Raw genomic sequence first — 288,358 nt, 5'->3', positions numbered from 1 at the left:
GAGGTCTGCTGTCCTCTGCTGGCCTGCAGGCACACATACAGTCAGAATATTTCATAATAATAAATTTTTTTTTTAAAGAACTTATTTTTATTCTGATTTTACCAGTTTTTACTTGCTTGGTCGTAATTTGGTGTTTTGATGACTAATTCTATTAAAAATGTTTTTAAGAGCCTTCTTATGTAGCCCAGGCTAACCAAGAACTCCAATCCCCTCAACTTGAAGCCCCTGAGTACTGGGATTACAGACATGTGCCACCACACATTGTCAACCTGTTCAATTCTATCCCGAGTGTAGGCACAAGTGACCATGGCAACGGTGATCTTGGAGATCAGCTGTTTGAGAGAAATCTCCCATGCTTGATCATGACACCATCCCTCTGACCACCATTTATCTATTTTCCATTAATACAACCTGGTCATTTCACAAAACTCACAGGAACAGATCACACACTGTGCAACCCTTCTCCAAGCAAACCCTTGAGGAACTGACTTTTCTCAAGCCCTTGAGAGGTAACCCCAACTGTTTCCTGTACTGGTAACTCATTGCTCTATATTGCCGAATATAATCTATCGTATGACCATGCCGCGATGTGTCTATTCACTCACCGAAGAACGTTTGGTATTTTATGTTCAAAGGTCCCAAAGATTACGTTTATGTTCTATAATTCACTATAGAGACTCACATGTCAGCATATGCTCATATTTTTTGGCTATGCCTTAAGGGGAAAAGGGCATGGGATAAAGTCAGGCGGCAGAAGGCACAAACTTCCAAGTGTCCTCGCTCAGGGGAGTCACACAGGATTCTCTCCCTGGACTGAAGATATGAGATGTGGTTTACAGAGAGCTTATATGCCAGTCACAAGGCTTTACAAATGATTCCTACACACACAAACACACACACACACACACAGGCACACAGAGAGAGACAGAGACAGAGAGAGTCCTCCAGGAGCTAGGTGTAATAATGCAACAATGCCACCATTGTTTTAAAGTGATGGCTCTATTCTTTCTTGGTCAGGATGATAAACTTGTAGAAGTTAAAAGAATTCTTTGCAAGTATAGGAAGGGTCATGGTCATTTCATTCAGAAAGCAAAGGTTATTTACTTTCACACACACAGACACAAATAATAAATAAGATATGATAAAGACAAACAACAGTATTAGATAGGAAAAAAAATCAGCTCGTGAAGACATTTGTTTATCTGTGTTTTAGACGAGCCGTGAGCTCAAGATCCTCTTGCTTCATCTTCTTGAATGCTAGGGTTGCACCGCCCACTCTCAGCTTCTCAGAAAAAACTTTAAACTCCCAAACAAGCGGTTGTTACACACTACTGTGGATCACATGACGAGGTTAGTGGATACTGCCCGGCTTGACAAAAAGTAATCTGGAAACAAGTCAAAGGATGCATTGCAGAGTAAGAGACATGAGTGCTTGCATGGATAAAATAAAAATTCAGGAGAGGGTCTCTCTTCAGAGGTAGGAGACAGGGAAGTTTGATGGTGGGTGAAGCACACGGCCGAAGCTTCAGCACACGGAGTCTGGCGAGCTCTGCCCTAGAATTGCTTAACTGCTCATGCCGGTTACCTTCATAATGAGGTCGGGAAGGCACCGTTAGAGAGAATCACTTTATCCTTCAAGTGGGAATAAAACGCTTCTACTACAAAGGCAGACGGTGACACAGAGGGTAAGGCCGACGGTCGTGTCAGAAGCGACAAGTCCAGGGCTCTTTTGTGTGCTGGAGCATTTTAGCATGAATTAATACACTTTCTCCTCTGGGAACAGCTCCTTCGAGCACAGCCTAATGAAGAGAGGATAGATAAGACACTCAAGGTCAGAGCCGGCCTTGCTTTGTAATCTCATAAAAATTCATGAGCGCAGCAATAGCTAAGATCTGATACGTTTGGAATGAGCTATGAGCTGATGTGGAGATGAGTAATTCTAATGAAAGTAGAGACAACAAATCCAACCAGGTCACCAACTCAAATTTCTCTGTGTCTTAGTGCCCATCAAATTAATACCGTGGCTCTCGTTCCTCCAATTGGTAAAGGGAAGTGATTCCCTGTGTAAATTATTCATTAATACAGAAACTAAATCACTTTATCAATGTGTCCTGAGGGACAGCCAGCTGCTCTTACCTCGTGCTCTGTCACTTTCACAAGGCCAGCCTGGCCTGGTTCCTTCACATTCCGCCCATGTTGTCCTTCTTTCTGGACACTGCATATGCTTCGGTGTTCCCATCTCAGCCCTGAGACCTTCATACAGCTGCCTTCTTCAGACCTTCACCTAGGTGCCTCCTTCCTATTGTTCAGGGTTTTGTTGTTGTTGTCTTTTTGTTTGTTTGTTTTTAGTTTTTTGAGACAGGGTTTTTCTCTGTGTAGCCTTGGCTGTCCTGGACTCACTTTGTAGACCAGGCTGGCCTCGAACTCACAGAGATCCACCGCCTCCGCCTCTCCGAGTGCTGGGATTAAAGGCCGGTGCCACCACCACGCCCGGCTATCATTCAGATTCTGTATTGAGTCTCTCGTCTTCTTTGCGGAGGAGAGTGAAGGCCGTTGGCTGCTCTGCCCAGGTCTCCCTCACCAGACTCCACAAACCCTCCAGTGGTATGTGGTGTCCAGTGCTGACTACTGGACGACCCTGTCCGAGTGGGAGGGGTGGTCACTGCGTGACCGGAGCCTCCTCCCCTGGAAGCGCTTTTGAAGACAGTGTCTCAAAGGCTATGCCTGCATGCTGGAGGAGAACAGCGACAAAAGTAACAGACGAAGGACGGCCGCATCCTCTTGGGCGGGACACCCGCAGTCCTGTTCACATTCAGGCCATGCCTGGGGTTTAGCCGGAGTCCGGATTTCTTCACCTTTCACCTCGGTGAAAAGTTTCTCCATTGGAATCCCAGAAATAAAAATTCATACCCCAAGTTCTTTTTTCTTTTTTCTGTAAGTTAAAATATATATGTATTATTGGATGTGTAAGGGGTTTTACATGCGTGTATTCTAGTATATCTGGGCACCGCCTGCATGTCTGGTGCTGTGAGAGCCGGAAGAGAGCATTCTCTGGAATTTGAGTGGCAGGTGAGTTTTCATGGGCTTCCTGGGAATCGTCCGGACTGCTGAGCCGGTTTCCTCACTCTAGGTTCCGCCCACGGGGAACACCTCCGCGGTTGGTGGGTGTTAGCAAGCGCTTCTTAAGTTTTTGCATCACTCATCCACTAGATGGCAGTAAGAACCCCATCGTCTGCGGGGGGCGAGCTATTATTAGTCTGTAATTGCTAGGACGCTTGCTCATCATCTGTGGCTAATACTGTCAAACGTGGGAACCCATAATCACCCAGGGGACAAGCCTCCGAGCATGCCTAGGAGCGACCATCTAGATTAGGTCGACTGTGGTGAGAAGACCCTCTTTAGTTTCGGGAAGCACCTTTCCATGGATGGGGGTGGGAGTGTGGGGGTGCTGGGCTGTAATAAAAAGGAGAAAGTGAATGAGTATTCGTGCCTCACTGCTTCCCAACAGCAGATTCAACAAGAGCAGCTGCTTTCTGCTGTCCTACGGTTCAGTCATGGTGGACTGCATCCCCTGGAACTGAAAGCCAACATAAACCTGTCCTTCACGAAGTGTTTTATTTTGTCAGGTAAGCAGCAAGGCGAGTAACTACTCCCTCTGTGGTTCACTGGGATGAAATATGATTGACAGAAGCTGCAGTGACCCGTGAGTTGGCTCTGGCGTTGGAAACACAGGGGGAAATATAGACACTGGGTTCACAGAGCTGCTCGTAGCGTACTTGGCAGCTCCTTGTGAATCTCTGATTATCTCCAAACACAAACTTGAAACTAAAAGCAACTAAATAGCAGTAGCTGAAAACAGTATGGAGGGGCTGGAGAGATGGCTCAGCAGTTAAGGGCACTGGCTGCTCTTCCTGGGTTCAAATCCCAGCACCCATACGGCAGCCTCAACTATCAGTAACTCCAAGATCTGACACTCCCATATAGACATACATGCAGACCAAACAGCAATGCACATATAATAAAGGTAAATAAATTTAAAAAGAAAAAAAAAAAAAACAAACAGAATGAAACCCTGGGTAGAACAGTAGATAATAAGATAATACCCAAAGCCTAAGAAATATAGAGGCAGTGATATCCACATATAGCTAATTAATTAGCCTGATTTCTACAAAGTGAAAGGGAAGTGTGGCAGAACCCAGAGCACCCGAAGCAATCAGCCAGCAGTCCTAACTGGGACTCCTGTGATGGTCACATCTTTACTAGAAAAGACAAGCGTCGACTTTAGCCTGATAATTCTGTTCTTTTTATATTCCCATTAGACAGCTAGAAAAGTAATAGTTTGTTTTCACAAGGAATGGGTACTTGTCTGTGTTAAGTCTCAGAGCCTGGGACAAAGGGCTGAAGCACCTAGTTAACGTATCAAAGCAATCCCAGCCTCCCTCAGTTCCTACTTGTTACAGGGTATGGCTAGCATGCCCTGACCCCTATGCTGAACTCTCTAGCCTAGGAGCTGGGCTGTTCCCCCCACCCCCAAGAGACTCTTCCCTATATAATCCAGACATTTTGGTTACCCAACCCTTTTGCACCTTTGCCCTCTTGGCTGCTGCATCTGGTTCTCTTCTCATCTCTTTCCCTCTTCCTCCACCTTTCCCCACATGGCTCAGAGTCATGTCCACTCTGAACTCTTCCTCTGGCTATGCTCTCCCTTTTGTCTACAATAAACTTTCTCCTCCACCATACCTAGGAGCAGTCATGTCCTTTCCTTAAATTTTTTTTTTTCATTCAGTCTGGTTATGACTCTGGCTTGGAATTGTGTTAACTCCCCTACTGCTTAGTCACAATGTAACTGACTGCAGTGCCTCACATCTTGGCTTGATGAGTGCAAAGCTGAACCCTGTAGCCAGTCGGGAAAAGAGTAGAACAAGATTGATTTTCTGCATCACGTAAGTTGTGTTGAGGTTCTTTGCCCAGCGATGCTCTCCCTGAAATAAAGAAGCACAGGAGCTTATTTGAAGACTCTGTGGATGTTAGTGTTAGGGATGGGCATGTTTCTGGGCATGCTCAACTTTAGATACACATTTGGAGCATGCTCAGTTTGAGAGATCATAGTTTAAAAAGTAAAGTTTGAGGGCTGGAGAGATGGCTCAGTAGGTAAGAGCACTGTCTGCTCTTCCAAATAGACCCGGCTTCAATTCCCAGCACCCACATGGCAGCTCACAACTGTCTGTAATTCCAGTTCCAAGGGATCTGACACCTTCACATTGATGCACACAAAATAAAATAAAAATAAAATTTAAAAAAATCCTGTTTAAAAAAAAAAAAAGTAAAGATTGAGGGGCATAGGAGAAGAGGGAGGGAGGACGGGATTTTGATGGGACGAGGGAGGGGGCTACAGCTGGGATACAAAGTGAATAAGTTGTAATAAATAAATAAATTAATGAATTAAAAAATGTAAAGTAAAGATTGGGAGAGATGGCTCAGCAGATGAGAGCACGTGTTACTCTTGCAAAGACCTGGCTTTCGTTCCTAGCACTCACGTGGTGGACCGCAGCCATCTGTAATTCCAGGGGATCCTCTCTTTTAGTCTCCAGGGACACCGGGCACACATTCGCTACACTGCTACACCTCCGAACATGCAGGCAAAACACTCACGCACATAACATAAAACTTAAAAAAAACCTGCCGGGCATGGTGGTGCATGCCTTTAATCCCAGCATTCTGGGGACAGAGGCAGGCTGATCTCTGTGAGTTCAAGGCCAGCCTGGTCTACATAGTGAGTTTCAGGATAGCCAGAGCTCCGTAGTAAGACCTTGTCTCAAGAAGGAAGAAGAAGAAGGAAAAAAAAAAGCATTTCAGAATTCCATCCTTGTGGAACACATATAGTGGAAGGAGAAGACTGACTCAGACAAGCTGTCCTCCAACCTCCCAGCTCAGGCTATGGGATGGCCGTCTCCCCAATACACGAATAACTGCAATATATATATTTTAGAGTACCACTAATGCACACCAAAACCAACCATGGTAGATGGGGCATTAAACAAGAGTCAGAAAACAGGGGGCTGGAGAGATGTCTCAGCAGTTACAGAGGATCTGGGTTTGAGTCCCAAAACATACATGTTGACTCACGACCACCTGTATGCAAATCCAGTCCCAAGGCCTCCAATGCCCTCTTCTAGCCCCTGTGGGTACCAGACAAGTATGTGATGTACAGACAGAGAGACAAGCGAGAGGAAGGGAGGGAGGGATAGATAACCCACGATATAATCCAGGCATTTTGGTTTCCCTTTCTCTCTCATCTCGCTCTCCTCTCTCTGTCTCTCCTCCTCTTCTTCAACTCTCTCTCCCTACGTCCTCCCTCTCTCCTCCTCCATCTCTCTAAGCACATACAATTAAAATAAAATTTAAAATTAAAAGGAAACCTCACCTAGCCGTTTTCAGCTGGCTTTTGGTCTCAGCCACACCCGTTGTTGTCTCATGGAACAGAACAGCAAATGGAGCTGTGACCCCCAGCGAAGCTGCCGTAGCTACCGCCCTGCCTCTACTGAGGTTGCAAGCATCCGTGAGGAAAAGCAGCCCTGAGCCCTCCACAGAGAACAGTGCTTTGAGAAAATCAGTCAGCCACTTGTGAGGGCAAAATGGCTACATCAGAGGCTTTCATGGAGCAACAAGCAACCATTCATCCTGAGGATGATCGCATTTATCCTCGGCTGAGGACCAGCTGCAACAAGCCATCCAGGCTATTTACGTTTATTACACTAACTCTCATGAGTACTCAGAAATGGTACCAGTCAGAATCCTGGCAGACTAGAAACCAGATGGAGTGACTTGACCGCGATAAATGATGGGAGCTGAGTGGTGCAAATGTTGGACTGGACCAGAGGCTATTGCGCCTCCTAAATCACCTTCCCAGGCTGGCTGTGCTGGCTGTGGCTCCAGGGGGCTTACTTCGGGCTGCGGGGAGCTGTCTGTGCCAGACACATCTGAAAAACTACCGCACCCCTCACCTTGTAGATTGCCTGGCAGCGGTAACTGACTGATGCAGGGGTGTGGGTCCAGGCTTCCTTGCTTCAGAGAGGGCTCCGCAAACTTTTGTGCTCCCCATTCCCAAGTATACAAAGTCAGTCAGTGACTGACCGACCTAGCCTCTCACAGTGAGATAAGGCCACATGAAGAGTGTTTGCCAAAGGGAGAGGTGTTTCAGACCTCTGACAGGCAGCTCCAGGTTCTCCGAGCATCCTTAGGTTCCTACCTGCTGCAGGGCGTGGCTGGAAGACCCTGCCCTCTACCCCTCCCACTTCACTAAATAATCCAGACGTTTTCCTTTCCTCTCTCTCTTCTCTCACTCTCCTCTCTCTCTCTCTTCCTCCTCCTCCTCTTTTTCGGGACCTCTCTCTCCCTCCCTCCCTTCCCCCATTCTCTGCCTCTCTCTCTCTGTCTGTGTGTGTACGTGTGTATGTGCCGGCGCAGGTGCTTTTTCTCCCCCCTCCCCCTTTGTCCTCTTCCCCCGGCAACTTCCCTGGCTCCTCGCCTTGGGACCAGTGAACCTGCCCACGACCTGCGTCCGATAAACCTGCCTTTCTATACCCTAACCTGGCTTGGATTGGATCGTTTCGCTGGCGGAGAATGAGAAGAATGATTTAACAGAAATGTGTGGAATGAACTGTACTTCTGTCACGAGGACGGAGGAGTCTTCTGTGCCTGTTCTCTCCCTGTCGTCTTCCTGTCTGCAGGGGGGTGGAAGCCAGGAATAGGGAGATCCTGGTTCCTAAATCACAGAAGGCTGTTGTAAGCTGGAAGCCTCCCTGATGGCAACTAAGGAACGAATAAATGTCTGTTGTGTTCAGCCACTAGGTCAGGAGTTGTCACGGTAGCGGGTCCTACTTGAACCTGTGAATTTCAGTGGGACCACTGATGTTTTAGGGGGTCAGTCTGATGCCCGCCCCCCCAGAACCCTTGTGTTACAGAGTCTCTGCTACACTTCCTCTGAGCAGTCACTGATTGCCTTAGGAATTATTCCACGTGTTACATGGCTAGTCTCTTTATTCCCCTACAGTAAACACAATGGAGGTCAAAGGCCACTGGGTCAGAGGAGCTGGATTCCAATCTTAGTTTCTCTATCAGCCTGCCATGGGGTCTGGTTTTAATAATTAAAATATTTATTTTATGTACACTGGTATAAGGGTGTCAGGCCTGGAGTCACAGACAGTTGTGCTTTGTCATGTGGGTGCTGGGAATTGAACTCCAGTCCTCTGGAAGAACAGCCTGTGCCTCAACCCCTGAGCCATCTCTCCGAGCCCTGGTTTCAATAATTTTATCTTTGGGCTGGAGGGATGGCTCAGTGGTTGAGAGCGCTGGCTGCTCTCCCAGAGCTCCTGAATTCAACTCCCAACACCCAGTTGGCGGCTCGAGATCATCCACAACTGCAGTCCCACAGGGTCCCATGATCTCTTCTGACGTGTAGACATACATGCAGACAAAATACCCATATAAATAAAATAAGTGAATATATAAATAAATAAATCTTTTAAAATGTCATCTTGCTTAGCCTCAGTCTCATCAGTTGACATGAAAAATGACATTTAAAGGGGAATAATATTAATTCAAAGGACATCTTTCTAGCATATGTGTGTGCGTGCCTTTTCTAGTATGTGTGTGAGTGTGTGTGTATTTAAATTCTATTTTGTGTGGGGGGTTCAAGGACAGCTTTGGGGAGTCCGTTTTTCTTTTTCTTTTTTAAAGATTTATTTATTATTTATACAATACTCTGCCGCATGTGTGCCTACACACCAGAAGAGGGCACCAGATCTCGTTCTAGAGGATTATGAGCCACTGTGTGGTTTTGGGAATTGAACTCAGGACCTTTGGGAGAGCAAAGCCATCTCTCCAGCCTCTCTGTTTTTCTTTTAACCTGGTTGAGGTGGAGCCTCTTGTTTCCGTGCTTGTGCTCCGTGCCCCTGGCTAGCTGGCCCGCTAGCTTCCAATCAGTCCTCCTCTTTCTTCTGCTCACTACAGGAGTGCAACTTGAAATTACAGATGTGTACTTCTGCATCTGGCATTTTACATGGGTTCAGGACTCAAACTTGGGCCATGAGGCTTGCACAGCTGGTACTTTGACCCACAACACCACTTCCTCATCTATTGCCTGTATTTCATGATTATGTGTTTATTAAAATAAAGTTGCCCCAAGAAATGTGTGGCCACAGTTTCTACCCACCAGGAGGATGAGGAATAAAGAGCTTCAGCATGCTAAAGAAAGCACAGACATACCCTGTAATACATAAACCTTTTGATCACTAAGTAGCGTTTATTATTGGACTTTATAATTAGGAGCCGAGCCAAAGATTCTATGATCTTGGCATTTGGTGCCAGAGGAAAGCTAAGCTGACTGAGAGTTTCAATGTTCTGTTCAATTAAGGAAGTAATTGGGAATGATTTATGCTTCAAAGAAGTCTTAAAGAGAGCCAAGAAAAGCCAATGGGAAACGGCTATTTGGCAATGGCACCTGGCCAGGACCATGCCACTGATGGACAGTGCAGGCTGAGGATGGAACCCACATTAAGCTACAAGCTGAATGAAGTTTTGTCTCTTTTGTAAACAAGCAGGCATGGTTGTGTTTCAATAAAAATGTGTTTACATGTATCAGTGATCACTTGTTAAAAAAAGTGAACAAGCTTTAAAAATTACTTTAGAAAGCATACAATTAATTTGTAAAGAAAAATTTCCGAATGCCATCACAGATAATCTGCTTCTCAGAATCACAGGTATGTTCTTGGGTAGTCAGCAAGGCTGTCGGTTGCTTGAGGTTTGTATAAGAAACTTAAGCCACATACCTATGAGAAAGGAGTGGGTCTGGGGTTTTTCTAGCCTTTTCCTGGCCGCTTGTGCTTTACCAATTCTATATAGCATGGGTATTTTCACTGGGCTGACTTTCCCACAGCGAAGATTGCTGACAATCTCCAGGAGTCTGAAGAGCTACTGAGTTCAGGCTGGGCTTTTAGATCAAGCCTTGCTTAATAGCTATGCTAGTTCTTCTCAAATTATAGGGGTCATCTGCAGCATGAACAATGGCAACTCATGAAGTACTTACAGAGGCAGGAGACGCGGACGATCCTTTAATCTTTTGCACATGCTCAGGAGCAGATCATATCACTGAGCTACGTCTCCGGCCTTTTTCAGCCTCTTGGCCACACATTTTACTCTTTTTTTACTTGTTGAAGGCCTGACTCCCCAGTGCTGTGATGTCTCCTCCTTATACTCTTATCACTAGTGAAAAGGGATGAGCGTAGGGCTAAAGCATCCCTGGCTTTCTCTGCTGAGGAGCCATCTCAGACTCTCTTCAGGCGAAGTCATCCACAGGAGACCTTCAGGGGTGGCAGCAGCACTTTGCTCCATAAGGACCCAACAGCAATCCGTGTCACAGTGTGAAGGAATGGCATTCCATACGTGGGACTTATGTGTCTGTCTGGTCCACATTTTGAATTTCAGAAGCCATCATCACTCAGTTCTGGCCCTCTAAAGTGATGCATCAGGCTTTGAGGCAGAACCCATGTGTCTTGACATAATACTAGACAGAACAGCCATTTCAGATCTATTGCCAGTAAATTAATTTCTACTTATTTTTTCTGTTTCTCTATTGCACGTATATTTAAGTATGGCAATCCTCTTAACTCTCCCTAAGTTAAGCTAAATTTGCATTCCCCAGCATTTCTTCCCTCAAATTAGTTTCACAGCACTGCTCTAATGTAGCTCCCAGGAAGAGCTTGAGCCTTTTCAAACATGCACACCGTGATTTTTTTAATTATCAACTTGACACCGTCTGGAGTCACCTGGTGAGAGAGTTTCTATGAGGAACTGTCTGGATGGGTGGGTCAGTGGGCATGTCCGTGAGGTGAGTAGGTCCATCCGGAATGTGGGTGGTGCCACGGCAAGGGCTGGGCCTGTGTAAGAGTGAAGCCAATGAGCTGAGCACAGTCTACATCTCTACTCTCTTGGCTCTTGACCCTGGAGATGACTCGATGCTTCAGTTTCCCGCTGCCTTGACTTTCTCGCTGTGATGGACCGTAGCCTGACACTGTAAAATCAAATATAACTCAAATATATCCTTTCTCCCTGAGGTTTTGTTTTTGATGTTTTTGTTTCTCAGAGTAATTTCTCACAGCAACAGAAACAAAAGGAAGGCATGTAACTGTTGGAATTCAGACTCTGGGACAAGCGGCTGAGGTGCTTATTTAACCAAAGCACACCTGGCCTCCAGGTTTTCCCAGCATCCTTCCATCCTTACCTGTTATAGGAATGGCTAGCATACCCAGACCTCTACCCTGGACTTTCCTCTCTCCCAGAAGCCCTTCCCTATATAATCTAGACATTCGGGTTCTCTTTCTCCTCTTTCTCCTCTCTCTCTCTCTCTCTCTCTCTCTCTCTCTCTGTATGTGCACCTTCTCCCTCTGAGCACAGCCCCCTTCCATCACATCCCCAATTTTCTGTCTCCCTGTTCACAGAGTGCCTTCCCTGTGAGATTATCGAACCCTCCTAAAAGCTGGCCCCAATTAATTTGGCTTGAATTGGCTCATTTGGTTGGCGGAGAAAACACCTCTCTGTATCTTTCTTCATATTATGACTTCTGCCCACTCTAATTTTACTCATGCTTGTAGGATACTCTTAAATACCTTTTTTTCCTTGGAGCTTTTCCCCATATGTTTAGAGTCTGGGTTTGTGTATTTGCTTTCTTTTAAACAACCTCCACAGCCAAGCACAGAGGCATTCACAAAACTAGCTTTGGATACACTTTTGAGGAAGTGAATTAGATAAATCAATTCCCTGGGTCTGATTCAGAGTCCACTTGACCACAGTTATGTGACAGGCACTGTTTGAGGCCTAGGGATATCAGATAAAATGCAATAGGAATTGGACACAACATTGTGTCATGAGCCTAAACAGAAGGCGTAAGAAAAGGAGTAAGATAGCAAAGACTGTCACACTTGATATAAGCTACACAGAAAAACAGAATGGATAATCTAGGCGTGATAGCCCAAGCCTGATATTCCAACACTTGGGAAGTAGAGGACAGGGTTCAAGGTCACACTGGTGATTTGAAGGCTAGCCTGGGCTACACAAGATTTTGACTCAAACAACAAAAACAACAACAACAGTACAATGGGAAGCGCAACAGGAGTGCCAAGTCCAGCTGGGGTTGGAAGTGATCTGGCAAGCTGAGTGAGTTACCTGAAAGGGTGACCTTTGGGCAAAAGCCAGCAAGGAGGGGGCAAAGGATCTTGTCATTCAGGAATGAGCATTCCAGAAAGAAGCTCACAAAGGCCCAGAAGCATGAGCTTGCTCTACTCAAGCATCAGATAACATAACAGAGGGGACCAGAGTGAGGCAGGCAGGGGATGGCGGAAAACACAGCTGGCGAGGCATGGCGAACCATTTGGCACTATGAGGACTTGAACTTCTGCTGTAAGCCAGAACACATAGCAGAGGAATAGGGTGCCTGAGCGTGAATACTGCCCATCTGGGGAGAAGCTGGAGAACTATGTGAGAGACTGCTATACTCAATGATCTCTTGTTGGGGTCCTATCTGGAGTGACTAGGCGTTTGCTCACGCACATCTCCCTGAGAAAAGTCATATAATAGGAAACCATGTAAAAATCCAGTTATGCATTTATATGAAAAGTATAGCTGTGCTGCAGGTCTAGCTAAGGGGTACAGCGCACAAACACACAAAAATCTATTATGCATTGACTGTCAGATGTGAGAGAGAGAGAAAAAAAAAGATGCACCAAGCATAAGGTTATTCCTTAGCAAATGGAAGAGATGTAGCAAACTAAGAGAGAAAGGGGTTTTAAAAGATGGGCTAAAGGGTTGCTCTGCCAGTGATGAGACAGTTCTGATCTCATCCTTCCTAGTACACCTCAAATTCTAATACATCTCAAATAGCTCACATCCCAGAAACCACAGAGAACTGAGAAGCTGCACTTGGGTGGCAGCTGTGGTTTCTGATGTGTAAACATGTTTTTGTTTTAATCCCAGGTGTGGGCTCTGGGACTGACTGAGATTGTCCGAGGCAGCAAGTTACTTACCTTCCTGATTTTCGTTTTAAAGAAGGTTGGGGAGAAGGGTCGAACAACTTAAAAAGTCGCTAACGCGTCTGCAGGGGTTTGAGATAGAAGATGGCTGAAACAGGTTCACTCAATTCTCTTATCTTAGAAAGGACTGCAGAGTTGGCGGAACCACTCGAGAGTTTGTGGGAAGAGGCTGAAGTGCCTGGAAAGGAAAAGTGCCACTGCTGAAGGGTGAACGCCTAGTAGTGAGAGCAGGAATTTCCCACAGGATGCCAGAGGAAAGCAAACTAGGCTAGGAGGCAGACTGCTACCCTGCTCCATGAACTTTTGAGGTCCAGTGTCCACAGACCCTTTGTGAGACAAGGGGCTTGGAGGAGCAGAAAACAGTAAAGGGTGAAAGGGCTAAAAAGAAACAGCCTATTTCAAGAAAAAAAGGTTAATCTTGAGCACACTGAGCTGGCAGAGAAGCGGCCTCCAGTTAAGAGATTACCACCGTTAACTTTCCCGGCAGCCACCAAAAGCCTTAGATATCAAAACGCTCAGTGCTTCAATTGTGGTAAATTCGGTCCTCTGAAGAGAAACTGTGACCTAGTCGTTAAAAGCCTCAGAGCTCAAAATGGCCGCTGTGTTAAATCTCAGAAATATGGTACATTCTGCCAGAGAAGTGACGGAGTCATTTCTGGTAGCACTAGGTTCTTGGCAAAAATCCGAGTTTGTAGAGGCTATGATAAAAGGGGCCCATTTGACTATTGAATGCATGTCTAAGAGAGACATACAAGGCAACTTCTTGCCTTTAGGAAACAGCTTTGGAGTCCCAGCTCCAGGCTCAACAGCAAGAATGAGCTGTTCCAGACAAGAGCAGCCAAGAGGTTACCAGGGTATAGCAGAAACTGTTGATTCAAAAAGTGTGTGGTTCCTTGATCATCTCTTTTTAAGAAAGCAACAGCAAGTCTCATTCATATTAAAAATTAAAAAACAAAACAAAACATTTTTTTAAACAGAAAGGGGAAATGTAGAAGTTTTGGATTATATTATATAAACATGTTTTTGTTTTAATCCCAGGTGTGGGATATGGGACCGAATCAGATTGTCTGCTGATGCAGTGTGAAGAGAAATTAGAGATATCCTGAAATGAGGATTGGACCTGCCTTGAGGAACCAGACAACCTTAACCAGCAGGAAGTAGCTAAGGAAAACTATGCCCCTTCTCCCCACTGATCTTTCTCTCTTACCCCATGTTGGTGTGTTAGAAGGAATTGGGGTGGAGAAGGGGGGGGGGAGTATAAGAAATGTGAATAAAACAGTTCAAGAAAGGGCAAAACACCTACTTTAAATATTAGCGTGACAAGCTCGGTATGGGTTCGCACACCTGTAGTTCCAACTATGTGGGAGGCTCAATTAGAAGAATGGTGAGTTCAAGGACAGTATGAGCTACACAAGAGTCCTCATCTCAAAAAGAGAAACAAAATAAACAAAGCAACAATAAATAAATAAATAAATAAAATTGCCGGGTGTAACCTCAGTGTCTCAGGAAGTGGGGCAAGGATCATAAGTTTAAGATCGGTCTGAGCAACACTGGTGAGCCTCTCAGTAAAATATAAATCAGAGCGAACCTCTCCACAAACAAAAATACAGATCTCAAACCGTGAAAACCATTGTCGTTTGTAACATATAATTCTAATTTAAAAAGTTACTATAAACAATGGCAACAACTCAATGGTAAAAAAAAAAAAAAACAAAACAGGCAATGGATTTGAAGAGACAGTTCCTACATGTATACACAAACATGAAATAATTACAATGCTTTTTAAACATAAGGCACTCATGTTTAAGGCACCCCAAATGGCAGGTCAAGGCTACGAGGAGGCAGCTTCTTCCTTATCAGGTTGACAAATATCAGAAACCTTAGTCACTCAGGGCGTTGGCTGAGGTATTCTCATTTTTCATCTTCTGTGGAGAGCTGTTGGGCAGCATCTGTCATCGTCATTATTATTGTTTTGGGCTCTGGAAGTTGACTGGTGAGGCTAGTCGGCATTCTAAGCACATTCCGCCTCCAGCCCCTCTGTCGTTATAATAGCGCACGCACTCTTTGATCAGCATTTCAACTTCTAGGTTTGTACTCTGGAGACATGATCACGGACGTCTCAAAACACGAACACACACAGAACGCTGTTTATTGAAGCCCCGTATGTAATAGCAAAGACGGAAACAGCTTATATGCATGAACAATAATAATAGAGTGATGGTTAGATAAAGCATGACCTAACCACTACAAACATCCATTAAAAATAATACGGCGGCTTTGCGAGATGTATTATTAAAAGATAACTATATGATTCAGAGGGGGGAAAGCAAAAGGCCGAATGGTTTGTAAACTAAACTATCATTTGTGTAAAAATTAAGAGAGATGGACTCTTTTTATGGCCTCTGTTTATATCTGTGTGGTAAAGGCATATCCGCTGAGAAATACGACTGACGCTGAAACTGGGGGATTGGGGCACCAGAGAAGAAAAATGGGGAGGAACCACTTATTTACTTATTCATTATTTATTTATTTATTCATTCATTCATTTACTTATTTTTACCAAACACTGCAGACGAAAGTTGTCGAAAACAGACTCTGAGACAAAATTAGGTGCAGGTTTATTGGCAAGTGACATCAGGATACACGCCTACAGAAGCAAGAAAGGAAACCTTGGCAGGGAGAGAAGCTTCTCAGGTTAGGATAGTCTTTCAGCAAGGTCCCAAACTGAGAGCAGGAAATAGAAGCTTGTATCCCGATGCTCTCAGGCAGCCAGCCTCTTTGGCCTGGGGTTACCGCTCGGCAGGCTCCAGAAAGCGGGCTCCCAGGTGATGGCAGTTTTCTCTGACACTCCCTACAGCATCAGGATTGGTTCCTGGTAAATCAGGAACAAGATCTGAGCAGGTAGCTGTGAATTGTTTGAAAATAACAATTTAGTATAGCTTTGGTGGAGTGTGGAAAGGGTCGGGACTTGCTCTTGGAATCACAGAAAGCCGGAATGGAAAGCCCCTCTCTACATTTGAAACTGTCCTTTGGGGAGGGTAGTGCTCTTCTTTAATTACCTGCTCTGACTGTTCGGATCTCTCTGCCCTCCTGTCTCATCGGAAAGATCCTTCCATTCTCTCAGCACCCCTATACTCCCACCCCCACCACACCCCTGCCCCGTGTGGTGTGACAGTGTGGAAAGAGACTAAGTGTAGCCACTGTCCCTGAGCAAGTAAGTCAGCATCATATTTTAAAAGCTCTACTTTATCTAATTTTAGCTGTACATTCTTAGCTACATTTAACTTGAATCCACTTTAAAAGTAGGTTTGGAGATGCAGATGTAGCTCATTTGGTAGAGTGATGTCATAGCATGTGTTCCACCCTAAGTGGGGCATGGTGGGGGCTGCCTGTGATCTGTAGATAGAGGCCGGAAGTTCAGAGGTTCAAGGTCATCCTCAGCCCAAGGCCTGGGCTACAGAAAGCCTAAGGAAGGAAGGAAGGAAGGAAGGAAGGAAGGAAGGAAGGAAGGAAGGAAGGAAGGAAGGAAGTCTGTGTATTATATATGTCTGTGTATCACAATAATGACAAATTAAATTAAATTAAAATTTGGTTTAGGCTGAGCATGGTGCCATCACCCAAGACAGAGGCAGGCTGGTCTCTGTGGGTGAAGCCAGACTAGTCTACAAAGTTCCAGGACAACCAGGGCTACACACAGAAATCCTGTCTCAAAAAAACAAAAATAGGCAGGATGGCATACGCCTGTAATCCCAGCACTGGGGAAGGCAGAGGCAGGCAGGTCTCTGTTTGAGGCTAGCCTGGTCTACAAAGTGAGTCCAGGTAACAAGCAAACAAACAAAAGCAAACAAACAAACAAATATTTTAAATTTTTTCTAAATTTTATTTTAAATGTTTGGGTGTTTTCCCTCCATGTCTAGCCCCAAACAAAATAGTCTTTAAAAAATGATTCTGTTCTTGGGGGCTGGAGAGATGTCTTAGCAGCCAAGAGCACTGGCTTCCCTTCAGAGGACCCAGGATTGATTCCCAGCACCCACCTGGCGCCTCACAGCCATTCGTAAGCCCAGCCCTAGGGGATCTGAGGCATTCTTCTGCCTTTCTCAGATACCAGGCATATATGTGATGCATAGACATTCATGTAGGCAAAACACTCTTCTATTCTACATAAAAAGAAGATAAAATACAGAAATAAAAATAAGTCTGTTCTTCTGAGATGACTTGTCTATAATTATTGTAAGAATAACACACACCAAAAAATTACTGTCCACTTATTATATATAAATTTTAAATCTGTCGCTATCAGCAACTTATACCAAAATATTTACCAGTGAAATAACTGAATGAAAAAAGCAAAGGAAAGGAAAGGACATGACCGCTCCTAGGTATGGTGGAGGAGAAGGTTTATTGTAGATAAAAGGGAGAGCATAGCCAGAGGCAGAGACATCTAGGAGAGTCCAGAATGGCCATGACCCTGAACCATGTGAGAAGAGGGGAGAGAGAAGAGACACTGACCAAGATAGGCAGTCTGGGCCCAGAGACTGACAAGAGATTAGCATAGCGACATGGCTGGGCTGTATAGGGAAGGGCAGCTGGACAAAGGGCAGCTCAGTGCCTGGACTGGAGGAGTTTGGGGTGGGAGGCAGGGCATGCCAGCTCTGCTCTGTAACAGGTAGGGACTGAGGGATGCTGGGAGAACCTGGTAGCCAGGTCAGCTTTGATATGTTAAATAAGCACCTCAGCCATTTGTTCTGGATTTGAGAATTATCAATAATAATTTGGGAATTTGCTTAAAACTCCAGCTAAGCTGGGTGCAATGATATATATTCACCCCATAGTCCCAGACACTGAGGTGTGAGAACAGCTTGATTCACTCATCCGGAAGAGCTGCTGAGCTATTCCACAGCATCCTAAACCATATAATTTTGTTTAAAAAGCAAGAGGCTGGCGAGATGGTGGCTCAGCAGTTAAGATCACTTACTGCTCTGTCAGAGGACCTGAGTTCAGATCCCAGCAACCATAACACACAGCTCACAAATGCCTGTAACTGCAGCAAAAAGCGATCCTACACCTGCTGCTGACCCCTAGGGTTTCTCTCTGTCTCACACACCAATACAACATATATCGGGAAAAAGATTAAATAATAAACACAACCAACATCTGCCAAGTTAAAATTCTCTACCTTTACATATTGGAGGGAAGCCCAGGCCTCAACTTTCTTATTTTTTAATGGCTAGAGTTGATACTTCTACCTTGTAATTTCTCACACAGAGCATTTTGTAGATGACTGACTAGATCATCAACTGCAGCCATGAAAAAAAAAAAAAAAAAAAAAAAAGCCCAGTGCTACTTTGTGGGTGTCAGAGTAAGGACATGGCACATTCTTTCTGTTTTTGGTGGCAGTCTCACTTATTATCATATAAACTTACCCCTAATGAGTAAACCTGTAATTAACTGGGCATCTGGTCAGTTGCAGATGGAGATATGGGCTCTCATTGTTCCTTGACTTGTTCCTCCTATGATCAAAACGAAACAGTGTCTGACACTCGCTTCTAACGATAATCATGTTCACACATGAGCCCTTTAGGCTGAGTTCAGTTAAATTGCACTAGGAGATAATGCCTCGAAAATTATGTGTGTGTGTCTTTGAGTGATGGGATTACAGGCATGTGACTACCCCTCCTGGCATGCTTCTCACGCTTTTTTTTTATTTTATTTTGAGAGAGAGAGAGAGAGAGAGAGAGAGAGACTATCTCTAGTATCTCACTTAGTTGCACAGACAGGTGCTTGTCATCTTTCTAAGTGGCTGGGGTCTCAGGAGTCTCAGGTCTGTGTTATCATGCCCATCTTGGAGCCATTTAGAGTCTTAAAAATCACTGATGCAGGGATTCAATATGGCTCATCAGATTAAGGCTCTTGCTGCCAACACTGCCAACGTGAGTTCAATCCTGGAAACCACAGGTGGAAGACAATTGACTTCCAAAAGTTACCCTAACCTCCACATTTGCACAATGCAGGCACAGGCGAATGCGCAAGCGCGCGCGCGCGCGCGCACACACACACACACACACACAAATAGATATAATTATTTTTAAGAAGCATTCCATGTGTTGACACACTTAAGTTCCTGGATTTAATCACTGGCACCAAAATAAATAAAAGGAGGAGGAGGTAGAGAAGGATGAGAAGAAGAATGAGAAAGAGAAGGAGGTAAAAGAAGAGGAGGAGGAAAGAAAAAGGAGGGGCTGGAGAGACCTCAATGGTCAAGAGCACTTGTTACTCTTGCACAGTCCCTGGGTTCAATAATTAACACCTACATCAGACATCTTCCTCTCCTCAACGTCCCCACCCACCTGGACTCGCTTTGTACACCAGGCTGGCCTCGAGCACACATTGATCCACATAGATCTGTCTGCCTCTGCTTCCTGAGTGCTGGGATTAAAGGTGTGTGCCACCATGCCCAGCTCGCATCAGACATTTTTTGTTTGTTTGTTTTGTTTTGTGAGACGGGTTTTCCTGTGTAATCTTGGTTGTTCTGGACTCGTTTTGTAGACCTGGCTGGTCTCGAACTCACAGAAATCCACCTGCTTCTGCCTCCTTGAGTGCTGGGATTACAGGCGTGTGCCACAGCACCCAGCTAACCACATGTAACTCCCGTTCCATGAGTTCTGATTCCCTCCTCTGGTCTCCCCAGGCTCCTGCATACACATAGCACACATCCAGAAAGGCAGGTACACATAAATTAAAATTAAAAAAATATTTTGAGGCAGGGTTTCTCTGTATATCTCTGGCTGTCCTAGAACTCACTTTATAGACCAGGCTGGCCTTAAACTCACAGAGATCTGCCTGCTTCTGCCTCCGGAATTAAAGTCATGTGCCACTACCACCTTCTAAAATTAAAAAAAAAAAAGAAAGAAAGAAAAGAAAAAAAGGAGGTGGGAGAGATAAGCCTAGGAAGTTAGTGCTAGAATTTTTTTTCATAATTTATGATGTTACTAATTCATCTAGCTTTTTTAAAAATTAATTTTATGCATATGAGTGCATGAAGAGGGCATCAGATCACATTATAGATGATTGTAAGCCACTATGTGATTGCTGGGAATTGAACTCAGTACTTAAAGAGCAAACAGTGTTCTTAACCAATGAGCCATCTCTGCAGCCCCTCATCTAGCTTTCAGTCTTAAAATCCAGTTCTCTCCCTTGGGCAAACAAGCCAGAGTTGAACGGATTGAATGGAGCTTTGCAAATTATGAGGCCTGACATGTATCATATAACTTCATACAATGATGTAGGAAAGAAAGAACACGAAGTCATGCTCCAAACTAACCAGTGTTCCCTTCTGCTGCTCTCTTAACACGTTAATGACCTTCCTGTCTCTTTCCTCTGAGGTGTTCACCTAGTTGCTTTCTGAGCAGATGGTTCCCTGCAGCTATGCCAATCAGAATAGAGTATCTATTTAAAACAGTCCCATCTTCCTTATGAAACTCTCCAAAATTCTTCAGATAAGGTGAGTGCTAACAAAGTTTCCTCGGATAGATTGTTTTTTGTTTGATTGTTTGGTTTTGTTGTTATTGTTGTTGCTTTCAGAAAAAGGGTTTCTCTGTGTAGCCTTGCCTGTCTGGAACTACCTCTGTAGACCAGGATGGTCTGGAACTCACAGCGATCAGCCTGCCTCTACCTCCCCCACCCCAGAGTGCTGGGATCAAAGGTGTGTGCAACACGGATATGAACAGAAGTTGTTTCCAATGTGTAATGGAAGGCCTTTTCAGGCTCACTCAGTACACAGCCGACCGAGGCTTTTGCTGATAAATCCCAAGTGAATACATAGAAGACTTTTAAATGAAAAGGCATTTGGATATTGCATTAAATTTTACGATTGATCTGAGATTAAACTAGCGCAGTCGATGACTGTACAGAGCGGGCCAAACGGCACCTGTCTTATCCTAACACGTGTGTTCAGACATGGGCGGGGCTCCTATATCTCTCAGGGGGATGGGGGGATGGGACAGGAGCCTTGAACGGATGGAGGCAGGGCTGGCAGGCCACCTGCAGGGTGGCTAGGTCTGACTCAGCAAAGAACCGGCCTCCTGTTGGAAAGCCTTCCGGGGCTTCTCCAGAATAAATGCACTTCAATGCGAGTCAGTAGTCCCTTAGTTGATTTCACTTATTATATTTTATTTATTTGTCGTGGGTGCGTGTATGTGTGTATGTGTCACCCAGAAGCAACCATTGTGACATGCAGGTCACCGATGGTATGGGGAGAGCAGAGGACAGCTTGCACAAGTTGGTCTTTCTGTCTGTTAATGTGCCACCAAGGATAGAGCCCCAGCCTGAGATTCTAAATCACCATTTTCTCCTTTTGCATTTTAAAATATCCAATGGGTATTTGTAATGACTTTTGGCCAGTTGACAGGTTTTATTACTTGTCCTGTATATGCTGAGTTTAACTGCCTTTTCAAATGTGCTTAAAAAGATGACAGTATGCTTTGGCACTGAAGTTAGAAGTTATGATCCACACTGAAAGCTTTGGAAACAGAGCAGAGAGATATAAAGCGGATATTTGCAAAGCAAAGATTATTGCTGTAGGAATTATAGCAATTCTACACTGTCTTGTGAAGAATAACCAAAGACTTTATAGCACCTATATAATCAAGTTTCTGAGCTAGCACATACCTGTGAGTGTTTGAATGTGTTTGAATGCTTGGCCCATAGGGAGGGGCAGTTTTAGAAGGTGTGGCTTGTTGGAGTAGGTGTGGTCTTGTTGGAGGAAAGGTGTCACTGTGGGGACTGGCTTTGAGTTCTCCTATGCTCAAGCTCTGCTGAGTATGATGTAGAACTCTCAGCTCCTTCTCCAGCACGATGTCTGCCTGCATGCTGCCATGCTTTCCGCCGTGATGATAATGGACTAAACCTCTGGAACTGTGAGCCAGCCCCAATGAAATACTTACCTTTGTAAGAGTTGCCTCTGTGGTCATGGTGTCTCTTCACAACAAAAAATACAAACCAAGACAACACCTGTAATTCTAGCACTGTGGAGGCTGAGGCTGGATATTCAGGAGTCCAAACCAGGGTGGGTTATAGCAAGAGGGTTTTCCTGTGAACCCCTTTGTCCTACTCCACCCTGTGTTTGTCATCATTTTATTTTCATCATTATGACTCTGTCTTTGTTAGGAAGCAGGTGCTCCCCCAGCCCACCTTCAGTAACTCAGCCCCAGCAGCCATGTCATCACCAGAGACCAAATGTGACACATTTCCACTGTCTCCACAAGTTGAGTCCCCTTTGTAAACTCCCCACCATCATGCCCTGCTCTCTGATTATGTCTCTCTCTCCCTCTGTCTCTTTCTTGTTCCGATTCAGAGGCAGCCTTTCACCCACCCTGAGTCCCCAATAAATCTCTTGTGTGAAATCTATTGTGTGATGTGATCTCTGTGGCATTGTTGGCCCAGATCCGAAAAGGTACTCTTCTACTTTGAAACCCTAACAGTTTTTCTTTCATACACATTATGGTTTCAATAGTTTCTTTGGGATCCAATCTTGAGATCTTCTTTCTTTCCAGATGGGATCCAAGCTCATCTCTATTTTTCTCATCTGGTCTTGATTCTGTTACTTCCTCTTCATTTCCTCTCTTTATATTTTCATTTTTTTTTGTTGTTGTTGTTCATAATGTAATTTTTCTTTGCTCTTTTGCTAAGTAATATTTGCAGGAACTTTACATTTTTTTTTCATACATTTTATGAGTAGGAATGGTTTCCTGCGACTTGGGGTATATTTCAGAGGTATGGCATGTACTTAGGATATACAAAGCCCTGCATTCAGCTCCGACATTTGCCATCAAAATGCCTTCTTTCTTTCTGTACAGATTTTGTTTTATTTTTCTAAGTTTCCTCTATCCCAGGCTTCCCTTGAACATTTTTTTGTAACTAAGGATGACCTTGAACTTCTGATCCTCCTGCCTCTACTTCCAAATGCTGGGATGTGATTATAGATGTGTGACACCACATATGTTTTAGGTAGTGCTGGGGTCAAACACAAAGCTTCATGCATCTCAGACACAAATCCTACATACTAAGCTATACCCTAGATCCCCAAATTGTTTCTTTACCAAAAATATATATATATATATATTTTCCAATTACATATCTGATAAGGGAACTATAATTTTAATATATAAATGCCCAATAAGAAAAAAACAATTGTGGTACATTTTAATTCCAAGACTTGGGAGACAGAGGCAGAGGAATCTCTGAGTTTGATACCACCCTGGTCTACAGTGAGTTCCAGGGTGGCCAGGGCTACACAGAGAAACCTTGTCTCAAAAGACAAACAAAACAAAACAAAAACAAAAACAAAAAAACCCCAAAAAGACAAGAGCTGGGCGTGGTGCCGCACACCTGGTCCCAGCACTCTGGGAGGCAGAGGTAGATGGATCTCTGTGAGTTTGAGGCCAGCCTGGTCTACGAAGTAAGTCCAGGACAGAAAAGTCTACGCAGAGACACCATGTCTTGAAAAACTAAAAAAGAAAGAAAGAAAGAAAGAAAGAAAGAAAGAAAGAAAGAAAGAAAGAAAGAAAGAAAGAAAGAGAAAGAAAGAGAGGGAAAGAAAAGAAAAAAAAAGCACTAATGTAGAAACAGTCAATTTTTTTTTTTTTAAGACAGGGTTTCTCTGTGTAGCCTTGGCTGTCCTGGACTCACTTTGTATTTTAGCCTTGCCTCAACTCACAGAGATCTGCCTGCTTCTACCTCCCTGAGTGCTGGGATCACAAGTGTATGCCACCTTGCCTGGCCAGCCAACAGTTTTGAATAAGTACTTCTCCATAAATGATTGATAAATGTGAAAAGATGATCAACATCATCAGCATTTGGCAAAAAAAAAAAAAAAAAAAAAAAAAAATCAAATCCATAAGATACCATTTTATAATCTGTTTGTTTTATGCTAAATGCTTATGTCTCCATAATTAACATTTTGAAGCTCTGACTCCCATGAAACCATGCTTGGAGACAAATTTTTTGAAAGTGAGTAAATAAGTGATTTTTACAAAAGTTTTGGGCTGAGGAGGTGGCGCGATGAGCCAAGATGGGTCTTGCAATAGCCTGAAGACCTGGGTTTGACGCCTAGAATGCACAGAAAGGTGCAAAGAGAACCAACTCCACAAAGTTGTCCTCTGCCCTCAGCACATGCACCGTGACACCATGCCCCACCACACGCTCATGAACGATGATAATAAATAAATACATATTTAATTTCGGTCTTGACAGGTGTGTTGGAACATGCCTTTAATCCCAGCAGTTAGGAGACAGAAGCAGGTGGATCTGTGTGGGTCAAGTCCAGCCTGGTCTTTAGAGCATATTCCTGATTAGCCAGGGTAGATAGTGAGACTCTATCTCAAACACACACATACAAAAGTAAGTCCTGATCCAGTAGATTGATAAGTTAAACATTTTCCAGTAAAGTTGTTATAACCCCAAGAGAAAAGATAATATTTTTTCTAGAAACAAAAATAATTTAAAGTTATATAACTTTCAAACATAGACACAAGGCGGAAGATACCAGTTTAGCAAGACTATATTGAAACTGGCATTCTCATCTATTCCTGAATGGACTATAATTTACACCAAATTAGGAATGCATACTTTTTTTAGCAATATTTTTCAAATGTGATTGTCTATCTATCAGTCTGACTATATGTTATAAACCGAAAATTTTACTTGAAAGTATACAATCAACAAAACCCTTTAATAGCTAGATATGGTGGTACATGCTTATAGTCCTAGCTATTTGGGAAGCTGAGGCATGGTGATTTGAGCCAGGGGTCTCAGTTAGTCTGAGTTACGCAGGGAGGCTCTGTCTCAAGAAGAAAGGAAGTTTATACACAACTTATCTAAGGACACGCAGTAGGATTTTTACCAAGGACAAAGAGAGCCCATTTCACTCCTCACTTCTTGTGATGTGGAACCAGTAAGTGATACCTACACGGGGAATTTGAAAATGTGGAAATAGTCTTGTAGTGGAAATTTTGGTTATGTGATGCAAATGTTTTTGTGGTAATCCCAAATGTGGGATGCAGGAATGCTTCTAGTTTATCCACTGCTGATAATAGCATTGCGAGAGGACACATGATCTTTCCCCTTGGAAACTGCCTCATGATCTTCGTCAGCTGGAAAACGTCTCATTCAGAGGATGGGGTTTTTGCCAGCTGAAAAACATCTGGTGCTGACACTGAGAAGGTATAAATAGGAGCAGAGAGAGAGAGAGAGAGAGAGAGAGAGAGAGAGAGGTACTCCTAGAGAGAAACACTTCAGAGAATGCTCTATGAAGGTTATTGCTCCCCAACTGCTGCTGGTCCTTGTTGCTGCTTTTGTTATTGCTGGATTGCTGGAGTGTTGATGGGTGGACTGTTGGAATCCTGATGATGAAGGGTAGAATCGCCCCAAGGAACTATGTCTAAGGAGGTCTACATCCCTTGTCCCTACTAACCTACTTACCAAGGATTGGGGGAATTGGAAGGGAGGTAGAAGCTTAAGGAACCTCAAATAAAGTAGATTTTAAAAAATCAAAGTCTACACAGTCTCCAGTTAGAACAATACTAAAACCTTTTATTGATAAATTGAACAAAAACCCAACATAAAGCCCAATCATATAATAGGCTAGAGAGATGGCTCAGTGGTTAAGAGCACTTGCTGCTCTTTCAGGGAACTAGAATTCAGTTCCTAAAACCCACATGAGGAAGCTCACAACCACATATAACTCCAGCCTAGGTGATCCAAACTCACTCGTCTGGTTCCTGTAGGCATCCACACACATTTATATTCACACATGCAAATAAATAAAAGTCAAATTAAGTTAAAATAACAGAGTGAGCCAGGCGTGTTGATTCACTTGGGAGTTCTGTGAGAACTACAGAGTTGATTCCAGGCTAGCCAGGGCTACACTGTGAAACTCTGTCTCAAAAAAAGGAAAAAAAAAAAAAATCACAGAATATGTTGATTCCATAGATGAGAATATGACTACTATTGTAATTTTTGAGCCAAATTCGAAGCAAACTTTATTAAGCACTGGCCAGGAAGACAGACACTGGCCATGCCCACACCTCAGGTTCCCAGAAATGGGCAAAACCTAAATGGTCTGTGTGCTTTCTGCCTTTAGGGCAAGTATACATCCTCATATATTTCCTGTCTGCATACCTCCTCACCTTGGACCTCTCCGCAGGATAAAGCACATCCTGTGCAGTTGGGACAACCAACCTTGTCTATAGAAATGAAAGCAGGTGGCATGTTATCTTATGTGAACGAGAGCCCCCAGAATTCTAGGAAGTGGGGCTTAAAAGTTAGAGCATTTTTGTTTTATAGATCTCTTAAGCACAGTAACTAAAACTTAAAGGATAACATTATCCCTTACAAATGAAGTAACATATAGGAGAAAAGTTAATAACTTACTATAGCCCTTCTCAGGGAACTACAGAAGAACGTGGCTTTACCAAAGAAGGAATCTTTTGTGAGGTCAGAAGCCATGGGACTGGGGGAACCTTTCCCAGAGCAAGAGTGGGACTGAGGCATGCCCAGACCCCAGAAATCTTGTCCTGAGATTGGCAGGAGTAGGATCACTGAGCCCTGCCCCAGGTCTACATGTCCTGGTGACTTGAACCCCCACCTTTGCCCCTGCCCAGGAGGAAAAAAAAGGTTCAGGCTTGGTAACTGAGAGCTGGAGTCTCTGCTTTTAAGGTCATGTCTGGCAGCTCTTCTAATTCCTCCTTATGCAAATGAGGCATCCCCAGCATCCTGGCCCCAGCCAATGATGTACGCTGACCCGGAAAGTCCCCACTCACCCCATAAAGGTTTAAATAGCTTTTGTTCCCTCTGTTAAACAAGCTGTCCCAATGAAGCTGTCTCCCCGAAGTCACCTTAGGTCTCTTCAGCTCTCAGTTGTTTCTGCCTCACTTTCCCTCTCAGGATCAGCCAGTTGTGACTTCAGAGAACAGAGTCTGAACGGCAATCCTAGATTGTGGAAGATACAGGATATGAGAAAACAAAGTCCATGTGCTGCTTTGAATAAGCTTGTACCTGAATGGGGATGGAAAGATGGCTCAGAGGTTAAAAACACTGGTTGCTCTTTCAGAGGTCCTGAGTTCAATTCTCAGCAACCACATGGTGGCTCACAACCATCTTTAATGAGATCTGGTGTCTTCTGGCCTACAGGAATACATGCAGGCAGAACACTATATACATAATAAATAAAACTTTCCTAAAAAGAAAAAACAAAAAGAATGTACCCATGGTCTCAGGTATTCAAACACTTGGTTCCCTGTTGCTGGCTGCTCAGGAATCTTTGGGAGGTGTAAGCTTGCTGGAGGAATATGTGTCACTAGGAGCCAGGCTGTGAGAGTGGACACTCCTGCTCCGTTTCTAGTTTGCTCTCTCTGCTTGCGCTTGCCATTAAGGACTTTCAGTTCCCTTCCCCTACCAGCACTACTGTTGCTGTGTTGTGGACATTTTGGTTTATGATATGGAAACATGTTTTTGTTTTAATCCCAGGTGTGGGATGTGAGACTGACTCAGACTGTCCACAGCAGCAAACTCTTTGCCTTATGTGGGCTCTGAGAGGGGCTCTTTGCCAGCTGCAGATAGTTTAAATCTGAGAACTCTGGAGAGGGAAAAAATGCCAGAGCCCAGAGAGAGAAAAGGGGGCTCTGAGAAAGAAGGCTTGTTGATGCTTCCCTCCTGCTGCTGCTGGTTGCTTTTGATGCTGCATGACTGAGAAGAAGTTAAGGATATACTGAAATGAGAACTGGACTTGTCCCAAGGAACCCAACAACCCTAAACAGCAGGAAGTAGCTAAGGAAAACTACACCCCTTCTCTCCACTAACCTTCTTACCCAGTGTTGGAAGGGATTGGGGTGGAGTGGGAAAAAGATGCATAAGAAACATAAATAAAATAGTTTTTTTTTTTTTTTTAAGTATGCCTATCAAGTTGTGCCCAGATTTAGGCCTTGGAATATGGAAAACTGAGTTTCTAATGCGATAGATGAGACAGCGGGGTATGGAGAAATGGATAGATGAATATCCTGTTTCAGGGTATCAGCAAAAGGTTTACTGCAGCTGTTTCTCTTCAGCTTTATTCCCAGAGGGTTTTGCTTCATCGTCTTCCGGCATTCTGTGTTAAAGAAGGTTGGGGGGGGAGAGGGATGGTTGAACAATTGGAAAAGTTGTAAGTGGATATGGAGGGATATAAAAAAAACAACCAAATGGGGTGAAATAAGAAAATCAGAAGTGTCACTCAGTTCTCTCACTTTTGAAAGATGGCAGAATTGGCTGTGCAACTAGAGAGTTTGCTGGTGGTAGAGATGGAAGCTCTTGGGGAAGCGAATAGAGCTGCCGGAAAAGGAAAAAAAAAAGGTTCAGGCTTGGTAACTGAGAGCTGGAGTTTCATGAAATTGCCATCCTACCCCGTATGGCTTTCTGCTTTTCCCAGCTCCTTGCCTCACATGCATGTGGAGCAGGGCAGGATGGCATCTCCTTTTAAGAAAGCAACAGCAAGTCTCATTCATATTAAAAGAAAAGCCTTTATTTGTTTATTTAAAACAGAAAGGGGAAAATGTTGTGGAAGTTTTGGTTTATGATATGTTAACATGTTTTTGTTTTAATTGTAGGTGTGGGATATGGGACTGATTCAGATTGTCCACAGCAGCAAACTCTTTGCCTTATGTGGGCTCTGAGAGGGGCTCTTTGCCAGCTGCAGATAGTTTAAATCTGAGGACTCTGGAGAGGGAAAAAAATGCCAGAGCCCAGAGAGTGTTAAGAGGGCTCCAAGAAGGCTGCTGGTGCTTCCCTCCTGCTGCTCCTGATTGCTGCTGATGCAGTTTGACAAGGAGAAGAAGTTGGATATATCCTGAACCAAGAATTGGACTTGCCCCAAGGGACCCGACAACCCTAACCAGCAGGAAGTAGCCAAGGAAAACTATACCGTTCTCTTCACTGATTTCCTTTTCTCTCTTACCTGGTGTTAGAGTGTTGGAAGGGATTGGGGTGGAGAAGGGAGCTATAAGAGAGGCATTAAGAAAGGTAAAAAAAAATAGCTTAAAAAAATAACACCAACACTGCCACTTTACTAAAGCTCACTGAGAAGCCCAATGACAGTTCATCACATAAGAGGAACTGGAGGAAGTTACAGTGCTAGACTTTATTCAGAACAAAAATTCAAAACCAAGAGGGAAATCAGGGTTAACTAATAAGAGCTGGTTAGAGAAAATAGAACAAATAAAAAGGATTAACTCTGGGATATGGCAGAGAAGTGTGCTATCTGGGAGAGATGGTTCAATGGTTAGGTGTCCACACTGCTCAGTCCACAGCAGTCAGACCGGGCAGCTCACCAGGAACAAAGACTATTCCATAGTGTACTGGCTCAGCACAGAATAAGCTGTGCACATAGCAAACATAGTGATATGACTAAATATTTGTCTGAGCACTTTTTTCAGACAATAACATTTATTCTTGTAATGGCACATATCATCTTGCTCATGTTGGAAAAAAAGCACATATTACATATTTTGTGCAATAGTGCATTTGCATTTTACTGTAATGAAAGGATGAAAAATTGGCTTGTAAAACTAATAATAGGAAAAGAACAATGGGCTTGTCTTTGCTTTGTATTTCCACTGCCATTTTAGGTAAATCAATTTAATGACTTTGTTTCTCATTCTCCTACTTGCAAAGGAAGTTTTACTATATGTTGTAGTTCTAGATGTTACTACGGAGTCTACCAAGAGCATTTTTACAGTGTGACTTCATTTAGGGAAAAAGGAAATAGGGAATGTGCTTGTGAGCCAAGGAGTGTGCGTGTGTACATGCCTGCATGAGCATCATAGGAGAGAATCCGTGTCAATTTCTCACACCTGTAATGTGAAATCAATAGGTGACACCTAAGAGGAAAAGCTGAAAAGGTGCTACCATACACGCACTGTCTGAAGGCATGGATATATCATAAGGATAAGCAAGAGCAGATGAAGCAGTGACCTAGAAGATGAAAGCTGGAGGTATGGTGTGGGTTGGTTTTTCAAGAGAGGTGGGTTTCTTTTTTATATTACAGCTTATAAGATTGTCTTTTGTTTTGTATTGTTTTGAGACAGGGTTTCTCTGTGTAGCCCTCTGTAGACCAGGCTGACCTCAAACTCAAAGGTCTGCCTGCCTCTGCCTCCCATGCCCTGGGATTAAAGGAGTGTGCCACCACCACCCCGCAAGATTATCTAATTTTAAAATTGTGTCCAAACTGGGCATGGTGGTTCTCATCTTTAATCTGAGTACTTGGAAGGCAAAGGCAGGGGGATCTCTGTGAGTTCGAGGATAGCCTGGTCTATCTACATAGTGATTTCCAGGACAGCCAGGACTATATAGTTAGGCCTTGACTCAAGAAGGAAAAAAAACAAAAGAGGAAAAACCTGTGTGGGTAAAATTTCTGGTTAAAAAATGTAAATCTAATGCGTGGGGGGTGCGGTGAGGAGAGTGACTTTCCTCAGCAGAATAACTACTGGTAAATTCCTCCGTGCTCTGCTAAGTAACTCCCACCCACACTCAAGCGGACTACCCTGATTAAACTCAGCGAGACACACACATACACATACATACACACAGGAGGTGGCCTTGTTGAGAAGGGCGTCAGCAGAAATGGGAGGGAAATAAGAGAGGCTAATTAGTGTATATAAGATCAAAACACATGGGCTGGAGAGATGGCTCAGTGGTTAAGAGCACTGTCTGCTCCTCCAGAGGTCCTGACTTCAATTCCCAGCAACCACATGGTGGCTCACAGCATGCAGGTAGAGCATTAAATTTAAAAGATCAAAACACGTTACATAGCGAGATGGCCAAGCCTAACAAACTGAGTTTGATCCCAGGTTCTGAATAATAGGGAGAGAAAACTGACTATCTCCTCACCCTATCATCACACCACCACACACCCCAAAGAAATTAGTAATAGAGTGATAAATATACTAAAAAACAACATTATAGTCCTGGCGGTGGTGGCAAGAACCTTTGATCCCAGCACTTTGGAGGTAGAGGCAGGTGGATCTCTGTGAGTCTGAGGACACCTCGGTCTATAGAGCAAGTTCCAGGACAACCTGGGCTATATGGAGAAACCCTGTCTCAAAGAGACTGAAAACAAACAAACAAATAAATAAATAATGCATTATAGACATGCGTGGACTTGTTCAAGAATAAGGATATCTGTGGCCAACATAAAGATCCATTCAATGAATGCTGCTAAGAGGCATTCAAGGATAGGGTTCAAATGGAATAAGAGAAACTCTTATTCCTCTTACTCTTTGTTCCTCCCCAGGACTCACTGTATGTATTAAGTACATACAGTACCTTTGTTTTTTGTTTTTTGTTTTTTTAATTTCTTTCATTTTCCCTATAGAATGTAGAAGCACTGCTCCTAAAAATGTTGCTAGTTTTTTTTATTATTATTATTATTAGTTATAATCTATCAGTTCCATTCTCTGTAAGGCCATTTAGTCATAGAAAACTTCAAAGGCTAAGTGTGTGATCATCGTGCCTCTCAAACGCACCACAGAGTTTCTTCCTTGTGCCTCAAAAGCTTCACCCAGTGAGCTACGTCTGAGTCACTCTTGGCTTTAGGCCACGCATTCCATTATCGGCGCGCTGGAGTTACAAAGCCACGGGTCTAGGTGAAGACAAAAATTCAGATAAACATTTATAGTACCGTACTCCCAACCCCCCGGACCAAATTAAGAAACCACGAGAGGGTCTGGAGAGATGGCTCGGCAGTTAGAAGCCCTCAGTGCTCTGGCAGAGAGGACTTCAGTGAAAGCTTGTAACAGCAGTGACTCCAGTTGCAGGGATCCGGCGTATTCTCACTTCCTCGAGCGCTGTTTGCACGTCAAGCCACGCAAACACACACACACAGAAAAACAAACAAACATAATATTAAAAAAAAAAATCAGAGCAGAGAAAGAAAAGAGCATACTGAATTCGCTGAGGAAGAGCCTCAGCATTGGACTGGAAACCAGAAGTCATCCAGTGTGTGAGGTGCCTCGTGGTCTGCTGGGTTGCCTTGCTGACTGGTCTGGTCTGGTGATGTTGGGTCCTGCTTCTGTCAGGCACCCAGAGGGATCCACATACCAGATACTGCTTGTCTGTGGGGAATACAAGCCCTTTTCTCAACAAAGCCTGTCCTCCACCACCACCCTCAACCCGCTGCTCAGCTGGCCAGATAGCTCGCACCTGAGAAAGACCGTGCCAGACAGCAATGGGGTGTGGTCCCCACTGAGTGGACCAGTGGTGGTCTCGGTGGGCACCCCACGTGATCACATAGGCTCCTAACCGATCCTAGTCCCAAGCAGTAGGCAGGAGAAGGGCTGGAACAGGTGGAGGGGAACTGCCTTTTTACCTCTGAGCTCACATTTCACACAGCGCCGCTCATCTCTGCCAACTCTGCCTGCAGGAATTCCACCCAGGAATGGGCCTCTGGGTTAAGAGAGGAAGGGTCAGTCCTCCTAAACCGAGTCCATGTGCAAGCGGATGAGTGCAGGGGGGTTAAAAACCAGTGGGATTTGGCTGTTCTTCGGTATTTGTTTAAAAAGAATAATAATAATAATTTTATTTCTTTACTGTTAGAGAGTGAAATATCAGCCTGTCTTGGTGGTCACCCCACATAATCCCACGCGGAAAGTAAAGTAGTTTAAGCACCGAGTCTGTCGGGGAGCGTTGCTCCCCCTCTTCCTTCGGCAGGACGTGCCTGGGTCAGGTTGCAACAACGTAAGTCCAGATGTGATGTGATTTAAAATGCTGTCACTTGCATCATGAAGTATGAAGTCATTTGTTTGGGGCTAATGAGATATCCGCAGCTGAATTTTTATGAGGCCTTTTTAATGACTCAAATATGAAACCTTTTTTTTTTTTAAGAAACTTGGAGTGTATAGATCCTCCGAATGAAGGGGGGAAAAAATAAAAAAAATCTCATGAGCCTGGAATCTCATGTTCCTAAGAATTTGACAGATTTCTTGCTCTGTGCCAAGTATCTAAGAAATGGCATTTCTAGGCTCTGTAATTTTGGCCTTGATACTTTCCTTGTGTAATGCTAGCTGCAGAGGTTATGAGCATTTCACTAAGTTAAGCCTCGACAAAAAGGCAACAATTAGGTGCTTTTAAAGTCCTATGCTATTTCCTTTTAAAAATTTATTTTAATTCATTCTTTTCTTTTTCAGACCCTTGGAGACTAAAAGGTAAATCACACCCGAGCACACACACACACACACACTTACATACATACACACTCAGACATACACACACTTACACATACATACATAAACACACAAGCACTTAGACACACACAGTCATACTAACTAGCCTAGAACTCCTGATCTCTCTGTGACCACCTCCCAGTGTTGGGATAACCAGCATGCACCACCAATACTGGCTCCCAGGCCTGGAGCTAGGCTTTGTGGTGACAGACACAGTGTCATTTCAGTGACAAGTCTTCACAAATGAAGCTTTAAAAAGCTTCTCAAAGTATTCTCCAGGGCCTGGGGTTTGGCACATTGAGTTTAATATGCAAGAGTGTAAGCGTTACAGCTCTGAGGGAAAAGGCTTCCCCAGTGGAAATGTTCCAGCTTGGAAGGGAAGGGCGTCCTGGCAGCCAGGAGCCAAGGGATACCACAAAGTCACACCACACAACAAACCTCACCCGAGAGATTTATGGAGTGGGAAGAGCCCAGGAGCTCGGCTGCCTCTGTTCAGTGAGAATCGGCAGAGAACTGGGCAGAAGACAGGGTTCATGTAATATTTCTTGGGGTGGGGGTGGGGCGGGGGTGGGGCAGGGAAGGAGATTTCCAGGGTGGGGATTAGTGGGATTTCAAATCCTGAGCTTGGGCTTTTATCCTATAGGGCGGAGCTTGGTCACCTCAATCAGTCTGTCAGAGAGTTCGGTAGGTGGAGCCTGGTGGTTGGAGGTCATCAGGGGTAGGGTCTAGCCTGTGGGTGTCAAGAGACTCACAATGAGACCCAGGGTTCAACCCTCAGCACACTCTCATGAAACACTCTACTACTTTTTTTGTGCTGTTGTTGTTGTTTTCCTAAGAATCTGCAATGTTAATTTTTCAGAACTGGAGTAGTAGCAAAGATTTTGTGGAATTGAATGAAAATTTATGTGAAAATCCAAATGCGCTCATAATCCTTGTGCTGCTGTTTTGTCTAGACATTTGCTGAATACAGCACCCTCACTGATGTTTAAACTATACATAGTTGCTCCTTTATGGCCAGCTACAACCTGTAAACCGAAAGCATGGGGTTGCCTGGAATCTGGGAACCTGGGTCAGCCAGCTGTTTCTGCGTTGTTAGACTATCACCCCTAGGGACACATGAGTTTCTCCAGCAGCCCAGCAACTGCCTGGAGAGGAAAAAAAGCAACACCTCACACAAAAATGACCTGGTGTAGGCAGCCAGCAGTTGGACCAGCCAGACCCACTTTGAGGTTTCTCTTCTCCCCCACAGAAATCCCTCTAATATGACAGGATGATCCCGGACTGTGTTAATAAACGGTATAAGGAAGCATGACATCAGTTCTTATAAGGAAAAACAGAGCACCGTTGAGAGTTCCCAGAGATAAGGCAGGAGACTTAGGGCCCCTGAAATCTGAGCAGATTTGGCTTTAAAAACAGAAGGTCTCAGCCAGCGGTGGTGGCTCAGCAAGCCTTCAATCCCAGCACTTGGGAGGCAGAGGTAGGTGGATTGCAAGACAGCCATAGATTATATAGAACCTGCCTCTGCCTCCCTGAGTGCTGGGATTACAGGCGTGTGCCACTGCACCCAGCATAACGGTATATATACTTTTAGATTTACCTTTATCTTATCTGCATTGGTGTTTTGCCTGCATGTATGTCTATGTGAGAAATCACATCACGGAATTACAGGCAATTGAGAGTTTCCATGTAGGTGCTGGGGTTTGAACCTAGGTCCTCTGGAGTAGCAGTTAATGCCCTTAACTGCTGAGCCATCTCTCAAGCTCAGCTTAATTTCTTTTGTCTGTTTGTTTGCTTTTTGAGATAGGGTCTCATTCTGTAACCCAGGCTGAATTTACTTTGTAGTCTACACTGACCTTTATCTATCAGCAATCTTCCTGTCTCAGCTTTTCTAGTTCCTGAGCTACCGTGCTCAATTATCTGCCTTTTAAAAATAACATCTTGCTTGACTGTATTTTTTTCATATTTATCTGTAGCATACATATCCTCAGATATAATTGCTTGTGTTATGCCAGGTTCACGGGACCCTCAGAGACCACCAGGAGATGACTCGATGCAATTGCAAGAGAGCTTTATTACGAGAGCGATCGAACTCGGGACCCAAGTCTCACTGGCGCAGCAGTAGAGAAGTGGGACCCCGAGCTCTGAGTGAACAGGATTTTTAAAGGGAAAGTCTGTGAGCAGGGGGTTTTCATGGCAGCAAGCAGGGGGGCACAAGCCTTGGCGTTACAGAATTGGGTGAAGTTTAGCAGGGCGGGGTGACCTTTTCTGAGGCACATAATCACAATGGCTAAGGCATATAATCACAATGGCTATTTTTCTAAACCATATCTGAAACATTGGGGAGAATTTTCCTACCCGATTCTCAACCGATTCCCATTGATTATTGCCAGGGAGTTTGTCTCTATTTTCTATGAAGCATTTATTCTGTTATATTTCCTAGAGGCTGTTGCTAGTAGAGTTAACTTTGTTTTCTGCCAGGTGTACATTCTGTGATATTTCCTGGTACCTGAATTCAGTTCCCAGTCAAGATCTTTATTTTAAAATGGAGTTATATTCAGGCTATCTTAAGCTCTTCACTTGAACCTTAAAAAGACTTATGAAATCACACACACACACACACACACACACACACGCACACACACCTTGCTCATATTCTTTTTATTCTGAATTCAAGGCTCACCATATGGAGCTTCAAAGCCCAGTGAAAACTCTCATTACTTAGAAGCAGTCACCTTACTTTCTCCCAATGGATCAGTGTAGACCAGCCCCAAGTACTTCCTCTTTATGGCTTCTCTATCTGACTGTGTATGTATCTCTCTCTTCCTCTCCTCTTCCTTTCCTCTCTCAGAACAGGGTTCATACTGTAGCGCGTGCTGACTTGGACTGTGTAGCCTAGGTTAGCCTCACACTTGTGTCTCCTGTCTCAGCTTCACAAGCGCTGGGATTACAGGCCTGAGACATTCACCCAGCTCTTATATGTATAAGGGAAACCAAGGAATGATTAAAAGAAGAGAACAAGGGAGAGGAAAAAGAAAAAGAAAGCAGTTTACTTCTTTAGCAGAGAGGGTTCTGGGTTGATGAGTGGGCTCAGGTAAAAGGCACCACTAAGCCTAACGAATGGAGTTCAATTCCTAGCAACCATGTGGGAGAAGAAGAAAGTGGACTCTGGAAGTTGTCCTTTATATTCCACATGTATGTAGTAATATGTACAAACACACACATGCACACACAAAAGAAATATAATAACAATACAATTTAAAGGTTAATTAAAGAGAAAGGGAGAAGAGGAGGGGGAGAAAGAAAAGAAAAAGCAAGCCATTTCTTCTTTCACAACGGGGCTGCTTGTCATTGGTGGAGGCCAGGTGCAGATTTTCACTGCACACACACACACACAATCTTTGTGCTCAGCCCTGATTATTTTCTTAGGCTGGATCTCAGAAGCAACCCACTGAGAGAAGAGCATGAGCATCTGTTAAGCCTCCTTAGACTTATCGTTAGGTTCTCCTCTGGTTTGGTCTATGGAAATTTCCTGAGAATTACCAGGGCATTTTATTCATCTTGCCCGTACTGTGCTCACAAAGTTTTGATGAATAAAAGTTGTTCCTTTCTACATTGTCCCTATGAATCAAAAATGACAACAAGATCCCTAGAGATGGGTATGGAGCATCCATTTCTTTTGCTGGCATTAATGGAAAACTTCACCAGTAAATATACTGTCCAGGGCTGAGGAGATAACTCAGTGGGTAAAAGCACTTGCTGTGTACACATGATGGCTTGAGTTTTGGTCCTCAGTATCCCCACCTCCCCACTCCCTGGGGGAAAAGCCAGGCATTGTACTGAGAATTTTGGTTTCTTTAAAAAACCAGTTATGTGAATGCTTTTGTTTCAATCTCAGGTGTGAGGATGTGGAATAAATTCTGCAGCAGCTATGAGCTGTCTCATGCTCTAGCAGGGGTGTGGTTTTGCTAGCTGCAGATAATTTCTGTGTGTATGCAACCTTTGGGTTTCTGGGAGCTTTTCAGAAAATATAAGTGCTAGAGTCCGAGAAGCATGGTTGTTGCTGGTTGCTGTTGGTTTCGATTCATCTAGTAGAAGTGCACAAAGAGAGGAGAAGAAACTAGATATCCTATAGGCAAAGATCAGTCCTTTCACAAGGAACTCCCCTAATCAGCAGGAAGTAGTCTAAAGAGGTGGATGCCCCCTTCTTCCCTCTAACCTTCTTTTTGTGTTGAGGTGTTGGAAGGGATTGGGGTGGAGAAGGTAGTAGATATAGGAACCCAAATAAAGTAGTCAAAAGGCCTGGCTACAAGGCATGGTGGTGTACTCCTTTAATCCCAGTGCTCCGGAGGCAGAGGCAAGCTGAGAGTTCAAGTCCAGCCTGGTCAACACAGTGAAAGCTAGTCTTTACACATATCTATAACCCCAGTGCTAAAGGTGAGTTAGTGAGGAGGGAAGGCACAAACAAGAGGATTGCTGAAGCTGGCTAGGCCTTAGCTGACAAATAAAAAAACTCTGTTCTGGGCTGGAGAGATGGTGTAGTTGGTAAGAGCAATGTCTTTTCCTCCAGAGGTTTTGAGTTCAATTCCCAGCAACCACATGGTAGCTTACAACCATCTGTACTGGAATCTGTTTCCCTGTTCTGGCATCCAGGTATACATGCAGATAGAGCACTCACACAGAAAAGAAATAAATGAAATCTTCAAACAAACCAACAAACAAATCTCTGTCTCAAGAGATTAAGGGGAAGAGAAAGTGGTCTAGGTATATTGATGCACACCTTTAATCCCAGCACTTGGGAGGTAGAGGCAGACATCTCTGTGAATTCAAGGCCAGTCTGGTCTACATAGTAAGAATACCAATATAGCCAGGGTATGTAGATAAACTCTGTCTCAAATAAACAGAGAGAGAGAGAGAGACAGATAGAAAGACAGAGGGTGGGAGGAAGAGGGAGGAGGGAGAGGGAGAGAAAGTGGGCTGGGATACATGGTTCATTGTGGGTGAATTCCTTGATATACAAGCATGAGGACTTTGTCTTGGGGGGAAAAGGTAGATAGTGATAAAGACACTTTAAGCTGAACCCTGGCCTGCACATATATCAGCACACACATGCATATAAAACCTATGAAAAGAGAGAGCTCTGAGCGCCAGCATTTATCTTTTTCTATGGTGATGCACCCCCCCACACACACACGCATACCCCACACGTGTAGATGAAAAAGGGAGCTGAGCACCCAGCTGTGCTTCTTGACTGAGGTCACCTTACCTTCTTACTGCCAGGACTCCCCTGCCATGGTGGAATGTCCCTGAAACTGTGAGCCAAAGCAAACCCTTTCTCCCTAATTGCTTTTGTCAGGTGTTGTGTTACAGCAGTGACAAAAGTAACTAACACAGCTGGGCAGCTGTATTTTAATGCTCAGCTGTACTCCATTTGCTAATATTTAGGATTTTTTCATGGCTAGCTCATCAGTGAGGTGCATAATCTTCGGAATCTAGCACGTAATTTGATTCCACTCTAAAGTGGATGATTTTCTTCCTTGACTGTTTCTGGAGCAGCTTGCATGCCTTCAGACATTAGCATGTTCTAGGTGTGTTATACGTAGCTCATTTAATCTCTGCCATGAACGTGTGAAGTAAGTACCATGATTCCTGTTTTACACCAGAAAGAAACTTTGCCAGTGGCTGGTTAACTTGTCCAGAGCATCAATCAGTGTGAGAACACTGCGTGCTCCCCAAAGATGCAAACACCTGTGCCCGCAGACACCTGGGATGCCGTTCATTTGAACAAGAGGGTTTCAAGCAGTAGTTCACCAAGACGCTGGGCCAGCAGCCACTGTGACCCTGAGTGGGAGCTCAGGGCTGGTCCCAACTCTGCGTTGATAATACACACTGTTCTGTTCTGTGTTAAAGTCCCAAGGAAATGGAAGCACAGCCATGTCACTCAGTGATTCGAAGGGCCCTGGCTGAAACAAAAGGGAGGAGCTGGTTTAAAATTTGAATGGAATCTTTTGCAGTCTTTTGCTTTCATTTGCTAACCTCCTCTTCCTTTGGGGAAATCTGTCCTCCACAAGCAAAGGGGCAAGTAAACAGGGGTCCTGATGTTCCAGAAAGATCTAACATCCTACCTGCTTTCCTAATTGCTCCAGGCCGGGGTATGTAACACAAGCTGTACAGTTAGAGTCCCTGTTTTGTACGTTGGAGGTGGGGTCGACATGACCGAGGGCACAGAGCTGTTAGGAAAATTACACCTACTGAGGAGAGGCCGACTGCAGAACAATGGAAACTCAGCAGCAGCAGCTACCGCCTCCTCAGTTATCTGCTGTGTGCTGCGAACTCTACACCCCAGCACTCCTGGGGCGGAGGCAGTAAGGGTCAGGATCCGGGTTCAAAGCCAACTCCAGCTGCACAGGGAAACTGTATCTTAAAAGTAACAAAGCACACAGACACACAAACAACCACCACAGACGATACAGAGAAAAAAAAAATTAAAAAACTCATCTGAGACGTTAACCCTGTCATACTGAGTTTGCACACACCAATGACACAAACCAATAAAACGGCCTCACACCCTGGCTGTCTTGAGCTGGGTTTCTGCCACTTGCAAAGGAAAATGTGCCGGCTACGGCAGGAGAACCTGGGAGTGCACAGAGGGCGTTAGTCTACTTCAGAAGCGCAACGTTTGAATTCTCAGATCTATTAGTATTGTGACAACATGTAAACGCTTCACCTCAATTAGATTCTCATCCTACTTTGAAGCTTAGATGTGTGAAACTAAAGAAATTTCACTTTTCTATCTTGTTGGTGCAGACACTTGGCTTTTTTTTTTTTTTTTTCATTTTTAACCCAAGCTGTTACTTCCATCTGTCATCAGTAAGCTATGATGCTCTCCTACAGCTGGGAGCGGCCAAAGTATACAACTCTAACCCAGGACTCCTCGGGGAATTTGTTGGCTTAGGGGAAATTGAACAGGGCCAGTGTGGGCATCTGTCTTCTGCTTGGCTCAACAGTAGGAAAAATCCTTCCACCGGGGGCACTCAATAAATATATATTGAGTGAGTGAAATGAAAACCCAGGAGAGATGTAAAATTACAGTATTGAAACAAACAAAAACAAAAAACCTGAGGACTTAATTTTAGCACCCAGGCATGAATTTAGGAACTGTATTCTCTTTGGCAAATGTTCTGTGCCAGGGGAGCATGTAGCTACATTATTAGAGGCTGGGACCATCGTGTCCTTGAGCCTTGGGCTGGCAGTGGGGGCACACCTGCTGTGCCTCCCAGCCCGTGCCCGGGCTTGTCAGGTGGTAGATGAGCTTGGAGCGTTCAGCCACTGCTTATCTCTGACCCAACTTTACCTCCTCAGCTGTCCAGGTGGATTATTGTATTATCCCGGCCAAGCCTGACTTAGTGTGTATTTCTGAAGTGCTTGCGGCTGGAGAGAACCCCGTCTGCATGTGTTAAGCACATCAGTCTGCGGTATAGTTTCCCGTGGGCTACAAATCCCAGCGTAAAGTAAGCTCCCAGCCTCCTCTCTCCGACTGGCAGAGGAGCAAATTCCCAGAACACGTTGTGGCTTTCTCTGCTTTTAACATTTTTTTTAAGGCTGACCTTGCTGAAGACAAAAACAAGTAGGTTTCCTCTGAGTCTTCATTTTTGTCCCCTAAGGCCAATTCATGTATCATGCAAATATATGTATTTTTGGATGAGTCAAAGAAGTATGAAATTGCTGGGTGGTGGTGACACATGCCTTTAATCCCAGCACTTGGGAGGCAAAGGCAGGTGGATCTCTGAATTTGAGGCCAGTGTGGTCTACAGAGCTAGTTCCAGGACAGCCAAAGCTACATAGAGAAACCCTGTCTCAAAAAAAAAAAAAAGATTATATGTATATATAAACTTTAAGACGCAAGCTCGTTACAGAAGATATGAAAATGCTGCTTGCATGCCATCCAGCTACCAGCTCAGTCTTTCTGGACAGTCTTGACATTCCTAGAACAAAGAGAAGACTTCTTAAGTATTTTTGTTCTTTGTGGTGATGGCATTCAAAGCCAAAGACTTTTCTGTTGCTATGATAAGCACCATGACCCAAAGCAACTTAGAGAAGAAAGGTTTTATTTTAGCTTATTGTTTACAATCCATCATGAAGCAAAGGTGGGGCAGGAGCTGAAGGCAGGAGCTGAAGCAGAGGCCATAGAAGAAGGCTGATCCTCAAGGCTTGCACAGTTTGCTTTCTTATACAGCCTAGGAACATCTGCCCAGGGGTGCTACCACCCAGAATGGACTTCACCCTCCTCCATCCATCATTAATCAAGAGAATGTCCTGGGGGCTTCTACACAAACCAATCTATCGGGAGAATTTTCTCAATTGACGCTTCTTTTTTTCCAGATGACCCTAGCATGTGTCACATTGACAAGAAGCAGACAAACAACAAACTTAGCCAGCACAGTAGGCAAGCTCCACGTCTCAGCTGCACCTCAGATCTTTATTATATTTTTACTAGTCAATGATTTGTGAGGCATTTTGATGAGTGGTATTTCTGCTAAATAGCTTGTTTGTATTCTTGTTTTCCTGTATCCTTTGGTTAAAACCTTTGATTTAATATATTATTATTATAATTTTTGCACACACACACACCACACACGAATGTTGTCATGGTGTTCACATGGAGTCAGAGAGCAACCTTCAGGAGCCCATTCTTATCTTCCATGTGTTCCATGGACTAAACTCAGGTCATCAGGTTTAAAAAGCAAGCGCTTTCACCTGCTGAGCCTAGATATCACAAGGATCTAACATTATGTCGATTTGATCTAGTAACTAAAAGAAATACTTAGATGTGTGAAACACATACAGCTAGCGTCATAGGTACAAAGGTCGGCCTGGCAGATCCTTAATGCTTACAGAACTGGTCCTACCTCTTCATAAAAAGCTGGGTGTGGGCAAGTTGGACCAGGAGGATCCTTTGAGGCCAGGAGTTCAGGGCTAGCCTGGGCAAGGATGATTATATAAGCAGATAATACAAGTCAGTATATTTAAGAGATATTTTTTTCTGTGAATGCCATTCCAGCGTAAGCATACTGACACAGTACTCTGATGACTGTGTGTGTGTATATGTTTATGTATATGTATATTTCTGAACAAAAGATAAACCTCTAACAGATTGGGTTTTTGTTGCATTTTAGAGATCATTTCAATTCCTTTCATGTGGTTGAGAAATAATAAGTTATATTGTTCATTATGGAAGTGTTACAAGTTTCAATTTGCCAAAGTAAAGTGTCAGGGCATTCAGAAGTGAGACACACCTGGGAGGTTTTGGCAAGAGCAGAAGACAAGCTTCGTTTTTTTCACTCCCTTCTCTTTTTACATCTGCCAAATGAAGTGGAGTACCTTTTGAATGGTGTAACGGGCACTCCCACCAGGATGGAATGTAAACTAAGACAACAAGGATTTTGCAGAGATAGGTATGCCTTTACAAAGGGAGAATTTGCTCATTTTTAAATACTTAAACATATCACATTATAAGATGGTGTCTTAGTTTGGGTTTCTAGTGCTGTGAGGAGTCACCATGACCATGGCAGCTCTTATAAAGAAAACATTTAAGTGGGCCTGGCTTACAGTTCAGAGGTTTAGCCAATTATTGTCATGGCAGGAAGCATGTTGGTGCTCAGGTAGACATGGTGAGGGAGAGGAAGCTAGGCTTTCTACACCCGGATAGGCAGGCAGCAGGAAAAGAGAGTAGCTGCTGGGCCTAGCTTGAGCTTCTGAAACCTCAAAGCCTACCCCCAGTGACACATTTCCTTCAACAAGAACATACCTCTTCATAGTGCCATTCACTATGAGCCTGTGGGAGCCATGTTCATTCTAACCACCACTACAGACAGTGATTAAAAAAAAAAAAGGATTAGATGGCTAAGCAGATTAAAGCATAAGTGTTAAATCACTATGCAAACCTGATCTCAGGGTAGAAGAGAACTGATTCCTGAAAGCTGTCTCCTGACCAAATATCTCACTCTCACGTCAAAGAAAAGTAAAAGGAAATTTCTTATACAAAGTGATTGGGGCATGAGAGAGGAGTCAGCCCTTTCTACTCTTCCAGAGGACCTTGTTAAACCTAAGATTCTCTAGGAGAAAAAACCAAGTCCACAATTGTTCAATTAAGGCAAGTTTAATTTAATCCCTTTTATCCTAGTGCTCAGGGAGGCAGAGGCAGGTGAATCTCTGTGAGTTTGAGGCCAGACTGGTGTACAAGGCGAGTTCAGGACAGCCAAGGCAACAAAGAGAACAAAAGAAAAAAAAAACAACAACAAAATAACACAAAACAAACAAACAAACAAAAACAAGGCACATGTTTTCACTTCCCTAAACAAGTTTGTTTGACCCACCTGCACTGTATGTGCTAGACCACATTGGGGCAGGAAATATGTCAGGACATATGTTCACCCCTGGTTGGACCTAACAGGGAATATGGTGACCTTAGAATGTTGCCTTTTAAGCTTCTGCAAAAACATGACTTGTCACAATTTTCTGGGAACCCGGGAATGGACCCGGCCAGAGTCCATCACCCTGGCTAATATTTAAATAAAGTTTGCTTTAAATTTGGCTCAAAATTGATGCAGTGGTCTTCTTCTCGACTGTGGGATTAACAAAACCTTATTTTGCAAGAATTTAACCCAGGACAAACACTAGGATTTAACAGGGGACAAACAGGACTGTCTTAACTGGAAAGCTTAGCTTACAAGGGCTTGACATGGAACAAACAGAAGATTCTGCAATCAGAACTCTTAACGTGCAAGGAATATTGTTCCTGTTTTGGTCTCACAACCTGAGCTCCGTTCCTAGGACCCATATCAGAAAGCTCACAAATTCCTGTAACAATTTTTTTTTTTTGGCTCCCATGAACAGTAGCTCATGTGGCATTTACTCATTTAGACATACACACATGAATAAGACATTTTAAAAAAGGATTTTGAGAGAGGTGGCCTGGGAGACAGAGGGGAGACATCCGCTGAGCCGTCCCACCAGACCACTAATTATTACTTTTAAAACAGTCAGCTACTAGACAGACAGACAGACAAAAAAAAAACCAACAACTAGCTATTTGATTGTATCTGAGCATCACTCAGAATTGATCATCTTGCCTCTAGGTGAATAGGCTAACAAAGAAGTGTTTCAAGTGACCTATATATTCTAAGGTCAAAATATAGCCCTAAATAAATTGGTAAGGTCCTCAGAGTGGACTAGGTAGTGAATTCCAGGACATCCAGGGCTACATAGAAAGACTCTTGTCTCAAAACAAATATTTTTTAAAAGAGCATAAATATTATATTGTCTTTTCTTACTTAGTTTAGTTTCTCAAACAAGGCCCTCACACATCCCAGTTTGGCCTCGATTAGCTCTGTAGGGGAGCATGGCTTTAACTCCTTCCTGTGTAGTCTCCAGAAGGCTGGGATTACAGGCCTCTGCACCTGGCTTTTTGTTTTCCTGAGACAGTCTCAGCAGGCAGCCCAGGCTGGCCGGCACCTGGAATCCTCATTCCTGGGCCTACTAAGTACTGCCGTTACAGGTGTGTGCTGCACACACACATCACACTGAAGGACCAGGACTTACATTCCCTAGTAGGCAGACAGAGTCGGGCCGGGCTATGGCTATCTGATAAGGGTGGCAAACTTCTGAGGCCGCTGGCTTTTTCCTCACCCTCCCCATCTGAGGCAAAAGCCAGACGGCATAAAACAAAGGCCTGTGGGCTTTTTCTACCAGGAAGGCCCCTGCGGATGGACTGGCTCAACAAGTTCCAGTCGGATCAGGACTTGATTGTGGCCGGTAGTGCTGGGCCAAGCGGCCAGAAATCCTGCCTCGCTTCAGACTGAGCAACCTATGGGAGGAAGACCCTTCAGCAACTTAAAAAACAACAACAAACTCAGCCTTCAGGAAGTGATGGGTTTTTGGCTTCCTCTGTGTGTGTGTGTATGTGTGTGTGTGTGTGTGTGTGTGTGTGTGTGTGTGTGTGTAATCCCTCAACCCCACCAATAAAGCAGTGCGGATTCTGTCTGCTGTGTTCAGGATTTCTCTTCTGCTACCTGTTGAGCCAGACATTTTCCTGCCTTTTCATTCTTTAACCGGCGGGAAAACGAACTCCCATCAAGGTCCCTGGATAGGATCAACACTGCAGCGCTTTGATGCCGCGTTCCAGCCGACGGGTGGAATTGAACAATTTTAAATTGTATAAACACTGATTTCTAAAACTCACCGATTCGGTCAACCCTCCCAGACGCTCGATTTAAATCTATCTTGTCCCCAACCCTAAACTTTCTTCTGCCCGCCCGTGGGTTCTACCGCGAAATGTTCTGAAATCAGTAGGGTGTACAGCTTAGCTTTGAAAGGTGGTTACTGTGCCTCTAAAACTGACCGAGCCGTCTTTTCTCTCCGCCACAGAGGACATTCTTTCCCCTGCACCCCTCGTGCTGGGGTCTGAACCCACACCCCCTCTCTGCCTGAGCCTTTGAGCCCACGCTCCCGGCATTCCTCACTCTTATCTTCCAGCCAGCCTGGCTCCTTTGGCTCTGTACTATCTCCCAACACCCTCTTTGGGGCACACCTCTCTGGCTCGGGCTGTGCTTGCAGGCTTTTAATTTACTCGCAGTTAGGTACCGGAGAAACTCCAGTTCTCAATGGCCCTCCTCCACCCTGGGGGTTACCCAGAGGCCTTCTCAGATACTCTGGGAGGGAGGAGCCATTGCTGCTCCAGCTGTTCTTAATTAGCCCCTTTGGGCTCTCAGGGGAAATGACTCAGATTTTATTCTCTGTGTGTGTGTGTGTGTGTGTGTGTGTGTGTGTGTGTGCATGCTTGTGTGTCGGTCTGCACATGTGCATGTATGTGTGTCCATCTGCACGTGTGGTGTATTTGTATGTGTGTCTGCCTGCATGTGTGCATACATGGTGTGTGTGTGTTTGTGTGTGTGTATTTAAGACAGACTTTTTTTGGAATTTACCCAAACTGGCTGGCCTTAAACTCCTGGCAGATCTGGTCAGCCTCCCAAGCGGCTGGATTACAGACCTGGGCCACCATACCCTGCTGCCAAGACTTTATTTTTCTTTGAAGGGGGAAAACATAGGCCCCAGCGATGGTTAATTCTTGAATGCGAATACATCAGGAATCAACTGTAACCCAAGCATCTGGGCATAGTGGTGAAGGGCTTTTTTTGACTGGGTTGTTTTGAGTTGAGAAGACCCACCAGGCAACGCCTTCTGGGGCAGCCCACATGGGGAAAGAAGCTTTTGCTTTCTGCCTTCTTGCCCCCATTCATGCTGGCAACTTTGTCTATCTCGCTGAAGTAGAAGCCTACTTCTTCTGAATTTCAATGCAGACTGAAGATGAACAGCTCTCTAGGAGTCCTCAGGGACTGCACAAAGCTGGGAGTGACCAGACAGCCAGTCTTGAGAGCTGACGCACGGTGCGGTTCTTGGCCTTTCTGTTATGAGACAGCCATTGCTGAACTACCCAGACATCCTGTAAGCCACTCTGCTAAATATGAGACATTCATCCTAACCATTCTGCTCTTCTTTTAGAGAATCCTTAATAACATTCTACATTTACGCAACAATATAGTCTTCTTTAATATGACTTTTATTTTGTATTAAAAGAGATATTACTATAAAAACACCTTTAAGGCGTTAGCTGGACATGGTGACATACATCTGTAATCCTGGAAATTGAGATGGGGAGGCAGGAGGGTCAAGAGTTCAAGGCCAACCTTGGCTACATAGAGAATTTAAGGCTTGCCTGATCTGCAAGAGAGCTTGTTTAGAAAAAAAATTAATTAAAAGCTTTTAATATACTTAGGTGAAACTTCTACATTTTAAAGCATCAATGGCATAAAGACCACGAAAAGAACTTTTCAAGTGACTGCCCCCCTCCCAACGAAAAAGAAGCATTATAGGGTATTGCTGTTGCCCTGGGTTGTCTTCTAGAGGCTGAAGACACCATGTGCTTTGGACACAGGACTTGGAGAATCAGAGCAGGATCCGCCCTGAAAAGCCTCCTCTCTGAGGAGTGATCTAAGCACTGGAAGATGGTAGGCAGACTGTCGGGGGTGGGGTGGGGTGGGGTGGGCGACTGACAGTCCTGCGCAGCTAAGACACCTGTAGTCACGGCAACCTGCATGGTAAAACATTCCCAAAGCTGCGACACGCTCATGCTTACCTTGGTAGTAACTGGCAGCCATCAAAGGGCACAATGAGCAAGAAGGAAATCATGCCTGGTACTGGAAGCCTAGCCAACTACTTTCAACTAGGGAGCTCATGGATCTTGGAGGAGAATCTACCACTGCCACTTTCCTAAGCTGCTCTAATTCCCAGCTGCCTCCAAATACTTTTCCTTGTACACGTAGAGAAGTGTAGCTTGTGCTCCTTATCAACGACACTAAAAACTTACAACTAGTCAAAACGTAGAGAACATGGGATCATTTCCTGTCCTACCCAATGTATCCATCTACAACACATTACCTGTACCCAAGGCTCAGGGAACATTTTGGAAGAGGGGAGCAGAAAGGTTGTAAGAGCCAGGGGGCCAGAAAAACTGCTGTGAGATGTGTCTCCTACAAAGGTCAGAAAAAGGGGGCTGGAGAGATGGCTCAGCAGTTAAGAGCACTGGCCATTCTTCCAGAGGACCTGGGTTCAGTTCCTACCACCAAAATGGCAGCTCACAACTGTCTGTGATTCCAATTCCAGAGAATCTGACATCCTCACACAGACATACATGTAGGCAAAACACCGTTGCAAATAAAATAAAAATAAATATTAAAAAAAAAAAAAGAAATGACAGAAAAGCTTCACTCAGAGATACCTCAACAATATGGCTGCCCAAACAAGACTTGAACAAGAACAACACCCACAGACATGTGAACATGGAAGGGGAATATCATGGGGCCTTCCACATGATAGGGAATGAATACATACATGCAAGAAAGAATTAAAGTTATAATAATCTTAAAATGTAGCAGGGTTGAGAGGGAAACTCAGACTTTGTGTTTACAGTTTCCTTGCAGCGCTGAATCCTCTAGTCCTTGTCCGGGTCCTCACAAACACAGAGCAATGTGGACACACTTCATGACTGTGGTCCAATTTCCAGAGATAGCAACTTTATTGTTTGTCAAGTTTCCTTTTCTAGTTGTAAGAGTATCATAACATAAAATCAATAATTAGTCATTTTAAGTTATTTATTTCAGCTGGGTGGTGGTGCACATCTTTAATCCCAGCACTCCAGAGGCAGGTGGATCTCTGAGTTCAAGACCACCCTGGTCCACAGAGTGAGTTCCAGGATAGGCAGGGCTACACAGAAAAACCTTGTCTTAAAAAACAAATATATACACATGTATACATTATATATATGTGTATTTGGTATATGTATATATAGTTTTTTCAGCTGGTCCTGATGGGGCACACCTTTCTTTGATACCAGCAGTCAAGAGATAGAGGCAGAGAGATCTCTATCAGTTCAAGGTCAGCCTGTTTTATGTAGCGGTTGTAGGCCAGTCTCAAAAGCAGAAACTAAATTAAAGGGGTGCTGTAAGTGTGTATGTGTGTGTGTGTGTGTGTGTGTGTGTGTGTGTGTGTGTAAAAATGGCTCAGTGGCACCGGGTGGTGGTGGCCCACACTCTCAGTCCCAGCACTTGGGAGGCAGAGGTCTGTGGATCTCTGTGAGTTAGAAGCCAACCTGTTCTACAAAGTGAGTTCTAAGACAGCCACGCCAACTCGAAGAAACCCTGTCTTGAAAAACAAAAGGATCAGTGGTTAAGGGTACTTGCTCTTGCAGAGGAAAGGCATTTTGTTCAAGCATGTGCATTGGGGCAGTTTACAACAGCCTATAGCTCCACTTCCAGAGGCTCTGACATCCTCTTCTGCTCTCCTTGGGTGTCTGCATACATGTGTACATGCACACACACACACACACACACACATTTGCACAAATAATATGCCAGGCGTAACAGTGCACAACTTTAATCCCAGGACTTAGGAGGCTGAGGCGGACAGATCTCTGTGAGTTCAAGGCCAGCCTAGTCTACAGAGTTCCAGGACAGCTAGAAACCTTGAGAAACACAGAGAAAGCCTGTCTCGAAAAACAAACAACAAAACCAAATAATACAAATGAATCTTCGAGTGTAGAAACTTCTTCGAAGCGGGAATGTGTGCAGCTCTCTCTGTCTTCCCAGACAGTACCGGGGTGAAGAAGCACTGAGTTGACTCTCAGTGAACACACTCAGAGGTATGAAGTAAGTCACTCCTCCAAGCACACTATTTCATGACTGGATTTCTGTCTCCCCCCCCCCCCCCCCCCGTTGGCTACCAGACAGGTCTTCTGGGATCTACAGATTCAGCATAAGGTTTACAAGCTCAACTCCCAACATATGGCAAAAGGAGAGAAGAGGAGGGAGAGATGGAGGGAGTCAGGACAAAAGCCTGCTCTTTAATTGATGTTTGCTGTGGTTTAAGTCAGCGGTTCTCAACCTTCCTAAATGCTGTGACCCTTTAATACAGTTCTTCATGTTGTGGTGACACCCCAACCATAAAATTGTTTTCATTGCTGCTTCATAATGTAAATACCTGTATTTTCTGATGGCCTTAGGTGACCCCTGTGAAAGGGTCAGTGGACCACAGAGAGTCACGATCCACAGACTGAGAGCCACTGGCTTAAGTGCCTCCCCCCCCCACACCTCACCCCAACTTTAACTGTCAGGTCTTCTGTGAAGTTACTGTGATACCTGTATCAGTAGGCTTGGCGGTCTATGCCTTTAACCCCAGCACTCTGGAATGTCAAGTTCCATAGAATCCCTGGACAAGTCTCAGTGCCTGTGGCTCCTCTGGTACTTCTCACCCCTGCCCCCGTCTTAACTGTCTCAAGCTCTGGGGCTGGGCTGGGCTTCACCTCCCCCAGTTTCTATTGCCATTTTGGCTGTGTACCCTCTTGGCCTCTTGGCCCCCTCTCTCCTCTTTCACTCTTCCAGTCTCTCCTTCCTCTCATGCGTCCGTCTGGGTGTTCTCTCCAGTTTTATCTACAATAAAAATCATCTTCATGCAGAGTGGTGGTGGCATATACCATAAATCCAAGGACTGGGTGGGGGGAGGAGAGAGTCAAGGCCAGTGAGTTCCAGGAGAGTCAAGGCTACAGAGTAAAACTCTGTCTTGAAAAACAAAAGACAAACAAACAAACAAACAAAACAAAATATCTTCTTGTTAAGCATACCTAGGAGTGGTCATGTCCTCATTTTTATTTACACACACACACACACACACACACACACCCACACACACACACAGCTTATATGTGGAATTCTAAATCCTTAGTGCAGTCGTATCAGGAGGTGAGTTCCAGTAGGCGGTGTTTTTGTGATGGCAGCAGCAAGCCTTCAAGAATGGAGCCACGCCTTTCCAGCAAGAATGGTTCACCATATCATGACTTCTCCCTCCTTTGCTGTCCCACTTTCTGTGATGGGTTAGAGCAGCACAAAGCCCTCTCCACATGGCTGGTGCCACACTTTCCAGATTCTAGATCCACGTGCCAAAAATTAACATTTTCCTTTATAAATACCACTCTCAGGTATTCTGTTATAGAAATAGAAAATAGACTAAGACAACACTCGTATTTTATGTGTGTATGGGTCTCAAGCAAAAGAAGTAGAAACTGAAAGAGGCAATCTAGACGCAGGAGTTTATGGACCATTTTAACAAAGGGGAAAAGGGTTTGGGCTTTTAGAGGCTGTTAGGTATAGGGAGGTGACTAAGAACGCACGGTAGATGCTTAGTAAGTGCTGTGCACATAAGAGTCAATCATTTCCTCAAGGTGACGGGAATGTGTTTAATGGGGTTATCTGTGCCCTGCTTGTGGCAAAAGGGACATGGGTGAGCTTTCCTTGCCTTTTTCTTTAATGGCTTTTAGTTTAAAATATTCTTTATGATAGAGTGGTGCTGTTTATTGTGGTATATTCTGATCTCCCTTTAATAGTCAAAGGCAAAGGCTGTTTATTGTGGTATATTCTGATCTCCCTTTAATAGTCAAAGGATTTTTGTCTAAGTTGCAAAAATAAAGAAGAAAAATCCTGGTAGATTACGTGACAGTTTTGGTTTGCCCAATCAGTTTTCTGTCACATTTAATGTTTAAGTCTACATGGCTATATATATAAAACATATATATAACAAATATGTTTGTTATATATATATATTTGTTTGTTTGTTTTTTCTGTGTAGTCTTAGCCTTAGCTGTCCTGGACTCACTTTTGTAGACCAGGCTGGCCTCAAACTCACAGAGATCCACCTGCCTCTGCCTCTCTGATTGCTGGGATTACAGACATGTGACACTCTGCCCAGCTGTCTGCATGGCTTTTATTGTTTCTGAGAACAAAAACTGTGTAGAAAAAATAGAGTTGGTGTTGCTTTGACAAATATTTATTGACTCTCTTACTAGCAGATATGACAGCGGGGGTGAGGGATGAAAACATGAATTGTAGAGTTCTGGTTCTCAAGGACTCATGTTGTTCAGTGGACATTGAAACCCAGTTATTGGAATTAACTAAAAAACAGTAAGTGAGGTGTGAGATTCTCATTTAGAACAGGGGGAGTGTGGGCTTAACAATACATCTTTTACAGGGTGTGGGGAGGTATCTCAGTGGACAGAGTACTTGCCTAACATGCCCAAAGCCCTGAGTTTGTTCCGAGGCACTGAAAGAACCAGATGAGGTGATCCAGGCTCACATACTCAGTGCTCAGAGATGGAGTCGGAAGAACCAAATCCAGTTAAAACGGTGGCACACGCCTTTAATCCCAGCACTCGGGAGGCAGAGCCAGGCAGAGCTCTTTGATGTTGGTCTACAGAGTGTGTTCTTGGCTAGCAAGGCTAGACAAGGCTCTCTCCAGAGCTCTTATAAAAAATTATTTGAGTGGGGAAAAAAGCAATTAATTAGTTAGAGGGTGAAATTCAATAACAAAAAACATTGTAATTAGCTACACCCAGACTGAAACTTTCATCCAAATCTCCACTTACCATTGTACCCAACGTGGCCTTCATTTTTAGATCATTTCTTTGGGGACCACAGGAGATCATTTCCATGATGCTCATCTGTGTTCTGAATGGAGACTTTCAGGTGCCAGGGACTAGTATTGCTGCTTCTTGGAGCAGGCTGGGGAGGGTAGAAACTTTCATGACAGAGACTCTGAAAGAGCAGCTAGCCACTTTCTGTGAGTCCAATTTACCTGGAGACAAACTCTGAACATCAGACAAAAGGTTGGTTTCATCTGAGCTTCAGAATTAGGGAATTAAATGGTGCTGCCTGCCCCCAGGCTCTAGGCAGTAAGCATCTAGTCTCTCCTTCCATGGCCTATGAGCTCTGGAAGCCTGTGGGGCCAGAGCTATCCTAGCACAGGCAAGACAGGACATTGCCTATTCTGGTAATGGTTTTGCTCCATTTCCTCCTATTTAAGTTTTGTTTTTTAACTTTACTGGTCTATAGTGACTTAGGACTTTCACTTCCTGAGTAGGTAGGCAAGAACATTCATGTCTGATGACTAAACCATTTGGTTATGAAAAGGGCTGGAGAGTTAGCTCAGCAGTTAAGAATAGAGGACCCAGGTTTGAGTCCTGGAACCCACATCGTGGCTTACAATTGGCAGCAGATCTGATCTTCGAGGGCCCCAGGCACACATGTGCAAACACTCATACACATAAAACAACAGAATAAATGCTAAAAAAATAATTCACAGACGCCTGTGTGACAGTGGAATTTGGAAAAGATGTATATAGATTTCTCTCAACCATAGCCCATCAGAAGAAACCTTTAAGTTAACAGGCCTGACGTTTCGCTGTCAATTCCGTAGCTTCCTTTCCTTTCTCCTTTATTTCTTGTTTGTTTGTTTGAAGATAGGATCTAACTCTGTAGAGCAGGATGGCCTGCAACTTTCGGCATAGCCCAGGCTGGTCCTTTTTTCTTCTTTTTCTCAGTGTGTATGTGGGGGGAAGGCAGACAAACATATGCCATTGTCCATATATGGGGGTCAGAGGACAACTCTCAGAAGTCACTGGACAGACTGGAAAGGCTTTCTCTCCTAGGAATCCAGAGGGCTCAGCACACTTGTGGTAACAGTAGTCTCATAAGGCATTAAGCAAGAAGAGGGCTGCCCCAGCCCAGCTGTCTCAGTTTCTAGTGTTCACTAAAGCCCTGAGATGCAGGCCAGAAGGGTGGAGACGAGCTTCCTGTTTAGCTGGTAAAGTTTCTTCATTCCTACAGAACATAGAAAGCAGTTTCTCCTTTTTCAGTGCCTTAAAGTTTGTGAGACTCAAGAACTCTTTACTCCAGACTGAAAAAAATTAAACATTTTTATCAATATAAATAAATTTTACAAAATAATGGGTTTCGTTGTACATTATTTTACACTTATTTATTTGGTTAGGGTTTTTTTGAGACAGGATTGCTTTGTGTATGTAGCCTTAGTTGTCCTGGACTCCCTTTGTAGACCAGGCTGGCCTTGAACTCACAGCGGGCTTTCTGCCTGCCTCTGTCTCCCTGAATGCTGGGATTACACTGTGCCACTGTGCCACTGTGCCCAGCTCATTGTGCATTTATTTTAATGTACATTGTACTGTGTATATACATATGAGATGGGTGGGTTCTATCTATTCACCCTCTTAACTTCTCTTACTTCCTCTTTTTTTTTTTTTTTTTTTTTTTTTTTTTAGATAGGGTTTCTCTGTGTGGCCCTCACTGTCCTAGAACTCACTTTGTAGCCTGATGTAGTGTTTGTTTGGTTGGTTTGGTTTTATTATTATGTTTTTTTTTCTTTTTTAATAACCTCCCTCACTCTAGTTTTTCTGTTCATTTGCTTGTTTGAGCATGTAACCCAGGCTGGCCTTGAACTTGCTAGGTAGCTAAGGCTTCTGCTTCTCCGGCCTAAACGTTCCAAGTACTAGGCTCACAGGCATGTATCACCCCTTCTGCTTTCATGTCTCCCTACCCCTGCATCCTAGAGTCACATATGAGAGGAAACTCAGGATACTGTCATTCTGAGTCTGGCTTATTTTGTTTAATGTGCCTGATCTCCATCCCCAGCCTTTCTCCTGCAGACCCAGTGATTTCACTGTGCTTTATAACTGAGCAATACTTTGTTGTGTGTATTTTCTTTAGCCATTCATTAGTTGGTGGGCACGAAGCTGATTCCTTTTGGCTGTGGTGAACAGCACCCTGACAAATATGGTGTGAAGGGACCAGTATTGCTTACTGACTTAGATTCCTTCAGGTGTGGAGCCTGGAATGGCATAGCTGGGTCATGTGACAGTTTTGCATTTAGTGTATGGAGGCACCATAGTGGCTACAGTAGTCTGCATTCCCATCAAGGATGCTGAGCTCCTCTCTCATGCTCTCCAGTGTTTGTTGTTTTCCTGATGGCAGCCTTTCTGACCAGGGTAGGATCAACTTAGTTTACTTTCCTCTGATGGCTAAAGAACATTTTTTTCCACATTTTTTTTTTGGCTTTTTACTTAAAGAATTCCTATTTCTTTCTAGTGTTTAATTTTTGAGTTCTTTATATATTATGACTATTAATCCTGTCTGCCCAATAGCTGAAAAGATTTTCACCCATTCTATAGGTTGTCTCTTCACTTAAATCTTCCCCTTGCTGCACAGTAGCCTTTTAATTTACTAATTTTTTTTTTCACTGTGAAGCAGGGATAAAGTCTTACCATGTAGCTCAGGCTGACCTTGAACTTGCTAGAATACCCAGGCTGGTCTTGCTTGAACTCCTTATGTTCTTCCTGTCTCAGCCTCCCGGGTGCTGTGATTACATACATATTAGCATGCTCAGCCCACTTTTCAATTTAAAAATTATTTTATGACTAGGCACACACTTTTAATTCCAGCATTCTGGAGGCAGAGGCAGGCAGATCTCTCTGAGTTCAAGGCCAGCCTAGTCTACAGAGCTCCAGGACAGTCAAGGATACATTTAGAAACCCTGTCTCAAACAAACAAACAAACAAACAAACAACAGTGTGTATGAGTGTTTTCCTCACATGCACATAAGTGCGTTGCAGCATGCCTGGGACTAGAAGAGGAAGTCAGATTCCTGGAACTAGAGTTACAGACTGTTGTGAGCTGCTAGGTAAGTGCGGTGAACTTCTCTGGAAGAACAGCTAGTGCTCTTAACCTACATCTTTCCAGTGCTCTCCTCCTTTGTTTTTCTTCTCTCTCACTCTCTCTTTCTTTTTTCTTTCTTTCCCTAAGACAGAGTTTCTCTGTTGCCCTGGCTGTCTAGGAACTTCTCTGCAGGCTGGCCTCCAACACAGAGATCTACCAGCTCTGCTTTCCTCAATCTAAGACTAGAGGTGTGCACCACCACAGCAGACCTTCTGTGCTGGTTTGAATGAAAATGGCGCCCATAGGCCCATAGGGAATGGCACTATTAGGAGGTGTGACCTTATTAGAGAAAGTGTGTCACTGGGGGTAGGCTTTGAGATTTCAGAAGCCCAAGCCAGGCTTAATGTTGCTCTCTCTTCCTGCTTCCTGCAGATCTAGATACAGAACTCTCAGTTCCTTCTCCAGTCTCATGTCGGCCATGTACTGCCATGCCTTCCACCATGATGAGAGCAGACTAAACCTCTAAACTGTAAGCCAGCCCCAGTTCAATACTTTCTTTCATAAGAGTTGTCATGGTCATGGTATCTCTTCACATCAAGAGTCACCCTAACTGAGACACCTTGTTTTTATTTTTGAGATGTCTCACTGCACAGCTCTGCCTGACTTGGAATTTGCTGTAGAGACCACGCTGGTCTCTAACTCATGGAGCTCCTCCAGTCTCAGCCTCCTCACTAAATGCTATAGTTACAGACATGCGCCACCACGCTCATACCCACTTACCAATTCTTGCTATTATTTCCCAAGGTAGCAGAGTCCTCATTAGACAAGCGTGTATCTTGAAAGGCTTATGCTTTGCTTTTGTTACATTTATTTGTGTGTATGTGTATATATATATGTGCGTGTGCTGATGCATGTGTCATGGCATGTATGTGGAGGTCAGAGGACATCTTAAGGGAGTCAGTTCTCTTCTTTTACTCCATGAATGCTGGGAATCGAACCCAGATCGCCAGGCTGCGCAGCAAGCGCCTTTATCTGTTGAGTTATCTCAGTGGTGACTTTAAAGAGCCTTTACCTGTTGAGTCATCTCTTGTGATTTTAAAGATTCAGGTGTTCTATTCGGGTCTTTGATCCATTCTTGAGTGGACTTTTGCACAAGGTGGGAGATAGGGATTTCATTCTTCCACATGAGGGTATCTGGTTTTTCCAGTGCAAAATAGTATTTAAGAATTCATATGAAAAAAGAGACTGTCTCATGAACTATTCTCTCCTTATCATTTGATCAACTGTGATTTTTAAAAGTAGCTTTAAAAATGAACTCTTGCACAGTTTTATTATTGAGAACTGTAATAAGTACTTAAACACCTCTAAGGGAAAACAAAATATAAAACAGAAAAAGAAAAAGAGAGAGAAAGAGAAAGAAAGAGTGAGCTCTTCTTGCCCAGGCATGGTAGATTATGCCTGTAATCCAGCAGGAGGATAGGAGTTCAAGGACACCCTTAGCTAAATGACAAACTCAAAGCCAGCCTTGGTGACATGCGACCTTATCTTACAAAACATTAAAAAAAAAAATAACAAAGCAAACTCGCTCACCAGAGTTTTCCAAATAAAGCTTATGAGTTTGCCCTTCCACTGTGATAATGAAGTCCTAGACACCTGGGCCAGGTGCTCTGGTCACAGTCTCGGCGCTCCCCCGGTTCCCAGGATGGAACACGGGGAATGTAAGGCCTAAGCTCCTAGACCTCCTAGACCTCTCACTTTCCTCTTCCTGACTTACCCTCGCTGGGCCCCTGTACCCAGCGGCAGGAGGGCCTCAGGAACACTGCGAGGTTGGCAAGCAACGGCCAGCTCTCGGCACTGGGCACAGCGGCTTAGCAGTGGTCTGGACGAGAACGTGTTTGACAACCCGGTGTTCCGCTTCTGAGGAACACCTCCATTCCCCGCGGGATCCCGGGAATGGAAATGACACAAAGGGCCATCCAAGAAACTTAACTGCAGCTCCCCCCACCCCCCTGGCCCAGAATCTCAGACGTATTTATTTTTATTTATCTATGGTTATTATTTTTGAGACAGAGTTTCAGGGTTTCACTTTGTAGCCCAGGCCGGTCTCGAATTTAACACCGCTTTCTCCCTCTTTACCCTCGTATGTGTTGAGATTATAGGCACAAGGTGCCACATATGGTTTTTATTTGTTCACTTTTTTTTAATTTTTCTTTTTGTGGTGCTGAGGATGAAGCCCAGGGCTTTGCATTTGCCGTTCAAGCACATTATAACCATGATACATAGCCAGCTTAAAAACAAAACAAAACCCAAAAAACCCCACATTGTGTGTGTGTGTGTGTGTGTGTGTGTGTGTGTGTGTGTGTGTTAGGGTTATGGCATGCATGTGGAGTTCTCTTTTTCCACTATGTATGTTCTGGGGCTTGAATTCAGATTCAGGCTTGGTGGCAAGTATCTTTACTGGGACATCTCCCTGGTTGCCCAGATCTTGTTTGTAAAGAAGGGAGGACTTTTTTAAAGGTGGGCGGGACTTCTGATTCTGGCTCTTCCGTTTGCACTGCAATACAGTGAGATGCCTTGAAATGAAATGGGAAACCCTGACCCAGCTTGTATGCTGGCATAGGTCATCGAGACAACAGACAGCACTTGCGAATGAGTGTCTGTGTACCTGTGACAATACTTCTCCCTGGTACACAGGGGAGGTGGTCAGGGGGCGTCATTACAGTAGGGTGTGTGGAAGCCAAGGGTTGCTATAGTCCGGTGCTCGTTACGTCACATAGGTAAGCTAGACGTGGGAGACGTGAACCACGAAGTCCCGTGCAACAGACTGGATGCATACACAGTGATGAGTGAGTCCAAGGTCATGTGGAGGGAATGTGGCAAGGGACAGAATCAGATGCTAGCACAATATCCCCCTCTAAATGACAAAGCTCGAGTATTCATTTTTCAATAAGTATAGGACACACACATACACATCAAAATAGAGCCCGGTGGTGGTGGCACACACCTGTACTTCTAGCACCTGGGATGTGGAGGTCAAAGCATGATCAGGAATTTGACGCTGGAGGTCACTGACCAGCCAGTCCGGCCAGCCGGTTCACTTCAGGTTCTGTGAGACCCTGACCCGGAAGAGAAAGTGGGACTGGCAGGACGGCTCAGCTGGAAGATACTTGCTTCCACGCCTGCTGACCTGAATTCCTGGACCCCACGTGGTAGAAGCGACTCCTGCAAGTTGTTCTCTGGTCGCCAGACACTAGCAGTGGCATACGCAGGCCCCTTGAAAATACGTGTCTCAGGGTTTCTGTCACTGTGACAGAACAACGTGACTGAGAAGCAAGTTGGGGAGAAAGAGTTTATTTGGTTTACACTTTCATATTGTAGTCTATCACTGAAGGAAGCCAGGGCAGGAACTCCAACAGGGCAGGAACCCAAATGCAGAAGCTGATGCAGGAGCTGTGGAGGGGTGCTGCTTATTGGCTTGCTCCTCATGGCTTGCTCCATCTCTTTTCTTATAGAACCCAGGACCATCCGCTCAGGATTGGCACCGCCCACAGTAGGTTGGGCTCTCCCAAATCAGTCACTAAGGAAGAAAATGCTCTACAGGCTTCCCCCTACAGTCTGTATGTGGAGGCATTTTCTCAATCAAGGTTTCCTCCTCTCAGATGACTATAGTTTCTGTTAAGTTGACATACATCTAGCCAGCACAGTAAGTAAATACATATTTTTAAAGTAAAACGAATAAATAAAGTGGAAGAGCAAAATGGAAGAGGACATGAGATGTCACCCGTTGGTCTCCATGGCGATGGGCAAACATGAACATGCTCCTATACTCTCTCCTCCCACACAAGGGTTGCTTATGGGGTTTAGTAGTGAGAGTAGAGGTAGAAACGAATCGATGGTTCATTAACACCAGGAGCTGGGGCCCTGTGCAGTTGACTCGGTCCTTTGCTCTTGCAGTTGTAAAGAACTGTCACTATCTATATATGCAACTACTGGAGAATTAAGATACACAGCGCTAAGCCAAGCAAACAGATCTTTGGAAGACACCAGAAATATACAATAGCATTTCAGCCAAAGATAAATGTCAGACTGGGAGAGAAAAATATATATGTATGCCGGGTATTATTTCCATAATAATTACAGAAGAACGATTTGTACAGAGGCCACTGTTCCGTGTTGGGTTATTAAGGAGAACACCATGCTTCTACTCGTAACACTTCTGATTCCAAATGTGTGGGTTTCCCCTACACTGGCAGCTCATTTGCCAGCCCTTTAGTGAGTACCAGGCTGTCCACTCATTTAAGTTTGCCTCTCACCACTGCAGTTCACACAAAGCCCACGAGTGAGAGGCACAGTCTCCTAGACCTGTTCCCTTCAGATGGCAACTGCAAGCCATGGCTTGGGGAGTGTCCTTTCGCTACCTACTCTGTAGCAATACTGGGACATTGGTTATTGCACCCAGGCTTTTCATGACAGTTCTGCTGATTCAAGCTCAGGTCCTCAGGCTTTCCTGATGAGTGTTTTACCCTCTGAGCCAACTTCCCACCTCTTCCTTTCTTTTTGATTTTCTTTTTGAGACAGGAACTCATGTGCATTGGCCTTGAACTTGCTGTGTATGTCCCTGAACCTATGATTCTCCTACTTAAGATCAAACCTAAGGCTTCAGGCTTGCTGGGCAAACACTATCAATTATATAGGCCTACATCCAGTCTATATAATTCTTTCTAAGTCACTATTAGAGGCTTCTTCTCTTAGAGTTCTTTGTTATAGACAGGAGAAAGTGATCTTGGCATAAGCAGAAGAGGGAAGTCCTGAAAACATATTGGGTAGCTCACAGACTCCTGAGAAGGCTAGAGGTTCAAGGTCAAAGGAAGCGAATGCAGGAGTCCCAGGCCTTTTCTGGTCAGATTGTTCATGCTGCTCAGCAAGCATAGTTGTACAGCTGCCATCTCACAAGAGCTGCGCTTACAGAGTGCTGGTGTCCCCACTGCCACCAAGAACAGCATGTAGCTACCGAAATGGACTCTACTCTTCCCTTGCTTTGGGCCACTGGGCTTTTGGGTCAAAGAATGGAGCTGGTTCATCTGAGTGGCCATTCCCTAAAGTTGCCAAAGACATGGGTAGCTGGAAGTTTAGTGTCAAGGGTGGTAGGTGGTTTTGATCAAAGATTAGAACTGCCTGCTATTATTCCCTCCTTTAAGAATTAATCCAGCCGAGCCTGTCAGTCACCTGGAGGCCACCCTGTAGGAAAGCTGATTAAGAAAACATGATGAGAAGTTGGGAGGAGTAGTTACCACCTTAGGGAGATGATGTGCTTAGACATCCCTATGCCTGCTCCCCCAGCACAGAGCTTCCAACAGCAGTGCTGCTAGGCCTAAGCCCGGATGCTTTTCACAGCTGGGCAGTGGTGGTGTATCCCAGCACTCCACAGGCAGAGGCAGGTGGATTTCTGTGAGTCTGAGGCCAACCTGATCCACAGAGCAAGAACGAGGACAGCCAGGGCTACAGAGAGAAAGCCTGTCTCCAAGGAAAAACAAACAAACAAACAAACAAACAAACAAACACCTTTTCCATTCCTTTGGATTCAGTCTAAAGGCCTAAGCATTCTTTCCTTGACACTGGAATTCTCACTGTTTCTCTGGAAACCCTTCATGTTCTTCTCTGTTTTCCTTTCTTTCTTTCTTTCTTTCTTTCTTTCTTTCTTTCTTTCTTTCTTTCTTTCTTTCTTTCTTTCTTTCTTTCTTTCTTTCTTCCTTCCTTCCTTCCTTCCTTCCTTCCTTCCTTTCTTTCTTTCTTTCTTTCTTTCTTTCTTTCTTTCTTTCTTTCTTTTTTTCCCTTCCTTCCTTCCTTCCTTCCTTCCTTCCTTCCTTCCTTCCTTCCTTCCTTCCTTCCTTCCTTCCTTCCTTCTTTTTTTTTTCCCCACTCCGAGACAAGGAGACAGGGTTTCTTTATGTATTCCTGGCTGTCCTAGAACTTGATCTATAGATCAGACTGGCCTTGAACTCATAGATTCACCTACTTCTGCCTCCCTGTGCTGTGACTGAAGGCTTGCAGCACGGTTAGGCTGACTCTTCATTTTCTAAGCTGCATTCTTAGACTTTAAAAGCATAGTCATCTCTCTTCCTCTTCATCCTCCCACTTCCAAGGTTTACAGCTTGCCTTTCCAGTTGTTCCTTTCAAATTCTAATAAAATGGTCCTTGTACCTGAAGAAGAAGAAAACAAAGAAGAGGAGGAGGAGATTACTAAGAGGATTAAGTAGTGGGAGTCCCTGATGCTTGCTAAATTCAGATGGTGAAGACTTCCCCAGACACTTAACAGTAGAGTGGCTAAGCAGCTGAAAAGGATAGAAAAAAGTTCTATAGGTAGGAATATCTTGGGTTCTGTACAGATCTGGTTCACAGCTTAATGTCATCTAATTTAGGGAAAAAAAATCTACACTACGAGTTTTGGTCTCTGTTATTAAAGTAACAAGTACATTTGTGCACTTTCCTTGAGTCACTTACTTCAGCTTGGAAATCACTGGGTTATCTGGACTCTGTGGTCCATCTCTCTTTCAAGTTTACACTGCTGTGTCTGCAACGTAATGACGGAGCAAGTCTTTTCATTCCGGGCTAACTACAGTCCATCACCAACATGCTAACCAGATTCATACTCTGAGTCGATGATAGCTTTGTGATTTCTAAAGTCTGTGTTCTATTGCTTTTCCTCTTAAACATACTTGTTAGTTTTATATATCTATATAATTATATTATATATTTTAACATTACATATATTTAACATTATATTATATACAATATATATGTAAAGTCTATAATGATGGAGTAAAATAAGAGAAAAAAAAAAAAGGCATGGCCAGGCATAGTGGCACAGAGGCAGGTGGATCTCTGTGAGTTTGAGGCCAGCCTAGTCTACACAACAAGTTCTAGGTCAGCCAGAGCTACAAAGTGAGACCCTGTCTTGAAAAAACAAACAAATAAGCCAGTCAAGGTGGCACCCACCTGTGATCCTAGCACTCAGAGAGGCAGAGGCAGACCTCTGTGAGTTCTAGGCCAGCCTGGTCTACAAAGTGAGTCCAGGACAGCCAAGGCTACACAGAGAAACCCTGTCTTGAAAAACAGAAAACAAAACAACCTGACTTAGAAAATAAAGAATATAGAAACATGGGCAGGAGGGTATGTGAGTATGTATGTGTGTGTGTGTATGTGTGTGGTATGTGTGTATGTATGTATGTAACAGACTAATAGGATTTTGTTAAATCAAAACCAAACCAGTGGTACAAACTTCAGCTTATAGAGATCATGTTAATTGTCAGACAGAATCCTATTTCTTCTTTGTTATTAGCTACTTGTGTTTACTCGTTGGAAGGCTCAAACCCCAAGATCTCAATCTGCTTCTCTAGTGTTCTGCTTCTGATGAGTCTGTTTAAGGACCAATGCCATTTTAGCGTTTACCGCCTCAGAAACGTGCCTCTTACCATTTCCTGTGGCTTCACGACCGGAGACCTTATATTTACTGCACGTTTGTGTTCCATTTTTGCCCCTAACTATCTGAGTGAAACTGTTGGGAGAGAATCACTGCAGAAATTAGGTTCTTGGCTATCATTAGACAACTGCCAATTACAAACCCACTGGATCCCACATCTATCAGTTTTCCCGGATGGAGAAGAAAAGATGCCTGAGACGAGGTGACGGGCTAGCAAGGGATAGGGTATGGCTGTGGGGACTGAGAAGATAGTCTGGGTAATTTCTTTTCAAATGTTACAAACTCATGGTTGAAAGTTCCAGGGAAGTCTATTTTTGTCTTTCTAGGAGGGTGAACATGTATGGTTTGCTCTAGCCGAGCAAGCTGGAAGGAGCTGGTGTGGGCAGACAGGATCATCTAGCCAGATGGTGGAGGCACGATGGTCAGGGTGGGTATGGAGTTGGGGCAAGGGTGCCAATTAGCTTGTCTATCCTCCCCAGGGGCCAGGGCAAGCAGATGGCTGCACCTTTAATGCTACTCCTTCTCTGTCCAGCAGGCAATAATGGTTGGTCTTGTGGTTATGCAGAAAGCACACATTTACTTTATTTTATTGACTTTATTTATAAATAAATAAATAAGTTCCACATATTGAAAAGAAATAAAATTCACAATGGAAACATAAAAGATGATTAAGTCAAGCTATAACAATTCAATTACTGAATGCACCATTCAGTATTTTCTAAATGCCAATCCTATACTAAGCAGTGTATGTGACAAAATAAAAGACAACCTTGGAAATGCTTTCGTTTTCATTTCAAACTGAACAGGAACTTTCAAGATTGTGAAGGAGCCAATCATGGTAGGGTTCATCTCAGTACTGGGGAAGCAGAGACTGGAGAATCAAGAGTTCAAGGTCATCTTTGGTTACATAGCAAGTTTAGGCCACCCTGTGCTGCATAAGATCCTATCTCTGGGGGGATACAAAGTGAATAAAGTGTAATTAATAAAGAATTTTTAAAAAATCCTATTTCTGTACTCCTTATACATGTGTGAGTTTTAATTAAGTGGGTGATTTAGAGGTTTGAACAAAAATGGCCCCCATAAGCTCATAGGGAGTGGCACTATTAGGGTGGAGTATGTGTGGTCTGGTTGGAGGAAGTGTGTCATTGGGAGGTGGGCTTTGAGGTTTCAGAAGCTCAAGCCATGCCCAGTGTTACTTTCTCTTTCTGCTGCCTGATGATCCAGATGTTGAACTCTCAGTTCCTTCTCCAGCACCATGCCTGCTATGCACTGCCAGGGTTCCTGCCATGATGATAATGGACTAAACCTCTAAAACTGTAAGCCAGTCCCAAATAAATGTCTTCCTTTATAAGAGTTGCCATGGTGCTGGAGAAGGAACTGAGAGTTCCATATCTGGATCATCTCTTCATAGTACGGTATGGTACCTCTTCACAGCAATAAAAACCCTAACTAAGACAATTGACTTCCTCCATTTTTCATCAATAATTGTGACCAGTTCTGCAGGCAGCAAAATATGTAAATGTGAAATAGGGCAATGCCACTTTGGGAGAATCTTTATATATATATATATATATATATATATATATATATATATATATATATTTAATATTTTGGTGCTATTTATTTATTTGTTTGTTTGTTTGTTTTCAAGACAGGGATTTTAGGTGTAACAAGCCTTGGCTGTCCTGGACTCACTTTGTAGACCAGGCTGGCCTCGAACTCACACAGACCCACCTGCCTCTGCCTCCCGAGTGCTGGAATAACAGGTGTGCACTCCCCTGCCTGATGATGTGGTGCTGTTTTAATAATAAAAGATAATGTAGTCACTAAAAACCATTAGAGACTAGATTATTCCTTTCAGACGAGAATACAGAATAGGAAGTCAGTCCTGTCTTATGTAATTCTTATACGGAATGCTTTGAAACATTTCAAAAGTAAGCTTCAAGTCTGTTAGTAGTTTGCTCAAAGGCAGGTGAGACGGCCCAGAGAATAAAGGTGTTTGCATGCAAGCCTAGTGGCCAGAGTTCAATCCCTGGAGCCACATAAAGGTGTAAAGGGACTTCCACACAAGTGCTTTTGCATGTGCCCTTGCACGGGCACATGCATGCACACACGTGCACACTCACACAGACACACAGACACAGACACACACACTATAGAGTCTTTTGCTCAAAGCAAATACACACATATATGTCTGTTACTTTGCCACCTGGAGAGAAAGGAGAGGCTGGTGAAGGCCAGTGTGGGGAGACCATCCTTTTTTTTACGCTGCCACTTGCACATGGGCGCCCAGGGACACAGAGGTGTATCACCGCCGCAGGCTCCCCCAGGGGATGAAAAGGTACATCAGGAAGTCTTGCTGAATTCTGAATAATGGGTGCACTTTTGTGGGAAATTATTTCGGGGGCAGATGCCTTTATTCATGTCACTTTTCTTACTTTATTTTTATTTTTTTTCAAGATTTGTTTTCATATGTGTCAGTGTTTTGCCTGCATGTATATATGTGCATCATGTCAGAAGAAGGCACTAGATTCCCTGGAACTGTAGTTATGGATGGCTGTGAACCGCCACGTGGGTGCTGGGACTCAAACCTGGGTCCTCTGTGAGAGAAACACGCACTCTTAATCGCTGTGCCATCTCTCCAGCCTCGTACTTTTATTCTTAATTAAAAAATTTACACCTCTTTATTTTTGTGAATGTATGCATGCATACCATGGCACTCATGTGGAACTTGGAGGACAACCACTTGTGGGAGTCAGTGCTCTCCTTCTACTAAGTGGGTTCCAGGGAGTGAACTCACCTCACCAGTCTTGGCAGCAATCACCTTTACCTGCTGAAGAGTCTTGCTGGCCCTTACTTTGCTTTTAGAAAGAAAAATGTTGCCCAGCTGATACAGCTACAGCACAGCTCCTGAGCCCAAGGCTGAGGGTCCATTTGCTGTGAAGTTGTTTCTCCTAGAAGTGTCAGGCGTAACCCCCACGAAGCTTTACCAACATGGCTGCCTAAGGAAGACCTGAACAAGCGTGGCACCAATATGCATGGTAACATGGAAGGGCCCTCATCCTAAACAATGCTTAAAGGACGTTAGCCTAGAAAAAGAACCATGGGCAACTGGGGGATGCTGAGACTGGGAGAAATGGTCTTCCCCAGGGAAGAGACCCTCCCTGTTGTTATCCAACAGTAAGTTGTCAACCCTGAGATCCTATATGTATAGGTGACACTATATGGACTGAGCACTGTACACACATTTAGTCATATATGTGTATGTGTGTAAGTATATGTGTGCATATTAAATAAATTTTTTAAAGATTTATTTATTATTTATACAGTATTCTGTCTGCATGTATATATGCATGCCAGAAGAGGGCAACAGATTTCATTACAGATGGTTGTGAGCCACCATGTGGTTGCTGGGAATTGAACTCGGGACCTCTGGAAGGGCAGCTGGTACTTTTAACTTCTGAGCTATCTCTCCAGCTCCCCATATTTAACAGTTAAATAAAAAAGAATTTTAGAGTAAAGGGGCAGTCTGCAGGAGAGGGTGGAGGGAGGAAAGGGAAGGGGTAAGTGCTTTAATTGTAATCAAAGAACAAAAGCATTGTGCCTGCGCCTTGCAGTGGTCCTTGAATGCGTGTTTCTGCTCTTGGGTTCGGGTTCCACTGGATCTGGAGGTCACTGCTGTGTCACATGCAAGAATGGCAGGGTTTGGGTGTCTTCTTCCCTCAAATAACATGATTTAACTTAAAAAAAAATATAATTGAAAAAGAAGTAAAAACGTTGGACTCCTGGAATTTGGTGACTTACTCCTTTCCTCTGACAACTGAGATTTCATTTCTCTATCCTTCATCTCAAGATCATCCCTCCAAAATCCTTCACAGGAAGTATAGTAAATGAAAAGAATGAAGAAGTTAGAGAAACGAAACCTCTTTTTTTAAAAGCGACCACACACTTCTGGAAAGTCTTGAGGGGTTACACCGGGAGGGTGCTTTTCCCCAGTTGTTACAGATGGTTTATAAAAATGATGTGGAGGCGATGGGACATTTTGTGTAGTCTAGCTGTCATGGCTCCTTGTCTGATCTAGTTACACTTCATTCCTGATCTGATACTTCCCTCGATAGTTCTGGATGCAGCTCAGGAGTCCCACATCTCTGTTTTGCACAGCTGCATCACTCCACAATTCTTTGATGAACAGAAAAGTCCCAGGTGCCCCTCAGATCTGAGGAACCTTTAAGGGTGTGTACTGTCTACAGCCTGTCCTTCCTCATGTGCCCAGCTGAAGATTTGTAAAAACAGAAAAAATTTTTTTTTTCTTTGAGACAGGGTTTCTCTGTGTAGTCTTGGCTGCCCCAGATTTGCTTTGTAAACCAGGCTGGCCTCAAACTCACAGAGATCAGCCTGACTGTGCCTCCTCAAGTGCTGGGATTACAGGTGTGCGCCACTATGCCTGGCTAAGATGTATAATTTTTGTAGAACACCTATAAAAACATTCAAATTCCACTTTCATTTTTATTTTATTTTTGTGTGTGGTGTATTATGTGTGCCGAGGGCAGGAGTTGAAGTTGGATATCTTGCTTAATTTCTCTTCACTTTTCTTTTGATGAAGAGTCTGTCCCTGAAAGTGATGCTAACCAGTTAGTAAGGCTGGGTGGCCAAAGGGGAACCCCTGGAAACCCCTACCACATGTGTTAGGACTGCAGGGCCTGGAGTCATAAATCCTCCTTCCCCGCCCCTTTCACCTTAAAACCCAAGACAGGGTTTCTCTGTGTAGCCCTGGCTGTCCTGGTACTGGCTCTGTAGACCAGGCTGGCCTCTGAGTGCTGGGATTAAAGGCAGGTGCCAGCATGCCTGGCTTCTCTCTCTTCCTATTTTTTAAGATTTCTTTCTTTTTAGATGAGTATTTTGCTTGCATGTATGGAAGTGCACCATGTGCATGAAGTGTCCATGAAGGCCAGAAGAGGATGTCGGATCTTTTGGAGCTACAGTCACAGAGAGGGAGGTGGTTGCTGGAAACAGGACCTGGCTCCTCTGGAAGAGCATCAGCACTCTCAACGGCTGGGCTGTCTCCCCAGTCCTTATACATCTTTTTTCAAGCATACAGAGCGGTGCCTTACACACACTAAGTACACAAAAAACATTTCCTGCTTGGTTTTCTATTTTTATTTTAGGCAAGACATTATTATTTTTGATCCACCTTAACCAATTTACTTGGTTTTAATCGTAGAGTAATGTCTTCATTTTCTGTTCTTCTTGACGAGTGACTGAAATCTACATTCCACACCACTTCCTGAAGTACTCCCCATGTGGTATGGTTTAAAACCAAAAGCGCAACATAAGGAGATTAGGGATGCCACCTGAGAGCTGCCCCAATTTCCCCTGAGGGCTGTGGGTTGCCATTTTCAGGTCTCTACAAGTTATCCATTTGCTAGTCTCTGGAGGCTGATATTCTTAGAAGCCAGCTCACAGATCGTCTTTTCTCCTCCCTCCTCCCACACAGAGACCTGCTCAGCCCTTGGTTGTTCCATAGTTACTTTGTGCACGCCTTTTTAGCACTTGGCGGCCTAGATCATTTATATGAGAGCTTCAAATTGGGTATCGCCTACCCCAGTGTTTTCTACTTTGGATGTGTAGTATGCATATAGTGTCTATAAGTTATCGCAACACGCATGTGTTCAACAGATGGTCAAACCTTTCCTGTCTCAATTACTCACTCCAAGCTTCAGGCTTCCATTAGCTCTTTCAGATCCTTTAGATGGGCTGAAGAAAGGTGGTTTAGTCTAGTTTCCCTAAAATTCTCCCAGGCAGACAGGAGGTATATTTACATGGGGCAGATATATTTTAAGGAATCAGTTCAAGGCTAGTGAGCATAACATTTACAGGGTAGGTTGTAGGCTGGAGAGCTACAAAGGACTCATGATCTAGCTGGAGGTCAGCTGCTAGCAATGCCTTTTCCTTCCTCAGAGGAGAGGAGAGAGGGGAGGAGAGAGAGGAGAGATCCTGTTGTTTTTTTTTTTTAACAGACTTAATTTACTTTCTCTTGTATAAAAAACAAACAAACAAACAAACAAACAAAAACCCAAATCCCTCATGTGGCAGCCACAGCTGGAGCCTGTGTCTCTGTCTGAACAGAGACTCTGGTGTGAGTTTTCACAAGTTGATCAGCAAATTCCTGATAAGAAGACTTGAACAGTCTCTTTTCAGAGGTTGGGGGTCAGGTAGCTGTAGGTCTTGCAGATGGCATCAAAGGTGGCCTTGGTAAAGATGCCCAGAGTGGCAGTGCAGCCTCTGGCTGATGTGTAGCAGTCATCAATACCAGCCACCATCAGTAGCTTCTTGGGCACAGGAGCAGAGATGATGCCAGTGCCTCTGGGAGCAGGGATGAGATGCACCAAAACAGAGCCACAGTGGCCTGTCACCTTGCACAGAACAGTGTGGGTCTTGCCAATCTTGTTCCCCCAGTAGCCTTTCTGCACAGGGACAGTGGTAAGCTTGGCCAAGATGATAGCCTCTCGATGGCAGTGGCTACCTCCTTGGAGCACCAAGACCAATATGATCATGGTAGTCCCCAGTAGTGACAACAGCCTTGAACCTGGTCCGCTGGCCAGCACGTGTCTGCTTCTGCACTGGCGTGATCTTTAGAGCCTCATCCTTTAGGGATGCACCCAGGAAAAAGCCAATAGTCTCGGATTCCTTAATGGGCAGGGAGAACAGGTAGATCTCCTCCGAGGACTTCATTTTCATGTCCTTAACCAGGACGCCCAGCTTGGTGACAGGGATCCACTCCTGTCCACATGGGCCCTCTGTGAAGACAATGAAGAAGGTGAAGAAGGGAAGAAGGAGAAAAAGGAGAAGGAGGAGGAGGATGAGAAGGAGAAGGAAAAGAGGAAGAGGAGGAGGAGGAGGAGAAGCAGCGAAAGTCCTGTTCTATTCCAGCTTCCCACTTACTGGATGAGACTCATTCACTCAAAGACTACCTACTGAAATTAAGTGTCATGCAGAAACCTCTCAGAAACATCTAGAATGAAGCTGGACTATCTGCCTGGGCATCCAGCCCAGCCAAACTAACCATCCCAGGGTAGGCTGTTCTGTGTGTTTCCTCTGACCCTTTATTACTGCCTTATGTGTTTGTGACTGAGCTCTAGGCAAGTGTGCGCCACCTATCTTCTCATACGGATCAGAAACACTAAGTCTTCAGGAAACCTGAGCAGGCCAAGTGGGGAAGGTACATTAGGGTATGTTTATGGCTGATGGTTGTGTGCGTGTGTAGGTGCTTGTGTAGGAAGTGCCTGTGTAGGAGGCGCTCGTGCAAGCACCATCACATGTGTATGTGCTTGTAGGTGCTTGTGTAATGGAGGATGCATCCAATGCTGATTTCTGTGCTCCTAGATCTGGTTACAGTTGGGACCTTGGCACTCCTATGAAGACCCTTCTGTACCAACGTTGTATAAACGATGTTCCCCAGTTACTCTGACTGGGTAATAAAGAAGCTGAGAACCAGTGACTGGGCAGAGAGGACAAGGAGGCTGGACTTCCATTCCCAGTCTAGGGGTGGAGTTGGGGGTGTCTCAGGTGAGAAGGAGGAAGAAGAGAGAAGACACCATGAAGAGTTCGCCATGAGGAGAGAGAATTACAGCAGAAGGCCAAGGCAAGACTGAGAAGGCAAGTAAAAGGGCACACGGCTGAGAGGAAGGTGGCCAGACTAGCATAACTGGGTTAGAATAGATGAATGTGGACCCAGTTATAGAATGTAAGGCTTGTTGAATCAATCTAATAGGTCTCTGTGTCGGTATTTGTAAGCTAGAACAGGCATGGAAAAGGCCCCTACAACTATAACACATTTCTACATTTGTGTGGAGATCAGAGGACAACTTGTGGGAGCCCAATTTTCTCCTTCCACCATCTGAGTCCCAGGGATTGATCACAGGCCATCCATCACCCACAGCAGCAAACACTTTTCCTACGGAATCTTTCACTGGCCCATCCTTGACAGTGTCATGCATGCATATATTTTGGCTATTTTAATCAGAATTACTCTAATCACTTCCTACTCCTGAACAGTTTCTCTTTCCTCACAAGTCTCCTCCTTTTTCATTTTGAGGCAGAGGTCCCCATTTAGTCCTGGCTGTCCTAGAACTCACTATATAGACCTGGGTGGCCTCACAGAGACCTGCCTGCTTCTGCCCCTGAGTGCTTCATACCTGACCTCCTTCTTGTTTTCATCTTTCTTCTTTTTGTTTCTGTGACCCATTGAGTTTAATCAGGGTTGCTTGCATGAGTATGTGTGTGTGTGGGTGGGGAGGTGGGGGCGGTGCTACCTACGGGAGCATGGTCACCTTTCAGTGCCTACATCATTGAAGAAAAATGACTCTTCTTTCTCCAGTAACCGTTATCGGCCCAAAATGCTCCAGGAAGAAGAGTCTCATTTCTGTAGTAGAAAAATTAAATTAGTAATTTAGCTACTACTGGGTAAGCATACCTCAAGATAAAAGAAGTGACCTAAGGTTGATCATAAACTCTTTGAACTGGGCCAGTTCCAATCAGATTAGAAGCAGCCAAAATTATCTGCAAACCTTTGACACCAATAAAAATTACCACTATCTTAAAATCATGCTTAAGGGTAAAGATGCATGGTGAAGGGACGGCCCTTTTAGGATTAAACACAAATTTAGAAATCAGATACAAAAAACTGATTTAAAAATGCTTTAAAATGTTTTCGATGATTTAACTCTTGTCTAATGATCACATTTTGTTATGTAACTCATATGACAAAGAGTGCAAATCACGTTTCAAAAAAAACCCCAAGCAATATGCCAGTAGTAAAATGAAACTATAAGGCTGTGGTGGTTCACACCTTTAAGCCCTGCACTTGGGAGGCAGAGGCAGCAGATTTCTGAGTTCAAGGCCAGCTACACAGGGAAACTCTGTCTTGACAAAACCAAACCAAAATAACAAAAAGAGATGAAACTACAGAGATAAAGGAAAAATAACTCTATTAATAGACTTCCATTCACTTAGTAAATATATATTGGAGTAGCCTTTTAGCGTTTTTCAGCTTTGCACCTCCCTCCTAGCTATCCCATTTGCACATAGCGTATGGTCAGCTATCTGCCGGCTGTCTCTCTTCTCTCCTGGGATAAAAGCAGCTTCTTGTTAGTATCCCTCTTCCCCTACCTTGCAATTCCCACCCCACTCTAGTTGCCTTCTTCCCAGACCTGGTGGTATCCTACTTTTCCCACCCAGATCCAGATGATAGACAGGAAGTAGGGCAAACGCCTTGTAAGTGCTCTATATCTAATTAGCATATCGATAGTTGTCATTATAGTTGCACTATAAAAGAGGAAAACAAAGGCATGGCATGTTGGAGCTTGGTGGGTATATACAAACTAACCGATAATTAGAAATGTGCCCTGACAAGTTGAGTTTTATAGGAAAAACAATATATTTGAAATCATGGTTATAGTAGTCAATATAGAAGTATTCCTATCACACTTAAAACCAATTATGTGGTGGTGGCGCATGCCTTTGGGAGGCAGAGGCAGGTGGATCTCTGTGAGTTCCAGGCCAGCCTGTTCTACAGAGTGAGCTCCAGGACAGCTGCACTGAGAAACCCTGTCTCAAAAAACCAAAACCAAACCAACCAACCGACCAAACAAACAAAACTGAAAAAACAAAACAAAACAAAACAAAACAAAACAAAAAAACAACCAAAAACCAATTTTTACTTATGGAAAACTCTGGAGGTGACGGGATTTCGTTAACTTTGAGGACAGGGAAGACCGGAAGACATAGACTGTACACCTGATAGTTAGGGTACAGCAAGGGGGTAACTAGCTAAATCTAACTAAAAATCGTTTATTGCTTTTGATTGGGGTAATTGATTACAATTAGCAAGAGTTACTATCTATCCACAATACAGTGTCTGAACATGTTTCATATAATTTCCTTCATCCTTTACACATCTTCCCTGGAAACTAAGAATAATTCCCTTTCCCCAAGAGGAAATGGTGGTATAATGTCCTCAAAAAGACACAGCTTTCTGGGGTAGGCAGGACGGATCAGCCAGTAAAGGGATTTGCCATGTCTGAGCTACATTCCATGCCAGAAATCCACTGTGGGAAGAGACCGATTTGTCCTCTGGACTCCTCTGACCCCTGCGAGCTCACACACAAAATACAATGTATCAACTGCAAACAAGCAATCTGAGTTTGAGAAACTCTTCCCCTGGAAAAGCACACGCTATTGAGAGAGAACAGCGCATGGCTGGAGTCGCTCCACGTAAAGTCTGACAACTTCGAAAAATACCCGAGAGTGATAGCTCACACTTGTAATCCCAGCACTGGGAAGGCTGAGGCCAGATCGCCTCCAAATTCAAGATTAGCCAGGGCGACATAGCCAAAACTTCATCTCAGGAACGTCAAAATCAGTCTAGGGGCCAGTTCTGTCGGGGGCGGGGGGTGACTTTTAAAAACAATTTCACAAGCCTAGATCTTTATTAATCTTATTTTAACAAACCACAACGACTTTATCCTATTATTAGAGTCATGTTAATAAGACCATTTGTGGGCTGTTTCTGATTTTACAAAACCGTACCCCAAGACACGGGTCGGGGACCGCCCTCAGTACTGGTAGGCAATGATTTCAAAATCAACGCTGCTTTCTTCTCTCTCTCTCTCTCTCCCTGATACCATCTCCTGGCTCTAACCCAACTAGGTGTACCCGCGAACGGTTTTGCATCCTAGAGGAATGCATACAGGCGCGCACTCGGGACTAGCAAGCAGGGCTGGGCAGTCGGGCTGCAGAGCGCTCGCGTAGGTCAGTCGCGGGACGACGCCCGCGGCCGGTCTCGTTTACATTTGAATTTCCCCGAACGGCCGGCAGCGGAGGCGGCGCGGGTCCGCCCCGGAAGCTTCCGGCTCTTTCCCGCCACTCGCAGGCCCGGCCCTCCCAGGGGTCCCCCCGGGGGCCGCGCGAGAACCGGCGGGCACTGGGTTCCGGGCCGAGGGCCGAGCCGTTCGGGGCGCCCCTCCCCGCCACGCCCAGCCCGTGCAGCGCGTGGCCGACGGTTGCCGGAGGGTCAGATTTTGAATTTCCAGGCCGGGCCCCTAAGCCGCAGGGGCGCGCCGCCCGCTCGCCATTGGCCGGCGGCGGTCACGTGGGCGCTCCGCCATGTTGCGGAGCGCGGCCCTCGCCACCTCCGCCCCCCGCGCCTCGCCTCCCGCCCGCCTCTCGCCGCCTTCCTCCTCCTCCTTCTCCTCCTCCCCGGCCCGCCCGCCGCTCTGAGCAGCCCGAGAGGAAACAAAAAAGTGCTGCGGGCGGGAGACTCGCGTCCCCGGCTGTCCCCGGCGCACACGCTTCGGGCCTGCGGGCTGCCCCGGCCGCTTCCCGCGCGCGTCTGCGAGGGTGCGTGGCCGCCCACAAAGGGCTTCCTCGCGGGCGATCGCGCTCTCCGCGGCCCTCCCGCTCCGCTCTTTGTGCCGCCGCCGCCTCTCCAGGTGCGCTCGCTCCCCCGCCGGCCCGTGGGTTTTCGCCCCCTCGCTCCCGCCGCCCGCCATGGCGACCGCGACCCCCCGTGCCGCAGCGGGCGGGCAGCCGCGTCAGCGCCCCCTCCACGCCGCTCAGCCCCACGCGCCTGTCGCGGCTGCAGGAGAAAGAGGAGCTGCGCGAGCTCAACGACCGCCTGGCGGTGTACATCGACAAGGTGCGCAGCCTGGAGACGGAGAACAGCGCGCTGCAGCTGCAGGTGACCGAGCGCGAGGAGGTGCGCGGCCGCGAGCTCACCGGCCTCAAGGCTCTCTACGAGACCGAGCTGGCCGACGCTCGGCGCGCCCTCGACGACACGGCCCGCGAGCGCGCCAAGCTACAGATCGAGCTGGGCAAGTTCAAGGCCGAGCACGACCAGCTGCTGCTCAAGTGAGTAAGGGCTCGGTGGTCGCCCCGAGAGGCTCCGGGACGCCATCGGGCGCCGCGCTCCCGGGGGAGGGATATCACGGGCCCGGTACCTTGGCCCTCCGAAGGGGACTGGGCCCCCGGGTCTTGAAAGCCCTAGTGATTTAGAGCCGAACAGGGGTCCTCGGAGGGTGTTGAGAAGGTGGGACCTCGGTGATCATTTTTAGGTGGCTGGGCCCGTACTTGACTTGAGCCCCCATCTGCAGGCCCCGGGTACGGGGAGCTGATGCTCTTGCGCGCGCCCGAGTGCGCGCCCGTGTTTCCGGCTGGTGGGAGACAAAGCATGTGGTGGGTTTGTGGGCCTGGGCGGCTGGCCTGGGAGGACTTTCCAACTGCCCGAAGAATGAATGAGTTCTAGGCGGGCAGAGGAAGGGGAGGGACCCGCCCGGAGCGTCCGCGGCTCCCGGGGGTGGGTCTTGCTTTGGCGCGCACTGTCTCCGGCCCTGTGACATCTTGCCAGCGGTCGGTGCCTGTCTTCACCGCGCGGGAAGGGCGGGGACTGAGCTGCACGCCTTTGGCCTGGGGCTAGTTGGGTTCCCTAACTGGAGAGTTTGGTTTGCGGTGGGATGTCCTCTGTAGGCGGCCGGGTCCTTGGGGTGCCCTGCGCACCACATTCCTTAAATCGGGCTTTCGTACGCCGAAGCTGTCGTCCTTTGAGTCACAGATCGCCCACCCCGCAGGCAGTTTGAGACGAAGTCTTCCTCGATTAAGTCCTCCTATAAGATAGTCCTTTTCCTAGAGACCTTAATGGGGACCCCGCACACCCGCGGTCCGCGCAGTCAGCAGGCCATGGAAGGTCAGACGGTTCAGTGTATGAGATGTGTTGAGTGGGGGTGAGCTTGATATCGAACGGGAGCCGGGTTTTCAGACCAGGTTACACCTTTGCTATCCTTGGTTTTCTGCTGGTAAAATGTATAACTGTCAGTTGCTTGCAACAAGTGCTGGTGTCTTGCTTTAGAGACTTGCTAAATTTCAGTTTGGAATTCATGGTCATTTCAACACTACCAGCGGATTTTCTGGGAGATAATTGATTCAGCCTTTTGACTGTTTGCCCCGGGATAGCTTTCTGTACTGTCCAAACCTCCTTATTTTCCTATCTCTTTATCTGGGGTTGTGTATACTACCTTATCAGATATTTAAAGATAGTCGGTAAGAATGTATGTGGTAACAACAAAACAATACATTGTCTGGTTTAGAACGAACATTTGTTTTTCTTTTGCTTTTGAAACAAGTTATTTTGTTCCCCTGGCTGGTCTGCGGTTAAAGTTACACTCCTGCGGCAACCAGGATTCAGTTAGGCTTGCCCACCAATAGCGTGGCTTCATTGCTTCGCGCATTATTTTAAGTGTATGGGTGTTTTACTCTCATATTATGTCTGCACCACGTGTATTCCTGGTGCCCGCAGAGGCCAAAAGAGGGCGCCAGAGACCCTGGAACTAGAGTTACCACGTGAGCTACTCCATGGGTGCTGAGAATGGAACCCCGGTACACCGCTGGGCATCCAGTGTCCTAACGGCTGAGCGGTCTCTCCAGCCCTGTTTTGACACTGTCTCAACTGTGTAGCACTGACTGGTTTGAAGCTCTCTAGACCACCATGGAGTCCAAATCGGAGACCCACCTGCCTCTCCCTCCTCACTGGAATTAAGGCATGTGTGCTATGCCCAGAGTTCTTTTGTACCGGCTCCCCTCCCTTTTCACCCTCTTCTTTGAGATGGATTTTCAGTTGCTGAAGCTGGTCTTCAACCTTCCCCTTCCCCAGTGTTGAAGCTTAGGCCCGAGGTCTGTCCTTGTCGGCATCCTATTTCTGTTAGTGGATTTAGCAACACTTGGGATTATCTTTTGGAAAGCTACCGTTTACTGATACCATTATCTCTTTATCGTCCTTTTTTTCTTTCTTTCTTTCTTTCTTTCTTTCTTTCTTTCTTTCTTTCTTTCTTTCTTTCTTTCTTTCTTTCTTTCTTTTTTCTTTTCTTTTTTTTTTTTAAGACAGGACCTCAACTGTAGTCCTGGCTGGTCTGGAATTCCCAGATTTCTGAGTTCGAGGTCAGCCTGGTCTACAGAGTGCATTCCAGGACAGCCAAGTCTATGTAGAGAAACTGTCTTGGGGGAGGAGGAAGGTGTGTCTTATCATTTGTTTTAAAAAGATCTTCCTGCATTTTCTTAACTCTTAGATGACTTTGCTTGTAAAACTTAGCCATTCAGTAATTAAAATCAAGGAAATCATGAAATTTGCAGGCAAATGGATAGAACTAGTAAGGATCATCCTGAGTGAGGTATCTCAGAAGCAGAAAGACACACATGGTAATACTCAATTAAAGTGGATATTAAACATACAATAAAGGATAAACATAATGAAATCTGTATGTTCTAAAGAAGCTAAGCAAGGAGGAGGACCCTGGCTAAGATGCTCAGTCCTCATTCAGAAAGACAAATGGAATGGACATTGGAAGAGGGAGAAAACAGGGATTAGGAAAGGAGCCTACCACAGAGGGCCTCTGAAAGACTCTGCTGATTAAGGTATCAAAGCAGATGCTGAGATTCATAGCCAGACTTTGGGCAGAGTGCAGGGAATCATGTGAAAGAAGGGGGAGTAGAAAGACCTGGAGGGGACAGGAACTCCACAAGGAGACCAACAGAACCAAAAAAATCTGGGCCCAGGGGTCTTTGTTGAGACTGATACTCCAACCAAGGACCATGCATGGAGATAACCTAGAATCCCTGCACAAATGTAGCCCATGGCAGCTCAGTGACCTAGAGGGTTCCCTAGTAATGGCAACAGGGACTGTCTCTGACATGAACTCAGTGGCTGGCTCTTTGATCACCTCCTGCCCCTTGGTGGGTGGACAACCTTACCAGGTTACAGAGGAAGCCAGTCCTGATGAGACCTGATAGGCTAGGGTCATATGGAAGGGGAGGAGGACCTCCCCTATCAGTGGACTGGGGGAGTGGCATGGGAGAAGAGGGAGGGAGGCTTTCCACTGGAGGCATTCCACTGGGAGGGGCTGAGGGAGGGGCCACAGCTGGGATATAAAGTGAAGAAATTATAATAAATAAAAAAATTAATTTAAAAACTTAGCCATTATTATGTGTATCAGTAAAAAGAAAAATAAAATCAGGGCCCGCCCTTGTCTTGAACCCATTCACAATTTCAGAGATATTAAAATGTTACACAGATCAGACATCTGGTGTGTGCTAGTTACTGTTGTGTGTTGAGGTCACAGATTAAAAAAAAAAAAAACTAATGTCCTAGTTTTAGGCTGTAGCAGGGCAGGGGGAGAATCCTATAACAAGCAAACAAATACTGTTTTCTGTGTGGTCTGAGACATTTTGATGCTGGGGGCTCTGATGATCTTTTTACAGAGGCTAACCTAACAGTTGAAGGCTTTCTGCACAGTAATAATACTGCCACCTGGTTGACAGTAGTGGTAAATGTTGTGGATCTATCACATGTTGGCTTCAGTAGGATTAAAAACTGAAAAGGAACATACAGGATTATGTGCATACTAGAAAGATGGTATAGTTTAGGTGATAATAAAAGGAGAATAAAGTTAATCAGCAAAGGAATAGTGCAGTCAAGACATGCCTATCTGAAAGATGACAATTCAAAATGTTTTTGAGGTTACCAAGTAGCGGCTTAGGTTTGTGTTTTTCTCCATTTGTACTACAGTGTGTACTTGAAATGTCAGGATCAGCCTCATTTCTTTTTTGGTTTTGTTTTTTGAGACACGATTTCTCTGTTGTAGCAGTCCTGGCTGCCCTAGAACTTGATTTCTAGGTCAGGCACCTAGAAATCCACCTGCCTCTGCCTCCCAAGTGTGCTACCACGCCGGGCACTGGGCGTATTTCCACCACCACAATTTCTCAAAACATGCCAGTGGTTTTTTGTTTTGTTTTGTTTTGTTTTTAATTTAAATTTGGACCCTGTCATGTCTTGCACAGTTTTGTTCCTAAATAGCTCATTTTTCTTGCTGACTAAAGAAACAAGTTATCTTTATATCTACAAACCTTTTGAAGATATTTAGTCATAGCATCTGTTACCAATTCTACATTCTTACTTTGAACTCTCTTTTTTTTTTAAAGACAAGATTTCAGTGTTTATCTCTGCCTGGGACTCACAGAGCCTGCTTCTGCCTCCTAAGCGCTGGGATTAAAGGTGTGTGTCACCACGTCCTGGGAGCTCTGTTTTTAAGATATCTCATATGCTAATATATTGGAATTTGTGATCCAGTTTTGTCTGGATCATATATTTTCCTGTGGTTTTGTTGCTCTGTTGGAGAACATCTTTTAAGTAACTTATTCAGAAAGGAAAGCAGGAAACTGTCTGGATATCCAAGAGTAACTGTGTCACATTTGATAGTTGGACAAGATTATTTTAACATTTTGTCTCAGTACATAGGCATAGTACAGTCATTTTGTTCCTCTGTCTTCCAGCAGTTATTGTTGTTGGTTGTTTGATGCTGTTATTTTCTTGCTAGCTGTTTGTTCTCGTTTGTTTTCTATTGCTGTGATAATACACTGACCAAAAACGACTTGGGAGGAAAGGCTCTCTTTCACCTTACAGGTTAGAATCCTCATGGAGGGAAGGCAGGGCAGGAGCTCAAGCAGGAGCGTGGAGGAACACTGCCAAGGGTGAGCAGGGTCCTCCCCCATCTATCAGGAAAAAAATCCCCCACAAACTCGATTGTAGGCAATTAATTCCTCAACTGAGATTACTTCTTCCCATTATGTCTTAAGTTTGTCTCAGGTTGACAAAAGCTAGCTGCCAGGACAGTCTCCTCCACTTCATTCCTAGAAAACTTTTGAAAACTTTTTTTTTCTTTCAACACAGGGTTTCTCTGTGTCTCCTTGGCTGTTCTGGAACTCACAGAGATTGCCTGTCTCTGCCTCCCAAGTGCTGGGATTGAAGTAGTACGCCATCACTGTCCAGCCTAACTTTTGGAAATTTTGTTGTATGTTTCCAAAATTACTGACTGATGGTGTTAGATAATCTCTTGCATCTTTGCTGTTCAATCACAAGTCCTTTCAGTTCCAAATCTTGTTTTTCTAATGATTTAGTTCTTAGTTGTACTCAGCTCTGGGAAGCATGTGTTACCATAGCCTTTTCTGTACTCCTTTTTTTTTTTTTTTCCTGTTCTGTCTTGCTGGGCTATTCTCTCCCCCCCATCCTTTTTGGGGATTGGCTGCATTCCCCAGGTACTGACATTACAGACAGGCCCCACCCTTTTTTTTTTTTTTTATTGGGAAATTACCTTAAATCCTCTCCAGCTCAATAATGACATTAATTTATATTTTTGAGATAGAACCTCATTATGTAGCCTTTGCTGGCCTGGAATTCAGTGTGTGGAAGAGGCTGGCTGTCCTTGAATTTAAAGAGATCAGCCAGCCTCTGCCTCCTGAATGCTGGTATTATAGGTCTGCGCCATCATACCCATGCTGTTTGTTATTAGTTTTTAATTGGTGGGTGAAAGTTGTGGATGCGAATTCTCTGGCTAGTGTGAAGGTCAGAGGGTAGTTCTGTGTGTTCATTTTTCCTGTCTGCCTTTTCATGGCAACTCTTGTAAAGGACAGCACTTAACGGGGGCTGGCCTAGTCCACTGAGGTTTAGTCCGTTGTCATCGTGGCACAAAGCATGGCAGTGCACAGGCAGACATGCTGCTGGAGAAGGAGCTGAGAGTTCTACATCTGGACCAACAGGAGACACGCTGGGCCTGGTTGAGCTTCTGAAACCTCTCCCCCCAAAGCCCACCTGCAGTGACACGCTTCCTCCAACAAGGCCTTCACCTCCCAATAGTGTCATTCCCTGTGAGCCTATGGGGGCATAGTCATTCAGATGACCCCAGAGACCTTATCTCAGAAAAATCTTTAATCAAAAAACCAAACAATACCCTCTCACAAAACCAAATAAATTTCAGAACCATTCTTGGAAATTTCTTACTCTGTCGGCTCCGAGGTAACAAACTTGAATAGAGCACACTTCAGGTCTTCAACACAGGAGCCTTTGATGTGGAGGGTTAGGAAACAGGCGCTGAATCACTAGGCTGTCAAGACCCATCCTTCCTATAGTTGGAATGGAGGATTAGGAGTAAGATACCGGTTGGAATTGTTTGTATAATTCAAGGGATAAGAATAGGCAGTCTTCTGGGGTACTCAGTTTCGGGGAAGTAAACATAAAATGAAAGATACAGTAAATAAAAGAATACAGTCTTTTTCCTCCTTGAAGCCACTGGTTTGGTGTGTCCTTTCACTTGTCAGATATTACCTCTGATATGCCTCAGTTGAAGGTCTGTGCCATGCATACATGGTAAGAATGAGCCTCAGCCGTTAGCTAGTGACAGGAGCATAAGAGGATGACCTCATTTCTAGGCTCCAACTAGTGTTACCCTTGCTTTTCTTTTAGTATACATGTATGATAGATTATGCTACCATATTTGGGGATGTAAATATTTTTAGGGTTAACGAGAGGGCTCAGCAAGTAAAAGGGCTCACTGCTCAAGTCTGACCATAGCTCAATTCTAGAACCCATGGTAGGAGAGAATCAACTCCAGAGAGCTGACTTCTGTCCTCCACACAAAGACTGGCAAGTGGACATCTGCCAACACACAAACTAATGAAATGGAAAATTATACAGAAAGGAAAAGAGAACAGATAAACACCAAGTAGAAAATAAAACTATCTGTCCTCTAGAATTAAGGGATCTGAGAACTTGGTTGGTGGCTCATACTAGTTAGTAATCCTTGTCCTTAGGCTGAGGGGCAGGAGGATCATTTGAGCTCAGCTTTGGGTTGGAGAATAAGAACTTGTCCCCGTGAGGTGGCTCAGCAGGTAAAGGCACGTATTTCCTGAGTTTGATCCCCAGAGCCCAAGGTGGGAGAAACCAGACTCCAAGCAGTCCTGACTTTTACTTCCTCCCACCCCATAAAACATATTTAAAAAATGGAGAAAATGCTAGAGTTCTGAAGAATTGTGTTTATGTCATTAATAAAAAATAGGAGTTTGTGATATAGCTGGTAATATTTTCTTATACAGATCTTTTTTTTTGGCATTTTTACATGGCAGTAAATGTTCAGTGCCATGAGTTAGCACACACATTTTAAAGATATGATAGTATAACCTGAACTGGCCCTGTCGATTGCTATGACCAAAGAAAGAAACTTTGCACTGACTGAAGCTAGCCAGTTTTTCAGAGGCCAGAGGGTGCCATGAACACCCAGGAGCATTCTGGCAAACAGTATCAAGTTACTGGTTAAATGTTGCTTAATTTGCTGGTTAAGTATTAGCCGCTGGGTAAAGGGCACGGCAGTTTTTTTGAATATTTGCTCTTAGCAGCAGTGGCTAAGTTTTTGGAGGTTGATTCTAATTCTTGGCATACTGCTGTTTATGGTGCTGAGAGCAAAAACTTCCTGTCTGCACTGGAATCAAAGTCTAATCACGTTATTTGCTGGGCCTCTGTCATAGGCTTTCTTGAGCTAACCTGCTTGCTTGGTCTTTTAAAGCATGTTGTGTTTATGTTGCTTTTGCTTCATTTGGATCTACTGATAACGAGAAAGTCAGGGAGCTTTTGGTGCTAGATGGGCATCCGCTCATTCTGTAGATAGAGGACCTGGAGAGCCTGAGTCTCATGTAATGCTGGACAAAAAGCTGACAGTCACTTCCACTCTATTCTGTTCGGCTTGTCATCTCTGAACCAGGAGCTTTATAGATACCATCATATAAGCAGGCGCTGTGACAACCCTGCTGACGACTGAGGAAATGGGGCTCTGGAGTTGTGTAGATGAATGAACGGTGGAGATGCAGTGTGATTGCTCTTTTTTACTCCTGCTGGGTTTTAACATACTGTCTCATTGAATCACAGCAGTGCTGAGCTGTTTGACTTTCTGGGTTTCCTGACAGGAAGTAATCTCACAGCACTGACACTTGACATTTGGACTAAAAATCTCACACAGGACAGGGTGCTGCTTTTGGCAGTGGTGCCAGCTCTGTGGTTTCTGGTATTGATTGTGTTCAAGGAGGTAACTTTGAATTTGTCAGGAGAGTGCAGTGGTTTAAATACTGTTTGAAATACTGAGAGTGAGCCAGGTGTGGTGATGCAGGCCTGTAATCCCAGCACTTGGGGAGACAGAGGCAGGCGGATCTACAAGGCAAGTCGAGGACAGCCAAGGCTACACAGAGAAACCTTGTCTCAAAAAACCAAAAAAAAAAAAAAACCAAAAAAAAAAACCCCAAACCAAAACAACAGCACAAAAACAACTGAGGGTGTCATTTGCTAATAAGAGGTAGGTGAAGATGGGGCTGGAGAGATGTCTCAGTAGTAAAAAGGACGTTTTGCTACTCTAGAGGTCTTGGCTCTATGCCTGGAACCCACTTTGGGTGCCTTACAGGTGCCTACAACTCCTGCTCTAGAGAACCTGACATCTGGCCTTCACAGGCGTCCTCACTTCTTGATCATGCTCACAGACATATGTACATAATTAAAAGAAAATAAGTACTGTACAGAATTGATTGAGGCAGGGTTTCTCTGTGTAGCCTTGGCTGTCCTGGACTTCCTTTATAAACCAGGGTGGCCTCAAATTCAGAGATCTGCCTGCCTCTGCCTCCCAAAGTGCTAGGATTACAGGCGCGAACCACTGTGCCTGGCTGAAAATAAACCTTTTAAAGTTTTAAAAGTTAAAAATACTTTTATGTATGTGGGTGTTTTGCCTGCATGTATGTCTGTGCACAGCATGCCAGTCTCTTGTCTGTGGAGGCCAGAAGATAGTGTCGGATCTCCAGGACCTAGAGGTATAGACTATTGTGAGCTGCCATGTGGGTACTGGGAATTGAACCTCGGTCCTCCAGAAGAGCAGCCAGTGCTTTCTGCCTGTACACCTGTATACCGGAAGAGAGTATCAGATCCCAAGTAAAGATGGTTGTGAGCCAGCATGTGGCTGCGAGCTAATTGAACTCAGGACCTCTGGAAGACTAGACAGTGCTCTTAACCAGAGCCATCTTTCCAGCCTGTAGCCAGTGCTCCATTCCCAAATAAAATAATTTCTTTTCCCTTGAGCAATGAGTGAGAGTAAATTACTCAGGTTTCGTTTTTTTTTTTTTTTACAAAGCTGCCTTCCTACTTTACTCCATACCTTAATAATTTAGAAGAAATTAATACCTCTCTAAATCTTTTAATACCCGTGACAGAAGTGTGCTTCCATTTTGTATTCGGCACATGCTGGAACAGAGATCTATGTGTTAAGTCTTTGTAGCAGGTGGTGGGGACTAGAGTAGGACACTGTCCCCATTCATGTTGCCTACAGCCTGGAATGGGAGCCAGAAAGCCAGCATTGCCGTATTATGATGTACAAGTAGTAAGTGTTGTGACAGCAGCAGCTACCTGATGCTATAAGGAAACAGGGCTGCCACCTAAGGGTCTTTAGGAGTCGTGAGAAAACTGGAAAGACCCCTGGGGAGGTGGTGATGAAGTTAAGTATTGGGTAGTAAGGAAGAGTTCATTTCTCAAAGGAAAAAATTGAGGATGCAATCGCCCTGGGTACCAGAAATTCATGTAACTAGCTAGGGCTGTATAAATGGAAGGTTGAGGACTGTGTCTTAGTCCTGAGGGACCTCAGGAATCTTAGAAGAGTGACATGGGTTTGGCTATATCACAAAAATAAAAAGACAAGAACACCAGTAGGAAGTAATGAAAGTAGCCCTTGGACCCAAGATTGTCAGGAAGGAGAGGAGGTGGCTTGAAGAGATCCTGAGTGGGCGTAGGGTTTAGGAAGGAGTCTAGGCTGCCACTCTCATGCAAGGTCGTGTCAACCAGGGTTGGCAGATTGCTAGGGAAGGACCCTGCTCTGGGTGGTGAGAAGTTAGTGGTGTTTGGACTTTGGGGTGGAGATGTCAGCTGGCAATGTAGAGTTCTAAGATGGGGAGACAAGGTAGAAGGTGGGGACTCAGTGGAGATGGTCTGTAATAATCAGAGAGAGGAGAGGTGAGCCATTGAACAAGATTTTGGGGTTAGATAGGTCCTAAATAGCATCTGTTGTTTTCTCACCGGAGAGATGGCTTTATTGTGTGGAGGGCCTGGTGTTAGTGAAATGCAGTGGAATAAAGCCACTAGCTGCACTTGAGGTCGAGGAGAGAAGTCACAATACAGTTCCAGCTACACAGTGTTGGCAGCGAGGGGAAGAAGTCTTTAAGTTGCTGTGATGGTGCTTGAAGAGCTTGTAGTAAGGCAGCTGGGCAAGTGTTATGTGGTGTGTGTGCGAGTGCACTGGCTGAGACCAAAGGAAAAGACTTGAGGTGTCCTGCTCCATCATTCTGTCCCTTAGGAGTGTCTTGTGACACATTCTGACTGAACCAGGAGCTAGGCTAGTGGCTAGCAAGACCCAGTGACCCCTCACCCTGGCTGCCCCACCCCTACAGTACTGAGATTCCAGGTGTGTGCGGCTGTTTGTGTGCTGAAGTCTGAACTCTGCACACCACTCTTCCCTACTGAGCTGTTTCTCCATCTCCCAGAAGACATTTTTTAAAAAAAATTTGTTGTTTAGCAGATGAGTGTTTTCTCTGTATAGTATCTTTGCCTGGTACCTTTGGAGGCCAGAAGAAGGTGTTGGATCCTTCTGGTTGGGGATGGTTGTGAGCTGCCATGTGTGTGGGTGCTGGCACTGAACCTGAGTCTTATAGCAGAGGACAGGGAGCATACTTGAAATGAATGGTCTTGAGCCATTCATTTGCTCAAGCCTATGGAAGACTCTTCTTCCCTCTGTGGACTGGCGCCTGCAGTATGTCTCACCCCACAGTTTATGTCTGTCTGATGAGGTACATATCTGACTTGATCTCTTCAAACATGAAGCCTTTCTCAAACCTCTTTACCAGGTTCCTTACAGCAGGGATTGCTCTCCTTTGGGCTTCTCTCACTTTTAGTAATTTCCATCCAGCTCAGGCCAATGTTGATTTAGTAGTTAAGGACGGCTTCCCTGACTTCCCTGACTCAGACTTTTGTGATCAGTGCTTTCAAAACAAGCTACCTGTGACTGTCCATCCAGGAGAGAGAGATTTAAGGGCTTGTGGTGAAAATGATTGCCTTGTTTTCACTTCTGCTCTTTATATCCTGGTGTGAGGTGAATTGCATTATTGACGGGTGCTATGCAGTGGAGTTGAGCTCTTTTAGTCTGGTTTTCCCAGTATACCTTCTGCTGTTTAGATGTTGGGAGGGCCACTTACATCATCAGAGTTGGCTATTTAAAATATTCCTTGTGCTCTGTTGCAAATGCTTATGTGACACACTAGCTCATGTGAATAGTAGGTAGAGAAATTAATTTCTTTGTTTTTTTGTTTTTTTTGAGACAGGGTTTCTTTGTGTAGCTCTGGCTGTCCTGGAACTCACTCTGTAAACCAGGCTGGCCTCAAACCCAGAGATGCACCTGCCTCTGCCTCTGCCTCTCGAGTGCTGGGAATAATGTGCTACCACACCTGGCTAAGAGCAATGATTTTATTATATATTAGTACATAGTTGGCTCTCTACAGCCACGGGATTCAACTGAAAATGGACAAAAAATGTTTATACTAACCATGTAAAGACTCTCGTTCTAATTCACCAAATACAGAACAACTGTTTGATGTCATTTGTATTGTCTTAAGTGTTATAGATAATATAGAGATGATTTAAAGTATAGAAGAGGATATCTATAGGCTATATATGATAGGTTACCCTATACTATATATATATAAAACATAATATCTATCTTAACATACTACTTTTTAGAAGGGAATTATTGGTTTTGCTTATCTTGAAGAGGGGTCCTGGAACCAGTCTATTATTTAATCCCGAGGAAAGAAACTGTGGTCCAGTTTCAGCCTTACTTGGTATTGTACTAACTTTAATTTGATTTGTTGGGATTGGCTTGCTTCTTACTGGATTCTAGGCATTTGTCAGTGGATGCTTTATTCTGCCTTCAGTGACCTTGGCAGCTCTGAGTGTGCCTAGCATGTTGTACTCTTCGAATGTGCCAGAGGAAACCCTCCCTGGTGGGAATTGTGTCCACAAGATGTTGGGGGGTATTTTGTGTATTAAATGTATTTTAATTGCTGGAAAGTTGAAAGCATTGTGGCTGACGTCCCTTTTCTCTTTACACAGTATTGAAAATGATCAGTACAAACCTGTTCTCTTGAAACTTGAGCCTATCTTGAAATCCTGTTATTTGGTTTTAGAAAAGCAGATTTGTTTATTTTGGGAATCTGTCTAGTTAGCCTTGAACTTGGAGCAATCCCACTGCTTCAGCTTCCTGAGTGCAGGATTATCACCCAGGCTGGGAATACAGATTATTATATAGGCATATAAAAGTCTTAACGTTTACTCTTTCTGTAAGTGTGGGCTATGTAGAGAATAAAGGCAGGCAGATTCTGCGCTCTAATTGTGAGTAAATCCCTAAACCTTGTTGTGTGAGTGTTAAGTGCTGTGCAGCTGCCTCTGTCAGCTGTTCAGAACCATCTCATGGTGAATTAGAACTGGGACAGAGCTGAGGCAGCTAGGACAGATTGGCTTGGATCTCTGGGTAGAGCGGGCCTATTTCCAGCAGTTTAAAAATTCTTATTTTGTGCTGCTGTCCTGGTAGTGCACACCTTTAATCCCAGCACAAAGGAGGCAGAGGCCTGTGATTTGAGTTCAAGGCCAGCCAGCTCTACAAAGTGAGTTTCAGGATAGCCAGACTACACAACAATGAAAAATTCTTTCTTGTCTTGTGATGATTAACAGTAATAGTTTTTGTTGGGGTGCACTGTGTGGTGTAGAATGATGTGGACTGTGGCTACAAAGTGAAAAGTTAAATGTTTACTTTTATCTCTTTTTCTTGACAGCGTCACACTGTCACACTGTCACACTGGGCGTAAGTGATGCAATGTGTGTTTCAGGAAACCAGCCTGCAGCTCCTGTACTTTGACTATGTGCTAATAACACTAGGACTTTCTATGCCATGTTTCGTGAAAGAAAAATAAGAAAACAATTAGAAAACTGACAAGATTATGTTTAGATTGTTAACTCACTGACTGTTAACGCCACTTATTTGACATAAAACTTATTGGTTGATGGCTCTTATCTGAAGATGGGTGTAATCTTAAGAATGTTTTCATGATTCATTGGCTGCATGAGAAGGAGGACATTTATGAAAGTGAATTTCAGAGATGAGAAAAGTATTGCAGCTTTTTTTCCCCCTCCATAAAAATGCAGGGTGGAAAGGCCGGGAAGAGACTTCGGGAAGGTGTTACTTAGGTACTGTAACTGCACTCTGGGCTTGGTGTGACAGACACTGTATTGAATACCGTCTCAGGTTCATTTGGCATTCAGCAAGACCACTGTTATCTTCAGGTGTTCTGTGTCTTGCCCTCCCTTTGGTCTTCAGTCTTTTGAGGGACCCACTGAGCGTCCCACAGCACAGGGATCTGTGTCTTCAGTGTACCGTCAGTGAGCGTCATGTGTGTATGGCTTTTGAGACAGGGTTTCCCTGGCTGTCCTGGGCTCACTCTGTAGACCAGGCTGGCCTCGAACTCACAGAGATCCGTCTACCTCTGCCTCTAGTTCTTGATACCATCTGATAGTAGTTGATTTCTCTACTTCAGATTCTTGAGTCAGGAATATTTTTAACTTAAAAAAAAAAAAAAGATGTTTGTGTGCATGCACGCATGTACAGATATGCCATGGCGTGCACGTGGAGGTCAGAGAACAATTTTGTCAAGTCAGTTCTCTCCTTCCATTATGTGGACCCTGGGGATTGAACTCAGGTTGTCAGGCTTGGCAGCAAGCAGCTTTACCCTTTGAGCCATCTCATTGGCCAAATGATGGAGGAAATCTGATTGGTCAGAAGCTCATTGGCTTTCAGCCAGATATAATTAATACTTGTAGTCCGGTTAGGTGTAAGCAGTCCTCCAGTAGTTGTGAGTTGGGAGTAGTTTCTCAAAATACATGTTGAGACTAGGGTACTCCTCGAATCTGTCATGGAACTCTTGCATTTCTTGGCTACCTGCTTAAAATTCTTCCTGCATAGTCACATGTCTGTGTATTGATAGGTGTGCTTTTCTTCCTAAAAGTGACCTCTCTTCCTTCCTTCCTTCCTTCCTTCCTTCCTTCCTTCCTTCCTTCCTTCCTTCCTTCCTTCCTTCCTTCCTTCCTTCCTTCTCCCTTTCTTTTTCCCTTCCTTCCCTCCCTCCTTCCTTTTTTTTAATGCTTTATTTGATTTGATTTTATGTTCATTAATGGGAAAGTGTCAGATCCCTTGGGATTGGAGTTAAAAACAGTTGTGAACTGTCATGTGGGTGCTGGGAATTAAACCTGGGACCTTTGGAAGAGCAGACAGTACTGTTAACCACTGAGCCATCTCTACAGCCCCCCCCCCCCCCTTTTTTTGAGACAGGGTTTCTCTGTGTAGCTTTGGCTGTCCTGGACTCACTATGTAGAGCAGGCTGGCCTCTGCCTCCTAGAGTGAAATTTTTCATTCTTCATCATAATAGTTATTTAATGTCCACATTATAAAAATCTGCCAGTTGAGTTTCTCTGGAAAGAACTATTATAGGTGTTTTATATAGGTGTTTTATATATTCTTAGAGGAAAATGCCAAGTATTTAAAAGTAAGAGCTAATTCTTTTTTTCCCCCTTGGGTGTGGACATGCAAAGTCAGTTTTTTTTACAAATGTAAGCATGTTTCTAGCTGGCCAGTGATGGTTCACGCCTGGGACCCCAGCACTTGGGAGGCAGAAACAGGTGAATCTCTGTGAGTTGAAGGCCATCTGGCCTAGAGAGCGAGTTCCGGGGTCAAAGCTACGTAGGGACCCCCGTCTTTACCCCTCCAGCCCCCAAGAAAAGGAGCGCGTTTCTAGTTTCCGGCTGGCGCCTGCCTGGTTGGCTGACCGCGTCACTATTGGAGCTTTCAGCCAGGGTGCACGCAACAGACTGTCAGTGCTTTACGCAACTAAGAACTTGACCTGAATAGTCACCATCAGCATTTCCTTTATCCTTACATTCCATGTCTTATTTGTGAAAGCAGTGACTGGTTCCAAAGTGCTGCACAGTAGCTTTTGGTTCTTCGTATTTCTCATTTCCACAGTGTTGCATCTTGTACTTGATGTGACAAGGAGGTCGGGCTCCGTGCATGTTATCACTCACTATAGCAGCACAGTGAGCCCATACAGTGGTGCTGTGTAGAGCATGGCTACGTCATAGCCTGCGTGTGTAGGCACGCGGCCCATACAGAAGCACATCCTGGCAGTGCTGTAGTAGTTCCTGGTAGTAGTTTTTATAAGTATTATGTAATTTTTAACAATGTTATTAAATTTTTTAAAGATTTGTTTTCTGTGAATGAGTGTTTTGCTGGCATGTATGTCCCCCTCCTCCCCGCAAGTATGCCCAGGCCCCCAGAGATCAGAAGAGGACTCATCCTCTGGAACTGGATTCACTGTGGGCACGTGGAAGTGCTGAGAACAGAATTTGGGTCCCCTGCAAGAGCAGCAAGTGCTCAACCCCCCGAGCCAATGTAAAGTTTTTTTTTTTTTTTTTTTTTTTTTTTTTTTAAATTTAATGTGCTTTGGTGTTTTGCCTATATGAATCTCTTTTGTATGAGGGTGTCAGATTCCCTGGAACTGGAGTTACAGACACTTGTGAGCTACCATGTAACATGTAGGAGCTGGGAATTGAACCCCGGTCTTCTGGAAGAGCAGGCAGTGCTCTTAACTACTGAGCCATTTCTCCAGCTGTTTTTTTTTTTTTTTAAAGGCTGGGGATATAGCGTTTTTGGTAGACTGCTTGCCTATCATGTATGAAACCTTGGGTTCTATTCCCAGGATACAGTAAAACTTGGTGTGGCTGTGTGGCTGTATTCTAGCACTTGGCGGTGTAGAAACCTTTCTCAAAAAGTGATTTTCCTTTGATTCTAGGTATTCGTGATGTGTACTCAGCTCTGGCCATTTTATAGTGGGATAAAATTGTGGCTCTTTCATAGGCTTCAACATGGAATTTCTGTGGAGACTCATGGCTTGAATGAGTTCATTTGGCTATAATTCATGAGAATTGGATTCTCTTAGAAAAGGGTTGTATGTGCGTGCGCGCATGTAGTTATGCTAGTATGCACACATGCCTGCCTGTCTTATGTGCCTGTGTCTGGGAATGTGTATGTGCACATGTGTCTGTCTGTGTGTCTGTATGTAGGTGTGCATCTGCGAATGTGTATGAGTATGTGCACATGTGAATGCAGGTGCCCATCAGGGTCCTGAAGAGGGGGTAAGATCTCTTGGATCTGGAGCTACATGTGTTTGGGATTCCGATCCTGGACCTCATGATTGAGCAAGTGCACTTAACCATCTCTCCAGCCAAAACATAATCTTTATTTGTTTTAAGTCAAATTTTAAACAGTTGCTTTATCCATTGTAGACTAGTTTTCAGCTAACGGCTGCCATCTTGTGGCCCTAAATCATACAGGACTCACCAAAAAACATTTTGTTGAGACATACCACAGCGAGTAAGGCGTCTTCTTAAATTATGCTTTCTTACTATGAGTTAGTTTAGTTGAACATTAGCATTACTCCAGTTTTAATTAATAGCAAGTATCCAGAATCTTGATATAGTAAACACTTTTCTGTGTAATTAACGATAAAGATTTATTTAAGTTGCAGACATGTCTTTTAGAATGTAATTGTTCACAAAATTATTCCCTAGCCTTAATGGCACAACTTTTACTCGCTAGTACTCGGAGGCAGAGGAAGGCCTTCTAGGATCTCTTGACTTCGTCACCAGCCTGATGATTTACACAGAGTTCCGGGCTAGTCAGGGCTACATAGTGTGACCCCACTGCCCATGGATAAACTCTGTATAAAAGAACATTACTTTTCCAGCATAGAACTCCATGTAATTAGGGAAATTCAGTCACTTCTTATGCTAGAAATGGAAAGTGCTTGCAAGCATTGTGGCATCAGTTAGCTGCTATTATACGAGATTTTATGCAAATGAGTGCTTGCTGACAGGTATCTTTGTGCCCTGCATTTGTGTAGGGCCTGGGGAGACTGGAAGAGGATGTCTGATCTCGTGGAATGAAGTTAACAGATGACCACCATGTGGGTGCTGGGACCTGAACATGGGTCTAAGAACAGCCAGAGCTTTTAGCCCTGAGCCATTTCTCTAGTTCTCGGAGACTGGGTCTTACTGGTTTCTTTGTCCCGCTCCCACGGTCATTAGTTAACATGTGATGTGGGAAAATGTGATCCACTCAGACTCTTGACCTGATGTTCCTGGTTAGCTTCAGGCAGCCAATGTTTTAAGTTGTCTTGATTTCTCCCTTAAGCAGGCAAAAAGAAGTCCTCAGTGCAGGTCTGTGATTGTCTGTGGTGTTCTGATTTTACAGCTATGCTAAGAAGGAGTCTGATCTCAATGGAGCCCAGATGAAGCTTCGAGAGTATGAGGCAGCACTAAACTCTAAGGATGCAGCACTAGCTACTGCCCTCGGGGACAAAAAGAGTTTAGAGGGAGACTTGGAGGATCTGAAAGACCAGATTGCCCAGGTAAGATTCTGCCCCTGACCCACATTTATTTGGTTAGTTGGCAGTTGTAAGCCATAGTCTGTGGGTTGTTTTAATTAATTAATTAATTAATTTTGAAGCCTTGTGGTGACTTCCTCAGAGAATCATGTTGGTAGCTAGCATGTGGAGCATGGTGGCTCCTCTTCACCCTCCAGTCTGGGCTTTGCACACCTTGCTGCTCTCCCGTACACTCCCCCTCCCTCTGCTTTCAATGCCTTCGTCATTATTGTACCAGAACACGAAGTAGAAGAGAGGTCATTGCCCACTGGGAACAGGAAAGTGGTTCGCTAAAAATCATTAGTTCCTCCTCCATTGACAGCTACAGTTGGATGGGTGATCTCAGGTGACCCTCTGGGGTAGAACCAGCAAATAACCATGAAGCTAAAATGAGATAACCATGTTAATACATGTATAGGAACTCTAATGCTTGCTTGATCTGATTCATATATTAAATCATTACTAAATGATTGCCATATAAGCTTTTCATTCTTTTTCCTTATAGCTGGAAGCATCCTTATCTGCCGCCAAAAAGCAGTTAGCAGATGAAACTTTACTTAAAGTAGATTTGGAGAATCGTTGTCAGAGCCTTACCGAGGACCTGGAGTTTCGTAAAAATATGTACGAAGAGGTAACTACAGAAAAAAATGTTTATTTCTTTTCTTCCTCCTTCGTTTGCTTTTTTAGGGTAGAGTTTCTCATTGTAGCCTTGGCCATTCTGGAGCTTACTTTGTTTCCAGACTGGCCTTGAACTCAGAGTGCTGGCATTAAAGGTGTGCCTCACCACTGCCTGGCAAAGTTTTCTTTTTAAGGGAAACATGGGCGATGGTGGCTCATCTCTGGAATCCTACTACAGGAGAATTAGGATTTCAAGGTCATCCTCACTGTGTAGTGAATTTGGGAGTAGCCTAGGCTACTTGAGACCCAGTGTCAAAAAGTAATGAGCTGAGATGTCTTATCAGGTAAGGCATTATAAGACATTTGCTGCTAAGCCCAGCAACCTGAGTTTGATCCCTGGAATCCACACTGTAGAAAGAAAACCTACTCCTGCAGATTCTTCTCTGACCTCTGTGTGGGTACAGGTCATTTGTGTGTGATCTAGCCCCACACACTATAAAATCAAACAAGCAAAAGTATTCTTTCTTTTGTATAAGTAAAAGGTAGCTAATACAAAGATGGCAGGATAGGAGATACTTTGCAGGTAACTGCACAAAGCACATTTTCTCCTTTAATGGTTAAGAGAACAATGAAGAAATACACAGGGGAAATACACAGGGCTAGGCACTAGATAGATGATACAATATGTTCCTAACCTGGGAGATCTTCGGTTTAATCCCTAGCACTGTACAAAGTTACACAAACAGCTTTTGAGTTGCAGTGCCCCCTTGTGGCTTCTTTCATTATTTCCTTTCAAGACAAATATGCTCAGCGTGAGAAGCTAAAATGGGCAGTTTATTTATTAGTGGGCTTATGTGCCTAACTACAAATTTCCTATCCCAGGTTATTTGGACAGTTTTGTTTGTTCGGTTTTTGTTGAGACAGGGTTTCTCTGTTTAACAGCCCTGGCTATCCTGGAACTTGTTCTGTGGACTCACAAATCCAACTGCCTCTGCCTCCCGACTGCTGGAATTAAAGACATGTGCCACCACCACCACCACCACCACCACCAAGCAGGACAGTGTCTTAAAACCATGAAGGTCAGGACTGTTTCTTTCCCTTATTAGTAGATTGAGATAGTCAAGTGGCGTTGCTGAGAGTGAGACCTACTTACACTGTCACTGAGAGTGTAACATCGGAGTCTAAGAAGAGTCATGTAAACTGTCACTGTATCTGAGGAAATGTCCTTTTTTAGAGTTGTCCTTAGGCACTGCCAGTAAAGCAACTTCGAAACAAACACTGGTTAGCAAATCGTCAGGCCATTTCTTGCCAACAGAGAAATGAATTAGCTATACCCCTGAAAAGAGCTGGGAAAGTTCCTGGGGCTTGAGGTACTGTCATCATGTCATTATGTTAATACCCAGAGATCTTCTGCCTGAAAACTAAAAGATAGCAGTGTAATCGTGGACCTGTTCTGAGACAGGACAGGCATAGAGGTTAGCATGCGGAGCATGAAATGGTGCTGAGGTTGCTCTGGTTGGCGTGGCCCTAGTAAACAACTTGGTTTTGTTATTTTTCTCACTGCAGGAGATCAATGAGACAAGAAGGAAACACGAAACACGTTTGGTGGAGGTGGACTCTGGGCGTCAGATTGAGTATGAGTACAAGCTGGCTCAAGCTCTGCATGAGATGAGAGAGCAGCATGATGCACAAGTGAGGCTGTACAAGGAGGAGCTGGAGCAGACCTACCATGCCAAGGTGAGCGCTTGCCTGCAGACCCAGTCAGTACCGCAGTCACCCTGAGGAGTCTGACGGCATGCTCTGTTCTAGCTTTCCCTTCAGATTTATTTATTTTATATAGGTGCTTGTCTGCATGTTTATCTGCATACCAGATGAAGACACTGGATTCTATGGAACCACAACTATAGGTGGTTGTGAGCTGCTGTGTGGGTGCTAGACATTGATCCCAGGTTCCTCTAGAGGAGTCGCCCGGTGCCCTTAATTGCTGAACATCTCTCCAGCTCCAGGAATCGTTTTTAAAAACCAGAACAAGGAGCTAGAGAGATGGCTCAGAAGTTAAAGGCACAGGGTGCTCTTCCAGGGGTTACGAGTTTAGTTACCAGCACGAACATGGCAGCTCACACCTGTCTATAATCGTGGTCCTGTGAGATCTAATGCCTTCCCTCTGCATTAAATGTGGTGCACAAATATACACACAAGAAAAATGCCTGTAAACATAAAATAATGAAAGAAAAAGTTTTAGAAAGTTAGAAAAAATGAAATGGTTCTCTTGTTCTTTAGGAATAAAGTAAAATGAATGTAATTTTAATGTAGCCTCCTATAGACTAGACACTACTAGGATGCAGATAAAAATGAATTTATTCCAGTATTATTAGAAGTAAAACTCTATGTTTGTGTCAGTGGGTCACTCACATTGTATCAGAGTAGTTAAGCCTGAAGTGTCTTAAATCTTTCCAACCCCGGTGCTTCTGGTGCTTCTCCACACTGCGGCCATCTCTGACTTCCACATTGCCAGTGTAGTGGGTGTGTCATTTCCTTTGCGTTATCTCTGTTAGCTTTCATAGAAAGGCCAAATAGAAAATCTGACAGTTCGTTTCTAAAGTGTGGACTCATCCCACTTACATGCACAGATCACATGATAGGTCTTGGTTTTATTTGCGAATTATTTTTTCTCACATGGTAAATGTTATATAGGATGTTTCCCTTGCAGACATCACTACACTCAAGTTTCTATTGTCCACGGTCTTTGTTAGTGCTACCCTAGATAGTAAATGCTTAGTGGGTGAAATACTGAAAAAAATAAGCTGAGTTAATGACCTAGATATATTGAAATTGTTTAGGCTCATACTTTTAGAAGTGAGTCTGAAAGGACAAGTGTATGGTGAAGTACGTCAGCAAACCATGTTTTCCTGTATTTCGTCAGCTAGTTACCAGAAGGTCTTTACGTTTGAAGTGTCTTGGTGAATCACGCGTCCTCATTTGTTAGTTCTATCTTACTAGGTAAGACTGACTGTGGCTTCCTGTTCTTACAGCTTGAGAATGCCAGGCTGTCCTCAGAGATGAACACTTCCACTGTCAACAGTGCCAGGGAAGAACTGATGGAGAGTCGCATGAGGATCGAGAGCCTTTCCTCTCAGCTCTCCAACCTGCAGAAAGAGGTAAGTAAGCATCTTCATAACTTCTTAACTGAGGTTAAACTGGAGGGCTTGCTACCGGTACCATCTCTGTCTGTTGCCTTTCTGATGCTGCTTTCTGCCTTTGTCACGGATGAGGCATTATTCTCTACTTTTTTATAATATAGTGCTTTTTATCACATAAATATCGTATGGTTTTGTGGTGGTACACACCAATAATCTCAGCAACTGAGAGGCAGAGGTGAGAGAGTTGCAAAATCAAGGCCAGCCTGGACCATATAGTTAGTTCCAGGTCAGCCAGAGCTGCATAGTGAGATCCTGCACCTGAGGAAGATACCGTTATCCCTAGTTAGTGAGTAGGTTTTGTGGAGCCCTGATCACTCCACTAGTGTGCCGAAGTACTGCTCAACCCGTCTCTCTTTGCAGTGCTGCTTTTCGGCCACACTTAGAAACCAAAAGGAAAAAAAACATACAAAAATTGTGGGTGGTGAAATGTCCTCCTTCCAAATTCTCCTTGCAGTGTAAATAGTGGTTTTGTGAATTTCTGTACTCATCAATAAGTCACTGGCCTCACTGACTTACTGGCATACCTCAGTGTTGGTTGGCTGCCTACTGTGCTCCAGGTGAACTGAGGTAGGCCTGGATGTGGGTGCGAGTCAGTTTTGTTCTGGGGTGATGCTGGAATCGTGGTGTGGAATCATGCGTGGATTCAGCATTGCCTGTCTTAATTACATGGGAAGCAACTTCATTTGTCCTGAGGGAGAAAATCTTGTTTAAAGTTTATGCTACTCATTCATCATTCATTTGTTGAGCAGGTTTTTCTTCCTGTTTTGTTTTTTGTTTTTGTTTTTGTTTTTAATTTTTTTATTTTTAGCAAAATATTCTTAGTTATAAAAGTATTGTGGGGTTTAGAACATAAAGCAGAAAATGACTTACATAAAATAGCGTGGTGAAACAGTTAACAGATTTTTACATTGCTGCTTTGTGCATTTCATCAGTTGTGCCGTAAAACTTTAAATTTATTTTAGGATTAGATTTTTCTGCTAGTGTTTTGAAGGTTTCATGTAACAGTGGACTAGCCACTTGATGAAACCGCAGATCAAGTGGTTTAATGACTTGCCCAGAGGCTGTAGGGTAACAAAGGGTTTCTCCTCTCTTCCTCCCAATAATCTCTTTATAGGTAACTCTCATTGAAAATTATCCTTGAGACATTTGCTTTCTGTTGCACCATCTTTCTTAACTTCTCTTGGGCTGCTGTAACAAAGTGTTACAAACTACTTCCCCCAAGCTCTGAGATGATCTCTTGGTGACACACACACACACACACACACACACACACACACACTCACTCAGTCACTCATTCCACTCCCAGCTCAGGTCCTCATGATTGCTTGACAAGCACCTCACTGACTGAGTTAGCTCTTTAGGCCCCAGATCAGGAGGTTAGGAAGGCTGAGGCCAGGGAAGATTGAATGATGAGGTCCCATTTTTATACCCAGATCCTACTTTATTATGAAGTCCTAGTGCTAGTGCTCAGCCGAAAGCTCCTTTCTCTTTGTACTGCCGTGTTGGAGAGGGAGCGCCAGTGTCAAATTGGGGGAACATTAAGTGGCACTCTTCTAGAAAGGAGCCTTTCTGCTTTGATCAGTTGACACCAACTACGCTCTCTGTTAGACAACGTCTCCTGTTTGTGTGGCTGTTGCTTCTCTTGGGCCTCATGTTAGTTTTACAGACAGCTGATGAGTTCGTGACTAACTGTGGTTAAATAGCAGTAAGTTCTGGGACTTGGAAGCCAGGTCTGGGTCCTCTGGCCTTCGGTTCAGTCTCTGCCTTGTTCTTCTGTTCATACTGCCTTCCGTACAGTGCTTTCAGGTTAGTGGATTTTAAACTGTTGTCCTTGGGGTTTCTAGGCGCCTGCTGTCTTAGTAGACAGGAGCACTGCTTCTGCTAGAGCAGTTTTTAATTTATCGGGGCAGAGGGAAAGTCTCCTGTGCTCATTCCTGGTAGAAGGTTTTATGTTGAGGAATGAATGAATACATTCACATATATACACACACTTCTTTGATCCCACTTTGTAGTGTAGTTTTCAGACTTTGTAACCTGGGCAGACTTAAGACTTGCCCCAGTCTTTCTGCCTTATACTCTCAAGTACTGGGATTATAGGTGTGTGGTAAGTGTTTTTAGTCTGAGAGAGAGAGAGAGAGAGAGAGAGAGAGAGAGAGAGAGAGAGAGGAAAAGAAAAGAAAATCTGTTTAAAGTTTTTCTACCGTGTGTCTGAATGTTGTTGAGTCATGGTAATTTCATCATGCTGGTGTTGGGCCATAAGAGTTTCCTTCTGTGAATGTGACCTATGCTACTGACTTTCTTAAATTTAAGACTGACAACCTGGAGGTGAGAGTGGTATTTCTTGTACATTAGGGATTTCATATAGTACTTGTTTGGTGGTCTGAGTCTGCCTGCCAGAGTCTATGTAGGCACACTAGAAGCACCCATGATTCTGGTTTTCTAACAGCCAGACTATGGGAGCTCCTACTTCATCTGTATCAAAATGGATCAGTATTGCTGTGTTAGGAATCAAGTAAGACCTGGGGCTGGGACGATGGCTCGGTGGTAGTAAGAAAAGCTAGTGCTCTCAGAGGATCTGGGTTTGGTTCCCAGCACCCACAGGACGATTCAAAACTGTCTCTTACTGTTGTGGGCACCAGACACTCAAGTCACGTGGTACACATATGTATATGAAGGCAAAACACTCAGATCTATAAAAATAAGTAGAAGATTTAAAAAATCCTGCAATCATGTGATTTCAGGCATAGGGCTATAGTGTGGAGGCAGGAGCTTGGAGGCATGATTTCATCCTTTCTTTCATTGTGTAGTAGACATTAGCTTAGGCTCTAGGAGTGGAGGGCAGATCTGGAAAGCACGTAGGTCTGATCTTGGATTTTTAACATTTCTACGCAGGTGAAACTAGAGATTTAATAAACATTTTCATTTAAAATAGTGAAACAATTCATAATGGCTTAAAAAGGGTTTTATATATAGGGTAAGCTTCACTCTTAATTTTGTTTTATCAAAAGCAGTATAATAGAGACATTTGGTTTCTGTACATTGTCTCAGTGCTCATGTCCAAATCTTGAGTAGTTTATGAGTTGGGAGTAGTTGATTTTCCTTCACTCTTGTTGCATGTGTGTAGAGGCGGGTGTGTGTGCTGAGGCCCACATGTGGAGGTGAGAGGAAGAGCATGGGAGTTGACCACCTCCTTCTTCCACGTGGGTTCTGGCAAGTGCACTTCAGCTGTCAGGTTTGGTGCGAGCACCTTCTTCTCTGTTGCCCAACTCGCGTGTTAGTGTGTGTCCTCTACCTCCACATGTGAAGCAAGTGAAGACACTGAAGACAAGGTCTGTGAACTTGGGAGTGGGCACCTCCCAGTTGGTCCTGTAAGTGCAGTGTGGTTGGTTAGGTTAGTTGAGGCTGTAGTCCCGAAGTAGTTTTTCTTTCAGTTTTATTGTGTCTGCACTGGCTGCCTTGAGTGGAAGTCAGAGGACTACTTTTCTGGAGTTGGTTTCCTCCTTTCGCCATGTGGGTCCTGGGGATGGAGCTCCGGTCGACAGGTGTGGCAGCAATGGCCTTTACTGGCTGAGCCATTTCACCAGCCTCGTTTTGGTCTAATTTTAGACTCAGTCTAAAGTAGAAACAGGGCAGTTCTCCTGTGTCTTTTCTGGTTTGCCTCTTGGTAGCATCTTGTATTACCATGGGACATTGGTCAAACAGTAAACTAGAAACAGGACAGTCCTATGCCTTATCTGGTTTGCCTATTGGTAGTATTTTGTATTACCACTGGACATTGGTCAAACTCAGAAACTGGCAGTAGCATCTTGCTTTTGACTAGACTGCAGAACATTTGGATTTCACTGATTCCTCCCCCCCTTGTTGCCCTCTTTCTGTTGCAGGGTACCACATACTTCTCTGCTCTTTCCTGGTCTAAGAGTTTTGTAGGACTTTATTGTATGAAGGAGAATGGGCCTGGCATCCCATTAGATGCTCTTCAGTCTCAGTTTTTCTGGGCCTTTTCACATAATTAGACAGTTTCAAGTGGCTGCTTCATCACATCCTATCAAGGGCCACATGCAAATAACTGGGGCTGTATGATTGCAGTAGCATTTGCCAGTTTCTTTTAATTCTTGATAGTCACTGGCTTTTCATTTCATGCTGTCTGGCCCACCTGGGGAAGGATTAATAAGTTCCATTTCTCTGAGAGAGGGACCTATACTATTTAGTAGAACTGTTCTATAGAGGATCCCCAGCCCCTGGTTTCCTTGGTGTGGATTTTGAGCATTTTTTAATGCTTAGGATTATAATCCAGCGCTCACATGGTTCTACTGTTGGGAGTACTGTCACTTTCACTACTTACTGGCTTCCTTACTTTTCAGCACAGTATTGGTTTAAAATTGTATTTTTATTTCTTGTATATTTACTTGCATGTAGTGTATGCATGGGAGTACAGATGGCTTTGGAGGCCAGAAGAGGGCATTAGACTCTGAGGCTGGAGTTAGAGGTGATTGTGTGTCGTCCAGTGTGGGTGCTGGGAACCAAACTTGGGATCCCTGGAAAAGCAGCAAGAGCTCTTAACTGCCAGGACACCTCTGCAGCCCACACTGTTTTAGAGGTTTGGTTTTTGTTGTGTAGCTGGGGATGAAAGCTAGGGCCTCGTGCATTCTCTGTAAGCATGCTACAGCCAGCTCAACGCCACTATCATCTTATTACCTGATTTTAGGCATACCATATGTTTTCCCTGCTCCAGCTCTGGAATCATAGATTTCTCTAAGAAGTCTAAAGTGGAAACAGGACAGTTCTCCTGTGTCTTTTCTAGTTTGCCTGTTGGTAGCATTTTTATGTTACCATGGGACAAGATTCTTTTTTCCTGAGAATGGCATGTGAATGTTAAGATCTGGACACAGAATGTGCACTGCTGTCTCTGCTTCGAGGATTTCTTTAGAACATGCTTTAAATAACATCCCCCACACTCCCACACATAAACCTGGGCCTTCTTATAGAATAGATTGTGCATACATCCATCTTTTCAGAACAGGTTGTGCACATGCTAACTTTCAGTAGCCATAATCTGTAATTGTTTTTCTATCTAGTCATATATGTATATATATTCAGTTAAGCAGGAATAATGTACTTGTCTGACACTAAAAGGTTCTTTTTTGGCTTCTTTTCTCACACATTGGTGACTTCTGAGTCTGGGGAACTTGGTTTTTATCATGTAGTTACTTGTTGAGCCCCATCACATCTTTAAATTTTTGACCCTGTACTTGTTCGGGAATAAAGTCCATTACTGCAGCATTCATTTTCCTCAGTAGGGCCCTGCCTGTGCCACTGGTGCGGGTACATGGGATTCTGGGGCCTTGGCCTCCATCATTCTTTTTGAGCTGATTACCCTTGTCATTTTCGGAGGCTACTGAGATGAATTCTGTCACAGAGAAACATAGTAAATGATTACCTGGTGAGCTACAAGGTTTTTGAAGATGAACTTCCTGATGTAGGATGTGTGATTTTTCTCTCTGTATGCCAAATACAGCTTGCATATTTCCAGTGATATTTTTCACACCTCTGCCTTGTATGCTAAGCAAACAGGAGTTGGACTATGGTAAATGCACTCCGGTGCATTCAGCCGGGTAGCCAGGACACTTTGCTTCAGTTTTTAGAATGTTCACTAGCAGTTCTTCAAAGTGTATTCTAACATAACCTTTTATGTTCCTCTTGTGAAGAAAATATGCTGGCCTTCTTTAGTTAATTGATCCTTCTGAAGTGAGGACCCTGTAGGAGAGTCAGTTGAGGTTTCCGCAGCTATAGAGTGAACATTCACTTGGTAAACACTTGAACATTTTCTAACTTTAATGTAAGGAGTAATATTTCTTCTTAGGCTTTTGTTACTCTAAACTTTTTTAAAGTGTGTGTTTTATAGTTTAAGGATTTGGGGGTTTAATTTCTCATAGTCATGATCTTTTCATTTAAGAGGTGGAGCTCCTGCAGGGCTGTACTTGCTTTCTAGCTCAGGGGATGGTTTAAAATAGCTGCCTTGTGCTGATGTTGAAATGGTCCTAGAAAATAAATGTGTTCCTTTGACTCTGAAGTCTAGAGCCTGTTTGGAAAGAATTCAAGAATTGGAGGACATGCTTGCTAAAGAGAAAGACAACTCTCGCCGCATGCTGTCTGACAAAGAGAGGGAGATGGCAGAGATAAGGGACCAGATGCAGCAGCAGCTCAATGACTATGAACAGCTGCTTGACGTGAAGCTGGCCCTGGACATGGAGATCAGCGCCTACAGGAAGCTCTTGGAAGGCGAAGAAGAGCGGTAAGGGTCTCAGGCCTCTCATGCCCACAGACTGTTTCTTGTTCTCACTTTTTTTCTGTCTTTTTTTTTTTTTAATTTGGTATTTTAGGACTCTAAAGTGCTGTAAGTTAAAACTTTTCTCCTGTCTCAGAGATACATGCACGAGATTAAGACATTTGCCGATGGTTCAGAGTAAAGAGCTGTCCAAGGAGGTTTTAGCTATCCTGTGCAAGGAACACAAGCATTTGAAAGGATCTCTAGGAAACCCTGGGCATTCTCTAATGTGAATAACACCACAAAGTGTTTTGCATTTCTTTCAGTGCATGTATCCAAATGTATTGAATGGAATGAAATTATATTATTAAATGCTCTCACTTTTTGTTTTTTTCTAGACAGGCTTTCTTTGTGTAGCCTTGGCTGTCCTGGACTCACTTTGTAGACCAAGCTGGCCTCAAACTCACAAAGATCCACCTGTCTCTGCCTTCCCGAGTGCTGGGATTAAAGGTGTGTGCCACTGTGCCTGGCCTTAGAAATCTTAATTTATCATTATTACTTTAAATATTGGTTGGCTCGTTCATTGGAGATTTCAGATGTTTTGGTAATGAGTGTTCCAGTATGACTCAGTGCTACCTTAGTTAAGACATTTATTGGCCTTGTGTAACATGGTGAGCGACTTGCTTTAGAACTTCCTGTGTAGACCAAAGCCCAGGTGAGGCAGGTGCTTTGACTTGGTTGGCAGAGCTCTTCTTTCTCCACGTAGGTTAAAGCTGTCTCCGAGTCCTTCTTCTCGGGTGACCGTGTCCAGAGCATCTTCCAGCCGCAGTGTGCGCACCACTAGAGGAAAGCGGAAGAGAGTTGATGTGGAAGAGTCGGAGGCAAGCAGTAGTGTTAGCATTTCCCACTCTGCCTCAGCCACGGGGAATGTGTGCATTGAAGAGATAGATGTCGATGGGAAGTTTATTCGCTTGAAGAACACTTCTGAACAGGTAAATGAATCAACCCATTTTCTCAGGCCTGGCTTTGCAGGCTGCTGTGCTGCTGTGTGTGGTAATAGCTGTACTTCTTGGGTGTGTTTTAGTAAGTCTAAAGCGTTTTGTGGCCTGAAGATGTTCTTTGATTTTTTTCTTATGTTTATTTATTGTGGTGGTAGAGAAGGTGTCCATGTACTACTGCTGGGTGCGGAGGCCAGAGAAATCATCTTTTCTTCCAATGGATTCAGGAATTCAACGCAGGTTATCAGACTTGGTGCCAAGCACCATTACCCACTGAACCATTTTACCAGTCTGAGATTTTCTTTGTTAATCTTGCTTTATAAAGCTAAGTACCCCTTCAACTCAGACTTGGCTATTTCATGATGGCCCTCCCAAAGATGAATTATAAATTCTCCTTATCCAGTTGGTGAAGAAGTTGCAGCTATTAATAAAAAAGGATGTGGGTGCAGGCTCATCTATGTTGAACTCTGAAAAGTCAATGAATAAACAAATACTCATGATCTGATTTATATAAACATCAATAGCATGAATCTCCATCGTGTAATAGTTTGTGTGAAAAGCCAAGTGTCGACCACAGGGATTTCTGAGGTTCAGAACTGGGACTGTAAAGAGCCCTGTGGTTTTGATGGCACAGTGAGCATGTGGGACGGTGCTGGAGGAAGCGGAGTCTTGGGACACGGGAGAGAATGTCTTTTGAGCCGTATGTTCAGGGTCTACTAAAAAGGTTTGAGATCTCTGCCTTTCTGACCATATTATTAGAACTGCTGTGTGTGTTATAAGCATTTAAACGAGTCAGACAGCACAGGCATATCCAGGAGAGTCTGGGCCCCGGGCTGGTTGCCACAACTAGCAAACAGTAGCAGCCATTGTGCAGTCCTGATGTTTCCAGATTGCAGAGGCACAGCCATCAGGAGTGTGCAGCTACCACCAGCCTGGAGTGAACCTCATTGCTTTGCTGTCCTTACAGCTCCTCACAGCAGGCGGGGCTGGTCAACAGTGGTCAGCTAGGCCCGGCTTATTGCTTCTTCCACTTGGTTTTACAGTTTCACGATCAGCTTAATTTGGGCAAAGCTGGCACAGATACAGGAGACAAACAATTTTTTTCCTTATCTTTGTTAGCCATAAGTGTGTGTGATTTAGAAACAGAAAATCATCACATTGTAGGTGCTTTGTTTGTGGTTTTGATGGCTGGGTTGTGTTGTAAGTCTGAAAGACCCATCTGATTTAGCAGTGAACATGATCCCTTGTTGTGATTTTCAATTCTCCTCAGTTTTGTCCCCTTTAAAAGTTACTGTTTGCTGAGAAACAAAGTTCATTGTGTATCCTGGGAAAGCCTTAGCTTTGAAGAACATGTATGGGTTATGGATTTGATCATTTCATAGTTTTCTATATATCTGAAGTAACCTTGTTATATTGTGTTTTGTGACTAGGATCAACCAATGGGAGGCTGGGAGATGATCAGAAAAATTGGAGACACATCAGTCAGTTACAAATATACCTCAAGATATGTGCTGAAGGCAGGCCAGACTGTTACAGTAAGTGAAATCGGTCATCATCCAACCTTAACTCAGTCTTCTAACCTCATTTGTTATCTTATTTGTTAACTATTTCACAGATGAAATAGTTGTGAGAAGAAATGAAACTAAATAGTTTGGTGAAAGAGAACCATTTTAGAAATGGGCTTTTTAGTAGGGTATTGTGTGTGCTATTAAAGTTCTTAAAACTCTGTCTTAGAGTGTTGAAAAGAATTGACGTTTGGATTATTTGTCTGTTTCAGTAAGTATGAAGTAGTTACTGATACTTGTAGCCTAATGCAACCCAGGATTTTGCAGGGCATGAAAACTTGTAGGAAGCTATTACCATCATCCACCTAAAACAGCAGCTGCCTAAGTCGCCCTGGACAAGCTTTAATGTTCTAATATCTTTGCGATCCACTTTACCCTTTGCTATTTTCAGGGTTGGAGCTGCAGGCTTGGATTTCTAACATGTCCTTCAGCAGTTAGGTGTAGTTGGCACATACCTACAACTCTACTGATTGGGAGGTTGAGGCAGAACATTGTAAGTTCAAAGCCACCCTAGCCTGCATATTAGTAAGACTGTCTCAGAAAATGCTCTCTTGGGCTGGGGAGATGGACCAGTTATGAGCACTTGCTGTAGCTCCAGCCAGGTGAAATCAAGCACACAGCAGGAACACAGGCATGAAGCCTCAGCACTAGCTGAGGAGCCATTGGCATTTGATAGCACTGGGAAAAGGAGACTCAGTTTCCCTTTAATATGTGACTCCTGAGTGGCTGGCCACACTGCTGCACCAGGCTTCAGCCCCAAAATAGGCTGGGCAACTGGACTTAATGGGGAAAGAACAAAAGTAAGCTCAAAGTGAAATGAGAAGGCCTGGGAGGGTTTCATAAGGGGAAGAGCTGGGGTAGGTCATGAATATGCACAAAATTCACTGTACAAGAATCTTAAGGAATTTAAAAATAATTGGAAGAAAAAAAAGAGAGAGCTATAAGCAAAAACAAAAACAAAAAAGGCACATATTTTTAACCCTAGGCCTTGGGAATCAAAGACAGGTGGATCTCTAGTTCAAGGCCAGCCTTGTCTGCAGAGCAAGTTCCAAGATAGCCAGGACTACACAGAGAAACCAGGTCTTGAAATACTAAATAAAACATCCACTTGCTGATCTTCCAGAGGACCAGTTAAGTCCCAGCACCCACCCAGGGTAGCTTAAAACCACCTGGGAATTCAGCTCCAGGGCACCTGACACACCCTCTTCTGGACTCTGAAGGCACCTATAAAACCATATAAGTAGGTCCTCTTGTGGGGACAGTACCCTGGTATTATTCAGAATAGTATGCTTTTTGAGTTTATAGATTTTGAAAGATGGGCTAAATGGCTTTCTAATTCTTCTGATTTGGCTTTCTGTTGATATGTTCTGAAATACTACATTTTAAACAATAACATACCAAGCTTAGAGAAATAAATCATAGAGCAAACAAATGTTTCCTTTGTTTTTGCTTAGCATGATAATTATGAAGCAGTAAAATGTGTTAACATGATTTTAAAGAAGGTGTTTTCATCCTTGAAGAATGTAGATGTGACTACTGATTATTTTTATGGATTCTTTAAAGAAAAATAGTGTGTACTGTTGGGTGTACACACTTGCAATCCTAGCACTTGGGAAATGGAGGTCAGGAGTCTAAAAGGTCATTCACAGCTCACAGAGAGTTTGAGGCCAACATGGGCTATATGAGATCCTGTATCTTCTAGAAACCCCCTTGTACTATGTGTGTTGTTTGGGTTTTATTTTGTTTTGTTGAACATGTATGGGTTCTCTTGGCTGTCTCAGAACTTGCCCTGTAGAACAGGCTGGCCTGAGCTAATGGAAGTTCTCTTTGCCTCTGCCTCCTGAATGCTGGGGCTAAAGGCTGAGACCACCACACTAGCTTCCCCTCCCCTCCTTAGGTCTCCTCTATAGCCCAGGCTGACTTTGAAGTGATCACAATTCTGTCTCAGTCTCTCACATATTTATAATATTAAGATCAAAGGCTCAAAGTACAACTTGGAACTTCTTTAAAGTGTAGAGAGCTTTGACATCTCTCTGAAAGTAGCAGGTGTTAATATTGTAATAATGGGTGAAAATGAGAACAAATATCCTAACTCCTCTGTTCTTCTCCTTAGTAATTATAGTGAGAGAGGATTGCTTAGTTTTATTATATATATTGGAAAAATGCATAATGTCTAATGTCTTTAAAAGAATTGGTGTTTTAATTCAGAAGATTGAGATTTGAATATTCTCTCAATGTGGAGCTATTATGCCAATCATCTGCTTTTTCCCAGTGGATGTAATGCCCCAGGGACTTAAGAGATTGCTCCTGTAGGTGTTTTATGGAAGAACTGTTATCCTATGAGATGATGTAGTACATCTTATTTTAGTAGCTCGCATTAAGTATGATTGGCATTTGGGGATATAGTGAGGGAGATTTTCCTATGACAGTGTGCAAGGCAAATTGCAAGAATCAGTCTGAAGACCCAGAACAGAGATGAAAACCCTAAATATGCCTTTAAACATTTGTTGGTATAGTTTAAAAACTTACAAAGGTATAAAATTCTAAATGTTCAGAATATGACCTCAAAGCAGGGCATGGTGGTGCACACCTTTAAGCTCAGCACCAGGAAAGGAAAAGTGGAGGCATCTCTGAGTTTGAAGCCAGCCTTGTCTACAGAGTGAGTTCTAAGACAGCTAGCCCCACACAGAGAACTGTCTCCAAAAACAAACAAAATAGTAAAAATCCAGAATATCATATCAATACAAAAATTATCTGGACATGCTAACAGTTTTTGAAATGTGGGTTGCACAGCATATCTTATTCATTTGGTTAGCTGCTTCTCAGGCACCGAGCCTCATGCTGACCTGTTCTTACTCACACTAAGTCAACTATCTGATTCCATGTAGATTAGGGAAAGTATCTTCAGAGCTCAGAGCCAGAAACACACCGCACTGTATCTGAAAGCAGCCCAGATCTGTTCCAGTTTTCAGTTTCATCCTGGTAAATGCCCGTGTCTGTTGTAATGCTCATGGTTGATCTGGAAACCTCCATGTTCCGTTCTGCTTAGAGGAGTAACTCAGTTCTTTCAGGTACAAAGGTCCAGTCACCCCCTTGTGGGGGCTTAAGTACTTTAAGAACAAGTCCACCTGCTGCAGGAGTAGAACCAACCTTGATTTTTCTAAGACAGGAAAACTACTTAAGGGAGGATGGGTTTGTTTCTTAGAGATTCATAGACTTCCCCCGTGGGCTTGGATTTGTCATTTGCATTTTGGGTGACCAGATCCTTTGTATTTTACAACCAGTTACAGACTTTTTTCCCTACCAATTTCATTCATTTATTCATTTGCTTGTTTATTTATTTCTTATCTGCCTTTTTGTTTTTTTGAGACAGGGTTCTCTGTGTAGCATTGGCTGTCCTGGGTTCCCTTTGTAGATAGACCAGGATTGACTGGAACTCACAGAGATTGCTTCCCTCTCCCTCCCTGAGTGTTAGGATTACATGTTTGTGTCAGCAAGCCCAGCTCTGTTTATTGTTAGATTAGGTTAGGGTTAGCTTTGTTTGTTATTAGATTTGTTGAGGAATCACACTTCGGTTTTCTTTTCCTTTTCCTTTTTTTTTTTTAATATGTATGTCTGTGTCTTGTTATATCACATGCATGTACATGCCCAAGGGGGCCAACTCCAGATCCTCTAAAACTGGAGTTAGACGTGGTCAGTGAGCAGCCCAATATGCGTTCTGAGCCTTGAACCTGGTTCTTCACAAGAACAGTGCACACTTAACCACTGAGCTCTTTCTCTGTAGCCCTCTAGACTTATGTTTTCTGATTGCCACTTTTTTTCCTCTGCCAAAAATACATAAAAATATGGCAGGAGTTCCATGCTGATGAGGAGAATGTATTTATTTTCCTTGGCTTATTTCAGCAGCAATTATATCCTACCTAGAACATTTTCTGCATTCTCTGTAGAGCATAAGCTGAGATGTACTGGGGCACTGTGACATTGTCTCCGATTGGGGATGGGCCACTCTCCCTGAACGATTCAGCAAGGTCATCTTTGTTGAAACTGGAATTCTGTGATGTGTGTGTGTCAGTGTGAGGATTTCATTGCTCATCCCTCTATATCAACAATCCCACCTATTGTAGGTTCCATTGTTGCCCTACTTTTGTGGATGAAGAAAGAACGAAAGTTTGTTGTAGGTCAGTTGCTTAGTGAAGAGCTAGGTCAGAATGTGGCAGCTTGATTTCTGGGGCTCATGTGTTCACGTGTTTGTCATGTGAGGAAGCCATATGCCTATAGAAGCTCTGAGCTGTGGGAGCCACAGGCTAGCTGGAACAGGTTCTCTGACGTTTAGATGTGACAGTCTGATCATGTTGCTGAACTTGAACTCTGAGTGCTGGTTTGGTGGACTGATGTTCTTTCTCTTTCCCAGGTATGGGCTGCAAATGCCGGAGTCACAGCTAGTCCTCCAACTGACCTCATCTGGAAGAACCAGAACTCTTGGGGCACTGGTGAAGATGTGAAGGTTATGTTGAAGAATTCTCAGGGAGAGGTGCGACCCCTTTTCCTTGAAGGTTCTCTGTACGACGTGACTGAGACTTCAGTCAGACCAAGGCTGCCAAGATAGTGTTTCATAGGATATTAATTTATTGGCCTCATTGTCCTGGTTAGTTTCTGTCTCCACTGCTCATTGGCTTTGGGACTTTGAGTAATTTCACATTTGAATGCTCACATTTTATCAAAACAGCATCCTGGACAGTATGTTCACCTGGTAAACACTTATGCTGTTAACCTAGTAAATGTTTTGTTGTCCACCTTACTAGTTCTTGGGGCAAACTAATGCAAGATTGCAGTGTGTTCCTCTTCAGCATTTTCACCACATCAGTTCTAGGATTCTTGTCCAAGATCTATAGCTGCACTTCATGTTTGATGTAAGGATTCAGGTGCTGGAATGTACTGCTGCTCTTGCTGGCCCGTGGTGGCATGACCTTTATTCCCAGCAGTCTGGAGGCCAACTTGATCTAGAGTGAGTTTCAGAACAGCGGGGCTACACAGAGAAACCCTGTCTCAGGAAACAACAACAGGGTAACAGCAGTGTTCATGCTGCTGCCGCTGTTTTGATTAAAGCAGAGGAATACGTGTGCACTGTCTGTCTGTGAAGGATTCTGCAGAACCGAAGCCTCGGGCTGAGGCCTCCTCAGTCCTGCCACACAAGCTCGGGGCACACACGGCTGCCCCAGCGCCCTGCTTCGTCTACAAATGCACCCTTGGAGGTGCTGCACACTGATGGGTGTGTGTCACGGTCTTCCCGGGTTCTTAGCCTTTTGTTTTTAAGCAGGGCTCTGTTACATTTCAGAGCCGCTCCCGCTGAAGCAGTTCCACTGTGCAGGTCTCTCTTGACCTTTGGTCTCAAGCACTCTGTAGGACACACTAGCTGCTAGATCATCAGGTTAGCCTTATGCTTAAACCTGGCAGCCGTGTCCCAGCTCAGCATTCTCTCCAGGAAAGTAATTAGTACTTGAACGCTTTAGTAGAAAATGGAAATAGGTACTTTGTATTGTACCTTTATGAGTGATCATTGCTCTGTTTCCTTATGATACAGCTGGACCTCAGTGGTATGTTACTAGTAAATAGTGCCAATCCGTCCTGGTTCCATTTCCGGATGGAATGAAAGGTACTGTCTTTGTCTTCACACTACTCAGGTGCTCTTGCTGTGACCATGGTACCTGAGGCCACATCAGTTAGCCTCCAGCTCTGTTTTATTCAGCATTTATTTAGCACCTTTTCTTTGCTAGGAGCTAAGCTCTTTAAGCAGAATTCATGTTGAGTTTTATAAAGAATTTAGTATGCCAAATCACTTGCACAGAATTTTTAGGAACAGAATAAAAAGCATTAGAGACTGCTCAGTGGGTATTTCAAATTGGATACCAGTAGCTCCCCTGCAGGAAAAATTGAAAGTCTTCTAACTGCTACTAATTATACAAAATTCACTAGCTAAAGCTGCTGATGAAATGGCTTAAAAAAAAAGTCCCTTATCTAGCAGTGCTGTTTCCTAGGCCAAGGAAAGGCCCCTTCTCTCCCCTCTGATTGGAAGTTTGTTTGTTGCTTTAGGAGGTCGCTCAGAGAAGCACGGTCTTTAAAACAACCATACCCGAGGAGGAGGAGGAGGAGGAGGAGGAGCCCCTTGGAGTGGCCGTTGAGGAGGAGCGCTTCCACCAGCAGGTACCGCTCTACTCTAATTTTTAGTGATAGAATTCCTGAAAGCCCTGTGGCTTTCTTCCCACTCGTGACCCCAGGTAGTAGCCGCCCACTCGCTTGGCGTGTGTGCTCAGCGAGTAGTGTGCAAAGCAGCGGACTATCTTCAAGCTGTTGAGTGTGGTCATTACTTGGTCTTTTCTTGTCTCCATATTTGTAATCTAGGTTGGCCTTGTGTCTTAGTCACTAGTCTCTTGCTGTGAAGTGACACCACGATCAAGGCAGTTTTCATGAAAGGAAACATTTTAGTTGGGGACTCCAGTTTCACAGTTTACGTCTATTATCGTCATGGTGGAGAGTGTGGCAGCATGCCTGGTGCTGGAGAAGTAATTGAGAGCTAATTCCTGATTGCAGGCAGACAGACAGACAGACAGGCTAGGCCTGGTGAAGCTTTTGAAACCTCAAAGCCCACCCTCAGTGACACACTTCCTGCAACAAGGACACACCTCCTAATCCTTCTAATCTTTTCCAATAGAGCCATTCTCTGGTGATTAAACATTCAAATACAGAGCTTAGGGGGAACATTCCTATTCAAACCACTACATCTACATCTTACCTCACTAGTCCGGCTCTCAGCAGACCTCATGTGTGTACCCCACTTGGGTAATCACTGACGGTAGATTTTATTTAATCTGGATGCTGGCATAGTTAAAATGAACACTATGTTGGCTTTAATGAAGAACAAGTACAGCATCCATTTCCTACTGTCAGTGGAGACCTCACAGTGACCAGACGTGGGATAATATTTGAGGATAAGTGATCTGCCTATACCCTGGCAGGTTGGACAGCAAAGACGGCATTTTCAGCCTCTGGTGTCATTGTAAGCAGCTGTGGAAAAAGGCACTTGGACAGTGTTTTTGAAGGATAGGACATTATTTGGGCGTTATGGAAAGAACAAATGATAGTATTTGAACTGTCAGTAGAATACACCAAACTTGGGCTTAAAAACAGTTATTGCTTAGTCTCTGTGATTCTGTGGTTTGAGTTTGGCTAGGGCTGAAAGTATTCTTTCAGTGTGATTCTCATGATTCATTAGCTCAGCCTAAGTTTCTTTACAAAACATCTGACAAAGATGGTAAAAATGGCAGGTCCTAGGCCTCTTAAAAGTTGGGCCCAGAAGCCCTTATTGCATTCTTTAAAAAGAAGCCTCAGGCTAGCCAGCATTCAAGGAGAAGGTAAGTAGTCTCCTTGGTAGGGAAGGACCCAGACTTGTGGGGTGTTTTGTCAGTTTTGTGGGTCTGTGGATCAGACCTAAGACCTAGGACCCTCCTGCATGCTAGGGAAGTGCCTGCCATTGAGCTAGCTACCCAGCTTCTCAGTACGCTGTGTCACGATGGTGTAAGCATGTGTTTGTCAGTTGTATTGTTGGGTGTGTGGGAGAGTTGAAGTTGTAAGCCTAGTGATGAGGTTGGTATAGTGCACATTGCTGAGGCCTGGGGTTTCCACACACTTCCACAGCAAAGGAGAACCTGACTATCAGAATGTCCCTGGGCAAACTAAAGAGTTGACTCTAGAGCCGCTGAGGAAGTAGGCATATTCAGACTCATCGAGATTTATGCACACTGGGGAGAGAAGAAAAGAAAAAATCTAAGGGGTTTGAGATTTTGCGTTTATGATCATAGATGATGGTCACTTCAAAGGGGCCAAAGAGCACAGTGTCAGTATTTGTGCCCGTGGGACTGATAATCTTCAGTTTTAGTCTAGTTAGGAACAAGGCACAAGTCACACGGGCAGTGAGTTTTGCTAGGCAAGTGACAAAGAGCATTGTCGTAGCTCGTTAAAGGTTTAAAACCTTTTTATCTTCTGTGTCTGAGTGTTTTGCCTGCTTGTCTCTATACCTAGCCATGCAGTACCTGTGGAAGCCAGAAGAGGGCATAGGATCCCCTGGAGCTGACAATATAGTGGGAATCAAATCCAAGTCTACCCAGCCATCTAATCTATCTGGTTTTTTGAGACAGGGTTTCTCTGTGTAGCCCTGGCTGTCCTGGACTCACTTTGTTGACCAGGCTAGCCTCAAACTCACAGAGATCCACCTGCTTCTGCCTCCTCAAATACTGGGATTACAGGCATGAACCACTGGGCCCATCCGTGTTGTAGCTCTTTAGACACCTTTTAAGAATTTTCTTACTGATCTATATCAGATCTTGCTGTGGTCATAACCTCAGCCTATTTTAAATTAAGTGGGAAATTCTTGACTATTTACAGGCTTAGATCAGCATTTATTTGTTTCTGGGAAAAAACTGGTGTAACCAGAGTAGAAATTCAGTTGTGGGATTTGTTGAAGAAAACCCTGTAGAGAATGCCAGAAAGAGCAAGACGTGAGCAGACCCGATAGAAGACAGCACTTCGGGTTTTTCATGTCTCTATCTGAAATGGTTTGTGTTTAGAACATTGTATTAGGATCTCTGTGAATATGAGGCCAGCCTGGTCTATAAAGCGAGTCCAGGACAGCCAAGGCTACACAGGGAAATATCAAACAAATAAGCACAAAACCCCAAATCAAAACAACTAGAACATTGTAATATTGTTGGTACTGACTCTGCCTTTGTTTCCTCTCTCAGGGAGCCTCACGAGCGTCCAATAGAAGCTGTGCCATTATGTGAGCTTTTCAAGTCACCTGTCTTCCTCAAGATAGAAGCATGGTAACCCTGTATACAGTGCGGAGCCTTCTCAGAAGCACACGATATTTTTGTATTTCCTTTATGTGAATTTCTAAGCTGCGAATCTGATGGCCTTAATTTCCTTTTTGACACTGAAAGTTTTGTAAAAGAAACCCTCTCCATACACGTTGTTGCAAGATGTGAATTACTGACACGGAGCTAACCGTACTGTTTGGAAAGGGGCCCTCAAGTTTTGGCATTTTTTTTGTATGTGTGTATGTATTTTTTTTTTTTTTAAGTTCTTTTAAGGAGGGGGAGGGGGAGAAAACCACTGCGTGTCTGGTCATAATTTGAAGATTGCTCTATCTGGGTGGGCAGTCTGCTCTTGATCATTCTCTGCTATATATAAAATGGTGCTGTGCGGGAGGGGGAAAGCAGTTTTTCAATATATTGAACTTTTGTATGGAATTTTTTTGTAATAAGTGATCAAGGTTACAAATTTTTTTTAAATAGAAAAGAGAAGAAAATTTTGTAAGAAGGCAATATTAACCTAGTCATCATGTAAGCAGTCTGGATGGAGGTCCTCAGAGCTGCTGTATGGTCAGCCACTTCTCTTAGATTCTTGACTTACGAGGGGAATGGGGCAGCGGGGCTAGGGCGGGGGAGGGGCTTCTCTTCAAATGCGCTAGTTGTGTTTTTTAAGATAGTGTAACATGCTTAAATTTCTTATGCGACATTAACAAATAAAAAGCTGTTTTACTATTGATCTACTGTCCTTTTTAACCGTTTAGTCCATTGTGACCCCGTTGGAGGGCTTGACTGACCCTTTCACAGGAGTCACCTAAGACTATTGGAAAACAGATACTTACATTATGATTCGTAAAAGTAGCAAAATTACAGTTATGAAGTAGCAACAAAATAATTTTATGGATGGGTTCACCACAGCATGAGGAACTGTGTTAAAGGGGTCTTGCATTGGGAAGGTTGAGAGCCTCAGCTTTAGACAGATCTTGACACAGGTAGAAGCGTTTAGTTTCGATTGGCTCACGAGAAATGCGCCTGTCGGTGATGCTTTCACAATTAAGGAAGGTAAATAACCGCCCGGGTCCCTTGGCCTCTCTGTTAGCTCTAGCAATGCTCAGTACTTACTACGCTTTTCAGCTTGTCAGCAGCACTTTTCAGATTTTCCCCAGGGAGACAGCGGGAACAGTGGATGAAGACTCAGAGTGGGTGGCGGTCATAGTGAAGGAGAAAATGAAGACATTTCAGAGTCTGTTTTTACTCTTGTTTAAAATAGAAAGGGAAAAGAAACTCGTTAGGAATCCCCTGTTGCAAGAGTAACTGTGGCAGTGCACGAGAAAGGGCGGGCAGGGGCTCATCGTGTGTGCTGATCGCCCGGGGTGTTGTTGCTTGTGGGTTTGAGGACTTTCCTGTGATTGCTTTAGCAGAGTCAGTTTATCTTGGAGGAGCGGAATGTCGGAAGCCTCGGATGATGTTTCAGAAGCTAACCCAAAGCCAGTGTTTGCTCTCCTCTTAAAATATTCCTGCAGTAAGCTGTGCAAAGCCTACCAGCTTTCACTTGAAAATAACTCACAAAGCCCCAAATTACTGTGCTGCACAGATTTACTGCATACGCCGGTGCTGCCGCAGACACGAGATAAATGCTGGGTCAGAAATTCTGTCTGCTGAAGCAGATAAAATGATAACTTCTCACCACAGATTTATCTTCTGAATGGCAACAGGGAAGACAGCTGTATGAGGCTGTGAAACATGTTGCCACAAGATGGGGTTCTTGTCATCAGTGTATGCCCTGGTTTTATCGCCAGATTAATCACGCCACAAAACCCAACACTTTAGGCAGGCATTAAGGGTGAAAATGGCGGCTGTAATACAGTAGAGTATTATGTGATCTGGCGAAATTTATAGGAAAACCCCAGGATTCAATTAACCAAAGTAGTTTGGACCTTCTGGCGATCAGCTGCTCTCAGCCTGTCCTGTGGACTTCCGGACACTGAGGACGCCTCTCCTGCATCTCTATGGGTGGAAGTCAGGCAGAGGGTACACCCTAGTACGCTTTAAAATTACCCTTCTTATAAGGTATGAATCCATTTTCTTCCACCCTCTCTTTTGACCTTCATGTTTGGCTTATTTCTATTTATTTTTCTATCTTTATTTTCTAAGAATTCTGCATGTTATTTTTTTGAAACCCATGTCATCTTTGGTGGCTGTTCCTCCAGTCTGGGGTTTTAAGATGAATACTGAGCCTCTCCTGTGTTTTATTGTTCTCTGTGCTGTATTCTTTGTCCTTTGTGCTTACCTCACTAATTCTGCTTTTAGCTCTGTCCACCTTGGCATTTATCCAAGCCATTGAGTTTCTGATTTCATTGGCTTAATTTCTGAAGTTGCCTTTGGTTCTCTTTGAGAGGAGCGTGGGTGGGGGAGAGAGACTGTGTGTGTGTGTGTGTGTGTGTTAAGCTAGAGGACAACTTTGGGCATCATTCCTCTGGAGCTGCCAACCTTATTTTGAGATCGCATCTCTTCTTGTGACCTGGGCTAGCCTGCAAACTTTATGTGCATTGTCATGCCCAGTTTTCTATATAGGTTCTAAGGATTGAACTCCGGTCCCAGGCCTTATTCCTAGCCTTAGCTGGTTCTATTTTATCAGTCTTAGAGTGGGTGTGTGGAGGGGGAGGGTTGTATATGTACATTTTTTTTAAAGGTATGATTATGCTGTCATGTTATAATCGATTTATGCACCTTCCTCATGTTAAGAAAGTTATTTGCACATCTCTTTTTCTGGCCAACATGCAGTTTTAAATGAGAAAGGATCATGGGGCATGCCTTTAACCTCAGCACTTAGGAGGCAGAGGCAGGTGGATCTCAGAGTGTGAGGCCAGCCTGGTCTACAAAGTGAGTTCTAGGACAGCCAGGGCTACATAGAGAAACTGTCTTGAAAAACAAAAATAAAGGGCGGGGGATGAGAAAGGATTTTCCCTTTTACCTCTCATGAGGCAGCTCGAGCTTCAGAAGGCTCTGCTGAGGAGTGTCTCTGGTCCTTTAAGCAAGGGTTTGATATTTTTACGTCAAAATCTAGAATTCTGACACTGGTGCTGTCCTGCTGACTGAAGCAATGGTACCAACGATGTATGATTTAGAATTCTGTTTCTTCTGTTTGGCTGCCTTCTGAAAGAGATAATCAGCTAAATTGATGGGAATGGGAAACTTCTTAGGTAAAATAGAAACAGAATTTAGAGAAGTCAAATTTCCTGTTGGAGGGTCGGAGTTTCACTTTAGTAAGTAAGTATGTGTGCGGAAGGGAGAGCAATTTCATAGGGATGGTTGTGGGAGTGGAGGCTGCTTGGTTGGGCTGGTTTGGAGAGTCAGGATAAGGGCAGGAAACAGTACACACAGAGGCATCACTGCCAGTTTGCCCTGGAGCTCTGTGCCAGCCCAGGGTGTGAAATGGCCCCACTTCCTACCTCCTCCGCCTCACTTCCACAATTCCGCTTTCTCTTTCACTTTCAACAGCTCAGTAAATCCCGTCCTTGGCTGACATTTCCCTAGGGACAGAGTACGCCTCCCAATTTCAGGAGACAGCCTGCCCAGTAGCTTAATGACTTTATAACAATAAAACACAGATTCTCCCAGATTTACATGCGAGTGCTTCCTCCACCCGTCTAGAGCCTGGCTGTCCCTGCCAGCCACCGGCTCTGTTCTGCTGGCCGTTAGTCCCGCTGCTCCTGTGGTCGCCATGTGAGCTTCCTGTTGCATCTTAAAGATTCCTCTTCATTAGTATGCTTTTTAAAGCAAAATTGCTGTTGGTTTCTTTGATTTAAAAGGGACAAAGGTGCCTTACTGCTGAGTTCCCACTCACGTGGTAAAGAGAAAAACTGACTCCAAAGCTGTCCTCTTCTGTGACCTGCACACACTTGCCACAGTGCACGAGGGCACAAACAAAAGAAAAAATGGTTTACACTCTAAGCACTCATTTTGAAGCTACATTTCATGACCTTCTTGCTCGGCTCCTGGGGTCTCCCCAGTTCCCTGCCATCCTCCCTGCCTTTGGGGAAGCCTCAGCTCTGTGACAGGGCAGAGGTGCCCGTGCCAGTGTTTCGTCAACAAGTATCCTCAAAGTGTCTGGGTCGGTCGGTCGGGCTTGTGTTTTGAGTTTAGGCCACTGCACATTCATTCCTCTGCCTCCCGTCTCTGATGTGGGGTCAGGCCAGGCACTCCACCCTCCCGCTCCCACCCCCCAAGCTCGGCTGGTCTGGTTTGATCTGAGGAATACGTGTGCATATTCACTCAGCCAACCCGCTCGTAGTGCTGTGACCCAAGTCTGGCCGCTGCCGTTAGCCACGGTGTGTGGCGTGTCCACCAGAGGGGCAGCCAGCTCACTGTGTTGGCTTTCTCCAGTTTCATGACTGGCAAGGATTTCCAGATAACTACTCATTTTCTAGTTTCCAAACGCAGTGCCAGCTCTTATTTTCCCTCCCTCTAAGCCAGGGAGCCTCCTGGCTAATGCTGCCTGTACCAGCACTGGGCTTAGACCCTGCTATTCACAGGATCCGGTCCAGTGCCTGAGGCTATGACCCTGCCTTCCCCCTTTGGCTGTCAGTTTCCCATTCCCTTGTTTGAGAAGCTGGGGCCAAAATTTCCTGTGAGCCATTTTCCCAGATGACGAATCTTAAGCTTTTGTCCTGAGGTGTGGAAAAAAAAAATTTAAGAGCTTTGAACTTAGGCGTGGGGTGGAGTGATGGATGGATGTTCGCACTCCGGAACTCTCATTCTTCGTCAGAGAAGAAACAGTGGCCTAGGCTCTACCCTGGGAAGCTGCCATGAGGCTGACAGGAAATGTGCCAGTGCCAGTCCCAGAAGGGGCTTTTCTATGGAGAAGGTGGCTGAGGGCATCAGGGTGACTTTACCCACAAGTCCTGAAAGAAGCCTAAATCAGAGCTTGGGTTTGTGCCTTGCAGCTGGGGGCACACTTACAGGGTTCTTACAGGGGTGGGGGTAGGGGATAGAAAGGGGACCCAGGGTGCTTTTTAAGAGGAGAGGATGGGAGGGGCACATTCTTTGAATGTCCCACCACAAGCCACTTGGGTTAAACGCTACCCTTCCTTTCTGAGCTAGTGTTTTTGTTCTACAGGTAGGATTCTCATTGCCACTTGCTGTGCCCTCAGCGCTCACCTTGGATTTGGCTTCAGGACGAGCAAAGGAAGAGAGCTAGCTGTTCTTTCTGACTGGTTGGGTCCATCCTTGTCATCTCTGCCTCTCCTGCTGTGCCAGGCAGCGAGCAGCAGCCAGTTTATGGGGTTAAGAGATTGCTTGCTGATGAAACATGTGACCCGGCAAGTAGGCATTTGAATGATTCCAACTGTCAGGAAACCTCCCAATTCCTGCTGTATCCAAGCTCCATCAAGCCAGTGACAAGCACAATGAATACTGCACAGTGCAGTTTAGGGGTGATTTAAAGGGAGCCCTGGCAGGTGGATTGAAGAGCAGGACAGGGGTTCTGTTCCCAGCCTGAGCTCTTGTGTGGGTCTGTTTTGAAAAGACTTATTCTTCGTGTAGGAGTGGTTGTGTGTACGGAGGTGTGCCTGGTGCCTGTGGAGGTTAGAACGGCTCCTGGCAAGGGAGTTAGAGGGAATTGTGAGCCTCCGTGTGCGTGCTAGGAACCGAACCTGGATGCTCTTAACCTCTTGATGCTCCTGAGACCATTTTGTCTTCACTAGTCTCTCCAGACGTGAACCGCAGCTCTGGGGGGACTGACCTCTGCCAAGCTGGATATGTTTCGGGACACAGTCTTTGTTCAGTGAGGCAATTAAGTGTTCTGCTAAAGTCTCCTTGGGGAGGTGATGGCTATTCATGAGCCACGCAGTTGTTGGGGCCCACAGAAAACGGTTGGAAGTAACTGGCCCGAGCGAAGCACTGTGTTGACAGTATTGGTGAATTGTTGACAGTGACCCAGACTGTGTGCCAGAACCTCCCAGTTACCCGTATGGGGTGGGAGCGACTGAATAATGGAGATTATTGGAACTGGTGATTCAGCTGTGATTAGAATAGAGGTAAAAAGTTTAACAACCGGATTGACCATTGTTTAGGACATGCCAAGGGTAGTCATGGTTATGTTCCAAATTTGTACTTTCCCAGACAAGCTTCCACAGACAGGGTTCGAACAGAAAAACACTGATGACCTTTGGCCTAGATCTCTGAATGGAAAGCCCCTTATAAGAATAGTAGTTAATGTCACCCGTTGCTGGTAGTAGCCTGACGTGGTCCTGAAAGACCAGACATCCGTAAAGCTCTGTTTTGTTAGGTATAAGTTTTGATTAAAAGTCCAGTCTGGCATTAGTGGGAGAATTAACTTAGATTGTGTGAAAAGGTCATGGCAATATAGTAGGTTGTAAGTGTTTGGGAATTTAAAACAGAGCTTAAAATTACTTGACAAAGAGAACTGGGGTGAGGGTTAGGAGGCTTGGTTCAGAATGGTGTTGCTCAGAACCAGCACTTCTTCTTGACTTAGTGGCTCAGCAAGGAGAGCCATTGAGACTACCAGAAGCACCACAGTGTTTGCTTCATGAGTATAATTCAGCGAGCATTGTCATTTACTAACTGCCATGCGCAGCCCGAGACCCTGAGTGCGGGACTCAGGAGGGGGGACTCTTTCCCTGACTCTGACATGCAGAACACTCCGCTCCAGGCAGTAGCTGCATCCAGGCTGCAGGGGCCACTGACCTCACAGCAAATGGCCTTTGGGAAGGACTTGTCTGGTGCTGGTTTCAAGAGGACAGTTCTCAAGTCTGAGTTTAGGACTATCATGGCCACGCAGCCCAGCCTTGCGCCTGCTTCTCTGGACTCCCCAGGTGGTCCTCGGGATGAAATGGATAACTAAGCAAACTCTGGGGCAGTGGTTCTCAACTTGTGGGTCAAGACTCCTTTGGGGATCGGATGAGCTTTTCACAGGGGCGACTGAGACCATTGGAAAACAAAAGAGATTTACATTACACTTGATAGTAGTAGCAAAATTACAGTTAGGAAGGAACAATGAAAACACTTTTATGGTTGGGGTCACCATAACATGAGGAAGTGGATTAAAAGGTTGAAGCATTAGGAAGGTTGAGACCCACTGCTCTGAGGGTCAAGGTCAGACTAGAGAGCCCTCTTGAAAGTGGAGCCTGCAGGAGTTCCAACCTGGCATGGGATGGAAGGGTCTCTGGGCATGGCTCTCCCTGCTCAGTAGATGACATTTGGAGTGTGGAGTTGCTGGACAGCCTGGAGTTTGGGTACGTAAATGTTGGGCTTTGCACGTTGCCTCCAAAGAGAGACCCTGCCGAGCACCCACTGCACACAGCACCCTGGTGAGAACCTAGAACAGCGACAGCAGGGTGATACCTGCCTCTCCCACTCATGGTTGCACATTCCAGGAGGCCAGTGACTGTCACCTTTGGGAGGTGCAAATGTCAGCTCCGCATGGAGTCACCCCCCACCCCCTTGCTCTTAATTATTCAGAGCATCCTCGGTGCCAAAACACTTCCTTTGTTTGAAACTACTCTGAGGAACTTCAGCTGGCCCTGTTGGAATCCTCTGCCTCTCTGCTAAGAAGGATGAGTTTGTGAACACTGCCAGCCTTTGTGACAGGCTGGTTTGGTGCCCTTGCCATTGCTTAAAACTGAAGATGACAGCGATCCCTGTGTGCTCAAGCCTCTAGCAGGAAATGGAGAGTTCTGGAACACATTTGGCAGTCATTTCTGAATTGCTCACTGGGACCCTAGGCACTAAGTGTCTTTTTGTTCCTTCCAGTTGTCCAACCTCTGAGCGCTTCACGAGGGTGCGCGCCTGCGCACTGCTGAGCCGGGGCTGTCCCGGTGGCCGGACACTCGAATTTCCATCCTGAACAAAGCTGGATGCCTCTCTGCTTGATCCACAGAAGTGAGCTGCCGGCAGTGCTCCTGTCCTTGATGAAAGCTGTAGCTTTATGTCAGACTGTCACTTAAACAAATCATGTAAGCCTTTAGCTAGGAGAGAGGACTGATGTGCCAACAGACAGCCTCAGGCGTGTTGGAGCCGCAGCTGCCCCGTGGAGGGCTCGACTGTACTCCTCACCCAGCGCTGAGGAGCAGCGACGAGGTATCTTCGGCAACTGTTTTCCAAAATCTGTGTCGGGAGGCTGGGAAACACTGAATTATGAAATAAAGGAAAGAGAGCCTTTTGTCATCCTTGGCAGCCGAATCGCAAGATACAGGAATGAGCTCCGCCTCCGCGGCCGGTACTGCGGGCTCCTGCTCTTACGGAGTTTGTTTTTCCATGTGTGTTCCCACAGACCCTGCAGGAGAGGGCGGGCCTGGCTGAGGGATTATAATGGGGGAACTAGCTAATGCCAGTGCTGTCTGGGGAAGTGAGGGAAGCCCCGGCCTCGCAGGAGATGGGACAGGTAGAGGATGGACGCGTGTGCTGTTTGCTGACGTTTATCATACAGCAGTTCGACCCTCCCTGTCTGGGCGAGCTACCAGGGGGCCACCAGATAGATGGTCCTCAGCCTCGGCCCCCAGTGTGGAGGGGCACGGGCTGCTCAAAGGGCTTCTTGCTGGGTGGCCCGCTCTGTCCTGCAGCAGGCCGGGTGCATGCGCCTTTTCTCCTGGACTGGGGCTTACGTGGCCCAATGGAGCAGTCTTTGGAAGTGAGGTGGGAGTTGCAGAGGAAATAAGGGGGATTCTCAGGGCCTCACTTTAAGATTGGCCTGCCCTGGGAATCTTTCATTGTGCCATATCTTCACAGGTTTTCTGTTTGTACTGGTTCATGCGTGTTTGAGAGTGCATGCATTCATACAAGTATGGTTGAGGCATTTACCCAGTCAGGGTAGCCTGAGTTTCTCAGGTTTTTATTCTCTGACTTATTTATTGATTTTTGAGTCTGCGTCTCACTCTGTAGACCAGGCAGGCCTCAACCTCACAGAGATCCACCTGCCTCCACCTCCTCGGGCGCCGGAATTAAATTGTGTGCCACCACATCCAGCTTCTCTGATCTATTCCCTTGGGCCACAGAGGGATCTGACTGACAAATCTTTTTCCTTTTTATTTCGATGCTAGCAGTTTCTGCAATGTCCAGGGGCCCATGCTGGGATGGGTCCTGGAGGACCCTTTTTGCAGTGTGGCCTGTCTGCTGCCAGCAGGGTGAGGTGGACATTCAGGGCTGCTGAAGGGACTGAAGGGTGTGGAGGTTGCCTCTCCCTTACTGCCTTACTGCAACACTCACGGTTGAGTGCGTGCTAGCTCAGGGGCTTTCTCCTTCCACGAAGCCTTAGCCCATCACCTCCGACCTGGGCTGGCATGCACCTGTGCCACCTGCCCAGTGAAGGCAGTGCTGGGCTTTCAGTGCCTGGCATAGTCTAGTTTTCGAAAGAAAGGGGTGTCCATGCTTCACCCAGCTCCGCTTAGCAGTGGCAGCCTCATCAGATCAGAACCGTCTAACTTGAAGAAGACATGGCTTTGGCTCTTTAGGCAGATGCTCTGAGGGCTCTCTGTTCATGATCAAAAAGGAAAATGAAGAGCACATGCTTCGAGCAAGCTCGGGCCTCTGATACCCAGGTATCTCTAGTGACAGACTGCGCATGCACATGTGGATGCTTTGTAACTGTGTGCTTTGAACCTGTAGCCCGTGGTTCACTCCATCATCGGTTCTTTGGCTCCCCAATGGAGACAGCTTATTTCCCTTGAGTTTCCTCCCCGCCCCCTGCCTCCCACCACCATTGAGAGGCCAAGAGAGCTGTCCAGTGCCAGAATGCTGCCTGCCTCTGGGATGTCAGGCAGAAGAGCCCCTGATGCTAGTTTTATTGTTTGGGGGTTTTGTTTGTTTAGTTTTTTCGAGACAGGATTTCTCTGCTTAGCTCTGGCTGTCCTGGAACTCATTCTGTAGACCAGGCTGGCCTTGAACTCACAGAGATCCACCTGTCTCTGCCTCGGGGTACTGGGATTAAAGGCGTGCACCAGCAAGCCTTTTTTTTATTTTTATCCTTTTATCATTAGGCTGCTGCCTGCAGAACTGAGTCTTGGGCCCTCGCTGCAGGTGTACCAGCTGGCAGAGCCTGAAGCTTCCCTCCACAGGCTCTGCCCATCTCTCTGTCTGAGCAGGTCTGTCGGGGCTTTCTGGGGCTTCCCGGGCCTCTAGCTGCTTTTGGGGGCCCAAATGAACTGTGTGCCTAACCTGTGGTATCTTGTGGTCCAGCTGGGCCACCCACCTTTCTCAACAGCTGGATGTATTCAACACAGTGAGCCTTGCCATTGCTAGGCGGGAGCGTGAGAAGGAAGGTGGGTGATGGAAAAGGCCCAGTGACATTTTATATATCAGCAAAGTTAATTGCAAAGTGCCACAAAGCTTGTCTGTGTCTTCGGCTTAAAGGGTATTGGAAAAAGTTTGTTAACGCTGTAAAAACACTGCATGCAGCTCTTTCTCGGCGGCCTCTGTGGCACTGGTCACTTGGCTCCCACAACGTCGCCCTCACTGAATGAAGCCTCAGATTATAAACTGAAAACCACCACACACAGTCATCCTAATGGCAACAGTCTTTGAGTTCCATCAGAGTGAGCGGAGTCATGCAGATCGGGAGGGCACAGCTGCCTCCTTCCTGGAGCTGAGCTGGGGGGAGAGCTGTGTGGTTATTTTTGTACAGGGTGGACATACTGTTTGTTGGGCCGTCCTACCAAGTACACTTAATTACTCTTTGTACCGCAGAGAATCGTTTCCCAGAGCCAGGGAGCGGTGGACTCTACCCAGAGAATGTTAAGGACTTAACATTCCAGTGCTGATACGGAGCAGCCAGCCAGGGCCCCTTGCTGTGAAATCTAGCCCAGATGTCCGCTCTGAAGCTGGAGAGCAATTGAATTGGGCCAGGTTGCTAGTTCCGGGGTTTCTGGTCTCGTTCCCGTGTCATGACCCCTGGTGCCGCTCCATGGCTCTAAGATAGATGTTGTGCTGTTCCAGAAGTTGTGCCAGCTGCTTCAACTGTTCTCCGCCTCCCACTCCCTCACTGCTAGAAGGCTGGAGTGTGACACTGGATCCCAGGGAAAGCAAAGTAAGCATCAAGGGTGTTAGGGTGGAGGGGTGAAGGTTGAGAGGCGGTCTGGCCTGAGCTCCCTGCCCGTGCCACGTTTCACAAAACACCCCACCACAGAAGATGGTAGTGACAGCCCAGTGCCCCCAGGCAGTGGGGTAACAGTGGGCTGCCATGCTTGCTTGCTGGGTAGCTGCATACAGTGCTTGCTGGCGCGTGGTAGGTGAGCTACATGGAATTCCCCTTTCCAAGCCCTTCATTCTAAAAGGGGAAGCTGGTTGCAGTTGGTGGAGATAGGACCTAGAGGAGAGCAGATGGTCACATCTTGTGTCGCCAGTAAAGACTGGCTGGGTCCATATGCAATGCCAGAGACTCTCCATCTGTCTTTTGATGTGTCCCCTAATCCCTGCCACCAATCTGCATTGCTAGCCTGGTAGTCAAGGTCACCACAGGGCAAAAATGAGGCATGAGATAGTGGAAGGAAGGATGAACAGAGCAGTAAAATAAATATAACCTGATGGGATTCAGAGTCCTAGATTATATATTTTGTTTTGTTTTTCGAGTAGCTCCTACTGTCCTGGATCTCTGTAGACCAGGCTGGCCTTGAACTCACAGAGATCAGCCTGCCTCTCTGCCTCCTGAGTGCTGGGATTAAAGGGGTCATCCATCCATCCATCCATCCATCCATCCATCCATCCATCCGTCTACCCACATAATGTAAGAGCCAGCCACTACACCTGGCTCCTAGAGTATATTTGCTTGCTTGTTTGTTTGTTTATTGATTGGTTGGTGTTTTTTTGAGAAAGCATGTCTCTGTGTAGTCTTGGCTGTCCTTAAACTTGCTTTATAGACCAGGCTGGCCTTGAACTCATAGGGATCTGCCTTCCTTTGCCTCAGGAGTGCTGGAACTAAAGGCGTGTGCTACCACTGCCCTGCATATTTTTTTTTTAAAGTATCTACCAGTATGTTGACTATAGGAGATTTAGAAGGTTGGAAGTAAATTTAGTATCAAGTAAAAGAGTTTAAAAACAACAAAATGGACAAATAGGCTATTCATATATTTTGGTAAAAGGAACAATATTTTGTGATGATGATAAATATCAATATAATCTTAAATATAGACAACTATAATCAGAAATTTATTCCCTTCTCAGAACTAGGTCAAGCTTAAAGACGATAAACCTATACAGTAAGCTGTAGTTTATACATATCTGTAACAGCTGTTTAGTGTGTTTGCATGTGCACAATTGCACATGTTGTATATAGGTGTGTGTGTGCCCGAAACACCCAACCAGGTGTCAACCTAGAAAATGTTCATATTTTAGCTGGGTGGTGGTGGTGGCCCCCTTTAATCCCCTTTAATCTTTGTATTCTTAGCTAGTCTGTCCTACAAAGCAAGTTCCAGAACAGCCATGGCTACACAGAGAAACCCTGTCTTGAAAAACAAACAAACAAACTAAATGAATGAATTTCATATTTTAAAAAATATAGGTCACAGTTGGTTATAATGTAACAAAAACAAAACTACTGCCTTTAAGTCCTCTATTACCTACAAGCTAAAATCTCACTACTAAACCCAGTTAGTTCTAACTAAGCAAAGTTAGTTCTGGATTTATTAAAAAAGATTGTTGAATGTATGATTGAAAAGCCAAACAAGAGAACACCAAGAGACAGAATGAGCAGCCCACAGGCAGTGATGAGGAAATAGATGCAAATAGAGATGGTGAGTAGCTATTGGGTGCTGCACACCTCCGTGCAAAGAGGCAGGGGTGGGGCTGCTAACTGCCATCCAGGACCAGGGCCAGTGAGATGGGAGATGCCTTTCAGGCAGAGGGAGGGATTTCACAAGCAAACAACGGGGATAATATAATAGTGGGGATAATATAATAGTGCCGGTCTCCTCACAAGACAGGGAGCTATAAATAGGGAAATGGAAACAGACAAGGTTCAGTTCTCTGAGGCTATATGGGATTGGTGCACTTTTGGGTTTTAACAGAAGTAGATATATTAAAAAAAAAATCCTGTTAAAATGTACTCAGCAGTGGAAGAATGGTGCACATTAGTGTGTCTTATTAGACTGGGTTAAATAGAAAATTGTACATATTTCTCAATGCTATTAGAGCTAATTATTTTAATAACCTTACAATATTAGAAATAGAAAATTTCAGTGAGATTCCATGAGGACTATTTATAGCAACAATAGTGAAGAAACTGGTTGCCTTATGCCCTGAGAGACCAGCAGACAATTTGCTGCCACAGAAAGGTCGGGGTAGGATGAGCCAATGCACAGTGGCCAGATTCACCCAGGTCTGAGAGGGAACACAGGTTTCAGCCAAAACACGGCCGGAGCTGCGTTCTCTGTGAGTATCCAGGGACCAGGGCATGCTAACAAGTTAGGCTAACAGTTAGGACTGGAATTTTGTGCAAATTCCACTACAGAACACAAAAAGCCACGTGTGATCACTAGAAATTGCAAATGCTTATGTTCATGAAATTGATATATAAATTCACTCTACTCCCAGAGTCTTTAATTCCAGAAAGACTGCCCTGTGGGCTAAAGTTTCTCCACAAAAATAACTAGCTTGACATAAATAAGCCAATTTTGGGGTGGCGGTGGAAGGTAACAGAGAGTGGCTGATGTTTCTTTCTGTTACTGAAACATTGGGAAGGGACCTGAGAAAGGGGGGATCTGACAGGCTACAGCAGGAAATGGTCCCCCAAAGCAGATGCAATTCACACGGAGCTGGGTGGAAGACATGGTTGACAGGCCAGGGAACGGGCAAGGGAGAGAGCATGTACAGGAAGGTGACAGGAAAGTTAACCTCCTGTAAGTCGAGCCCATGGAATCCTTAAACCACAGACAGGTGGGCTCCCGGGCTTTTAAAGACAGAAGCATGGAAGACATCCATAAAGCTGGAGAGGAAAGCAGAGGAAAATACTTTCGCATTTGGAATGAGACAACAGTTTTAAAATAAGACCACTTTGTAGTGAAAGAAAACACAACCAGGTTTGACTATGAAAATTAGGGATTTCTGTTCCACACGTCGGTGAGAAGAGGGAGAGTAAATTAGACAGCACACAAACGGCCTGGGGACTGTGGAGAAGAGAGACTGCAATAAGCAACAGAGAAATGTAAATTTGACCCTAAACAGGAAGACAGGTTTATAAGAATGGTTAAAAAGAACACATAAGACATAAGAAATAGTGTTGCGGCTGGAGAGATGGCTCAGTAGTTAAGAGCACTGGCTGCCCTTCCAGAGGACCCCAGTTGGATTCCCAGTACCTACAGGGTGGCTCCTAGTGGTTATAACTCCAGTTCCAGAAGATTTGATGCCCTCTTCTGGTCTCTGTTGGCACTGTACTCATTCAGGCAAACCCGCACACAAATAAATCTTAAAAAACATAATTCTAAAATACAGAGAACTGGAAAAGCAACCAGTACCGTGGGATGAACATAAAAACAGTGAAGATAACTTGTCAGGTCATGACTCAGCAACCCCACCAATGGATTGAAATCCAGGGAAGTTCCTGCGTGTGCCACAACTCGCTTACAGGAAGGGAAGACAAAGTAAGGCTGAACCCAAGCCAGATCCTAGGAGGTAGATGTACGTGGAGGAACAGACAGTAAATGGGGAAATAGTTATGCACTTAGTGTAAGTCAAACCACAAAAGACCTTACAAAGATATACGTGGAGTTTCCACATCGAACTGGTGCTTCTTGGGGGAAGATGAGAAGAGACCTAGGATGGAGGGGGAGAGGGGATATAAAGCTAGCTGCTTGGGACATCACAGCACCCTGGCTAAGAGCCTGGACTGCTGAGGTAATCAGGCTTTGGAACCCTGTTATGCCTCTTCCCAGCTCTGCAAAGCCTCCCCGCTCACAAACAAAGACTGATGGTAATCTCTCCTAAGATGGAACCCGCACAAGTCTCTCTTCTGGCCTATGAAGATCCTCCCACAGGAGGCTGAACCTACAATTTGACCTAATGGAGGACTGATAGGGTGCAGAGGGCGGCTTCCCCCTATTGCCTGGGTAGGATGGACAAAGGAGGACTTAAAGCTGGGTTGCTGGACAGAGCGACAAGCCACGGGGAAGAGCGCCTGCACCATCTGGCCATGGGAGACGACCAGAAGGATTTCTGTGCATGGCCAGGGCCAAGCCAACACATGGCGGATCTCTGAATTTCTTTACTGTGGTCATAAAGTTGCAGTGAAGATATTTTCCGTCTGCTGGGCGTATGGTTCATGGGACATGCCTGGCACTATGTATATATGTAGAAGCAAGAAGAACCAGGACCTGTGCAGACTGACAGTGACACTGTGTCTCAGAACCTGCAGGCAGCTACAGCTGTCTGCAGGTTCTGGGTCCATGTCCCTCTGCGGGTGCCTAGCCGAATGCATTGCATCAGGCGTTCATGGCCGAACACTGCAACATTATAACAAGCCAGTAAGAAAATGCTCTCAGATTCCAAGCACAGACTGACTGATGTCCCAGGACTCATAGCCTGAACAAATCCAAGGAAGGACAGTGAACCCAGCACCCAGGTGCATGGCATTTGGGGACAGCGGATGGAACGAGAAGCTTCTGCCCACCCTAGCCCAGCACCCCAACACCTCAACTGAGTGAGTGTGTGTCAGAGGGAGGGTAGTAGAGAGATTGTGTCATGTACCTAAATTTATGATTAATTTGATTCTTTGAGCTTGATATCAAAAAAGAAGACGACATCTTTGCTAGAAAAAAACGCCTCTACATTTTTCTGATGGGGAATGTGTGTTCCACAAAAAGATTGTCTTGGCTGGCAAGATGGCTTAGTGGGTAGTGGCTTTTGCTACTTGAGTTTGATCCCAGGGACCTGGCCCACATGGCAAAAGGAGAGAATTGACTTCCACACCTATCATGTGGCACGTGTGTCCACATACATACATTCACACACAAAAAGAGATAAACACACATAGGGGTTAAAAAAATGTTTAAAAAAGTATCTCAGAGCAAAGCAGGGCTCTCCGGTGCCCTCCCCAGTGACTTTGGCACAGAATTCAGCCTTCAAGGTAGCCCTGGTTGCATGACCCCAGACACTCAGTCCTTCTTTTCTGGGATGCAGACATGAATGGACTGTTTGTTTTCCTCTGAGGCTTAGGCGTGGAGCTGTTTAATGTTTATTTACAATGAATTCTCAAGTAGCTCTAGGCTTTGCTATCAAGAACTCCAAGACTAAACAAAATCTACACACAATCCAAAGATCTCAAGTCCGTGATTTGAGCATCCAGGCGGGTCCTTTCATTTCACAGTGTTTTTCAATACTTATATGTAGATTATTTTAAATGGGTCCCTCTTATTAAAAAAAAAAAATTTCAAAGCAATTTGTTCCTAGTCCTTCAAATAGATTATCAAAACTGTTCATCAAAATCCAGGCCAGCCCCAATGTTGTGGTGCAGACCTTTAGTCCCAGCACTTGGGAGGCAGAGCAGGCAGAGCTCTGTGAGTTGGAGGTTACCCTGTCTACACACTGAGTTCCAGGCCAGCCAAGGCTACATAGTGAGACCTGTCTCCTCCTACCAAAAAAAAAAAAAAAAAAAAAAGAGAGAGAGAGAGAAGAAAAATTCCAGTTAGGAAAAATGGCTCAGGTGGTTAGCAGTAGTGAGTGACAGAGAAAATGGGAAAGGTAGCAGTGTCACTCATGAACTCCTGAGAGATGAATCTCAGATCTCACAAGGATTGTAGGATCGTTTCCGTGTAACAGAAAGAAATACCGAGGCTTGGCTAGGAGGTCGGTTCTGATTTGCTTCCTGTGGTTGGAAGAAAACACAGACCAAAACCAACTTGGGAAGGAGAAGGTTGATTTCATCCTTCAGGTTAGAGGTAACAGTTTATCCCTGTGGGAAGTTAGGGCAGAAACTCATGGCTCGGACCTACCTGGAAGGAGAAACCATGGAGGTTGCTTTCCGCTTTCTAGCTTGTTCCCATGGCTTGCATGGTTTGCTCTTTTATACAACCAGAACCCTGTGCCCAGGGCTGGCATCCTCTCTCGTGGTCTGGGCCCTCCCTCAGCAACCATCAGTTAATAAAATGCACCACAGGTGTGCCTATAGGACAGTCTGACGGAGGCAAGTCCTCATGTGAAGTTCCTCCTTACCTACCAGGTGACTCTAGTCCTGTCAAGGTGACAGAAACTAAAGAGTACCAGATCCTGTTCCTGTGCTTGTCTGCTGTGGAACTGCAGAACCAGGATCTACAGGTCACTGGATTTTATAGCTGGTTCGTGTCCACTCTTGTTTCACTGGGAAAGTGGCTTCAATCACCAGGATCAGCCACAGAGCAAAAGGGCAGACAGAATGCCCCCAAGCCAACTTCTAGGCACCAAGGCTGTTGCCTGGCCAATGAAAAGCTGCCTAGGAGCCCACAAGTTCCTGCTGAACTGCCTCTTTTTTTTTTTTTTTGTTAGCAGATGTCCGGGTATCACAACCCAGTGCCAATTCTTGTGACTCCATCATCGAAGCATCAGGCTGTAGTTCCCAGCCAAGAGCAATGTCCTGCCAGTTCCATTGTGGTCCCAACTTTCACTTTCTTAAACAGTCCCAGACCCGCTGCCCACACATGGGCCCGAGCCCCACCCTACAGCGAGCTTCAGAGTCGCTCACTATTTTTCCCATCTAGCATTAGGGACTACAAATGGTGTGGTTCGTCTTCTAGAGCTGTGTTGACGTGGAAGGAAACATTTGCTGATTTAATTTCTTGGCTGTTTTTCCTTCTTGGATTCATTCTGTCTCTGACTTTCTTTATGTGTGTGAAGCTGTGTGGGGTATCATGAAAAGCTGAGGGTATTCAAATCCGGAAGAAGGAAGTGGAACGGGCGAAGAGCCGTAGCTGACTGGAGGACAGTGTGAAGAGGACCAGGAGCACCTCAGAAGAAACGGGGGCTGCTGATGATCGCCAAGTGTGTAACAAGCGCTTCCTCCCGTCTCTTTCTTTGGCTCCTCCATGTTCCAAATGACTCTCACTGAAAATGAAGTGGCCGTGGCTATCCCTCAGATGAAAGTGATAATCTTTGCTAGGCAGTGTCCTAGCAACCAGGACAAGGGGACCAGGACAACTAAAGACAGAATAAATTCCAAATTATTCCTTTTAGCTTTACTGTTCGATCTTATAGTTCATCTGGTATACGCTGTAGAATTCACGCGCATGCCCGTGCGTCCTGTCTTCCTTCCCAGACGAGGACCCCAGGAAACACATGCACGCACGCACACAGGGCAGGCAAGAGCATACTGGGCTTGTTTCCCGAGTTGTCTTCCTGGCATCGCTGTAACACACGTTTCTCCATGACAGTCTCAAGATAAATGGCTATGAAGGGAACCCTGCCAGTTGGCTGGCTGGGGGGGGTCCTTTGCTCTGCTCGGGCAGAAATCGGGGCTAGGCAAATCTTACTGTTCGTCTTCGGCAGCTTCTGTTTGTCTTGCTCTTTGGCAGCAGAGTGGGGTGGTGGCAGGCAGGCGGGAGCAGCAGCACGTGGTACCGTCTAGCGTTACGGTACTCCCGCAGATCGTGGGTATCTCAGTCTCAGTCCTACAATGTTACCCCTCCAATGTAGGCCCTGGAAACTGGGATTTATGATCCCCTGACCGTAGCTGGCAGTGAAGCTTCCAGGCAGGCCCAGGTATCAGGATCCCTCTTGGTCTGGGGTCTGAGATTCTTGGCCCTAACAATGTAGCAGCTTTCTGGAACTCAGGGGGACTAGGGCCTGCGGTTTCTTCTCTGATCCATGACCACCTTATATGCTTCGTTATCTCTGCTCTCTGACCTCTCTTCCCATCTTCCTTTCCTGTTCAGCTGCTGCTGCTTCAGCTGTCAATCAGCCAGCACACCACCTTTTATCCTTCATTATCTCTGCTCCCTGACCTCTCTTCCCATCTCTCACTGTCTTCCTTCTCTGTTCAGCTGCTGCTGCTTCAGCTGTCAATCAGCCAGGGCCTTGCTGCTTTCACAGCATTGACTGCTCAGCTGTTGCTTCCACTGCCACTCTGCTGCCCCCTTCCTTGTTACCAGCTCACCCTGCACCACCAAAAGTAGAAAAGAAAAGATCACTTGAGAGGAGCCTTTTTATTAGACTTCATGTTGCTGGATCAGGGAGGAAGCACAGGACTATTGCTCAGATGACTGACATAAAGGAGCTCTAGCAGCCTTATATAGCCCAAGACAGGATGCGTTGGCCCAATCACAACAGACTTTTTTTGTTTTGTTTTTTTGACCAATCATAGCTTTGACTCTTTAGCCTCAGTTACAGCCGTTGAGATTTGTGTTTGGACCACTCAGAGCCTTATTTCTTAGCACCAATCACAGCAGTCCCTCTGTCAGGAAACCAGGGGAAATGCCATCCTCTGGCCCACATGGAAATGGTTGCAGGGTCATTTAGGTGGACGCTATGATAGCAAAAAGTCTATGGCCCTGGATGATGCTGCTTCTTTAAGGCAGAGCAAGCAGCTGTGATGTTCATGTCTCAAGGTGTCTGTGGAGTGTTCAAGACAGCTAACAACGGAATAACGCTAGTTTGACTCCCTTGTTTGATGGACAATGCTTTTACTCAGGTGGCCAGGGAGAGTCTAACAGCTGTCAGTCGTGGCGTCACGTTGCCCCATTCCATGCTGTCTTTACTTAGGAAACCAACAGGAGAAGGAACATTTGCAGCAAGAATTTAAGGAACTTACCAAGGACATGAGTAGTGATTTTTAACAAACTCAGACGATGCTAAACACCTTCCCAGCACCAAGGAAGAGGCAGGCCCCCTTCATCTGTCTTGGGATCACAGCATGGACTGTGAAGGGGCAAGAGTGGTATGCATCACTGAGCTACCTTTACTCTCCCTGTCCCTTGTCCTTCCTGGGCTTCATTCTTGATAGTTCAGAAAGGCTAGCAGGCTGCTACTCCTCCTGTGGTGGCTTTACTCCAATTAGAAAGCAGCCCTCTTCCTCCAGGCATACCCTTGTCCATAGACTCTCCACCTTGCACAGCCTCAGGCTTAAGGACTTTGAGGGGATATTTTCCAGGGGTTCAAGAATCTGAGATGGGTGCTAGTGCTGATGGAGGCCAGGGGCATCTCACTAGGACAGTGGTCCTCAACCTGTGGGTCGTGACCCATTGAGTGGGTGTCAAATGACCCTTTCACAGGGGTTGCCCAAGAACGTGGGAAAATGCAGATATTTACATTCTGATTCATAACAGTAGCAAAAATACAATAACGAAGTAGAAACAAAGATAATTTTATGGTTGGGGGTCACCACAACACGAGGAAGTGTATTAAAGGGTCACAGCAGTAGGAAGGTTGAGAACCGCTGCCCTAGGAGGTCCAGGCACTGATGCTCTTCTTGGTTACCAGAGGTAGGGCCACCCCACATGCAGCCGCCTTTCAGTGGGGTCTCTGCTTTCCTTCCTGGGGTGTTCTCTGGCTTGTAGGAAAGAGGCACGGTATGGGCATGGTACCACCAACGGACCGCCCTCCCCAGTAGACGCACCCCAGGGAGGCTCCAGGAACCGCCCTACTTTTAATAGTATTTTCATCCCATGACCCAAGGCTGCGGGTTCTCAGCAGATCCCAGGAAGCAGTCGCTTCCTTAATTCCCAGAGGAGGCAGGGAAGAGAGGGAATGACCCTTTCGTGAAGGTTGTGCCGTTCACTTGAGAGGTGTCACTGGCTGCTCAGACAGCTCAGGGCCCGAGGCTGGTCGACATCATTCATCAAGTACATTGCAGTGCAGCAAGCCACAGGCTACCCGGCTGGCCTCTGCTGAGGAAATGTAAATGTGCGGCAGCTGCGTGCAGCCAGCGGTGTCCAGCATTTTAAAAAGGTCAATCAAGAAGCGGGTGATGGTGGTGCAGCTAATGACAGCCCAGAGGGTTGATCAGGGCCCCGGAAACATTAGGGCTGAGACCCGTGTTACTGGGATTGAAGTGTGGAAGTGAAGTGTGGCGGGGAGGAAACCTATTGTCATAAGCCATAAAGCACATCTGAGTTTTGCCGTGAAGATGCTACAGCTGTTTCCCTCCCTGGGCAGCACGGAGAACGGCCTGGGAGAGGAGTGTTTGGCCCACGGAGGACGCAGAAGCTTCATCAATCTGCAAAGTCATTACCCGGCTTGCCTCTGCGCTCATGCTATCCCACTCAGGGAGCAGAAGGCGGGTGCTGGAGGGACGCTCGGAATGTGGGTCGTGTTCCACAGCTCCGTATTTTAAGCTGGGGTAGCCTCCTCAGCCTGTGCATGTGTGAGTGGGTGGACAGGTGGGAGGCTGGGTGCCACCCCGGTCTGTGCTTGCCTCAAAGACGTCCGCTCCTGGCTTCCGTGGACATAATGCAGGCGAGGGGTCAGACATCTCTGCTGTGTCGGATAAAAGGGAGACACGAAGCCCTTACACAAAGTCTATTTTGGCTGGTGACAGAATTGGCTTGTGGCTGGGGAAAGGGACTGCGTGGCACATTTTTTTTTTTTTTCCTTTAAATCTAACAAAAGGCTGCTAGGACAGGCTTCGTTGTCACCGCTACCTCCAAAGGCAAGAAATTCAGTAGAGCAATGGGAATGCTAATTGATATGCAAAACAGGTCTAGGGGTCCTAGAAGCCGGATCCTCAGTTCCCTGCAAAAGCGAATGAAGACGTGAGCTAAGGCGAGGTGGGAGCAAGAACTGCCGTTTTGCTTTGCTTTTTTTCATTTTGTAAACCTAGCTGGGAAACTATACAGATCTTAGGAGTTAAAACAAGAAAGAGGATTGCAGCAGTAAGGGTTGTCTTTCACACACCGGATATTTATTATTAGAAAATAGCTTCTATCAGCTGTCAGTACCAAACAAGTTGAAAGGAGCGAGTTTCTCAGTATGGATTTCTTCCTCAAGAATATTTAAATAAACAGCTCACTGTGTGGCGAGTTGCCACGCCTTTTTTCCCTTTAAAAACTGAATAACTAAATGAGGTTTAGTACAAAACACATTTCAAATGTGACTGGTTCTGCAGTAATTATGCTGTCTCCTTGAGTAAGGGACGGGAAAGAGATGAAAAAGACCACTCAAGCTATCAAGTTAGCCACCGGAAGAATCCACAGTAGAAACTGGAAAATGAATTAACCCAAACAAAACCCATCCAAACCAAGAAACCAGTTTGTACAGTTTGTACCAGCTTTTCAATTTTGATTATCATCTAAATTATATATTTATATATATATTTGAAATAGTAAAAAAAAAAAAAAAAGGAAGAATTGAATTGCATCCTCAGCAGGACAACCTTCCTCATATGGTAAAGAGGTGTTCAGAAAATCCCATACAGTATCTGCTAAATAGACACGTTTGGCAGCTTAGCAAGTGTCCTATGAGTGCAGCATCCGTGATTTTGAAGTCAAACAGCATTTGTCTCCTTCTGTCTGAATTCGTTCCTCAGGCGACGTGGTAACATGGCTCCAGATGTTCTCAGACCCACACGACTAAGGGAAGGGCTTTGGGGTGGCTCAGTGCATGGTCCCAGTGCAGACTTCCAAACCTCAGACAATGAGTCCACCAACTGACCATACAGACATCAAACAATTGTCTCCTTTGAGTTCCTCTTGACTGAGTGGAGCCCCAGCAAGGACTGCTGGTTAGAAGGTACGTTGACAGACTTTGGAATGAGGAGAATCACCCTCTGATTGGTCCGACGCCATTCGTTGTACAATCGACAGTGGTACCTAAATGACACCTGGGGTAGGAGAGAAGCATGAAAGACTCAAAGGGGGCAGAAGTTGACCGTCAATTCAAGAAATAAACATGTCATCTAAAACAGTACCAGGCTGGGCCAGGACACTGGGCAGCGGTCTCCAGCAAGCAACTGAGTGCTGGTATGTTGGGTAGGCACCAAGCCCCCCATCCCTGGGGCTGGCACGTGGCTGCTCCCTTTTCGCCTCCACATACTGGGGGAGATCAGGATGTGAGTAGGAGAATGAAGTTTTTTTCTGAGTTGGGATTTATTTCCTAGGGCTGCCCTGGCACCCAACGCCTCGGTCGTGAAGAAGCCTGACATGAGAGACAGCTGCAGGCCCCATCCAGCTGTGGACCCCAGGCGATGCACCTGCCTGTTCCTCACGTTGCTCATTGCCAGGGGAGGTGTGCTGAGATATCCTGTACTCTCCAGCAGGTTCCACACAGCACAGTAGAAAAGACCGGTTAACACTCAGGAATAAAGGACACCTTTTGTCCTGTGCTGTGAGAGTCTGCGAAGCTGCGCTCTGGCCTGACCATGGGGTTGAGTCCGGTGGTCAATACCACCCTTTCTTGTCTCTCCCCATAGACTCCAGGCGTCTTGGGAGCAGGGTTTGTGCTGTGTTTGTCTTTGCAGGCCCAGTCCTTCTCCCAGTGGCAGACACTCTGGAAGTTACTGGAATGAGCTGAGCGAATGACTAGAAGAGCCCATGCTTTCTGACCAAAAACTGCTTCAAGCTTCAGGACCTAATTGTACCTAAAAGTACTTGCTTTTTCTCTAAGTGCTCTAGAATGAGACATTCAAACTTTTTTTGTTTTAGAAAAAGCTGGCAGAAACTGCTGGCCTGTCCGGAAAATTCAGACTATATGTTTCAAGGGGTACTTTTATTTATTTATTTATTTTTAAGAAAAGACAGAGTTTCACTATGTAGCCCTGGCTAGTCTATGTAGACCAGGCTGGCCTCAAATTACAGGGATCTGGCTGCCTCTGCTCCCAAGTGCTGGCACTGAAGGTGTATGCCACCAGGGTCAGCTGAAGAGATACTTTTAAATTAGGGGTGAGGGCTGGAGGATGGCTCAAGGAGGAAGGCGCTCACCACCAAGCCTGAGGACTTGAGCTCAATTCTTGGGAGCTATTTGGTGGGAGGAGAGAAGAAACTTTCCCGAAGTTATCCTCAGAACAGCCCTTCCCCCCAAACTTCGCCAATAAGTAAATGTAAAAAAAAAAGAAAACCAAAGCATCCAGCTGGGGTAGGTTTCAATTTGAGTGCATGCTGATTCCTTATGTGTGCCATTAGGAAGATGCCTGTGAGCTCAGGGTAGTAAATCTCCTGAGTCTGGGCTTTTTAATAGTCTTGGGGTTGGGAGGTTCTGAGACCCCAGGGAGGATCCAGAGGAGTGGGCTGATCTGATGGTTTGGGCTCAGTGTCTCTGGAAGTAAAGGAGAGCACAAGCTTTGATCAAAAAGGCTTGTTGGCTTCCATGGCAGGACCACGAAATCCTAGGCCACTGCTGAACTTTCTGAGGTGAGGAAGCAGATGCCCAGGCCGAGTTCCCTGGGAGATTTGATAAGCTTTCAGCTCTCATGAATGTACTTCCTCCAACATGCCCTGGCCATGCTGGAGTGGGTCCGCCTTTTTAAAAGCTCGATTCTCTTGTATCTGTTCTACCATGTTGCTGCTGGCGCTTGCCTGGAACTGGAGAGGCCGCTGGGAAAGCCTAGGGCAAGAAAGATGCGGGACAGAAGCAAGTACTAAAGGTTTAGCAGCCGGAGGAGTCTAGAACCTGGAGTCTGTGCCGACAGCCGGATCTCAGATCGGCGCCTCCTCCTCCATGTTGTGCACATTCAGCCACTGAAGTTAGTAAGGTGAGAAGTGACTGTGGGGACAAGCAGGCAGCGGACAGCACTCGGGGCTGGAGTGCCCCTCCTCCTAAATCTGTGAGGATGCTACCCACAAACTTGAGTTTTCCTGCGTGTGAAACATGAACCCGAGGTACTCCTAAAGCACTTAGCGCACTCGTGCATGAACAGCAGTGTTCTGGACCTGGGATTTCTTTAAAGATTCTAAATATGAACAGGATGATAATAGCTCTGTGACGACTTCCAAAGAGGCTGGGAAACTGAAGAGAGAGTGAGCTGGCTCTCAGTGTGCTCATGGACCAGCTGCAGGTGGCAGCTCCTGGGAACTTGTTAGAATATGAACATTCTGGCCCCCATCCAGACCTATGGAATCAGAATATGTCTTAACAAGATCCCCAGGTGATCCAAAGGTATGCCCAAGCCTGAGAAAGAAGTACTGCTCCAACGGGCACCAGGAGTCAAGGACTTAGCAGGTTTCCTTGGTCTTTGAGTAGAAAATTAAAAAAAAAAAAAAAGCTCACTTGTGCAGACAGATAAACAGATGAGACCATATTAATCTATTTAATTACTGTTAACTACCAAAGTCTGCAGGCAAATTCAATCAATGAAAACATCTTGAAAATCTTTCTCAGGGAAAATGAAGGAAGTTGAGCACAAGGCAGAGGAGACCACAGGTCTGCAGTGGCCCCAGGCTAATATTTGCTTCTGTTTCCAGATGTTCTAAGACACCCTCTCCTTACAATGTAGTATCATAATGGGGAAAAAGTAAAGCTTAACTTAGAGAAATGAAGAGAAGTGAGGAAAACTAACTGAAGAGATACTGGGATGAAAAGTACAGAGCCTCATCTCAATCTTAATTTCTGGGGTTTTAAGAAGAGGGTAGGAAGAAAGGGTATAGAAGTATTATTTAAAAACTGCTATTGCTTTGAGTTGATTTCCAAGGTTTATTTGCTTATCCACCTCAAGGACAAACTTTTCTCCTGGATGGGGTTTGTCTACAATGAGCTCTGATCCCATGGAGGGTGAAGGAAGGTGACGTTAGCATCCATGTCTCCTTTTCAGGGAGAGAGACAGCTAAGGTGTTGAAAGCCTGTGGTCACAGCAGGCTTTGGGAAATCTAATCTCCAGAGGCTGAGAGATAGGGACAGGCATGAATCGAGACCAGCCCAGGTCATAGAAACACAACAGCAACACTCCTCAACAACAAAAACCAGCCATTCACCCCCCCGAAAGAACAAAGAAAATGTAGTTGTAAGCCAGCCCCATAGTAGTGTGGGCTGGCAGGATGTAGCACTGGAGGCTCCTTGTTCACAGCCAGAATTTAAATGACCAAACCATGGGACAAGTGTAGCCCTACACTATGGTCCTCCAGACACTGGGTTGGGCCTTGTAGCGTCACTAATGCAGCACGTGGAGAGATGCCCATGCCATAACTCTGGACTCTTCAGCCTACACAAGGCAGACACCCAGTTCACTCAGTGTCGTCATACTATGGTAGCCCCAGTTCTCAGCTCTCTGTCTGTCTGTTCACAGACTTAAATTCCTAATGCGGTGACCATTTAATACAGTTCTACATGTTGTGGTGACTTCCAATCATAATATGATTTCATTGCTGTTATGAATCATAATGTAAATATATGAAATGCAGGATATCTGGTATTCGATTCTTGTGAAAGGGTCGTTTGACTCCCAAAGGGGTTGCAACCCACAGGTTGAGAACCTCTTGCTCTAAGTCATGGCCAGTGCAGAGTGTTATGGGCCTGGCTTCCTGTGATCAAGATGGATTTTTAGAACAGAGCAGATAGCCTGGAGCAGGCCTCTGAGTTTGCATTATGACAGGGCCCTTGTGGCCAGGACTTACCAAAGGCACTTTGAGGTCTGTAGTGTGAGTGCTTGTCCCTTGTCATAGCACCTGGCTAAGAAGCTCTTCCAGGAATGGCCCCTCTGAGAAGCAGGGCCTGGACTGATGCTGCGTTTGTTTATCTGAGACATTTCCACAGCATATTCTCCTTAAGCTTGACAGCTTGTTTACAATGGACTGCTGCCGGAGGGCACTTTCCAAGTGCTGTCAGCTCCTGAATTACGGCTTTTGCCAGGGCTGCTCAGTACAGCATTTATCTGGGAAGGGAATTATTCTATATTCAGTAACCTATTGCTGAGCTGACTCCACAGTGTGTGTGTAGTTTTTTTTTTTTTTTTTTTTCCACACCAGCCAAGGCAGAGGAGAGTCATTCCTTCCCTCTTGCTACTCTGCATTTCTCTGGAGGGCTGGGAGACAGTGGCCATTGGAGGAGCAGGGAGGACACAGAAAGATGACCCCGGGCCTGCCCTGTGGTGGGCGCTTAGACACATCACCAGATCTTATGGCACTTTGTTTTCATGATAACCACAACTCGGGAGGCAGCAATTATTTCCTCCATTTCTCTTTGGGTAAGAAGGATGAGTAGGAATGGTTAAGTGTCCTCTTTAAAGCTAGTTAGCTGTTAGGAGGCTGAAGCTTGGGTTTGAACCCCTGGCTTCTAAATGTAGGTGCTACACAGTACTGCCTTGCAAAAGTGTTCTGGAATACGATATGCCGTGGTAGAACAGCCTTGCTTAAGGTACGTTTCCTACCCAAGCCTTCCTCTCATCTGAGATGGAAGATGAGACAGGGCCACAGGCATTTTTCTCTAACTATTCATCATCTTTGTCTTCTCATTTCTCCACCCCTCCTCCTTTCTAAGCTGGCAGGTGTACAGAACATTAAGACCTCATTTGGATCTGGAGGACTGACATGTGGGCTTCACCTTCCTTCACTTTTCATCATAGATATGATTCTATGAAAAAAAAAATCACAGACCCCAAAAGGTCTGGATATGGCATAAAAAAATTCAACCGAACAAAAAAACTCCTTTGTGTTTAATTATTACATTCCAAAGTGGTTTCCTGTGTATTCCTTTAATTCAACCTCATGACACCAGGGGAAGCAGGTCAGGATAGGGAAAAATGAGGCCCCGGGAAGTGATGGAAAGGTGTGCAGGTCACAGAGTGAGGTGTAGACTGCTACCTCTGTGTCTGTGGTGTGTGTGTCTGAGGCCAGAACAAGGAGTTGGGCGTCCTAATCCATCACCAGCACTAAGGGTCTCTCGCTGAACCAGAGGCTCATCTGTTCAGCCAGGCTGTTTGACCCGGAAGCTCTTGTGCTCTGTCTGTCTCTGCCTGCCTCCCCTGTAACACCTCCATCACAGGCACACCAAACCACTCCTCAGTTATCTGGGATCTGGGGACGTGAAAGCAGGTTCATTGTCCTTGTGCACGCTGAGCCGTCTCCTCAGCTCTGTTTACTTCCTTATTTCTAACGTTTCTCTTGTCACAGTGGTGACTCGGGATCAACTTTCCTTGTTTGATTTCTAGTGGAGCAGGACACACCTTAAAAGCATGGACCATTGCAGGAGGAAAACACAGTTCCATGTGGGGCTTCATTATCTGGGAATTGAATTTCTGAACCAACCGGAAGTGTTGCTGGGAGCTCTTGGCATCAGACTATTGCTGAAGTCATGTCCCTTTTCCAGAAATGTGTCCCATGACCATCTGAACATCACTATGGAAGAGTAGGGCCAGGGCTGGAAGAGCTCATGATGAGTAAGCGGGAAATCAACAGAGGGTCTGATTGGCAGCGGAAGGGAGGGAGGGGGAGCCAGGAGCACTGTGAGGTGCTGACATGGTGCTATGGGATATGGGAAGGGTGTACTCTTGACAGGAAATACTACTGAATAACAATGGAACTTGTTCAGAGTTCAGCTGAGCCCACACAGGAGAGTCATGCCAGGAAGCAGGGGGCTGGCTGTCCCTTCAGTCCTTCAGCTCTCATACTGGACAGCACAAAGAGGGAGCCAATGGTGCATTTTGTGGGTGCTTCCAACCGGTGCCCCAGCAATCAGCTTACAGCAGGAAGTTAAATGGATGTAAAAGGGAATGCTTAACATTTTTTCCTCATACACAGCAGGGACACTTATTGGGAAATGGCTTTTCTTCAGTGGCAGCAGAAGTCTTCTCAACTAGATAAATTAGTGCTTTTATGGGCAGCAGAGTCAATATCCCAACGCACAGAATAATCATCAGGCAGAGTGCAGCGCCACATCCAGAAAAGACTTTAAGGCTGTGTCAGGATGCAGGAAGGAAGCAACCAGCAGGCAGGATTCATGATTTGTGCAGGGGGCTGCAGTGCAGCGGTCCCTCATAACCTACCAGGAGCCCAGCAAAGGTGAGAAGCAACTGGAGAAATCAAGCGCCATGCCTTATGCCAGTTGGAATCCTAGTCCACCAGAGAGGAATGTGCAGGGGGTGTGTCTGACTGGTGAGGGCTGGGAACCTGGTTTTCTTCATTTCATGTGTTCTTCCTTGCAGTGTGTTTGTACACTCTCAGTCATACTCTCAGCGCCACTCCCACCCCCCAACTCCTGCAAACCACCTCTGTGCGCCAGGGCAGCATTTGAAGGTCGTTGTCAGCTGGGCAGGTGGGAGGTGCTGCAGATGTGAGGGGGCCTGCCGTGACAGTGCTGCCAGCTCCAGCCACCCAAACCCCAGCCACAGGCCATACTCACTAGTGTCCAGAAGAGGTAAATCGTGAAGAGTGCCACAGTGAGAGCAATCAGTCCCACGGCTTCCAGCCGGCTACTAAAGTGCAGGTGGTCCACGGCACCCCGCAGGCACAGCCAGCCTGAGATGGTCGCCAGGGGCGTTATGAACAAGAAGCACACCATGTCTCCAAACAGAGTCCGCTTCTCATGCTGGGGGCCAGGGTTTTTGAGCCACTGCCAGAAAAAAGAGACAGAGAAAAAAGTCAGGAGAAGGTTGGATGGCAGTGAGGGGCGGAGGCCCACTGCTCTTAGGCTGCCTTTGCTTCAGGATATGGGCAAAGGCACTTTTGACCCACCTAAGATGATAAGGAAGCATTGAAGACTTATTCTCATGCCTCTGTCCCTTGAATAGTAATGACTACAATGATTTACAATGTCCTTGCTGAGGATGACCTGCTTTTTGTGAAAAGAGTTCCATGGCTACTGTTATGAATTGCAATGATCCTGTGAGGGTGGAGGAAATGTTTTCCTGCTGTGTTCTGTAGTGAGTGACCACCAGGTTTTCATATGTGAAGGCTTGGGTCCACGGTGGTGATATTGGGTACTGTGGCACTCTGGGAGGTGGTGCCCCAAAGGAAGGCAGCTACAAAGTGTTGCAGGATATTTGATCCCATTGTTGAACTGTAAAACCCTTCCTTTTGTAGAGTGTGGTTCAGTTCTAACACACACCTTTAATCCAAGAACTATCTGTTTATTGTAAACAGGTGATTGTGGTGTGGCTCAGCCCTAGCACACACCTTTAATCCAAGAGCTTTCTGTACACAGGATTTAATAAAGTTAACCCTAGGTCAAGAGGCAAAGCAAGAAACCATCTGGCAGGGATTAAGTAGTAAGGAGGGACTTTGAATAAAAGGTATTTAAGACAGCCTAGATGAGGAGTTCTTGAGCTCTTTAGCTCTTTGGCTTTCTTCTCCTAAGTTGTTGGGTGAGTGAGCAGGCCTTTACCTCCTGGGCCAGCTGCTGATCTAGCAAGCTTTTGGCTTGGGCTTTTGGCTCTTAGCTCTTTTTCTCTGGGTCATGAGCTCAGCAGAAAGGTCTTTTCCTTCTGGGATGTCAGCTGAGTAGGAAGGTCAGCTGGGTGCTTTCTTTGTCTCTCTGAGTTAGTAGGTTTTCACCCTAGCATCTGGTTCCCTGAGTCTTCATTGGCAAAATCTAACAGTTGCATTCTTTTTTTAAAATAAAACAACAGTTTATAAGAATCATGACCTCAAGTGAGATCATGGGATATGGGCTTAACTCCTTTGCTTCCTTATGATGAGATCACCTGCTTTCACACATGCTCTGACCCTGTGCTGCCCTCAGCAGAGGACCAAGCCAACATGGCTGCAAACCTTGGGCTTGCACTTCAAAAGAAGCAAGACCGTGAGTAAAACTTTTCTGTTTATTAGTTAATTCCTTCAGGTATTGTAGTGATGGGAAGCTGACCAATACAGAAGGCAAAGCTGAGACCTGTGCTCACAGACCTTCGGCTTTCCTGTATCTTGATTCTGAGAATGTGTGCAGAGTGGGGTTAGCTCAGCAGGCCTGTGTGGCCAAGATCCTGCAAATCCCTAAAAAAAAAAAAAAATCTGTTGGCAGGTCTGGCTTTGGATTGGCTCTTAAGAAAAGTCTGAATCGTTGTAACAGTTTGTCTGATGAGCATTTTGCATGCCTGAGGCCTTAGGGCAGGGGACCAGATAGTTTATGCCAATAATGAGGTACATACTTAATGTTTAGTTTTATTCTGAGGGTCTGTAGTCTAAGTGAATGAGGTCAGTAACACAGGTATTCTACACCTATGTGATTGACCCCAGTGATTCTAAGACTCAGGTGAGCTTCCTTCCAGACATTGCACAGACATTAATGCAAATTGCTAACATTAAAACATATCTACATAGGTATGATGGCTTATGTCCACAGTCCTAGTACCTGGGAGGAAGAGGCAAAAGAATCATGAGTTCAAGGCTATCTTCCACTACATATGAGATTGTGTCAACAAAAACTTTTAAGTACATCCATGTGACATCACTGGGAAAGGACATGTGGAAGCTGGGACTGTGTCCTAATGCCTTGTTTTGTTCTTCCTTTTAATCTGGACCCCTTACATAATGGACCATAACCTTGAGTGGGACAGCTTTTCTAAGTCCTGGGGTCCCAGGGAATCACTGAATCTGAGGACAGCCTGGGGCACTCTCAGCACAGACACTGGGCTAACTCCATGAATTCAGTAATGCTCCCTCTGTTGACTTTTCAGACCCTAATGTCTTCGCTTAGGATCACCCCTGACACTTGGTCAGTGCAGACAGATTGCACATTAAGACCGGGGATGAGAATTTCTTGTTGAAAGACTATGAAGAGAATGCGGGCCCTGTCATCCCACTCGGTGACTGCTGAAGACAAGGACGTGCTTCTCCTAGCACAGTCTGCAGTCCGCTGGGTTACAATGCAGTTCTGCATTGTCATTGGTGTAGGCACACTCCAGTGAAGCTCGGTGGCTTTCCTACAGATTAGCATAAAGCACAACCCAACCAAATGGACGTTTCTAGCTCACCTGTCCCCTGTAGTGATAGAAGAGGGCAACGAGCCCTGACAAGTGAGGTACTGTAGGACAGGTGATGGGGTAGGTGGACTGACATGGTGGACTCTGTCTTCCATCCTCTCCCCACCAAACAAGCAAATTCCTTCACTGTCTGTCTGTCAGCACATGCCCAGGGCTGCCATTTGATGGCACCAAACAGGGGCCCTGCAGGATGCTGAGGAGAGACCCAACTGGCCAGGGCTGCAATTCCTGCAACATTGTGATGGGCTGACAAGGGAGAAGGGGAAAGACTGAAGAAAGAGGGAAGAAAAAAAGGGTCATATGTGAGGAAAGAATCAAACACCAGTCACTATACAGACAGCAGGCAAGCTCGACTGGCAGAAGCCCCGAGGACAAGCAGAAGGGGCAGGAGGATGAGGCACAGAACAATGTGTGTGGGAGGGGTTCTTCTGCATGTTTTCCTGGGCCCCAGCACACTGGCTTCTAGTGATAACCCTCTTGAAAATTGGGTTGAGATGCTGAACGAAGTCAGTTTCAGCTCCAAAGTGTGCATGAATTAATATGAGGACATGGAGGAGGGGGAGTCCAATTGTTTGTGAATATGAATCCCACATTACAAATATTTAGCACAGATACCCAAATGATCAAGTACAAATATATTAACCCTGCCATGTATCGTCATGCCACCTCACATATTTTAGAAGCTTCCAAGAGCTCTCATTAATTAACATTTTCTTGCCTAAATACTGGCACAACACCTAAGGAGTAGAGACTAGAAATAGGTCATCATTATACCAATTTTACAGACTCAGAAAGGTTAAATGATTGAGCCATGTGACACAGAGGCAGAAATCAGGCTATCTCCATGATCATCTAGATATGTTATTAGAGAAAGCATTTGAAAATTTCAATTGCAAGATGTTACTCAGGTTCCTAAAACAATAGTACTCAAGGTTTAGCAGTTCCCTTTAGAGGTGGGTTTTCTGTGGAAGCAGGCAGGAAGTTGGTGCACCCACCTCTACACCCTGGGTACAGGAACACGGTCCCCAGTAAACATGTTACACGTGTTCAGAGGCTGGCTTGCTTCCTCACCTGCCCTTCCCTTTACTGGGAAATTCTTGACAAGTTTTATTTATTTAGAGACAGGGTCTGTGTATCTCTGGCTGGCCTAGAACTTGCTATGTAGATCATGTTGGTCTCTAATTCACAGGCTTCTGCCTCTCAAATGCCAGGAATAAAGGGGTGAGCCACTACACCTGGCTGGACATTTTTTTAAAACTTTATTACTTATCTATGTGGCTTCTGACAATGCCCTGTGCAAGAAATGATCTAGCAATGAAAGGAAATAATTACAAATCGGTATTTACTAGATAAACATATATTAGATTTCTATCTATTTACCTTACATATCTTTGTGTGTGTGTGAGTGCAGGGGTGTGATACCATGGTAGGTGTATAGAGAGGTCTGAAAACAGCCGTGGGTGCTGGTCCTCTCTTTCCACCTTGAGATGGGGTCTCTTAGTTTACACTGGGTACGTGAGGCTAGCTAGTCCGTGAGCTTCTGGGATTTTTCCTGTCGCTGACTCCCATCTTCTTGGAGTAGCATTGGGGCTAGAGGTGGGATTACAGATAGGACTACTGTATCTGGGTTTATGAGGTTCTGGGGACCCAAACTCTGGTCCTCACCAGTAAACATGGAAAGTGCTTTAATCACAGAAACACCTCTCCAGTCCCATCAAGTAAAAGAAACACACAGGGGCTTAGGATTCACTCAATGGCAGAGTGAATGTGAGGGTTCAAGCCTCACTACTCCCCTTCCTCCACAGAGGTGAAAACAAGTGTATGACAGACACAGTGGAAAGTGTGGCTGCCTGTTCCCTGTGTCTTGTGTTCTAGTTGTTCACTGATCTCTGGATCCCTGAGAAATGTAGAGCCCACTTTGTATGTCTCCAGCTGTACTTTATTAGTACTGTTTTTGGGGAGGCCCTGATTACTGTTCTGGTTATATTTTTAGTACTGTTATGCAAGGTATGTGATTTCTTTGAATATCATGTGCCAAACTCACCACTCTGAGCAAGAAGAGCGGCAGTAATATTCTGTTGATAAAAAACATGGACAAATCCCTATATAAACCAATATAGGGTTATTCACTCAAGTAGAGTTTGTAACAGAGCATTTGATTAGCTTATATTTCTAACAATATGAAATTAAATAAATAACAGGTTTTACTTAAAGTAGTAATATCAAGTGATAATGTGCGTCTTTTTTTTATAAACATGGTATACTGATGAGCAGAAAAACTTCCCCTGGATAGAATATATACTCTGGTCCTATGAATGTAGATATGTTTATACAGACATAGAGACTTGCGTTAAGTTTATTGCATGGACAAAGACTAGAAGGATACTTGACAAAATAGCAGCTATACCACACATGGAATTATTAGATTATGAGTGGTTTAAAGATTTTACAAAACATATTTTGTTTTCCTGAAATGAGCATGGACCACTATATCTATACATATACATATTCATATACATATATATGTATATATACATATATCTATACATCCTTTTATAGACAATATACACAAAGAGACGCATATTTGAAAAGGTAAGAAGGGAAGGGAGAAGAGAGGGAAAAGGTGAGAGGGAGGAGCACAGACACACAGAGGAACAGAGGGGAAGGGAGGAAGAGACTGAAGATAGCAGACAGTGGGGTAAGCAGGTACCCCAGAGCAGTAAGAGGCTGTAGTGTCCCTAACTTCAAAGATACTGATCTAGAGGATCTGGGAGCTTCAGAGCCTAGCTAAGGATAGCTAGCAAGTGAGTGGGAGAGGTGGGATTCCACTTTTGTTCCTTGCTTTCCATGTTAACATTTTCATTTTATATCAAACTATAACTATATATGAGTACATGTGCATGCTGTTTTTTTTTTCAACTTAGGAGAGCTATGATAAAATCATGTTAATTTTGTGGCATGCAAAGCAGGGGTTTGGTGGGGGTGTGTGCTGAATATTTGGCTGCCCAGGATGTTATCATAGTAATTCTACAAAATTTCCTGGACTGCTGCTTTGATTGATGTTAATTCTTTTATCTAACCAGAATGAAGTCCAATTTCTGGGTGTTTAATCTCAGCAATATTATCATGCACATAATATGGCCTAATTTATAACAGGTAGGTTGATCTTAATTACGGTGCCTTTGCTTTTCCGGTTTTTGAATGGCTTCTGCTTCTTCATCAGTTACGCTTAGCATACACTGAGAAAAGCGCCCATTCTGTTGTGGTGTCTCATTGCCTAAGCATGCGGCAAACGGCAGGGAAGGAATAAGCAGCCTTCATTTTCCTGCTGGGCCTCATCTACACTAGCAGTGCCCAGGACAGTGCTTGCCCACATAGGGTTCTTAATCCTAAACCAATGATAACAGCTTGTTTCCTGAGCCCACACTGTGTGCGCCTGATATTATTTTATATGTGGCATATAATAATTCACACAATAATTTTTAAGGAAGGTAAGCTATACAAGAGTAGTCTTGACTTCTGTCTCAGGTAGTCTAGCTCTAATGAGTGTGCTCATAACCATTCTTCCATATCCTCATCCTTAGCAAAAACTCAAGATAGAGAATAGAGGAGGGAGAATCATACCTTAACAGTTCTTATCAGTACAAAGAATGTCTGCTTATGGTACTTGCTTTGGCGTGAGACAGGGCCATGGTTAGCTTTTGCAGCTAAAAGGCTGGTGCTAAACAGTTTAATCTTACTCCTGAACTTATGCCTAATGGTTAGTTGCACTTTAAAGGCCAAGGTCAAAGCTGGTGAATACTAATCTGTATAGCATCTTTGACCTGGCCAGCCCACCCCTGTGGCTGCCAGGGGCATTCTTCCTGCTTTGTTTTCTCTGGCACAATAAAAAATGAAGCATGCAGGTATGATGACTCATGTCTGTAATCCCCGCATTTGGGAGGCAGCAGTCAGCACGGACTACTGAGTGAGATCTTGTCTCAAAAATCCCAAACAAACAAATGAACGAATCAACCAACCCATGAAGCAGATAAAATCCTGTGTTGAAATACCCAGCAGTGAGCTGGGCTGCCTACTTTTCTATGGAAGGCTTATTTTAATATTTTAATCACTAACTTGTTCCTGAGTCATGATGCTGATCTAGTCTTTGAAATAAGTTTGACCAACAAACAAACCAAGGAGAAACCCAACTGTAATTAGCAGAGTAGGGCCTGAGATGGTCTAGGGAATTAGCCTGGCATTCTACTACCCGTGACACAGCCTCACTCGCTGTCTGGGATGAACCTTCCAGGTGGGTCAGTTGTGCACTGAACCATATCAGAGTGTCACTATGTTAAGTCACTGTCTTAGTTAGGGTTTCTATTGTTGCATTAAAACACCATGACCAAAAAGCAAGTTGGTGAGGAAAGGGTTTATCTGGCTTCTACTTTCACACTGCTGTTCAACATTGGAGGAAGTCAGGACAGGAACTCAAGCAGGGCAGGAACCTGGAGGCAGGAGCTGATGCAGAGGTCATGGATGGGCGCTGCTTACTGGCTTCCTTCTCACGGATTGCTCAGTCTGCTTTCTTACAGAACCCAGGACTGCCAGCTCAGGGATGGCTCCACCCACCAATGAATGGGCCCTCCCCCATTGATCACTAACTGAGAAATGCCTGACAGCTGCATCTTACGGAGACATTTTCTCAACTGAGGCTCCCTCCTTTCAGATAACTCTAGTTTGTGTGGTAGGTTGACATAAGACCAGCCAGCACAGTCGTTATCTGGAGGATGGACATGAGGGGATAGCAGCCTCTGCCTTGAGACTTCGAGTTAAAGCTTAAGTCCTCAAGCTCCGAAAGACACCAGATCACTAGAGCCAGATCACATTTTGGTGGCTGACAGTTCCCATAAATTACACTCCTCCCACAAATCTCCTTAATTGGAAGCCATCTTGAGAATGAAAGAACCTGGTAGAAGGATACTTGCAAGTTTCCAGAGCTGGGGTTGAGGCAGAGAAGGCAAGGTTTCAGTGTGCACTTACCCGGGGGGTCTTGTTTGGATGTGCCCTATTAACTTGGCCCTTGGGAGAATTACTTAGCCAGCACTTGTACTTGGGACAGCTCTTACTTCAGAAGTGCATACATTCCGGGCTGAACTGTCTCAATTTGTCTGTGGAGCTAGAAAGTGAGGAGGCAGTGTGATGAACGAAGGTGTCAGATCCTTTGTATGTCTAAAAGCTGAAGGGAAAATCTGAAAACTATGCTTTTTTGCTTGCCTGAATCAAAGCAGAGAACATGACCACACAGGGTTCCCAGTGTTTGAGTCCCTGAATCCCCAGGCTGTCTGTGTGAGTGTTTCCTGGTCAGCTGGATCTTGGCAGAGGGAAAGCCTGGCTCTGGGGACGCTAAGGAGATGCTTGCTGCAGTTACCCATGCGGCCATCCTGGAAGAGCGGCACCTCACGTCAGAACTTATCAGACGATTGCTCAAGCCTTGGCCTCCTTCCAAAGCTGCAGCCATACACATCAAACAGCCCACTCGACATCGCCACTGAGATGACTAACCGACAACTCAAATGTCATCCGTCTAAGAGAACCAGCAGGGCTTTTATTTCCAAATCTTCTCATTATCAGTAAATGACAACACTGCTATCCTACTCACTTAGGAGTCCTGTTTCCTTTCTGTGTCTTGTAGCTCTTCTGGAAGTCCTGCCAGCACTCCCTCAAGTTGACAGCTATGGTTTGTGCATTCCACTCCACCCTTACTGCTACCAGGTCAGTCTGAGTCCCTATCATGCCCTGCCTAGAGACAATATACTTCCTGGCTCTCTCCCTGGCCACCTTACAGTCCAGTCAGAAACAGTCATTGTCATCTAGAAATACAGCCCGGGCATGCTCTCTTTAGTTTCAACTTCCCAGCAATTAGGATAAAATCCAACCTGCTGGGAAATACAGGGTCAGACCTCATCCTGCCCTCCTTTTCTGACTATGTCTCCCACTAGCTTCCCTTTAAACCTTTACCTGTAGCTGCCCTATACGGAGAACAGACTTTACCCCTGTTCTTGAATGGTTAACTCCTTGTCATTTAAGTCTTAACTCAAAGACGTCTTCTGATTGAAAATGTTTCTTGTAGAGCTGGGGGAGGGCTCAGCAGGCTAAGTACCTGGGAGAAAAGCCCGAGGACCTGGCTGTGGATCCACTTCCCATGTCGAAGCTGGGCATGGTATGTGCTCCTGTGAGACACACACACACACACACACACTGCTGAGTACATTTAGTGCAGCTTGTGCACATGTGGTTTAAGGGATGATAAGCAATGGGGGGTCATCTCTGGAAGAGGCTAACTCTCCTTCCCTTTATGTAGTTATAGTAGTATTCTAGCAACACCCCAGTGGTTTTTTCCTTTTTTTTTTTTCAAAAGTTAAAAATAGATCTTTTTCATACAGTATATTCTGATCAAAGTTTCATCTCCTCCAACTCTTCTCAGATCTTTTCCACCTCTCCATCCAACCAAATCTATACTCCTTTTCTTATTAGAAAACAAATGAGCATCTAAAACTAAAATAAATAAAATAAAAACAAACAGTAAAAAAAAAGACAAAGAAAAACCACAGGAAACATATAGACGTAGAGACACACGTGGAAATGCCACAAAAATAAAAAAATCAGAAACCATAATATATAAGCAAAAGACCTGTAAGTACTACAAGACAAGAGAAAAAGAAAGAGTCAAAGACAAAAGCCCTCCAAAAATACCATTGAATTGAATTGTTTGTTTATTTTTGAATATTCATTTTTGGGCTGGCCATGGTGGTGCATGCCTTTAATCTCAGCACTCAGCAGGCAGAGTTGGATCTCTGAGTTGGAGGCCAGCTTCTGAATAGCAAATTCCAGGACAGCTAGGGCTATCCAGAGAAATCTGTCGAGGGCAGGGGCATACTACAACAACAAAAAGCCCCAAAACAAATAAGCAAAAAAGCTCATTTTTAGTTTATGTGTGTGAGTCTGCCTGTATCTATGTATACTTATCATGTGTGTGCTCAGTGCCCACAGAGCCAGAGGGTGGACCTCCTGGAAATGGAGGTATGGATGGTCGTAAGTCGCCATGTGGGTGCTGGAAACTGAACCCTGGGTCTTTTGCAAGAGCAGCCGGTGTTCTGAACCACCGAGTCATCTCTCTGGCCCCGGGGACTTTGTTCTTGTTTATTCATACATGGCTTGACCTGAAAGCAATGCTGGGACGAGTTAGATACTTAATGAAAATGAACCAGTAAATAAGCTGTGGGTGGCCCTGACCAGGGGTGATCCTGCAGTATTAGTTAGACTAATTAAATTGACTGGAAAGGAAGTGTTTTGTTGTGTGCAAACACCAAGTCATCAAGTTCATTGCTTTTAGTCTTCTAGACGAAAGACAACCATATACAGAAAATCTCACTTGATTTCTGAGAGAAATAGCTACTTTGTTGTTATTATAAGATAAAACCTGTAGTTTCTATTCAAGTGTTTTTCTAAGATGAAAATGACCATGGAATGCTGTCTTCCCCCCCGCCCCCCAGGTCATGAAATAGCATGAGAAACCCAGCAGAATTATTCAAGGTCCTTTGTAGTCATTTTGTTACGATTACTCTCTCTCCCTTTTGTGGAAACTACCTTGAAATAATTGAGAAGTCCATAATAGGAAATGTCCATTTAAAAATTAAACAACTCTAGTTTAACCAAAAATATGCATTGAGTGTTTCTCATGTGCCCATAGATTTCCTCAATGTAATAATGCTGGTTGGTATCATTATTCCCATGCCAGATAGAAAATTAAGGCTCAGACAGTCAAGTAGCCTGTTCAAGGTCAGATGCTGGCGAGCTTCCAGCCTCCAATTTATTAGCCCTTCTTTCCCTTCACTTTTGCTTTACCTGAAATCTTAACCCTTGTTTTTCATTCTTTCCTTTGTATATCACATTGAGGAGGCAGTAGGCAGGAGATAAAACACAAGCTTGGGAGAGGGGGTGGGACACCGTCCATTCGTTTCCATGTAGCTTTCCTAGATACTGTGACCTTTATCAAGTTCTTTCACCTCTTGGGGAATAAAAAGTGGGAGTTTCCCTTGGTAGGGAGAAGGTTCAGCCCTCCCTACTTGACACAGAGATGATGGAGAAGTTGCAGGTTCCCATTTGAATTGAAAAAGTCATGCTCAACTAGAGAGCATGCACATCCTCCCTCAGGCTGCCCCGCTATGAGCTCTGGGCTTGTGCAGCTTACTCTATACCTCTCCATGTGTGGAATAAGCAGCTCGACTCCCACAAGGCAGATGATGGAACAATGAACTAACCACCTACCACTCCCATGAACCCATGTCCCTTCTCAGATTGGGCTGTACCAGTATGCAGCAGCACCCATGTAATTGACGCTAATACTACCTTCCTTTTCTTCCTTTCCTCCCAGCCCCAATCCAAGCTATCAGCAAATCCTTCCTCTTGGTGCTCATGTCTCTCTAATGGGATTACTTCCTCCTCCAACCTGAGTAGGGTCTCCCTGCTAACTCAAGCTGGCCTCAAACTTGGGATTGGTTGGCCTTAGCCTCTTGCGTGCTGAGACTGATGGCAGGTGCCATTACACCTGGCTTTTAATGCCATTTATTAGTTTTTCCCAAGCTCCCTTTTTCTTTTCTTTTCCGAGCCACACAGCAATCTTTGATACTCTTCCATTCCTGTTGTCCCGGAATGCCAGTTTTTATAGAGTAGCAAGACTGCACCACTTTTCTTGCTTAAAACTCCATATTTGCTGAAGAGTCTCACATGGTTTTGGTATTTGCATACACAGACCCAAGGCCTCGATGGTAGGCTTATAGGATCTATGGTTTTGGATGGGGGAAACAGCATCTTTAGTTTTACAAGCTTAACTGTAGTTGAGCCTCCCTTTGAGTTATGCAGAAAATCTCAATGTCATTAGCAGCACTTGTCACTCCAAATGCCATAGATATTCCATATCACTTCACAACTGTTGCAGGCAGTTTGAAATATTGCTATTTCAAAGTTAATTACTTGGTCTGCCACAAAATATATTAATAAAGAAAAATTTGCCTTTCATTGCATCCCTGCCTTTTAAATATTTTGATAACTACATTTTAATGTAATTTATTTCCTTCATATTTTTAATGTAAGTCTTCTTATGCAGTTAAAAATACAAGGCTCCTACAGAAGCCAAAGGGTCCATGAAGAAGTTTAAACACCTCTAGACTCCCATTTCTGCCTTGGGGCCTTTGGAATTGTTGTTCCTTCTGCCCAGAGTTCCTCTATCACTGCTTCTTTCTCATGGGTAGGCTTTCCCTCACAGCTCCTTCTTCTGAGGACTTCCCAGACAGCTACACACCTCCACTCCAACCTTCCGTACTACGAGCAACTGTTCAATTCTTGTTCGACTTCCTCACCTGCAGAAATGATCTTGTTTGTGTTCTTTTTAATCCTGTACCTTCTCTTCTAGCACATAAGCCCTCTTAGAGCGTTACATGTACCTGGCCCATCCACAGCTCTATTCCTATTGTCTAGAATATGTAACTTGCACCTGATAAATATTAGCTGAAGAAATAAACAAATACTTGCAAACCAGAGAATCTCTCTGGATAGAGAATTAAAATGAACAGAACTCACTCACACACACACACACACACACACACACACGCATGCACAAACACACTCACAGTTTCCCATCAAATACTGTAAAGTAGGCTTTGCTAGCTACATATGCAGAATCCGGACTGGCTGATCTTGCTGGCATTATGCATACCCTAGCACAAGGAGGGATGACATCTTCTCAATGTTCTTCTTGAATCAGTGGCTTAAACCCCCAGGCTATGCTGCTGCTGGTGTCTCATAATCTTGCTTGATAACTCTGTGCACCATTTTCATAGGGAGCCCCTACTGCAAGAGTATTTTGGGCTGTGCTGTACATCTGCATTTGTGTCTTGTGAGCTTCTCATGCTCTCAAGCTTTCAGACTTGCTCCTTATTAGGCACCTCGCTGAGAGATTGAGGAGTCTCTCACTTGCTGCCTAGCCACCCACTTTTCCTGCTTCTCCAAACTTTCTGTGAATCTCCTATGGGTGTTAGGTTATCAGAGCAGGTGAGGATGTCCCACTCTGTCACAGACAGGAAGGCAGTATTGCTTATTTTGGTGGCATTACCTTATTATGTTCAATGGCTATAGATCGATTTGCTAAGTAGAGATGCCTTCAGGGAAGGCATTTTTTAAAAAATTAATTGTTTGGTGGTGGTGGTGGTGGTGTGTGTGTGTGTGTTTGTGTGTCTGCCAGGTGTATATGGGTGCTTACAGAGGCCAGAAGAGTGTATCAGATTGTCAGATTCCCTGGAACTAGAGTTAAAGGTTGCTGTGAGCACTCTTACATGGGTACTGGGAACTGAACTCAGCACCTCTGTTAAGAGCAGTGAGTGCTTTTAATCACTGAGTCCTCTCTCAGCCCCAGAGAAGATTTTCTTAAGGGGTAAGGGTGAGAGCTCAAATAATGAGTCATGACTTCAGGGACTGCTCTGTGTAGGAGGACATGGAGGATCATGACTGGATGAGTAGTTGCTGTCTATGGGAAACATCCACTGCAGCTGGGAGACAGACACATTCTGGGCTTCAGTGGTTTCGAGATATGTGAGGTGTCCTTATGGCAGAGCCAAGTCAACCAAGGAAGAATCCAAATTAATGAGTAGCCCAGGCCCCGTGTATGTGCACCACCAAATGGTTGGCTCTCATCCAAGACAGCAAATTACCCTCTGCTGTGGTTCATATGATATAATGTTGCCTTCTTGTGGGAGAGGAAGTCAGTTTTCAGACTTCTGGTAGTTTATGGGTACTGGACTCACTTTTAGAAAAAGGTGTTTTTGTTCTCTTTTAGTTTATACAATTTTGAAGATGAGGGAGCTTTGACTTATAGTGAAGAGCTTGAGGAAACCCATCATCCCTTTGAACATAAGCTTTACCAGGCTCTCATATATCCCAGAGACACAGGGGAAGGTAAGAAGCAGGATTTGAGAATATTTCCCCACATTTTCTTAAGATAGTCCTTGATCTAGCATGATTCTCTGGGCTTTGAGGAGATGGACAGTAGGGTTTGGTTGCCTGACAGTAAGATTTCTCCTTAGACTCTGAGCACCACCCACCTGCTAAAAAACTTCAGAGCAAAGAAAGGCTCAAAATGTGAGATTTTAAGAAATGAACTCTATAAGACATAAGGCAGTAGAATTATAAAACAAATAAATTGAACTTGAGGAAAAGAGATTGCTGAGGAAGGATAACAAGGATTCACATATCAAAAAAAATAAATGTACAAATTAATTCCATCAAATGAGAGAAAATATGAGCAAGGTTTCATTGTCTTACCATGATAGGGAGAGAGCCAAACTTCAAGAGGGAAAAATTACTACCATCCCTGTACCAGTTTTCCAAATGCTAACACGGAGGTGGTTGTGCCTATAACGAAGAGAGCATTAAGTGCTTAGAATGGTGGCACAGGCTATGGCCACAGGAGATAACTGAGAAGACCATGTGCATAGAAACAATCACAGATGGAGAGCACACCTACAGCCAGGAGGTTCACGATCCTTTTCCTGTGAATTAAAAGCTAGATCTGGTAAAGCCTGTGCCAAGTGAAAGAGGCCAATCGCAAAGGGCTGAGGGACACATCCTGGAGGCTGCAGGAGGATGAGGTGGGCCAATAAAAATGTTCTAAAATTGGTTGTGGTGATGATTCTCACTCTGTGAAATACAGAATGCCATTGTGTTGGCATGATTTAAATGTGGCATTTGAAGGCAAGTGAATTTTAGTTCAATGTGCAAAGCTGTTTAAAAAAAATGGAGACTTGAAAATGCCTTGTTTAAAAAACACCTGAAGCACCCTCCTGTAGATTCTCTCAGAGAAACTCTCCATCTTGCAGATGAGCCTAGCAGGTGTGTCCTATTACCGTGTCAACCCTTCACCCGATAGGTGTGTGTTCAGATGAACACCAGGTGTATCTTCCAGCAGCTGGAAATGTACTGTGAGAAATGAGTGACTTCTGGGCTTCAGTGCTAAAGCCACATTTTTAGGAACATATTGGAGCCATTTTTACTCCTATTTCTTCAGGCTTTTCTCACACCACCTATGTGCAAACAGCAAGCCTTCGGAGGGAGGTGGGTGAATTAGGAACTGTCTGGGCATTCCATCTTACACCTTCCCTGATGCTGTTACTGCCAGCGTCTCAGATGGACCTTCTCAGCCATTTTTCCCTCAGGGTCCTGCAAGACTTTGTTCCATGGAACCACTTGTTCCATCTTGCAGTTGCTAGTACCATCACTGAAGGTAAGGCCAGGATACAACAACAAGTAGAAAACATTGTTTTGTTCTCAATCTGATCTGTCTTCACAGGGTCTTATATATTTATACATCCTCCCAAGTGGCACAGCCAAAGAAGCGAACTTAATTTTTCAGAATTCAAAAAGGAATAAAGAAGCTTAAAACATTTCCCTGTCCTTTGTGTTATTTGTGTTATTCAAGCACAACCCAGCTTTCTCCGTCAGGGCACGTCTGTCCCTCGTCTGTCCCTCTAACCTGGTGCTGATGGACTGCAAAGCAAGCATTTGTTCAGGCAAGCTCACAAGGTTCCCATGTTTGTGTAGTGAGGGGAAGCCATGGAGAAGGCAAGTGCAGAAATGTGTGCACAGAGAATAACAGTTAAGGAGGGCAAAGTTTGAGGACCCAGAGACCTGGCAAGGGTGGGTTCTTATCTTTCCCCAGATCAGCTGCATCTGTCAAGAGAGGGAAGCAGAGAATTGAAGCAATTACACAAGTGATTCCAGGGAAGATTCAGTGTTGTTTTTCAGAGGTTGTGAATCCAAGTTTGACAAGGTGAGCTATTCCAATGAGGATCTCTGGAGACCTTAGCCTCGCTGTGTTTGGCCACCACCATGCATAGAAGCAGGGGCAAGACTCTCCGCACCTTTGAGTTTCCTGGCTTTCTAATGCATCTGTCCTTGGAAGTTGTCTCAGAGGAAACCAGTGACATAATGAACTAGTGATGGAGTCTCACATGTGGAGAAAGGGTACCAGGTGAGAGGAGAGAGGAAAGGGCAGGTAAAGCTGTTTGGAAATGAAGAATGTTTCGTACCTTTGCATGGGCTAATACAGGTAACATCTATTTCTCAATTAGACTACAGTGTGTGAGATGAAGGAGAAATCCCACTCTGTTAGCCCAGCACTTAATCTGGTACATTTTGGGATTAAGAAGTTGTTATTATTATTTGTAAGTTTGTGGCATGTGTGGAAGTCAGAGGACAACTTTGTGGAGTCAGTTCTTTTTCACCTTTACCTGGGTCTTTGGGATTTAATGCAGGTTTTCAGGGTTTTGTGGCAAATGCCTTTATCCACTGAGCCATCTTGCTGGCCCAGTTTTAATACGGGTTTTTTTCTGTGTAGCCTTGGCTGTCCTGGACTCACTTTGTAGACCAGGTTAGCCTGGAACTCACAGTGATCCACCTGCCTCTGCCTCCCTGAGTACTGAGATTAAACGCGTGCACCACTACACCTGGCTAAGGGATTCTTTCATTTTTAATAAACTACATTTTAGAGCAGTTTTTGGTTCATAGAAAAGTGGAACGGGACCTGCAGAATCCCTACATAATATTGTTCTGGCTCCCAATATCTGCTCAAACACCCCCTTCACATGTTTGAAGACTGGGTGCCTAGGTAGTAGCACTGTTTTTCGAGCTTGTGGAACTTTAGGAGGTGGGTGGGGCTCAGCTGGAGAGGAAGCAGGCCTTGTGGGTTATAGCTTGACCCCAGTTGGGGCCTGAGCTTTCTACTTCTCAGTTGGCCGTGCTGAGAGAAAGCAGCCTTATTCTCCTGTTGCCATGGGCAGGAGCTAGCCCTACTGGCAGACTTCTCTGCCACAGTGATCTGTGTATCTTAAGTTGTTTCTGTCACATAAATGAGAAAAGAAACATCGGCATCATCAACATTCCCTAACAGAATGGCACAGGTGTCAATCAACCTACTCAAAGTCCATAGCTGACCCTGGAATTTGCTCTTGGTGTTACACAGTCTATGGATTTGGTAAATGTGAAATGATAAATGTTCACCATTATATTGTCATACTGAATTAGTTCCACTTCCCTAAAAAGCTTCTGTGTTCCATATATCCTGCCCTCTTGGCAACCAGCTCAGGATTTAATAGACTAACTCAGTATCAACAGGAAACCAAAGCTTTATTAACAATGTTTTTCATCTCTCTCTCTCTTCCCCTCCCTCCTTCCTCTTTTCCTGGCCTTTGTCCCCTATAGCAGGGGATGAACTTAGGGCCTCACACATGCCAGGAGAGTGCTTCACTGATGATATATTCAACCCTCTTCCTTCTCTTTCTGAAGTATATCTAGGTGTGTGGAAAGCCTGGTGATTGGTAAGGAAGCCTGGGTTTTGTGAACACGCATGTGCCAATGAGCAAAGGGAGAAAGAACAGCAGACAGCCGGGTTGGTGGTATTTGGGAGACGATCAGGTCATAGTTGGCATTAGTGCTCTTAGAGAAGAGACCACCGAAAGTGAGGTCTTTCCTGCCATTTGAAGATGTAGTGAGAAGTCAACAACCTACAACACGGAATATGGCTCTTGCCAGACCTGTTCATCCTGGCACTCTGATCATGGGCTTAACAGACTCCATAAGTGTAGGAAATAAACATCAGTTGTTTGTAAATCACCTTATTTATGGCATTTTGCTACAGCAGTCCCAATTAGACTAAGACACCACGAATGTAGAGACCAGGTGGACTTTGGCAAGAGAGGACCTAATCTGATCTTCCACTTTACCAGCACCGAGGCTGAAACTATTTGAGACCTTGGAGGAGTGTCTGAGTACCTCTGAGGTTGTAGCTTCCATATCTACAAAGTAGGACAAAGTTTTTGTGATTGTAGGAATAAAGGCGACATTGAGATAGAATAGCATATAATATTTTCTCTTTGCCTGGGTCAATAGGAGGGAAAAACTGAGGTGTGGAATATCTTAAAGTTATATAGTTATATAGGTTTAACATCTTAAAGTTATAAAGTTATATAGGCAGATTGAAAGTAAAGCAATTAATCTAGGTCTATTCTGGAAACTGGGACTCTTAGCATAATAGGGCACAGTAGGGTATTATCAGGGATAAAGGATGAGTTCCCATCACAGAGTGAACTCAACTCTTCTACTTTTTATGGCAAAGAGAAGTTACCATATCCACATCAGCAATGCCTATTGCCAGTAACAACTGTCCATTAGGCAGCAGCTACCTTACTCCCAATAGTGCTCAGTGGATTTCTTTAAAGCTATGCATTTTTCTTCAGAATTAGAAGCCAGTGGCTGACTTAAGACTGCAGGGCACTGGGGTCCTGGGGGGAGGCCTCAGCAGGGAGGGCTGTGTATATTCTGTAACTCTGTCTCAGAAATCTGAACAGGACTCCTATAATTTTTGCCTCTCTTTGGGTCTCCCAGATGCCTTGTATCTTGCACAGGCAATTCCTGAGTGTCAACTGTGCCTCGTTATTTCAGCAGGAAGATGATTACCAGCTGCAGTCGTCCAGTGACATTTTGCTGCCCCTGTCTTGAACTCCCCTTTACAAAGCTCTCCCACCATCAGGGACAGCTTCATACCTCCACCTCCCCAGCTCCCATGTAATAAGTCTTTCAAAGACTCAACCCTTAACAGCCAGCGTTTGCTGTATATTGGGAGTCAGCTGTGGAAGTCCAGTCTTATTGTATTGACTTTCTTTTGCTCTCTGTCCATGTGTGTTTAAAGGAAATCTGGCTGGATGTTCTCGCACATGAGGGAATCTGTAGGGACAGATTTGGGAAGAGCTCAGACATGTTCTCTGTCACCGACAGGCTTCTCTGGGAAGGTCTGCTGCTAGTCTAGGCAGCAGAAGCACACTTGTTTGCTTTGCTACACTTTTCCTCCTCTCTGCTTTTTGAACACAAAAGTGAAAATAAAGCCACATGGAACAATTCTTGGTATTTCCTGCCTTCGAATCTCATCCCATTGAAGTTTTTAGATGGGAGGAAGAAGGGAGAGGAACCAGGTCTTAATGAGAATGTGGATTCCAAGGTATATCTCAACCCAAGTTCACTGAAAGTGTCAATACAATTTAAAATAATAGAATCCTCTCCTGTAATTCTTTTAATGCAGGGAATTGGATCCTCCCCCCCCCCCAAATTAATCTTTTACCATCAATGAGAGGGCTGGAAGCACAGGCACCAAACACTTAGCTCTCTTCCATCTGGCATGGCCATGTGAACACTTCGGTTGGCTTGCTTTTTTAATGAAGTGATTTTTAATGAAGCAAGCTGCGAATTTAATAGATACCTTAAAACAGCTTCTTTGTAGCTAAGCGTTAAGTAACGAAACAACTGCCAAATTAGCTACCCAAACCAAGAGGAAATCACAAGGCGGACTGACTGCAGGATCCAGGGTTGCTGTGGCTTCTGGCTATCAGACCTGGATTCTGAATGGCTGGCAGAGTCAGGCTGGTGTAACAAGAGCACACGGAAGCAGATAGCCTGGTGGAAGGCCTGTTAAGAGACCTTGTCAAAGGTCAAGGGAATGTGTGGCTAGCAACAATTAAACACACAAGGGCAAGGCACATAGCTACTGCTATTGTCACTATGGCCCATGCAAGGACACTCTTCTAGAGGTCCATTTAACCTTGTGGTTATAGACCAGCCTCTCCAGCCTGGTGAGGAAAAGAGGGAGGAAATCACTGGGTTCACTTAAAGAACAATGCTGGTGGACATGTATAGACAACACCCTTAATAGTGGAAGAAATCATGCAATCTCAGTGAACAGAAGGCAGGCAATGCAGGCCAGTGTGAGGGCTGAGCGGGTGTGAGCAATGGGCAGGCTGGGGAACAGTTAAGTGTGGGTCCCTCCTGAAGTCACTCAAGCTCCTCAGTGAAAAATGAAGTTATTGATCCAATAAAACTCAAGTATCACATGGTCAGACTGTGGTCTACATACCTTACTCCATATACACAGACTGCGATGGAGAGAGAAACTTGCTGGTGCTCTAGAAGCAACAAGATTCACCTCAGAATTTCCTCAAATCAGCCTAAGCCTCATATGGTGTTATTCCCCAATTAGCCCATTGCCACAAGGGGTTGCTGATAGATATGCTAAAGCAAAACTCTCTTGTTTTTAATTGGATAAACATTAAAAATGAAACAAAACACAATAACAGTACAGCATTGTTTCTACGTAAGTCTGACATATATGAATAAATGTATATGTTAATACATCTATGTAAAAATTAATACAGTAATATATAAGAAATTAACACATACACACGTATTCAACATTTTTTCAGAGCTTTCCTTGTTTTTATTTATGTGCATAGGTATTTTGCTTGCATGTACATCTGTGTACCATGTGTGTGTGAGACCATGGAGGCCAGAACAGAGTGTTAACTATTCTGAAACTAGAGTTGTAAACAGTTGTAACCTGTCACACGAGTGCTGAGAAGTGAGCCTTGGTCCTCTGGAAGAGAACCGCTGCTAACTACTGAGCCATCTCTCCAGCTCCACGAGTAAATCCTGAACATATTAAACAGCAAGTGGCAAGGTATAAAGTGGTTTCTTCATGCAGCTCTGTCTGGTGTCTGTAGCTTTCTCTGCTTTGCAAGTAATTTCTCCCTTCTCTGTGTAGCTGCCTCTGTCCTCTGTGTAGTTTCTCACTGTTGATTACACTGAATCCAGGACACAGTTTAAAACCATATTCCTATAGTGTTTAAAAACAAAAATATTGATAAAAAATCCTTACATTTCATTTCCCTAACTTTATATTATCTTATTGTAGGTAGCTGATATGTGTGAAAATCCTTCTCAGTTTCAGTTTATCTAAACTGTTGATTCACAGGGAACAGCTTTTTAAACTGTTCAGACAGTTCTTATCAGTTAAGTAGGCCTGTGTAAGGGAAATAGGAATAGGAACCCTCACCATGCCCTCTGTGAAAAACCACATCTCTCGGACTGAGGAAGTCCAGATGCAGAAAGTCTGGACTTTCCACCATTTCTACTATTTCTTGCTGTTTCATATCAATAACCACATTGTTAGGCTGATCTCTAACTTCATGAGTTTTCTGGGCAAAGGTGTCTATTACACAGGTACGTCCTAAGAGAGTCTGTGGTAAATTCTCCATCCTTAGGAACTGATGTTGCCACTATCTGTCTGCACACAGTGATGGGGGAGTCCTTGGCAAAGTGGTCAACCAGAACCACTTTGTTTCTGACACCAACTCAGTTGTCCTGGAGCTCACTTTGTAGACCATGCTGGCCTCAAACTCGCAGAGATTCTCTTGTCTCTGCTTTCTGAGTACTGGGAATAAAGGCTTGTGCCACCACCACCTGTCCCCAGAACCAGTCTTAGCAATGGGCTAGAATTCAGGCAATCACAGTGTGTGTTTGTGTGTGTGTGTGCATGTGCATGCATGTATATTACCAGCTTGCTGAATCTTACTGTTTGTTAAAAAAAGAATAGTATCAACTTATCAGTAGAACTGAGGAAAACTAAAGAGGAGCTTGAAGGAGACCATAAACTTCCCAGGCTCATCATCCAGTGGGTCTTCTTATGGTTAGTGAGTATTTATTCCTATATCCTAGTGGGCCATTATTCTTGGGGGTAATTCATCTTACAAACTGCCTTGGGGTACATTCTCATTGTCAACATACTCCAGCTTGCTGAGGACCATGCTGGTTGTGAAGGGATGGGGTGCATGTGTGTTAAAACTGTCCCTTCTTTATGTCTTGTCGTTTTAACATTTTCCTTTCTTTCAAGCCCTGCACGATCGGACACAGACCTTGTGAGAATTAACTGGACCATGGCAGGAATTTATCCACACCTGACTAAACGAGATGGCTGCTTTGTAGCTCTCATGGGTTGGGTTGGAACTAACTTTTGTTTTGCTCGCTTGCTTTGTAGAGGGAAAATATTTAGGATGTACAATATCTGCAATGTGGGCAGGTAGGCAAGTTGGTAAGAAGGTAAGACACAGCGTTTTCATTTAAAGTGTGGTTTGTTTGTGTTGGGGATCAAACCCAGAGTCTCCCGCATGCTAAGCAAGTGCTCTCCCAAAGGACATCATCTATCCCAGAACATTTCTTTCTTTCTTTTTTTTTTTTTTTTTTTTTAAATCATAACGATATTTAGCATTATAGAGACCAAAAGATGTCATGGATAGCTCCTTTCCTACCCTCTTCATAGTGAAGCAGAGAAACGGAGCAGACCACACAGATGGCCACACAGATGGTCAGTGACAAACTGGGAGGGGGTGCCCAGTCTGGAGGTTCTAATAAAAACCAGCTATGTGTTTGGCCATTAAGAGCAGAAACTCACTCTCTGAGGAAAAATATTTTGCACCACATCCTGTGTATACACAACAGTCCTGGGCTCTGGACCTAAAATGACTGGCTAATAGCTAGCTGCAGGGTACAGAAAAGAAGGTGAAAGAGAACACCTTGGGGATAGAGAGCAAAAGGCATTGCAGGATTTTGATGAGCAAAGAACCAAAAGGGCTTACCAAAAGTGCAAATCTAAGATGCTGAAGTAATTGCAGTTAGTGTTAGCATCTCGTTGCTGACAAATACAATTTATAAATGACTTCTAAAACTGCTTCCTCTAGCAACAAGAGCTGTTATTGTCACATTGGTTTTAAAATGAAATGCTATGGAATTTTCTTGCTTTAATGAGAAGGCAGATCCAAGTGGTAAACAAAGTAATGATTAAAGCAATTAAGAGAATAAAAATGAGAACTAATGCAACAGTGCTCCTAATCCTTTTCCCAAACAGGCAGCTTTGGCTGGCATACTAAGAAGATGCACGCTCATCTCCAGATAAAATCACTGAGACGCATTGGCCACTGTGAATATGATGCCCTTTGGTAAGACTAGAAAAGTCAATTAACAATGTCACTTGTTAAAAAAAAAAATCTGCCTGCACCTGGTTCTCATTTGTTCTCCAGCTGAGAAACCAAAGACAACTTTTTATTGCTTGTGGTCAAACAGCAAGTTCACTTCACCATAGGATGATCAAACGGTCTGCCTCCCCCAGTCTGAGGGGGCTTGCCTTTCACTTTCAACTTGTTCAATCATCATTAACTCTGAAAATTGTCACATTCCATTTGTGCAATGAAAACTTCACCGCTGGTGACCGTCTGGGTGAAGTTTTTGTAGGTGAGGCCCTAAATCTTGTAGAGCACCTCACACATTCTCAAGGTCATTCGCCTTGTTTCCTTGTCTAATGATAGCCGCCAACCATCCTGCCTGTCAGTTCTGGGACCTGATACTGGCAACTTGGAAGAGCTTTAAGTGTTACTCTCCAAGATGGGAAAGGATCACCACATGTTATTAAAAAACTATAGTGTGAGTGCAGGAACTCAAATCAACAGCTCTTCCCTCTTTGGGATTTTCGCCAATCTGAAGATCTCTGCAAAGAAGACCAGTGGGAGAGATCCATTTATAAGTCTGATTTCCTCACCCTGGGAAGCCAGCTTTGCTGGAGAGGTTGCAATGGCAAATTGGGGAGATTCCAAGAGTTTCTGGAAAGGAAAAATAGACCCTTGTTTCCTCTTGCTAGTGGGCTTGGGAAATCTTCATGCCCTCTGTTTACTATTTCATGGTATCTGTCTCTCTGCAGAGGGGATCAGACATGATAGGGTCCTGAGAACCTGGTACGGGCTAGATCCTGACAGGCAATCTACAAATATGACTTTCTGAAAGTGACTGTCAAGTGGCAAGATGGCTACACAAAGAGGTCACTTGATTCAGCTTTCACAAAAGCAGAGTCTGCTGGGGAAAGCCAAATGAATGTTGCACTCCCAGATCAGACTAGCTCCAGTTATAAGTCAGGGTTAAAGTTTCAAGGTCAAAACCATGAGACCGTATACAGAGAGCTTTCAGTATCTTGGCATCAGTATCTACTATATGGTTCTATTTCAGGTTCAAGTTCTGGGGGCAGTTTCCCTAGGATAGCCTTGACACAGTGACATAATTCTCAGTATGTCTGTACTACAGGCACAGTACTTTGGCTCCTCTCAGCACTCTCTGCCTCATAATGTATTAAAATATTTATTGTTGCCAATCCTGGTGGTGCTTTGACTAACAGCATTCAGAGGTAGGAGAGATGGCAGAACCACCCTAAAAAAACTCTCCTCCAACTATTCTAAAACCAGGCCAGTCTTTAGGTCTCAGGGAAAATCCTGTGCATCTTAAAACATAAAGGAGAATGTCCTGCTGTTTTGGCAACTGAACTGACAGCATCACATTTTATGAAAAGAAATTCCAGTGCAAGGCAATTCACTAAAAAGTGTCAGAAAGACCTTTGTTCATTCAAACATTTTCATGTTTCCTGATTCTAAGTGCTTTATACCCAGTGACTGCATGAATCCTTACAGTAGTTCCCAGAGGTGAGATTGTTTATCCCGGTTGCAGAACTCAGGAAGTCTGGTTATAATCCACTGTGCTACACTGCTATCCTTCCTTAAGAAGACTTCTAGGATGTGCAACCCAAATGCCTCCTTATGTGTTGCTTCAAGTTGGGCAGACAGAATATGGAGAGGGGTTTGGCATTTATGTTCTGTCTCACAGGAATTAACAAATAGAGATCATCTCTCTAAACTTCCCTTTTCTCCTTACACTGAATTTTTCTTTCTTGTATCTACCCTTGTGGAGGTCACTCTTCTGCTGCTGGCTCCTGAGTGAGATGGTAAGCTGGTCATCTTGTTCTCTCTCTCTCTCCTTCTCTCTCAGAGCTACTGCTGTGCTTCAGTGAAGCTCTACAGGGTTTGTGACTGGCCATCAAAGCAGACATCATTTTCTCATTCCATCTAAGTTTTTAGGACGTGCTCCACTTACTGACCTCCACTAACGGCCTGGGTTTGCGCTCCACTGCAAACCTGAAGTGGCAGAGTTCACAGTAGCTGGTATTTGAGGATGACAGCCAGTGCTCCAGGCAGCTCCGATGGATTGTCCCCAAGGTCCCAGTACACTCACATGGAGAGAGCAAGTCCTCTTGGCTGCTGCCCTCATGGCAGATCCTGCACATTGGCCGGTCATTGAAGGGGCTGCAAGAGAAGGAGGGGCAGCTGCTGGTCACTGGGTGGCAACTCACTACCCTGGGGAGGGCCCTTAATCTGTGTCAGTTGGGCCCTCCTCAGTGGCAGCTGCTCAGAATACAAACTGCTTTAAGCTCCCCTCCTTATAGAAGGATGCGTGCCTGGATATATTCCTCTGGACACTGCTTCATGGTGTCTTTTTGTGTATGGTGGCAGAAGCCACTGAGTCTTAATGACTCAACCTGTTAATTTGCTGAATATAGACAATTAATGATGTGCTAATTCTCTATAACTTTTCTTCCTTTCTTTGTTGAAATGCTTTTAGGTATAAATATTACCTTTTACATGGTTACCTAGTAATGTGGTTTGAATAGGAGTATTGGGATTTATACTTGTTTTATTATTGCTTGTTCTGAAAAATAGAGATTTGATCCTCTTGCATCTTCAAAATAATGAAAGACTTGGTATCCGTGTGAGTTGATGGGTTTAAAAACACCTATATGTCTTAATAATTTACAGGGTTTTTGCATGTGAATTTACATGTGTATGGGCACATGTAATATGGGCACACATTCACATGTGTATATGACATAGGGCCAGAAGTTGGTGCGAGGTATCATCGTGGATATTGTGCTCCATCTTCTACTAAGGCAGGCTCTCTCTCTTGAACTCAAATCTAGCAAACAGATAGCTAATCAAGCCAGCCACTTTGCTCTGGAGGTTCTCTGTCTCCACCTCACAAGTGCTGGGATTACACGCTAGCAGCCATATCTGCTTGACTTTGATGGGCATGCTGAAGATCCAAACTCTGACCCTCATTTTGTGTGGCGAGTGCTTTCTCCATGGAGCCACCTCCCAGCCCACTTCTCTCTTTTCTATATTCTCCGCCCCCATATTTTTGTCTTGAACACAGAAAAAAATTCAGGAAAACTATCAATCAAAAAAAAAAAATGGACTGGAGAGATGGCTTCGCAGTTAGTGCCCTTGTTCTTGCACATGGGGTCAATTTCGAGAACGTACTTGTTGTCTCATAATCACCTGCAACTCCAGTTCCAGGGCATTCACCATCCTCTTTTGAGCAGTGCAGGCAGCAGCTACACATGTGCTGTTCATACACAAACATACATGCAGACAAAACACACATATAAAAAAATAAATCTACAAAAATCATTCATCACCAGTAAGAATAAATTCTTTAAAAATCATTTAGATTTTGTTATTTAATTTTATGTGTGTGAGTGTTTTGCCTGTATGTATGTGTGTGTACCACATGCATGCCTGGTGCTGCCATTAGTCAGAAGACGGCACTGGATCCATGGAGCTGGGGTTACGGATGGTTCTGAGCCACCACAAGGATGGTGGGAACTGAACCTGGGTCCTCTGCAAGAACAATGAATATTTTCAACAGCTGAATTCTTTCTCCAGCCCCAAGAACAAATTCTTTTGAAATGACATCAATTGTAGTTTCTAGACAAACTGTGTATTTTGGGTCTGATGAAGGAATATTTGAGGTTCCTTCCATTTCTCTTCCCAATACTGCAGGAGATGGGGAGCAGGGAAGTAAACTGGTAAACAGCTCTGAAGCTGCAGACTGAGCAGGGCTCAAAGCTGAGGTATGATGGCCTTTTGAGCTTGTGGAGGATACTCTCTGGTATACTGAAGACACTGTACTGAGAAGAAGTGGTAAAAATGTCTTACTGACGTGGCCTCTGTCTAGAGTTTTGCATTCAAGTGTGGAAAGTCCACTCTTCATGTTTCTTGAAGAGGGCACAGCATAATCCAATGGTTCCTAGCTCTGCAATCTGGTTGCCTGGGCTCAAACCCAAGCTCTGGGACTTGTCAGATGAACAACTAACTTCATCTCCCCACACTTTAGTCTCCTGACCTCAAAACTGGGCTCAAAAGTGGAGCCTTTCTATATTGTGACTGTGAGAATGTGAGAAAAGTTGGCCTAGAGCAGACTTAGATCTAGAGGACCAGCAGACAGCCAAACCTAGTTAATGCTAGCTATTCTCACTCGCAGAAGGACTCAGGCTGAGGAAAATCAAGTAGCATAGCTCTCACCATGTAAGTCTAATGGAAACATCAAATTAAGATGGATTCTTTTTCAACTGAAGGGGCTAACTTTGTGTATAAATGACATTTTAAAAGAATGTTGTCATGGCGTGTGACAAGGCAGCCTCCCTTCACACTCTCTGCTTTCTTTTCCCCAAGTTCTCCAGAGATGATGTTAACCTAGGTCCATGCCCCATTACTTTTTAATGCTATCTCTGATTCAAATGGAGACAGCCACAGAAACACTGCTGCTTCCCAATGGCTTTACTGGGAATGATCCTGAGAATGAATGAAAGCTACAGGCTCGCAGGATTGTCCCTTTGCTTGCCCAAGAGACTCATCTATACACCAGGGAGAGGAAGGTGAGAAGAAATGTGACAGTTGGTTTTTGTTTCTTGACATCCTTTGTATTTTGTCTTTGTTCACTTTGAGTCATAAGCAGGTAAAACTGCAGCCTCTTGGTTGCAGTACTGTGTGGCCTAGGTGTAGGTGAGAGATAACACACAACATACAACACACACTCACACACGCACCCACACACAGAGCTCTCTGTTACATCAAACAGCCTGTTCTTCTTGATCAAGTAAGGTGACTGATGCCTGCCAGGTGGCTGGTGTACATACAGCCATCCATCCTTGGTTCACAGTGGGTCAATGATATTCACCACCTCTTTAGGTTCTGAGCCCTGAACAATTTGCTGGAAATTCTCCAAGAAGTGGAAAAAAATATACTACATATTTTCTTTCTTTCTTCTGTGACAGCCACACATATCTTAAAGACTGTTTTTATTATTTTTAATAATGTGTGTGTGTGTGTGTGTGTGTATGTGTGTGTGCACATGAGTACTCTTGCCTAGGGAGGCCAGAGGTGTCAGACCCCCTGGAACTGGAATTATAGGAGGTTATAAGTTGCCTGGTATGGCAGCTTTTTTTTTTCCTTTCTGAGAGAAAACTGGAGAATCTACATCCATTATCTTGGCAGCTTATAGCTCCCAATCTGCCATGGGCCACAGCAGCACAGGAGGAGACTCCAGGGATGAGGTACTGGCTGGAATAAGCTGTCTTCACTCATCTTCACACAGAGAAACCAGCTGTGGCAGGTTAGAGAATGCTGCAGAGTGTGAAGGAGAGGATGACAAAACAGACCCCTACATGGCAAAAGTAGACTCACCCCCCAAACAGCCTGGACAGCATATCCACTGGGTAATGATAAGCAGCATTCACACTGGGAATGTTACCTCCAAAGTTTTATTCACAAACCCAGAAGTGGTAGCACATGCCTCTGATTCCAGTATGCAGGAGACGGAGGCAGGACCAGGCCTTCAAGGCCACCCTCAGCTACAAAGTGAGTCTGAGACTAGCCCGGGCTACCGGAGACCTTATCAATCCCACTTTGGCTAAATCACCTGAAATCAGGTGACTTCTCCATCCTGTCCTACAAAGGGCTAGCTTTGTTAGTTTCTGGACACAAGAAGACAAAACAAAACCAGCCACAGCCGTGTCAAAATAACAAATGTAAAGCAAGCAACCCCACGTCCTGTGGCAGCTCTCCCCTGCCTAGCTCTCTGCAGTAGCTCTGGGAGGAATGTGACAACCTGAATTTTAGCTTTATGCTCCTGCTGCTGTGCAAACAGCAACAACAGAACTTGGGCAGTCTTTTTCAGTCTTTGCCCAGTACCTCCCTTTCTTGACACAAAGACCTGAGCACTAATTACACTCCCTTCACATTCTCCACCTGACAAACAGCTCTTTGGATCAATTGTAGATACATTCATTTTAACTGTGGCACTACCTCTGGGTGGCAAGAGTCCGTACTACTGTTGACAGCAGCTGCCCGTCCTTGGCTGAAACTTGCATGACATACTGTGGCTGCCCATTCACTAGGCTGCCACAATCCTCCACGGTCTTCACCACAGGCGCAGCTGAGCTGGTGCAGTCTGGCAAGACTTCGGGCAGGTGACTGCAGCGGCTGGTTGTCATGGCAACAGACAGCAATTACTCTGTTAATGGCTTCCACCTTCATAGAAGATTTCCATCTATGAGAGATCAGAAAACAGTTTACTTGGCTGGATGGTTAATGGAAAATGGAGAATTATGGGCCACCAACATCAGCATGTCATTATTTAATATAAATACTAGGGTAGCTCAGATGTGGTATTATTATCTTGTTACTATTTAATACAAGCATGCTCACATACATTTGCACGCACATACACACACACACACACACACACACACTTATACACACATAGGCCACAAGAGTTATGAACACCTGTCTATTAACAAGACTTCAAGCATGTATGCGTACAGGCACGTTCAGGAGTCCCGCTTTCTGGGAGGGGACAAAACGATAGCTTGGAAGTCCAGATCTGAAGAGAAGATCTGAAGAAGCGATTCTCCCACTCTGCCCTAGAGATGCAGTAAGTCTTTGTCAACAGTCTCTGAAAGTTACTAGAATCATTATTAGAACTTCTTGAAACTATTTTTCCTTGTAAGAATTTATTCTCTATGCAGTTTTATTCAGAGATACTGAGATTAAAAAGAGGGAGAGAAAAGGAAGGAAAAGCAAAGAATTTGGCCAACTTGTACATTCTGGGGCATCATTTGCCACTCGTGGTCATTTAATCACTCTCCAACCTCTGCCACACCTGTGCACTGTAATGCAACACTCTACCTTGCAAGCTACAAGTTAACTTCCCTTAAGAAGCTCACCCAGCTGAGCCAGCTGCAAACAGCTGTTCAAGTAATGGCTAGTTTGATGAACTGTTCTGTTTTTCATATGGGCATTAAAAGAAATACATTAGCAGTAGCTTTTTGTTCGTGTATTACTGAACAGCCAAAGATGCACGTGTGCACTATGAGGAAACTTGTAGGATTCATTACACCCAAAGATAAGGGGTCAGAGTACCCCTACCCATTGCGCCCATTCCATCATCCTGTTCACCCTTATGCTCCACATGGCCTGAGCTCAGTAGACAGAACTGGCTTACAGAATGAGCTCTTGTTAGAAAGCAGTCAGGGTCATCAAAGCTCAAGCCCAGCAAATTGCGAGCCTTGTCATTCCCAACTCGAAAACAAGGAAACAAGGAGTGGTTTCTTCCTGGATATTTGACGGTACTTATTACATGTTACTTCATCACTACAGGTCTGGAAAACAGGGTCTTTCCAATGTTCAGAATGATGTGCATCAGGGCAAGAACACAGTGTTTTCAGATGTACTTGAGTGGACAGTTTCCCTCCCGATAGGCACAGGTCTGACTATTTTAGACAAATGGTCATGATCCTCATCCTTGCTGCTGAGGTGTGTGGCTGATTCCCTTTTTCCTTGTTGCCAGAATCTTCCTTCTCTCTCTCTCCTCTCTCTCCGTCTTTCTCTCTGTGTGTATGTGTTTTCTTCTCTAGCAGCCCTCTGGATTCTACAATGGTGAAATGGCTGTGGATAACAGTCCTTGGTCAGAGGATAACAGAGGAACACAAGCAGTGGCTGTCCCTCCACACCATTTCACAGCACTTAATATTGAAAATGCAAAGAAATAGATAGTTGGTATAGAGTATAGTTTTGTTTTCTAAAAATGGGATTTGTTGGGTCCTGGGGAGATAGTTCTGTGGATAAAGTGCTTGCTGTGGAAGAATGAAGACCAGAGTTCAGGTCCCCAGAACTCACATTCAAGCATTAGATATGGTTACTGCCTGTAACCCAGCACTCAGAAGACACAATCAGGGGATCGCTGGAGAAAGCTGGCTATTCAGGTCGACAGGAATCAGTGAGCTCCAGGCTCAGAGAGAGACCTTGTTTTAATAAATAACAAGCAGCAAGACTAAGGAACCAACTCTGGGCCTGTGTGACACAGCCAGATGCATAGCCTTTACATATGCCTAAGTGTTAACATGCATACACACAAAAAATAGGCTTTGCTGCCTTATCTTATATTACATATATGATACATTATAGAAAGCACAGGAAAACCCACTTATGATCCCATGATCCTACCCCTCAGAACCACAGAACACTTTTTGGGTAGATACCTTTTTCTTTTTTGTCAGGGTGGAGATTGATTATAGTTGAACCAGAGAGACTTTTTTCTCCCCTTTAAAATGGAATTACAGTAGCTCTCAGGCCAACAAACAAAAGGATGTTAAAAGATGGTCTTCTTCTAAAACTGTTTGTAACCCCTCCTCTAACCTACTCTGACAAAACCTCATTGACATGAGTTTGAATTCTCATAATGCCTCACAGCCACAGAGCACAGCTTCCTGGCACAGCTCTCCTGCTTCACAAAGCAGCCATAGATGAAGAGCCAGGGGTGTGTTGGCAGGAAAAGCAGACACAGTGACCTTCTGCTGCATGGAATCATTATGTCTGGGTGCACTCCGAGAGTCTATTTTTGGCTTTTGCATAACTCCAGCCCAGAGAGTGAAGCGCACTCTCCCTATGCTTGCTGAACTGGAAGGGGGCAGGGAAGGGTGCACAGTGGCCAGTGGGAGCTAGGGCTTTCCCTAGTTTACTCAGTTCAGGCATGGTCATTCACTAGTAACAGAACAAGTTCTCATATGAAGTAGTGATGTACATTCACAACAAAATGCCCTTAAAATATTCTAGAAGCAGTTTCTCTTGGAGTTATTTTTCACCTGTGACCTAGCTTCTAAATGATATAATACTTCATGCCACTTCTCACAAGCAAGGGGGCATTATCAGCCACTTGGTTAGTGGGTTCCTTTTGTAGTAGGTTCAACACAAAGAGACACAGGTACCTCCCTTGCTTCTCCTTCAAGCAAACCTTCTGCTCTTTTTATTGTACCATGTCTATAGAGCCATACACTCCAGATCAGTGTTTCTAAGTCAGTGGTTCTCAAGCTTCCTAATGCTGAGACCCTTTTACACAGTTCCTCATGTTGTGGTGACTGCCCCCAACCATAAAATTATTTTTATTGCTTCTCCATAAGTGTAATTTTGTTATTGTTATAAAATCATAATGTAAAAATCTGCATTTTCTGATGATCTTATGTGACTAGTGCAAAAGGATCATTGGATCCTCAAAGGGGTTGCAACCCTCAGGCTGAGAACCACTGCTCTAAGCCGTCAAGCAGTTTAGGAGTAAATTTAAGAGCTATTCCAACCTAGCACTCCTGGAAGAACAAACCAGCATGTCTGCTCTATACCACTGAATACCTTTGAGATTCAAAGACTGTCATGCTGGCAGAGAATCCCACTAGTCCTAAAAAGACTATTCTTTGAATTAAAACTGGGGTGGGAGGGATCACACAGAGCATGAATGTGCCTGATCACAGTGGAGATGGTTCCAGCCCCGGATGAATGGATCTAATCACTTACTCATGCAGAGGAGGAGGGAAGAGAGCACACTGCCCTGATCTTACAGAGGAGAAAGTTAAAGGGTGAGGTGAGGCATGGGTGGGCAGGAGTGGGCCTGCAGGCTGTGCGCATCGACTGGCATGTAGATGTTACCCCTGGGGCAGTGACAAATGGCCCAGTGCATTTCCCCATCTTGGTTGGAGTCTCCGGGGAGAACAGCAGGCTGTTGCCTTGGACGCCAAAGAGCTGAGCTGTGGGTCTGTAAGCTAGCACTGGTCTTCCACTGACCTTTGTGCAAAATTTTAAACACCATTCGGCAGCTTTCTTGGTAGTATTTGTGGGAAAGGAAAATACCATCCAAGGCCATCTAAGACTTTTCTTTTCTTACACTTGTACAGTGCCAGGAAGAAGTTGGGTATGTGTAAACTTGAAACCTCAAGCTTCACTGGTAGGATGGTCCTTTGTTGCCTGGATTTGACACCTTGTTCAATTTCACTCTTAGGTTGAGAATAAGGATGATTTGCTACTGGAGAAACTCAGCTGCACACAGTGGGAAGAGTGGGCGTAGGTGGACAGGAGGGAGACAGTGAACACGGATCAGGAGGCTAAATAAATGAAAGCCTGATTAGAGAATTGTTAAAATATAAAGGCCTGCCTGTTGAAACTACGACCCTTGCAAAGGGCAGAGTACAGGTTTTACAAAAGCAGGAGCCCCAACCAGGCTGCAGCTAATAATTGTCGGGTTTCTGGAACAGTGTGCCACTGGTAAGTGATTTCCATGGGAACGTGGCTGGCATCATGAAGATGCAGACTCAGGACATGGGGGAAGGAAAGGAAAACAGTTTGAAAGCATACTGGGCTCCCCTCTACAGCCCATTGTCACAGACCAGAGAGCTTTGTGAGGACCAAAAAGTAAAACAACCCTCCTTCCCCAAACAGAATAAAACAAAAATCCCACCCCTGTTCTTAGAGACACACCATTCATTGGGATGTCCAATGTGACATGATGCCACCTACAGTGTGTTGGGCTGTATTCACGGCTTTCTGGGACACACATGGCCTGGGCAGCAGGATGCACATGCCAGAGATTTGCTGTTCATGGAATAGATGATGAGGATAAGATGGCATTTCAGACTTTCCTGAGCTCTCCTGACTATCTGAGTATTTATATTTCCTGAGTCACCTGACCTGGTATTTTGAGAGGCCTGAAAGTAATTAGTCTGTTTTCCATTGCTATAACATAATACTTGAGGCTGGGTTGCTTGGAAAGAAAAAAAAAAAGCTTATTAAGCTTATGGTTTGGAAGCTAAAACTCCAACACCATGGCATTAATGTAGCCAGGTGAAACTTCTAGTGGAGAAGGTAGACACTAACACACCCATAAAACTTTTGGCTTCCAAATTTGTCCTGCCTACAAGACAGGGATAAAGATGGAGCTTAGATTGAGGGAATCTAAACCAATGACTGGACCAACTTGAGATCTACCCCATGGAAGAGAGCCAACCCCTAACACTATTAATGATACTCTGCTATGCTTGCAGACAGGAGCCTAGCCTAACTGTCTTTTGAGAGACTTCCTCTAGCAGCTGATGAAAACATATGCAGAGACCCACAGCCAAAGAGTAGATGGGGCTCTGGGAGTCTTGTGGAACAGTAGCACAAATGATAGAGGGAGCTGGAGGGGTCAAGGACACCACAAAGACCTACAGAGCAAACTAACCTGGGCCTGTGGTGGCTCACAGAGGCTGAACCACCAACGAAAGAGCAGGCATGGGCTGGACCTAAGCCCCCTATACATATGAAGCAGATGTGCAGCGTGTCATCATGTTGGTCCCCTAACAACTGGAGCAGGGGCTGTCTCTGACTCTGTTGCCTGCCTTTGGGTCCCTTTCCCCTAGCTGGGCTTCCTTGTCTGGCCTCAGTGGGAAAGAATACACTTAGTCCTGCTGTGACTAGATGTGCCTAGGTGGGTTAGTACCCACAGGGGTCTCCTCCTCTCTGAGAAGAAGGAGAGGGGGAAATAGGGGAAAGAGGCTGTGAGTGTGGGGCTGGGAGGAAAGGAGAGAGGGGCTGCAATGAGGCTGTAAAGTGATTAAATAAATAAATTAATGAAAAAAGAAAAAGAAAAGAAGGCCATCTCTGACTGCACGATGGACAGCATCATGGTAGAGCTTTTCTAAGGGGAGAGAACATATGAGCAAATAGCAAACCTTAGACCTTTCAGTGGGTAAGCGCTCTTTAGACACAAACCAAAAATTATTGTTCTCAGACGGGGGACGTGGCTGAGAAGGTAAAGTGTTTGCTGAGCAATCCTGATGACCTAATCTCAGAACCCACATAAAACCTCGATTCTGTGGCCTACACCTATATTCCCATCACCCCTCTGACAATATGGGAGATGGGAAAGTCTTTCCCAGAAGCTCTGAGCCAGCTACCCTTGGTGTATATGTAGCAGCACAAATAACAAGAGATCTCAAACATGGTAGAAGGAGAAACCAACTCATGTGAAGTTGTCCTCTGACCTTTACATGCATGATATGGCACACATGTTCCTGTACACACACACAGAGGCCATGACATGTGTGGGAGGGCCAGAAGACAGTTTGCAGGAGAATCGTGGGGACTGAACTTGGATTGCCAGGGTTGGTGACAGGTGTACCTTACTCCTCGATGGCAGTGGCTCTCAATGCTGCAACACCATAATACAGTTCTTCATGCTATGGTGACCCCAACCATAAAATTATTTTGTTGCTATTTCCTAATTGTAATTTTGCTACTGTTACAAATCATAATGTAAATATCTGATATGCTGGATATCTGATATGTAACCCCCATGAAAGGGTTGTTGGAACTCCAAGAAGGTTGTGACCCACAGGCTGAGAACCACTGCTCTAAGCCGTCTCTCCAGCCCTAGGTACTATTTCTTAAATGTTCAATCACCCCACAGTCATTGTGAGGTAAGGACCAAGCTTCTAACATGTGACCTTTTGGGGTACAAGCTATATCCTGATAATAGCACAAGATAAGAACATGCTTTTAGTGTTGGGATCTGGGGGCTGGAGGGATGGTTTAGTGGTTAAGAGCACTGGCTGTTCTTTCAAAGGACCCACATTCATTTCCCAGCATCCATATGGCAGTTACAACCATCTATAACTTTAGTTCCAGAGTATCTGATACTCTTTTCTAGGCTCCCTGGGTACCAGGTACACATGTGCATAAACATACATGCAGGTAAAACATCAATACACACAAAATAAAAATAAAGCTAAGAAAAAAAACAGTAAAAAGCTAAACTAAATTAATAAGGTTGGGACATCTATGTACACATAATTTATGTTAATTTTAATTCCTCTTCTTTTTCTAGCCTGGGCTATATCTGATTTCTGTCTTTTAAAATCACCTTCCTCCGTGATGTTCAACCTATTTTGCTCTGTACTTTTGCACTATACTTTAACTCTGACATTGTGTGTTAGACAGGGAACCTTGTCCATGTTCACTGATTTTGTGTAGTGATGAAAATGTGTAACAGTGCTATCTGATCAACATTGCTGTGATACTGGAGATGCCTGGGGCCACTTGTTACAGCAGCCACTTACTTCTACCTCAATTAATCTGACATGTGAGAAGACACCAGAAAACAAAGCAAAAGCCTCTCTGGAGTTCCTTTGTACCAGAACTGAATTTCGGGTACAAAGTCAACTTTCATCTCTTAGGCACAGGTTGAGAAGCAGGAGAAATCTCATATCTCTCAGTTTCTAATTTACCCACAAGGTTTGAAGGTGGAATCACAAGCCTAAGAATGTGCGTACAGGCTAGTATTAAGCTGTGTGTGCGAGCTGCCCAGTGGTCTGCAGCCAAAGCGAAACTTCAGCCAACCTTAATGCCTACCTGCAGAGGATTTAAGAACTAGTAGCAAAAGACAGTAATGAGCCAAGTGAGATGAATATACCCCAAAGATTTGCTCTGTCGTCTTGTAATTATAGTTAGCAATAATGCATTGAACACTTAGACTTATGTTATGGGACCAGAGCTCAAGTGACGGTTATAAGCATAATGAACTACAGCAATAAGAGAGGTAGGAGTTACAGGTGCAAACTTGTCCTGGATGGGTGTTGGGTCACTTTCATAACCAGAGTTGGTCAACATAGCAAATCCAAGAAGAAAATTCACTATTCATTCCTCTATTTAAATACATCCTAGAAATTGTTATTTTGAGGACGTGTTAGCTAGTCCTAGGAAGTTTCTGGTAGTATAGGGTGCAGCTATCTCAAATCTTTCTTGACATTTCCCAAGGAGAAGCGCAGGGAACCAAACAATTTGGAGCTTAGGCCTCTTCCAGGCTGCAGAGTTCAGCACCTTCTCATTGCCATTTGTGTCTTTGACAATTCAGGGGGTCCAATGCCCTGCATCTGGGGTAAAGACATCACAGAACTATGGAATAGTTGGATATCTTCTTGCTTGCAGAGTTCCACGTCAGTAACATTGGTCCAGAACTCAGAAGCCTGATTTCAACTTCCCTTTCCCTAGCTTTCTTCAAGGGCTGCATTTTCAAGGAGTATGGCCTTCTCTAATGAGACCAATGAGCGGGCAATGCAGGGCAGTTGGTGGTTGAAATGGAAAAAGCAGCAATTCTGGTCTGTCTGTGAACTTCTCTTCTGCGGTAGCTTGGCTGACTGGATTCTAAGAGAAGTCCCTGAGAATAGAAATGCTCTTTGATGGGATATTTCCTTGGCTTCTCAGGCATGTTAAAAGCAGACAGTATGCTGCATGGCTGATGAACTTAAGAGTGTCTTGAATGTTCACAGCAAGTAAGGGGAGGTAGAAAATCACACAGTGACCTTCCTTTCCAATGAAAATGGAGCAAAGGACTAACTTCAGAACCATTAATGTGTAAAAGCTACATATTTCTTCTTGGAACAGGACACAAAGGCTCTCCGAGGAGATTTCTGGGACACGATTACCAGCCACATTGAGGTTTTCAAAAACACACCAAGGAGGCCATTCACTACGTATGTGGAGCCACAAAGTAGCTGCTTCATTACTTAAATGGCTGCAGCAAGGCTGTGCTTACAGACTCATGCTTCCAAAGCAGGCATTTCTTTCTGGATGCTTCACCGACCTCATTATGTAGAACACAGAGTATGTCATTCCAAATAAAGTGACCATGTTTTAATAAACACGTCCATCAGGCACTTGATGAGTCTGTAGAGGGAAGCACTGTCTGACCCAATAAGCAAAACATAAAACAAAACAAAATAAAACTAAACAACCCCCCACCCTGTTTTGTTGTGTCATTATTTTCTGTTATGTGATTGTGTCACACATGTAGAGCACAGTACATAAGTGAACTGCCTGTTTCTAAGCATGATGAAGGTTTTGGCTGTGGAATAATGGTGCTTTCTTGAGGAATGTGTAAATATCAATGATGAGCTATGGGGAGGAAAAAGCTCCAGCCCAGCATAAGGGAAGCCGGCCCCAGCAGGAGTTCTGACAATACATTCCTAGTGCACTGTGGTTAAAGTTATATTCAGAGTTATTTATCATTTCTCCTCTATGTAATTAATTCTGATTTGTAGCCACAAGAAGTATCAGAAGCATCAGACAAGCCTTATTTTTCTCATTAAAGATGACTATATTTTCTCTTCACTCAGGTAAAAACCTTCTCATTCTGCTGAAGGCAAATAAAGTACCAATTATCATATTTATACATATTTTTCCCCTGAAGATGTTCTCATGAAATTAATTCAGATTTTGGAAGCTATCCATTTTTCCATTTAATTTTAATTAGAAAGATGAAAATGGCAATTAAAAAAATCCCATAACAACTATGTGTGTTCAAAGATACAGCGACAGCTGAATTACACTTGTAAATAACAACTGGCTCCTGCACACAGAGCCCCAGCTGGGCTGAGGAGGAGGTGGGATTCCACAGGTGAGTTCTGACAGTAGGTCAAGATGCTTAAAAACACCACGTTAGAAAATAGTAAAGGGGTGAGGGCAGGCAAAACCGAGAGAGATGCTTATATGATGCCTCTTGGAATGGAAGTACATAAGTACAGCATAGTCTTCAAATGGTTCTCAGAGGGCCCTGTGCCAACCAAACATACTCCCTGTCCAGCGTGCATGAGGATAGGGAGGCAGAAGAAAGTATGTTGGCAAGAAAAGGAACTCTTTAGTTACAAGGAAGCTAAACACACTCTAAACTAGAAGTTCCCAGTTGTTCTTAGGTTCATACCTGTGCTCTATCAGCATGCAAGTGAAAGGCTGGCATTGAGGAAGTTGATCTGAGACTGGTCCCCCATCTTTACTCCCTGTTCTACTCTCAATCAACCTTGCATTAGCTGTGTAGATGTGCCAGTTCTTCACTTGTGCCTTCTGCGTTCCTGGATAGGGCTGATTACTGGCTTACATTAAGCAAGGCTTGCTTTCCTCAAAACACTAATTCTTCCCTATGTGCTTGATAGACATGAATCTGACGCTTATCTGTGTATGTGTGTGCATGCGTGTATGCATGTGTGTGTGTACCACTAGCATCTGCTTTGACAGCTTTTATAAAGATAAGTAAAAATCACAGAAATGCCTCGGGGAATTGCTTTTCTTGACCATAGACACTGCTCTCTGCATCTCCTCTTCTTATTCCAAAATTCTTCTGTACTCTTTTGAGGGATGGGTAGGGTCTTGCTATGTTTCTCAGCCTGGTTTCAAACTCATGATCCTCCTGCCTTCCCCTATCCAGTGTTGGGATTGTGGGCATGTCCCATCAATATATTGGTTCCTTAAAATGGCTGCAGTTTTTTTTTAATAAGATAAGAACAAGCACAAGATAAAGTAACATCCAACCAAATAAGGACACCATCTGAGATCATTTTATCACTTGGTCACTTCAGTTTGCATCCTGGATTCTTGTGAACCATGAAATTGGCCAACAGCTTGATTCTGGAGCTTATTTCATGCCTACCTCAATGCAAAGCATTTACAAATCTTTTCAAAGAATCTTGGTTCCAAATGAGCTCATCAACTTCTCCACCCTGTACTTGCACCATTGCTGGGACCTGCCTAGCTTTCCTTGTATGTCATGCCTTGACTTTGGAGCTTGCAATAGTTCCCTGTACCACAGTGCAGAGGGGCCTCTCTTATTTCCCCACCTCTGGGGCGCTGGCTCCACTTGGCCTTTTTCCTTGTAAGGGTGGGTCTGCATCTCCCTGATCCTCCTGGGAATTCACCTATTGAAGCCTGGAAGAAGTGCCCAGTGCAGTGTCACCTTACAAAGGGGGCTGTCACCCACCAGAACATTCCTTAAAGCCCTTCAGGTTTCACAGAGGAAAAGTCCTGAGTCAAACACCTGGTCTGACCCTTTCTTTGTATATCCAGCCCAATAAAATTAATGACTAAGGCTTCTTAACTCAATTTAGCCTATTTGACAAAAAGAGAAGTAACTTTATATTGATATTGAATTACATAATTATCTTAAACAAAACAACTAAATAATGCATAGAGGCCCACATTTTTAAATTTGTATGCTGGTTTCCTTCAAAACAGACAGAAAAATCACATTATTAATGGCAGTAGTGTGAGCTATTTTTCTACATTCATAACACTATTCATTTTCCTTTTTCTAAGTGCTTAATAAATACTGCAGGTCTTTACTGCCTTCTAGGGAGAAAATAACAGCCATGCCCCCACAGAGCTCATTCATTTGCTTTATGGGCTAAAAAAAAAATCTCTAGTGTGTCACAAATTAACACAATGTTCTTGAGGACAGTGTTTTATTCTTGAATCTCCAATTTCACTAATAAAGTAAGAAACACATGTAGTTAGATAAGTCCCTAGAGACCAGCCACTGCAGATGCTGAAGAATGTGAAGTTATTCTAGCTAAGATCAGCACTAACACTGGAGACAGGTTCCCAAATTCTGCTCTGTTTGCCTGGTGCAAAACAATGAAGTGCCTTGTAGTGACTATGCCCCAGAATGAAGAGTTTAAATTTATTTTTTAATAAAGGTGATTAAAATCAATAAGAACATAACATTTCCTAACCATTACTCAATAACCTAATTTGTCTATACGCAATGTGACCCCTACTATTGTCCCTCAGAAACATTTCAAGTTTTTTTCTTAAGATTTTTATCATGTTGCCCCTTTTTTCCTTCTTCTGATGTCCAACCTCTTTGCCTTTCTGGATAGGAATTGAGCATTTTAGCAAGAGTCCTCCCTCTTGATTAATTTCTTTAGGTGTACAGATTTTAGTAGGTTTATCCTATAATATATGTCTATATGAGTGAGTATATACCATGTGCATCTTTCTGCTTCTGGGACAGCTCACTCAGGATGATCTTTTCCAGATCCCACCATTTACCTGCAAATTTCATGATTTCCTTGTTTTTTATTGCTGAGTAATATTCCATTATGTAGATATACCACAATTTGTGCATCCATTCCTCCAATGAGGGGCATTTGGGCTGTTTCCAGCTTCTGGCTATTACAAATAAGGGCTGCTACAAACATGGTTGAGCAAATGTCCTTATTGTGTACTTGAGACTCTTTTGGGTATATGCCTTGGAGTGGTATAGCTGGATCTTGAGGAAGCCCTATTCCTAGTTGTCTGAGAAAGCACCAGATTGCTTTCCAGAGTGGTTGAACAAGTTTACATTCCCACCAGCAGTGGGGGAGGGTTCCCCTTTCTCCACAACCTCTCCATCAGAAGAAGGAAAAAAAGAAGGAACACGTCAGGAGCCTGACACAGAGGACCTCTGAAAGGCTCTGCTCTGCAGACTATCAATGCAGATGCTGAGACTTATGGCCAACCTTTGGGCAGAGTGCAAGGAATCTTATGAAAGAAGTGGGAAACAGTAAGATCTGGAGAGGACAGGAACTCCACAAGGAGAGCAACAGAACCAAAAAATCTGAGCACAGGGGTCTTTCCTGAGACTGATACTCTAACCAAGGACCATGCATGGAGATAACCTAAGACCCCTGCACAGATGTAGCCCATGGCAGTTCAGTATCCAAGTGGGTTCCATTGTAATAGGAACAGGGACTGTCTCTGACATGAACTGATTGGCCTGCTCTTTAATTACCTCCCCTTGAGAGGGAAGCAGCATTACCAGGCCACAGAAGAAGACAATGCAGCTACTCCTGATGAGACCTTATTGACAAGGATCAGAAGGAAGGAAAAGAAGACCTCCCCTATCAGTGGACTGGGGAAGGGGATGCATGCAGAGGGGTGGAGGAAGGGAGGGATTGGGATGGGAGGAGGGAGGGAACCACAGGGGGGATACAAAGTGAATAAAATGTAATTAATAAAGAATAAAAAAATACACAAATAAAAAAAAGATTTTTATCATGAAAAACACCAAACAAATAGGACATTACATCAAAGCCACTTATACCACATCATTTCAGTGCAAAAAGTAATCAGGACTTTGCAACTGTCACTTATATTTCCTCTTCCCTCCCTCCCTCTCTCTCCCTTTCTATTTCTTTCTCTCTTTCCCTTCTTTCCTGTTAAGACTTCATAGCAAATCCGAGAAGTCATCTCACTTCATTTCTATATCCTTTTGTGTGTTTCTAAAAATATGAGCATTTCTTATTTCAACACAAAGTAATTATACTCAACAATGTTTAATAAATTTGCTATCTTGCACTGGGCAGTGGTGGTTCATGCCTTTAATCCTAGCACTTGGGGGCAGAGGCAGGCAGATCTCTGTGAGTTCTAGACCAGTCTGGTCTACAAGTGAGTTTAGGACAGCCATGGCTATTCAGAGAAACCCTGTCTCAAAAAAAGAAATGCTTTTTTTTTCCAGTTATACGTCCCCTTTCCATTTAGCAACTGTAATTTTTTTTTGCAACAAAGAACTTTCTTCATCAACCAATGTAACCAATTGCAAATTCACACAAATATATAAAAAGACAGGATTCTTGATCAATTCTTTCCTATGACTGTCAGTCTTCAGAGTGAGGAAATGGTGTCTTCCTATAGGAATTGGTGACATCCTAAAGTAACTGAGTCATTTTTTTGTTTGTTTATATTATTCTTAAAGGGCTTGCTTGTCTCCAGTGAAATAAAGGCTTGGACCGTTAGATAATAACAAGCTCTTCTTTTTGAATACAGAAAACTAGAGACTGGGGAGTTGGCTGAGCAAGTCTGATAACCTTGAACCCATGAAAAAATCAGTGTGTATGAATTCCCAGCACTCCTACTGCAAGGAGGAAGGCTGAGACAGGAGAGTCCCCCGGAAACTCTTAGGCCAGCTAGTGTGAAGCATGTAACACAGCTGCAAACAACACTAACTAAGACAAGGTGGCAGAGCAGACCCAACATCCAAGGTTGCCATCTCCTCCACACAAATGCCAAGGCATGTGCATGCCTTCATATACAAACACACTCACATGTGAACAAATGAACAGATATTGAAATGAGGGGAGCCAGACTTGTGGCTTCAAGAATGTAAAATAAACCAGGGGCCTGGTCTTACCATATCATAGTACTCTAGGTCGGAGGGCTAGGCATGGTTTTCTTCACCTGCTTTGGTATCCAAGACTATTCTCTTGTGGTTGCTGCGGTCTTTTCTCAGACCCCATACTCTTTGTTCGCAGAGGCTTGTGAGTTTACTTGTCTCTCAGGAATACTGGGCACAACTCTAAGACAGCTTTTCTCTTGCTTGTTGCTCTCCATATCTCTGGCGTCTCCTGTCCCCTGAAGCCTCCAATCTCATGTTATTTATGAGATACACCTGGAGGCACCGCAGGCCCGTAGATTGCACCGGCATAGGGACTTAGTGTAGGCAACTTTGCCTGAGTGGTTGGACTTTGTGGTCCTGCCCAGTGAAGCTTACAGGGGTCACCCTGGCCAGTGCCATGCTGTTTAATATATCAACATGCTAGACGAGGTTCCACCATGGGAAAAACCCGCACATGCATGAGAAACATTTTCCCTTTCTTCTAATAAGGGTGAAAATGCTTAGCTACTTCATAGGTATCCTCCACAAAGGCACCTATAGGTCTTTTAAAACAACGGTTGACAAGTGTCTCTAAGGCAGAAATCCAGGGCCTTTCTTTTCTGTTCTCTCAGAGCAGGCACTTTTTTTTTTTCTTTTTCCTATTATCTCCTTGCTTTACTGACAGGCATATGTCAGTTAGACATTTAGACAGAGTGATAATGGGAAGATAATATGCTGGCTCTGTCCACACAGTTCAAGAAGCACTAATGAAAAACATGTATTTCTGGAAACCTAGGTACTCCAGGCCCATCTGCATTTCCAGTTAGTTTGAAGTGAGTGAAGACTAGCAAAGCAGTGACAGGAGGAATAGGAGAAGTGGGATCAGGAAATTCCTGCGTGGCCCTGCAGACACTACTGTGAGCACTGCTGCTTTAAAGAGAAAGATACATTAGCAGATAATTTTCCAAGGAGGTGAAGCAGGATGGAGGAGTGATTTCCTAGCTTCACTGGGACTTACTGAAGAGGCAGGACACATCTTGCCTCGGTAAATGAAGACTTTGCACTCGCTATGAAAAGGCCAGTATGATCAGAAGTAAAGGAGAAGTGTAAACTTGAAATAAACTAAAGAGCCGGGAAGCCGTGTAGTGAATGGCTCTAATTGGAGAGTGATACTGTACGCTTCAGTATTTGGATCTGCAAGGCCTGACTTCTTCACTAATGTAAACCAAAGCACATCATACATATGGACCGTCTATAAGGCTATGCTTACGCTAATATTAACTATAAAGTCTTAAGTGTCACAGATTTAACCACAAATCTTAGGAGTTAACAGAAGTATAATCCCTACTTGAACATGCTAATATGGACAAATTGGAAGAAAGCAGGTGTCAGTGATTAGGTGGCTGGCACAGTTAACTTGACTAACATAGAAACCAGAGAGCATCAGTGGCACCATCAAGAAGGGTTACCTACATACTTCCCTTTTTTTCATATTTTGGACAGGATCTTATTATGTAGCCATGATGACTTTGAACTCATTATCCTTCCTTAGCTTCCAGAGTGCTGGAATTATAGGTGTGTGACACCACACCTGGGTACAACTTCCCTTTTTGAATCAGCCAGAAAAATTTACATGGTACAATGATTTGATCCGTGAGTCTTCAAATTAGACTTTGGCTTCTCTATTTATCAGGTATTTCTCTCAAGGAGGGGAACCAATGGTGGCCATCAAGTCTGTTTGAAGATGAAGTGCAACAATGTGCATGAAATACCTAGCGCAGAGGTTGTTACAACAGCAAATACGGCTGGTTGTAATTGCTGTCGAAGGCCACCTATCCTCAAATGTCTCTAGAGAATTCACTTTAGTATTTTTGTTCAGGCCAACACACATGTCCTTTCTAATACTGACATTCATTAATACGGACACAATACTTTGAAAGGCCAAGTAGATAAACAGAAAAAAAATGTGGTTGGGAATGAGGCAAATGTGGCTTTTGCTACCAGATAGTAGGGCTCAATTATTTAACTCCTTCATATAGTTGAGAAAAAGGAGAGTGTCCTTGCCATTTGCCACTGTGCCATAATGTATTTAAAGGGCCTCATCTGAGTAGATACAGGCTGAGTGGTTGTTCTATTGCTACTAGATCTTGGGCTGGGAGATGCAGCCAGAATATGTCCAGGAAATATCTGTGTAAGACCAAATGCACATATTGAGGCACATGAGAAATCGAAGGACTTTGGGTGCTACTGGAAGATGATATATGCAGAGAATATCCCCCTATAACACAAGCATTACCACAACACAGAAAACTCTCTCCTTTTGGTTATGCCTCAGGGAGTAAATATGAGGCTCTGGGAAGAGCCAGATGGGCCACTACAGCTCTTGGCACTTTTTCTTTGTCCTCCCTAAGCTTGCAAAACACCTGGGTACCATTTGCCTTCAGAATGTGCTACTCTGAAGCACTCAGTGCAGATACAAAGGACTGCATGGTCTTATTCTTTCCAGGGGAGGATGTGTCTGCACTTGTATGACAGCAAAGGAAAAAGCCAAACTGAACTGAAACCTGTACTTCCATCTATTGATCCTGGCATTTCCATAAGTCAGGCATACCCCCTTCACATTGTTTGCAGTGTTTGTGGGGGTCTATGTACACTAGGGAGGAATGGATGGCTTTAAGAAACAAAAATAGGGCCCTTTGCTACTCTTGGATCTGGGTTATAAGGATATGTACTCTCTAAGGAGAGTACTACACTTTGTCATGACTTTTATTAAGTTCTACTTTTAAGATGACAGAAAATATGTGACCATAGATAACCCAAGGCAGTGCAGATACATGAAAGCAATCATTGCTTTTTCTTCCAGCTCTGCCTGTTTATAAACTAGACTCATTTCTCAGATTTACAAACGATGATCAGTGTGGCAAATCCAAATAACAGAATTTTCTGCTGTAAACACAGCATTCTCCTCAGCATCTTTTTACACCCTTTAAGTGGTTCTGATGTACATGGAACTAAGAGCTGGGAGAATTAAAAATAACACAAATAATGAAAATGAGTTCCTAGGTGAATTACCCATTACTGTGGAGGTTTTGGAATATTTTCATTAAAAAGAGTAAAAAGGCCACCTAAAGATGCTTGTGTATCTACAAACTATTGTGAAGTCATTTTCTTCATTTCTTTCTAACTCCCATAAGCCTCTTTTATTACTTATAAGAAAAAAAGCTCCAATCTGTCTCAGTAAACTGAATTATTTTTCAAACTACAGAAGCATCCATGGTTTCCTTACATGAGCAATCTTCTTTAATGGCAAGGCATTGGGAAGATGGCACTAAAAGGCAAATTTCATGGGACTTCTCTCTACCTGATAGCCTCTTTCTACCTTCTTTTTATTATTATTATATGAGGACCTATTGCTTTTTAAAGTTCCAGACATACATCGGACACTTCAAGGTATTTGCTGACTCACTGAATAAATAGATAATTTTCTATCTTTAAAACAAATTTTGTTAAGTCATATAGTCATATGGGTGACACAGACTTCCTACTTAGAAATATGACTCTTCTGACAACTTTGACACATTCTTGTATCCCTTCTGCTATTTGATGGTTGTGTTTTTAATTTCTCTCTTTGAATGAACTTTGTATTCATTTGCACATTGGAAATTAGTTATTCTTATTTGTTCATTGAATAAAATGAATAGGTATGTCATGAATTTAAACTCAACATAGTGATGGGTGTTATATCTAAAATAAAGCATTTAAAATCCACACAGTCTCTTTAAGTTGGTACAAAGACAATTGGAAAAAAATGGAAAGTGTGCTGAGTTTGTGGCTCATGTGTTAACACTAGCACTCTGGAGCCTGAGATGGGAATATTGTGAGTGTGAAGGCAATTTAAGCTATACAATGAAATCTTTTTTCAAAATATACAACCAACCAATCAACCAACCAACCAACTAACCGACCAACCAACCAACCACTCACTCACCAACCAAAGAATAATAGAACATGTAGATAAAGAACCAAAACACTTAAAAGGGTTAAGAGGGAAGGGACTCTCCATTTTCCCACCAATTTAGAATTCTTCTATAGTATAGAAAAGGGGGTTGCTATGTGCTAAATAAGACCATCTTACCCTACATCAGGCCCAGGTCGTTAGATAGCTGTGTGAGATGCAGTGTGAGCATGGCAGAGTAGTATCCTGTTTCCTAGAAAGAAACTCATGGCTACATTCTCTCACTGGAGACAGAATGACTGGGGAGACTTGGAATAGTTCCATAGCTTCTGTACTTGGAAATTCCATTTGGTTGTTGCTGTTGTTTTATTTGTTTGATTTTGCTTTTTTGAGACAGGGTTTCTTACGTGGCCTTGGTTGTCCTAGAACTAGTTCTGTAGTCCACACTGGCCTGAACTCACAGAGATTCACCTGCCTCTGTCTCCTGAGTGCTGGGATTAAAGGCATGCACCACCGTTGCCAGGTGGAAATAATATTTGTGACTGGGTTTTTGAGCTGGTTTTAGGATCTAACCACTACATTACCTAGTCTCTTTTTGTTGTATCATACAATGCCTGCAAGTGGAGGAAGGCCTGCATTGTTTCTGAATGATGGGCTGTGGACATGGCAAAATTACAAGAGATAGCAACTGTTGTAAAGAAAACAAAAAGTTACTCTTTCAAATAATCACCTCTAACTATAGGCTGGAAAGGACCAGTAGACAAGGGTGGCACAGTGCTGTGATGTATAATTTTACATGTCATCTTGATAGGGCCATGGGTGCCCAAATATTTGATCAAATATTATCCTGGATAGTTTACTTCTGGGTAAGTTTAATATTTAAGATGGTAGACACATTACCACCCTTCATGCAGTAAGTTACAGGCCAGAATAAAGCAAAACCATTGGAGCTCCCCTGAGGAGGAGGGAAGTCTTTCTCTCTACCTGCTTTTCTAAAGTGGACAGAAGCCATTGCCTGCCCTTGAGCACAATCTCAAACACGGCTCTTCTTGGATCTTCAGCCTGCTAGATTTCAGACTGAAACTACACCACTGGCTTCTTGGGCACCAAAGGTTTTTCTGAGCATGAGTGGCAGGCCCTCTCACCCAGAGAAAATAGTTCAGAGCTATGCATCAATAATCTCAAGATGGTCCTGTCTTTCCTTTAAAAAATCTACTTTTAGGACATAATGTTTGAGTCTTTTCTTTAAGAAATTTATTTTAAAAACATATTCAGAAATGCAGACAGAGTTATACATAATCAGGAGTGCCTCTTTATACCCTGCAGTGTTCCTTTCTTGTAGCATAAGGTGGCATAACTGTCCAACAGTTGGGTAATGGTTAAATAGAGTACCTCCAAATCATGGATCATAAGTGGGACCATTGGCTCTGCTTCATGATAAATGTTTAATGGTACTAGAAAATAAATGTAAGATTATGTAAGAAAAAGTAGGAGATGCAGTATTTCTATTTAGACTTTCAAGTCTAATTTATCAAAGAGAGAAGGATGGTTTATTAGTGTGTGAACATTGATTGTATCCAAGCAGTAACTGCTTTCTAGCTCACTTTTGTTGTTTATGCTTTTTACCTTTTAAAAATAAAATGTTTTTATTATATTTTAAAATTTATGGGCAAACAAGTGTCCCTCCTCCCTTTTTTTACAGGCATTGCAGGGGAAGCACATCAAACCACTTCCTGAGAAAACAAACAATAAATATAAATCAGAATGAGGCCAACCCAAATCCAAAAAGTATATGCTTCTATCACAAGTAACCCACACACCAACCAAGGGACTTCCTCTATTCCAAAGGTATGAAAAGAGACTATAAATCTCTGGGGAAGAAATCCAGTAAGCTTTCTCTGTGGCTGCCTGCTCCAGGGAACAACTGAGTTAATGGGAAGATGCTGGGTTGGGTCCCATAGGTCCCTGGGCTTTTTGCCACCTGCTGGCTTTGGGACCACCAGCATGTCATTTACTCTCCCTCAGCTGCAGGTCTTTCATCAAGGACACATGAAAACAAAGGCAGCCCCTGAGCTATAGTAGGTATTGTCAGAATAAAATGAAGAGGTGAACCCACAAAGTCCCTCAAGTACAAGGCCCTGCAGCAGTGTTAACAAGTGGTTATCAGTGGTCAGCACCGGGTTCATACTAATGTCCTCCAGTGGTCTCCTGTTCCTTGGTGGCAGCCATAAATGCTGGTAGTGGAAGGACAATATGATCCAGACAGGATACTCTCTCTTTTTTTTTCAGCACAAATACAATGTGTGTAAATTAGGATTTAGTTGCCTTTTTTCTTCTCAACCAGAAATATGCCAAATCAAATTAAAAATCCATACACTTAACAGGAGTCATATTCTTGTGAGTGGAGACGAATCTATAAACAGCAGCTTGCTGCAATAGTCTGCCGAGCTTTTATAAGGCACCATTTATCATTCCTCTGCGGAATTCATACATCCAAATTGCCTGGCCAGCAGATGTATATTTAAATATGTGGCCTCATGTGAATTGGCGGGCCTCTGTTTCATAATGAGGAAACTAAAAGCAAAGGGATTTATGATTTTCTCAGCACCCTAAAGTTGGCAGAAGAACCTGATTAATTCTATTTCTGACCTCAATTTTTATGACCAGCTACCATTATAATTATTCTTAGGTATAGAGTAAATAACAGGGGCCTTTGTAGTTTTTCTTGGTGGTGGGTGAAGGTGGGATGAAAAGGAAACAGTGGGGCAAGAGGACCACCCCCCAAACACACACACACACACACACACACACACACACACACACACACACACACACACGTGCGTACTTGAGTAATGACAAACATTCTACAAAAACTCTCCCAAGTTTCCTGATTACACTGAGTAGGATTGTAGGCTTAAAGAAAGCACATGCTCATTTGTTAAGACTTGAATTTTGAAACAGAAAGAATCTTGGTCTTTAACCCTTGGGTAAGTGGGTGTGAAAGATTGTGGGATGTCCTGATTAAATTCTATAATGTGTCCTGTTGGTGCCAATCACCAACATGATAGGCACCTCTGCTTCCTCCAGCATTTTGGAGGAGTATAGAACATGATTTTGCTCTGCTGATCTGTTTCTCCAGAAATCAATTTATTTAAGCTAGCAGTTCACAAGCAGAGAGGAAAAACGAAAACACCGCACAAACACAAGGAACCTCCAAGGGGACCCTGAACCCTTTTCTAGTGACCTCCAGGTTTCACACTGTGGCTACGGCATTTTACATCTGTGAATCATCACAAGGTTTTTAAAGTATCAAAGCTCATTCACGTTCCATCTTCCTCAATGATTTAATTTTCCCCACAGCACTTCAGAACTGTAGCCAAGAAAGTTCTAGGAGCTGTCCTACTGAATTACAGAAATTAGAATCTGGTTTGAAGGAAATAACTTCACATGTGCATTACAATGAAGAAAATGTAATATTTCCCCAGCTTCTCAGGGGCCCAAACAAATAATTTCCCTTACTTCTTATATACATAGCAGAGAAACCTAAATGATCTCCTCTAGCTATTGAAATCACATGCTTTGGAGACAGAGGAAGAAGTTGAAGGCTATTTTTCACTGGGTAAAAGTGTACCAGAAACATGATAGATGGCTGTTTTTCTTTACCTTACATATTCTGCCAGAGGTTTGTTTTTTTTTTTTTCTTTTTTTTCTGATATTGTAATTGCACACTTACACACTCCTGTTACTTTGGATTCACCAACAAAAGTAACCTAATGCTATGGTTGATTTCAACAGGTAGGGTTCAACTTAAGCACTATGATTATTGCTTATGAATTGACAACGTCATCTACTTGGACATGTCTTCCATACAGGACAAGGGTACCATCAGCTTGTCACCTACATAATCCCTGCCTTTACGGCCTTTTATTGGAATAGAAAGCTTCCTCACATGGCCTGAAGAGGCAATGGCTGACAAAAGGCCCAGCAACGGTCTGGATAAGAGCACACTACTCCTTTAGCATTACCTATTCTTCATGTTCCTCTCATCCCTGACTTTCCTATAAATGAGTGCTGGGTAATCACCCAGCTGGATTCCTTTTGGGGCATGGTGTAGAATTAATAAAGCAGAGCACAGTGGTACCATGGAAAAAAGTTTTAGAAGCACTTTTTGAAATAGTTGTAATTCTAACATTAGAGATTCTTCTGGACTAAGAGTATGAGAGCCCTACGTCTGAGATGTGACTAGGAAAAAATCTAAAGGCTATGGCTTCTTGCTATTTATTCATGGCAATCATTTTCTACAAATTTCAACAAACATTGAATTAGTGAAGACTGAACCATTGCTCCTAGGGAAATATGGGGTTAGGCTCCCAGCCAGAGCATGTTCACCTACCAGTCAACATATAACACTGTTTTGTGAATGATTAAATGCTAGTTAACATACATTGGTGACTCCTTAACATTGAACACATGCTTCAAACACTGTGGGTCATGGCTGAATGAAGCTTATCTGCCGTACTTATTTTCTCCATAAATTACTAGTTTTCCTATACTCGAGGACACTCAACAGTGCTTTAGTTGCCCTAAGAGGCTACTTTCAAAAGTGAGATCACCTACCCAAAGCACAAAACTGTGAAAAACATGGCACTCAATGGACCACAAAAGGACACTTGAAAAAAAAAATGCTTATTAAAGCTAAAACAAGAAGGCACAGCATTCATTACCTTGCTTGACCTCAGCTGGACCATGCTCATAAGGTGACTCAAGTTTTTTGCCATCCCAGTATGTCTATAAAAGACAGTGAAATTGCCTCGTGTATTGACTTGGGAGTTATAAATGCATTTTAGTGAAGAAAAGAATTTGTATATAGGGGAGGCTTGAATAACGAAGATTGAATGTATAAATTCTAACTTTTATTCAATAGCATATCCTGTATTCCTTATTTTTTCCCTAAGATTTTCTGAATCTCTTTTCTCTGATACCTTCAGTTCATCTTTAATGCTAAGCAGTGAGAAATATTTTTATTCTGTGCAGCTTCCACAACTGCAGTGCAACTAGTACTTACTGGCTTACTGATCTGAGAGTTAGGAGCTTGGATTTTCAAAAGTGGATGAATAGTGTGGTTGGTGGAAAATATGGACTTACAAGTTTACAGAGGTCTATCTTCCTGTTTAGAAAGTGTTGAGCCTGAGTTATGTGAATAAATACAGAGTTTATTTTATAAGCTATTAATGTTCTATAACTTACTTTGCTCTATAATTTTATAGACTGACAAGACATCACCAAATATTCTAGGAGAGGTGCTAAAAAGAACACCTGGGGAAGATGAGGCCTCTGTTTCCTTAAGCACTTTGTGCTTTACTTCAGGAGCTTGCTGATGCCAGGTAAGATTAGAAGTTTGAGCCTATGAGAAAGAAATTAGGGAAACTACACCCTTCACAATAGCCACTAATAACATAAAGTACCTTGGTGTGACTCTAACCAAACAAGTGAAAGACCTGTTTGAAAATAACTTCAAGTCTCTGAAGAAAGAAATTGAAGAAGATATCAGGAGATGAAAGATCTCCCATGCTCATTAGTCGGTAGGATTAACAGTGAAAATGGCCATCCTGCCAAAAGCAATCTACAGATTGAATACAATTCCCATCAAAATACCAACATAATCCTCTACAGAACTTGAAAGAACAATTCTCAATTTCATATGGAAAAACAAAAAACCCAGAATTGCTAAGGCAATCCTGTATAATAAAAGGGCTTCTGGAGGTATCTCCATCCCTGATCTCAAGCTGTACTATGGAGCAACAGTAATAAAAACTGCATAGTACTGGCATAGAAAAAAGAATGGTGGATCAATGGAATCAAAGAGAAGACCCAGAAATAAGTCCACACACCTACAGGTACTTGATTTTTGACAAGGAAGCCAAAACCATACAATGGAAAAAAGACAGCATCTTCAACTGGTCTACCTAGATGTCTACATGTAGAAAAATGCAAATAGATCCATATTTATCACCCTGCACAAAACTAAAGTCCAAGTGGATCAAAGACCTCAACATAAAACCAGACACACTAAACCTGTTAGAAGAAAAAGTGGGGAAGAGCCTTGAACTCATTGGTATAGGAGACAACTTCCTGAAGAGAACACCAATAGCACAGGCTCTAAGATCAACAATCATGAAACTTAAAAGCTTTTGTAAAGCAAAGGGCACTGTCATCAGAACAAAACAACAGCCTACAGACTGGGAAAGGATCTTCACCAACCCTATATCTGACAGAGGGCTAATGACCAGAATAAAGAACTCAAAAAGTTAAACACCAACAAATCAAGTAATCCAATTAAAAAATGGGCTACAGAGCTAATAGAGAATTCTCAATAGAGGAATATCGAATGGCAGAGAAACTCTTAAAGAAATGCTCAATATCTGTAGTCATCAGTGAAATGCAAATCAAAACGACTCTGAAATTTCACCTTGTACCCAGCAGAATGGCTAAGACCAAAACCTCAAGTGACAAAACATGCTGGAGAGGATATGGAGAAAGGGGAAACCTCCTCCATTGCTGGTGGGAATGTAAACTTGTATAACCACTTTGGAAATCAATCTGATGCTTTCTCAGACAATTAGGAATAATGCTACCTCAAGTTCCAGCTATACCATTCCTAGGCATATATCCAAAAGATGCTCAAGTATACAACAAGGACATTTGCTCAACCATGTTTGTAGTAGGTTTATTCATAAAAGTCAGAATCTGGAAACAACTCAGATATCCCTCAACTGAAGAATGGTTACAGAAATTGTGGTACATTTACACAATGGAATACTAATCAGCAATTAAAAAAGTGGCTTACCTCCTGAGTGAGGTAAGCCAGAAGCACAAAGATACACATGGTATATACTCACTTATAAGTGGATATTAGTCATATAATGTAGGGTAAACATACTAAAATCCTAAGGAAGCTAAACAAGAGGGAGGACCCTAGGGAAGTGGCTCAATCCCTGATCCCAGGAAACCATAGTCATTCATTTGGTCATTTATTCAATGGTTCATAGGTGAGAGCACCACGGGACTGTCTGGAGTCCCTTGTCTTTGCCAGAGTGGCCATCAGATCCTGACCCCATTGCCACCTATTTCCATTCTGGATGGATACTAGCGCATGTCCTATGGAAGAAGGTGTGAAGGAAATGAGAGGTTCGTTCTGTAAGGCCATGCACACAATGAGGGTATCATGGCTATTAGCAATGCAGTTTGTCTCAGTGACTCCATAAAGCCTCCATAATGTGTCATTATTCCTGGTATTACAACTGTGGTGCTCCTGTGCTTCTGAGACCTACAGTGCAGTCTTCCTGCCTAGCGCTTCATACATAAAATTAACTTTGTTAACCCCGTTACAGTTCTCTTAAAGACTGAACGGAAACCCTCGAGTATTTTGAGCTATTTAAACACATTGTGGTTTTAAAAGAATGGTATCACAACACTGTTTCCACCACTCCCCACATGGTTTAAGAAGCAATAAAAAACGTTGAGAGCCCCAGCACAATCACTGAGGTTTTTACTAATGACAACTTAACTTTTTAGGGAATCTGTCTTAGTTATTCCACGCAGGAATAACTAAGCAAACCTTTAGTAAACATTTTTGGTCTTGCAGACTGTGTGGTCTTTATCATAGTTATTTTACTGTGTCACAGCAGCACGGCAACAACCACAAGCATTAGACAACTGAATACAGCTGTATTTCAACAGTATTTAATTTGGGACACTGAGATTTAAATTTCGTATATATTTCACATGTCACAAAGTGTCAGGCTTCATTTTATTTTGTAAAAAAAAATAGGAATATAAGAACTATTACCATAGTCTGAAAAAGCAAATACAGTTCTTGCTCAATAGGGATTTATCAATCAAAGCGAAGAACAATACATACCTAAAATACAGACAGATAACTACATACACAGTACGGTAAGATAACAGCTTAGCACGAGCTATTTCTATTAGATGGTTAAAATCTCAAAGGTTTTAATGATGGCAGTATTTTGTAAGGCATGCCCATTTAAAGTCACTGGAGAACATACATGAAGAAGGGAAATCAGCATAGCTTTCTATGAGAAAAATCCACATGGTTATTGGCTTTCATTCTGACTTGGTGACTGGAAATTTCCTCGGAAGAACTTACTATATGCCCAAAGTCAAACATTGAGCAGCTTTCGATCCCTGCTGCATTATAGCAATTGGCAAGCTTTTCTTTTCCTGGGATTTACATTAAGAAACTACTAAAATATAGCAGTGTCTTATAGAAAACACTGGAAGCAGAGGAAGTATTAGAGGACAGGAAAATAATAGTGTTCCCTATATGGTAAGTTGAGCTCCAGACACCTGACTTCTGTTATCCCAGTTAACCCCTTAATGATACCGAGACAGGGACTTTGAAAGTTGTCATTATTGTACTTCTAACTGTACTAGAAACTGTAGCACAGAAGGGTTAAGCTTACTGTCCTTGATCATTTAACAGAGTCTGAACACAGGTATGAACCCAGTGACTCATCCCATCTACCTATACTGAGGGAGACCTCTAACCAGGAAGGCTCTGTCACTTCCTTTGCCACACACTTTTACAATATCCATTCACCCCACCATTTCCCAGTCTGGCCCTAGTGGTCCATTTCCCACCCTGAACGGGAGTGTTCATATGAAAGCAATACTGAATAGTGAGAGTGTGGGGCTGGGACTCAGGAGACTGGTTCCTGTGTAGATGTGAGTGATGACCCTGCTGAGATCACTTTAACTCTGAGGGATCTCATTTCTTCACAGACAAAACAACAGCTGTTTTAGTGGACAAGATCAGATGGCTCCATATGTGTGGCAGTATTTTATCATCTACAAGAACCGAATACCGTTGGTAGTTATTTTTATTACACAAAGCCTTCACTCTTGCCTCTTCTGTTCCTTTTGTATTCATTGTAAGCAGGCAATATATTTGAGAATCACAAAATTTTGCAGTGTTTTTCTTGGCTGACCGTTCTTTCCCCATTTCTTCTCTTTATTCAATGAAGAGACATGAGCTCTCCTCCTCATTCTGACTCTTATCTTTCCTTAGAGATGACGAGACAGACACACAATGTTTGCTGGAGCCAGCTTGTCCTCCAGTTCTTCCCAACTCCAGTTAGGAGAAACTATGTCTTGAAATTGGTGATAGTGGGAGTATTTATATCATAGAAATGGCAGACTATATATGTTACCCTCCCTTTATCCTCCCAACCACAAAGCTACTTGCTGAATGTTTACAAGCACACATCTGGATTTAGAGGCAAGATAATAAAATATCACAAGTGCTAGGGATGAGAGCATAGAGTGTCTTGGAAGTAGGTAGGGAGTTACTAGAGCTATGTGGGATGACCAGAGGCAGTTAGAGGTATTCTTGAGGAATGGGTCTTAAGCTGAGACAAAAAGAATAACAGGAACTAGCCAGACAAAGGAAAGAGTTCCAGGTGGAAGTAAAGGTTAGAGTTTCTGAAAGCAGTTCCTTAAAACTTTGGTGCAAACTACTACAGAGAACGGAAGAAGAATGAGGCCAAAGGAGTGAAGGATCCAATTTACCCTGAGGCCTATGATTGTCTATCAGTGGGCTTTCAGCAGTATATGGAGGTTATAAGGATGGGCTCAGAGTTAGAGATGTGGCATTTAAATTCTGGTCTTTAAGCCGAGTGATTTCAGAGGCACATTTGCCTCAGGTGACAGCTGAGCCTCACTTATAAAAGGGGGCTAAACAAAGAACTCATACCTGCTGGGGTGGGTATAAAGGTACAGGTATAGAGCTTGGTACCATGCTTGGCTCACAGGAGTTGCACTGGAGGCATCTACAGGCCAGCTGGCCAGCAATCACAGGTACTCATCCTATAGGGCTCCATCTGTAATCCTCTCCTACAGAGAACATCCCATATCAGTGTTTCTCATACTCCTGGTGCTGCTGATTCACTTATTGGGCAGGACAGCCAGTTTATTGGGTCCTGACTGGAACTTCAAATTACATTCACACACACACAGAGCAAACACCAACACTGGATGTGTGGTTTAATGATAGAGCACTTGTGTACGAAGCTCTGGGGTTCAATCCCTAGCACCACAAAATCAATAAAGCTGGAGAAGGCATTAAGTACCTTCAACTGCACTGTTTTTACTAAAGTCACCCCCTGACTGTGAGTCGGCCTCAGGGACTAGAACCATCTAAGGTGAAATACTGCCCAGTGACTTGGCAGATGAAGGAAGAGAATATATGAACTCGCTTTTAGTTTGGTGTATCCCAGAAAGATAATTCTATATGTGAACTGACTTTAGAATAATTTATTTTCAACATATGTCAAAACATATCCAGTTTGCCCTTTGGAGCTGCAAACACTGTTTGGCATTTCTTTTTTCTTTTCAATTTTAAAAATGGAAAATAGTGGTGGGGGCCTGACCAGTGCTTGGCAGAAAAAAACAAGCACCCCATGATGATTTAGTTTCCTGAGTCTTCACAGGGCTCACTCCTCAGGCATATGCAATTGGCACCAGATTAGCTGCCGACATTTATTGACAAAGGAATTAATCTTCACCAATGATGTTTCTTAAAGCCCATTCTTTACAGGAAGCTGTGACCGACATCAGGGCTCCTTTATTTATTTTCCTCTTTCTCTCCTTTTCCTCCAGATTAAAGTGGCTGAAAATAGCCTCTTAAACCCTTGATTTAACTGAGGATGGTACAAGAGTAAAAGAACATGGTGGCAGGGTGGGGTGGCTGGTGAGCAGAGCATTTGTGTGTGTGTGTGTGTGTGTGTGTGTGAAACTATTCTGTGAGATACCATATGGTGGATATACATCTTCACACATCTGTCCAAGCCCATACAATGTACTACAACAAGAATGAACCCTAGTATAAACTCTGGACTTGGGGTGATTAGGATAAGTCATGGTGGACACACATGACACTCCAGTGGGAGATGTTGCTAATAGGTGAGGCTGTGTGTGGGGATGAAGAGACTTTTCAAATATTTCTGTGAACCAAAATCTGCTTTAGAAATAATGTTTTCAGGGGCTAGTGAGATGGTTCACTAGACAAAGGCACTGAGTTCACGTCCCAGAACCCCCATGGTGATGGAGGGCAGAACCAACTGCCATAAGTTGTCATCTGACTTCCACACATGTGCTCTGGCATGCCCCATGCCCCTGCTCCACACTAAATGTCATAAAATGAAAAAAAAAAGTTAAAACATTAAAAAAAATCAATATATATATTCACAGATGACCAGCTCTTCAACTTCAAATCATCTTTTCCCCGGTGCACAATATCATATGCCCACTGCAGGCAGTCCCTGGAGCCATATGTATGAGATGCCTCTCACATCTTTGGGAGTGTGTCTGGGGACGAACAGAATGAAAACAGATCTCATCATGGCAACTATCTAGTCGCAGACATCCTATTGGTGATCTGCCCATGCTCAGTTCCTGAATTAGCTGCCTTCTAATATGTTTCTTGCTCAGAAAAGGAGCCACATACACTCCCCAAACCAATAATACAGTGCTGAGCTGGAAAATTCCCACTTCTATTACCCAGGCATCACTTGGAGACCCTACAACCTTGAGTTCACGGACAACTGCCATACTTATTGGATGTCTTCAGTGGGACTGCCCATTTTTACACTCAGGCTGTTAAGTTTCTGCTGAACATTCATTGTGTGCACTAGGCTAGGGTTTGTACAGAAAAACATAAGGGAGTAAGAATGAAAAATAATAACTTCCATACACCATGGGAAAACAGTGGACCAACACACAGAACTAAAGAGTGTATGAAGAAAAGAAAAGCTGACAGCTCTGTCAAGTTGTGGCCCCAGAGTTTCCTTGTCACAGAAAGTTCTATGTAATGATCTTTGTGATAGCCTGGGGGAGGGGGAGTTATTTCTTACGTGCCATGAATCTTATATATGTGATTCACGCCAGCAGTGCAGAACTTAGTGGAAGCTTTAGACAGATTCTGGTGTGCAAAGAGGTCCAAGTGCTCAGGAAAACACACCTGTAGGTGTGGCCATCATGGTTTGTTGCTGATGTGATGTTAAAAAGAAGGATTTAAATATCCACAGTTTCTGTTCCAAATGCCTGCTCAGCTGTATGGACGTTTGGTGAATTATATAAACTTTGGGTCTGGTTAATATAGATGTGTGATATTTTTATTTGTAAGGACTTTTTGAAAACAATAAAGTTTATTTAAAAAAACCCTCCATGGGCAGGGTCAATCTGAAGAACATGTCATGGTAGGAGTGGGTTTCCTAGACAGGCAACATTTGCCTTTAATCCTTAGCATTCTTAAGCATGTTACTGTCAGCTTGCGGCTAAATTGGTGGGAGAAGGTGAACCTATGGACATGCAGTGAGAAAAATTCTTTCTATCCTTTGTTATCAACAAAGCTTCTGATATAAGCTTAAAAATTCTTTTGAATAGAGGTTTAACTCTATTAAAAAGAAGTCTCTGTGGTGGAAATACCTTAAAATACATGGCTTAGGAGGTAAACACAATGATAAATGTCTTTAAGTCTAAATGCCAACGCCTACATGAACATATGTTAAAGGAAACAAGACACTTGCTGCTAATAAATAATGTGAAATCTCAAATTCATACTTCTTAGAGGATCTAATTATGTTGTGAAACTGATTTGCCATTAATGATCACAACACACAAATCATTTAAACCAGAAAAAAAAAAAAACACACACACAAGGGTACCATGATAGTGTATTTACAAGTAACATTTACAGTGCTTCTGATGGAATAGGAAACATAGATGCCTTCCAGGACAGAGTGACAGATGGAGTTCCATATTGCAAGAACTGTCTGAAGGTAGACCTATATTAGGGAAAATCCAAACTCTTTGATCTTTGCTTTCCTGGATCAGGGATCTAAATTTAGATCAGGGATCTAAAAGAAGAACAGAACAAGCAAAACAAAACAAAACAAAACAAAACAGGACAAACCTACTTTGCTCCCTTCTAGCAGCCTGTCATCTCATACCCAGCAGCCAACAAGAGGAAGAGCTTCCTACAAGACCTACTAGGGACAGACAAGACACACACAGCAGTTGGTCTTTTCTCACTTCCCTTCTTGTTGAGAGAATCATAAAGTTCCCAGCATAACACAAGGGCAGCCATTGATAGGGAATTGGGTGAGGCAGGTGACGATTCTTAGAGAGAACAGTTAGGTTTGGGTTAGGTGGTCTGAGAAGGAAGGGAATGGACTCTACAAAACTTCCTGTGACCTAAGAGAGAAACTGCCAATTGGCAAGAAATAACAGGTAGCATCAATAATAAAAATGTATGACTTCTTTGATCCCCCTGTCCTATCTTAGAAAGGAGTCTTAAGTGGTCAGATAAAAATCTATATATTTAAAACCTATATATACATACATTGGAACACCATAGAAAGCATCCTGTGCTCTGACTCTGCCAACATTTCCAGCTCACTTCCTCTAATACTCAAACACAAACAATCTTTTTTTTCCAGGATCTGTGATGCACTGATCTTCCTTCCTTTTCACCTTTTGTCTATCCATTAGCATCCCCTGTTCCCTCAAAACCCAGTATAAACAGTGGACCATCACTAATCAACCTCTTCATGCACGTAAATACTTTGTCTAGTCTCCTAGCAAAATAATGAACAATGAAGCTCTCTGTTGAACCTATGCCGCTCTTTTGCTGACGGACATGCTGAAGAAAGATACCCAGCCTGAATCATCATACTTTAGATTTCATAACCAAAAGAACCTTAATGTCATCAAGTATTTACTTCATCCCTTTAAACTTTCTTTGATAATTTCACATTGGCCTTTCTTTCCCCTGTCTCAAATATCTTCTGTCTACTAGGCTGACCTTGCCTTATATTTCATGGAGAAAACTGGAGAAGAACTAGAAAAGACTCCTATGACCCCACTTCTCACATATGATGCTGTCTGTGCAGTGGAATTTATCTCCCACCTGTCCTCACTGGTGCACTAAAATCCCATCCCTCTATTTACCTTTCTACTCTACAAGATCACTAGTAACCATCTTTCTATCCAATACCATCAACTTCTCCTTAGTTCTGGACCATTCTCAATATCATAAAAGTATGTGATTATGTCTTCCAACTAAAATCAAAACCCTTTTGTTATGTGTCTTCTGTAGATAATAATCTCATTAGTCAATTCCCCTTGCAGAAAATCTCCTTGAAATGTTTTTCCATTTCTTTCCTTCCATTCTCTCCTCTTTTCAGCTTTACTGAGATGTCATTAAGATGTCTAAAGTCGACAATGTGAGGTATGTAGTGTGATCACTTCTGACATGAACGTGCTGTGAGACATTGTCACAGTCAAGATAATGAACCTTCCCACCACACCACAGAGCATCCTGCTGCGCCCTTCTCTTCTTTTAGACCCAATCCCATAAGCCTTTGTCATTGCCACCTTTGTCAAGGTCACAGGCTATTCCCTTGGTGCTGACACAACAGTCAACTCTTGGCTCTCATTTGACCTCATTCCAGCTTAATTGTTTTTTCCTTGCATTGTGGTACTTTCTTTACTTGGCATTCCTTAACTTATGAGATAATATAGCTGATTGGTATTTATTTTTCCTCACTGATGCTGCCTCCTAGTTTCTTCCCCTTTCATTAATAATTTTCTGCTAGAGAACCAGAATTCCACACCCATGGTTGTCTTTTCTATGTTCACTCAATCCTTTTTGAGCCTCAACTAGTAACATGGTTAACTTGGCAGATAATAGGTGTTAAGTAAAATTTTAGCCATTGGCATGATTATCCTTTATAGTAACCATGGAGTTCAAAATGGCAGAACATGAATAACACTATTACAAAATTTGTTTTCATGGAAGGTTTTGAATGATACTTCAACTATAAAATGTTGTTTGAGGGAATTTGATGAATTTGACTGGATAGATTCACCTTTTATTATGCCTCTGTACCCCCACACCTCTCAGGGCAAGCTCACTCATTTCTCTGTTTATGGCATTCACAGGACTCTTCCTTGTTGATCTAGGGTGACATTCAACATAACTGGCTCAAAGATGATTAGACACTGTCTGTAGCTCTGGCTGTAAGGCACTGCTCTTTAATGTCCCCATTCAAGGTCCTTACACACTTTTATCCATTGTTTAGTGTTTCTTCTGTAGGCTTTTGAGTCTTGGTCCAACTGTAATCTAGTTTCTCTGTTTTCTAGGAGAAATATAGAATTTACCAGACTAATAGCTTCAGCGGCATGCATTTCAAGATTCTTCAGCTAGGCTCTGTAGTAGGTATAGGGAAAGGAGAGGAATCACCATGGCAAAGGTAACCTTAAGATCCTCTAATTCCCCTTTCATAACATACTATAAAAACAGCTTATTCTCAAGATAATGTAGAATTCCTTGTTAAATGGTGATACAGTGTCACCAGTTAATATACCATCTGTAGTCCCAGTGATGCTGTAACAATTATTGTTGAATTCCTCTGGGCGGGTTTATCAGTAGTCCCTGCTCACTCATCATTTGACAAATATTACTAACAACAAATATTATCAGTATCTTTGCTCCTCTCCTTTCCCTGATGTTTTATTTTCTGCTATTATGTTCTTGGCTATTTGTGTTATTCAGATTTCCATTATTTTGGCAAAACACTTAGAAAAAAATCAGCTTAAAAGGAGGAAAAGCTCATGGTTTCAGAAGCATCTGCATGATCTCTCGACTGTGCTGCTCTGGGCCTGTGGCAGGACAGTACAGCATGGCAGGGGTGTGTAGCAGAGTGAAGCTATGCATCTCTTGGCAGCTGGGAAGAGAGAGGCAGGAAGGGGCTGTGTTCCCAATATCCTCTTCAAGGAAATTCCCCAAGGATCTAATTTCACACCACCAGGCCCCACTTCTAAAGGCTTTACCCTGCCCAACAGTGCCACAAACTGACAAACATAAACCTCAATGTGTGAGCTCCTGGGGGACATTCAAGCTACAAGTCATAACACTACCTTTATAACATTAAACAATATGCCTATACATTAGCTTATTAGTCCATCATCGTAATACAGTAACTCCTAACTGTTCCAAAGTGTGCACACTGAGAAAGTATTGCTATTCCATCTCTCCCCATTGCTCTCCTGTTTTCAGCACCAAGATTTTCTTCAGTGTACTACTGATTCCTTTTATCCCCCGCCCATCCCTCCCTCCCTTCCTATCTGTCCCTCCTCCTCCCTCCTTTCCTCCCTCTGTCCCTCCCTCCCTTCCTTTCTTCCCCCCTCTTTTTCTTTCTTCTTTCTTCCTCCTTTCTTTCTTTCTTTTTTTTAATTTTTTTTTCTTTCCAATTCTTTTATTGTCTTTTATTTTTTTTTTAATTTTTCATCAATTACACTTTATTCATTCTGCATCCCCCCATAAGCCCCTCCCTCCTCCCCTCCCAATCCCACCCTCCCTCCTCCCTCTGCTTGCATGCCACTCCCCAAGTCCACTAATAGGGGAGGTTCTCCTCTCCCTTCTGATCTTAGTCTGTCAGTTCACATCAAAAGTGGCTGCATTGTCCTCTACTATGGCCTGGTAAGGCTGCTCCCCCCCAGAGGGAGGTGATCAAAGAGCAGGCCAATCAGATTATGTCAGAGGCAGTCCCTCTTCACATTACTATGGAACCCAATTGGACTCTGAACTGCCCTGGGCTACATCTGTGCAGGGGTTCTGGGTTATCTCCATGAATAGTCCTTGGTTGGAGTATGAGTCTCTGGGAAGTTCCCTGTGTTCAAATTTTCTTGTTCTGTTGATCTCCTTGTGGAGACCCTGTCCTCTCCAGCTCTTACTATTTCCCAGTTCTTACCTTTATTTTTCTTATTAGTTACATTTTGTTAACTCTGTGTCCCAGCTATATCCCACTCCCTAATTCCCTCCCCACCTTTCTTTCTCTTTCTTTCTTTCTTTCTTTCTTTCTTTCTTTCTTTCTTTCTTTCTTTCCTTCCTTCTTCTTTTTTGGTTTTTCAAGACAGGGTTTCCCTGGTTGTCCTGGAACTTGCTTTGTAGACTAGGTGGCTTCAAACTCAGAGATCCCCTGCCTCTGTTTCCTAAATGCTGGGAATAAAGACATATTCTGTCATGCCTGGATCCAGATTTTGTATTCATAAAGCTTATAATTTAAATTGTCTATAATCATAATTGTCTTCTACTGACTCTCAGAAGTAAATTCCAGAAAATTGAAACCAGGGAAGAATATTTCAACATTATAATTATAAGAATATTATTTATTCTAGAAGCAAGTAGTATGATTGGACCCTGGGAGAAAGAGATGCAGGGTCCTTCAACCTGCTTGAAGGAGAAAGTCTTGAGCATTAAGGTCAGCTCTTTGTGAACGTTGGTTTCAGAGCTGCAGAGATAGCTCCATGGTTAAGAGCACTGGCTGCTCTTCCAGAGGACCTGAATTCAATTCCTAGAACCCACATAACAGCTTACCATTATCTGTAACTCCAGCTCTAGGGGAACTGACACCTTCACACATCCATACATGTCATACATGCAACATGAAACAAACAAACAAACAAACAAACAAACAAACAAGCAAACAAATGTTAGCTTCAGCCAGGCATGGTAGCACAGGCAGTCAGGAGGCCGAAGTAGGTGAATATCTGAGTTCAATAGTTCTATAGGCCAGTCTGGTCTATAGAGTGAGTTCTAAGACAGCCAGGGCTATACAGAGAAACCCTGCCTCAAAACAAACAAACAAACAGACAGACAGACAGACAAACAAGAATCAAAGCCCCAAAACCATTTAAAAAAAAGTTGGTTTCACCAAGTGTCAAAATCAGAACCCATTCTCATTTGCTTCATAGTCAAACTGTGTATTTATTAAGGAGGTTTTTGTTTTTCCTGATGGTGCTTATTGCTTTTATTTTTTCTTTGTTGACAAAAGCAGAATGCATTTCACTTTAATGCTGAGACCATACAAATGTTTAATCAAATCATTATAGAAAATCCACACTCTTAGGAATGTGTTTCCTGACTTCATGCTGTATCCAGACAGCTTTCTAAATCTGCTGCCCACCAGAAGGTTGTCTTTCCACCTAGTCTTTGAGATAGGATTAAGATTTCTTTTTTAAAATGTGTGTTCTAGGTATACAGACCCAGGTCTTATGCAGTGAGCACGTTACCCACAGACTCCCTCCCCAGCCTCACAATTAATATTTCCTGAATGCTTTTTCTTCTCTCTTTTAAGTTCCTTGCTTCTTTTGTGGGAGATTAGAGTTTATAGAAGAAATCATTCTTCCAAAGATTTACAAATTTTTTATTCTTCCTTTATACTGATGAATGTCCCAATGGTATATAAATTATAGGTTGGAAATCATCTCAAAGAACTTGAAGTTTAATATCAGTTGCTATAAAATACACCAGCACCATACCAATTTGATATATTTTTTTTAACATCTTCAGTACTGTTAGCATCTTCTGTGTCCTCTGTGTTTAAATTTTAAAGACACTTGTCCTTTCATAGATCAGGGACCTATCCTAGAATCTCTTACTGCTTATTCTTGCTCTGTGCTTTTGTTCCCTCGTCTTGAGGCCCATGCCAGCAAGATGCTACACACTTCTGGGATTGGGTATTGATGCCCAGTAAATATTCTGTTATATTGTCTATCTTTTTGTTCTACCATCTAGAAGACTTAATTGATTTTCTCTTAAATCCAGGAAGTAAAATTTGAATTTCATTCATATTTTAATTTCTGTTGTTTTTATTGCTTGCTTTTGTTTTTCATTTATATATTTATATTCAATTTACCTCCAGTGTGGAAACAAAATATTCTTTTTATGTAAAAAAGCCTATGAAACAGAAAAGGCAGGAGCCTACATGTTTATAAATTAGGATTTTTAAGTTTTATATTTTTGTCATTTACACTTCAGCTGACTTTTCTAGTCCTTAAAAGAGACACCACCTTAGACATACTCTGAAGTTTCCCTGTTCCTTAGCATCTAACTATCAGCTTATTCATTCCTCTTTCTTATCTTCCTTCCCTTCCTTTCCAGAATAACATCATTATAAATTGTGCCTTTTTTAGTCCAGGTTTTAATATATTGTTGCATGTATAGTAGCTATGAATATACAGTACTGTTTTGTTTGTTACAGTCATGCAGTAATGTACATGTGCTAGAACACCTTAGGTGACGCAATGCTCTTTCTGAAATCTATCCATGTTGATATATAACAAAATACATTTATTTATTTATTTATTTATTTATAATTTTTTTTATTTTGGGAGACATGTTATTATCTTTTTTATTAAATTTTTATTTTTTTACATTAATTACATTTTATTTGCTTTGCATCCCAGCTGTATCCCCTCCCTCACTCCCTCCCAATCCCACCTTCCCTCCCTCATCTCCTCCCATGCCCTGCTCCAAGTCCACTGATAGGGGAGGTCCACCTCCCCTTCCATCTGACCCTAGCTTATCAGGTCTCATCAGGAGTGGCTGCAATGTCCTCCTCTGTGTCCTGGCAAGGCTGTTCCTCCCTTAGGAGGGGTAGTCAAAGAGCCAGCCACTGAGTTCATGTCAGAGACTCCCTCTTCCCCTTACGGGGGAACCCACTTGGAAACTGAGCTGCCATGAGCTACATTTGAGCAAGAGTTCTAGGTTATATCCATGAATGTTCCTTGGTTGGAATATCAGTCACAGAAAATACCCTTGAGCCCATATATATTAGTTCTGTTGCTCTCCTTGTGGAGCTCCTATACTCTCCAGGTCTTACTCTCTCTTCTTTCATGATTCCCTGCACTCTGCTCAAAGTTTGGTTATGAGTCTCACTCAGTACCTGCTTTGATACACTGCTAGGTAGAGTCTTCAGAAGCCCTCAGTGGTAGGCTCCTGTACTGTTTCTTTTTTTATAATTTTTAATTTTTATTATTAGTTACGTTTTATTAACTATGTATCCCAGCTGTATCCCACTCCCTCCCTCCCTCCCAATTCTACCCTCCCTCCCTCAGCTCCTCCCTGCCCCTTTCCAAGTCCACTGATAGGGGAGGACTTCCTCCCCTTTCATCTGACCCTGTTTTATCAGGTATCTTCAGGACTAGCTGCAAAGTCCTCCTCTGTGGCCTAGCAGGGCTGCTCCTCCCTTGGGGGGATGGGGAGGTCAAAGAACCTGCCATTGAGTTAATGTCAGAAATAGTCCCTGTTCCCCTTACTAGGGAAACCCACTTGGTTACTGAGCTACCATGGGCTACATCCGAGCAGAGGTTCTAGGTTATATCCATACGTGGTCCTTTGTTGGAGAAAGAGTCTCATATAAGACCCCTATGCCCAGATATATTTGGTCCTTGTGGAGCTCCTATCCTCTCCACGTCATACTAACTCCCCCTTCTTTCATATGGTTCCCTGTACTCTGCCGAAGGTTTGGTTATGAGTCTTAGTATCTGCTTTGGTACACTGCTAGGGAGAGTCTTTCAGAGGCCCTCTGTGGTAGGTCCATGATCCCGTACTGTTTCATGTTTTCTCCTTCTTCCAATGTCCTTCCCTTTTGTCTTTCTAAGTGAGGATTGATACTCTTACCCTGGGTCCTCCTTCTTGTTTATCTTCTTTAGGTGTACACATTTTAGTATGTTTATCCTATCTTATAGGTCTAGTATCCACTTACAAGTGAGTATTAATATAAATTTTTTTTATATTAATTACAGTTTATTCACTTTGTATCCCAGCTATAGGCCCCTCCCTCATTCCATCCCAATCCCACCCTACATTTATTTATTTTTAACTGCTGTGGGCTTTAACAAAACTGTATGTGCACTAGCAATGTTCCACAAAGTGTTCTAGCAGCTGGGCATAGCAAAAGAAACAAAACCCACAGTCGTTTCTAATTTATTTTCTGATCCCTTCATTAAGAGGCATTGGGTTTTGGCATGGCAAGACTGGTTTGGTGACTGTCCTTTTACAAGTGTTTTTTAAGAGTATATTACTAGGGGTGAAAATGATGGAAAATATACATATTTCCAGTTTTACCAGGCCTTTCTATTTTACTTTCCACATAGCAGCAAGCTGGGAAAATTCTCCATTCTATGAATCACTTCTATGTATTCTACATATCCTAGCATACAGCATTATTTCTTTATTTGTGCCTTTATTATGAGTGAAGAGGATACCATTGTGTTTTAGTGCTTCTCCTAAGTGTCAGCAAAGGTCAGTATCTCTTCCTCCATGTACCACTTAAGTCTCCTCTCTGTGTATTTCTTGAGTATTTCCTTTGCTTCCCACTTTTGTAATCAGTTGTTTCTTTTTTTTTTTCATACTGATTCATAAGGATTCTCCAACTATACAGTAAGGAAACAAACATATTTTTTGTTTTATGTGCTAAAAACTGTATTTCCAGTCTAAGGTTTGTCTCAACTTTATTTATAGAGGTTTTTGCAAAAAAGAGTTTTTACCTCTTAATGAAATTTTTCCTTTATGAACTATGTTTTTTTATGTACTGAGAAATAATCTCTTGCCTGTAGCCATAAAGATATTCTTCTGCATTTTCTTCTAATACTTTTAAAGTTTTATTTTTCACATTTGGATTCATAACATATCTAAAATATATCTGTTTGTATAGTGAAGCACCAGTACCATCCTCTTTTTCATAATAAAAGATAAATCACTACTAAATAATTCTTTGTCAACATTTTAATGCTTTGTCTACCATAAGCTAAGTTCCTACATACATTTTGAGAATTGTTTCTGGGGCTTTTACACTCAGAAAGAATTGACCTCAGATGTTTTCAAAGCAACTTTCTTCTGTTCTCCTAATCAATCATTTCCCCCAATCTCAGGATCTCTCCACTTATCTGACTATATTTTGAAGCAAGGCTCAGTATACAGGCAGAGAAATGGAGTTTCAGAGCTTTCACATCTATATGCAGTTTTACACAGCAGCTCCATACAGTGCCTTGGCTAGACCTTCACCAGCCCCTGAACTTGCCACTAACACTCCCCTCCCTAAAAGCTTCCACTCTCTGTCGAGGAAAGTTGCCCATTTCTCCAAATTGTTGGTAAAGATATTTTTAAATATTCTAATTAAGTTTATTTATTTTATGTTTTTATGTGTGAGTGTTCTGTTTGTGTATATGTATGTGTATCACATGCATGCTTGGTGCTCATGGAGCTCAAAAGATGGCATTGGATTCCCTGGGACTAGAGTTACTGATGATTGTGAACCACCATGTGGGTGCTGGGAAAGGAACCTGAGTCCTCTGCAAGAACCAAGTGCTCTTAAATGCTGAGCCATCTTTCCAGCTCCTAAGTTTGGGTTTTATCATTTATAATATCTCTTCAAATTGGCATGTAAAGAATGGTGTTTCATTAGTCGAGTTTCCTGTCATGAACATTTAAACTACTTACTATATATAACAGACATATAAAACATCAAAGATAGGTCTTTGAAAGATTACTGTGTGTTTCTTGGCTGTAGTATCTAAGTATCTAACCTTTTTCTGTCTACTCATGACTTTATTTTGTTTTCTCTTTATTAATGCTGTTTAAGAATTTAATGCACATTTCAGTTACTTGTCATGCATTTTTTGCTTAAAAAAAAAGCCTTTGTCTTTTTTTTTTTTTTTCCAGTGCCAGTGATCAAACCCAGGGCCCTGTATATGCTGGGAAGATGTTCTACCACCTAAGTACATGCCAACCACAGACCCTTATTTCTAAATTTGTTGAACATTTAGCTGATGTAAGGCTTAGAATTTAGGCATATTGCCATTTTCTCTGCGTCTCTTCTATTATTCCTTTATCTTCAGAAAAACAGTCATCCTAAATTGTCATAACTTTTATGATTTCATGAATTCTTCAATCCCTTTGTAGTTTATTTTAGTATACTGTGTGATGTTATAAGCTAATTTAGTTTTCTACAAATGGTTTTCTCAATTATGTCAAATTAATAGCTTCACTTATGTCACTTTTTTCATATAAATAAAATTTTATCTATTTTATTATTTATTTTACATCACAAGGATGACCCCTCCCTCCTCTCCTCCAGTCCCCCCTTCCTCTCACCCTTTCCCCCCAAAAAGGAGAGCCTCCCACCCTATATCAACCCTCCCCAGCACATCAAGTCACATCAGGACTGAACATATCTTTATCCCCTGAGGCCAGGCAAGCTCTGCCAGGGGGGGTGATCCAAAAGCAGGCAATAGCATCCATGTTAGAAACAGCTCTTCCCCCCTCCCCCCGCCAGGCAAAACATATGAAGACCAAGCCGCCCATGGGCTACATGTGTGCAGGGGGCCTAGGTCCAGATCATGCATGTACCTTAGTTGATGTCTCAGTCTCTAAAAGCCACGTATGTCATTTGTTTATCTGTAGTACATTCTTAGACATACTAGAGTCTGTTTCTAGATTCTCACTCATCTGGTATTCTTGTAAAACAAGAGTTGTAAAGTCATTATAGTCTTGTAATTCCTTTAAAGATATTCTTTAAATATTTATTTATTTAGTGTGTGTTTGTGTGTATGTCAGAAGACAACTTGCAGGAGCAGGGGTGCTGTACTTCCACTAATTGTGTTCCAGGATCCAACTCAGGTGTCAAGCACCTTTACTGGCTCAGCCACCTTTGACTGTCCTGATTCAGTCATACAGGAAAATGCCTAATCATGTCATCTATGTTTTATGGAATACTGTTTTTTATTATTTTTTCCTTGAACTTCTTTTGGATGCCCAATTTAAAAATGACAATATATTTCAAGTGGATAAACTTAATAACTAGGTAAATAAAGTAAACCTTGAAAATATTCCTTCTTTTACTTTAGAAATAACTTACTTGTAGATTTTTTTTTAAAATTGCTTATAAAGTATTTGTTTTCTAAATTTAGATTTACCAAACAATATTTTAAACTTGTATATTTCTTTTTTGCAAATTTTAAAAATTGTTTTATTAATTACAGTTTATTCGCTTTGCCATTGTATTTCTTAACTATGAATTGTCCATGTGCAATTAAGTTACTGACCTCAGTTTACTTTGGATATATATTAATTCATTACATTACTTTTTGTTGGTTCTTAAAGTTTCTATGCAAACAGATACAGCATAAAATATGATCATATTGTTTCTCCCTTTGCTTAATTTTTGTACCTTAGATGAACCATGACTTTCAGAATAAGATGGTCCCATGGCTTTGCCATTACTGATTTAAATAAGGTGCCACAGTTCTGCAATTAAATATGTTCTAAGTTGTGTCTCTGGCCAAAACACTTGATCATGGCGGGATATTAGTTTGGCAGTCTAGTTGATGTGTAGTCCAGTCTTGAATTGTAGTTTTTTTTTTTTAAGAGTTCAATTTTTAATTTCTAAAACTTCACTGCTTTTATATTTTGAATTTTGATTTTCATTACCCAGTTTTTATAACCTAGTCTTAAGTTCTTATTTAATCCTGACATAAGTTGTTTGTTGCTACCTTTAAAATAATCATCCATGAATCCAAAAAACTAACATCAGAGCTGGATAGTATACAGTGGAAAGACCAACAGAACTGAATATAACTAGTTTAATATGACATTTACAACCACAGTTTACATACTATTATTCAAGTGTTCATTTGACTAGAAATTGATTGGTACTTGTCATATATAGGAAAAATTGATGATTATCATTTTTGATATGTTTGAGTGCAATATAAAATTTACTTAAGACAAATAAGTGTTAAAAAAATGACAAGAAAGTGAACCTCACAGTATGGAGCCATTTCAAAGTGACATAGGACCAAGTGAGGAGGCCACAATGGCCAAGAACAGAACAATCAGTGACAAAATAAGGTGGAATTACATTCTTTTTTTGGGGGGAGGGGATTACATTCTAATTTGAAGTGTAAATAAGGTCTGTTAGTCCATACTGATTCGACTATTGATTTGAGTAAGTAAGAGTCAGGAGATAGAAAAATCTCTGTAGAGAAGAAACTGCAATTATTTCTGTAGAGGTAGAATACATGTCTCTATTCCTTAAATGTGGTTGAATACAGTGCTTTCTTTCCAGTGAGTGTAGGAGAGGTGAGGAGGAAAAAGAGTAAGTTTACAGAAAGGAAGCTGACAAACGCTACCTCAGCCAGGTTATTAAAGTCAACATCAACAAGTCATTTGATATCACATTCCTTTGCTATAATGAGATAAAAATACTTCCATGATCTTCCTTCCTCAAATCTACAGCCACAGTTCTATATAACACTGTAACATCAGATACAATATAATTTGAAGGTGGTATATGAGGTTTGAATATGTTTAAAACATCTCACACAAGTTCACATATTGAAAGCCTGGTCCTCACTTTAGGAGCTGGGTTAGAGTTGGAGGAAGTAGGTCACTGGGTGGAATACTACAGGAAGAAGGCTTTACCAGGCATATTTTACACTGGGGCTCCAATGTCATCTTGCTTTCTGATTCTGGTCACTATGAAGTGAGAAAGTTTGCTGGCCACAACCTCCTATTGTGATGTTGTACATCACTATGGCCAGAGGCAGATGTCATATACTTAAACTTGGGAACCTTAAGCCAAAATAAATAATTCTTCTCTTGAAGTTGTTTCTTTCAGGTATTTGTCCCAGGGATGTCAGCCTGCCTAACACAGCAGTCTACAAACTATCTGACCAATACTTTTCAAAAATGTAACGTCATCAAGAATAAGGACAACCTGAAAAACTAGCACAGCCAGGAGAAGCCCAAGGAGAAAATGTACTGTAAGGTCCTGTATGGGTCCTGGGATAGAAAAAGGGCATTGTGAGACAAAAACTAAGGGACTTTAGCTGGAGAAATGTGTTTAGCTGGATTTGACTATAGTGTATGCAAAAGAGACAACATTGCATGTTTTCCTCTCGTATGCAGAATCTAGACTTAAATATATTCACATATGACATGAAAGTAGAAGAGTAACCATTTGAGGAGAGATGAAAAGAGTAGGCGGGACAAAGCAAGTGAGTATGAGCAAATGCACATATAAAACCTAACAAGAGCCTATCATGATGGTGCACAGCTTTAATCCCAGCACTCAGGAGGCAGAGGCAGGCAGATCTCTGTCTGTTCCAGACCAGCCTCTACAGACTGAGTTCCAGGATAGCCCAGGCTACACAGAGAAACTTTATCTTCTGTCTTGGGGGTTGGGAGAGAGTAATGAAAAACATTTCTGTACATTATACAGTAATAAAAGAAGAAGTACATAGTGTCAAATAATATTCTAAATAATACAAGTTTCATATTTTTATGTATCAACCTAAACATTACATTTAAATCTTAAAACTTTAAGAAAAATTTAATTGAGTCCTACTTTAAGTCTCAATCTCAGTTTATTAGTTGTATCAAATATATAATACTGATACAAGATGTTAACAGGGGAAATCAAAAGAGTTAATTATAACTCCTTCTACTATCTTTGTATGCTTTTGTAAGTGGAAAACTTTCTAAAAAAGAGGTTGACTTTAAAAGGTTGTGCCTTAAATGATCACAGCGAGTAGCTTTTGCCATTTTTTTTACATTTGATTAATTATTTAATTTTGATGCATATCAGTGTTTTGTCTGAACATGTTTCTGTGCATCACATGTGTGCCTGGTGTTCACAGAGGCCAGATAAAGGGTGTTGGATATGCTGGAACTGGAGTTAGAAACACTTGCAAGCTACCATGTGGGTGTTGGGAATTGAACCCAGGGCCTTTGCAAAAGCAGCCAGTTAACTTCTGAGCAGTCTCTAACAGCTCTTCTGTATATTTTTCAAGTCATGATTACTAAGTCTCTATAGAAAACTACTCAGTAACTAACAGGCCACTCATCATGCTTGGTGTTCTGGCCAGCACCACATTCTACAGTAACTACCAATGTTCCTTGTCTCCTAGGTTACTGCTTAATTAGAGTAGTACAGAGGGCGCCTGGTCATACTCGTAAAGGTTCCTCTGAGGAAAGAACAAATGGACACAAATTGCTGCTGGAGGGGTGGTGGATTTAAGTTAGGATTCGGGTGTGCTATGAAGTCCAGTTTTCTAATATTCCTTGCTCGTTACCTTTTAAAGTATGAGCTGAGAAAAACAGTGACTCAGTCCAGTCTAGTTTTAGCCCTTGTTGGAGTAGACCTTGTAAGAGCAAGGATTTCTACAGCGTCTAAGGTATCATATGAATTTTAATATCTCAAGCAGCACGTTTCCATGAGCCAAAAGTTGCTCTAAGTGGCATAACTCACCGAGAATTGTTCGTCACAAGTTTAGTCTGCACCATTTACTCCACTGACATGTGAGTTATTCATTTTGTTCTAGAGATTCAAGTCAGGCTGTACAAATCATGAATAAAGATTAGTTTAATAATCACACTGCCTCCTGGGACAATACTTCAAGAAAAGAAAATTCAAAATTGTTTCAATCTAAAACTAATATGACAGTTGTATCAATATTTGCAAGTTGAAATGATATTCAATACTCTATGGAGACAGTGCATACATCTCTTTCCTGCTTATTTTATGCAAACTCTAAAACATCCCCTTTTAATTTTGTATTAATGTTTATTAATATTTTCCCCATAAAATACTAAAAAAATAAAATCTAAGATCTTCCTAATCTGTCTACTACCATTGAAAATACTAGTCTTCTTGTAACTGTTTTGATAACTTAAATTCTTCAGAAAAATAATAGATTTTCAGGGCCTCAAGCCATTTACAGCAATATTATTTTGTTATTTTTCATGATTAAAAAATAAAAATAATTATCTGGCAGTGTGGCAATACCACAATATTTAAAATTAAATCCCTTTGTGTCTACTGGCTTATTTTGCCTGTGTCCTTAACCCTTATGAAACTCTAATTTTTATATACTTACATGTGCAATTTAGAAAAATGACCAGAGAATAAATACCCTGATTAAAAGCTAAGTACTCACAATCATGAGTTAAAATGGTCGCGAACCCTTAATATTTCTATGATTTATATTATTCTTATGTAGCTATTGATGTGGGTGGTATAGATACTATCATGTGTTGAAGGCAATTCTAGCTATGAGTTCATATATTCAATGACATCTCTTGTAACATTTATTTGAAATGCTTGGATCTTGCATGTGCTAGATAAAGAAAAAAATAATATGCAGAGTTGAACAAGCTAGCATTCCTCCTTCCCAGTAAGTTCTTTCCTTCTTGCTAGTGATATTTAATTTGAAAGTCTTCAACTATTCTCCTTGTCCAAAATGAGTAACTCTGATCTATATGCAGGCTTGGCTAGAGGTTATCAAAGTATAGGCAGGCAGAATTCAGCATATCAAACCCAGAGATGCCAAAAGGCAGAGCCAGGCACCTGGCTTTCAGAAGCCACCAAACATTAAGCCAATCAAGGAGGGTTCAAGGTGAGGTCAGAAAAAGTGTCAACAGCTATACTTCCTAGTATAAAAGTATTTATGATAGGTGATATAATTTGTTTTTTTTTTTTTTTTTTTTTTTTTTAGTCTCAAGTTGTTCTCTATTCACTTGTGTGACTACAGTACTGAATTTTTTTATTAGCTAACATTTGGGAATGAACAAAACTTGATTAAAATTTAAATTAGATTTCTATCATGATGTTGCCTGTACTAGCATTCTCAAGCTCTAATAAGGAATTATGCCTCATCAAACATATATGGTTTGGCTTGATAGGAATATGGGTAGGAAGCCAAATTTATAGTCATAATAAAGTTGTCTAGGCTAGATATTTTCATTCCAGAGTGCAATAGTATTGGGTAACCTGTCCCCAGGCAATCATTGAGTCATTTATACACTCTCTGGGAGGGGTTTGCTTACACCCTATAATCACACCATTAATAGTCACTGCTAAATATAAAAACAAAGAATATTACTAGCTATTTTGCAACCCTAGTGAAACAACAACACAACTCCAAGGACATGCTCCTGATCGAATGCTGAAGTAGCCAGGATGCCCAGTTGTAACATCCACCAACAGGCACTCGCAAAATGCGAATGCATGTTGTGTCTCCTTGACCTACAAAGCGTGGGAAGCAGTGCCATGTGAAGTGAGTACAGCATTAACCCGTGGTTCTGCAATGTGAGAAGTAAAAGAAAGAAGTTTTGAACATGTTGCCAATATTCAGGGAACTCATGTTTCCAGAAGGCACATGACACATGTGTTCCCGAGGGCAAACCCTCTCACTCCTGTGGTCCTTAATTTTGTTTGAAAATGAGAGCATTGGATGTTTTATAGTCCTCCCTTCCAGTCTAAGATTATATAACAAGAATCACGTGTGTTTATGCAGATACACACACGCGCGCGCGCACACACACACACACACACACACACACACACACACACGCACGCACAAACTATGCGTTTACTAAGGGCAACAATAATAAAGCTAACATGCACCCATGATGCTATAACTTGGTACTGAGTTCATTTTATTATTTTTTAATAATAAAGGATATTTTTTTCTTTCTGTTCATATACCTATAGGAAAGTTGGTGTTATGTTAGTTTTCTTTTATACTTTTATATAAGATTAAAGTAATAATGCCCCTAGCATTATTTATGTCATGTTGTGAGCATTAACTAGGTAATGTATGGCCTAGGGAATGGTACCTAGTAAGTGCTCAGTAGTATTTTTCTACTCTGTTCTTATCCTGTAACTAGAGAACAAAGTATGAATAGTCTTGTGAATATGAAAAGGGAAACTTGTTTTGAATTACTTCATTTTTTTTGATAAATTACAGTGATAGAAGAAACACTTGAATTTTGCCATAGTATTTTTTTCAGTAAAGAGAAGGGACCCCAAAATAATGTAATTTTTCTTTAAAACATAAACTAGAATTACATATCATATTTACTTATAGGATAAATTGCTTTTTATTTACTCTAGGATTTTAAGATATGAGTCCAAAATTTCCTCTGGCCCTTTGTCTTCTTCTTCTTTTTTTTTAATGAGAAAAAAGAGGTTCCACAGTTTCACTAGTCTAGTATCTTTATGGCAGTTATATCATGAGTCCCCGACTATATATACGTTTTATAGGTCTCCATTGCTAATGGAATATAAAATGTTGAAACTGCTTGGAAAAGAAGTTTGGCAGTTTCTTGAGAAGCTAAGCATTTATTTAATATGAGCATGTGAGAAGTCAGAAACAGCTTCAGAGAAAGAGGATATGTGTGAGAGTAATTGAAATGGGTGAAACAGACAACACCATCTCAAGAACACCATCTTAAGAGGGGATAACCTGGAAGAAGGTGATGCTCACTAGAAGCTAATGAAATAGGTATAACTGACTATCCAGGAGAGGAGAAACGGTTCAGGTCAGAGCAGAAGAAGACAGAATTTATATTCTACAATACATCTCCATGTTTCTAATGATGACCTTGCTTCAATCATATTGGAACACATTCGTTTTAATTTCCATTGGCTGAGCAATAAATATGATCAGGAACACTGCCAGAGGCTTTACATCAATGAGATCATTGTCGTAATAATCGTATGAGATATGGGTAATTATCACCTCTACTCTTCAGATTATAGGTGAGGAAAGCAAGGCTCTTTAAGATACAGATTGGTCAATGGAGAGATTCTCACACTGGTCTGACCACCTCTTCCAGCTTGAGCTACTTATCATTGGTATGTACTGCCCCTCTGATATTATTAGCAGAGGTGCTGCTAGGCTTGGTGGTGTCTTCAATACCACCACTTAGGAGGTGGAGGCAGGTGGGTATCTGAATTCAAGACCAGACTGGTTTTATGTAGCAAGTTACAGGCTAGTCAGGGCTACATACTGAGACTGTTAAAAAAAAAAAAACAACAAAATAAAACAGAACAGAACAAAAAACCCTGAAGGGCTGACTTTCACAGATAGACAATATCAAAACAACAACAAAAAAAGTAAGCCACAACAATTGCCAAGACAGGAATGACCAAGGACTCACATCCTTTCATTGCCTACCTGCTAGAAAGTTACATAAATGCAGCTTTAGAAATCATTTTAATCAACATTGTTTAGAAAAATTTGTGTTTAAAACTTTTCTTGAGACATTAGCAACATGCCATTAATATTAATGCTTGAATGAATCTTGGAAGGTTTATAACCCTACAGGGGGAGGTTTACATAAACACAAGGTGAAGCTTCTAAGGCAGTAGGCAAAACAGCAAATGAGTGAGAGAAACAAACTAGAGAAGAAGGGAGGGGAAAGTCAAGGTCATAGGCTTTAACTGACACTTTCTTGCATTGCTAATGAAGTATAAAACGTTGAAACTACTTGGGGAAAAATTTGGCAGATTCTTGAGAAGCTAAGCATCTATTTAACATGAACATTGTGTATTTATCAAGGAGAAATCAAAACATAGATCCATAAAAAGATATTATTCACATAATCAGAAACAACAGGTGAAGATATAAACCACGTGTAGTATATTCATATAGTAACTGCTTTTTGACAGTAAAATAAAATAACATATAACATAAAATAACTAATAACATGCTTGTTGCATGTTATTAAGTTGCAAGGTCATGGGTGCAACTTAGAAATATTCAGAAACAAAGAATCCAGACACAATAAAACATAGCTTAAGTCTTTTCTTGTACAATTTATGTGACAAAACCAATGGATGGCTCTGTTTAGTCTGAACATTTTACATGTATGCACTCATGATATGGATGCAGTCAGGTGAGAAAGACCACACCAGCAGTTTCCTGGTGTTGGGACAGGGACCTGATTATAAAGGGGCAGAGAAACCACAGGAATGTAAAAATAGTGTATACACTAGTTGGGATGATGGCTATACAAGTGTATACATTTGTCAAAATGTTTCAAATATTCCATTATGTTTAAAATATTTAATTATATGTAATTTTACCCCAGTACTGTTGGTTTGGAGAAACATTCTGTCTTAAAGAGTATTAAAAAACAAGAAGAAAACCTCCTCCTTCTTAGTTTTCCTTTTCAAAGTTTAGTGTATCCTGTGCTTATGTCAGAAAGATTTATATCCTGTTGTTTGTCCTCAAGTAGCAAGGTAGATTTTTGTTTATAAAAGGTCAAGCAGATGAGCTGGAGAGATGCTCAGCAGATAAGAGCACTTGTTCTTGTGAAGGACCTCAGTCTGAGTCTCCGTACCACACGATAGCTCACCACTGTCCATTACTCCAGTTCTAGGATATCCAGTGCCTCCTCCAGCAATAGGCACAGACATATGATGTAAGCAAAACACTCATACACACACAATAAAATAAATCTTTAAAATCTTAAATGTAAAGCAGAAAAATTAGAAGACTTAAAAAATAAAGCTATTAAATATTTATAAGTAAAATTAGCTGGCTAATCAGATTTTCTAGGTATTTGAGGTTTTAAAAATATAACATTTTTGAGATGCTCTTTTCTAAAACAATTGCTTGCCTCCATTTGAAGTAACATAATTTAACCCTTTGAACATAATTTAATCCTTTCTGAATGTTTCCAGGTCATCATTATGGACAACATGATGTCATTCTGCAAATGGTGCTGGTTTCCAGGTGTGTTATGGTTCACAGGGCTGTCTGCTTTTAAGTTAAGTACCCTTGATTAGTGATTTTTTTTTAAAGCTCTAGTGTTTGTATCTTCTCTCTTCAGCTTCTCTTGTTGAGTCATCAGAACTTTCTGTTTTTCCTTCCTATTTATCTATTTGTTTCCTTAGTAGAGTGGCTTTCTTCTCTTCAAACCTGCTATAGAGAATCATGTTTACAAAAGTGCATGACTAGTTCCTGTGGACTGATTTTCAAGCTAGTAGTTTATTGATTTCAAAAGGAAAAACTAGCAATTGATTTTGATTTCAAAAGAATAAAGTGGAAGCTGGACGTGGTGGTACATGCCAGTGACTTCAGCACTCAAGCTGGAGACAGGAGGATGGGTTGGAGGCCAGTCTGGGCTGTATAATGAATTCCAGGCCAGACTAAGCTACATGTCAAGACTTTGTTTTCAACCACAACCACTACCAACACCAATGCCACTGGAAACAAGTTGTTAGCAAAAAAGATGATAAATGCCCAGATTTTAGCCTTGGGAATTTTAATATTCAACTCAGTAGGTCCCATTAATGATTTTGAAATTATAGAAATATGCATACATAGAATAGAAGTAGGGAAAATAGTATAATGAACCTCAAGATATTTAACATTTTGCTAATCCTTTGCCAACAGAGGTAGAGTGAGAAAAACTATGACTTTAAATAATTTACAAAACCATAAACTTTACTTCCTTAAAGTGTACAGTTGGTGTTTTTAACATTTCACAATGTTTGAAATCATCACCAACAAATTCCAAGACATTTTCATCACTCCAAGGAAAACAATGTATTCACTAGTAGTTGTTTATTCCTATTCCTTAGTCCCTGGCAACCACTAACCAACTTTGCCTCTATGGCTTTGCCTAGTCTGAACATTGTATGTGCATGTGACTATGAAATAGGTAGCTTTTCTGAGTAGCTTCTTTCTCTCAGCTTAATGGCTTCATAGTTCTTTCATGCTTTGGGTTGGGGTAGAATTGAGATTCTTCCTACCACTTCCTAAACATGTTTGACACTGTATACCAGGTGTGGTAGAACATGCTTTATAATCCCAGGACTTGGGAGGCAGACACAGGAGGACTGCAGCAAGTTCAAGGTCAGTATGGTCTATATAGTGAATTTCAGGCCAGCTAGGGCTACATAGGAAGCTCCTGTTATTTTGTATTTTGTTTTGTCTACATTTTTTTCAAATCTTTGCCAGTTTTCAGTTGGATTAGGGTTTTTTTTTTTAATTCTAAGTTGCAAATGCTGTGTGTGATTGTGTGTGTGTGCATCTACGTACTCTGGATATTATATATCTTTTCAGATATATAAATTTTTCTTACTCCCCACAGGCTCTATTCTTATTTTTATCTTGATAGTGTCCATTGAAGCACAAAAGTTTTAGGTTTGAATTTTTTTTCCCGTAGCTTGTGCTTCAGGAAATATATCTAAGAAATCATTGCCTGACCGAAGGCTTAATGAAGACTTGCACTTGAATTCTTCAAGAATTGTATACTTTCAGCTTTTACATTTATATCTTTTGCATATAAAAATTAAAAAATTTTCATGTACTTCTGAGGCAAAGGAAGTCTTGGAAGTAAGTGAGTTGTCTGTGGCAAGAGTTTAGGAGAAAAAAAAAGTATGGACTTTGGTGCAGTTTCACTATATACCTGCTAAATGAAGGCTTTCTTGATTTTCTAATGGTTTCTATTTATGTTTTTTGTCTCTTGTAAATTGCTGAGGTATTCACAGAGGCCCACAGCTAATTCTGTAATCATGTAATTATATCAATGCTGAGATCAATTCTTCATACCAATAAAGTATCAATCACAATTGAGAGAAGCTCCAAGTCTGAAAACACACACTGTTACCTTAAAACAGGTTTGTTGTGTGATGCCCCATAGTGCTGATACGTGAGTTGAGAAAAGTGGAGAATAGAAACCAAAAAAAAAAAAAAAAAAAAAAAGTCAACAGCCAGGACCTAGTTTTCTGTCAAAGGATGATGGCATGAATGGCTACTCTTTTGTCACTGGCAGAAAGAAAGATATCTATGCAGAAGCCCCAGCCATCGATTGCTGGCTGACAGTTTGTTCCAGGGATACAAAGGCCAGGCTCTTCGACTGCAGTGAGAATCAGAATCATCTAGAGAGTTTGTAGGCCAGACTTCCAGACATTCTGCTAAGGAAGGCTGAGATAGGGCCATCAATTGGCATTACCAATGGGCTTCCAGACGCTTCTGCCGCTGGTGGTTGCACTATTATAATGCAGTGATCCTCTTGCCCTTGTGCTTCCTGAACCTTGATCAGTGGGCAAGGAGCTGGCGATCCTGCTTGGTAACATTTAACAGTATGCTAGGGAGGTCAAAAGGCTGTAAGTGTAGTTTGCTTCAAATTCCTAATCACTGAGAGTCTCATTTCAGTGTACAGACTGAGGGTGCTTTCTCAAATGTCATTTGGCTGTGTATGAGGGAATCTTGATTTCAAGATATTAGTATGGATTATGCAAATAATATTTTCTTTTTCTGTGTTTTCACTTGATCTTGCTCAACCCATGTGGACGTCAGCTGTGGTTAAGAATGCTATTCAGGAACATCTTCTGGTTTTGAGGTAATGTATTTGACCCATGGCCAAATGAGTTTCTGGAGAGAAGTGGTTGTGACTTTGACAGACTCAGCCAAAGTGCTATTCTGATGATCTGCAAAGGGATTTAATCAGTCCCAGGGTGGCTGCCAGCTGAGTTGCTTACAAGAGTGACTTTACAAAAGTGTCCAGAACAATCTGCATTTATTCTGCAACTTTTACTTTCTATTAACTTAAAAGTTGGATAAGAACTTTCTTTTCTGCTTTCTAATTTCTAAGAGTATAGCTTAAACCTGAAAAGAAAATGTTAAGCCATAAAAGAGATCAGTAGGCACTGGAGCTTGCTGATGTCACATGACGCAGACTGAGACCTCAGCTTACTTGAGTAAAGAAAGATAAGCAAAAAATTTGTTTCATTGGCAAACTGAAGAGTTTCAAAAACAGAAGAAAGCCCGAGAAAAAGAATAATGGTTGAGGGTATTTTTAGTCCTGGTTTTAAGTACAAAATAGTGTGGCATTGGCACAAAACAGACATCCAGATCAATGGAATGGTATAGAGAATGCAGAATTAAACCCACATAGTCATAGCCACCTTATTTTTGACAAAGAAATACATACATTGGAAAAACATAGCCTATGTAACAAAATTTGGCTGGGAAAAATTAATATTCTCAAGTAGAAGAATGAAACTAGATCCAAATCTCATTTGTATAAAAACCAACTCAACTCAAAATTGATCACAGATCTTAATTCAAGACCAAAAACTCTGAAACCGTTAAGGGAAAACACTTGAACATTCAGGTACCTATTGGCAAGGACTTTCTGAAAAGGACTCCAACAACTCAGGAAAAAAAATATCAAGAACTGACAAGTGGAATTCATGAAATTACAAAGTTGCATAGCACTGGAAACAATAAGTGGAGACAGTCCAAAGAATGAGAGGTCTTTGCAATATATTTGACAGAGGATTAATGTCTATAATATAAAAGAAATAAAAAAAAATTAAACACCAAAGAATCAAACAACACAACCAACCAATAGCTAATGAAATGCATAGATATTTCTCAAAATACAAGGTACACAAGACCAATAAACATAGCAAAGAAAGAAAGTTCAATATTCTTAGCAGTCAGAAAAATGCATATTACAACTATTCTGAGATTCTATCTTACCCCAAGCAGAATGTCTTTCCTAAAGAAAAAAATAACAACAAATGCTGGGCAGGATGTGGGGAAAAGGTAAGTCTTATAAACTGCTACTGGAATGTAAATTTGTTCAGTCACTATGAAAATCTGGAGGTTCCTAAAAAACTAGAAACAGAACTATTATGTGACTCAGCTGTACTCCTGCAGTGTATACATCACAGGGATACCTGCACATAAGGCTTTATTGTAGCATGAAGTTAAGGAATTAGTCCAGTTGTCCAGCATCACATACACAGAGAAAATGTGATATATAAACACAGTGGGGCTTGTTTAGCCTTAAAGAACAATGAGATGATATCATTTGTTAGAAAATGGATACAACCAGAGAACACTTGATTAAATAAAATAAGCCAGATTGGGGAAAGAAAAGATAGTGGATATCTTCTCTCAGTTTGTGGATCCTAGGTTCTTATTTAGAAACATAAATCCATAGGGTTAGGGAAGTGTTTGTAATGTTTAGGAGAAAGGGAAGTGAGCAAAATAGTAAACAAACGAACAAACACAAACCCCACAAAACATGACATGCTTGAAATTGTCTTTACAAAACTAAGCACTATGCACAATGAACATACATCAATAAAGAACAGAGAGACTATGACAGGCTGGCCGTGAGAGACAATTACACATTTAAGCTCTGAGAGTTAGCTATACTCGAAGTCTGGAGAGAAGTAGATTACTCATTTTAAGAAAGGTGACACATGCCTTTAATCCCAACACCCAGGGAGGCAGAGGTTGCAGATCTCTGTGAGTTTGAGGCCAGCCTTGTCTACAAAGTGAGTCCAGGACAGCCAAGGCTACACAGAGAAACCCTGTTTCAAAAAAAAAAAAAGAAGTAGAAGCAGAAGTTGTAGTGGTAGCAGTAGCAGTAGAAGAAGAAGAAGAAGAAGAAGAAGAAGAAGAAGAAGAAGAAGAAGAAGAAGAAGAAGAAGAAGAAGAAGAAGAAGAAGAAGAAGGAGAAGAAGAAGGTGATGACAACTCAGTTCTATACCAACTCTTTCTAAACTTCCTTCAGTGTGTCTGACTGGACTCTCAGCTATTCAGCTATGCAGACTCCATTCCTCTGCCTACTCTATCACCCGTGGGAGAGCTTCTCATCCATCACTCGGCAGCCCTTATAATGCTCCAAAGAGGAAGGAAAGGTTTTCTTTCAAATAGGCTGTAATCCAACCCAAAGGAAAGGCAGTTATCTCAGTGGCCATATGTCAGCCAGAGGAAAACACATGTAGCATTTTAATCCCAGAGAGTGATATTAGTCACTGTGCTTCTCAGAAGCAGATATTGTCATTCCTCCCCTACTTTTCTAAATTACAAAAGCAATAACCCCTTTGCATAGAAATCGCCCTAACTGGCTAGCTACTTCATTAAATTACCATATGATTCCTATTTTATGGGTAGAAAATAGTTGATCTCAGTGAACTGGCAACTTAGAAACTTGGGAGGCAAATTAGAGCAATTACTAATAAATTATACGTGTGGTAACTAATAATTTGTCTATCACTGTGAACTAGAGGGAAAACGGCCAGTCTCCCTGGTTCTGCAATTTTGAACGGGTCTTTTAGTTTTTTCCCCTTTCCTAGACCAGAAGCTTTCATTATCCACACTGGTTACACCATTACTTTTGCTGCTTTTGTGGAGGCTAACATTACTCATTCGAGTTAGAATAGAACAGATAGCTTCACACCCTGTTTGGAACAGAGATCTTGAATACTTAAAAAGAAAATATTAAAAAAAATTTCTTTTTAATACACCCCCCCATAAAAACTCCAGTGAGAAGTGAGTACCATGTCACTTAAGTATGTGTATAGGAGAAATGGCAAGAGATAGACACACAATACTTCTGCATTCATAATCGCTACCACATTTCTGGCTGTGTTACTATGATGAAATTAAAGCAAGTTCCGTGTTACATGGTGTATAGTTATAAGGAAGGAATGGGGATGAGGTCAGTTAATAAGATAGGATCTTTCTCTTCCTGTTCTGCTTGCATCACATAGGCCTTGGGTGTGCCATGCAGAATGAAAGGTGTTGATTCCATTCATTAATTGAGGGTCAGATTTCTCCATCTGCATGTTCCTCCCACATGGGACTGCTTTTCCTCTCTCCACTTACAACCCAGCACTGTGCTGTGGCTGCTGTGAAGAGCTCAGTGGAAGGAAGCACAGGTTTCCTTACTGTGACTGTGAATGTACTAGCCTCTTGTTCAAACAGGAATTACAAGTATCTCACTCTAGTCCTATAATGAACCCCTCAATCATGATCATATAAGCAATCCCAGTTAAACTTATTGGGTCACAAGAAGAGAAAACATGGAAGTAGAAGGGGGATGAGTTGAAAAGAGGAAAGAGATCAGAGGGAGTGGGAGAAGGCAGGAGAGGTTGATAGGGGTAAATATGGTCAAAATAATTTATATCCATGGCTGAGAGTATCACAATACAGCTTATTGTCAAGGGTCTAGATGTTAAGGAAGGGTATTAAAAAAACAAAACCTAGCAATAACAACAAAAAATGTGTTTTTAAAAATAAAATAAGAACAACAAACAGGGTCTCAATCTTTAGCCCAGGCTAGCTCAGATTCACAGCAGTCCTCTTGTCTCATTTTCCCAAGGGCTTGCATTCAAGTGTGAGCCACAATGCCAGGTTCATAGTTGAGAGTTTTGATACCAATCTCAAGTTTTCTCAAGCAACAGAAAACATTATTTTTCTTTATAATTGATGCATGGCATTTCCCTCATAATCAACCTCTTTCTCTTCATGACATGATGGCTTATGATTTTTAAAGTAGTCTCTCTTTAGCCTCATCGAATACAGATAATCCATCCCTCTGCTCAGCATCACATTTCCGCTTTTACGTAGAATTGCAATTTCAGTGTTTCTTCCCTAGCTCTTTGGTTATTTTTGTCACACACTTGGTTACAGGACCTACTTTCATGCTGCCACGTTTGCCTTGAGGACCATGCAGCAGGCATCTCCTCTGAGAAGCTCCAAAGTTTGAGAGAATACAAATGTAATCAACACTGTTTTCTACTAGTGCAACAAGCATAGTTCACAACAAAATCAGTCTTCCCATGATGCCCAAATACCCTTCTGAATAACCTGACCTGCATAGCTCCTTTGGGCTGCTGTGGGAGTTCTGTTGAGCCTCCATCCACCGTGTGCAAGCTTGGTCACACTAACTGAGCAAACACATTCTGAAGCTTGTGGAGAAACTACCTCTGTAATCCCTTCTCTGAGGCTTTGGCTACACGCAACTTCTACCACTGGGGGCTGTACTCAAGCTTCTGTCACTGAGACTATAGGTCTTGACAATGTCATATTGGCTTCTTGCCTAGAGAGGTGGTAACACATAATTAAAGGAGTACAGAGTGGGCAGAGAGAGCCCAGGCTTACATTGTGCAGGTCTCTCTCACATCCCTTTGCCTATTCGGCATAATGAGTATTTCTTGCCTTCCTCAACTAGAGAAAAAAGTATTCCTATAGATTATTGCTTTGAGGGAATACTAAGTGGTGAATTATCTGAGCAAGGACACAGGCAATGTATCTCATAGTTTATCACTGAATAAACTATCCACACGATGGCACAAAAAAACATTATTTAAAAGCATTAATTCTAATTTGGGGATAGAGGATGATTTAGAACATACTTGGTATCCATAATGCTAAGCAAAAGCCATTTCATGGTGAGGAGACCAGAAAGAGAAACAGATGGAGAGAAACCTTCCCTTCCCTAGGAGGATCTGACTGATAGGAATGGTGGTGCAGGAGGCTGGCTGCTACTTTCTCCTTTCGAGCCTACATCATTTGATTAAAAGGGGGACATCCTAAAGAAGACAGCATGAGAGGGAGAAGTCTCCCCAGTACGCTTGGCTTTTGAGCTCTGTGTTTGCCAAAGAGCTCCTGCTCTTCTCCAGATTTTGGCATCATTCTCTGGATAATCAGAGGCAGATGGAAAAACAAGCAACCTTTGCCTAATCCTCTTGCCCTTGCATTTTTCTTGAGACTCTCTGTTACCAGGGAAATGATTACGAACCTCAGCTGCATGTTTTGAAATTAAAATCAGTACGCTGATCAAAGGTAGGACCTTGAAGCACTGTTCTTCTGATGAACTCATCTTCAAACCCATGTGAAATCTTGGCCAAGATTTCAGATCACCACATTAAAGTTATGTAGATGGTGATTATGTAAACAATAAGAAAAAGGGGCTTTTTTTGTAAGCTAAGTTTTTGTTTTTGAGCTTTTATAAATCCGATTATTTTATTCCAATATATTACTTTTACCTATGACTTAAAAATCTTAATGGAAAGCTGCGTAAGATACACGCAACAGCTAAAGTCATCTGGCTAACATTCATTCTTAAATCTATTTTAATGTAGAATATGATTCTGCTGTTGAAATTTTCTGATTGCATTTTCATGTTTTCCATATATAAATTCAAATTATTTTTAACTTGCATAATATTTTGGTAAAACAGTCTATGCTGCTCTAAATGCTGTGTAAGCCAGATGCCCCCAGAAGCTCCTCAATGCCATCTGGAGGAAGGCTAAATGCAAGATGAGGAAGCTGTTCCTCCAGGCCAAGCAATAGCAGAATCTGGCAGCAGCTGACGGTGTGAAGGGCAGTGGGCTTCTATGAAGTAGGCATACCAGGTCTATATTGGGGTGCAAACCCCAGCACTGTTCTGGCTCGACTTGTGATCATTCAAAACTTAAACCGTCACCTGGATGTAACCAAAGAAAACAGGCAGAGTTAAAACCCATTAAGCAATCAACTTCTCTGGCTGGAAAATGTGCCTCAGTTTCTCCCCTGACCTGTACCATACCCACAACAGGCCAGTCTTGGTGCCTCTTTTGGTTTCTCTTATATTCTCTCTGAAGCTGCCTTAAGTCTTTTTGTCCTTCTCTTGGGGCTCCCCAGGGTGACACTCTAATGTCATTTATTTCTTCCTTCCCCCAGAGAACAACCAAGTCAGAGGCCATTTCTCTTGTATTTGTGGGCTGAAATGCATGTTCTTAACTCCTTTTCTCCTTGTTCAAAATGCATCCCTGCTGCCATGTGTTCTACGAGACACATCTATGTGTCTACACAGTAGAACAGACTATGTCGACAGAAGTGGACTTTGAAGACGGAAGTCTCCCATGACCCAGTAACCATTGCCCTGCATTTGCCAGCTTTGAGCCTGGCTGTTTTCCATCCAGGCCCTACTTAGCTCTCTGGATCTACACTGCCTCTGCTTAGGAACACCTGGTTTCTTTGTTGTCACCTGGCCCTCTGCCAGGACATTCAATGTCCTTTATAAAGCTAAGCTCCTTTCTAGTTCCTTTCTGTCTGACTAGGCCTCCTTACATCCTCCACTTCTACTCGTCCTGCCCCACTCAGGGCAGCTAATTAGTTCAGTCTTCCCATCCAGTTCACTTTCCTTTGGCTTCCTCCTATCTGCTTGTTCTGAGGTCAGGGGCTCTTTAAGCAGACACTCTTTAACATCTCTAGCTCCATGGGAGGCCCTGCCTCCTCCCTCCTCCTGCAGTCCAGGGTCCCCTATCTTTCCCTAGGCAACTAGGAGAGCACACACCTGCCCACTCACCTAGTAGGGAGTACTGCCCCGACCTGGCTTCCATTTACTGATCGGATCCCAGATTTGCTACTACTCCCAGCTCTGAATGTAGTTCCTAGAAGCTTTTAGGAGAGGAAGGCCTAAGTACATGAGTGCTAATGCCTGTCCTGCCCACCCTGCTATCTTGTCAGAATGAGAGGCAGGGGGTGGGTTTATCAGACTTGGCCAGACTGTTCTCCACCCAAAAGGGGCAGGCTGCATGTGACTGATCATGGAGCCCTGTGCTCAGGTAACATGTTTTGGGTTTAAGGCAAATGAGCAGACACAGGGGTGAGGTGGGATCACACTGGGATGCCTTTGTTTTTATTAGTCTATTTTGTAGTTAAGCAGTTTCTCCTATTTGCCTCTGTCTTCAGAAAACTTAGTACTTCCAAAAACAGGAAGGGACAGAAAATGAACTTATGTGAATTTAAAAAAAGTCTTAAAGTTTACTTTATGCACTTAATTTTGTTTTATATCTATTTCTGCTCATATATTGATAATTTCTATTTCTGCACCAGCCACTTAGTACCTTTTTAGTCAAGTCAGGGTATGAGTAAACAATCATATAAAAGCAACATATAGAAAATGGAATCAGTGTCCCTTTTGCACAGTAGGTTGGGATATAAATTTCTGCAGAACAATATTGTTAAATGTTGCAATACATATTCATGACATAGAAATTTCAATTCCAGAAATTTATCCTATAGTCATGCTCATATAAGTTTGTAATATCTGTTTGATCACAGTATTGTTTGTGATTAAAAAAAGAAAAGAAAAGAAAGCAGGATAAATGTATAATTCTGCCTGTATCTAAGGGAATAATACTCAGCTCTTCTAGATGAGGGAAGAATCTATGTGTCCTAAGACAAAGGAATCCTTCAAAGGATTTAGTGAAGAACAAAGAAACTTGTGGCTGGGAGTGAGGAGTGGGTGTGTTTGTTATTTAAACTTCCTCCAAAACTCACCACAAACATGATGAGTTTTAACCAGGGCTTACTGTGTGGTGTCATGTGTTAAAGAAAATTTCATCCTCAGCACACGAGGCTTCTCATAATTCACGGCACTGTTAAGTAATGGGCAGGATGAAGAAGCAAAAGTGGGGAAGCCAAGGGAGCTGCATTCACTGAGTTAGAGAACACTGGCTAGACAGTATGGGCAGAATGGTCAGTATGGTAGAGAGAGGGAAGGGGCTGTCTTGTGGGAAAGCCAGTGGCAGCCAATAGGAATTCTGTTAGGGTTTCTGCCTTATGCGTTGAGCTTTCCACTTTGTCTGCACAACACAGCCAAACATACTCATTTGTCAATATGTTTGCAGTTGGGTTTGATTTGAAGGGAATGTGAGAAAGCGCTGTATTTGACCTGAAGGTTGGAAATGGTCGCCAGTCCCATTTGAGTCACCAAAGATAATCGGTCCCATGTGGAATCAGGTCTGTGCATATAGAAATCTGAAGGCTGGAGACCAGAAAGAGAATGGGACATATGGGGATGTGGCGGTGGGAACAAGACAAAGCAGCCCTATGCAAAAGTAATGTGAAAGTGCTGGGATCTCTTTTTTTTTTTGGCTGGATGCTGATTTAGGTAAGGTGAAATGGTCATAGGTGAGAAGACTATTCTAGAACTTAATAAGGCCACAATTCTACATAGATTTAGTGCTAACCCTGACAACATTACTTAGTTACCAGTTTATCTGCTTTACCTGAAAAAGACACAAAAAGAAAAGGTGTTCTCTTTCAAATTCCCCTCCCTGCCCACTTCACTCCTGTACACCTGAGCCTCTTTCTCTCACGTACAACACCCCTGTTGGGTTCCTCTGTGTGGCTTCTCTCTTTGCAACAGACCACTTCTCCAAAACTTGTTTCCTCACTCTGTGCAATGAACCCAGTCATGACCTACCTAAGTGGAGCAGGTGTCATGGACTTTCTGGGATCCCAAACACTGGAAAGCTATGGAAGTTACTCTGCCTCCACTATCAACGAGGGAATTCTTTGGATGTCAGGGCTCCGCTTGCAAAGTCTCATGTAGAACAGTCTTAAATAATCTGCTACAAACTGTTGTTACCTCTGTCGCATGTTATGTACGTGCATACATATTTCTAAAGGTCAGTGTCATATATGAAACATTTCTTAGTTTAATATGATGTTCAATAGGCTGTGACTTTACCAGCCTATTTATGCTTCAGTAGCACTGTAATCGTCTTGAGAAGTTTTCTGTATGTTACTGATTCCACTCATTAATATAGAATTTTGTTCTTTAGTAAGAATGAATCTTTAAAAATATTTTTTAATTGTGTGTGTGTGTGTGTGTGTGTACATACAGTATGTGATAAAGCACACACGTAGAGGTCACAGGACAACTCTGTGAGTGAGGGCAGTTCTTTCTTTCCACCTTTCCATGGGGTTTGGGGATTGAACTCAGGTCATCAGGCTCCCATAGCAAGTGCTTCTTCATGCTAAGTCATCTCGCCAGCCCAGGACTTAATCTCTTTAGCACATGGACCACATGTTGCTGTATTTTTTTTTTTTTAATTTCTAAGGCCTAGCATACAGCCTGGCAAATAGTTTATATATAATAAATAATAAAAACTCACAATGAGTGTTCAGAGTATATCAGACTTTGAGATGTTGTTAATATATGATTTTATTTTGGAGAAAAGAAAAATAAAGTGTCAAGTTACAAAATGCTACAAATATTTGATGCCCATTACTTTCTATAAATTCTGTTGAATGAATGCATGCAGAATGAGATGATGTGTGATGATATTTATCCATCATTCAGGTGAAGAGTGGGGCTGGAAATGTGCATATAGAAATCTGAAGGATGAAGACCAGGAAGAGACTGGGGCACATGTGGGAGTGGTGGGGGAACAAGCCAAAGCAGCCCAATGCAAAAGCAATAGTTTGGGTTTAAAAGTGCTGGGATCTACCATGTGTGATGATACATACATACATACATATATGTATATACACATATGTATATATACACACATATGTATATACATACACATATAAAATTCAGGTGAAAAAACAGGCTGGATGTAGCTCAGTGAAAGAGAAATCATCTGCCCTACACTATACCCTGAGTTCATTACCCATGAGAAAACAAAAATAAACCACCCTATAAGAAACCCGAAGCCACATGGGAGAAAGGGCTACACCAGAAGCTAGGATAGGTGTCTTCCATTTGTGCTTTTCTTACATGTTTCAAAGTCGCCATTCCTCATCAGAAAAGGAAATGCAATCCTGTGGGCCTAACTCATTTCAGTTGTCTCTTATTTCAAAACTCTTGGGCGTGAATGAGAATCGTGTTCCTCAGCAGATCCAACTGATATTTGCTTGACAAATACCTGTTAGAACAGTTATCTGTACAGAGAGCAAAGTCTTCCTTCTGGGCTCCTTGTCTTTTGAGGGCCACAAACGTAAGTGCTACAGAGCCCCACAGATAACGGAACTGACACACTAGGTCTTGGTGGGAACTAAACATCCAGGAGGCAGAGCTTGCATTCACACTGTAGGAAGAACCACGGACTGGCCTCATGGGCCCAGAGACTGGTCTTCCGAATTCTGACAGAAGGCAGAAACACAGAGGGTATGTAGAGAGCTGAGTTTTAGATGACCACAACGTATGTAACTGTATTTGAAAACTCATTATGGCAACATAAAATAAACCATCAGTAGCTGGGTAGGCCTTTCGGGGTTCCAGCTTGCAAACTGAGTTTCACCTGGGGAGTACTGAGAATCACCTTTTGCCTACTCTGGCAGTTTAAGGGACTGGAGGAGAGGTGAACCTAATGTTTTCAGTTTTGCTGCTTGCTAGTGTGTTTGGTGAGGAAACGAGTTAGACGATGGGCTAAAATTTATTTAGACTATCTGTGGGTTTGGAATACACTATTTATGGCCCAGAGCCCAAGTCAATTGACTTTAGCATTTTTCAAGCTGATTGTTAGTGCACTGCTGAACTTGTAGAAAAATCTACAACCCCATGCATGCCTTCCTTACATTGCCTGTGCTTCTGAGGGACAGCAAATCACCGTCCAGCAACAAACAATGCCTTCATCCAGAGTATCCTAGTTAGATTTTTTTGTCAACTTGACATAATCCAGGGTCATCTGGGAAGAGAGAACTTCAGGAAAGAAGATGTCTCTATTAGATTGGCCTGTAGGCAAATCTGTGGGGCATTTTCTTGATTGAAGATTAATGAGGGAGGGCCTGGCCCACTGTCAGTGGTGCCATCCCTGAGCAAGTAGTCCTGGGTTGTATAAGAAAGCAAGCTTAGTGAGCCATGGAACACACACCTTCCTTCATGATCTGTGCTCCAGTTGCTGCCCTGCCTGAACACCTGCCCTGACTTCTCTTCATTATGGACTGTAAGCAGTAAGAAGAAATAAACCCTTTTCTTCCCCAAAGTTGCTTTTTACTATGAAGTTTATCACAGCAACAAAACCCTAACTAGGCATCTCTGGACAGTCAATGCCCTGTGTAAGGAAAAGCTTTTCCAAAGAGTGGAATTTTCCTGACGGGCTCCGATGTCAGGATGTTTACTCCAGCAAAGCTGCAAAAATCACCAACTAAATTCACGTCTCTTTGGGAATCAGCTTTCCCAGTGTGAACATCCTAGGCCTGCTGCCTACTTCATAGACAGCACAGTCTCTGGTTTTGATGGAAGAAGCCAAGTCAACTCAACAAGTGGAGACTTTAGAGACCTGTAAAGAGTAGTTCCTATTGTAGATATAAGAACCATATTCGGACATAGCTTCCCAGAGCCTCTCTTTCTTTAAAGACACCAGTGAAACAATGTGGAATATTAATGGACTCTATGAGGCTTGGGGGAATAACAGTTTCTCTTGAAACTGGAGGTGTTACATGCAGTATTAGTGGAAGACAGCTTTTTGTTTGTGCCTGTACAAAACTTTCCTCCCATTATACAGTGCTGGTGAAGAACTCTCTAACGTTTGTTGTTGTTTTTTTTCTTGAAACAACAAAGGAAAAGTCTCTATCATATATTTAAGCTAACACTACCAGAGTTCTGGACTGCCAGACACATCAAAGATTATGATTAGAATGATTCACATCTCAGCAAAGCTTGCTAGGCACATGTCCTTTCATTTTATGAGGATTATGTGCGTGTTCCTTGATTACTCTTGCTTGACTGACATGGCATTCAAGAGTCACACACCAGCACATCTCAAGGTTTGCTGTGAACTGTCTAAGACTGTTTCTAGAAAGCACATCTCTTTCTCTTCCCACCTTCCTTCCTCACTGCATCCACCTGGTAGACAGCATCATTCTTAGTTTCACAATACCCCAGACTCTCTGATCCTGTTCCAGTGAGTCCCAAGGACAAACAGGTGATCACAAAACCTAGTTGTGATCATGTATACATGTGTACTTTTCAGGCTGAAGAAAACTGTAGATCTGGCTCAAATTCATATACCAGTGTGAACCCCTCTTCCCTCACCAAAGAACCACATTCCAACTCATCTCTTCCATTCTACGTTTTCAACTCATGGGTATAGAAGAACTTACAGTGGGCAAGTGAAAGGCAGTACAATGGACTAAACAATATACTAATAAGGTTATTTTTAAAATTTATTATAAACAAATGAGGATACATAACTATTCCTTAAGCTGTTTGCTACTTCCCAAGTCAAAGTTAAGGTGATCTGCATCTCTGTATGCTTCCTCTTTATAAAGAGTCTACCCACATATATACTTGGGAGTTGAAGCTTGGATGTAAATTGCATAGTTTATTTGGAGTTTATTTTCAGTTAGATAAATAGGTACAGTTTGAACAGAATATATGCATGTGTTTTTACTTTACAAACAGAGAGATACTTTACGAACTACATAACTCACTCACTTCCGGTAGATTGTAGATATTCATAGAGTTGTGCTGATATCACAGTAATTACTTAGGAACACATCACTCTAAAAAGAAACTCCATATTCCTCTTTATTGTCCTCTTTACTGTCTTTACTGTTCCTCAGCCCCAGGTATCCCAGTGAATCTACTTTCTGTCTTTCTAAACTTGCCTATTCAGGACATTTTATATAAATGGCGTCAACCATGTTTGGTCTTTTGGGAATGCTTTTTTTTTTTTTTTTTTTTTTTTTTTTTCAGTTCACATTAAGACTCAACCACATTGACAAATCTAAATGACACACTACAGACACATAGGGTACTGTCTGAATGCCCTACAGGGACCTGCACAGCATGCCCTTGCTTTTCTCTTTTGTACCTTTATTGGACAGTGTGCACCATACCTTGGTGAACTCAGGACACACAGAAAGCTCTATATTTCTGAAAATTTCACACACCAGTAGCTATCTCCACGTTCTATGCTACTGCACCTCAAATTCATGTATAGAAAATAACCTCACCATTTCCCCTCTCTACACTCAACATTCCTCACCATTTACTCATTTTGACTAACAATAAAACCATCTGCCTGAAGTAACTTTAAAAGCAAGAAGTTTTTTATTTCGGTCAAGCCCAATTCATTCAATATTACGCTAGAACAGTTCTTTACTGCGCTTTTCCATCACCTCTCACTGCTGCTCACTGCAAACCACAGGGTCAGGGACACCCCTTGGCCCAGTCCCACCAAAGACTGTCCATCTCTCACCCTGCTCCAGTGTCCTCTGTCTGAGGCACGAACTGGCTGAATGCAGCAAATACCTCTATTTTGAAGGCAAGGATGGGGAGGAAAAAGAGGGCAGCTATGGTATTCTTTAATTTACACCAGGGCCTGAGATGACTGATGGTGAATCAGGCATCCCGCCAGTGCTGAATGGAACGCTGACTTGATTCAAGCTCTTCGGGCAGCCTAGTACCCACCTGCACAGGTTCTGACAGTCATTTTTTGAATATCCCACCTATATGATTCTGAGGTGCAGCCTTCAAGGCTCCTGGACTGCCATGGCAATGTAGTACACAGGACAAGTGAGGGTTTATTAGAGGCTCAATGGGTACTGGAGGCACACTAGCTCTTCACCCTCTGTGGTGGTATGAATGACAATGGTCTCCATTGGCTCATATATTTAAATGTTTGGTTCCCAGTTGGTGTATTGTTTAGGAAGGATTAGGAAGTGTATCCTTGTTAGGTCTTACCTTGAGGCTCTAAAAGCCCATGCCAGACCCAGTGTCTGTCTGTCTGTCTGTCTGTCTGCCTGCCTGCCTACCTGTCTCCCTCCTGCCCTCCCTCTGCCTGTTGCCTGTGGATCAGGATGTAAAGCTCTCAGCCACTGCTGTAGTACCATGTATGTCTTCTTCCCACTCTGATGACAATGGACTAAACCTCTTAAACTGTAGGCAAGCCCCCAATTAAATGCTTTCTTCTGTAAGTTGCCTTGGTCATGGTGTCTCTCCACAGCAATAGAACATTAATTAAGTAAGACACTATTTCCTGGCACATGAAGGTACTTTGGGGTGGGGGTTACAGATGGAGTGTAGATACCTTGTCCTGGATTTTCTGTTATACTGCTAATATGGCTGAGGTAACAGTCATGTGCTAAAGTGCCGGTCTCCCATAAGGACCCACATGACGGTGACTTGATGGATGAGAAGAGGCTCATGTATCTGAGTATACTGAGACCCCAACAATTAATCCTATCACACAGCCACCGGTTTCTTGGATGGTCAATAGAGCTCTGCATGAGGATATTTGAGGTGTCAAGCCTCCTCCTTCAGTATGCTTCCGTCTTCTCTCTGCAGAAGTTCTGGTTTAGAAAGCATGGGGAGGAACAGTATATCTGGATGCCATGTATACCACTCTTCGGACTCCAATGAGGAGTTTACCTTGGCTTCACAGGAATGCTGTTCACTTTTCAGTTAATGAAGACACTGACCTCTTCTGAAAAGTCTGCCTTAGAAGGGGTGGGTATTTGTGAGGAGATATAGAATGGGTCCTGGCTGTGGTGTCTCCGTCTTCCCTTGGGATAGGAACTATCTAGCTGTCTGCCTATGACCAGGATTTGCTGAGGCCACACGCTGGTCACTTCCTCAGTGCAGGATTGTGTGTCTGAAATAGCAAAGGAGCCCCTCAGAACCCTAGCGTACACGGCCCAAATCTAAAAATGGCAGGGCTCAAATTTTCTCCTTTGACTGTCAGCAGGCTTAGAATGCAGGCCTGGAATGGCAGTTTATGTAGGGTTTCACATCCATCCTCACTGCCAACTTATGATTTATGATGCTAGGCTCAGTCCACTGAGGCTCCTAAGTAAGGAAGCAAAATCCCCAACTTACTTTCCAATTGGATTGCTTTCTGCTCTGCTACTCTCCTTGGGAGGCAAAGTAGGGGAAGCGCAGGACTCAAAGGATTCTCTTAGAAGAGGCCCAGAACAAACATTCAAACCAAGAGAGTCTATAATCCTTTATCTTTTTCTAATCTTAAGCCCTCTCAATCTTTTCATACTTAATCAGTATTGTCTATTATTTCTCTAATTCTAGCATTGAGAAGTTAGCTAGAATATGTAAAATCAGCTATAAAAGAACTAAGTAGGAAAAAATTTTAGTCCAGGTTGTCGCAAGGAAAAACCTTATGGTCTGCAGCTAACTCTAGATAGGGAAGGGCAGGGTTAGTAGATAAGGCTGATAGAGGATCTTGAGATTTAAGGTCAGTTGGGGGGGTAGGGGATAGGGTAGCAAGAACAATGGATGGATTTCCCAGGACAGGAGTATGCTGCTATTCTTTTGAGGTACGCTATTCTCTAAGAAAGCAATGTACTGATTACAGGTAGTGCTGACGTGGAGGAGCCAAAGGATTATGTGGTGAAAAAAGGTTTAGAAAATCTTTTGGTGATATTCTACATTCAGAAAAAAACCTTCGAGTAGTGGTATGCTGTGGGAATAAATGTCTTTCTACAGGTATGTGGGAAGGAGCAAGGGCAACCAATCAAGTCATGTCTAACTGGGGTAGAGTACCCTGAAAAAAGAGAGTAGGAGACCCAGCCCTAATGGCCAGGTGAGGAGAGGTGCAGAGAAGAACCACAGGCAACACACCAGAGCTTGAGGGCCTACAGGGTCAATTCCAAAGCCCTTCCCAGGGTCAAGTAGAAACTGAAGGAGCTGGCTAGCTAGGGCCCCCAGGGTGGGGACCTTGGGAAACAGTCACATTTCAACATTCTTGGGCCATAAATTCTTTTTAGGAGATGAGAACTACAGAGCCACTTGAAGAAAATGTACTAATGGCCACATAATTCTCCCTTTTACTTCTGGAGGATCACAGGTTCCCAGAGCCAATGTACACGCCCAAGGTTAAAAATCTCAGGTCCAGAGGGTGCTGCTGTGCCCTGAAAGAGGAGGAGTGATGACAGGAAATACCTGGTGGGGGCCTGAATAATACATAATTTGCCCCAAAGGTTAACTGGACACTTAAGCTGACAGTGTGGAACTGACTCCAGGGGAAAGGTTGAGGCTTGAAGGACAGTACGGGAGACTCAGAAAAACCTCTGCATGAAAAGGAGAATACAGAAAAATGAGAAAACCAGAGGTAAGGAGTGAGATCATCAAACCGACCCTCTATTTAATGACATTATTGACAGAGAAAGTCAATTCACAACAATGATGGATAGAGCTATGATGAAACTTTGCTTTTGGAGCCTTCTCTTAGAGTTTTAAGACCACCCCTCATACTAGACTAAGACACACAGCATTTCTGAAATGAAGGAAATGTAACACACACACACATACACACATATGGAGAGAGTGTGTACTTGCACTAAAATGATACCTATCCCTTCTTTTGAACTGAGGCATGATCTAGATACTTACTAAAACCATAATGTGATTCTAAAATATGTATTTTGGGAGGCATGGGTAGAGAGGATTAAAGTTCCATGCACTATTATTAAATTATGCAATGGGTTTAATTTGATATTTTTATATTAATACTAAGACTATATTTTTTATGAAAATGAATTTTCACAGGATGAGGGGGAGGCTTTGGTTCTGGAAATACACAATGATTTTTACTTTTTACTTTTTTTATTCTTAAACATAATTTCGCTGGGAAAGAAACTGACCTTGGATTTTTTTATGCTTGACTCATTTTGGTCCCTCGGTATGCAACAGTAGGGTAGGTTGATTGTCCAAGAAAATTTAGCTCCTTTTTTTTGAAATTTAGCTTTTTACAAAAGAAAGTTCAAGTCATTAGCAGAACATGCCCTGCATGTTCACAGCAAGCATATCCAGTAGTACTAGCATTTATAGAAATATGCTCATTGTCGAATGTTCCCCAGGGATATGGATAGCATACTGTAAACTGTGCAAAAGAAAAAGCACAGCATTGGGGATCCAAAGGCCTGGAGTCTGTTGCTAGCTTGAAACTAAGATATATGATCATAGGAAAATTATTACACATTTCAGACAGAGCCCAAGTGTCCAAGATGAGGTTAAATATGTCTTTTACTACAATAGCTCAGAAACAGCATCAAATGAAGGCAGGAAACAATATCAGAAATTAAAACACTTAAAATCTCCAAAGTACCATATAAAAGCATGCAATTATTATTTAAAAAGCTAGTAGTTTTAGAAACCTTTAAATTCTTTGAGTGCCTGCTATGATAAAGTGTTTCTCTAGACATTGTGAATTCTAGGGAGGAATAAGCTGTTAAGAGATATTTTAAATATTTAACTCACATTATCAAGACTTTAACAATATTTCAAATTGGATGAGATTGTATACAAATAAATGGGCTAATAAATAGATCCATTTAGACACATGGCAAAAAGAAAGAATGTGAAAATTTTGAAATAAGTACAATGCAAATGGATACCTAAGGATGCATACTGGTAAATCTGTAAACCTATAAAATTTGAGCTGACTCATGAGATGTCTTTGTTTCTTAAATATGAAAAGGCCTTGTGGCCTGTGCTTGTATCTGAAAGAGATATTTGTGGGGCTGAGGATACAGCTCAATGGCACAACATGCACAAGGACATAGGATGGGATGAGAGGGAAGACTTCTATGCAGGGATTATGAACTGTGGTTTCTAGGAGACGATTGTGGGAATGAGTACATAGTTTATACCCTCGCCCAAATAAAATGAGATTAGGGCTGGGGAGCTGGCTTAGCTTATAAAGTGCTTGCTAGGAAAGCCTAAGAGCCTGGGTTCTGATCCCCAGAAGCCACAAAAGAAGCAGGGACCAGGGCTGAGCACTGCGAAGCCTAGCTCTGGGGATGCAGAGACAGAAGAACCCCCATGCATTTGTACCCACACATGTGCAGCTGTATATAAACAACAAATATGTGCATACACATACTGTGTTAGGGTTACTATTGCTGTCACAAATCACCACTACCAAAGCAACTTTCCGAGTAAAGAGTTTATTTGGCTTACACTCACACAGCACTGTTTATCACTGAAGGAGGTCAGGACAGGAACTTCAACAGGGAAGGGACTTGAAGGCATGAGCTGATGCAGAGGCCATGAAGGAGTTATGATTACTGGCTTGCTCAACCCGCTTTCTAATAAAACATAGGACCACCAAATGTGCTGGGCTCTTGCCCATTAAGAAAATTCCCTACACCTTAATCTTACGGCTTGTCTACACCTTAATCTTATGGAGGCATTTTCCTAATTGGCGTTTTCTCCATTCAGATAACTTTAGCTTGTGTCAAGCCGACATGAAACTATCCAGCACGAGTGTGTGTATGTGTGTGTGTTTATGTGTATCCTTTTATTTTATTTTATTTTATTTTATTTTTTTTTCCCGAGACAGGGTTTCTCTGTATAGCCCTGGCTATCCTGGAACTCACTCTATAGACCAGGCTGGTCTTGAACTCACAGAGATCTGCCTACCCTTGCCTCCTAAATGGTGGGATTAAAAGTTGTGTGCCACAGTACAAAAAGGGGAAAGACACCACATTTGAAGAACCCGGAGTGGAAGGAATGTCAGGAAAAGTAGAAGTTCAAGTTTTGGTAAGTCAAGAAGACTTTCTAACAGACCAGCAGAGGAAAGCACAAGATAGATTAAATTGGCTGGGCTATGGTGCCCAGTTTTTCCATAAAATACTGCTATAGACGGTGTGATGTGATTAACACTTGGAAGCAGATTGTCCCTCATAATCTAGATGGGCCTCAGGCAATCAGCTGAAGGTTTTATAAACAAAAACTGAGGTTTCCTGGAAAAAGAATTCTGCCTCAAAATTGTAACACAGAGAATAAGAAATTATTAATCAACGGGCAGAAATTTTAGTTGAATAAGATTAATATGCCCTAGAGATTTGCAGTGCAATGTTGTATGTATAGCCAACAGCAATGCACGGTACACTTATCAACCTGTCAGGAGAGTGGTTAATGTACAGTTATCACTACTACAATAATAGCGATAATTAAGAGGAAACATAGCATCTACAGTCTTGTCGAGTTTTCCGCTTGCTGTCCCCTGTACATCTGGATATCAAGACTGCAAGATTAATTCTTACTTGAATCTTTACCCTGTGAATTTTGGGCTTCCTAGGTCACACAAGTGTTGAGCCAAAACAAACAAATCAATCAGCTCTCCACCCCGGCCCTTTCTCCCTTTTCCTTCTCTGACTTTGTTCTATCATTCAGTCTTTTATTTTGACCCTTTCTCTCTGGAGAAAACTGAGATGGACAAAATAATTTAAAAACCTAGAATACACAGGAGAAAAATGGGAAACTGAGACTATAAACTGAGAGCTCCCTAGCCACATGCCACAAGCACTGAAAGCACACCGGGCAGCTCAGTGGAGACTGAGATTTTGAATTGGGGTGGAAGAGAAGAGGGAAGTACTGTCTGCCCAAGCCTCCTGGGGCTGTGGAGGTTCCTCACTCTTCCTTTGCAATCTCCTGTCTTAGGCTCACACATTGTTTTGGAAACTAGGATTGTATCTGAGGAAAAAACACCAGAGAATTATAGTTATAAAGAAACTTTTAAAATGCCTGGAAGTTACACTGTAGGTGAGAAATTAATATTAGCAAAAGTTGAGTGAGGGATGGACAGAAATTCTCAATTTTTTTCGTAACTTGTCTCTAAGTCTAAAATCAGACCAAAACACAAAGCTTAATAAAAACCAGGAAGAATCAGGTGGGCCAGAGGATGTGTAAACACCCTTACCTCCTGATATCTGGACCTTCTAAAATCCAGCCCACTCTCAGTGGATCCTGTAGTGAAATTACCAAGATCAAATTTTTCTACAGACTTCCTAGTCATGGGCAGCAATAACAGGAAGCCAGATCTACATACAGAACAGCAGGGGAAATCCACACCATCTACTGAGAAAAATAAGACCCAGACCCTTGTTCTTAAATATGAAGGATAGCCAAAGCTCACCACCACTCTTACTTAGAAGCAAAACAAAAGCATCAAAGAGAAAAACCAAGTCAGTTTGAATGAAGCAGGATACACAAAATCCTAAGAAGTTGAAGAAAACACGCTCCATTTCAAAAGTATAGCTTCGTGCTTTATCTAACAGACTGCAGAGTCAAGGTAGACCATGTAAGTGTACGGGGCCAGATGCTAAGTTTAAACCCTTTATTAGGGCATAAAGATGACCTAGAATAAAGTAGAATCATTAAAATAATACCTATCAATTTAGGAAGGGTGAAACACAAGGTAAGGAAACAAATGGCAAACTAACATGTGTAAGTCATCATTGTTATTACTAACTACATCAGACTGTAGCCACCTGCACATATCTATTATCAGACAAATGTCCTGGGAAAGGGGACTAAGGCTCATGTGTGGGGATCAGAAGACAGGCTGTGGGAGCTGGTACTCTTCTTTACCCAGGGATTAAAGTGAGGTCATCAGGCTTGGCAGCAGGCAATCTTACCTAAAGCTCTCTTACCAGACCCTCAAAGGAAGATTTTCTTTTTTAATTCAACATTGTTTTAATCAAGTAATATAGCTGTTTGAAACAGAAAACTTTAAAGCAATTCAATAGAGCAGTGAAGGATTACTCCATGATTAATTCACACAAGGGCAGATTGCATGAATTTGAATTCCACGGTGGTCGAAACTCAAGCCCTCCCTTCAGCATTGAGAAGCTTTCCTTTTAGAGTAACAGTAACCGCACTAAGAAAAAAATCTTACCAGCCGGACTCCAACTGTGAACTACTAGAGGATCTCAGGAAATAGCAACAAAGGGGATGGACATGCAACAAAGAACTTGATACCTGGGGGACATGTCAGTTTGCAAACTCTTTTCTTCTGGGCAAGTGGCTCCTGTCCTGTTCAATGCTCAGCAGAGTGTTATTGAGGCTTTATTTTTATCAAATGCTTGTATGATTTCAATATGAAAAGCTTTAAAAATACATTTGTTATGCAAGTCTTATAATTTGTGAGGTGCCGCCAAGGATAATATTCAAATGATATATGAGCTTGGATGCCACACAAATTAGCAACATGAGCTCCTGATCCCCAGAATGCTCTTTTGTGGAAAGGGATAGACGCTAAGTTTTTGTGCTGAAGAAAAGTACTCAGATATAGATAGGAGCCCAGGCAGAGTTTACATCAGGGATTCACTTGTGTCTGAAGTCCAAGGGCATGAATTGGACTGGTCAGGCTTCAGTTAACTGCTCTTGGTATCCATCATCCAGAGTTCTCAGGGGCCCAGACAGATGCACCGCGAAGTAAAAAATATTCCAAGTCTTATAACAAAATACAGGCTCCGACTCAGAAGTGTGATTTTTAACTTTCTTTTAAAATAAGAAAATTTGAGGGAGAAAAAAAAAAAGAAGCCTGAAACACAGTAACACTTATTTCGGCAAGATAGCAATCAAAATCTAAAATTTAAGCTATATGTCCAAATGGTGAAGGCACTGAAGAGCAAACTGCGACACTACGGAGGAATGCGCCAAGCACAAGATACTGAAATTGAAATTTAAATATAAATTAAACCTCCTACTTAGGTTTCTGTCGGCTGGACACAAGCTAGGGCCATATGAAAAAAGGAATCTCATTTGAGAAAATGCCTCCATCAGATTTCCAGTAGGCAAGTGTGTAGGGGATTTTCTTGATTAATTATTGATGTAGGAGGGCCTTGCCCCTGGTCCTGGGTGGCATAAGAAAGCAGGCCAGGCATGGTGGCGCACGCCTTTGATCCCAGCATTTGGGAGGCAGAAGTAGGTGGATTGCTGTGAGTTCGAGGCCAGCCTGGTCTACAAAGTGAGTCCAGGACAGCCAAGGCTACAAAGAGAAAACCTGTCTCAAAAAAAAAAAAAAAAAAAAAAAAAAAAAAAAAAAAAAAAAAGCAAGCTACAGGAGCAAATTAGTAAGCAGAGATCCTCCCCGATCTCCCAGTTCTCACCTCCATGCTCTGACCCTGTGTGGCTTGCCTCAGGGGTGGACCAGGATCAGGAATTGTAAAATGAAATACTTTCCTCCCCAAGTTGCTTTTGGTCATGGTCTTTATCACAGAAACAGAAACAAACAAACAAAACTAAGATATAGGGCAGGCTGAAAACTATGCTCAGTTTTAGCTAGACATTAAGAGTACCTTTTCCGACTTTCCAAATGAAATCACAGTTTACCACTTAATCCCAACTCAAAGTTCTTCCCTCAGTGCAGAGCAACCACTGCGTTCACACCAAACACTCTCTTGCTAAAGTAGTCAATTCCTTGGCTCATTTGACATTCAGTGCACATCACTCCAATGACTAAAATCTGGGGCAAGTGTACACCAGCTGAAAAATTACAATTACTAGTTTCAAACCTTGCTCTTAAAAATCATAGGACATTCAGGTTATCTTCACTTCTCATGTGGATGTCACACTGTCATTTGATCATCAGGCTACCTTTTGCATGACAAGGATTACCTTCCCAGTTTGAAGGGACTGGTGATAGAACTTTTAAACATACCGTATTTCTGAATGGTTGAATAAGGTCATGACAATTGTTTACATTCTGCTTTAGTTTCAGCACCAAACAGTCTACTAGGCTCAAGGACTTTATCGAGCTAAATGATGGTGTAGCATCCTAAAAAGTAGAAAATTAGTTCATCATAAGCCATTCACAGGTCAAAGTCTGAAGAGCAACCAAAATCAAAATCTTTATATTATAACTGTATACATGTGATCCAAATGCATCAGCATGTGAGTTGCCTTCTTCCTCCTGATGACGGCATGGACCTCATTAGTGGATGAGGGCCAGTGCACTGGAAAACAAAGTGCAAACATGGACCGATAGCTGTGTAAACTGGGGCACAAAATTCACCTCTCAGCCTTCCTCTGGCTGAGAAGGGAGTGGAATATGTCGAGTGTTTAGCGAGTCTTCCGATGATCTGGCAAACTACAAACTGTAACACATTTCAAAGAAGGGAACATTTCATTGGTACTACCAGCATGAATATTTTAATTATACTCCTTAAGGCTCATCAGTGATAATTAAAATCACTTCCTATTATATTATGGACAACCCTTGGTATCTTGGTATCTTGATACTTCCTTTATGAACTGTCCACGTGCTTCATAACAGTTCTCAAAGACATTTCCATTCTCTTTTATTCCTTTCTGAATTGACCTCTAGGCTTTTCCAACTGGGTTTCCTTGGGGCCATGTGGAAAATAAAAAGTTGGACAATTCACTAGCAGTCTGAGAAAACAATTTACTGGTCAATAAAAGAGCACAGTATTGTGTAGACTTAGTTAATACCAGGTGAACAGTTTTAACACCGATGGGCATTTGGTACAATGAAAATCCATGGTTGTTTTTTCCTGCTTCCCTCAGTGCTCACGTTCTGACGACTCAACTCTAGAGCATTCACGTGGAGTACAATCAGGAACTGAAAACGACACTCTTCATCTTGATAGCACACAACATCAAACTTGTTGGACTTTACCACCCTGTCCAAAATGATATTCATAAGAATCTTAAATTAGCCCTCAGCAAAGAACCCCAATGATGCCTGAGGATGGTCTCTCCCGGGGCAACTCTGAAGAAGTGGGCAGGGAAGAATGTAGGTAGCACTGTGGCTGGCGGGCATGTGTCTGAATGGGCATTTCCCCGAAGCAAAATCACACAGAAAATAAGAATTTTCCATTTGTTTTCTTCACTCCTTTCTATTTGGCTAAAGCAAAGTTGTGAGACTATACACCATCCTCCCCACCCCCAAAAAGAGTTCTGGGCTGTACATTTCCCTCTGTCAGGTTCCTTCATTAATCCTGGTATAGGCACTGTGTTTTAGTTAACTGCTCTTGGGATTGCTGCCCAGATTTCTAAGTCAGGATGATAATTTGGTTACTCTAAAACTCTGAAAGTTACCAAGGGACATGGAGATCCACAAATCTTTACATTTTTAATTGTTGTTTTTGACATCCATCTGACTAGATTGATCAGGACACTATGACCCACAACAAGCCACAGAAAGATGAGACTTTCTGCTTAAATAGTTTTTGAGCTGACTTCTCTGTTCAATATAGCAGATTTAAACTATAGTAATAGCCAGACAGCCCACAGATATATCCTTCTTGAATTAAGGTCAAAGTTCCTACAGCAGATATAGAGCACCAACATCAGGTGTAGAAGACATGACCACCACCCCCTATTTCAACCATGTGCTAGTTAGTACTTTGTTAGTTTTGCCAACTTGACACACTTGGAACAAGGGACCCTCAATTGAAAAATTGCCTCTATCAGATTGGCCTGTAGGTAAGTCTGTGGGATGCTTGTGGAAGGGCTCAGCCCACTGTGGGTGTGCAACACATGGATTATATACAAAATCAGGATGAGCAAGCCACAGGGAGCAAGCCAGGAAGCAGCATTCCTCCATTGTTTCTGCTTTAGTTCTTGCCTCCAGGTTCCTTGGCTTTCCTCAATGATGGACTGTGATAAGGAACTATAAACTGAATCAATCCTTCCCTCACTAAGTTGGTTTTGGTTAGCATTTTTTCTCTGTAACAAGAGAACAAACTGTAAAAACCAATAACAATGACAACATATCAAATACAGAAGAGAAGGTGCTCTATAAGCAAAGAATACCCAGTACTCAAAATCTGAAAATCTTCAGATGAAGAGTTAAAAGAATGAGTTCTTGGGCAATTGAGCATTTGAATATATCTTGGGACTATCACCTTGTAAGGAAATGTCCATCTTCAAGTTTCCAGTACATGACTTCTTCAGAGGTCATCAACACCACAACTTTGGTGATTCCCTGAAGGGCCTGGGAAATCCGTACATGGCTCAATAGATTTTCCTAGTTCATCTGAAAAGCTTCTTCAGTCCTCACTGAATATTAGGGCATAGTCTCACCAAACAGTCATATACTCTTTGAATAATTCTAGGAAAAAAAACCCCTGTGTATAAATAGAAAGATTAAGGTATTGAGAAGGAGTCTACAACTCTATTCCACATCTCTCTTCCTATTGAAATACTGCAGAGGCAACACAACCCAACTAAAGCCTTTAAATGCCTTTAATCTACCTCAGACATGTGATTCTACTGAAATGATCTAAGTAGTGTAGATGGATACGTACATCTTAATTATAGACCTTCTGAATTCTCATGAATACTATAGAAATGCAAAATAGTTCAGCTACGTTGGAAGAGAAGTCAGTAGCTTCTCCCCACTCTACTTCCATCCCTTTATTTATAGAATATCACTTAATTCTCCTGCTCAGACTTCTCAGTATTGAATGTGTGTGTGATACCATGCCTGACTTTCACTTTTTTTAAAAAATAAGAGTTTAACTAGCCAAGGGTAGTGACACATGTAATCATAGCTACAGAGAACACTGAGGCAGGAAGACAGTGCATTTGAGGCCAGCCATGGCAATTTAGACCCTGTTTCAAAGTAAAGATTAAAAAAAGAACCTAGAGGGAACTCACAGATAAAGCTTTGCATCTGAAAGTTTTAAACAAGTTGATATTCATCTGCTAGCCTATTCGGTGAGCTTTGTATAGTGGTCAAAGAAATGCTAACATAGCTTCACACACACACACACACACAAACACAGGTGTGTGGGACTGAGTGTGTAACTCAGATATAGAAACGTTGTCTTGAATTCATGAAACCCTTCTTTCACTTCCCAGCATAAACTGAGTATGATGGCAAATACCTGTAATTCTAGTACTTAGGAGGTAGAGGCAGGAAGATGGGAAGATAAAAGTCATCCCCAGCTACATAGCTGAGTTAGAGCCAGACTGGGTTCCATGAGACCCTGTCTCACAAAACAAAAAAAAAGAAGTAACATGAATATTTACTGTGAGCCAGATCTGGAAGCAACCCAATTTTCTATAACTGATCACCAGATAAAGAATAGATCCACAATGGAATACTGTATAGAAATAACAAAGGAAGTAATTATTGTTATACACAATGACATGGGCACACTCAAATGAAAAGGCTTTAGGAAAGAAGCCAGACTCAAGCCAGGACACATATGATCCCAATGATGGGCCTCCTTGGAAAAGATAAAACAGTAGAGTCCAATAGCCGCCGATGCAGCTCAGTGCTAGAATATTTGCTCAGCATGTGAAAGACACTAGATTTGATCACTGGTTGAGAAAACCTCGACCTCTACCTATTGCAGGATATTTGATCACACTGTGAACCCTAAGACTGTGTGCTAGAAAAATCTGTTTCTTACTATGGAGTGGCTCAGTCCTAGCACAACTTTAACCTAAGAGGTTTTTGTAAGCAAGAGCTAAATAAAGTCAACCATAGGTCAAGAGGTGGCGCAAGCAACTAGTTGACAAGGAGCGGACATAAGAAAACACAGGAAGGAGGGACACTGAGTTGAAAGGTATTTAAGACAATGTGGAGAAGGAGAAGGGTTATGTCTGTTTGTTTGTTTGTTTGTTTGTTTTTCCTTCTAGGACGTCAGCTGAATAGTAAGGTCAGCTGGGTGCTTTCTCTGCCTCTCTCAGCTTGCAGGTTTTCACCTCAGCATCTGGCTCCTTAGTCTTCCTTGGTAAAATCAAATGTTTGGGATTTTGTTTAAAAACCACCACCACCACCACCAAACAAACAAAGGAACTAGGTCACAGTGAACAGAGGTTGGTATAGAGGAGGAGTGGACTCCAAAGGGCAAGAGAAAATTTGGGTTTATGGTGACAGTGACATGACTAGATGTATTTGCCAAAGTGAATAGCATTATACACTTAAAAGGTTACATTTTATAACAGGTATGTTAGGTCTCAATAAACCAAATGAAACCTCTGTGTTAAATATTCAGTGTGATAGTCACAGACTTCAAAACAACAGGTTAACTTCCCACCTTCATCAAGATCTGCAGCCCTAGCCTTGAGAGCGGGGGAGGGGGGTGGCATCTCAGAGTCAGACAACTCATTCTGCTCAGACACCATTTACCTATCACACTAATGTATAAATGTCCTGTGTCAATGGTTCTGGAGGGTAATAAGTCTGTTCCCTACAAGGCCTCAGGCATTCTGATACTGAGGTGCTGTTTATTTTGAAGGTTGCTGAACATGTTCTGAGTTCCCTTTGTGTATAGAGTCAGCCTGGATGACAGTGCTTTCACAATCATGGGATTAAAGAGACTATTTCTGACTAGAATTTGAGCTTGCTCCGTGTGTTTTCCATGATGAAACAAATTAGTCTTTATTATTTTGTCTGGACATAACACAGGGAAAAAAACCCTCTAATTTGATCGCATTTTCATAGAATACTTCTTTCTTTCTTTCTTTCTTTCTTTCTTTCTTTCTTTCTTTCTTTCTTTCTTTCTTTCTTTCTTTCTTTCTTTCTTAAACATGCTTAGTAGATTCCATTTAGAAGAAATGTCAGGAACAAAGAACTCTATAGAGATTTTTTTTAAAGAATTTATTTAATGTTTATTTTATGTGCATTAGTGTGAAGGTGTCAGATCCCTTGGAATTTGTGTTACAGACAGTTGTGAGCTGCCATGTGGGTGCTAGGAATTTAACCCGGGTCCTTTGGAAGAGCAGACAGTGCTCTTAACCACTGAGCCATCTCTCCAGCCCGAGAATATTTCAATAGATTTAACATTTTATCAGAAAAATATGTCAAAACTACCATATACTCTCTCCATGGCTATGACTTGAATTTAAGTTTTATTTTTTTTCCCCATCCTTCCTTTAACAAATAAATCAGTCAAGCATAAACGGAGAAACTCCTATACACAAATAAATGCTAAGAGCAGTCAACATGAACAATTCAAAGGCTAGGTCTATGTCAGCTGCCGTGGCTACTCAGAAACTGCCAATGGAAGCACAGTGTGATGTGTTAAAAGCAGGGGTCTACATATAATATATTGTCAAGGCAGCAAGAGGAAGGAACTAGCATAGTCTTGGCAGAATTTACACTGGGTCCTTCAGTGATTGAAAAGGTGTGAGACTGGACATTTTAGGCTGAGGGACTAGCTTTGTATACCTTGAATTCATATTTGCTTAAGCAATCCATTATCTGCTATGTTGGAGGAACCTAGAAATCATGAGTATTAAAAAAATCCCTCAAATTCTATGTCTTCGGACCTCAAGTCTCTCCATTTTTCCACAAGTCTCAAAGACTCTACAATTAATGGGAAGAGAAACATTAGAGATGGGATAATAAATAATTCTGAATTTTGCGGCATGGTCAAAATGCTGGCACAGCAGAGCCAACAATCTGATTTGACAATTGAGAAATCATTAAGCAGTTTTAATAGGGAAACTATTAGCTGACAATGGGCAAAGGGTCCTGATGAGTCATTCTTGCATTCCAGCAGGGGCTCAGGTGGGAGTGTACTGCTTGTGGCCAGGTATAGGGATGATCAGAGCTGAGCCTGGGAAAAACAGGAAAGGGGAAAGAGGATACACTGGTGGCAGCTATAGTGTGAGAATGACTGGGGCACTTGCTCTCACCAGAGAATATGCATCCAGCATCTTTCCTCTGCTGTGGAGGGACATCAACAAAAAGCACAGATATGGAATTCAAGAGGACACTGACTGCAGCATTACCACTGCTAACCAAAGCTGCATATTACTTACATGTTCAAGAGAGCTGCTTAAATCAATACTGATTGTTTATACATGATGAATTCAATAGAGCTAATAAGAGAAAAAAATATAGTGTGAAGAGAAAGATACCCAGGATAAATTAGTTAGAAGCTAGAATCCAGAAGAATATGGGTGACAGGCTCCTATTGCATATGCATACACACTTACAGAAGAACACAAACAAATGCTGATATTGGTTATTGGTTATAGCTGGAAAGGAAAAAGATGAGAGGTGAAGAGAAAAGTTTACTACTTGATTTATATCCTTCTGTAACTGTTTATCACTAAAACCAACCCCAGATTTTTATCGGCAAGTGTTAATAACTAAGGATAACTGAACCATCATGAGCAAGTATCTTAGAACTAACCTCCCAACCTTAAAAACTGGATTGCCTTCTCAACGGTTTCTAACTTCTTTGGGTGTCTCTGGAGACAACTTGGCTGCAGAATATTATCTCTTCTGAACATGATCTGATCCAGTTGTTTTCTTGACTTTTAGAATGAACATCTTTTGCACCATCTATTATGAGCTTCACATTCCTGTCCAAACCTTTTTCTTTTTCTCTCTCTGCATATTCATGTATCCACAGAGCCACACCTGCATCTGTTCTGCAAGTATTTGAAGATGAAATCAATGGGATACACTGTGGTCTTCTTCTGTTTTTCCCAGCAACAGCACACAAAGGTGGAGAATCACAGAGAACAGACTGGTTTGAGTTTGAGTTTGCCTTTAAATCATACTTTATAATAAAGAATGCATTTGAGTTTGCTTTTAAATCGTGCTTTATAATGAAGAATGCTAACAAGCACTTTCTAGGGCTAGCCTGGAACACCATCTATTAAGTGTAAAAGGGCTGTTAGGTGATAGAAGTCAAACTTAACTTTAGCTGGGGAGATGCCTTGGTGAGGAGGAACACTTGCTCCCTAAAAATAGGATCTGAACTGAGATCCTCAGTACTCATATAAAAGTTGTGCATGGCTACACAGGGCTGTAATCTCAGTGCTGAGCCCGGGGTTCAGAGACAGCAAGATGATTGAGGCCTGATGGCTAGCCAGCCTAGCTGCAAAATATTATGTTCTGAGGTTTGGTAAAAAAACCTATCTCAAGGAATAAGGTAAAGAGTAATGTAGGAATATATCCATCCTTTCCTTTGGCTTCTCCATGCATGTCTATGAACATGTGCAGCCATGTATACACACACACACACTAAACAAATAAGAAGCTTAGCTTAATAAGTGGTTACTGATATGTTACTGTCCAGTCCTTGAGCAACTAACACTGAAGTATGGTGAGAACAGATGTGTTATGAATGCACAATGTAGCGAGTCAATCAGAAATAACTTCCCTCATAGAATAGAGGACAGGTTTGGATTGTCAAAGCAGAAGAAAAACAAGTAGACAGCAGAATGTAAGACAGGAAAAACATGTGTTTAGCTTTTCATGTGACAAGGCAGGGAAGGCAGAATGGTAGGACTCATTCCAGAAGGGCTGGAATGCTGCTCAAGGAGACTGGAAGTCCTTCTCTACCCCAGGACTACATCAAGATTTCTTGTCATAAGCATGGATGGGATCCACTGACCCAGAAAGAAATTTTGGTGCTGGAGAAGTGGATGGCTCAGAGTTAAACAGTGTGTTAATCCAATATTAGGTTAGTGACAGCAAGAGGTCTTAGGATGCCCAGATTCAGGGAAATATGAATGTCTAGGATTGATGAAAGAAATTTGTTAGGAGAGGCAGAGGAAGCCATCGAGAAGATTAGATGTTTGCAAAGGGATACTAGTTTGTTATTGATTTTTTTTTTTTTTAATTTAGATAAGGTTTTTCTATTTAACCCACGCTAGCCTGGAATTCTCAATCCATTTGCCTTAGTCTCCTGAAAGCTGTGTTTTTAAGTATGTGCCACTGTACCTGGATCTTGACGTTTCTCATCCCCCTGAGTTTGGGGAATAAGATATATATCCCTTTCAGTGATTTGACCAAGAGTTAGTGGATCTGCTTGACATGATCCTTGAGAAAGATTCTGGATTCCTTCACCTTATCTCTAAGGTTATGATTCCAAATATAGAGATGTAAGCCGCTTCTCAATTCTGTTTCAGATTCAATTAATACTGAAAGAGGAAATAGCCCCCAAATCCTTTTGAAATTAAAAAAAAAAACCCAAAAAAACAAAACCCAATCCCTTTCAGTCATAAGCATATACACCTTTGGAAGAAAGACTAAATGTGGAAATAATGTGATTCAAGACTCATGAGAATTAGTCTTAGTGAGAAAACACTAAGGAATTGCCTCCCTGCCCTATGCATGCTTGAGTTACATTACACACACACACACACACACACACACACACACACACACACATATGCTTTTAAGCAATTTCTGATCTTTTCTTTGTCAGAGCTAAGCTTTATCATGTATTTGAAATAGTATTTGACCAAAACTCTAGCCTTTGTGCCTCCTCAAGAAATGAAGTCTGAAGTCTGAAGATATGCCTACATATTTTGAAGTCTGAAGATATGCCTACATATTAAGGGAAAGATCTTCCTTAGTCAACAGGCATGTTGAGGTACCTGAAAAAGGGGGAGTTCCCCAAGGTAATCTGTCCTGGGGCTTTAGACTCTCCTCCATCCTTTCTTTAGAGATCTTATTTATTATTTATTTTTATGAGTACAAATGTTTTGCCTTCATGTCTCCATATGCACAACATGGGTGCCCAGTGCCTTCAAAGCCAGAAGAAGGAGTTGGAGCCCCTGGAACTGGAGTTATAGGCTGTTGTTAGCTCTCCGGGTGGATGCTGGGAAATGAACCTGTTTCCTCTGCAAGAACAGCAAGTTCTCCTAACCACTGAGCATCTCTCCAGCCCTTGGATCCTGTTTCTAATAGAAATGCTGTAATAACCTGTTTAGGTTATCTTTCAAAATCCTACTTTACCTCAAATTGACTGGCTACTGTCTTTCTTTTCCTTCCTTCCTTCCTTCCTTCCTTCCTTCCTTCCTTCCTTCCTTTCTTTTTCTTCCTTCCTTTCTTTTTTCTTTTCTGTCTGTCTGTCTTTATTTCTTTGTTGGTAAGGTTATCCTTTGCCCTGCCCTCTCCCCCATCTCTCCTGTCTTTCTTGAGAAATTATGTTAGTTCAGCCATAATGCCTTTGCCCATTTGATATATCAAGGAGACTAAACTGACAGTGTAGGCTTGACTCTTGAAGAATTAACTTGACTCTATCATTATCACTGAGAACACAAATACTTGTTTTGGAAAATGACCATAAAAATAATCTGAATTTTTTTTCTTGAGAGAAAGAAAATATTCAAGCTCTTTGATTATAGAAACCAATGGAGGCTACAGGTAGCTTAAGAGCAATTAAAAATATTAAGAGGAAAAAACCCCAAATATTAGCCTCTTCTTCAAAACTTTCCTCTTAAAGAACAGGAAGTAATATCTTTATAACATGGGAAATCTTAGATCTGAACAGGTTTTTCCCTTTAATTTTGTGTAAGTCACAGAATCAATAGACATCCCCAAGCATGAAGGAAATGGAAATTGTTGAAATACAAGCCCACAGCTTTTGTGTATCTATGTGCCGGCCAGTGAGCTCCTAACCTGGAACCAACCAGGCACATTTGCTGATCAGAAAGCCAAACTTGCTGATTTACAGTGGTCAGACTCCTGCTACAGGAAGTAAGGATAAAGTGCTGAGGACATGGTCTCTTTGCAAACCAGTTTGGCTTCAGCTTGGAATGACAGCAAAACTGGAGAAGCTACACCAGATGTGAATTTGGCCTGTCCCCAATATGCTTGTTTCTTGACTTGGCTCCATAGCAGACTCCATGCGGACATTCAGCATTTCATGGCTCAGGCCCCACACAGAAACAATCAGGTGAAAATGAGCAAACACATTTTCTCTCCCTGGGCAGAGCAGACAGGGAGATGAGGTGGGAGGAAGTCCAGAGCAGGGTGGAGAAGGGACGTGTATGAATGCTTTAAAGCCCAACCCAAGCAAAGGACAATTCCGATATTTCCTTCTCTCCCAGAATCTCTCCTCTCCTCTTTTGAGAAATGATGTTAGGTCAGTCATGACATCTTTGCTCATTTGAGATATCAAACTGATTAAGCTAACAGTAAAAGCTTGACTCTTGGGGAATTAACCAGGCTCTAGTATCACAATCACTGAGAGGTACAGCCAGTTGTGTTGGAAAATGATAATAAAGATAATTTGCAGAAATCCATTATTCAAATACAGAAGTCTCACTCATTCCCCTATACCACCCTCCCTCCCTGTCAATTCTCATACCATGTCACAACAAACTGAGAGCCCATAGAGATTCATTGAAAAAGAAAAGCTCCTTTTCTTTGTGGAGGCTACCTGAAGACACTCTAAGCAATAGATTAGAGTGAAAACCAGGCTAGCAAGATGGCTCGGGGGTAAAAACACTTGCTGCCACCAAGTCTGATGACTCTAGTTTGATCCCCAGACCCCATGGTAGGAGAGAATTGACTCATAAAGTTATCCTCTGACCTCTACATGTGTGCTACAGCACATGTGTGGACGCATACATACACACAGACAACAATAATAATAAATAAGTGAAAACCTTTGTCAGAGAACTGGAAAATATCAGCATGTGCTACAGACATCAGGACTAAGACATACATGCCAAAGCCCCAGAGGACACTGCAAGCTCCTCCTCAGCAGCAGTCAAGGAGACACAGCATACCGTGCTTTTTACATAATTGTTTTTCAAGTTTGCCTCCTACACAACCCTTCAGTGAATACCTAAGTCAGCCAAACAATAGGAATTTTTATGTTGATCCTGAAATACCAGCAAGTCTGTAAACAATGGGACTCAGCTGGGGCAAAAGAAAAATATTGTCTACTGGGGACAGGAGCTCCACAAAGAGAGCAACAGAACCAAAAAATCTGGGCACAGGGGTCTTTTCTGAGACTGATAGTCCAACCAAGGACCATGCAGGGAGATAACCTAGAACCTCTGTACAGATGTAGCCCATGGCAGCTCAAACTCCAAGTGGGAACAGGGGCTGTCTCTGACATGAACTCACTGGCTAGCTCTTTGATTATCTCCCCCTGAGGGGGAAGCAGCCTTACCAGGCCACAGAGGAAGACAATGTAGCCAGTCCTGATGAGACCTGATAGGCTAGGGTCGGAGGGAAGGGGAGGAGAACCTCCCCTATCAGTGGACTAGGGGAGGGTGGGATTGGGAGGGATTGTGGGATGGGGCTACATCTGGGATACAAATTGAAATAAACTGTAAATAATAAAAATATATTTATAAAAAAATATTGCCAACTGTTTAGGAAGTTCTTATTTAATAAGATGGTGTGGAAAACATGTCTCTTTTCTTTCCCTTTACAGATGGTAGATTTCTTTTCCCTTGTACAATGCCCATTTGTATGGCAATTATGCCCTAACCAGCTTTCAGTGAATCCATTAGAACCATCCAGCCCAGCATAACTTCCTGAGCATCCTGCCCCTTGGAGATATAGAGTCTGTGTACAGGGCAAAGTCCAGCATCTTGTGCTTCTGTGTTTCAAACTTCATCCTTATTTCCAAAGCCTACTCTCCATGACATTCTGATTTTACCCACACTGGTCTATTCTTAAGCCACCAATTTACCTCCATGACACTATTACCATCCCATCCAGCCACCTCAATAATGTCTCTCATGCTAACCTGGTCTTTGGTTCTCTGATACCTGACCACTTCAGGGTGAACATGTTATTTGTTTCCTTATGGTATACTTTTCTAGAAGTAATATGTATGCCATAATGGATTCATTCAACAAATATACTGAGCGTCTATTATTGTAAGACTTAATGCTGAAGATACAACAAATAGGATATTGTCCTTTTGGCCTAGTTATGATATAGCATAGGGGGTAGATATCTGTCCCATCAAAGCTAAATTATAGAAACAAAGCAAAATAGGAATAACACCTTAAAGTCAGGCTACAGCTCTGTTTTCAAAAGGCTGTTACACATCTTTTAATATTTATGATCTTTAGTTAAATTCTCACTGGTGAGTTCAAAGAGACCTTTAACATCATTTAAACAACCTTGATTGTGCTATTTTTGTTCCCCTTTAGCATAACTCCCTCATCAATCTTCCTTTCTCTGTAGCTTTAACAGGTCTCTTGGAAACATGTTTCCTAGGCTGCCCCGCCCCCAAATGCTTGCTCTCACACACTGTTTCTCACAGATAGGAGAGACGACCTTAGGGCCTGAAGTGATATGGCAGATCAGATGTAGTCTGCAGCATGTGTTGGGCTGGGTGAGTAAGGGACTTAGTCACTGAGTTAGATGTCAACGGAGTCAAAGGTTCTCAGGTCTCTCAATAAATGTAACAGCCCCAGATTCCACACAGAAAAAGGAACAGGAAGGATGAAGGGGAAGCAGAGGCTGCTAAGACCATTCACTTCATAGCATCACTAAGGCAAGCTGCAGAGACCTTTGGAGCCCCTTCACAAACAGAGCAGAACACAGGAATTTGTAACCATCTTTGAGTAAACTAGGTGCTGCCTTGTATCCCTCAAGTTGTCCTCTTAAAAAGCTCTATGGTGTTTATAATTCTATTTCAATTAAAAACATTTAAAAATAAAGTCAAGAAAATATTGGCTATATATTTTAAAAAATACTACAGCCAATCTACTAGAGAGAGGCCTTTTGATATTTTTTTTTTGACAAGGAAAGTAGAAATTTTGGCAAGTTAGCATTATTCTTGCCACCTTACAATAATGGCTTCTTTTCGTTCAGATAGTCTAGTTAAAGTCTTCAGACATAAATTATGTATAGAAGTGAACTTTACAGCTGTTCACAAAGTACTACAACTTTACATGGCTTGAATTACACTCACAAACCCTGTTTCTCTCCCATCGTACCATTATATGCCTAGTTGCTCAGGCCTAAAACTTGGGTCATCTTTGCTTTCTTTCCATTATTCACCCCACATATCAAACCTATTACCAAGTCTTGTTTGTTCTGCTACACTGAATTCATTTCTCTTCATCCCTGCTGCTATCACTTCGACCAAACTAGTAACAGGTCTTACCTGAACTACAGCAGTGATCATGCTGGCTGCTTTTCCTCCACTCTTTGTCACTGTATAATCTATTCTTCTTTATAGCAACCATTGATCAGAGTGTCCAGAAAAAAACAAATAAATCATGGCAAATTTGGTCCCCACAATATGGCACTGAATATGTATACATGGGGATGAGGGGTTATTTGAATCTGTCACAATCACTGCCTCTGAATAGGCAAGAATGAATTCTTTGATATGAACTCAAGAAAGACAGCTGTAATCATTTGGATGTATGCCACTTAGAACACTACAGAATGGACACTGCACATAGTGACACATTCCAGAAGATATAGAGTGGGAAACAGGAAGTGAAGAGAAACTGAATGGACTTTCTGAAGAATGACATGACACATAAGGATTTAAAGAATGAAGCTGGGAAGCCAAGCCACACACCAGGAAGATGTTAACTCCATGGAAAGTGATGAAACTGGTTAAGAATTCCAGCCATACCACATGGCATTTAGGGGAAAAGATCTTGCATTATCTCAGCCCTAATGACACTCATCTGCTGATTACCAGAAGACTCAGCAACAGAGATGAGAGTTATATTTAAATGCTTGTTTCCAAGTTCCTCCCTTACCACTCATGCCTGGCCTACGTACAACTGGCATAGTTTTGTAACTATGAAAAACATACCTGCTTGTCTCTATTCTTGGTAGTTCTCTCACTGAAAGAAGTATGATTGTCACATTCATATGGGCAAAGAAACTTGTATATATATAAAATATCTAAACAAAAAAGATGGGCATAGACAAGAACAGCAACTTCACTAGCTCCAAACTGGAGTCAGTTGTTACTATGGTGAGTCAGGGTTTATTTTCTATGATGAATATAAAGATGATTAGTTATTTCCACTGCTGCATTGACGCTAAGAAGGAACCATTGAGAAACCATTTTCAAGAGCTTGGACAGCTTTGCCTCAGGTGAAACAGCATCATTCAGGTGTTCAGAGGTGGCTGGGCCCATTAGTTTCCCTGTGGCAAGCTTCACCTACACAGAATTCCATGGCTACCTGCTCCTCCCCTCCTGCCCCCACCCCGCAGGACTGGGTGAGCAGCTTTCTAAAGCCTAGTTTGTCAATCAGACATTATCAGGAGTTTAAGATGGAATTAACTTCGACTGGCCCCATGTTTAGCATTTGCTACAATGGAGTGTGCTGGAAGAAACTGCCCGGAGGGAGCAATCGATAATCAGAGTAGAGAAGAGAACAGAACAGTGATGGCAAGTCTCTCTAGACAGAGCAGCTGGGGAACAGAAATTCCACCTTAGTTATCTCTTTAGTCTTGGAATCTAGCAGGTGCCTTGCATTCACAAAAACGCTTGTTGAATTGAATGGACAATTGGAATAGAAGGAAAAAATAGTCCTAGAGAGGGAAGGTTGGTGAGTGGGGGGGAAACTAGAAGAATAAGTAGTTATGGGCACTAGAAAATAAACTGTAGTAGCAGAGGAGTGGAGGGAAAAAATTACAACTACTTACAAACAACGGATGGAGAATAAAAGTCCAGGGAGGCGCCAACAAAAAACATTACATTTGTACACAGGTTTTCACATATGTAACATGCACACATTTACACACACACACACACACACGCACACACATGTACACACACGCACACACACAAACACCACCGGGGAGTTAATGTTTGCTGCAAAGATGAAAGAGCAGAGGGCTCTTGGAGGTGCTCATGCTGCTTTTAGCCCTTGCTCATGGGGAGCTGACTAACGGCAAACAACAACTGGAGATGGCCCACATTGGAGAGAGGAGCATGTCCACCAGTAAGGTCCTCAGCTCTAGGCTCTTTGTTCACACAAATGTCACCAATATGCCCTTTTACTCATCTAAAGGAGATTCCTTCTGGTCCTACTTCCTAATATAACCTCAAATCTACCTGAGGACCCACCTTATTTTATCATCTCTGTATAGCAGTGAGTATCTGCTCTCTATAAATAGGTTGGCAAGCTGCTCTATGCCTTTTGCAAACATTAAAGCAGAAATAGTCCTAACACAGATCAATAATGTTTGCCCATTTCCTCATGCTGCTCTATTTATTTTTAGCCTCTATGCAGAGCACAAAATTTATAGAAAAAACTTCATAAATTTCATATTACCTTCAGGAAGTCTATCAAATGATGACAGGGCAGCAAAGGAAAAATTAATTTACTTTAATTTGTCATGTCTTTAAAAAATAGCAATAAATTCAGATCAGGAGGCATTTGTTCTACCACCTTATCACATGGATTTAGGCCTTTGGGGAAGAAGATCATGAAGCTTATAAAATTCTAAACTTATTTTAGTACTATCAGTGTTTTTCCATCTGCCAATTTATCTAAGGTTCGATTCTTTATCCCACAGGCTTATAATCCAAAGAGAGAGCTTTGAGTTGCTGGGAAATGGAAAGGACTATGACCCTCAGTTTTACTTTTCTTTACTAAAACATCATTTAGTGCATAGATGAATCAGAGCAGCAGAACCCCAGTGAGAAGGGCCACAAGGCTCGGCAATATAAAAGGTATATTAGAAACATCACTTTCTCTGGGAGTACTTTATCATTTCTGTGTTTCCTATAGAGTTGCCAGCCTAAAACTCACACACATATGGTGTTGTCAGCTGATGCTGGTCAAGAGAAAAACAAGTTCGTTTAAACACAAATTGTGTCAATGATTATTTGAGTCCCCAGTAGACTTGTGAATTTCAGAAGTGGGGTCTTAGAGAGTCCCATTTTATATGCTCATCTTTGGGAAATAGACCAACACATATTTGATTGAAAGATTAGCCTATGCCACTCTGAGACCATATGCAAGTTACATAAGTATTTAGGATATTCATGTCCTCTTTATGTGACTTTCTGATCCTATGTAAGTCACTTAAGTCTTTAGGTGACACGTCTCTGTCTTCCTGTGGGAATATTAAGAGGAGTCCATGATAACAGCCATTAGTGGGCATGTGAACACCCTGAAATGCTCAGCAAAATTTGTTTTCCAGAATCTGTATGTAATTTTTATGAGGAGAGTGTGCATCTTATATTCTTCCCTGCCCCTATAAGTTTAAGAACATTTAGCCAAAAGTAGCAGGTTGGAAAATGATTGGATCATGAATTTCAACACTGAGCATACTTCCAATGTGTGGTGTGCAACACATCAGATATGCGTGCTGTGCTACACACCCGAATCACCAAGCACAACGTGAATGCAAAATAAACAATGGTCAACCAGCGTTTGGTTTAACTTGAGGTCCATGCCACAAGAAGGAGTCCATACCCTACACTGCCTGGATTGCCAGGAACCAGAGTCTGGATTTATCCCAGAGACCTTGGATGGATGCCTTGTCCAGTCATCATCAGAGAGGCTTCTTCCAGCAGCAGGTGGGAATGGGTACAAAGATCTATAGTCAGACATTACACAGAGAGAGAAAGTCTAAAATGAAAGTCTCTATTGGGTCCCTTCCTTTTGGAGATCAGGAAATCTTGTGGAAGCGGGGAGATAAGATTGTAGGAGTCAGAGAGGATGGAGGAAACCAGGAGAACATGGCCCACCAAATTAGCTATAGGCTTACAGGAATTGAAATGGCAAGCACAGGGCCTGTGTGGGTTTGTACCAGGTCCTCTGTGTTTGGTATGGCTGTTCGCTTGGTATTTTTGAGAGACTCCCAACAGTAGGAGTAGGTGTATTTGTGAATTTTTGTCTGCTCTTGAGACTTTTTTCCTCCTATTGGCTTGCCTTGTCCAGCTTTGATAAGGTGGCTTTTACCTCATCTTATTGTATCTTGTTTTGTCCTGTTTGGCTGTCATGTCTTCGAAGCGTGCTCTTTTCTGAAAAGAAAAGAAAGGGGGGTGGATCTGAGGGAGAAGGGAGATGGGGGGGAGCAAGAAGGAGTGGAGGGAGGGGAAACTGGTTGGGGTGTATTGTATGGGAGACAAATCTATTTTCAATAAAAAGAAAAAATAGTATTTTAATATAGCTGAACTTAAGACCCTTTATCATCCTAAATGATTATTTTACCAAGAAAAATATGACTGAATGTGATTTGATACCTTTGAAAATCTATATTTAATTATTCATGATACATTAATTTGGAAGTGTAGCTCTAAGTTCAATTTTTTATTATAATATGCGGGCTTTAATGTTTATCATAGGTTTGACTAATAAAATCATAAGATAAACATTTCCAGACACTATTTTCTGTCTAGAATAGGGTTTATTTTCTTGGTTAGTCTTAGAATACACATTTATCTTGAAGGAAGAGATTTGCTGCTGTGGCCAGCCCCCATCTCTCTGCTAGGCAGCATAGTAGTAGTGTATTATCATACAAATGCAGAACTCTTTACAGGGTTTCTCTGTAGACCAGGCTGGCTTTGAGCTCACAGTGATCCACCTGCCTCTGCCTCCCTGAATGCATTCACTACCACATCCAGCTGCAGGACTCTTTTATAAAAAGAAAAATAAATATAACATATCTGTAAGTTTGACCACTCTTAAAGATGTTTCAAGAAGACAATCAGCAAATCTCCATGATGTACAAAAATTTTTCATGAATTGTCAACATTGTATGGCTTTTCCTACACAATGGATGGAAATTTTGTTTTGTTTCTAAAACTAACCTTATCTATATCTTGTGTTTTCTTGGGTGTAGTTGATTTCGTTAGATTGGAGTTTTCCTTCTAGTATCTTCTGCACAGGAGCCACCACAGAGGAACTCTGAAAGACTCTACCCAGCAGGGTATTGAAGCAGATGCTGAGACTCATAGCCAAATTTTGGGCAGAGTGCAGGGAATCTTATGAAAGAAGGGGAAGATGAAAAAGACCTGGAGGGGACAAGAGTTCGACAAGGAGAGCAACAGAACCAAAAAAAAACTAGGCACAGGGGTCTTTTCTGAGACTGATACTCCAACCAAGGACCATGCATGGAAATAAATTAGAACCCCTGCACAGATGGGGTTGAGCCCATGGCAGCTTAATCTCCAAGTGGGTTCCTTAGTAATGGGAACAGGGGCTGTCTCTGACATGAACTTAGTGGCTGGCTCTTTGATCACCTCCCCCTGATGAGGGGAACAGCCTTACCAGGCCACAGAGGAAGACAATGCAGCCAGTCCTGATGAGACCTAACAGGCTAGGGTCAGATGGAAGAGGAGGAGGACCTCCCCATCAGTGGACTGGGTTAGGGGCATGGGAGAAGAAGAGGGAGGGAGGGTAGGATTGGGAGGGAGAGAGGGAGGGGGCTACAGCTGGGATAAAAAGTGAATAAATTGTAATAAATTTTAACCTTATTAATAGTGTCCTATGACACTCTGTGCACTTCCACTCTCAACACTGGGCTGCACTAGCTGCTCATAGTGGCTGCACAGTGAATGAGTCTACCTCTTATCACTTTACCCTGGGATCTCTCTCAAAGAAGCAGCTGTTTTAGAGGAAACACCACTCAGGTGCTTTTCATAAAACATGACTCATTGACTGTGAGGGAGTCTTCAGTGGTGGTGTACCAACAGGAAGCTCTTAGCACATTTCATCTACAAAACAGAAAGCAGCCTGTGCGGGTGTGTGAGGTTAGATAACAAACCTTCCACGTGCCTTTGCCTCATGCCATCTGTACTATGGAATTTCTTTCTTTGGGAGTTTAATGGCATCTTTTCCAATTGCTTCAATAGCATTTTCTGATAAAGAAACCCATTTTAGATAATATTTTTCAACATTTTACTTTATCTTATGTTAGGACAAGAGCCAGGAGGCAACAAGTGTGTCCAAAAGATAAGTAGTTCCTCTACTTCTGCAAATAAAAGAAGGACCAGGACAGGATTCAAAACCATATTATCTAGTTTAATGAAATTTTATTAAAATTCACTGTGACAGACTGGGGACTCATCTCCGTGAGAAACCATGTGTCTAATGCACTCAAGGCCCAGGGTCAACCCACAGCATTGGTACCAAATAACAACAACAGGAGGCCCCTCAGATTACTACCTGAATTAAGCATTATTTTAAAAACTATACTAAGTTGAAAAGAACTCATGTTTTTATAAATGGCACCTTTATATTGTCATCAGGAAGTGCCTCAAGGCAAAGTATGTGCTTAATTCCAATATGTTCATTCTTAATGATAGTGGGTTCAGACCTACATTTCAATTAGTTGTGATAACTTTTGAGATGTGAGGATGAACTTATAAACTATGATTAGATTGTTATTTTTAGCTAATAATTTGGCTAATAAGCAGCTTTTCTTAGAACAGTGTCATTTCCATATCTGTATTGCTTACCGGTGCTTGCACAAAACATAACGTCTTTAATTATATTTTGTATTGTCAGCCTTCCTTCCTTCCTTTGAGACAGGATCCTACGATGTAGTCTTGGCTGGTCTGGAACTCAGAGATCCGCTGCCTCCTGAAGTGCTGGAATTAAAGGTGTGTGCTACCTCACCTGGCTTTGGTTTTTATTATTTAATATTGTAAAGCTACTTGCCTTACTCTGTTGTTATCACGACATTACACAGTTGAGAATATTTACTGTTTTACAAGTTAACTCAGGTCAGCTGTCTAAATCCAGCACAACGTCCTGCAGTGAGGTGAGGGAACAACTCAGAGCTCTGCCCGTCCAGGGAAAAGTCACCCCTAACTCCTACCCCCTCACTTAACGCATTATGGGGAAGGCAAAGTCAACTCATCTGTGTATTACTTTACATTTCATTATTTTGGGGGACTAAAAATGAGTTGAAGTCTTGCAATGGCTCAGTGGATAAAGGTGCCTACTACCTACAAAACCTACAAAAAGGTTTTGTAAAGAAGTTTGGCGACTTGAGTTTGATCCCCAGAACCAACGTGGGAGAAGGAGAGAACTACAAGCAGTCCTCTGACTTCTACACACACACTATGACACTAACACACACATATACATGTACACACATACTTACACATACATATTCACTCAGAATGTAAAATGAATGAATGAATGAATGAATGAATGAATGACACGGTTTTAAATTGCAGTATTTTTTCTTATGCCTTCATTGGGTAACCTTGCAAACTCTGCTCTGAAAACATGAATTAGGTTATTATCACTGTTGTCAACATCAAACCTACAAATAAAAGAAACAATGGGCCCTGTGCTTAGCACTGGCTCTCAGTTTCCAACTGCTTGAAGAGCTCCTGGATAATCTCTAAGGTCATGTTTCTGTCCTTGTGGATTCAGAGAAGGTTTCCCTTCAGAATGCCCTCAGTAAATAACAAAGGAGTAAGTATCTCCTGTGGTTACTTAGAAGAGTGAATCCACACTGGGGGTTGGGTGAATCTGCTCCATGTTAGAAGCAATGATGGATAAGTCAAGAAGCCTATCTCAATGCAAAATTATTTGACACACACAAGTTGCATTTGGAAGCCTTATCAAATGGGGGGATGTGATGGGGTCAGTCATTTTCATAGTTATTCTTCGGACAGCTCTACTTTGTGTGGAAAGAAAAAAAGTGTATTTTATTATGTGGAAATAAAAAAATTTCTACATTTAGTTTTTATCACCTGGACTTTTTGCTTTGACATGGCTTTCCGTATGTGCCAACCTGGGTGCAGCAACTCAGAACTTCAGGCTGTAATACCACAGGTAGCGGTAACAAAGTCATGTGCCAGATAGAAGCCAGACAACCTTGTCTGATGACCAAAGCTGTTATCAAGAAAGGATAACCCTACACATTTATGAGAAGTTATTCCCAGGCAGGAATATGTAGTTATCCACTGGAACATTTCTTGAAGTACTTACACAATAACTTAGTAGGTTTTAAAACATAGAATAGGACCAAAAAAATGACATCCAGAATCTTCCTGGTCACATTTTCCCCATCCCTACCTATCTTGTTTTAGAGAACCCCCAGAGATTCCAAGGCCTCTCTTACCTTCCAGAGGCTAACTGGTCTCCCAATTAGAGGCCCTCAAAAGAGCTAAGGGTAATTCATTCTCAGGAAGTTAAATTGCTTGGTTCTGACTACATTTATGGAACAAGTACTGTAGCTAACTTTTTAGTATTTCTTTAGAAAAGGTGTTGTTAGCAGAAAGAAAAATAAGCAAATCTAAGTTGTTTTCTCCAATATTGCCTATCCACAAGACTATGATCAATCATTAAAGAGCTGCATCTTATTTAGAGCTAAAATAACCTTTCCCTCAGGCTTCTAGGAAAGTGATAGGGTGGCTCTTACAACTTTTTTGTTTGTGTTACTTCCCTGACCAGTGTTGGCTTATAAGCACTGGTGTTGTATTTCATACATGAAGGGACAGAAGTAACTAATTATATGACTCCTCACCCGGTTCTGGTTACATGTTTGCATATTGAATTTCCCCTCTTTATTTTCCTATGAAACTATACCCTCCACACCCCACCAACTCCAGTCACCTGACTCAGCTGAAAAATGGTCTTGTTTCTTCGTGCATTCAAGTATGAAACATACTGGCTGTTCTTTTGTGATTAGACACATTTAATTGAGTTCTTCAATGCAACACAGGCTAAATAATGAGCCAAAATGCTAGTTTAAGAAAACATCTAGTAACCTGGTGAGCACTGCCCTTACAATTAAAAGTTCCTAACCAGATACAGATTTTACAACTCTTTAACTACAGAAATGAAGTCAGTCAGTAGGCTTAAGACGTGAATAGTATCACATGATCTTAACACCAGAACATGTCCATAACAATGATCTAGACTTTTCTTTCTTTCCTTCTTTCTTTCTTTCTTTCTTTCTTTCTTTCTTTCTTTCTTTCTTTCTTTCTTTCTCTCTCTCTCTCTTTCTTTCTTTCTTTCTTTTTCTTTCTCTCTCTCTCTGTCTCTTCCTTTCTCTCTCTCTCTGTCTCTTCCTTCCTTTCTCTCTCTCTGTTTCTTCCTTCCTTTCTCTCTCTCTCTGTCTCTTCCTTCCTTTCTCTCTCTCTCTCTGTCTCTTTCCTTCCCTTCCCTTTCCTTCCCCTTTCCCTTCCTTTCTCTTCCCTTTCCCTTCCCCTTCCCTTCCCCTTCCCTTCCCCTTCCCTTCCCCTTCCCTTCCCCTTCCCTTCCCCTCCCCTCCCCTCCCCTCCCCTCCCCTCCCCTCCCCTCCCCTCCCCTCCCCTCCCCTCCCCTCCCCTTCCCTTCCCTTCCCTTCCCTTCCCTTCTCTTTTCTTTTCTCTTTCCTTCCCAGAAGGGAAACATAAGTCCCTGAAATGACTCTACATCACCTCCAGCCAGTGGCACAGCTGGACTGAGGGGTCTGGATTTTTGACTGGGGTCAAAGCAGAGTAGGAGATCTGATCATCTGGTCATTCACATTGACTTTAGGAAATCTCACAGCAGAAACCAAAAACAGGTAACTAATTTTCTGAGATGGTAAGTGGTTGCACAAAAGACATAGAGATTTAAACATTCATTATTCATACATTCTTTAAACTAGATAGAGGAGCCAAAATCTAAGCTTCCATTTAAAAGCAAAACTGTCTTTCAGACACCCCCAGACCTTTTCTGTGATGTTTCCACAAGCCTGTTACCTCACATTCTCTAACCCAGATCTAGACAAGGAGCTGATCCTATAGCTCACATCCAGCTCACACTATCATGACTGAAAACAGGCATGTAAAGGGAGAAATGGGCCAACTGTCACATCAGTTGTCATACTCCCTGTATTTTCTTCAATCAAAACCAATCAGACTTTTTACTGCATATAGGAAACTCCCATAATTTTGATTCTTGAGGGCCATCTTTCCAATCTGTTCTCCAGAATACTCTCACTAGATCAGGCATGAAGATCTAGGTTCTGTGTTTAAATTGGAGAAGGAATACAGACTAAAAATACTATGGATACTTTTCTCAGTTATGAATATTATTCAGCCTCAAGAGGAATAGTCTACTGTACATACTAGAATGGGTGAGTGCTGAGCCCATTATACCAAGTGATATAACTCAGAGACACAAAAAGATAAATACTGTATGGTCCCACTTAAAATGAGACAGAGTAGTCAAAATTATAGAGACAAAAATAGGAAGTGGTGCTTTTCAAGATGTTGGGGAGGAAAGAATAGAAAGTTAGTGTTAAAAGAGTATAGATTTCTAGTTGCACAAGAGAAGGTGGGTTCTGGAGATAGATGGTATTAACAGGCACACATTATAAAAGTATTTACCACCTCTGAGTTGCATACTTTAAAAGTTAATATGGTAAATAGTATGTTCGTATTTTACCCCATTAAAATAATAAATTTAAAAAATACTTTTTCCATTGAGATTTCATTCTACTTCTCTGCCCTCTTCAAACTTATAAACTACACAAAATAATCCCAGTACAAAACAGAGTGTTTTAATCTGCATTAGTACCCTTTGAAAACACAAGCCTAGGGAGGCCTCTGAGATTCAAGCAATAAAACTCTCCACTCAAAGTACAGTGAGATACAAAGTACACAGAATGTATCTATGAAGGACTCTGTGCTTGAAGTGAGTGAATAAGGCTCTAATGACAGATCCAAATTCAATCATCACGGTATACCTCTATTTCCTCATCCAAGTAACCACAGGCTCTTTGTGCATGTACTCAACTGCTTAATGCAGCGAGAGGGAGTGGCAATGCTCAGAATCCAGGGCTCCATTTTACTGTGAGCCCCCAAAATACAGCGCTCTCTCTCTTTAAAATAAAGGCTAGAGAGCACTGCTCCCAAATCTCCCCACTTTGGCCTTTTGCTTAAAAATGAAAACATCCAAGTGTTTTTGCAAAACTCGGGCATCTTCAGTGGTGAAAATTCCCACTTATATATATTAAATGTTCCTCATATTGCCCCCAAACAGAAGGAGAGCACAGCCGGATTTGCTAAAGGCACCCCTCCCGGATGTGCCCATGCTGCCACACCTTCAAATATGGAGACAAAGGAGACTTGGAAGAGACCTTGTGAGAACTGTTCACAATCCATTATTCTTCGTTAACAATTTCAAACATCAAGCGAACCCATCCATGTAAGTGTATACAGCTGGTTATGGCTTTCTCTGTACACTCACAGAATGTAATGACTGCTGTTTTAATTGACATTCTGCCAATGCGCAGGCCAAAGCAGCTCAATTATTTTGCCCAACTGGAGACATGCACTATATAGAAACAAGTGAGAATAAGACATTAAAAGGCTATCCTTGCTAATACTTTCAAATTGGGCTAAAGTTAGTTATATCCTGTTGAGCCCTTCTAGTTCTTTGGATGGCCAATGCAAGCATGGTGAGGCATACTGCTTGGGTCTCTAATCTTAGCTGTGACATTTCCTGTCTCATGTTTTACCATCAATAGTGACCTACTTGTTAGACCATGTGGTTTTCCAACTAGAGCTTTTGATGCTCACACATGGGAAACACAATTATTTTTATATTTAGCACAAAGTGTAGCCATGAAACATTTAAAATGATTTCCAGCTTAAGCTATCTGCACTAATCTTGTTTTGCAGTAATTTTTTTTGTCTTTTGTCATTTAGAAATACAGTAGTTTTGGTCCACTAAAAACAAAGCACTCATCCTTTGTTTTCTACAGCCTTTGAAGATGCTAAGGTATATTAGTGTTTAATAAAAAAAAAAAAAGAAGAAGAAGAAAAGTCAACGAATCCAATCCTAGTTATTCAAGAGGAGAACTTGTAACAAACAACCTGTTGAACATGAAAGGAAATAATTCCACCAGTATCACTTAGAGCTGAAATACCTAGAAAAGTGAAGATAACTCACTAAGATCGATAAAAGGAATAGAAAAAAAAAATCTCAGATTAAAAGCACACAAAAAGACCCCCAGATTTCATAAAAGAAAGCTTAGCAAAACCTAAAATCTCTCTGAAAAACAATGCACTGGAGAGTACAAATCCCTGGGAAGAAAGTCTGTCAATACAGTAAAATATACCTAAAGGTAAGTCAATAATGTTTTTACTAGGCAAAGTGATACTGCTGTCCAGAGCTTTCAAACTTAAGAAGAGAGTCATCATTGCAGATGTACATATGTATGCAACACTGTAAATACTGCTCAGAATGTAGTTTTGATATACAAACCCCAGTGAAATGAACAAAGGGCCCTACAATCTATCAAAAAATACTTACTTACTCCATGTCACTTGTGAATAAGTAAATTCCCAAATTGCAACCAAATCTCCAAATGGATGTCAGGAGTTTGCATTACACATATTTAAGTGAATTTCTGAAGCTCTGGCTACCATACCACTCAAAAGCAGCTGCTTTTGTAAACCATAAAGGACCTTTCCGATCACGGTATTCACACATGGAACAGCACATGTTCTACTTTGCCTCTGCCAAAGAAAACTCATTCCCACCCTGCGAAGTACTTGGGAAATACTCCAGCAATGTGTGTACCCATTATGAATTCTTTCTCATCATGACTGCTTTTGCTATACATTTCCTATAACCCCATGCTGCTTCTCACCTACACAGCCTTGACAGAATAAAAAGGAGAGAAAGAGAAAGAAAAGCTTCAGTTTATCCATAAAAGGGCCAATCAATAGATTGGAAACTACCCTGTCAAAAGCAGGCCACCCAGAACCATTGACTATATGCCTATAAAACTTAAATAATAATGATACTTAAATAATAATGATACATTAACCCAGCCCTTTAATTCCTGGTCTAATTTTTACTCAGATCCCAGTGAACACTCACAAAATTATATCTCCAACTTTACTCAGGTTATACAATGGGAAGAAAGCAAGAAGAAAGGGGTCTTGACCAAGAAACACAAGAAGAAAGTATGATGTGAACATTATAGCATCCTCTTCATTTCTAGTTTCTGAGGCTTAATAGACTAGTTTCTGAGGCTTAATAGAAAAACAACCTGCAAGAACTTAACTAAAAATTGCTCTCAAACACAGGTGTGTTTCACTCACCATAAAATTTAAATCTGTTTCTGGAAATCAGAAGCAGGAAGTCTAGCCAGAAGTGTATTTCATACTGAATAGCAGGTTTTCCTGACAATGGAACATCAGGCAACAAAAATCCCAAGTGGATAGACTCAGACTATGGGCCCTTTTAGTTCCTGAGGTTCCCTGGGGAAGGAACCTAGGGTAAGTGAACAGGGACGAAGGGAATGCAAAGTTCTTGTCCAACTTAAATGATGATTTATTTAATTGCATGCCAACATCACACTGCAAGCCTCAGAAAATAATGCCTTACATTGTAATTAGCATGATACAACTCATAGAACACAATGGAAATAAAAACCACACACATTTACAAAAGCACTCACTTTAATGAAGAAGGAGACGCCAGAGCAAGAGGACTTTGGAAGAAAACACTGCTTTATATATGCCAATTGCTTATGAATTAACATGTGCGATAAAGCTATTTTTCAATTTGCACCTCTATAATTACTTTGGAACAATTAGAGACACAGTTCCGAGAAAGAAGTCATTTAAGTATATATATGAGTTGACAAATTATGTGTATGCAGAGAAATCAATTTTAAGTGAATTTACCATTATAAATGCAACTTTAATTCTCTCTCCCACTTTAAAATTCAGTCTTATAAGTACTTTCATTTTTTAAACAGTTGATAGCAAATTAAAAGTGTTGGTGTAAATAAACTTCTAAATAGGAAATTCAGTATTACTCAAATGTCTCTTTTATACTAGGTTCTTTTAAAACTCACATGTATATAGCTATAGCGAGAGTTATCTTTTCTCCAGAGAACTTTAATATTCATTTCTTTTGCCCTTGAACAGAATCAAAAGTAGATTTAATTAGCTTTCAAATTTTAGAAGAAAACATCCTGAGCTTGATATACGCAGGCTCAAATCACGATGGCATCTTACCTTAGGGTGGGAAATAATGGCTAACTCCAGGTTATTAGAAATTTACATTTGTAAGTACTCATTTATTCATTGACTTATTTATTTGTTTGCTCATTCATTTTAAAATACAGAAGACAACAGATCAAAAACTAGACAACTGGGCAAATTATATGAGACTGTTGCAAGTACCATGAAGAAAATAAAAGTGGGGAGGAAACAATTGGGCCTGGGGAGGACTCCTAAACAGATAGATGGGATAGTCCTTGGATGTAATTATAAAGAGGAGATTAAAAGCCTGGGTAGAGATGAAGCAGCCATAGAACAGAGGCTATGTGATCCAAGCAGAAGGAACCGCAAATGCAAAGGGTCACAGGTGGAGAAGAGATTGGCTTATTACACCAACAATAAGAAAGCCATATGGTTAGAAAATTGAGCAAGGTCCACAGGATAAATAATGAGGCCACAAAGATGGACAGGGTCTAATCACTTAAAGCTTTGCCAACCATGGTAGTCTAGACTGTCTTCCAAGGAAATCAGCAGTCATGTCCAGTAGGAAGGGACATAAGAGAACTCATGTCTGAATTCTAGCTTAGTCACATATTAGTTGTGTGATCTCAGTACATTCCTAACTTCTCTTGGATGATAAATTCTTACTTTATAAAAGCATACATAAGAAATCATGACCAAGTCAGGACATGACTTGGTGGCATATGCCTTTAATCCCAGCACTTGGGGAAGCAGAGGGAGTCAGATCTTTGTGAGTTTGAGGCCAGCCTGGTCTACAAAGCAAGTACAGGATAGCCAAAGCTACACAGAGAAACCCTGTCTCGAAAAAAAAAAAAGGAAGAAATCATGACCAGTTAAGTAATCCATAATTATCAGTCTTGTTAATAGAATGATATATAAAGTTAATAAAATTGTTTACATTCATATAAACCTATACTGTAAAATATACTAGATAGAATTATTGAGAACTAAGCAAATTATTTTAATCATTTTTTTTCACTAGGCAGAGAGAATATACTTCTTGAGTACAAAAAGACATAAATTAGTACATTCAAACTCATTAGGTTTTATTGTGGCTGTAATCAGAATAATTATTGATCTTGGCTCACTTCTCTGTCCTTAATTAGTTTGCATTGTACCTTTTTTGCTTCTATCCATCAGTGGAACCTACCAACTACATAACAGTCATAAGGGATTCCACAGTTACTTTTGGAGTCGTAGCATGAAGCAGATCACATATGCCTACCAGTAACTATTCTTTCCCCACCCCTGTGAATACCTACATCTTTCTTGTTAACAGAACGCCAGGTTGGCTCATCCCTCCCCTTCTGAGGCACTGATCCATGGCTAGTGCCTGACTGAGGGGTGGGCATGTGAGCCATTTCTGATTGGCATATGAAGACCCCTCTGGAAGTCATTTAAAGAATGTTCTCATACTCTTCAGAAGGAAACTTTGAAAAGATAGGGGTGGTTCCATTTTTCTGTGCTCTAGACATTGTCATGTTTGCAGGTGACATCTGAACTGTTACAACCAAGTCACAAATACACAAAGAGCTAGTTTTAGAATGGAATGGTTCATGACAACAAAGGCAGGGGAAGATGAGAGGGACCTACCATTGCATCCTTTACTCAGTCTTGCTATATGCCCTATTGATTTACATTTCTTTACCACATGTGTCAATTTGAATTGCATGCAGAAGATCTCCTATGGAAAAAGATCTCTTTCTCTGAGACAGTCCCAGGCTAGAAGCAGGAGTCTTACTCTTGTTCAGTGAAGTTTAAGAATCTTCGACCATAGGATAATAGAGCATTTTACTCTGCATCACTGAGATAGTCACACAGGCAAGCACATGGGTAGCCAGTACCAAATGTCCTCTCCTTGGTTTTCCCTACCTGTTTCCAAATTGTTACATTTATCTCCCACCCGTCTGGGACATTTGTTGTCCCGAGACCTAAGCAAAGTATAGTCTTTTATGGGTCTTTTATTCTATAAGGTTTTCAACTAAGCCTTTATCCAATTACAAGATTTTCAACAGAGATAATGCAAGGATGTCACAGATCCCAGGCACAGGCCAGATAGATGTTAAGGAGCAAAAGCAGCTTCATATTCTACTTAGACCAGAGGACTAAGTTGGAAAAAAAAAAACACTGCAGAGAAGATTAGGACCTCAAGTTACAAGGCAGACTTACTTGAAAAGGAAAACCTCTTGACTGTGTGCTGTTTTTGTTTTTATTCCTTTGTGCAAGATTTTGTTAAACATCTTTACAGGATAAGGACAACATCCAGAAGCAGCTGCCAAAACCCTGATATGTTGTAGGCACTGGCTGGAGCATGGTAAGTGGCTCTGGTTTTCCACCCTTCTGTTGTGAGATTGGGGTGGTGGGCAGGATTTCATCTTTGAGCTCCACAATGCTCATGAGTTCAGGCAGAGACTTCTTGGGGCCAGTCTTACCACGTGGATTGCAGAGGAGCATGATCTTCACTTTCATGCCCACCACACCCTGTCTGAGGAGCACATGGCACACGGCAGTGTCAAAATAGAAGTTAACAGCGTCTCCTCTGTGAATCCTCCGCCCATCCACAAACTTGATGGACTTGCCCCTCTGTCCTCGGAGCTTCCCGGACCCTATAACCTCGCAGCCCTTGGCCCCACTCTCCTTAAAAAACCTGCAGTTCACCCTTCACAGAGCAAGCCATCCCAGGAGTTTGTAACATGGAGACTCTGCCTGGACAATCGTGTACAGACCTCTTGCGCTCACCCTTTTCTGCTTCTATGTTGCCCGCAGGGAAGCAGAACCTCCTCTGCAGTACTGCAGTCAACTCTGATCTGACGACCCTTCTTCCTAAGAACATGCTGTGTTCTCGTGGCTAAGATAATGATTTCTGCCCTTGTGGGTGTAACTCAGCCTTCAACTCCAGAGTAGCCATCTTCAGTCAGCTCCCGAGGGAGAAACTCATTCATTTCAGCTTTGAAGATGCCACCAGCAACAGACTTCCTCTTCTTGGAAATCCGAACTGCAGCCCTGTCACCGTGTGCCTCGGAATGGAAAGGCAACTGTTTTCTGTTTTAAACACTTGTATCCCTCCCCAAATTTATATGTTGAACTCTAATCTCCATTAGGACAGTATCAAAAAATGGGGCCTATGGGAACTAATTAGGGCTCTGCCTCCATGAATGGCATTAGTGCCCTTATAAAAGAGAATGTAGACTAGCAAGCTCTGTCTGTCTTATGTTACAGTGAAAGGCCCCCATCGACAAGGAAGAAGGCCACACCAGATACCAAAGATGATCTTGCTCTTGGACTTCTCCAGCTCTAGACCTGTGAGCAGTACATTTTAGTTGCTTATGAACTATCCAATCTCGGGTATTTTGCTATGGCAGCCCAAAGAAGCTAAGATATCATCAAAGAACATTGTTTACTTTCCCCAACTATGTGTAATGTTTTTGGTTAATTCTTTTTTTTTTTTTTAAGTGAAATAAGTATTTGGGGGCTAGAATATACTCATTTTGCCAAATAGAGCATAAGCTAGAGGAGCTGGGAGAGGGGACAGGGGACAGAGTTACTGTGTGGGGGAGAGGAGGAGGACTGAGAATACATCAAGAGATAGTATGCTTAATGACTCACAGTATGCCAAAGCCAGTGTGGCTTGAAATCAAATTAACCATTTCAGTCTAACATACAGTTTTCCTATAAGAAAAAATCATAGAATTATAAAATAAGAACCTAATGGCAAGCATAAATTTAATGAATACAGATTTTATAATTTCACACAGTATTTAAGAAATACTACTTGACTGGGTAAGACCACAATTAAGGCCAGAATAGTAAATGATGCCTCAGCTCATCAAACAGGCACTATCAGAATCTCATTTAATGTCTTCATTATTAATACACAGCAAAGGTGGAAACTCATGCAGTGTGTGATGGTATCTAAATGTGTAGATGTGGCCAGGGCAGGAAGGATGTAGAAAAATAAATGAACAGGTTAGAAACAATACAACCTAATTAGGCAGATCAAGAGAGGAAACTGAAACACCAGAAAGACCAGTGAAGTAACGCAAATGAGGAAAACTGAAAGCTATTGTCAATATTTTTTTTTAGGAGAAAGAAGAAGAAGAAGAAGAAGAAAAAGAAAAAGATAAAGGGGAATTCCACCACCACATGTGAGTCTGAATGGTAAAAACTGAGGTTTTGTGAAGTTAATTACTCTTGTGCTGTATAAGTTAATTACTCTTGTGCTGTATAAGATTCTCAGAACATCTAATATCCCATCAGAAAAATGCATGGAATTCTCCTTTGAATGGACACAATTGTAGTTACTTGCAGAGAAGAGATTAATGGCAACCCTGACTGCGAAAGAGCTTTTATCAAGTATGCGTTTTACCTGAAAATAGGGGAAAATAATACACAGGAAAGAAAATACTAGAGGGTAGGGACTGAATTATGGGAAAAGGTTGAAATTAGAGGCACCTGAAAGTCTAAGGGATAACAGCTTTCTGACTACAGGCATCTCTGTTTGTGAGGCAAGTATGCAAAGTGTGAGAAAAATAATTTTTTTCTTAAAAATAGTTTAAATTTATTTTCAAGACTATCATATATGGATACAATGTGTTTTGATCATATCTACCCTACCCCACCTTCCATTTCCTCCCACACCCCCACCACCACTAAAACCACCTCACCACCATTCATCCCCTTACACCTTCAAGGAGAGGAAGAAATTTCCTATCTAACATACAGGAAAAACATTTGAGAAACTACAGAGCAAAACACCACCGGGAAGATGCTCTTTTGTTGCAGAGAAGAAGGTGAAGGTATTTTATCACAAATGTTGGTCTCTGCTCTTTGCCTGGAGCTCCGCTCATGTCTTCCAGGCATCAGGAGCCAAGGGTTAAATGGTATACAGAGAGAAATGATGCTAGGTTATATGATCCAAAACCAGTATCTGAGCTCCTGTTGCTCATCTTGGTGGCCTTGAGCATCTAGATGACTTTCTATTTAAACCGTTCAACTTTTTAGTCTTCTTGGGAGATACAAGAAGAAAGCACATATATTTAATGAGACTCAGTCTCCCAGATAAGACAGATAATCCTGGTTCTTGATCTCCTAAATCCCCTAAGGTCCCATAAGATCTAACACAAAAAAGCTATCTTAATGGCTTTATTTCAGACAGACAGTTATGCTTAATTCAATTGAAGCATAGCTCTTGAATACATGATCTATACATGACTTTAGTAATGCAACTCCTTGCACTGGCTGCCAAACCACTAAGCCACTAAAACTATGTTGAGGGTACTTCTTCAAGGAATTTACAAATGAAAAATATAATAAAACATAGTCTCTAAGCTAAAAATAGACTTCAATTTTTTCATTACTTTGTTTATCTGTTCATTTTATATCCCAATCACTACCCCACTCCCTTCTCCTCCCAGTCTCACTCTTCTACCCTCTTCCCCCATACCCACCCCACCAGGTACCAGCCCACCCTGGCACATACAGTCTCATCAGGACTAAGTACCTCCTCTTTTACTGAGACAAGAAATGGCAGCCCTGCTAGGGAAATGAGATCCAGAGGGACGCAACAGAGTCCAAGTCAGACACAGTCCACAACTCCACTTGTTATAGGACTCACATCAGCTTCATATGTGCAGGGGGCCTAGGACCAGTCCATGTATGTTCTTTGGTTGGAGGCTCAGTCTCTATGAGCCCCCATGGGCCCAGGTTAGTTGGCTATGTAGGTCTTCTTGTGAGGTCCTCAATTACTATTTTTAAAAACTTCTCTATTTCAGTGAACACAGGTGACAGCAGCCTCTTGGCTCATCAATATTTTACTCTTCAAAGGGCCCCCAAATCTCCCCACCAGTGCTACCAAGCCACTTACACTGGACAGTGAAAGGAACCAAGCTATCAGTGGCTTCAGAAGACATGAGTGAGGCAGGTCCAAGTGTCAATGAAAAGCTTCCTTTCAAGATATAACAACCGGTATGAGAACAAGAATGGTCAAGGGGGATGGCCTAGAGAGGAAGAGAACAGATGGCATCCTTTAAGTAGTCATACAGACAGGTAGTGAGAAGAGGAGGTAAGGCAGAAATGAAGCAAAGGGACTTTGAAGGTGGAGCAGGAATGGATGAGCAGTCTATGATGTCCCAAGACTGTGGTACTACAGTTCAGTTATTGTTATACTTACACTTTTTAAAAAAAATTTTATTTAACTTTTATTAATTACACTTTATTCATTTTGTATCCTCCCATAAGCTCCTCCCTCCTCCCTTCCCAGGCCCACCCTCCCCCCCCCTTTTCTGCATGCATGCCCCTCCCCACGTAGGGTGGATATTTTTATGCGTATCCTTTGGAGCCCCAACAATGTCCATTTGTAATGCTTTGTAGCATCTAGTGCATCTATCCACTATTTCTTGTAAAGCTTTTTTGAGAGATTATAAGATGAAAAATAGGTTACTGCCTTTAAGGGGCTTCCAGACTGTAGGAAAGAATGCAGGAGACAAGAAAAGACAAGATCATTAGTCCAAATGGGGGCATGTACAGAAAAATTTCCCCAAAGTGTTAAAACTTGAAAAGAATGTTGAGCTAGTTAAGCAAACAAGAGCTTGTAGTCAACTGCAATTCTTTTAAAAAAATAATGGCTGCCATGACAGGTGCTCAAGTAGTATTTGTTAACTAAGTTTAGCTTATTTTGATTTCTAGGCAGGGAGCTAATTCTTATCATATTTGTATTTATTGTCAACTATAAAGATAAATATCTCCATATTAGATAATGCAAGAGCATAATCTTTAAAATTTATTGTATCCTGAGGGCTGGAGAAATGGATCAGTGGTTAAGAGCACTTGTTTCTCTTGTAGAGAACCCAGATTCAATTCCCAGGAACCACATGGAGGTTCACAACTATTTGCACCTCCAGTTCCAGGGTATCTGATGTCCTTTTCTGGTCTCTGTGGTGCACAGACATAGATGCAGGCAGAACACTCAGACACATAAAATAAAATAATAAAAAGTTTGAATCTTGGAACCAGGCATGGTGGAGTATGCCTAATATATAATTCTTGCATTCAGGAGGTACAGGCAGGCAGATCTCTGTGAGTTTGAGGCCAACCTGATCCATAGAGTGAGTTCCAGCCCAGTTAGGGCTCCACAGTGAGACCTTGTCTCAAAATATTGGGATAGACACTCGTAATTTTCCTAATCATGTGGCATCATCTTGTTCTATTTATTTCTCAGCAAAAAGTTTTAAGAACATTTAAAAAGCACATTATTTTTTCTCACTTGAAATCTCTGTGTGTTTTAGCATAAAATATACTTGGCAGGTCCTAATATAATTGGATGGCTACGCCTTGCAAAAACTTGATTTCTTTTTAATCAAATTTTTAGAACCATACTGGGTTTCTTGCCAGGGCTGCAATAGTGAGCAATAAATACATCATTAGATCAATGGTGGTCTGATGATGGATTACTCGAAAGATATTTCCAGCCAAGAAGAATAAGATCAGACGTCTCATTGTGCAAAGATTAATAAAATATTGTTTAAAACATAGATACCAAGTTAATATAACAGGGAAGGAAACATTGCAAAACAGAACAGAACAGCCAGGGGTTTATGATGCAGTGATATTGATCATGGATTTTCCTAAGTACTTGAGACCAGCCACACTATTATATATGCCTCTGATTAGACCTTGAGATGAGAAGGAAAAAGTTATAAAAAAAGAAACTAACCAGGGGAAGGCCTGCTGCTACAATAAATTATTAAAAGCAAGCAGGGTGAGTGGGTTGTAAAGACAATATAAAACAGAATCAATGCCCGCAAGAAACCCCAAACCATCCACACTTCTATAAATTTCTTACCGCTCTGTCTGGCATTTCACTGGAGGTATTTCTTTCCCACACACTCCCCATCCCACCCCCATCCCTGACCCTTCACTCTTAGCCCAGGTCTTTTTTCAGAGCTAAGCATTTGTTTTTCTTGTGTAACCCAGGCTCTGCTGTCTGCAGTTATGTTTGCAGCTTGTGTTGGCAGTGTCTGTGAGGCCACAGCTGAGTGCATCTGTCACTTCATTCATCTGGATCTTAAATATGACACTGTAAGCCGGGGACACTGAGTATGATACACATATCTCTATTACTTCAATGACATCCTTTACCAGCTTTTTTCCCCTTATTGTTAAATCTGAAAAACTAAAGCTACAGTCAAACATCTCTAGCTCTGCTTTCTATAGAAAACATTACTAGACTAGCAAAGGTAGGAACTCAAAGGAGTATTCTGAGAGAACAACAGTTAAAATGGTTAAAATTTATATATTAGGAGATGTTAGAACAGGTTGACTTGAAAAGTGAACCTTTAAAAAATTATTTCACTATGGAATAAGGGTAAAGAAAAAAGGGTCAAACACTTGAAAAGAATTTTTCAAATGAAAGATAGTTGCCAAAAGTATGCCATGGTTAAAAAAAAAGTTTGAATTGTTGCCTGTAATGACCTATGGCCCAGTTTCAAGAAAGGCAGCATTCTACTCTAGTTGCTTGCTTTCTCTCCCACCCTTTACTCCCCTTCTCTCCATGCCTGTCTATCTGTCTGAAGTGGGCATAAGTCAGTGCTATTGTATGTCTGGGGCTGTGGTATACCCCAGGTTTTACAGCTGCTCTAAGTTTATCAACTCATTCAGAAGCTGTGAAAATGGAATGTAAGCGACAATTTTGTTAGTGTAGAAACAGCAGTATTGGTATAATGTGACAACAGACAAAAATAGCAGAAAGCTAAAATATGGGTCCAAAGAATTCTTCATGTAGGCTTTGTCTCCAGTTGTGCTCTGTGACCTTTAGGAAACTATTTGCCTCTCCATGTCAAGGTTGCCTGATTAAGTTCAGGGTCACCCAAACAGTTATCATATATGCTGGTTAACTTTATAAGGTCAAATCCAATATAAAGAAAAATGACAAGAAAATGGCATAAAAAAAAGCATTATCACAAACTAAACAAAGGCAGCTAGCTCACAGTACAAGGCCAACATCTTACCCATTGGTATTATCTTTAAACAGGAAATACAGAATCCAAGGATTAATCCAAGAATTATCCTAAACAGTGCCTGCCGTTTGTTCATCTGGAACTAAGTGGAGAAAAAAAAAATCATTGTTCTCCAAAGACTGTTAAGTGACCTATCAAATGCCAAGTATTCCTCTAAACAGAAATTACTCCATAAAGGTCTCCGTGATGATCCAATGATCTGGAACTTTATAAGTTTAGTGTCTCAACCTGTCTAATCCTTTTGTCATCAAGGAAGTAAATATACTTGACATTTCTGACCTATGAGTTTTTGTTTTTTCTTGAATAGTAGAGAGGGCAACTTTTGATATAGATTCATTCTCCTTCAAACCTTACCTAACAGTCCAATGTGGAGAATTTTATCAGTATGAAATAGAAAAACAAAACACAGAACACACGTCAGGATATCAGGAAAAAAAACCAATTCGTAATCATTTATAAATAAAACTAACACCAATTCCAGGAAGAATACAGGTAGCAATACATTTTCAACCCATTTCTGTGGTGATGAGAACTTTCACCCAATTCACGGGACAGCTTAAAATAAATCTAAGTTAACTTTCAGAATGTGAGTATAATGGTGGGTGGGGCTCATGGTTGGTCAGCCAAGTAGTGACAGTTTTCCAGGAGATACTTGATTCTGGTTAAGTCTGTCCTCCCACCAAGAGATAAAAAGGCCTTTTCATCCTTCATGGAGAAGTGAGCTACAATGTGTATCAGGGTGTTGAGACACACACAATTATCCCAGAACATACCAGCATCACTGGTACAGAAATGGGTAGAGGAGGAACCAAGATTGAGCAGAGCAAATGATCTTGCTTCTCCAGACAGACTTCCTTAAAATTGGGGCCAATTCAGAACAGGAATGACTGAAGATTCAGGCACAGGACAAAAGAGGCCCATTGTTGAAATAGTTAATAAACTATCAATTTTATAAGGCCAGTAAACACCACCATAGTATTTTATATCATAAACACCATTCCAGTATTTCCTGAAATATGTTCAAAAGGTCCCTTTTATCACAACTTGTCTTGAATGCTTGAAAATGCAGATTCCTAAGCTTCCCTAGGCCCCAGAACTGAATTCTGGGACAAGAACTGGATTTCCAAGGAACTCCTCAGTTTACTTGGATGATTCATGTGAAGTCAGGAGGCTCTGTATAGCCCTTCACAAATTTAGACATATGTATTAGGGATTTACATATTTCCTCCAAATGTTTACATACCATAAAAATAAAAATATGTGGTGAGTTCTTAAATCCACTCCAGTTTATAATGAACACCACTATTAAAAAGTAATTAAGAACATGAAATTATTGTGAAAAAAATCAACTATGCTTCTTGAAAGTATTGTCTTTATTGTCACTAAAAGTAACTATATTATTATTGTTACTATAGGAATTTATAGCTTTTTAAAGTATCAGTCACTTGCCTGCAGGAACTTAATAAGCTGTTATAATAATACTCCTCCCATACATTTTTAGTCATCAGAAATTTTATGATAGAGCCTTTTATTATTTTTAAACTACAAATTGTGAACCATTGTTACTAGTGATTAGGCCAAATATGAATTTATTTCCAGGGTATAAATTCCTAAAGGCATGCTTCATTAGGATTACTAAGGCAATCTTGACTTCAGCCTTGGCAATAAACTTCTATTTACTTCTATTAAAGTGTGTGTGTGTGTGTGTGTGTGTGTGCATGTGTTCAAAACAATTTATTTTTAGTGCATTCTCTGAGGCAAAAGAAAACAGTTTGTGATACACATGTTACTGAAAAGCTGTAAACGAGCCTTGCTGGCAAGGTGACAACCATATTTCTTCTCAGGGGATTTTTTTTTTCTCCTGTAATTCCCCCCTCCTCAAATTATGGCTACAGTTATAGCAGAAAATACAGTCTCCGTTTTCTAGAGACAACATTCCCTCCACCTCCCTCATTGAAGCTGCAAGTTCAGGCCAAATAATGGATGAAAATAGAAGTCAGGAGGAAGGATTTGCTCGTAGCATGTTGTTTTGCTAAGGGCTGCCCCCTACCCACCATCCACCCTAGCGCTCTGGCTGAAGTGTACATGCTATGTTTTAACAGATGGGCGGGCTGGCGGCGGCTGGGCTGTAAAACAGGAACGCGGAATCTGCGCTGAGTGGTATTGAACTGAGTGCTCATAAAGTTCACGGACATACACTGACCCAGACAGACCAGACAAGATGCAGACATGCTTACCCGCACTGCACACTGACACATACCTCATAGCTCAGAGGGTTCATCTCTGTAATCCAGAGGGAGTTCAAGGCTAAGTTCACCCTTCATATATTTCTACCTCATTCCCCATATCAAGTCCGCACATAGATACACACCCTCGAATATTTGCATATGAACACTGCATTTACCAAATAAACCAACACCAGACACAACTCTCCTCTATGTAATAAGCTCTTAATAAGCTCTCATTCACATCAAATAAGAGTGGCAAGACAATATTGCACTGAATTCTATTTAGTCCATACAGAATACAAGCTGCATGCAACTGCACTCAGAAAACCAATCTGCATTTACTGCAAGAGAGGAAAGGAAGGGGGAAAAAAAAGGTAACCCAGGCTGAGCTACCACTGAAGTGTCAGGTTCAACCTTGAGTCATCTGTTATCAGTTCTTGCCACAACTTCATCACTTAAAACACACAGGTGCTTAAACCCCATCGAACCAGGCTGGCAGACACTCAGCTCGGCGTTGGCCTCTAGGCTCCCTGTTGGTCTTAACCAAGTTCCCCAGACACACCTTGTCGTGGATGCGGAGGTCTGTGCAACCCAGGAAGAGGGGCCCAGATTCAAAGGCCGACGGGAAGCAGTTACTTCCCAAAGTTGAACGTTCAGCACCGCTGTCAATTTCCTCGGATCTGCCACGGTCCCCAGCGGGTCCCTCCGGTCCTCCCTCGGAACGCTAGCAGCGCTCTCCGCGCACGCTGGCTCGGGCGCCGGTTAATGTTTAGGAACCACTCGCAGCCATCTAGGAACTGCTGTGCGCGCACCGAAGCGTCCCCGCGCGCTGTGTCGCCGCCGCAGAGGGGCAGGGGCGCGTCTGGGACCTAAGGGTGGCAACCACCAACGCCAAGTCGGTTCCGACGCACAGCCGCGTCCTGGGCCGAGTTGGGATGCTTTGAAAACCAGAAGTTCGGGAGCCGGGACGGTGACAGCGAGTGAGCGTCCCTTGCCTTGCCTTGCCCTCCCACAGCCGCCACTCTCCCAACCCACCAGCACCGACGCGGTCCTCGGCTCTCTGGCAAAACGGCGCCTGAGGAGTCGCTTTCGCGGCGTGGCCAACTCACCCTCCTGGCCCAGTCCAGACGCCAAATCCACGCCCCTGCTGCAGATCCTCAGTCCCAAGTTGCCCCGAACCGCCGGCTGCTCGTGCCCCGCGGGACCTGGGCGCGTCGGATCTGCCGGGCGCCTGACGGGGATGGCTGCAAGCCCGGCGTCCGCCCGGCTCAGCAGTCGCCCGGAGCGCGCTGACAATTCTCGGACCGGCTTAGCGAATGAGGCGGAACGCCGCGCAGCGCTGACTAGGCTCCGGAGGGGGCGTGGCCGCGGGGCGTGGCCATGCTCCGGCCAGCCCCCAGGAGGCGGAGCGTCCGCTAGCGTTTGACTGGCGGAGGCCACAGCCAATCGACAGGGCAGTAGGACCCGTCGAGGCCGTGGGTGGTGTCTAGCGAGTGGTCCCACCCCTCAGTCACTGTCCAATCGCTTGCGGCCGAGCGTTGGCCCGGAGACGCACCGGCGAGCCGCAAGTTGGCAGTTGTGAAGTGTGGTGATAGTGGGGTTGTTGGTGGTGGTGGCTGCTTGCGGCTTCTGCGCTGCCTGGTGCATTGGGACATGAACGCCCCGGGAACGAGGCTGCACCGAGGGAAGGCCAGTGCTGACAGGCGGCAGGAGCTCCCAGAGCTGTCGCGAGTGGGCACACTGTTGGGAACAACCCTCGTACCCGGCACCAGTAGGAGGCGTGGAATTTGGCCCCAAGGATGCCCCAGCCGTCTGAGCACCCGTGTGGAGGATGAGTTCCACCAGGTCCAACCACATCGGAAACGGTTCTAAGCTCGACCTGACGCTTGTCTCCGAAACAAGAACTCTGGCTCAGCCAACCTCTGGGAAAGTACAAGGCAAGACTCTCTCCACACCGCTAGGGAGCCTTAGCAAAAGCCTGATTCTTCTCACGCCCAAAGGCGTCCCACGCACTTCCCATCCTCTACAATGGGTTCTGTTGCTGTCTGTTTGGTCCTCCAGGAATATTGAGAAGCCAGAACCATCCATCTTCTTGGACAGAAAACCGCAGAGCAAGCTACATCGGTCGGACTCTGCATCCCTCTCTTTCTTGTTTGGAAAACCTTGATTAGGATAAAGACACGAAGCAGCTCACAGTTGGTAGCTGGGAGTGCACTGGGAGCATTTAGCTCACTGTCAGCTTTTTCCCGCTGCGGTTCTTGCCAGAATAGTCTTTTCAGCCAGTTTCTAAGGCTGTACACACATGCCCAAGCACGCTCGCACACACAGGACTCGGGGGTCAAGGGAATGCGGAGCCAAAAGCAGATACTGCTATCTAGCTAAGGATTAGAATATGAGCATGTCCTAGACTGTCCTCTGGGGTAGGTGGGTCTTATCTGTGCCTCGACCTGTACCTGTGCACCCAACTTGTGTTAAGAGAATGCACAACACGATAGGAACAACAGCGTCTTCCTGGTGTTCTGTCGCTTATCTGTCCTCCACCGCACCCCATCTCCATTCTCTTGCTTCTAAATGAGCACTTCAGATCACTGTCTCAGTTCTGAGAAACCCTAAAGGACCATATAGTCTTTCAGGATAGGTGTGAAAACACTGCAGGTGTAATTTCAATGGCCGTCTGGCTTCCACAAATTCCTCCGCTATAGCTCATGTCTCATGAGAGGGTCCTGATGAAGTCACCGGGGAGAAGGAAGGTAAAGAGCCACCTTTCATGTGGCAAGGAGTGAAACCTGCAGTAGGGAAAACTGCAACCCGTAGGTGAGCCCTGGCCTGGGTTGTTTTAACTCTGTGGAAAGAGGTCCATAGGCAGGTTGTCAGAAGGGGAAAATAGGAGCTGGACAGCCCTTAACAGGTTGTCCTGCATAGCAAGTCCTTTCTTGCTTACTAGGAAGACTCAAGTCCAGCAGTGACTTAGCCACTGTAGAGTGACTAAGGGGAATGGCCTTTGCCTACAACAATCTGGAGGTA

At 42.9% G+C, this 288,358-nt stretch overlaps 2 protein-coding genes and 2 pseudogenes across 3 annotated transcripts; 1 reads left to right on the top strand and 3 right to left on the bottom strand.

Moving 5' to 3' along the window:
- Nucleotides 1-68,065: 68,065 nt before the first annotated feature.
- On the bottom strand, nucleotides 68,066-71,589 carry LOC132652301 (small ribosomal subunit protein uS5-like; annotated as a pseudogene).
- Nucleotides 71,590-74,315: 2,726 nt separating this feature from the next.
- Lmnb1 (lamin B1) lies at nucleotides 74,316-114,633 on the top strand. The gene is given in 12 exon segments (XM_021659410.2): nucleotides 74,316-74,478; nucleotides 74,480-74,821; nucleotides 92,218-92,374; nucleotides 92,895-93,020; nucleotides 94,574-94,744; nucleotides 96,040-96,165; nucleotides 102,279-102,499; nucleotides 103,239-103,464; nucleotides 104,901-105,005; nucleotides 109,447-109,566; nucleotides 111,126-111,236; nucleotides 113,831-114,633. Coding segments are annotated over 12 exon segments (1,764 nt in total). The 5' UTR covers nucleotides 74,316-74,461; the 3' UTR covers nucleotides 113,873-114,633.
- A 21,049-nt stretch (nucleotides 114,634-135,682) lies between these two features.
- On the bottom strand, nucleotides 135,683-286,670 carry Marchf3 (membrane associated ring-CH-type finger 3). 2 transcript variants are annotated; one of them, XM_060377246.1, is made up of 5 exons: nucleotides 286,444-286,670; nucleotides 171,566-171,809; nucleotides 167,524-167,728; nucleotides 143,066-143,275; nucleotides 135,683-136,622 (listed from the first exon to the last, which is right to left on the bottom strand). In XM_060377246.1, exons 2-5 carry the CDS (start codon nucleotides 171,751-171,753, stop codon nucleotides 136,464-136,466), a joined length of 762 nt encoding a protein of 253 aa, XP_060233229.1. In that variant the 5' UTR covers nucleotides 171,754-171,809; nucleotides 286,444-286,670; the 3' UTR covers nucleotides 135,683-136,463. The 2 variants fall into 2 exon arrangements, with proteins under 2 accessions (XP_060233229.1, XP_060233230.1); XM_060377247.1 differs by lacking the exon at nucleotides 286,444-286,670 and adding an exon at nucleotides 285,897-286,412.
- On the bottom strand, nucleotides 276,325-278,766 carry LOC110564913 (small ribosomal subunit protein uS3-like; annotated as a pseudogene).
- Nucleotides 286,671-288,358: the final 1,688 nt, after the last annotated feature.

This window comes from Meriones unguiculatus, chromosome 2, assembly GCF_030254825.1.
Source record: "Meriones unguiculatus strain TT.TT164.6M chromosome 2, Bangor_MerUng_6.1, whole genome shotgun sequence".
In the NCBI taxonomy this organism is placed as follows: Eukaryota; Metazoa; Chordata; class Mammalia; order Rodentia; family Muridae; genus Meriones; species Meriones unguiculatus.
This window is presented reverse-complemented; position numbering and strand designations above follow the sequence as displayed.

Coding starts and splice junctions, on each gene's coding strand:
- Marchf3 (XM_060377246.1), bottom strand. CDS start 171,753: ATGACAACCAGCCGCTGCAGTCACCTGCCCGAAGTCTTGCCAGACTGC. Junction 167,729..171,565: donor CGGACTCTTGCCACCCAGAG/GTAGTGCCACAG, acceptor CTTCTCTTGCAG/CCCCTTCAATGACCGGCCAA. Junction 143,276..167,523: donor AACCCAGGCCGTTAGTGGAG/GTCAGTAAGTGG, acceptor TTTTTCTGGCAG/TGGCTCAAAAACCCTGGCCC.